Raw genomic sequence first — 288358 nt, 5'->3', positions numbered from 1 at the left:
TATGTGTGCCACTGGCATGTAGGCCCTCATGTGTAGACGCACAGGTTAAGGTGTGCTGCTGCTACCCTCGGCTGGTTCCGTGCGGACTCCTCTATCCAGTTGCGTTTCTCTCCTCAATAGATCTCCACTCTGCCCCTCCTCTTCAGGTCTGTCTAAGACTCTCCACGATGTCGGATGCTCTCAGTTTCGTCGTTCTTATAGCCCCCCTCTCAATCATGGAGTGAAACAGTTGCGATAAATAGTTCAGTTACAGGCCTAGGCTACTCCGCTGGTTGGGCGTTTGGATGTCTCTTTTCTTGGCATAGAGGACACACGCATAGAGGACTCGAGCTTGCGCTTCCTTTGAGGCTGCATCAGTGGTGCTGAAACGGACAGCGATAGGCAGCGCGATCTAAGGAGACGTCCATTCAACATCTAGTTTTGATTTACATTTGGTTGAGTTGTCAACTAACGTGTATTCAACGTGAAAAAAAAGTCACCATGTCATTGGATCTAGATTCAAAGTTGGGTGAAAAAAAAGACGAAATGTCCTTACTTTGATGACTTTTTGCAAATCCAATCATTTTCCCACGTTGATTCAACATCATCAGATTGATTTTTTTTTTGGTTGAAATGACGTGGAAACAACGTTGATTCAACCAGTTTTTGCCCAGTGGGGCGGCTTCCAGAAGCTACTGGAGTTTTCTACCATCTCAGGTTCGGTTTCATGCTATTAACAATCCTTCTCACAATGGACTAATCACTCGTCTGTCTGTAACAAAATCTAAACGGATGTTACAATTATGCTATTGTTAAATACGCATGCTAATTGGGTTCGAATGTCCGGGATGGAATTAGGAACAGCATGCACTCTCAGCGATTGAATGGACACGTGAGTAGCCTTCATTTTTTGAATGAAATGTTTTGCATCACAAGGTCCCATCCTTCTTGGAATGTGGTTGGCTATTAAATTGACTTAGTTTACCTGCAGCCCCAATGAAGACAATGAATAGTCTTGATTAACTTGACACATTCGCTATAGGAAAGCCGGTTGGACAGCTCCTCTATGCCACCATTAGTAAATTAGGTCCCCATATGTCCTGTGTTGCATCAATGTTTTTTAATCACCTTGAACATAGATAAATTGATGTAGCATTTGTGGAAGGAGACTTGGAGGTTGCACCAGGGTCGGGTTACTTAAAACGACTACTTAATTTCCTGGTGGTACAATCTCTGGTGTCAGCGGTTTATAGGGTATGGGGGGCTTTTAAGGTTTCTTTGCCCTTCGTTCATTCGTAGCCACATTAATTAGTCATGAAATGTAGCCTAACCTCTGTAACGTGCACTGCAATGTTCATGACGATGATGATTAAAAATGTATCTATATCAGGTCAGATAATAGCCTACATGTTTATACAAAAAAATAACATCATACCCTTGCCAATATATTAGAAAAAAACTAAACTGAAATTGAGATTTCCACTTCAAAGTCCCAAAAATATCATGGACTAAATTATTCAGAAATCAGAAGAATTAAATGTATTTGGTTGGAGGCAGGTGATTCTCATTTACTGTGTAATTTTTCTCACCTGTGAGTAAGTTGCAGGTGCCTACAGGGTAAAAATAGCCATTCAACCAGTTTTAACAAGAGAAAACAGAATATTCTGCTCCATTGCTCTCCATTGTAAAGTGCAAGGGTGAAAATATATTAGAGCGCAACTGTAATTGACACTAACACATTACAAGTCAAAAATACTGAAAAATGAAGATCCATCATGACCAGGTTATAGCAATGACCTGTGGTGTTTTGAGAATCTACTGAAGTCATATACGTTTGTTATCCATCATACCACCTGAACTCCAGCCTTCTAGAGAAACATTACAATGGAACAGAAGTGGAAGAAAGTTCAGAAGGGACCATATTTGGATTAAGATGCCATGGTACCTATGTTTTCCGAGTTAGAATGTGGGTACAAAGGGAATATTGTATTAAGCTATGTTATATAAGGTATTTCAGAGAGAGAGAGTGAGAGAGAGAGAGAGAGAGAGAGAGAGGGAGGAAGTATCCTACAGATGGAACATTAGTCAGGTATTCCAAAGAAAGACACTTAACAGAGCTCCCTCCCTCCAGAAGCAGTACAGGTCACCTGGGACAAGGGAAGAGCCCATGCAGCAGACAGACAGGCACAGGGAAACAGAGGGCTGGAGGTGGCCATTCATTCTTCTCCCTGTAGGGTCACCAAGGTAATCAACAGGCCAGACAGACAGCATCAGAGCCAACATGAATGAATGTGAAAACCTCAATGGCAGCCCTGATTTATGTGGCCTTTATCTGTATACATTTTGAGAAAGCAAGAGAGAGAGAGAAGGAGAGAGAGAGAGGGAAATAATCAGAGAGAGGGAGAGTGAGAGAGTGTCTGGCTCAGGTTCCTAATGGTTGTACATCCTCTAGTCAGGATGCCTGGCTTTGACGGCTTCCTCTCTGACAGAGATAGAAAATGTCACCCTGTCTCAGGCTTAGGGAGAGCGACAGACAGACAGATAGACAGACACAGACAGAGATGACACAACCGAGCAATGAGTCTTGTTAATAAGCGCCATGATGAAATATAAAACTATCAGATGTTTAATTCGTCTCTTTGTTAGTCTTACCATCTAATTTTAACTAAAAGAGGAGGCCCCGTGTAGCTCAGTTGGTAGAGCATGGTGCTTGCAACGCCAGGGTTGTGGGTTCGTTTCCCACGGGGGGCCAGTATGAAAAATGTATGCACTCACTAACTGTTAGTTGCTCTGGATAAGAGCGTCTGCTAAATGACTAAAATGTAAATGTAAAATGAGACCTTCATGAGATGTTAGCTATAGCCTTCTGAGTGTTGTTCTATTTGATTCTACCCAAGGTGATCATTATCAACAAGATCATTATTACTTTTTCAATTTTGTAATTTGATAGTAGGACAGGCTGTTTACCCAGATGCTGAACTGTGGTATACTTCCTAAATCATGACCAAAGTTCTTAGTGAAAATGGATGTTCTCAACTTGAGTTTCATTAGAGATATGGATTTGTCAGCATTTATACCTTTTATCTTGTCTCTTTTTCTCCTCCTCCTCTCTCTCTCTCTCTCGCTCTCTTTCTCGCTCTCTTTCCCTATCTCTCTCGCTCTCCCACTCTCTCTCTCCCTCTCTCAGAGCCGGATGTCCTGGATGAAACGTAAATAAAGCGGAAATAGCTGTAGGATGAAAACATGGCTGCGCCCGGTCTCGCACCCCCAGGACCTGACAGCTTCAAGCTGTTCACCCCCGAGTCGCTCCGTACTATCGAGGAGCGCCAATTCCAGGAGAAGATCAAGAAAAAGCCCAAGCCCAAGTCTGACAGCAGTCACCGTGAAGAAGAAGAGGAAGAACCCATGCCCAATGGTGATCTGGAGGCGGGGAAGTCCCTCCCTTTCATCTACGGGGACATCCCTAATGGACTGGTGGCGGTACCACTGGAGGACTTGGACCCCTATTATATAAATGAGAAAGTGAGTTCCTACACCACTCAATCCCACACAGGGCTCGGCATGACAAAGGGATCAAACTAACTCCCCTGCAGTGTGGAGAAGTTAGGGGTTGGAGAGTTGTGGGGTAGGATGGGATGGGTCAGAGGTTTGAAATTAGTACTGGTATGATATCTGTTTAAAATAACTTCAGGAAGGAACAAATGGATTGTACTATACTCAAGTCTTTATAGCTTGCCTTTTAAATGTATACTGCTTATGACTGTGTTATAAGTCCTAATGTGTGTCCCCTATATTAAACTTTAACCAAGTTTATGAATGAGAATTTATGCTTATGGGGTAAGGATAAGGAAAAAACACTAGCATGGCTTGGCTATGAGCAAATTTAGAATCAAACTATCTGTAGGAAACCTGATTAACCTTTTACTGCAGTGGACTAAATCAGGGTCACAAAGAGTGTTTCCTGGTAGTTTTAAACAAATCTACTTTGAAACAAAATTATACACCTCACACACAGGGCTTAAAAAAAAGAAGACACCTGTACCATGCCAGATATAGAGTTGAAATGTATTCAATTTAGAGTTTGTATTCCAATATTACACTTTATATACATCACAGAAGACTGAAATATAACAAAACACCAGATTTTCGAATATTAATAACATTCCACCCATGAGGCCACCTGGTCATTTGACTGCAGGAAAGGGCTACGAAAGGAAGAAGCCCACCCTTATTAGACAAAATGGAGGTTTGTGTTCCACATCGTTGTACCAGCCATGAAAATAGGGTTAAGGCACAGCGTCAACAGCAAAGATGACCTTGAGGTGTGGTATTGCTCTTTAATAGTTTGACCACTGGGAGAGGCAATTAGAGCCAGTCGATGCCTATGAAGGCTCACATAGAGCTCATAGGTACATAATGAATGCTCTGGCTAGCACAATTACCCAGAAGATGCTAGTGGATCCAGTAACTCTGCAGTGAATGTCTGGAGCTCTGGACCGCAGGCCTCTTTGGTAATGCTTATGTAGTCTTATCTGTTGATTGATGCTCTGTGTTGCTGCACTTACTGGAAATGTGCTGTGGATGCTGGCAGCAGAGATGAGACCAGCGGGCCTCTCTGACTATGTGCTATCAGTGCTCCTGCTAATTGAATTTGCTAGTGAGGAAAATTGCACTTGGATTATGAGGGTGTTCTGTCGAAGCAGACGGTCTGCATGCGTGTGTGTATTGGGGTTTCTGTGTAGGGGAATGTGGTGTGTGTGTGCAAGTTTATGCATTTAGTGTATGTTTTTTCCTCTGTACATTTCCCTACATACATTTAGCACATCTTCATAGTATTTTTGCATGGGGTACTTTTTCCCTGCCTAATTGTACCACTCTGAAGGAGTTAGCAGCTGTTTTGGTCCCTTTTCACGTTATTTTTTTTTTGCATGGCTTCCATATTTTTTTTTTTTTACATGGCTTCCTTGCTAAATGTGTTAAAAATACAACCACCATATCATATCATGATTCAGGCCAGCCACCACATTATGCCCAACTTGGTATGCAGACACAACACATAGGAGCTCCCGTTTAGCATAAGTCAAATGGTTGCTTCCCCTACCAGCCCAGGACACAACAGTTCAGTTTCCCTTTCAGTTTAGTCCCCACTCCCCTCAGCTTCCACCCCCCCTCCCTCCCCCCCAGTGTAACCCTAGCCAGGGAGAGGAGAGGAGGGGCTGGCTGCACCTTGAGGGCGGTAGAGGTGAGGAGCAGCCTATTTCCTGGGCCAGCTGGCTGTATTGGGCTGAGTTGCTGGGCTGAGCTGGGCTGGGCAGGGCTGGAGAAAGGGTTAAGCTGAGCTGGATGGCTGGGCTAAGCTGGAAGCTGGGCTGGCCTGGGCTGGAGGCAGGGCTGGAGGCTAGGCTGGTGGTAGGGCAGGGCTGAGGCTGAACTGGGCTTTAGGCTAGGCTGGGCTGGGCAGTCCTGTAGGCTAGGCTGGAGGCAGAGCTGGGCTGGGTGTTCTAGCCTGTAAGAGAATCTGGGGCCTGCAGGGCTATAGAGACCCACTCAGCAGTATGCGTGCCTCCTATGATCTAACGATCCATGGACTTCTATGATGGCAGCCAGAGGAAGGGTGATGGCGAGGTGCAATTGCTGCATCTTCCCCCCCTCTTCCATCCTCCCCTCTTCCTTACCCCTTTGCCCTATCTGTTATGCTTGGCTCTCTCCTTCTCCTGCCTCTGCTCCCTTGTTTCTTTGTTCTCTCCTCCCTTTTCTTTGTGGAGGGATGGAGGTAGACTCGTTCATCAGGTGGTGCTCAGGGCTCCTTCATGCACACCTCTCTCATGTCTGGAGCTGTGTCTGTCTCAGTGAATCCCTCCCTAGACCCCTTTGTGTGTGTGTGTGTGTGTGTGAGTGTGTGTGTGTGCGCATGTATGCTGTGACTCCTCTCCCTCACTCTGCCCTCCCAAGGTCTGTTACCTTTGTCAAACACACACCGTAGGCAGTGCTGTGTGTGTGTGTGTGTGTCAATTAAGTAAGAGGGCCCGGTAGAGAGCAGAGCACAAGTCACTGACCTGCTGGGACCAGGATGGTCTGGGACACACACAGTACAATGGGCATCCCCCTCCCTGGCCATTCAGAGCGTTTTACTACCTCCCTCCCTCCCTCCCCTCTCCCATCCACACCTTCACCTTTCATGACACCTATGGGAGCCCTGGCATGCATATTAATGTGTCGCCTCAAAACCTCCTCCTCCTCAATCTCTCTACCTCTTTTCTCTCTCTACCGCTCCAGGTTTCTCATCCTCTCCTCTACTCGACCGCCAATTCCCCTCTCCCCTCCCGCTCTCCCCACCTCCATGTGTGCAAGCTTGCGTATGACCGTGTGGTCTGTGTGTGTGTGTGTGTGTGTGTGTGTGTTGCTGTTAGCTGCAGTGAAACCTGATCACAGCACTCATGAATCGAGTAGGGGAAGAGGGGAGCGATGCCGGTGAGGGAAAAGTGCAGTCGCTGCAGTTTCTCTTCTCCCCTGGCTGTGATGGATGTGTGTGTTAGTGTGTGTGTGTATCTGTGCATGTGAGCATTTGTGCAGGCGTACGTGCGCGCATGTGTGTGTGACAGTGCATGTGTGTGTGAGTACATGTGTGTTGGAGATGGGGTTGAATTGAAGTTGTGCAAGTGTATGTGTGTGGGAGGAGCCACAGTGAACGCTGTGTGTGTGCCCGACAGACGTGTCGGCCTGGACGCTACGTAGAAATGTTGAACTATACCAGGGGTACTCAACTCTTACTCTACGAGGTCCAGAGCCTGCTGGTTTTCTGTTCTAGCTGATAATTAATTGCACCCACCTGGTGTCCCAGGTCTAAATCAGTCTCTGATTAGAGGGGAACAATAAAAAAAATGCAGTGGAACTGGCTTTGAGGTCCAGAGTTGAGTTTGATGGAACTAGACAATACAGCACTATTGGTTGTTTAATACAGCATACATGGCATCTACAGTAGCTTTAGCCTGGTTGTCAGATCTGTTTGTGCTTCAGACAAGCTAAAACAGGTCTGGTCTAGTGACCAAGTGAATGTAACAGAATGTAGTACTCTATGGCGTAACCAGCATCTCTCCTGCTAGTCATTCTATCTCCATGGTGTAGCATTGACCCTTGCTAGCCATTCTATCTTTATGGTTTAGTAGCATTGCCCCTTGCTAGCCATTCTATCTCTATGGTGTAGTAGCATTGAACTTTGCTAGCCATTCTTACACTGTAAAAAGTGGGACAGCACTGTTGTTCATCTGAAGTGCTTTTTCTGATTGGTATGATCCAAAATTACACTTTGGTTCATTCAAGCTATTCTATTAAATTGACATGAAATCAAATAACGAATTTGACAGATCAATGTGATCTTTTGAATTGAAAGAAAACTTCTATATTGCTTTTAACATCTCATGCACATTCACATTGCATAGCGGTGGGTGCAATGTAGCGGCAGCAGCCTATCAGAAGAATAGGAGGCATGGCCTATTGGAGGTGTGGCTTTCAGTATGTTATTTTTGGCCACCTGTGAGAGTGAATATCATTCCAGGTAATGTCTTCCGTTATAAAAAATAAATAAATGATTACAGTATTATGCCAGCACTGAATCTTAAATGATATCTAAATAAGTACTGTGATAGTAAAGAGACTGGAAAGGTTTCCATTGATGGTCACCATTTGGTTACAATATTGTAACCAGTTAATGTGAAAGTCTTATGTAAAGAAAGTGTTTGGAGTCGTTATTTAATGCTATGGAACCAACTTCATTTCTTGATTAGCAGGAAATTGATTTAATTGCTTGTAACCCAAATGAAGAATATGTAGATGTATATGTAATTACAAAGGGGAAAATCTACTTGGTACAACATGAAAAAATGGGTTGTATAGATATGTTTGTTTTTATGTTATTTATTAGGTTTAACCAATGGGGAGAAGTAAGTGTAGTGTTGAAATAAAGAGGTTGCAACTTGAAATATAGATTTGTTAATAATCAAATATAACAGTTGGCATTGAATCATTTATTTGGTTTGAACAAGTGTTTGCTTTTTTCATTTTTTTTTTACATTGCATCTCTATTATGTAACCAGTGTCTCTCCTGCTAGCCATTCTACCTCTATGGTGTAACCAGTGTCTCTCCTGCTAGTCATTCTATCTCTATGGTGTAACCAGCATCTGTCCTACATGCTGCTGTCCCCAAATGACCCTGGCTGAGTAGCAGACTGACAGGTCATTTCCAATGGCTGCTGCTGATCAGACAGGGACAATGAAGATCTTTGAATGAGTAAAACATATCCAGAATGATACACTAGTATCATTAACCATAGCTAGATCCCACGTTGGTGACTTTACTCGCTTCCTATCATGCCATGGCTGTGATTTTAAAGAGGCAAATCCCCCCCCCCCTTTCCTCTCTCTCTCTCCCTCTTTCTCTCTCTCTGGGGTGTAGTAAATTAGAGCAGGGGCCTGGCTTTAGCGCTCTGTCTGAGTCCTTAGTGTCTGATGACACAGCATCCTTCTGTACTGCTGAGGGGGAGGAGAGAGGGAGGGAGGGAGGAGGGGGAGGGGGAGGGGGAGGGAGGGGGGATCACACCACACCGCACGGGACATCTAGAGGGGAGTGATGCTCCATGGAGTTGGACTGGCTAAATACACTCTTAGAAAAAAGGGTTCCAAAAGGGTTCTACGTCTGTACCCATAGGAGAACCCTTTTAGGTTCCAGGTGGAACCCTTTTGAGTTCCATGTAGAACCCTTTCCACAGAGGGTTCTACATGGAACTCAAAAGAGTTCTACTTGAAACCAGAAGGGTTCTACCTGGAACCAAAAAGGATTCTTCAAAGGGTTCTCCTATGGGGACAGCCGAAGAACCCTTTTAGGTTCTAGATATCACCTATTTTTCTAAGAGTGTAGTTACATATGTGTGCCGGGGAGGGAGTGAGGGAGGGAGTGTGGTTGGATAATGATGTGTTAGCATTATAGTACATGCGGTTGCGTAAATGCTGGCCGGTAGGTTATGTATACTGTATACCGTAATGTGACCATCATCTCTGGATGTATTAATGCACATATGTTTTAGCAAGGGTTTAAGATGGTTTGTCTCACTGAATGTGTTTCTGTTTGCGAAGGTCATTGATGTCTTGGACTATGATTCAGACAAAAATCATGGCTGAGGTCAGTCAGGTGTTTAAAGAACAGTCTAATTAACCCCCTCCCCTTCAGCTGTGGTACTATGATGTAGCCTATAGAGATAGGCTCTCTCTCTCTCTCTCTCTCCTATAGAGATAGGCTACTCCACCCTCCCTCAATGACCTACTCTCCATTGTTTCCCCTGCTCTGTCATCTCTTTCTCTTTTTCTCTCCTCCCTCCCTCCATCTACCCATCCCTATCTCCTCCCTCCCTCCCTCCCTCCATCTATCCATCCCTCTCTCCTCCCTCCCTCCCTCCATCTACCCATCCATCTCTGCTTTGGCTCTCTCCCCTCTGCAGCTCTCAGGGTTTTCTTCTGCATTCCTCCCTCTCCCTCTCCCTCTCCCTCTCCCTCTCCCCCTCCACCCCCTCATTCCCCTCTCTCTATCTCTCGCTTTTTCCTCCACTGCATGCCCCCCCTCTCTCTCTCTCTCTCTCTCTCTCTCTCCTTCTCTCCTTAATTTGCTCCCTCTCTCTTTGGCTATCTTTGCTGCTGTCCCTGTATCACTGCATGGCCCCTCCACATCCCTCTCTCACTGCTCCACTGCATGCCACTCCCCCTCCCTCCTTCCTCTCCCTCTCTTTGGTTGTCTCTGCAGCTGCATTCTTCCTCCTATTCCTGCATATGTATTTCTCTTCAAAGCTTCTATTGTGAATGATGAAACTTGCAGTAGCTTTGCAGCAAATCCGTCATGAGACATTCAGTATGCATTGTGTGTGTATGCAGGTATGTGTGTGTGTTCTTGTGTGTGTGTGTGTGTGTACTAGTATTTAGTGGGACCACATGCCTGTGTGTGCACTGTGTATAGAACCCGTGCACTCTGTGTGATTGCATGTGAAGCGTGCCTTTGATTATCCCACAGTGGGTCCAGCACACTCATGCATCATATGGCCGTTATGTACAGGCCCATTTCAATATGTCCGGGAATCGTAGGCTAGCTAGCCTGCTCTCCTCTCCACAGTGATGGGGCACCTCACTATGTCCTGGTTCCTATCCTCCTATAGGCTTCCTTCTCTCTCTCTCTCTCTCTCTCTCTCTCTCTCTCTCTCTCTCTCTCTCTCTCTCTCTCTCTCTCTCTCTCTCTCTCTCTCTCTCTCTCTCTCTCTCTCTCTCTCTCTCTCTCTCTCTCTCTCTCTCTCTCTCTCTCTCTCTCTCTGACTGACTGTCCCTCTATCCGCAGCCATATTGTCACAAAGCACTGATTGGCCATTGTAGCCGTTCTACAATAGCCAGTCAGTGTAGTCAATAGCAGATTTCTCCCTCCTCTCTCTCCACATCCATCCAGATTACAGACATACTAAAGCCCCTTTACAATTTAATTATGATTCTGTATGTACATTGATTGCAGTAAGCCATAGTAGATGACCTAAATTGAAACATAAGCCTAGCATATAGCGATGAAACCGATGCATGGTGTGTGTGTATGATGTGTCATCACAAAATAACACTTTGATAACTGTTTGTGAGAAAATAACTGCAGATGGCAGTGATCTGTAGTTTTTATGGCTCAATAATGTCAGTGAATCAAAGGCCTGTCAGAATATGAATGAATATTCCTGGCTGATAACAGTAGATAAGAATAAGATTAATATGATTCTTTAATCACATTTAATAAGATTAATGACATTGGAATGTAACCATTTGGTGCCAAGAAGACTATCAGAGCCATGCAAACAGAGGCTTACGTGTGTCCTTGACTAAAGTTGTGTCCTCAGAGGGTCTGAAGTAAAAGTCGCCTTCACTCCCCAGGGAGGGAGGGAATAAAGGGAGGGAGGGAGGGAGGAATTGAAGGCAGGACAGCCAGAGAGAGCACAGACACCTAGCATGAGGCTATAGGGACCACATCTGTGGCCATGTTGACAGGCATATCAATGAGTCCAGAGCAGGCCAATCATTACACATGTATTTTCTGTCATAGCATTTGACATCCCACAGTTCTTGGAATGTTAGATTTTTGCTGTAGCCCTAATATGATTCCTTGACTTGTCAATGTTTTTAAATTGCTGTTTTATGATTTTGTTATGCTCCTGTGATTTCTATGGATGTTTACTAGATTACTTGTAGTTTTTCATGTTGTATGTCTGTAATTGTGTAATGACTTGGTGCTGCCTATCTTGGCACAGGACGCTCTTGAAAAATATATTTCAAATCTCAATGAGCCCTTCCTGGTTAAATAAAGGTGAAATAACATTTTTTTTAAATTATCCTGGGCCTAATTTTGACCAACATCAGATGTTGATTGGGGTGAATGATAGAGGTAGATAATTTTTTCTGACAGGAAGAAATGGTGAGGATTTGAGTTAGCCTAGCCATAGACAGTGTACGGTCAAAAAGAAAGGAGAGGAAGAAATACGTAGGGAAGGAGAGAGCGAGGGATCAGGGGAGAGTGAGGAGTGTTGTAATGCAGAGACAGAATATATTTTGTCTTTCCCCAGACTGCTCTGCAGCCACCACTCGCTATTTTTAATCTAATTAGATTTCAGGACACTCCTGTCTCAGGACACCTCTGTCTTGTTGCCCAGCCGCTCCGCTCCTTGCCAGTGTTTCCCTAGGTTTGTGTAACAAACGGACAGTCCCAGTGTGTGTGTGTGTGTGAGAGAGTTTGTCTGAATGCCTTTTTGGCGTCTCTATATAGCTACTGTATGTCTTTGTAGGTGTGGATTCCTTCTCTGAATGCATATGTGCATAAATGCGTATGTGTCTGTTTGTTGTGCATGCCATGTGCACAGCTGAGCTTTTAATTTGTCAGGCTGACTTTGTGTTTCTGTTGTACATATGTGGGGCTTACAGTGTAGCGGGTTGTTTGACTGTGTGTGAATCGGGCTGTATCTGTGTTGAGTGTGTAGTATGTTAAGCTGAGTGTCACAGTTCCCTCAGCCAGAACCCAGAAGCAGACCAGGACAAGGAGAGTTGAACGAAGGTGAGGGTTTATTTAGATACAAAAAGGTGCAGAATAATCCAGGGACAGAGCGGGCGGCGTGGATGAGTTGTTGGGGGTGCAGTTCTAGGTCCAGTGATGGCTCGGCAGCCGCCGACCATCAGGCAGAGGTGGGGTGAAGGTTCCGGACGTGTGACTGCAGATGGGACAAAAACGGAGGTAAGGAAACAATAACCCAACAAAGTACAAAACAACAAAACTCACGTAAGATACTCTAAACTGATACTCAGAACACCTACTGTTCATGGCTAACGATCCGGCAGGAACTGGATGTTTGGCCAGAGCCTAAGAAGGGTGATGATGAGGACCAGGTGTGCAGATTGCTGATGGGATGCAGGTGCGGAAAACCAGAGAGCTCCCCGGAGCGTTCCCGAACCCTCGGGAAACTGGAGACTACGAACAAAAACACTAGTCACCAGACAGGACCCGACTCAGACTGCCGGGATCGTTACAGTACCCCCCTCCGGCAACGCCACCGGGCGGACTCCCCGGAGCGCCAGGATGGAGACGGTAGAAGTCGCTGATGAGGTCAGCATCTAGGACCTGTCGCCGCGGAATCCAACTCCTCTCTTCAGGACCATACCCCTCCCAGTCCACGAGGTACTGGAAACCCCGGCCCCGCCGTCTGGAATCCATGATGCGACGCACCGTGTAGGCAGGACCACCTCCGATCATCCGAGGAGGAGGAGGAGGAGGCGGAGGAGGCAACAGAGGACTGAGGAAGACAGGCTTGAGGCAGGAGACATGAAAGGTGGGATGGACTCTGAGCGTCCTCGGTAGTTTGAGTCGAACTGCCACCGGATTGATCACCTTCTCCACCACAAACGGACCAATGAACTTCGGTAACAACTTCCTAGACTCAGTCCGTAACGGAAGATCCCGTGTGGCCAACCAAACCCTATCTCCGATGGTATAGGTGGGAGCGGGGATCCGGCGACGATTCGCCTGGAGCTGATACCGGTCCGAACCTCTAAGGAGTGCCTTTCTGGCCCGATGCCAGGTCCGGTGGCAACGACGAATATGGGCCTGAACAGAAGGCACTGAGAGCTCCTTCTCCTGAGAAGGGAACAGGGGAGGTTGGTAGCCATACAGGCACTGGAAGGGAGACATCCCAGTGGCAGATGTAGGGAGAGTATTGTGGGCATACTCAACCCAAGGCAACTGAGAGGCCCAGGAGGTGGGGTTGGAAGAGACCAGACAGCGTAGCGTGGATTCCATCTTCTGGTTGGCTCTCTCCGCCTGACCATTGGATTGGGGGTGAAAACCAGATGTGAGACTGACTGTAGCTCCAATGGCCAAACAGAAGGACTTCCAGACAGCAGAGGTAAACTGAGGGCCACGGTCGGAAACGATATCACTGGGCAAACCGTGGACCCTGAAAACCTCCCTAACCAGGATCTCGGACGTCTCCGAGGCAGAGGGAAGCTTGGCAATAGGCACAAAGTGGGCGAACTTGCTGAATCTGTCCACGATAGTCAGAACGACCGTGTTCCCCTCAGAAGCGGGCAACCCCGTGACGAAGTCCAGGGCCAGATGCGACCATGGACGCCGGGGAATAGGAAGGGGGGTGAAGTAGTCCAGAGCTGGGCCGATTGGTACTCTTATTCTGCGCACACACTGGACAGGCAGCAACAAAACCCCGAGTATCCTCGGCCATGGCAGGCCACCAAAAAGCGTCTGCGAAGAAACGCCATTGTCCGAGCCACGCCAGGGTGACAAGCCATCTTGCTGGCGTGGGACCATTTGAGGACAGCAGGACGAACCGACTCAGGCACAAACAACCGACCGGGTGGACCGTTACCGGGACCGGGCTGAGTCCGAAGGGCCGCCAGCACCTCCTCCTCAATCTTCCACATGACTGCTCCCACGACGCAGTTCCGGGGGAGAATTGTCTCGGTCTTGGACCCACTCTCCTCCGTCTTGGAGAACATCCGGGACAAGGCGTCCGCCTTGCCGTTCTTAGATCCAGGTCGGAACGTCAGGGCAAACTTGAATCGTCCGAAAAACAACGCCCACCTGGCCTGCCGGGAGTTGAGACGTTTAGCCGATTGCACGTAAGCAAGATTCTTGTGGTCAGTCCAGACAATAAACGGTTGCTCCGCCCCCTCCAACCAGTGGCGCCACTCCTCCAAGGCAAGTTTCACCGCGAGAAGCTCCCGGTTACCCACATCGTAATTCCTCTCTGCAGGCGAAAGGCGACGAGAGTAGTAGGCGCAGGGATGGAGTTTACTGTCCGTGGAGCATCGCTGCGACAGGATGGCGCCAACTCCCACATCAGATGCGTCCACTTCAACGACGAACTGACGGGCCGTGTCCGGTTGAGAGAGAATCGGTGCGTTGGTGAATCGCCTCTTCAAATCCAGAAACGCTCGATCCGCCTCCGGATTCCACTTGAAGGTCCTGATACTGGAAGTCAAGGCAGTTAATGGAGCGGCCACACGGCTGTAATCCCGGATGAATCTGCGGTAGAAATTCGCAAACCCCAAAAATCTCTGGAGCTGCAATCTCGTACCGGGCTGGGCCCATTCCAGAACCGCTCTAACCTTCTCCTGATCCATCCTAATCTCACCCCTGGAGATGATGTACCCGAGAAAGGATGTCGTGTGGGCGTGAAACTCGCACTTCTCGGCCTTCACGAACAGGCGATTCTCCAACAATCGCTGCAGAACCTGCCGGACATGCTGGACGTGGTCGGAAGGTTCCTTCGAGAAGATCAGAATGTCATCCAGGTAAACAAACACGAAGAGACCGATCATATCTCTCAGGGACGTCGTTCACCATACTCTGGAATACCGCTGGAGCATTGGTCAGTCCAAACGGCATCACCTGATACTCGAAGTGACCCATCGGTGTATTGAAACCCGTCAACCACTCGTCCCCCTCTCTGATCCGGACCAGGTGATACGCATTGCGTAGGTCTAGCTTGGTGAACACCGTAGCACCCTGTAAGGAGTCGAAGGCAGAACTCATCAAGGGCAGGGGATACTTGTTCTTGACCGTGATGTCATTCAACCCCCGATAATCAATACACGGTCGAAGAGAGCCATCCTTCTTACCCACAAAGAAGAATCCTGCCCCCAGGGGTGATGACGAGGGACGAACGAGACCCGCAGCTAGGGACTCCTTGATGTAGGTCTCCAACGCCTCACGTTCAGGTCGGGAGATACTGTATAACCTTCCCTTGGGGTAGACAGCTCCAGGGACCAGGTTGATGGCACAATCATAAGGTCGGTGGGGAGGAAGTGACAGAGCCTTCTGCTTACTGAAAACTTCCCCCAAATCGTGATATGTCTCGGGAACCAGGGACAAATCTGGGGGTTTAGCCTCAATCACCTGACTGGGAACCGAATGGGGGCAGGCAGTCTTGAGACAGTTAGCATGACAATCAAGGCTCCAACTCGTTACCTTGCCCGTCACCCAATCGAACGTGGGATTGTGTTCCTTCAGCCAGGGGTATCCAAGGACCAGAGGAACATGGGAAGACGGCAGAATGAAAAATGAAATCATCTCAGAATGATTCCCCGACAACCGCATCTTAACCGGCTCAGTCCTCATCGTGATACGTGCCAGACTACTGCCGTTCAGAGTGGTCGCTTCAATGGCTTCCGGCAATTGCTCCTTGGAAAGCCCCAGCTGTTCCACCAACTCGGCATCAAGAAAGCTTCCATCGGCACCTGAATCGATAAAAGCGTTAAGCGCTAAGCTCTGATTCCTGTTCACAAGGGTAGCCGGAAGCGGGGTCTGACAGAGGTACTGAGAGGTTGAAACTGGCTCGCTAAAAGTCCTCCCAACTTTAGCGAGCCGGGCAGTTTGACGACCGCCGGGAACAAGTGGAGATGTAATGTCCCGAGCGACCACAGTAGAGGCAGCAGTTGGTCTTACGTCTATGTTGACGCTCCTCCTTGGTTAACCCCGTGCCGCCCCACTTGCATGGGTTCAGAATCGGGAGAGAGGTCCTCTCTACTAAGCCTTTGTGGTGGAGAATGATCGACGTGTTCTGGTCCACCACCCGACCCGACTGGGAACTGAGAAGCTGATCGATTGGACGGACCCCATTGCTTCTCCCTCCTTCGCTCTCGGACTCGATTATCCACCCGAATAGACAAGGCTACCAAGCTGTCCAGGTCACTAGGCTCCGGATAGGAGATCAACTCATCCTTGAGCTGCTCCGACAGACCCTGGTAAAAGGCCGCTTGCAAAGACTCCTCGTTCCACCCACTCTCCACAGCCAACGTCTTGAACTCGATCACGAAGTCGGCCACGCTGCGAGTTCCTTGGTGAAGAGAAAACAGGCGCCTAGCTGCGTCCCTCCCTCGGACGGAATGGTCGAAGAGCTTCCTCATCTCGGCCGTGAACCCCTGGTATGAAGCCATGCAGGGATCCTGTCGTTCCCAAACGGCTGAAGCCCACTCCAGCGCTCGACCACGCAGCAACTCAATCACAAAGGCTATCCTAGCCTTGTCTGTGGCATAAGAGTAGGGCTGTAGATCGAACACTAATCCACACTGCATAAGGAAGGAACGGCATCTTCCCAGCTCCCCCTCATATTTATCCGGCGTCGGAACCTTGGGCTCACGGAGGGACACAACTTCAGAAGCGGCAGGCGAGATGGGTGAAACCGGTAGTGGGTCCTCCACCGGACACTGGCGTTGGTTCTGGACCTCCGTCAGGCCGGTAGAAAGGTTCCGAACTGACAACGCGATCTCCTGTAGTACCATGCTATGATGGCCCAACATCTTCTCCTGCTGGGTAATGGCATGGCGAACAGAGTCCAGGTCCGCTGGGTTCATTATTGGCCGGATCGTTCTGTCACAGTTCCCTCAGCCAGAACCCAGAAGCAGACCAGGACAAGGAGAGTTGAACGAAGGTGAGGGTTTATTTAGATACAAAAAGGTGCAGAATAATCCAGGGACAGAGCGGGCGGCGTGGATGAGTTGTTGGGGGTGCAGTTCTAGGTCCAGTGATGGCTCGGCAGCCGCCGACCATCAGGCAGAGGTGGGGTGAAGGTTCCGGACGTGTGACTGCAGATGGGACAAAAACGGAGGTAAGGAAACAATAACCCAACAAAGTACAAAACAACAAAACTCACGTAAGATACTCTAAACTGATACTCAGAACACCTACTGTTCATGGCTAACGATCCGGCAGGAACTGGATGTTTGGCCAGAGCCTAAGAAGGGTGATGATGAGGACCAGGTGTGCAGATTGCTGATGGGATGCAGGTGCGGAAAACCAGAGAGCTCCCCGGAGCGTTCCCGAACCCTCGGGAAACTGGAGACTACGAACAAAAACACTAGTCACCAGACAGGACCCGACTCAGACTGCCGGGATCGTTACACTGAGCTGTTTATGTGTTTCATTCTATGCATGTTGGCCTATGTTGCGTGGTGTGCAGTATACTATAGCTGTTGTGGAGTGTAATACTGTTCTGTACTGTACAGTAGGAAGGTACTGCAGAGGTCATCTGATCTGGACTCGTGTTACGTAGTCTCTCTCTCTCTCTCTCTCTCTCTCTCTCTCTCTCTCTCTCTCTCTCTCTCTCTCTCTCTCTCTCTCTCTCTCTCTCTCTCTCTCTCTCTCTCTCTCTCTCTCTCTCTCTCTCTCTCTCTCTCTCTCTCTCTCTCTCTCTCTCTCTCTCTCTCTCTCTCTCTCTCTCTCTCTCTCTCTCTCTCTCTCTCTCTCTCGCTCTCTCGCTCTCTCGCTCTCTCTCTCTCTCGCTCTCTCTCTCTCTCTGAACAGGCCCAGGCCTGTTTAAGGGATGGGGAGTGGTTGTTGAGAGGCTGGAGTCAGCAGATCTTGGTTTGATCGATGGCAGCGTTTGCAGTTCTCCTCCAGTAAGAGCTTTAAGCTGGGAGAAGAACACAGCTATTTGGCAACATACTGGGGAGAGGAACACAGGAAGGAAGGAACACACACAAACACTGGGATCTCTTACGGTCACTGTCAGTCAGGGGCTCTTAGTTACTCTAACTGGAAGTGGTACGGTAGTTAGATGACATTTTCTTGATAAAGGGTTAAGTTATTAGGCTATTCAGACCTGGGCATTTAATTCCATTTTAATCCTTATGGTGCCATGTTAAAGTGGGTTTAAACTTGAAAACGACTTGTGGTTGTAATACAGCAGAATTCTTCTTGCAGTGAAAGGGCATGGCAAACTGAAGCAGCAAGTTCCATCAAATGGGTGGAGCCACCCTGTGTGCCCTATGACTTAAAGCTGAGGTCAGCAATCAGATTAGCCAATGAAAAGTCAGCTTGGTGTACCTTAGTCATGACTTCCCATTTCTGTTGACTCAGCATGAGGCCCACAGTGACAGTTACATGTTCTGTATGTGTCGTGAAACCCTGATGAAGCCAGCATAGCGGTCCAAACGATGGTATCTATTACATTTATTGCATCGGAGCCATGAGAGTGTGCAGCTTTTCTTTTCTGTCCCGTATGTGTCATGCCTTGTATTGCTCTTGTTAATGCAACTCTCTCTCTCTCTCGCTCTCTTTCTCTCTCTCTCTCTCTCTACAGACGTTTATAGTCCTAAACAAAGGGAAAACAATCTTCCGCTTCCACGCCACGGACTCCTTGTACGTCATCAGCCCTTTTAGTCTCTTTAGGCGAATAGCAATTAAGATTTTGATACACTCATATCCTTTCAAGTGGTGCATTGTCTTGCTTTGAGATTATGATTTTGTTGTTTATCATGGGGAAATGATGGAGCACATGTACTTCTTCAATGTACTGTACACAATATTACGGTTGAAGGAGCGATTGATTGTGATGTTTTCTTTTGATTGGTTGAAGAAACAGAGAAGAGGTGATACAGGCCAAATCATTCTTGTGCACTGATCTGGATCTTGTGTCCCACACCATCCTGAAAAATCTTCCCTCCCTTGTCTGGATACTCTAGATCCACATCTCGTTAATTATTTCATGGATGGGGCCTCCCGAGTGGCGCAGCAGTCTAAGGCACTGCATCGCAGTACTAGAGGGGTCACTACATACCTGGGTTCGATCCCAGGCTGTATCACAACCGGCCGTGATCGGGAGTCCCATAGGGCAGCAAACAATTGGCCCATCGTCATCTGGGTTAGGGGAGGGTTTGGCCGGGGGGGCTTTACTTGGCTCGTCGCGCTCTAGCGACTCCTTGTGGCCTGCAGGCTGACCTCTGTCGTCAGTTGAACAGTGTTTCCTCGGATACATTGGTGCGGCTGGCTTCCAGGCTAGTCATGTTTCGGAGGACGCATGACTCGACCTTAGTCTCCGAGCACGTTGGGGAGCTGCAGCGATGAGACAAGATTGAAATTGGGAAGAAAAAGGGGGTAAAATAAAAATAAGAAATACAAATATATATCATTGTAGAGTGTCTCACAGTATATTCAACTATGTTGCTACCGTATGTTGATGGGTGGTGGAGTTTATATGGTCATCAACCTTTTCTTAACGCTCTTCCCTCTTACGGTATTCAGTATGATCATCATGAGCACCATTTTGACCAACTGTGTTTTCATGACATTTAGTGATCCTCCAGAATGGAACAAGATAGTAGAGTAAGTATTGATTTACAATTCCCTATGTACATTCATAAACTGTTTAGAACACATTTATAAATTAATATGCATTTATTCACATAACTCACCCTTTCGCTGTCTCTCGTCTTATTGTGCTTTAGGTATACCTTCACAGGTATCTACACCTTCGAATCGCTTACCAAGATTGTGGCGCGAGGTTTTTGTATAAACGGGTTCACTTTTCTACGAGATCCATGGAACTGGCTGGACTTCATGGTGATCTCTATGGCGTAAGTAGTCCACCTCCTCCCTGTATCCCTCTACACATCCATCTCTCTACACATCCCTCTCTCTACACATCCACCTCTCTCTACACATCCACCTCTCTCTACACCTCCATCTCTCTACACCTCCATTTCTCTACACATCCATCTCTACACCTCCATCTCTCTACACCTCCATCTCTCTACACCTCCATCTCGCTCAACACCTCCATCTCTCTATACCTCCATCTCGCTCAACACCTCCATCTCTCTACACCTCCATCTCTCTACACCTCCATCTCTCTACACATCCATCTCTCTACACCTCCACCTCTCTCTACACATCCATTTATCTCTACACCTCCATCTCTCTACACATCCATTTCTCTCTACACCTCCATCTCTCTACACCTCCATCTCTCTACACCTCCATCTTGCTCTACACATCCATTTATCTCTACACCTCCATCTCTCTACACATCCATTTCTCTCTACACCTCCATCTCTCTACACCTCCATCTTGCTCTACACATCCATTTCTCTCTACACCTCCATCTCTCTACACCTCCATCTTGCTCTACACATCCATTTCTCTCTACACCTCCATCTCTCTACACCTCCATCTTGCTCTACACATCCATTTCTCTCTACACCTCCATCTCTCTACACCTCCATCTCTCTACACATCAATTTCTCTCTACACCTCCATCTCGCTCTACACCTCCATCTCTCTCTGCACTGCCATCTTTACCAGGGTGACAAGGTTGGGCCAGGCAGTACATTCCACACCAGAGAATATTGTAAAACATGCAAAAGAATCCAAGATGAAGAAGCATCTCCAAATATTCATTCAGCAGAATATAATTAATTCAACTGAATCAATCAATTGAACATACAGTATATGTTAGTACAGGTACAGTGCATTTGGAAAGTATTCAGACCCCTTGACTTTTTCCAAATGTTGTTAAGTTACAGCCTTATTCTAAAACGGATTAAAATGTTTTTTCCCCTCATCAGTCTACACACAATACCCCATAATGACAAAGCAAAAATGGGTTTTTATACATTTTTGTAAATGTATAAAAAAACAACAACTGAAATATCACATTTGCATAAGTATTTAGACCCTTTACTCAGTACTTTGTTGAAGCGCCTTTGGCAGCGATTACAGCCTTGAGTCTTCTTGGGTGTAACGCTACAAGTTTGGCACACCTGTATTTGGGGAGGTTCTCCCATTCTTCTCTGCAGATCCTCTCAAGCTCTGTCAGGTTGGATGGGGAGCGTCGCTGCAAAGCTATTTTCAGGTCTCTCCAGAGATGTTTCGATCAGGTTCAAGTCCAGGCTCTGGCTGGGCCACTCAAGGACATTCAGAGACTTGTCCTGAAGCCACTCCTGCGTTGTCTTGGCTGTGTGCTTAGGGTCATTGTCCTGTTGGAAGGTGAACCTTTGCCCCAGTCTGAGGTCCTGAGCGCACTGGAGCAGGTTTTCATCAATGATCTCTCTGTATTTTGCTCCGTTCATCTTTACCTCGATCCTGACTAGTCTCCCAGTCCCTGTAACTGAAAAACATCCCCACAGCATGATGCTGCCACCACCATGCTTCACCGTAGGGATGGTGCCAGGTTTCCTCCAGATGTGACGCTTGGTATTCAGGCCAAAGAGTTCAATCTTGGTTTCATCAGAACATTATTTTTTGGTACCCTTCCCCAGATCTGTGCCTCGACACAATCCTGTCTTGAAGCTCTACAGACAATTCCTTCGACCTCATGGCTTGGTTTTTGCTCTGACATGCACTGTCATCTGTGGGATCTTATATAGACAGGTGTGTGCCTTTCCAAATCATGTCCAATCAATTGAATTGACCACAGGTGGACTCCAATCAAGTTGTCAACGATGATAAATGGAAACAGGATGCACTTGATCTCAATTTCGAGTCTCATAGCAAAGGGTCTGAATACTTATGCAAATGTAATATTTCAGTTGTTGTTTTTTTATATAAATTAGCAAAAAATATTAAAAACCTGTTTTCGCTTTGTCATTATGGGGTATTGTGTGTAGATTGATAAGAGAAAAATATTATTTAATCAATTTTAGAATAAGGATGTAACGGAACAAAATGTGGAAAAAGTCAAGGGGTCTTAATACTTTCCGAATGCACTGTATATTTGTAATGTTGAATTTTATGAGAATGACACACACATATGCATGGGTTTGTTCAAAGAGAATAATTTCTGTTTACTCCACTGTATCCTCCTTTTAAAAACAACATGTTGCAGAAAGCCACACAGAATGAGAAGAGAAAAAATGTGTGTGTGGGGGGTGGAATATCCTACCAAAGAAGATGATTTCAATGGGCAGGGATAGCAGTGTTTGAGAATTTGGTAAAAGGGATGATGATTGTTTGAGTTTGGCAAGGAATGATTGCCCTGCCCCAATTTTCTCTGATTTATCTGTGTAACATTTTGAAACATTTGGTTGAAACATTTTGGGCCATAAAGTGTTTTTCTTAATTTTTTTTTGTGTATTTTCTTTCTTTCAAGGTTGGGGTCAATTACATTTCAATTCAGTCAATTCAGGAAGTAAACTGAAATTCCAATTCAATTTTTTTCTCAATTCTTTTCAATGACAAAAAAATGTAATTGGAATTTCAGTTTACTTCCTGAATTGACTGAATTGAAATGGCATTGACCACAACCCTGCCTTCTTCCTCTCTTTCATTCTGGAACGACTGCTGAGTAACTGTGATCTGATCCACTCTGCAGGTATATAACAGAGTTTGTAAACCTAGGCAATGTGTCAGCTCTGCGTACGTTCAGGGTTCTGAGGGCTTTGAAAACTATTTCTGTTATCCCAGGTAAGACTGTGCAGGTGTGTGTGTGCGGGCGGGCGGGCGAGTTGCGGGGGGGTTAGTGTTAGGTGTGGTTTTGTTTCCGTTTGTTTTCATTTCCTCTTCCACCTTCACTCCTTTCTCCTGGAGGGATAGGTGCTTCCCTCTCTCACTCTCTCTCACTGTGGTGTCCCCTCCTCCTGCCGGTCATCTTCTTCGGTGGTGATGGTGATGGTGCTGGTGTCGTGCTCTTGCGCATCCGTGCGTGTGACCTGTGGGTTTGTGTGTGTTACTGTTTGTGTTTTTTGTCATGGTGTTTTGTTCTGTGTGTGATCCTACCCCGTTACAGATATGTAACAGAATTTGTGGACCTGGGGAATGTCTCGGCGCTGAGAACGTTCAGAGTTCTCCGAGCACTGAAAACAATTTCTGTGATTCCAGGTGAGACTCTCATTTAAACACTAAAGCTGAACTTATTTAGATTTCTCATGAAATGGATTCTAATAATTTCTTATTACTTTAGACTCTTAAAGAGGATGCCTCAGAAACGATACCTGTTTTGTTTACTTTTTACTTTCCAAACGATCAAAAATGGTAGCAATACATTTTTGATAGGCTTCGCAGTCTACTGGCAGTCTTCTGGTGTTAAGTGCTAAAGGTGCTCCAGATATGACATACTAGAAGACGAACAGCCCATATAATAAGTGGGTGGGATACACTGCAAATGTTGTATTATTGCTTGTATTTTAATAATAGTCTCCCCAAAAGTGACATTAACAGATTCATACAGTATACTGAGTGCAGATCGTATGGGTAGGAGCCTGAGTTGTCCCCCAGGGAAAACTTCAGGCCCTAGTTGATAACCCTCCCATGGTTTAGAAAAACTCAGGGTCTTAGTATGAGTAGTAGAAATGCATTTATTTTGTTTATATATTTTGAAAACTACAGAATAGTTATTATTATTGAAATCTTAACCTCCAAGTCAAAGTGATAGACAAGGGTTTTACACTCACAATATATTTGTAAGCTTTTCTTATTTAGACCATGAGTATCTCTTCAGAGAGGTTCGATTCACTTTCCAACAGAGAGTAATAATGTGTTGATAGCCACCAAATTAATGAATATAGGTAAATACATAACGTTTAGGACCTTTGACGAGTTTGTGTTCAAATTTCTAACTTAGTTGTTGTCACCATCTAAAAAGTCTGATTTATCAATGCCACACTCTTAAAACACATCACGTTTCTGTATGAAGCCCTGACTATAAAGGAGCACTCTGAAGAACAGTTCATTCCTTAAGACTGCCAAGCCTAGTTTGACAACACACTTTACACTGCATGAAGCTTTTCAAGACACCTGCTTTTTTATCTTACAACTTTGGCTTTTAAGGAGCTTCTTTACTTTGAATTCCATTCTGTTATGATTATAACAGTGAACTCCTGAATGTGGACTTTTCGTTTCTGAGAAGATCTTTGTTTATCCTGGGACATTAAGGCATAAACACAATAGGAAATTAACACAGTGATATGCAAATACATTGGAGATCCATCTGAAGGCATTTGCACCATTGGGAAGTGTTGGATTGAAAATCAGTTAGTTAGCCTTTTGAGATTTTGTAGAACTTCGACTGCAGAACACTTTAATGGTGTAAAAGTGTTGTTGAACAAATGTCTGGGGCAGGAAGTAAATGTGAATTTGTGCATTAAATACATCTAGTCCAGTAAGTAGTGTTGGCTCAGTCTCCAGTGTAGGCCTCTGATCTAAAGGGGTCCCAGCCGAAAAGGCTCACCCAGTGGGGATCACATCACACAGCACCAGTGGGACATGATGGGGGTGCCTAGGATGGGAACCATTCTAACCATGGGAACCAAGCTAAGTCACCATCCCGGTTACCAGACAGACAGGTGATGATGACATGGAGTCAATTCCTTCAGCCTTGGCGTTTAAATGACCTGCATGCAACCTGTCATTCCCACTCGTCCCCCCTCACCTGCCCTCTCTTCTCTTCTAACTTATTCCTCCTCTGACTGAACCCATTCCTGCGCTCTCTCTTCATTGTGCTGTGCTGCTGTGTTTGATCGATCTGGTGGATGTTTTGTAGTTGTTGTCATATCTATTATCTGAGAGTAGCCCCACTGTTTCCAATGATGCTCTACACTGCCTGTGAGACTTGAACAGAAAAATAACATAAGGACATCTAAATTACATAAAAATTACATTCACATAATGGTGTAAATTTAACATAAACTTGTCATAAATTGGTATCCCTCCACAACTCCACCACCCATTAGTCTTATAACTATTTTCGTGTAGCCTACCTCAGTGTCATTTTGTTGATTTAGAACATTTGAGGAGTATTTTGATCATCACTGAAGTGTGTCAGTCTCATGGAAATCTCATGTAGGGGCACTCTCAATGTTGTTGTGTTTCTATGTTGTGGTGTTTAAAATGTCTGAATGTCTGACCATCTTTTTATGTGTCTTTAATTATTGTACTATTGTTTGATGTAGTTATCAAGGATGCTATTCTCGCTGTAATTTAGTTCAATATGACTTAACAATAACTAACAATATGGAACACAATCACTATTGAGGTATCAGAGTGTTTGAAGTGAAAGCCTTCCTTTCCTCATGGAAAATAGAGGACAATATATCAACCGTACGCATTATTATTATTATTGTTATTATTATTATTATTAATTTTTTTATGACACATACGCCTGCAGTTTAGAATATTTCTGTTATACCTGTCCAAATTGAGATATTGGTTTATTCAGAACAGAACGGTCGTTTTGGTTTGATGTTAACTTAAAAAAGTACACTTTTATGTGATGGACTACTATATTACTGTAATTCTACTATATACACTCTATAGAAATAATTAATAGCTAAGCTTGTACTTTCCAGCAATGCCCATTTCTCTTTGTTTGTGTGCGTGTGTGTGCACTTGTGTGTTTATATGTATGTGTGTGTACACAAACACACACATGTGTGTGTGTGTGTGTGCACGTATGTGTTTGTGTGTGTGAATGCATGTTTGGTTCCTTCCCCCAGGACTCAAGACCATCGTCGGTGCTCTAGTTCAATCCGTCAAGAAATTGTCAGACGTTATGATCCTCACGGTCTTCTGTCTCAGTGTCTTCGCTTTGATTGGACTACAGCTCTTCATGGGCAACCTGCGGCAGAAATGTGTCATCTGGCCAATCAACTCCACTGAGAACTACCTGGCCAATGGCAGCAAGGGCTTCGACTGGGACGAATACATCATGAACACCAGTGAGTCCGACACAGAGCCAAAAGATGTGTGACACTGAGACAGAAGACCGTTTCGACTTATAACATTTGATTTGAGTTTGAGGGGGTGCCAGGTAGGCTGTGCCTACCAGAGAATCTGATAAAACGTATCCTTTTTAGTTAATGGGTCGATCTTATCTGTGTGTCAGTCATAGTCTAAATTTAACACTGTAATGGAAAAGCTTACTTTCGTAAACCCGGTTCTCTGATAATAGAGGTATCTCACAATGGGATATGCCTTCTAAGGCCGGTCACTAAGGAAGCTCCAATCACACAACGTCTGTTGGGCCCGCCTTCTGGTCATTCTCAAGCATTCTCGAGCAGGGAAGCGCCGTGAGATACCTCATTCTATTATCAGAGAACCGGGATTACAAAAGTAACCTTAAAGAGCCACTGAACACGTGTTTTTCTGTTGCTCATTTGAAAAACGAGATTTCAGTCTTGGAGGTGTGTTTCCTGACCGATTCCGCGTTTGGTTCATGATGTTTGTCCCCCATGAGACAATGTAGATGAGGAAGCCTATTTCACTTCCTCAAAATCCCCAGACTGAATCTAAGATAAATGAAGAAATCTGTAATTAATTTTGACAAGGATATTTTAGTTGCGCAATTTTACAACTAAGGTGTTTGCGCAGTATTTCACACGTAAAAATATGCGCAACGTGTTGTCTTATGTAAATAAAGTCGGGCTGCTGGGCAGGTCTGTCTCACTGTATATGCTATTGGACAGAGAGCAATCACTGCAGCTGTTCACCCCAAATTAATGGGCAAATGTAAATTGTCAATCAAAACCCAACCTTCATTTACCCGTTGTGACACACGGATGTCCCAAACTCCATTTTAGATGAGACTGACTTTATGACCAAAATGATCCTGTTAATTGTGACACTAGAATCACTGTTTCTGACTCATATCAATGCCACATAGGCCATTTTCAGAGGGATTCACTTTTTAAAGGAAGTCGCTCTTTTAAGTTATCTTTCAAATATTAGTTTTGCTATCTCACAATGGGATATAGCCCACTCCCGTATCGCAGATATGTGACCGACTGCCTCGATTCGGTCTTATGTAGCAAAATTTGAAATTGTGTTTTTTACATTGGATAAAAGTAGAGACTCAGAGCTAGAAAATGGAAATCATACACTACAGTTGAGGAACAATGGGAAAGTAATTCTGCTTTGAAAGTTGATAAACTTGTAACCTCACTTTTGAGAAAATGGCACTTGAATGGGCGGCAGGTAGCTTAGTGGGTAAGAGCGTTGTGCCGGTAACCGAAAGGTCGCTGGTTCTAATCCCCGAGCCGACTAGGTGAAAAATCTGTCGATGTGCCCTTGAGCAAGGCACTTAACCCTAATTGCTCCTGTAAGTCGCTCTGGATAAGAGCGTCTGCTAAATGACGTAAAGATTTCAAGACTAAAGGCTGGTTTATACTACGTCTATCGACAGTTGTGACATCATGAACATTCTATTGTCGTCTGACATCAAACTTGTCGTTGTTGTTATGAAAATGAATAAACACAAAAACTACAGGCTGCATGACATCAGCAGCCTGGTGGTCCAAAATAGCATAACTAGTGTATTTTAATACAAATAAACCCACCAGTTTAAAAATGAATTTAGTATATGTCAATCTAGCGAACCAGGAAACTAAAAGCAACTTTCTAAACAATGTTTTGGTTCATTTCTAGCTTGTTAGCTAGCTAGCTAATGTTAAATTAGCTGGCTAGCCAATTCAAATAATGACCATATCATATAGCTGACAACGTCTTCACTTTAGCTAATTTGTCTTCATTATTACAGGAAAATAAACTCACAACAAGATCATTATTTACAAGTTAATGGCGAGCCAATTATAGAAAATAGCTTACGGTTGTGAGTGTGACGAAATAAAAGCAGGGCATTCTACCGGAGAATTTTAGAACTTGGACACTGTCTCGTTGGCCTAACTTTATACGTTTGGTGCAGGTCATGTTCTTCACATTACCGTCTCTGGTAAACACATACTATATCAAATAAAATCCAAGTTTATTTGTCACATGCACAGGATACAGAAGGTGTAGTGAAATGGTTACTTGCATAGTGGTGCGTTTTGTTAGACGTGTAGCTAGCTAGCTAAACAATTAACCATAATCCCAACTCATAACATTACTACCCTGCATGAATCTGCAGGTAGCTAACCAACCAGGTTCAGTGTTAGCAAGCTAGCTAACATTAGGCTATAACTAGCAATGCAAATGGTTCTGAGATACGAATAATATTACTACACAGATCATACACATAACATTAGCTAGCGAGCCAGCTAGCTAACAGTATGCTTTAACTTGAAATGAAAACGACTTTCTGTCAAAATTAGAAATGTATAATATCTGAAAATGTGGCTAGCTAGACTATCTTACCCGTATACATGGATGGATGCTTCTCCCTATCTGCCACGGATGCTATGGTTTCCCTTAGTTTGAAGATGTAATCCTGAGACAGGTGTTTTATACAACATCCTTCTGTGTGTTCTCTTTTCTACTCCCTCTGCATATCTGCAATCAAACACCAGAATTTTCTCCATCTCCTTAGCTATCATACTCTAATTCCACCGGGCATTCCACTGATTTCAAAACTCGTTCCTCCAGAAAGTGGAGAGCAACACTTTTGCAGTTCTACTACGTGATATCTTTCCAAAAAGCCACGTTAGAAAGGATTACCTACACTTACTTACCAGCTGATGTTATAGACAGAAGCGTGCTACATGGCAGACCAATACGAACTCATCTCGGCATGTCCAGCCCATCCATTATTTCAGCCAATCATGGCTAGCCTGAAGGTTCCTGTCTTTTTCCGTGGCTAAACCAACTAGGCTCGTAATTTAACAATTGTATTCCTATTTACAGATGGCATACAAGTTTGTTATTAAGGCACGTGAAACTTCACATGTTCCAGAAGGCATTTCTGCCAAAAATGCCTCTCCTGTGAAGTAGTGACGCATGACATACACCTAGTTTCCTGAAACGAGTCACATATGCCCTCCAAAGCCAAAACCTTCCCGAAAGTATCACCCCTCAGAGGCTCTGACACTGAGGACCATATGTGCCAGCGAAGGCGCAGGTGACGTCCAGTTGGTAAAACCTCATAAACGTATAAGGGGTAGCATAGCATACCGCATAACAAATCTCTTGTACAGAGATGCCTTTGAACAATGTCCATGATGTAGCCATACCTCTGGTGGAATTGGCCCTTAGGCCCTCCGGAGGTGGCAAACCCTTGGTATTATAAGCTAATATAATAGCCTCCATTATCCAATGGAATAGCTGTTGATGAGAGAGGGGCCTACCCGTGTGGGGAGGTGACCTGGAGACAAAGAGCTGGTTGCTCCTCCGTAAGGCTCTCGTTATGTCCATGTAGGTGCATCCTGTCCATGTAGGTGCATCCTGTCCATGTAGGTGCATCCTGTCCATGTAGGTGCGTCCTATCCATGTAGGTGCATCCTGTCCATGTAGGTGCATCCTGTCCATGTAGGTGCATCCTGTCCATGTAGTTGTGTAAAGTGTGTAATGGACATAAACGATGGAGGAAAAAGGCGGCAGGTGAAAAGCCAAAAGCTCCAAAGTGAGGCAATTATACACATTGCTGACTTAAGGAACAAAGGCGGGGTTAGGCTGTAAAGTAACCTTGGATAACCCTGGAGTGGTGGACTGACAGCGCAAGCAGCTCACTCACTCGCTTTGCGGACGTAAGGGCTATGGTAAAGCGGTTTTGAAAGAGAGATACTTAATCTCAACGCTTTCCAGCGGCTCGAAGGGCTGCTGTGAAATAGCTTCAAGCACAATAGACAGGAACCAAAATGGGACTAAAGGCTTGGGGACTAGGCGTAAGAGATGAAGTACCTCTCATTCAAAACCGCTTTACCATAGCCCTTACGTCTGCAAAGCGAGTGAGTGAGCTGCTTGCGCTGTCAGCCTTCATAAAACGACATATCAGAGGAAGTTTTCCCACTTTATAGTGTCCTTAACAGTGGAAAAGGCTTAGTCTCTGTCCAACAGGTATTGCAAAAAGCATAACACTTTGGATATAGAGCATAAGTGGGCTCCCGAGTGGCGCAGCGGTCTAAGGCACTGCATCTCCCGAGTGGCGCAGCGGTCTAAGGCACTGCATCTCCCGAGTGGCGCAGCGGTCTAAGGCACTGCATCTCCCGAGTGGCGCAGCGGTCTAAGGCACTGCATCTCAGTGCATGAGGCGTCACTACAGACCCCCTGGTTTGATTCCGTGCTGTATCACAACCGGCCATGATTGGGAGTCCCATAGGGCGGTGCACAATTGGCCCAGCGTCATCTGGGTTTGGCCAGTGTAGGCCGTCATTGTCATAATTTGTTCTTAACTGACTTACCTAGTAAAATAAAATAACAAATAAATAAGTAAGGGATGACCTGTTTCAGATTGCACCATCTCTCAAACACATTGTTACTATACAGTGAGAGTGTGGAAGGGGCCCTGGCACTCTGGATGGTGTAAACCAGGGGTTCCCAAACTTTTTTACTCGGGGTCCCCCTTCCAGCATTGGGGAACATCCCTCGCTCCCCTGTGCGAGCGTGCACACGCCACGTCTATTTCTATGGGCACAAGCAGTGATCATAACACAAACTGTTCACACCCCTCTTGTTATTGAAGATAATTTCTGCAGGTTTAAACTTATTTCCTGCAATTGTACACATTTTGCCATGGAGTGCAATTGAAAATCTAGCAGTTTTAAAGCACATTTTTGTGCAATTCTATACATTTTGCCATGTGTATTTATGTGATACAGTGCCTTGCAAAAGTATTCATCCCCTTTGCCGTTTTTCCTATTTTGTTGCATTACAACCTGAAATTTAAATGGATTTTTATTTGGATTTCATGTAATGGAGTCCAAATTTGTGAAGTGAAATGAAAAAAATTAATTGTTTCAAAAAATTCTAAAAAATAAATAACGGAAAAGTGGTGCGTGCATATGTATTCACCCCCTTTTGCTATGAAGCCCCTAAATAAGATCTGATTCAAGCCCCTAAATAAGAATGCTGTTCATTGACTATAGCTCAGCATTCAACACCATAATACCCTCCAAGCTCATCATTAAGCTGGAGGCCCAGGGTCTGAACCCCGCTGTGATGCGTGATTTGAAGGAGTCAGGCGCAGGAGGGTAAATCACAGTATACAGAGTTTAATTCCGTAATCCAGCGGAACCAGTCCAGTGCGCAAAGCTGGCGCACTGGAACAAACATGCACACGGGGAAAATACCCCGGCAATACAAAATACTGAGCTCAACCGAGCTACTAATCCTCACAATGAACAATCACCCACAAGGACAAGGGGGCAGAGGGAACACTTAAACAAGTACTAATGAGGGGAATATGAACCAGGTGTGTGTAATTGCCAAGACAAGACAAATGGAATGATGCGATATGGAGCGGCATTGACTAGAAGGCCGGTGACGACGAACGCTGAAGCCTGCGGGGAGGCAGCTTCAGAGGAAGTCGTGACACCCGCCCTGTGCAACTGGGTCCTGGACTTCCTGACAGGCCGCCCCCAGGTGGTGAAGGTAGGAAACAACATCTCCACTTCGCTGATCCTCAACACTGGGGCCCCACAAGGGTGCATGCTCAGCCCCCTCCTGTACTCCCTGTTCACCCATGACTGCGTGGCCAAGCACGCCTCCAACTCAATCATCAAGTTTGCAGACGACACAACCGTAGTAAGCTTGATTACCAACAATGACAATACCGCCTACAGGGAGGAGGTGAGGGTCTGGGAGTGTGGTGCCAGGAAAATTACCTCTCACTCAACGTCAACAAAACAAAGGAGATGATCGTGGACTTCAGGAAACAGCAGAGGGTGCACCCCCCTATCCACATCGACGGGACCACAGTGGAGAAGGTGGAAAGTTCCTTGGAGTACACATCACTGACAAACTGAAATGGTCCATCCACGCAGACATTGTGGTGAAGAAGGCGCAATAGAGCCTCTTCAACCTCAGGAGGCTGAAGAAATTTGGCAAGGCACCTAAAACCCTCACAAACTTTTAGAGATGCACAATTGAGAGCATTCTGTCGGGCTGTATCACCGCCTGGTACGGCAACTGCACCGCGCGCAACTGCAGGGCTCTCGAGAAGGTGGTGCGGTCTGCCGAACGCATTACCGGGGGCAAACTACCCGCCCTCCAAGACACCTACAGCATACGATGTCACAAGAAGGCCAAAAAGATCATCAAGGACATCAACCACCTGAGCTACTGCCTGTTCACCCCGCTATCATCCAGAAGGTGAGGTCAGTATAGGTGCATCAAAGCTGGGACCAAGAGAATGAAAAACAGTGTGAAATTGTTAGATATTACTTGTTAGATATTACTGCACTGTCGGAGCTAGAAGCACAAGCATTTCGCTACACCCGCAATAACATCTGCTAAACACGTGTATGTGACAAATAAAATTTGATTTGATTTGCTTTGATTGAATGACCTTCAGAAGTCACATAACTAGTTAAATAAAGTCCACCTGTGTGCAATCTAAGTGTCACATGATCTGTCACATGATCTCAGTATATATACACCTGTTCTGAAAGGCCCCAGAGTCTACAAAACCACTAAGCAAGGGGCACCACCAAGCAAGCGGCACCATGAAGACCAAGGAGCTCTCCAAACAGGTCAGGGACAAAGTTGTGGAGAAGTACAGATCAGGGTTGTGTTATAAAAAAATATCCGAAACTTTGAACATCCCACGGAGCACCATTAAATCCATTATTAAAAAATGGAAAGAATATGGCACCACAACAAACCAGCCAAGAGAGGGCCGCCAACCAAAACTCACGGACCAGGCAAGGAGGGTATTAATCAGAGAGGCAACAGAGACCAAAGATAACCCTGAAGGAGCTGCAAAGCTCCACAGCAGAGATTGGAGTATATGTCCATAGAACCACTTTAAGCCGTACACTCCACAGAGCTGGACTTTACGGAAGAATAGCCAGAAAAAAGCCATTGGTTAAAGAAAAAAATAAGCAAACACGTTTGGTGTTCTCCAAAAGACATGTGGGAGACTACCTAAACATATGGAAGAAGGTACTCTGGTCAGATGAGACTAAAATGGAGCTTTTTGGCCATCAAGGAAAACGCTATGTCTGGTGCAAACCTAACACCTCTCATCACCCCGAGAACACAATGTTTTTCATCGGCAGGGACTGGGAAACTGGTCAGAATTGAAGGAATGATGGATGGCGCTAAATAAAGGGAAATTCCTGAGGGAAACCTGTTTCAGTCTTCCAGAGATTTGAGACTGGGACAGAGGTTCACCTTCCAGCAGGATAATGACCCTAAGCATATTGCTAAAGCAACACTCGAGTGGTTTAAGGGGAAACATTTAAATGTCTTGGAATGACCTAGTCAAAGCCCAGACCACAATCCAATTGAGAATCTGTGGTATGACTTAAGGATTGCTGTACACCAGTGCAACCCATCCAACTTGAAGGAGCTGGTGCAGTTTTGCTAGATGTGCCAAGCTTATAGAGACATACCCCAAGAGACTTGCAGCTGTAATTGCTGCAAAAGGTGGCTCTACAAAGTATTGACTTTGGGGGGTGAATAGTTATGCACGCTCAAGTATTCACCCCCATTGGCATTTTTCCTATTTTGTTTTTTAGTTATTGCACTTGTGCGCCCAAACTAGAATATCAGGTCGCGCAGCAAAATATCTAGGAGCATATGCAATAAAAAAATAATCGCACTTTAGAGCCCTGACTGTAATATGAAATACAGTAGATTACTTGCCTCTTACTGGCAGACAGTTACCTGTAAATTACTGTTAAAAAAAGGTACAGAATGTTACCATAAATTCCAAAGAACCTTTGGCTTAACAGTACATTACTGTAAAGAAGTGCTTTCGTTACAATAATGTACTGTTAAACCAAAGTTTATGCAGTGTGCTTGTAAATTACACGGCAATCCCTTTACAGTGAACCATTACAACGGACTCATGAAAAAGTCAGTCATAGAATGGAAACTTTTGAACCCTTAAATGCACATTGATATGAAATAACCTCATAAAACGTAGATATTTTGCAGTTTGTTGTATTCACCTAAAATAAATGATCAGGTATAATTTCACAACATAAATTACATTACATGAAACAATTCAGCTTTCTTTTATCCACTCAAATTATAATATATGTTCACTTATGAATATCCCGTACCTCGGGCATAAAAAATACTGATAAGTAATTCAAGTGAACCTACACTCTTAGAACAAAAGGTGCTAAGTAGAACCGTATAAAGTTATTCAGCTTTTATCCATAGGGGAACCCTTTTTGATGCTAGGTAGAACCCTTTGCAGAGGGTTCTACCTAGAACCCCCTATGAAGGGTTCTTCATAGAACCCTCTGTAAATGGTTCTACCAAGAACCCTTTTATCTTTGAAGGGCTCTTTCTAGAACTCTCTATGAATGGTTCCACAAGCCTTATTAGCCTTTAAAATGTATCTCTTTATGACAATACATGACATACACTGAATGTACAAACATTAGGAATACCTGCTCTTTCCATGACATAGACTGACCAGGTGAATCCAGGTGAAAACTATGATCCCTTATTGATGTCACCTGTTAAATCCACTTCAATCAGTGTAGATGAAGGGGAGGAGACAGGTTAAAGAAGGATTTTTAAGCCTTGAAACAATTTAAATGGTGTATGTATGCCATTCAGAGGGTGAATGGGCAAGACAAAATATTTAAGTGCCTTTGAACAAGGTATGGTAGTAACTGCAACACTGCTGGGTTTTCCATGCTCAACAGTTTCCTGTGTATATCAAGAATGGACCACCATCCAAAGGACATCCAGCCAACTTGACACGACTGTGGGAAGCATTGGAGTCAACATGGGCCAGCATCCCTGTGGAACGCTTTTGGCAGCATGTAGAGTCCTTGCCCCGACAAATTGAGGCTGTTCTGAGGGAAAAGGGGGTGCAACTCAATATTAGGAAGGTGTTCCTAATATTTTGTACACTCAGTGTATATCATAAGGCCTTTCTTTGAGGGCCTAGTTATACCCTAACACAGTGGTGTTATGAAACTCCTGGTTTACAGGCCACATCAGGCCTGCAAGTCACATTATGTTGGCTTGCAAAGTGATGTGTAATTCCTATTGGAATCAAATCAATTCAAATTGTCACATGCGCCGAATACAACAGGTGTCGACCTTACCGTGAAATGCTTACTTACAAGCCCTTAACCAACAATGCAGTTCAAGAAATAGAGTTAAGAAAATATTTACTAAATAAAATAAAATACAAAGTAACACAATAAAATAACAATAACGAGGCTACATACAGGGGGTACCGGTACCAAGTCAATGTGCAGGGGTACAGGTTAGTCGAGTAGGTAGGGGTAAAGTAACAATGCATAGATAAAATAAACAGCGAGTAGCAGCAGTGTAAAAACAAAGGGGGGAGGGGGGGTCAATGTTAATAGTCCGGGTGGCCATTTGATTAATTGTTCAGCAGTCTTATGGCTTGGGGGTAGAAGCTGTTAAGGAGCCTTTTGGACCTAGACTTGGCACTCCGGTACCACTTACCGTGCAGAGAGAACAGTCTATGACTTGGGTGACTGGAGTCTTTGACAATTTTTTGGGCCTTCCTCTGACACTGCCTTGTATATAGGTCCTGGATGGCAGGAAGCTTGGCCCCAGTGATGTACTGGGCCGTATGCACTACCCTCTGTAGCGCCTTACGGTCGGATGCCGAGCAGTTGCCATACCAGGCAGTGATGCAACCGGTCAGGATGCTCTCGATGGTGCAGCTGTATAACGTTTTGAGGATCTGGGGACCCATGCCAAATCTTTTCAGTCTCCTGAGGGGGAAAAGGTGTTGTTGTGCCCTCTTCACGACTGTCTTGGTGTGTTTAGACATTTGATAGTTTGTTGGTGATGTGGACACCAAGGAACTTGAAACTCTCGACCCGCTCCACTACAGCTTCGTCGATGTGAATGGGGGCGTGTTCGGCCCTCCTTTTCCTGTAGTCCACGATCAGCTCCTTTGTCTTGCTCACGTTGAGGGAGAGGTTGTTGTCCTGGCACCACACTGCCAGGTCTCTGACCTCCTCCATATAGGCTGTCTCATCGTTGTCGGTGATCAGGCCTACCACTGTTGTGTCATCAGCAAACTTAATGATGGTGTTGGAGTCGTGCTTGGCCACGCAGTCGTGGGTGAACAGGGAGTACAGGAGGGAACTAAGCACGCACCCCTGAGGGGCCCCTGTGTTGAGGATCAGCATGGCAGATGTGTTGTTGCCTACCCTTACCACCTGGGGGCGGCCCGTCAGGAAGTCCAGGATCCAGTTGCAGAGGGAGGTGTTTAGTCCCAGGGTCCTTAGCTTAGTGATGAGCTTTGTGGGCACTATGCTGTGAATCCAGCCAGAGTGAGGATATCCAACAATTGGAAATAATGCAAAAATACATAATATGTACGTATGAATACCTGCAGGACTAGCACATATCAACTATCTGCCTTCATTCATACATTAGGCCAGTCATCACAACACTAACAGCCTACCATATTTACTCAACATACTCCCCAATAGTAAATATCACTCATTTGCATGACTTCTATTGATGACTATGATGTGTAGGCTACACGTGACCTCTGAACACAGTTACACAGCAAATTGGCCAGTGTTAACTACTGTTGATTTTTTAGTGTAACATTTCAAGTGTTGATTCAGGAGGTCAATTAACCCTGTACAGATTTAAATTAACACTCAGTGGTGTAAAATAACCCCAGTGTTGGTGTTAAATGTCCCACGTAGTCATCCTGATTTCCATGTAAATTAGCCTTGTGAGTGACCAAAACATCACCCATAATATTATTTCACGATACAAATGCTCAGAATGTGAGAAATCTACTTTTTCTCTCATGTCTAACTATCAGGAAGTCTGAAAAGACAGGCTGAGTGGGCGGGGAGCTAATAAGCTAAGTGGGTGGGGTGCTCGCCTTGGCTGACGGTTCTTTGAAACATCTATGTCAAGCAATTTGGAGTCAGTGTTGCAGTGAGATCATGGTTTCACAAATGATTTGTTTATCAAACTATTTGGTTATTATTATTACTATTATTTATTTTTTAAATTTTAAACTTTTATATAAGCAGGGAGTTACCATTGAGACCAGGGTCTTTTTCAGAAGGGATCCCTACATATAAAATGTCATAAGACAAAATCTAAAATCGAATACAATATAAAACAAGTCAAATACAGCAATACACAAATATTCAAATCAAATCTAATTTTATTCAAGAAAAATGATTACATTCCTCAATAAGAAGGTCACCTATCCATATTTTTAATTGCCCCTGTGGCACCAGAACATCAAATTGTAATGTATTTTGTAGTTGGTTCCAGCAATGAGGTGCTTTAAAACAAAAAATGGATTTACCTAGTTGAGTGGAGACCCGAGGAACCTCAAGACTTAACCAACCTTGTGAAAGGGTTTGGTATCTCATGTTTTTATATTTTAACAGTGAAGTTAGATAAGCCACAATTTGTGTAGTAGAGCTTTGTAAACAAAAAGGGAATAATTAAGTGATCTATGGGAATTTAATGAAGAACAGCCAACCATTTGATACAGGATGCAGTGATGAGTATTAAAACTGTCACCTGTGATTTAAAAGGGCGCTATGGTAGACAGCATCCAAAGGTTTAAGAGTAGTGGCTGCTGCAATCTGGTAAATGGTGTCGCCTTAGTCAAGAACTGGCAGGAAAGTTGACTGTACAATCTGCTTCCTGCTATTTAGGGAGAGGCAAGATCTATTTCTAAAAAAGAACGCCACTTTAAATCTTAGCTTTTTAACTAACTCATTCGTATGTTTTTTAAACAATAAATCTTTGTCAATCCAAATGCCCAGATATTTATAGGTGGGGATCGATGGGAGAACCTTCCAATTAATAAATATGTGGTCCATCTGAAAACATTTTGCGAGAATTAGAGAACAACATATATTTAGTCTTGCTCGCATTTAGTACAAGTATTAAACCAACCAGAGCTTTCTGTAAGGCAACAAAGTTAGACTGCAGCTCTAACATAGCCTGGTCAACAGCTGGAGCAATGGCATACATAACAGTGTCATCTGCAGTGGTTAAATTTGGGAGGATTTGGGAGGTAGGAGTTGGGGGGTCCCTAGCCCATAGGGATATTCTAACCTAAATATACAGTGCATTCGGAAAGTATTCAGACTGCTTGACTTTTTCCACATTTTGTTACATTACAGCCTTATTCTAAAATGGAGTAAAAAATAAATAATCTAATCAATCTACACACAATACCCCATAATGACAAAGCGAAAACAGGTTTTTAGATTATTTTTCAAATTATAAAATAAAAAAACTGAAATACAGCACCAGTCAAAAGTTTGAACACACCTACTCATGCAAGGGTTTTTCTTTATTTTTTACTATTTTCTGCATTGTAGAACAATAGTGAAGACATCAAAACTATGAAATAACACATATGGAATCGTGTAGTAACCCAAAAAGTGTTAAACAAATCAAAATATATTTTATATTTGAGATTCTTCAAAGAAGCCACCATTTTCCTTGATGACAGCCTTGCACACTCTTGGCATTCTATCCACCAGCTTCATGAGGTAGTCACCTGGAATGCATTTCAATTAACAGGTGTGCCTTCTTAAAAGTTAATTTGTGGAATTTCTTTCCTTCTTAATGCGTTTGAGCCAATTAGTTGTGTTGTGACAAGGTAGGGGTGGTATACAGAAGACAGCCCTGTTTGGTAAAAGACCAAGTCCATATTATGGCAAGAACAGCTCAAATATGCAAAGGGAAATGACAGTCCATCATTACTTTAAGACATGAAGGTCAGTCAATGCGGAACATTTCAAGAACTTTTAACGTTTCTTCAAGTGCAGTCGCAAAAACCATCAAGCGCTATGATGAAACTGGCTCTCATGAGGACCGCCACAGGAAAGGAAGACCCAGAGTTACCTCTGCTGCAGAGGATAAGACACATCTCAACATCATCTGTTCAGAGGAGACAGCGTGAGTCAGGCCTTCATGGTACAATTGCGGCAAAGAAACCACTACTAAAGGACACCAATAAGAAGAAGAGACTTGCTTGGGCCAAGAAACACGAGCAATGGACATTAGACCGGTGGAAATCTGTCCTTTGGTCTGATGAGTCCAAATTTGAGATTTTTGGTTCCAACTGCCATGTCTTTGTGAGACGCAGAGTAGGTGAACGGATGATCTCTGCATGTGTGGTTCCCACCGTGAAGCATGGAGGAGGAGGTGAGATTTGCTGGTGACACTGTCTGTGATTTATTTAGAATTCAAGGCACACTTAACCAGCATGGCTACCACAGCATTCTGCAGTGATACGCCATCCCATCTGGTTTGCGCTTAGTGGGACTATAATTTGTTTTTCAACAGGACAATGACCCAAAACAAACCTCCAGGCTGTGTAAGGGCTATTTGACCAAGAAGGAGAGTGATGGAGTGCTGAATCAGATGATATGAACTCCACAATCACCCGACCTCAACCCAATTGAGATGGTTTGGGATGAGTTGGACCGCAGAGTGAAGGAAAAGCAGCCAACAAGTGCTCAGCATATGTCGGAACTCCTTCAAGACTGTTGGAAAAGCATTCCAGGTGAAGCTGGTTGAGAGATTGCCAAGAGTGTGCAAAGCTGTCATCAATGCAAAGGCTGGCTACTTTGAAGAATCTAAAATCTAAAATATATTTTGATATGTTTAAGTTTTGATGTCTTCACTATTATTCTACAATTAAGAAAATAGTAAAAATAAAGAACAACACTTGAATGAGTATGTGTGTCCAGACTTTTGAATGGTACTGTACCTTATTTACATAAGTATTCAGACCCTTTGCTATGAGACTTGAAATTGAGCTGAGTTGCATCCTGTCTCCATTGATCACCTTGAGATGTTTCTACAGCTTAATTGGAGTCCAGCTGTGGTAAATTCAATTGATTGGACATGATTTGGAAAGGCACACACCTGTCTATATAAGGTCCCACAGTTGACAGTGCATGTCAGAGCAAAAACCAAGCCATGGGGTCGAAGGAATTATCCTAGAGCTCCGAGACAGGATTGTGTCGAGGCACAGATCTGGGGAAGGGTACCACATTTATTTGCAGCACAGTGGCCTCCACAGTGGCCTCCATCATTCTTAAATGGAAGAAGATTGGAACCACCGAGACTCTTCCTAGAGCTGACCGCCCGGCCAAACTGAGCAATCGGGGGAGAAGGGCCTTGGTCAGTGAGGTGACCAAGAACCCAATGGCCACTCTGACAGAGCTCCAGAGTTCCTCTGTGGAGATGGGAGAACCTTCCAGAAGGACAACCATCTCTGCAGCACTCCACCAATCAGGCCTTTATGGTAGAGTGGCCAGACGGAAGCCAAGCGTCACGTCTGGAGGAAAACTGGCACCATCAGTGGTGGCAGAATCATGCTGTGGGGATGTTTTTCAGCGGCAGGGACTGGGAGACTAGTCAGGATTGAGGGAAAGATGAACTGAGCAAAGTACAGAGAGCTCCTTGATGAAAACCTGCTCCAGAGCGCTCAGGACCTGAGACTGGGGTGAAGGTTCACCTTCCAACAGGACAGCGACTCTAAGCACACAGCGAAGAGAACGCAGGAGTGGCTTCGGGACAAGTCTCTGAATGTCCTTGAGTGGCCCAGCCAGAGCCCGGACTTGAACCCGATCTAACATCTCTGGAGAGACCTGAAAATAGCTGTGCAGCGACACTCCCCATCCAACCTGACAGAGCTTGAGAGGATCTGCAGAGAAGAATGGGAGAAACTCCCCAAATACAGGTGTGCCAAGCTTGTAGCGTCATTCCCAAGAAGACTCGAGGCTGTAATTGCCTCCAAAGGTGCTTCAACAAGGTACTGAGTAAAGGGTCTGAATACTTATGTAAATGTGATATTTTAGTTGTTTATTTGTAATACCTTTTCAAATATTTATAAAAACCTGTTTTTGCTTTGTCATTATGGGGTATTGTGTGTAGATTGATGAGGGAAAAAAACATTTAATACATTTAGAATAAGGCTGTATCGTAACAAAATGTGGAAAAAGTCAAGGGGTCTGAATGCTTTCCGAATGCACTGTAGACCAATATTATTTATATAAATAGTAAAGAGAACCAGTCCCAATACCAACGACCCCTGCGGTACACCTTTTGTAATATCCTGGACACTAGACTTGACACTATCAAAAATCATGCAATGTGCCCTATCTGACAGATATTTCTCAAACCACTTGCAAGAAGCCTGATCTAGGCCTATTTCAGTCAGCCTTTGAATGAGAATGTAATGGTCAACAGTGTTGAAGGCCTTGGGAAGCTCTATACATAAGGCAGTACAATGGGGTTCATGATCTAAGCAATTTAACACATCATCATTATTGTAACACAATCAATATAGACAAAATGCTGGCTGTATAATTTAGCTAGTTAGTTCAAATGGAATTGTCAGCACTGTTTTATCAAGCTAGCTAGTTTATCTTGGACAATTTCAGTTGAAGCTTGACGGAGGGAGGTTGGCGTACATCTCATAAAATATATACATACACTTAGGTTGGAGTCATTAGGACATCTACTTTGTGCATGACACAAGTAATTTTTCCAATAATTGTTTACAGACAGATTATTTCACTTATAACTCACTGTATCACAATTCCAGTGGGTCAGAAGTTTACATTCACTAAGTTGACTGTGCCTTTAAACAGCTTGGAAAAATTCCAGAAAATGATGTCATGGCTTTAGAAGCTTCTGATAGGCTAATTGACATCATTTGAGTCAATTGGAGGTGTACCTGTGGATGTATTTCAAGGCCTACCTTCAAACTCAGTGCCTCTTTGCTTGACATCATGGGAAAATCAAAAGAAATCAGCCAAGACCTCAGAAAAAAATTTGTAGACCTCCACAAGTCTGGTTCATCCTTGGGAGCAATTTCCAAACGCCTGAAGGTACCACGTTCATCTGTACAAACAATAGTACACAAGTATAAACACCATGGGACCACTCAGCCGTCATACCGCTCAGGAAGGAGATGCGTTCTGTCTCCTAGAGATGAACGTACTTTGGTGCGTAAAGTGCAAATCACAGCAAAGGACCTTGTGAAGATGCTGGAGGAAACAGGTACAAAAGTATCTATATCCACAGTAAAACGAGTCCTATATCGACATAACCTGAATGGCCGCTCAGCAAGGAAGAAGCCACTGCTCCAAAACCGCCATAAAAAAGCCAGACTACGGTTTGCAACTGCACATGGGGACAAAGGTCGTACTTTTTGGAGAAATATCCTCTAGTCTGATTAAACAAAAATAGAACTGTTTGGCCATAATGACCATCGTTATGTTTGGAGGAAAAAGGAGGGTCTTGCAAGCCGAATAACACCATCCCAACCGTGAAGCACGAGGGTGGCAGTATCATGCTGTGGGGGTGCTTTGCTGCAGGCGGGACTGGTGCACTTCACAAAATAGATGGCATCATGAGGAAGGAAAATTATGTGGATATATTGAAGCAACATCTCAAGACATCAGTCAGGAAGTTAAAGCTTGGTTGCAAATGGGTCTTCCAAATTGACAATGACCCCAAGCATACTTCCAAAGTTATGGCAAAATGGCTTAAGGACAACAAAGTCAAGGTATTGGAGTGGCCATCACAAAGCCTTGACCTCAATCCTATAGAAAATGTGTGGGCAGAACTGAAAAAGCGTGTGCGAGCAAGGAGGCCTACAAACCTGACTCAGTTACACCAGCTCTGTCAGGAATGGGCCAAAATTCACCCAACTTATTGTGGGAAGCTTGTGGAAGGCTACCCGAAACGTTTGACCCAAGTTAAACAATTTAAAGGCAATGCTACCAAATACTACTTGAGTGTATGTAAACTTCTGACCCACTGGGAATGTGATTAAAGAAATAAAAGCTGAAATAAATCATTCTCTCTACTATTATTCTGATATTTCACATTCTTAAAATAAAGTGGTGATCCTAACTGACCTAAGACATGGAATTTTTACTAGGATTAAATGTCAGGAATTGTGAAAAACTGAGTTGAAATGTATTTGGCTAAGGTGTATGTAAACTTCCGACATCAACTGTATATTGACTGACCAGAATATCAATGATGTCAATATTTGTTTATACTCACGTTTGCATGTCTCTTCTGTTGCAGTTTGCAGCAACACTGACAGAGTTTTGAACGACCCTTCCCTCCCCTTTTGTTCCATGTTGGCTGAAGATCTAGCTAGCCAGTAACTAGCTAACACCAGACACAGATGAAAGGGGAAACCTATAAGTATCTTTGCTATAGATGAATAGGGGAAACCTGTTCGTCAATACTTCCGAACATATGATATTGTGAGAATGATTGTTGAGAAATCTCCACTTAAAAACTAAATAGATTCACTGTTGCTATAGCAGTCATTCCAAAGGGTAGGTTTAACAGAGCAAATGAAATGTGACCATACTTTATCACTCATCATCAATTATGCTATTTAGTCCTGCACATTTGTCATCAACAGCTATTGTTTTAATTCAACCCAGAATTCAACAAAAAATAGACAATACAATAGGCCTAGGGTTTCAAGCTCTGGTTGATTTAAAATGTAATGATATTTAGTGATATTTAATTGTGTTTGGTTGTCAACGCAACCAAATATCAACATTTGAAGGAGATGCATCTTCTGCTTGGATAGTTCCACAAAATATCTAAGTTAAAGAATAGTACTAAATCAAGTAAAAAAATAAATAAAAGTGTATTTAAAGTTTGATTTGATTTAGTCCTATTCTTTAACTTTAGATTGTTGGTTTCTGATGGAGATGTGAATCCAACATATCAATTATTAATTTGTAGACAAACTGGAATTAAAGCCAGAGTCAGTGTCTCAGATGGAGCTATCCAAGCAGTAGATACATATCCTTTAAATGTTGATATTTGGTTGCATTGTCAACTAATCACAATTGAATATTAATTTTGTAATAAAGTTAAGGCTATTTTACAAATTAATGTAACATTCCACCTTAAAATGTAGTAACACATCCATGGCCACATTGAGGTTACTGTAACTATAATTGTCTTCATATGTAATCATATAAAGCGTGCATGCTCAAGATAGCATGCATAGGTCGTCACAGGTCTGTGGAGATATTACAAATTGCTGCAGTCTCGACGGCATTGATCACGTGCACCATGTACTTTTAATGTAATTTTAACTGCAATCCAGGTAATCTGGTTCTGCTATTAGATGAAGCACAGTGATATCACATTGATCTGTTTTAAAGCTCCCTCAGTACCCCTACCTCCCACGACTATGCCGAATTATCCACGTTGAAATGATGTGGTGTGCGCGGTGGGGAACGACTAAAATTAACGAGTCACTCAGAAAAACGAATCATGACTCTTGAGTCAGTAAGAAGAGTCTGCACATTTGCGAATTGCACATCACTATTCCATGCCCATTCGCGCCTTTTTACGAAGTCTGCCCTGTACAGAGATTAAGCTGCCCGGTAACCAAACATGCATGTTTTGAGAGATGCGGTCACCGGTAGAGTGTGTAGCTCGCTACCTAGTTTAAATATCAGTACTGCCACAAAAAAAATGCATTTTCCTCCCAAACGTTACAAATATTTTCACATGACCCGCCCCTTGTACTGTAAAACATGTGCACACCCTCCCCCTACATTGAATTAACAAACAAATGTTAATTACGACCATAAATAACACAAATAACAATAACTGTAGAGACCCTGTGTTTAAAAACGTGGACTTTACCACTTCAGAGTGCTTTTGTGGCACAGTCAATGCCACGCGGGGCTACCGGCCAGAAGGTTGAGGTTTAGCCGACCACCACGGAGGAGACTATCCCTGCCGGTCTCATTACTCTACGATCAGAGCCGGCTGGTAGGGAGAAATCAGAATTTTCTAAATTGTTATACTATATGTATAATTATGTAAAACATATGCTATGAATATTCCACCAACTGGTTTCTGTGCCAATGTACCACACAACCAATGAGCAAAGTATAACTACATACCGATTAACGACTTCGGGCGCTTCAATATCATGGTTTGAGTTTTCAACACCTCTATCAAATAGAGCAGCCTTGTCAATCTGGACAAACGGGAAAATACTAGAGTGGAGTGGACAGAGGTGTGCAGGTAGCCTACAGGATACTTTTGAAGTGGCCTAATCAGATTAAAACATTGTGACTGGTTGGGTTTATGCCAGACATAAAAGGTAATACATTTTAAACGTTACATTACAAATACTGTATTTAGTCTATATTGAAGTGTTATGGTTCTAGGTCCGCGAGGAACAGCAGCTTGGATCTGAGAGGCAGAGCGCATGTTAGGCTTTCCTGAATAACTGGGCCTGCTGGGAGCATGTGGACACATTATTATAGGACGATTTGGGAGAATGAAGATCCGCAACAGACAGCGCATCTCTGTATCAGAAGTAAAAATACAGCCGGACTGGCCTGCTACTGTGCATTTCTAGACCTTATAAACTGTCGAGAGTAGAACCACAACGAATGAATGGAATGAAACATTCAAATGACAGGCAGTGATGTAGCGCCAACATTTGGGATCTTTTGTTTGGGATTGATTTTTTTGCCATGGGACAGAGAACATTTTGCAGTTTTATAGCTAATCCATGCTATTTTACACATTTTGCCATGAGGCTGAGAGAAAATGTTGCCCTCTTAGAGCTCATGTACATTTTGTACGTCTTTTTTATGCTTTTTGTTTGAAATTTGACGAACTGACTTGTTGGAAAGGTGGGATCCTATGACGGTGCCACGTTGAAAGTCACTGAGCTCTTCAGTAAGGCTATTTTACTGCCAATGTTTGTCTATGGAGATTGCATGGCGGTGTGCTCGATTTTATACACCTGTCAGCAACAGGTTGATGGTGTGCATAGACAGTATGGACAGTATATTAATAGAAAAGGTGTGTACAGCATGAGTTATATAGGATGACCCTTGACTAGAATACAGTATATGCATATGAAGTGGGTAAAATAGTATGTAAATATTATTGAAGTGACCAGTGTTCATTGACTATGTACATAGGGAAGCAGTCTCTAATGTGCGGGGTAGATTACCGGGTAGTAGCCTGCTAGTAACAGTGACTAAGTTCAGGGCAGGGTACTGGGTGGAGGCCGGCTAGTGATGACTATTTAACAATCTGATGGTCTGGAGATAGAAGCTGTTTTTCAGTCTCTTGGTCCCAGCTTTGTAGCACCTGTACTGTCTCCGCCTTTTAAATGGTAGTGGGGTGAACAGGCCATGGCTCAAGTGGGTGAGGTCCTTGATGATGTTCAAATAAAATCACATTTTATTGGTCACATACACATATTTGGCAGATGTTATTGCAGGTGTAGCGAAATGCCTGTGTTCCTAGCTCCAACAGTGTGGTAGTATCTAACAATTCACAACAATACACACAAATCTAAAAGCAAAAGAATGGAATTATGAAATATCTAAATATTAGATCGAGCAATGTCGGAGTGGCATTGACTAAAATACAGTAAAATAGAATACAGTATATACATATGAGATGAGTAAAGGAGTATGTAAACATTATTAAAGTGACTAGTGTTCCATTATTAAAGTGGCCAGTGATTCCAAGTCTAAGTCTGTAGGGCAGCAGCCTGTAAGGTGCATTGTTGCGTAACCGAGTGGAAGCCGGCTAGTGATGGCTATTTAACAGTCTGATGGCCTTGAGATAGAAGCTGTTTTTCAGTCTCTCGGTCCCAGCTTTGATGCACCTGTACTGACCTAGCCTTCTGGATGATAACGGGGTGAACAGGCTGTGGTTTGGGTGGTTGATGTCCTTGATGATCTTCCTGTGACATCGGGTGCTGCAGGTGTCCTGGAGGGCAGGTAGTTTGCCCCCGGTGATGCGTTGGGCAGACCACACCACCCTCCAGAGAGCCTTGCGGTTGCGGGCGGTGCAGTTGCCATACCAGGCGGTGAGACAGCCTGACAGGATGCTCTCAATTGTGCATCTGTAAATGTTTGTGAGGATTTTAGGGGCCAAGACAAATTTCTTCAGCCTCCTGAAGCTGTTGCGCCTTCTTCACCACACTCTGTGTGGGTGGACCATTTCAGATCGGCAGTGATGTGTACGCAGAGGAACTTGAAGCTTTCCACTTTCTCCACTGCAGTCCTGTCGATGTGGATAGGGGCGTGCTCCCTCTGCTGTTTCCTGTCAGGTAAGGTAGAGGTGATATGATCCTTAACTAGCCTCTCAAAGCACTTCATGATGACAGAAGTGAGTGCTACCGGGCGATAGTCATTTAGTTCAGTTACCTTTGCTTTCTTGGGTACAGGAACAATGGTGGAAATCTTGAAGCAAGTGGGGACAGCAGACTGTGATAGGGAGAGATTGAATATGTCCGTAAACACTCCAGCCAGCTGGTCTGCGCATGCTCTGAGGACGCGGCTAGGGATGCCGTCTGGGCCGGCAGCCTTGCGAGGGTTAACACGCTTAAACGTCTCACTCACGTCGGCCACGGAGAAGGAGAGCCCACAGTCCTTGGTAGCGGGCAGCGTCGGTGGCACTGTGTTATCCTCAAAGCGGGTGAAGAAGGTGTTTAGCTTGTCCGGAAGCAAGACGTCGGTGTCCGCAACGTGGCTGGTTTTCCCTTTGTAGTCCATGATACGTCTTGTGTCTGAGCCATTGAATTGGGACTCTACTTTGTCTCTGTACTGATGTTTTGCATATTCCCAGTCACCTTACCATGGTTAAATGTGGTGGTTCGCTTTCAGTTTTGCCCGAATGCTGCCATCTATCCACAGTTTCTGGTTTGGGTAGGTTTTAAAAGTCACGGTGGGTACAACACCTCCTATACACTTCCTGATGAACTCAGTCACCGTATCTGTGTTTTCGTCAATGTTATTCTCAGAGGCTACCCGGAACATATCCCAGTTCGCGTGATCAAAACAATTGAAGCATGGATGCCGATTGGTCAGACCAGCGGTGAATAGACCTTAGCACGGGTACTTCCTGTTTGAGTTTCTGCCTATAGGAAGGGAGGAGCAAAATGGAGTTGTGATCTGATTTGCCGAAGGGAGGGCGGTGGAGGGCCTTGTAGGCATTTAGAAAAGTTGAGGAGTAGTGGTCCAATGTTTTTCCAGAGCGAGTACTACTGTCAATGTGTTGGTAGAACTTCTGTAGTGGTTTCCTCAAATTTGCTTTGTTAAAATCCCCAGCTACAATAAATGTGGCCTCAGGATTTGTGGTTTCCAGTGTAGTTCTTTGAGGGCCTTCGTGGTATCGGCTTGAGGGGGAATATACACGGCTGTGACTATAACCAAAGACAATTATCTTGGGAGGTAATACGGTCAACATTTGATTGTGAGGTATTCTAGGTCGGGTGAACAAAATGACTTGAGTTTCTGTATGTTATCACAATCACACCATGAGTAGTTAATCATAAAACATGTACCCCCACCTTTCTTCTTCCCGGAGAGTTCGTTATTCCTGTCTGCGCGATGTACTGAGAACCCAGCTGGCTGTATGGACGGGGACAGTGTATCCAGAGAGAGCCATGTTTCCTTGAAACAGAGTATGTTACAATCCCTGATGTCTCTCTGGAAGGAGATCCTCGCCCTGAGCTCGTCTACTTTATTATCCAGAGACTGAACATTAGCAAGTAATATACTCTGAAGAGGTGGATGGTGTGCACGCCTCCTGAGTCGGACTAGAAGTCCACTCCGAATACCTCTTCTACGCCGGCGGTGTTTTGGAGCAGCCTCTGCAATAAGTTAATTTGCCCTGGAGGGTACGAACAAATCAAATAAAAATCAAATTTTATTTGTCACATACACGTGTTTAGTAGATTATAGCGGGTGTAGCTTCAAAGGATCCCATTAGGGAAAGTCGTATTCCTGGTCGTATATAATAACACAAAACATTTCCTGGGCTAATAATGTAAGAAATAACACACATAAAAACAAAATACTTCAAAGTTGCTTAGGAGTTAGAAGCAGAGCTGCCATATCTGTCTGCGCCTTCCTGTGATACTGGGTGCTGTAGATGTCCTGGAGGGCGGGCAGTGTGCCCCCGGTGATGCGTTGGGCTGACCACACCACCCTCTGGAGAGCCCTGCGGTTGCAGACGGTGCAATTGCCTTACCAGGCGGTGATACAGCTCGACAGGATGCTCTCAATGGTGCACCTGTAGAAGTTTATGAGGGTCTTAGGGGCCAAACCAAATTTCTTCAGCCTCCTGTTGCGCCTTCTTCACCACACTGTCTGTGTGGATGGACCATTTTAGGTTGTCAGTGATGTGCAAGCCGAGGAACTTGAAGCTTTTCACCCTCTCCACTGCGTCCCCGTCGATGTGGATGGGGGTGTGCTCTCGCTGCTGTCTCCTGATGTCCATGGTCTGCTCCTTTGTTTTGTTGACGTTGAGGGACAGGTTATTTATCCCTGGCACCACACCTCCAGGGCTCTCACCTTCTCCCTGTAGGCTGTCTCGTCATTGTTGGTAATCAGGCCTACCACTGTTGTGTTGTCTGCAAACTTGATGATTGAGTGGGAGTCTTGCATGGCCACACAGTCATGGGTGAACAGAGAGTACAGGAGGGGGCTGAGCACGCACCCTTGTGGGGCCCCTGTGTTGAGGATCAGCGTAGCAGAAGTGTTGTTGACACCTGGGGTCGGCCCGTCAGGATGTCCAGGACCCAGTTTCACAGGGTGGGGTTTAGACCCAGGGACCCGAGCTTAGTGATGAGCTTGAAGGGCACTATGATCAGCTGATAGCCCACCCTATTTTCTCGAAGTCAATCATGTCTTTAGGAGGCACTGTAACTAGCTTGCTTACAATTTGTGATGATGAGTGAGTGTGTTGTTGCAGAAATAAATAGACCTATGCTAAAAAATGAAGAAAAAATCGCTAAAGAGGCATTTGGTATCTTATGAATTTCGAGATGAATTATGAATCAAACTTTATACATTTTGCATTTTGAGCACCTGCATGGCCCTGCAACCTCCTTAATTCAAGTTTTTGACACAAAGGACGATGCCAGTAACTTTATGATGAAACTTTATCAATGTACCAGCATCAGTAATTGTTCATACTTTTGTCATCCTACTTTGATCTGGTTTGATCCAAATATCATCCAATTTGATGAAAAACATGATTTTGACTGTGCGGGACCTTTAACACTTTCAGTGTTGATTCAACACTGGAGAATTTGCTGTGTAGGCCATCTCACATTTACAAATCTCCTATGTGGCACTACCTGAGGCTCCAAAATATAAACTGCGGCACTCACTGTACCTAAACTATATTGAAACTAATTTCACACATATAATATTAAATTGACAGTCTGATGGGTGACAATGTTATTAATTGTGAATGAAGAGATTGATGAACAGTGCAGCGTTTGTAGGCTAATTGACACAGAGGCAGGAGAGCAAATGCTTCTTCTTAACAAAAAGCTACTTTTTCAAATCGTCCTAAAGAGTCACATGCAAGAGAGCACAGGCTTGACTAGTCAGATTTGCGGGGAATTGATCAACCACGGCGCTATCCATGGGGTGCTGAATCTCCGCTTTTGCTTCTATTGCTTATCTGTTCATTTAGCGCAGCATCCGATATGCCACAATAAGCGGGTTATCATAAAGTAAAAACAGCCACAACCTTTCCAAATTCCCCTGATAGCCAGGTGCAAGGGGACACAAAAGGACCTAGCAAGCTGGCTGACATCTTTCAGTCAAAGGTAGGGTAAAACAAATGTAATTTTCACTGTAATAACCTCATAATATTTTACCAACAGTACTGCATAGGTCTACGTTAAAAAAAGACAATTTCAACGAAATAATGTGGTAACTTTGAGAGAATTTTGAGTTGATTAAATTGCAGCAAATACAACAACAAACCGTTCGATTCCTGTGTACAGTGCATTCGGAAAGTCTTCGGACTCCTACACACAATACCCCATAATGACAAAGCGAAAACAGGTTTTTAGAAATTTTTGCAAATGTATTACAAATAAAAAAATGAAATACCTTATTTACATAAGTATTCAGACCCTTTGCTATGAGACTCTAAATTGAGCACAGGTGCATCCTGTTTCCATTGATCATCCTTGAGATGTTTCTACAACTCTGGTCTGATGACACCAAGATTGAACTCTTTGGCCTGAATGCCAAGCGTCACATCTGGAGGAAACTTGGCACCATCCCTACGGTGAAGCATGGTCGTAGCAGTGTGGTCGTGTTCTTTGTTGTGTGTCCGTGTAAATAGCCAGTTTTTTGTATTTTTTTGTATTTTTCGTACATATTCCCCTATCACACTTTTCATCCTTCTACTAAATATAGTTTCCTGCAACCCGCCTCACTCAATGTGGAACGGATTCTATTATTTACTCACCTTTATCTAGAATCTCCAGTTGAAACTAGCTAGCCAGCTAACTAGCTACTTGCTATTAGCCACCGTTAGCGGTTTTCACCCAGAACATCTGATTTTCTGCCGGAATAACTGAATCACTGGACCCTAACACCGGATCGCATCTAGCTAGCCGCAACCGAATGGACGTTGCTGTAGGCTAATCACCACTGCCCCCGAAGCAAGCACCAGTTAGCCTTGAGCCAGGCCCATATCCCGACTATCTACCTCTTTGTCTACCGGATGGGAGTAGCCAGCTAACTAGCTACTTGCTATTAGCCACCGTTAGCGTTTTTTCACCATTGTCCGTGGCCTGCACTACCTACCAGCCAGCTCTAGCCTGGACTATTATCGGCCAGTCTGCACTGTCTGCACAGCGCGTTATCGACCCAGAACATATCAGATTTTCTGCCGGAATCACTAAATCACTGGACCTTTAACACCTGATCATCGCAACTAGCTAGCTGCAACCAAATGGATGTTGTTGTTGGCTAATCAGCCTTGAGCTAGCCTCGAGTCCGGCACATCTCCCGGCTATCTACCTCTCTGTCAACCGGACGGGACCTCATAGAGTCGACACGGAGCCCCGCCGATCCATCAGGACTGGTCTGCCGACGTAATCGTCTGTGGTTTCAACAGGCTTCCCGTTGTGACGACCACGAAGATCCATCTGCTAGCCCCGGCCCGCTAGCACACGCAAACAATAGCTGTGCTTCCTGCTCGCTGTGCTTTAGCACCAATTCGAACTGCTCTCGGACTCACATATTGCTGTTCACTGGACCTTATGATCACTCAGCTGCACAGCTGATGCCTGCTGGACTGTTCCTTTACACGGTACCCTGTCCTGTTTATCTGTTTAGCCTCAGCCCAAATTTTCATCGCCGTTACCAGTTGTTGTCTTAGCTCTCTCTAATAACACCTGTGATTGCTTTATGCCTCACTCCCATGTCAATATGCCTTGCCTATTGCTGTTCCAGTTAGTTCTTATTATACAATTTCAATATAGAACCCCAAGTCATTCTCAAACTGCCTCAAATAGCTCCTTTGTTCCACCCCCCATACACGCCGAGACCGGCTCAACCGGTACCTCCAGTGATGCTATCTCTTTCATTGTTACCCAACGCTTAGGTTTACCTTCACTGTACTCAAATCCTTCCATATCCTTGTCTGTACATAATGCCCTGAATCTATTCTACAACGCCCGGAAATCTGCCCCCTTTATTCTCTGTACCCAACGCACTAGAAGACCAGTTCTTAAAGCCTTTAGCCATATCCTTATTCTAGTCCTCCTCTGTTCCTCTGGTGATGTAGAGGCTAATCCAGGCCCTGCAGCCCCCAGTATCACTCCTACTCCTCAGGAGTTATCATTTGTTGACTTCTGTAACCGTAAAAGCCTTGGTTTTCTGCACGTTAACATCAGAAGCCTCCTTCCTAAGTTTGAGTTATTCACTGCGTTAGCACACTCCGCCAACCCTGATGTTCTAGCAGTGTCTGAATCCTGGCTTAGGAAGGCCACCAAAAATGCAGAAATGTCCATCCCCAACTACAACATTTTCCGTCTAGATAGAACTGCCAAAGGGGGTGGAGTCGCAATCTACTGTAGAGATAGCCTGCAGACTCTATCATACTATCCAGGTCTGTGCCCAAACAGTTTGAGCTCCTACTTCTAAAAATCCACCTTTCCAGAAATAAGTCTCTCACTGTTGCCGCTTGCTACAGACCCCTCTCAGCCCCCAGCTGTGCCCTGGACACCATATGTGAATTGATTACCCCCCTGTCATGAACGTTGAGAGACGGGTCAGACCAAGGTGCAGCGTGGTATGTTAACATGTTTATTTAACGAATAAACACTCACGACAAAATGTGAAGTCCAAGGCTATACACAATACACGCCTAACACAGGAACAAGATCCCACAAATATAGTAGGAAAACAGGCTACTTAAGTATGATCCCCAATCAGAGACAACGAGCGACAGCTGCCTCTGATAGGGAATCACACCCGGCCAAACATAGAAATACAAATCTAGATCCTACACATAGAAAACATCACATAGATTCCCACACCCTGACTAAACCAACAAGAGTTCCATACGTCAGGGCGTGACAGTACCCCCCAAAGGTGCGGACTCCGACCGCACAAACCTGACATAACAGGGTAGGGTCCAGGTGGGCATTCCGCCTCGGAGGCGGATCTGGCTCCGGGCGTGACGACCTCTTCCTCTCAGCCTCCCCGTTGCGCCCCTGGTCTGGTCTGGACCTCGGCGCGATGCTTCCCCTCTCCTTCCTCCCACGATGCACCAAGCCCTGTCTGGACCCTAGTGTGGGAGACCCCAAACCTGGAGAGGGGCTGACGTATGGGTCTGGACTGGAGCCGCTGACCGGAGCTGAACTGGACCCCGGTGGAGCGGACTGCTCTGGCTCCGGAGTGGAACCGCTGACCGGAGCTGGACTAGAAACCGGTGGAGCGGACTGCTCTGGCTCCGGAATGGAGCAGCTGGCCAGAGCTGGACTAGACCCCAGTGGAGCGGACTGCTCTAGCTCCGGAGTGGAGCAGCTGACCGGTGCTGGACCATTTACATTTTACATTTTAGTCATTTAGCAGACGCTCTTATCCAGAGCGACTTACAGTTAGTGAATACATATTTTTTTTATACTGGCCCCCCGTGGGAATTGAACCCACAACCCTGGCGTTGCAAACGCCATGCTCTATCAACTGAGCTGCATCCCTGCCGGCCATTCCCTCCCCTACCCTGGACGACGCTGGGCCAATTGTGCGCCGCCCATGAGTCTCCCGGTCGCGGCCGGCTGCGACAGAGCCTGGATTCGAACCAGTTAGTCACCGGTGGAACGGGTACGGGCCGTGCCGGACTGGGAACACGCACCACTGGCTTGGTGCGAGGAGCAGGCACGGGCCGGGCCGGACTGGGAACACGCACCACTGGCTTGGTGCGAGGAGCAGGCACGGGCCGGGCCGGACTGGGAACACGCACCACTGGTCTGGTGCGAGGAGCAGGAACGGGGCTCAGAAACCAGCTCTGCACCCTCCGCTGCAACTTGCCCATGCCCCCCCCGCTTCTCCTTCACACAAATTCAGACAGCTGATGTTCTGAAAGAGCTGCAAAATCTGGACCCCTACAAGTCATCTGGGCTAGACAATCTGGACCATTTCTTTCTAAAAATAGCAGCCGAAATTGTCACAACCCCTATTACTAGCCTGTTCAATCTCTCTTTCGTAACGTCTGAGATCCCCAGAGCTTGGAAAGCTGCCGCGGTCATCCCCCTCTTCAAAGGATCCAAACTGTTACAGACCTATATCCATCCTGCCCTGCCTTTCGAAAGTTTTTGAAAGCCAAATTAACAAACAGATCACCGACCATTTCGAATCCCACCGTACCTTCTCCACTATGCAATCCAGTTTCCGAGCTGGTCATGGGTGCACCTCAGCCACGCTCAAGGTTCTAAACGATATTATAATGTGATCGATAGTAGACAGTACTGTGCAGCCGTCTTCATTGACCTGGCCAAGGCTTTCGACTCTGTCAACCACCGCATTCTTATTGGCAGACTAAATAGCCTTGGTTTCTCAAATGACTGCCTCGTCTGGTTCACCAACTACTTCTCAGATAGAGTTCAATGTGTCAAATCGGAGGGCCTGTTGTCTGGACCTATGGCAGTCTCTATGGGGGTGCCACAGGGTTCAATTCTTGGGCCGACTCTTTTCTCCTTGTATATCAATGATGTCGCTCTTGCTGCTGGTGACTCTCAGATCCACCTCTACGCAGACGACACCATTTTGTATACATCTGGCCCTTCATTGGACACTGTGTTAACAAACCTCCAAACGAGCTTCAATGCCATACAACACTCCTTCCCGTAGCCTCCAACTGCTCTTAAACACTAGTAAAGCTAAATGCATGCTCTTCATTCGAACGCTGCTTGCACCCGCCCACCCGACTAGAATCACTACTCTCGACGGGTCTGACCTAGAGTATGTGGACAACTACAAATACCTAGGTGTCTGGTTAGACTGTAAACTCTCCTTCCAGACTCACATAAAGCATCTCCAATCCAAAGTTAAATCTAGAATCGGCTTCCTATTTTGCAACAAAGCCTCCTTCACTCATGCTGCCAAACATGCCCTCGTAAAACTGACTATCCTACCGATCCTTGACTTCGGCGATGTCATTTACAAAATAGCCTCCAACACTCTACTCAGCAAATTGGATGTAGTCTATCACAGTGCCATCCGTTTTGTCACCAAAGCCTCATATACTTCCCACCACTGTGACCTGTACGCTCTTGTTGGCTGGTCCTCACTACATATTAGTCGCCAAACCCACTGGCTCCAGGCCATCTATAAATCACTGCTAGGCAAATCTCTGCCTTATCTTAGCTCATTGGTCACCATAGCAACACCCACCCGCAGGGACTGGGAGACTAGTCAGGATCAAGGGAAAGATGAACGGAGCAAAGTAAAGAGAGATCCTTGATGAAAACCTGCTCCAGAACTCTCAGGACCTGAGACTGGGCTGAAGGTTCACATTCCATTTGGACAATGACCCTAAGCACACAGCCAAGACAACGCAGGAGTGGCTTCGGGACAAGTCTCTGAATGTCCTTGAGTGGCCCAGCCAGCGCCCATACTTGAACCCAATCGAACATCTCTGGAGAGACCTGAAAATAGTTGTGCAGTGACGCTTCCCATCCAACCTGACAGAGCTTGAGAAGATCTGCAGAGAAGAATGGGAGAAACTCCCCAAATACAGGTGTGCCAAGCTCGTAGCGTCATACCCAAGAAGACTCGTACCTGAATTTGTCCAATAGGAACTCTCGTTTGCAACTGTTGGACTAATGATTACACCCTAGATTGATTTCTCTCAACCGGTGCACCTACATTGTAAACTTTCATTCATAGGCTAGGTTGTAGCAACCTCATGATGGGTATAGGGAAAAGTATTAGTATTATGTAGTAGCCTAAACCTACTGATGTTACATTGAGCTGGGTGAATGGAATATGAATGACAGTCATGTGGTCCTCTGTAGCTCAGCTGGTAGAGCACGGCGCTTGTAACGCCAAGGTAGTGGGTTCGATCCCCGGGACCACCCATACACAAAAAATGTATGCACTGTAAGTCGCTTTGGATAAAAGCGTCTGCTAAATGGCATATTATATTATATTATTATAAGACTCGAGGCTGTAATCGCTGCCAAAGGTGCTTCAACAAAGTTTTGAGTAAAGGGTCTGAATATTTATGTAAATGTCATTTTTCAGTTGTTTATTTTTATTACATTTGCAAACATTTCTAAAAACCTGTTTTTGCTTTGTTATTATGGGGTCTTTTGTGTAAATTGATAAATAAGGCAAAAAAAATATGACAAAATCTGGAAAAAGTCAAGGTGTCTGAATACTTTCCGAATGCACTGTGTATTTATCAATTTACAGTGGTAGCCTATAATGTCACCGTTTTTTTGCTGGTAGGAAATATAATTTCCGGTTTGAACAGGAATACCCAGGATAACCGGGAGATGTTTGCAATTTTCTCAGGAAGGAAGATTTGTGGACTAGCTAGGTTTCCATCCAATTGGTGTCAGATTTCCTTGCAAATATTATAAAATCTGCATAAAAACAATATGCACATTTTTTCACCAGAGATGGGTTTCCATCAATATGACTTGTTGTGGATAACAGGCTGTACGTGATGACATAGTGCACATCAAAATAACTTTTGCTGTAAAATTCCCATGTACCGAATATAAAATACAAGTTAAAAGGGTTTCAATCGCATTTTCAACTCTACTGATGGCTTTTTCACAAAAACAATTGTGTTTATTTAGCGAGTGTGCCCACTCTGGTATTGGCACATGCGCTCTAGCCAACAGCTGGCAGATACAGTGCGGGTATAGCCTACATGATGAGATTATTATGGACAAAATAATTTTTATTTGTCAAACGGCAGCCAAGCATCAATGATCATGTCACCAGAATAAGACCCTCGATATGTATTGGAAAGGAGCATCAAGCTCATCACCTTGCACTTTCACGACCCTGTGAAGTTCATCATAACTCATTTCGTCTGTAGCCTAATAAACTGTATGTTTTCCTGACGACTTGTAGTGGGAGGACCACACAACATGTCATCGCGTGATTCCAAGTCTACTTCGATTTGATTGTTATTATATCAATATTTCCGCATAAAAGCATTTCTATTGACATTTCTCGCATAATTCATTTTACCAACACAAAACGATCCCACCTTGTCTAGAGTATTTAATTTCGTCAACATATGGAACGTTTTTCTGTTTCCATCAGGCCTGTTGTGTAGATTTTTATCCGTCGTACTTTACTCGCATAAAAAGGTTGATTGGAAACCTTGTTCTTTTCTGGTAAATATCCAACCCTAATGTGCAGGCTACTTAATGGGAAGTTAAAGGGGTGGGGCAGCATTGGGAAGAGACGGACTGAGGGTTCAGAATTTATTAGGGGTCATCACAACATGACTAGACCAAAATATGTGTTTGTACACGTGACTAGACTGAAAGACATTTGTTTGTACACAAGATTAGACGGAAAGACATTTGTTTGTAGACATGACTAGACCAAAATATGTGTTTGTACACATGACTAGGCAGAAAGACATTTGTTTGCACACATGATTAGACGGAAAGACATTTGTTTGTACATGTCTGGGTTAGACAAAAGAACATGCAGTAGTACAGTATATCATGAATTATGGTCAGTCCACGGCACATCGGAAACAGACACAGTCCCACATTCCACATAACCATAAGAGCCTGAATCAGTCTAACTGTCTGAGTCAGATGTAAATGAGGACATATTGACATGTCCTTCACTTTTTCAGAAAACTTCTACATCCTCCCTGGGCAGCTGGATGCTCTACTGTGTGGAAACAGCTCGGACTCAGGGTGAGTCTCATGCTCTATTACTACAAACTGAAACTTCCAGTAAGTTGGAATAGCCACCATACAAGGGAACAACTGAGAGCATAATACTAACATAACTAGGACTTTCACACAAATCATGCATTGGGAGATTTGCGTGAAAATCATGACTCACCCTCTCCCTCCCTCCCTCCCTCCCTCCCTCCCTCCCTCCCTCCCTCCCTTCATCCCAGGCGGTGCCCTGAGGGCTACACGTGTATGAAGGCCGGGAAAAACCCAAACTACGGCTACACCAGCTTCGACAGCTTCGGCTGGGCCTTCCTCACTCTCTTCCGCCTCATGACCCAAGACTTTTGGGAGAACCTCTACATGCTGGTAAGGCCGAGTTCGTCATAGACAGAAAATGTATACTGGAATAACTCCTGCTTGTAATGGCGGAAGCAGTGTAATTCAATGGAGGCGGCTTATATGAGCAGCCGGAGAGCATTGAAACCAAACCGATGGATTGAGACAGCTCTATCTTGTTCTTTTGAGCTGGGAACTGACTGTCAGTTCTGCAGTACTGTCCTTTAATGGCTAGTTGGGATATTAAGGCTGGTATGTCTGCCCTGTCTACAACATGCAAAATAAACACTTCATCAAACGTACAGTACATGACAGTGAATCAGCAAATAGCCTCACAGCACTTATTCTCTCTGGGTTTCTTTGCCCTTTTGAATTTGACCAGCAGGTTGGTGAAAAACAGGCGTCAGGCGGGTGAAAAAGTCAAACTGTGGGTCGATGACTGATTCATGTCAAGGACTGGTCTGTCTGTTGATGAAAGGCTGCATGGATTCTATCTCAGAGTTTATTCTGATTTCTGGTCTTCGGTCGTAATCTAAGATCCCCTGTAGCTCAGTTGGTAGAGCATGGCGCTCGCAACACCAGGGTTGTGGGTTTGTTTCCCACGGGGGGCCAGTATGAAAATGTATGCACTCACTAACTGTAAGTCACTCTGGATAAGAGCGTCTGCTAAATGACTAAAATGTAATGTCGCAGATCAGAGACAGATTCTGTTTTAACTTTGACTGGAAGACCTTGAGAGAACTATTGTTGTTGAGTGTAAGTGTGCTTTAAGAGAAAGAGTCTGCAAGTGGTACAATGTGTGTAAATGTGAAATCGTGAACACAGCGACACACACAGAAACACATATATGCACACACACACACACACACAGAAACACGCAGGCGCACACCACGCCTGCACGCACGCACGCACACAAACACACACACACACACACATACACACTCACAACTGCCTATTCCCCTCTACTCTCATCATTAAAGTGATGCTACAAAAGGTTTTGTATATTTTTAAGCCAGTGGTTTTGAAAGTAGTGCTCAAGAGCCGAATAGGGTCCCTGAAAATTCAGCACAATTGTGCACGACGTCACAAACAGTATGTGTATCATGTCATTGTTCTCGACCCCTCCAGCATGTGCACAAAGAGAGTTTTAAAAAACTCTGTGGTGTGCACTGTGCAGACTTGGGCCCGCCCTGCAACCTCTTCAGTCAATACTGGACCGACCTGATCCTGCCTCCCACTTTTACCTTGCAACCTCATTGGACATCATTCCACCTGCCAATCAACATTGTCCATCAAGTTCTGTTAATGCAGGCTACTTCCCATTGTTACATTCATGGGCCTTTTATCAATTAGATTTGCCTCCTGCGTCCTCTCTCCTCCATCCTCTCTCGCCTCCTTTTGAAAAAGGTAATAGTTAATGGAGGAGAGTCGGCGAGGAGAGTGAACGTGGATGGCAATGCGCTAGACTGAAATGAGACGGTCCTTCTCCACTCGCATGTCATTAGGCAAATTACGTTTACATGGGAGTATCCTAAAATACATATGTAAAGTGCTCAAAACAAATTAAGTTAGTTGTGCAAGACATTTTGTAGATAAAACAAAAAGTAGCATATTGTTTTTAAACGTGTGCATGTTTTTCTCCCTTGACAAAACAAAAGCTGATTCAAAATGTGGTAGATTTCAAAACACTTCCGCGGTAGGAAACACATGAATATCCTCAATAAAAGGTGGCTATCAAGGAGGGGAGGACACTCTTCCGCTTGTTTACTAACGAATTGACATACTCCTCGACCACTCAACCATGTATCGGTTTCCGGGTCACAGAGGAGAGAGGACGGAGGACGGTCTTTTGCCCAAATGAGAATCTCCCATGGTCTCATCAGACTAATATGGCTAAAACTATCAGATAGGGATGTGCAACATAATGTCCACTTCATAGGATGATGACATAAGTATAGGCCAAAGGGATTTTCTATTTATTTAAAAAAAATCTATTAACCATTTTGTTAAGTCTAACTTTCCTACCATGAGGGAACTTCTGAAAGCTATCAGATCCTCTGAAAATGATTTCCCTGTTCCATGCAGCTATAGAAATGTGATTTATGCTTCCTGTCCAATTTGTGATTGGAAAGCTTCCTCCAATTAGTGAGCAGGACTGACCTGTCAATGTGATAATGTGATTTAGAAAAGTAGAAAGGTTATACTTAAAGTGCATTCGGAAAGTATTCAGACCCCTTGACCTTTTCCACATTTTGTTACGTTACAGCTTTATTCTAAAATTGATTCAGATTTTTTTTAATCGCACACAATACCCCATAATGACAAAGCAGGTTTTTAGAAATGTTTGCAAAAGTATAAAAAATTAGGAAATAACTTACATACCCTTTGCTATTAGACTCGAAATTGAGCTCAGGTGCATCCTGTTTACATTGATCATCCTTGAGATTTTTCTATTTACATTTTAGTCATTTAGCAGACGCTTTTATCCAGAGCGACTTACAGGAGCAATTAGGGTTAAGTGCTTTGCTCAAGGGCACATCGACAGATTTTTCACCTAGTTGGCTCTGGGATTAGAACCAGCGACCTTTCGGTTACTGGCACAACGCTCTTAACCACTAAGCTACCTGCCGCCCATATTGCTACAACTTGATTGGAGTCCACCTGTGGTAAATTCAATTGATTGGACATGATTTGGAAAGGCACACACCTGTCTATATAAGGTCCTACTGTTGACAGTACATGTCAGAGCAAAAACCAAGCCATGGGTGGAAGGAATTGTCCGTAGAGCTCCGAGACAGGATTGTGTTGAGGCACAGATCTGGGGAAGGGTACCAAAACATTTCTGCAGCATTGAAGGTCCCCAACAACACAGTGGCCTCCATCCTTTTTAAATGGAAGAAGTTTGGAACCACCAAGACTCTTCCTAGAGCTGGCCGCCCGGCCAAACTGAGCAATTGGGGGAGAAGGGCCTTGGTCAGGGAGGTGACCAAGAACCCGATGGTCACTCTGATAGAGCTCTTGAGTTCATCAGTGGAGATGGGAGAACCTTCCAGAAGAACAACCATCTCTGCAGCACCACCAATCAGGCCTTTATGGTAGAGTGGCCACATTACATATGTATTTTAGGATACTCCCATATAAACGTAATTTGCCTAATGACATGCGAGTGGAGAAGGACCGTCTCATTTCAGTCTAGCGCATTTCCATCCACGTTCACTCTCCTCGCCGACTCTCCTCGATTTAACTATTACCTTTTTCAAAAGGAGGCGAGAGAGGATGAGAAACATGAGAAACAAGTTTCTCTGGTCTGATGAAACCAAGATTGAACTCTTTGGCCTGAATGCCAAGCGTCACATCTGGAGGAAACCTGGCACCATCCCTACAGTGAAGCATGGTTGTGGCAGCATAATGCTGTGTGGAGGTTTTTCAGCGGCAGGGACTAGGAGACTAGTCAGGTTCGAGGCAAAGATGAATGGAGCAAAGTAAAGAGATCCTTGATGAAAACCTGCTCCAGATCGCTCAGGAACTGACTGGGGTGAAGGTTCACCTTCCAACAGGACAACGACCCTAAGCACACAACCAAGACAACGCAGGAGTGGCTTCGGGACAAGTCAATGAATGTCTTTGAGTGGCCCAGCCAGAGCCCGGACTTGAACCCGATCGAACATCTCTGGAGAGACCTGAAAATAGCTGAGCAGCAATGCTCCCCATCTAACCTGACAGAACTGGAGAGGATTTGCAGAGAAAAATGGGAGAATCTCCCCAAATACAGGTGTGCCAAGCTTGTAGCGTCATACCCAAGAAGACTCAAGGCTATAATTGCTGCCAAAGGTGCTTCAACAAAGTACTGAGTAAAGGGTCTGAATACTTATGTAAATGTAATATTATTTTTAACTTTTTTATAGATCAGCAAATCATTCCTAAAACCTGTTTTGCTTTGACATTATGGGGTATAGTGTGTAGATTGATGAGGGGAAAAAACTATTTCATCAATTTTAGAATAAGGCTATAACGTAACAAAATGTGGAAAAAGTCAAGGGGTCTGAATACTTTCTGAAGGCATATAATAGCCTTGTTTTCTCCTAATTTTGTACGCCTATTTATATAGATTATACAGTACCAGTCAAAAGTTTGGACACACCTAATCATTCAAAGGTTTTTCTTTATTTTTGGTATTATCTACATTGCAGAGTAATAGTGAAGACCTCAAAACTATGAAATAACACATATAGAATCATGTAGTAACCAAAAAAGTGTTAAACAAATCAAAATATATTTTAGATTTTAGATTCTTCAAAGTAGCCACCCTTTGCCTTGATGACAGCTTTGCACACTCTTGGCATTCTCTCAACCAGCTTCACCTGGAATGCTTTTCCAACAGTCTTGAAGGAGTTCTCACATATGCTGAGCACTTGTTGGCCGCTTTTCCTTCACTCTGCGGTCCAACTCATCCCAAACTATCTCAATTGGGTTGAGGTCGGGTGATTGTGGAGTTCATATCATCTGATTCAGCACTCCATCACTCTCCTTCTTGGTCAAATAGCCCTTACACAGCCTGGAGGTTTGTTTTGGGTCATTGTCCTGTTGAAAAACGAATTATAGTCCCACTAAGCGCAAACCAGATGGGATGGCGTATCACTGCAGAATGCTGTGGTAGCCATGCTGGTTAAGTGTGCCTTGAATTCTAAATAAATCACAGACAGTGTCACCAGCAAATCTCACCTCCTCCATGCTTCACGGTGGGAACCACACATGCAGAGATAATCCGTTCACCTACTCTGCGTCTCACAAAGACACGGCAGTTGGAACCAAAAATCTCAAATTTGGACTCATCAGACCAAAGGACAGATTTCCACCGGTCTAATGTCCATTGCTCTGTGTTTCTTGGCCCAAGCAAGTCTCTTCTTCTTATTGGTGTCCTTTAGTAGTGGTTTCTTTTCAGCAATTCAACCATGAAGGCCTGATTTACGTAGTCTCCTCTGAGCAGTTGATGTTGAGATGTGTCTGTTACTTGAAGTACAGTGGGGGGAAAAAGTATTTAGTCAGCCAACAATTGTGCAAGTTCTCCCACTTAAAAAGATGAGAGAGGCCTGTAATTTTCATCATAGGTACACGTCAACTATGACAGACAAATTGAGATTTTTTTTCCAGAAAATCACATTGTAGGATTTTTAATGAATTTATTTGCAAATTATGGTGGAAAATAAGTTTTTGGTCACCTACAAACAAGCAAGATTTCTGGCTCTCACAGACCTGTAACTTCTTCTTTAAGAGGCTCCTCTGTCCTGCACTCGTTACCTGTATTAATGGCACCTGTTTGAACTTGTTATCAGTATAAAAGACACCTGTCCACAACCTCAAACAGTCACACTCCAAACTCCACTATGGCCAAGACCAAAGAGCTGTCAAAGGACACCAGAAACAAAATTGTAGACCTGCACCAGGATGGAAAGACTGAATCTGCAATAGGTAAGCAGCTTGGTTTGAAGAAATCAACTGTGGGAGCAATTATTAGGAAATGGAAGACATACAAGACGACTGATAATCTCCCTCGATCTGGGGCTCCACGCAAGATCTCACCCCGTGGGGTCAAAATGATCACAAGAACGGTGAGCAAAAATCCCAGAACCACACGGGGGGACCTAGTGAATGACCTGCAGAGAGCTGGGACCAAAGTAACAAAGCCTACCATCAGTAACACACTACGCCGCCAGGGACTCAAATCCTGCAGTGCGAGACGTGTCCCCCTGCTTAAGCCAGTACATGTCCAGGCCCGTCTGAAGTTTGCTAGAGTGCATTTGGACGATCCAGAAGAGGATTGGAAGAATGTCATATGGTCAGATGAAACCAAAATAGAACTTTTTGGTAAAAACTCAACTCGTCGTGTTTGGAGGACAAAGAATGCTGAGTTGCATCCAAAGAACACCATACCTACTATGAAGCATGGGGGTGGAAACATCATGCTTTGGGGCTGTTTTCTGCAAAGGGACCAGGACGACTGATCCGTGTAAAGGAAAGAATGAATGTATCGTGAGATTTTGAGTGAAAACCTCCTTCCATCAGCAAGGGCATTGAAGATGAAACGTGGCTGGGTCTTTCAGCATGACAATGATCCCAAACACACCGCCCGGGCAACGAAGGAGTGGCTTCGTAAGAAGCATTTCAAGGTCCTGGAGTGGCCTAGCCAGTCTCCAGATCTCAACCCCATAGAAAATCTTTGGAGGGAGTTGAAAGTCTGTGTTGCCCAGCGACAGCCCCAAAACATCACTGCTCTAGAGGAGATCTGCATGGAGGAATGGGCCAAAATACCAGCAACAGTGTGTGAAAACCTTGTGAAGACTTACAGAAAACGTTTGACCTGTGCCTCATTGCCAACAAAGGGTATATAACAAAGTATTGAGAAACTTTTGTTATTGACCAAATACTTATTTTCCACCATAATTTGCAAATAAATTCATTAAAAATCCTACAATGTGATTTTCTGGAAAAAATAATGCTCATTTTGTCTGTCATAGTTGACGTGTACCTATGATGAAAATTACAGGCCTCTCTCATCTTTTTAAGTGGGAGAACTTGCACAATTGGTGGCTGACTAAATACTTTTTTCCCCCACTGTATGTGAGTCATTCTTTTGGGTATGCAATTTCTGAGGCTGGTAACTCTAATGAACAGCAGCGGTAACTCTGGGTCTTCCTTTCCTGTGGCGGTCCTCATCAGAGCCAGTTTCATCATAGCGCTTGATGGTTTTTGAGACTGCACTTGAAGAAACTTTCAAAGTTCTTGAAATGTTCCGCATTGACTGATCTTCATGTCTTAAAGTAATGATGGACTGTCATTTCTCTTTGCTTATTTGAGCTGTTCTTAATTTGGACTTGGTATTTTACCAAACAAGGCTATCTTCTGTATACCACCCCTACCTTGTCTCAACAGAACTGATTGGCTCAAACACATTAAGAAGGAAAGAAATTCCACAAATTAACTTTTAAGAAGGCACACCTGTTAATTGAAATGCATTCCAGGTGACTACCTCATGAAGCTGGTTGAGAGAATGCCAAGAGTGTGCAAAGCTGTCATCAAGGCAAAGGGTGGCTAGTTTGAAGAATCTAAAATCTAAAATATATTTGGATTTGTTTAACACTTTTTTGGTTACTACATGATTTCATATATGTTATTTCATAGTTTTGTTGTCTTCACTCTTATTCTACAATATAGAAAATAGTAAAAATAAAGAAAAAGCCTTGAATGAGTAGGTGTGTCCAAACTTTTGACTGGTACTGTACATGATCATAACACATTGTATAGAGACAGGCTTTCAATTACATGATCATCCGCCTATATAGCCTACATTTCACGAGTGCAAAAAAAGTCCTCACATACAGTATGCACACTCACACCCCTGGTATAGACGTGCCAGCACCCTCAAGGCTCCCAACATGCCTGGAGCCATTCCCAGAGAAACCAATTGGTTGATGTTAAAGCATTACTAACAGTGCCACAGATAGAAACACCATACATCGACAGATAAGCACAGGGAAGTACCTCAGCTCTGGAGAAGCATGGGAGAATACAACTCCAATAGAGAATGCTAAATACTGCCACTCCAAACAATTAACAATTAATGAATCAAGATGATCATGTTTAATACATTATGACCATTTTAACAGTATATGTTGTTTCTCCTTGTTTTGCCTCTTTCTCTCCCTCCCTTCCAGACTCTGCGAGCGGCAGGGAAAACCTACATGATCTTCTTTGTGTTGGTGATTTTTGTTGGATCCTTCTACCTGGTCAATCTGATCCTGGCTGTGGTGGCCATGGCCTATGAGGAGCAGAACCAGGCGACGATAGAGGAGGCCGAGCAGAAAGAGGCGGAGTTCAAAGCCATGTTGGAGCAGATCAAAAACCAGCAGGAGGATGCACAGGTTAGTCCCTCCCTGGTTTGACTGGGTGGTGAGGCATCTGTCTGTCTGTCTCCCTGTCTGTATGATTGCTGGGTCTGTCTGTCTAATTGCTGGGTCTGTGTCTGTCTTTGTGTCTGTCTGTATACGTCTCACTCCCTTCTCTTACCTGTTCTGTTTTGCCACCCTTCAGGACGCCCAGGTTAGTCACAGACTGGGTGTGGGTGTCTGTCAGTTTGCCTGTCTCTCTTTTGAAATTCTTATCGGATTCATCATTTTGTTTAATACACAAACCACAAAATTGTAGCTAATGTTACTAATGTCAGTTAACGCTACAGTGTTTCTCATCCTAAAAGAGTGTTCTCCATCTGATAACGTATTAGTGAGCTAGCCTGTTTTTAGGACTTTAATATCCATGACTTATCAAAACTTGTTTTCTCATGGCTTTGTCTTGTTCCTCTGCAGTAGACATATGCTATAGCCTAGTGAGTAACTCATGCTCCATGTTAAGATATTGTTTAGCAAGTATTCGAATCAGCAAAAACGGATTTGAATCAGAGTAAGCAAATCAATTCAGAATCGATAAAAATAATTGGGGTCAGCCCTAGTCCATCTGTCTGTCTCCCGTCACTCCCTTCACTTCTCCCATCTCTTACCTGTCCCCCACCTCCCTACCCCTCAGGCTGCTGCCATGGCGACCTCGGCGGGCACGGTGTCGGTGGGCGACGCAGTGGAGGGGGGCGATGCAACGGAGGGCGGGGGTCAACTATCACGCAGCTCCTCCGAGGCGTCCAAGCTCAGCTCCAAGAGCGCCAAGGAACGACGCAACCGCAAGAAGAAGTCGCGTCAGAAAGAGGAGGAGAAGAAGGAGAAGGGAGAGAAGGGCGAGAAGGTCGACCACGAGAAGCACGTTAAGTCAGAGTCGGACGACGGCAGCAAGAGGAGCATCTTCCGTTTCCCGGGCAGCCGGCTGGGACGCAAGACGTCCATCATGAACCAGGTAAAATCTAGCATGAAACAATAAAAGATAAACTATTTTCTCTCATCCTGTCTTGGATTTCTTCACATTTTACTGTGTTACAAAGTGGGATTAAAATGGATTTAATTGTTATTTTTTGTCAATGATCTACACAAAATACAGCATAATGTCAAAGTGGAAGAAAAACTCAATGTTAGAAACAATTTGGGCAGTGATTTTTTGGTTAAGTCTGTAAGTGCTTTGCACACCTGGATTGTGCAATATCTGCGCATTACACTTTAGAAAATGTCTTAAGCTTTGTCAAGTTAGTTGTTGATCATTGATAGACAGCCATTTTCAAGTCTTGCCATGTTTAAGCAGATTTAAGTCAAAACTGTAACTAGGCTACTCAGGAGAATTCACTGTCTTCTTGGTAAGTAACTCCAGGATAGATTTGGCTTTGTGTTTTAGGTTATTGTCCTGCTGAAAGGTGAATTTGTCTCCCAGTGTCTGGTGGAAAGTAGACTGAACCAGGTTTTCCTCTAGGATTTTGCCTGTGCTTAGCTCCATTGTGTTTCTATTTATCCTGAAAAATGCCCCAGTCATTGTGAATGACAAGCATACCCATAACATGATTCAGCCACCAAAATGCTTTAAAATATGGAGAGTGGTACTCTGTGATGAGTTGTGCTGGATTTGCCCCAAACATAATACTTTGTATTCAGGTCAAAAAGTGAATTCCTTTGCCACATTTTTGTAGTATTATTTAGTGCCTTGTTGCAAACAGGATGCATGTCTTGCTATATTTTTTATTATGTACAGTCTTTCTTTTTTTCACATGGTCATTTAGGTTAGTATTGTGAAGTAACTACAATGTTGTTGATCCATCCTCAGTTTTCTCCCATCACAGCCATTGACCTTTTACTGCAGTGGGCTAAATCAGGGTCACAGAGTGTTTCTTGGTAGTCTTTAAAAAATCTACTTTGAAACAAAAGTATACACCTCACACACATTGTTATGGGCAAAAACAACAACAACACCTGTACCATGTCAGATATAGAGTTGAAATGTTCCGTTTTGAGTTTGCATCCCAATATTACATTTTATATACAGTGCATTCGAAGGGTTTTTAGAACCCTTTCCTTTCTTTCCATATTTTGTTATGTTACAGCCTGACTCTAAAATGGCTAAAATTATTTTCCCCCCTCATCAATCTACACACAATACCCCATAATGACAAAGCGTTGGCTACTTTGAAGAATCAAAATTGTAGCAAATCTATATAAAAAATAAAAAATAACTTATTTACATAAGTATTCAGACCCTTTGCTATGAGACTTGTAATTGAGCTCAGGTGCATCCTGTTTCCATTGATCATCCTTGAGATGTTTCTACAACTTGATTGGAGTCCACCTGTGGTAAATTCAATTCATTGGACATGATTTGGAAAGGCACACACCTGTCCCACAGTTGGCAGTGCATGTCAGAGCATAAACCAAGCCATGAGGTCGAAGGAATTGTCCTTAGCGCTCCAAGACAGGATTGTGTCGAGGCACAGATCTGGGGAAGGGTACCAAAACATTTCTGCAGCATTGAAGGTCCCCAAGAACACAGTGGCCTTCATCATTCTTAAATGGAAGAAGTTTGGAACCATCAAGACTCTTCCTAGAGCTGGCCGCACGGCCAAACTGTCTCGACTTCCGCCGAGGCTGCCTCCCCTTGTTCGGGCAGGCTTCGGCGATCGTCGTCACCAGCTTACTAGCCACTGCCGCTCCAGATATCATCATTCCATTTGTCTTGTCTTGTCAATTACACACACCTGGTTCATATCCCCTCATTAGTCCATGTATAAGTGTTCCCTCTGCCCCCTTGTCCTTGTGGGTGATTGTTTTATGTGAGTTGAGTGTAGCTCGATTGAGCTACTCGTACCTTGTATTGCCGGGGTAGATTATTCCCCTGTGCCTGTATTTTGTTGGAGCTACTCGTACCTTGTATTGCCGGGGTAGATTGTTCCCCTGTTTTTTACCAATCTTCAATCTAGAAAAAGTCATGGCCTATACTTCTTGACTTAAAAAAAAAGGTTAGGAGATGTACACAAGGGTCTCTAAACTATAACTATAAGACAGTAAAACATTTAGTCTAATTTTATAAGATTACTGCCACGCCCCCCAGGGGCCAGATCTGTGGTGGTTGCATATCCTAGATTTTCAGTGTCCATAAATCTAGCTCTGAGCCAAATTTGGAGCCTTTCTCTTTAAATAGTCCTTGGTTGTAAAATATTGGTACTACTAGGCAGTCATTTTCAAACATGGCAGCCATGGCTCCCATGGGCCAAATCTGTGGTGGCTCCATATCAAAATCTTTTCAGGATAAATCTACATATGTACCAATTTTGGTGCTTTTATCACAAAGTGAACGATTGAGTCAACTTTCTTATCTTAACCGCCCCACTAATGATGTCATATCAATGTTAGGTTTAATATTAATGTAACAGTGGTTGCTACTAAGTGACAGAATTACTAAGGCCTTTTCCTCTATCCCAATATTCATTTTCTCCTTTCTTCTTTCTCCCCGTCCTGGTGAGAGTCCATGACTTTGCATTGTGCTGACACATCCTCTGTTCAACACTAGTGCAGAGGAGAGTAGTTTTAGTGTAGCAGCAGTGACTGTATATTACACTAGTCTTGGCCTGTTTGGTGTGAGGGAAGGGATGGGAAGTGCAGAGAGAGGCATGCTTTCACAGGCCCCCGCTACATTATTGATAAGGCCTTTTCATGAATCTTTCACTGCCCTGCTGAAAGCAATAATCTAGCTGTGTTTTGTCATTGCCCTGCCTATCGCCACCCTTACCCCCCTGGTTAAAAAAAAGTTACCTGTGAGAGGCCCAGTCAGAACTGTTTACTAAGCAAAACGGACCTTTGCATACATTTGCGTGCCTGATTTCTAAAGTGACCATATTCTATTCTTTAGTTGCTGTGTCTTTGCATGTCTGAATTAACCATTCTCTCTCATTTCTGTCTCTGTGGCTACTTCTTTTCCCCACTTATCCTATTTGACCTTTTCATCTTACTTTCCTTTTCTTTCTTTCTCTCTCTCCTGCTGTTTTTCTTACAATCTCACACCCACCCCTCTCTCTTTCTTTCTCTGTCTCTTCTTCTCTCTCACACCCACCCCTCTCTCTTTCTTTCTCTGTCTCTTCTTCTCTCTCATCCCCTCACCTCTCCCTCCCTTTACATCTCACTCTCTCACCCCCACCGCTCTGTCTATCCCTTTCTTTATTTCTCTTCTCTCTCTCCCTTTCCCCCCTCTCCCTCTTCCTCCTCCAGTCTCTCCTCTCCATCCCGGGCTCTCCCTTCATGTCGCGCCACAACAGCCGCAGCAGCATCTTCAGCTTCAACAAGGGCCGCCCTCCAAAGGACATGGGCTCGGAGAACGAGTTTGCTGACGATGAGCACAGCACGGTGGAGGAGAGCGAGGACCGCCGGGGCTCCCTGTTCATCCCCTACCGCCGCAGCAGCTACAGCGGATACAGCCAGGGCTCGTCACGCCTCATCAGCCCACTGGCGCCCCACACTGGAGGGAAGAGGAACAGCACGGTGGACTGCAACGGCGTGGTGTCGCTCATCGCTCACCAGCCAGGTGGACGCCTTCTGCCTGAGGTGAAAATAGATAAGGCAGCCACTGACGACAGTGTAAGGACGTTTTCGGTCTGGTTTCCACTCTCTCTTTCTCTCTCTCTCCCTTCTCTGTCCTCCTCTCTTTTGGTCTCTGAATTTCTGGTTCCTTCCTCTTCTGTTTAATTTTCCCTTCTCGAGACTTGCTCAGCACTCACAGCCTTATTACACACACTCCATTCTCTAGTCTTTATTTTCTCTCCTCCCCCTTTGCTTCAGCTGCTCTGAGTGGCGCGCTCTTCTACCAAAGAAAAACAACAGATTCCTGGCTTCCATTACACTGTAGTAACCTGTCTATTAGCCTAGTAGCCCGTTTCAAAGCCTTCTGCATACAAGCACATAGTCTCTCTTAGCACCTATCTAACAAACAGATATCTCTGTTGCCATGCCCCATCCACAACAAACTCTCTCTTCCCAAGGAGTTGCAAGTTCAAGACCAGTTTATGCTGTCTTTTGCCACAATCTCCCCACCTCTCTTTTGTCTTTCCCAAGCTACAAAGAAACGTAACCCTTTTTCAATAACAGCATTCTTCCTCATCCTAGCTAGCATGGTAGTTTGACATCCCCTTACTTCTGTCCAATCCAAGCCAAGCTTTACCTTTTTACCTACTCTCCAAACGTAGCATGGTACAGTGGCTGTCTTGACTTCTCTTTTCTTATTGGATATATGCATGCTCTTGCATGCAGGTTTGGGAAGGGGATACCACTGCTATATGTTTTGGGTGGGATAAGATGGTTTGCTTAGAATGGAATAATATTGTAAGGGACGGGGATAGTGGCACTTTTTAGTGTCTGGTTTATGGGATCGGGTTTTTGTGTGTGGGATAGGATTAGGTCTCTCTCTCTCTCTCTCTCTCTCTCTCTCTCTCTCTCTCTCTCTCTCTCTCTCTCTCTCTCTCTCTCTCTCTCTCTCTCTCTCTCTCTCTCTCTCTCTCTCTCTCTCTCTCTCTCTCTCTCTCTCTCTCTCTCTCTCTCTCTCTCTCTCTCTCTCTCTCTCTCTCTCTCTCTCTCTCTCTCTCTCTCTCTCTCTCTCTCTCTCTCTCTCTCTCTCTCTCTCTCTCTCTCTCTCTGTGTGTTTGTCAGACACAAAGGCTTAGTGATTGGACTGGTTTCAAGATGAAGTGTGTTTATGTATGGCCTCTGACGGGTGTGTGTGTTTCCTCTCCCTGAGCGCAGACCACGGAGGTGGAGGGGAAGAAGAAACACTCGGGCTCCCTGATGGTGTCTGTGGACCAGCTTGGCCGCAACAAGGACCGCGCCAACAGTGTGATGAGTGTGGCCACACACACACACTCACACACACTACTGGAGGGTACGGAACTCACACACACTCTCACACACTACTGGAGGGTACGGAACTCACACACACTCTCACACACTACTGGAGGGTACGGAACTCACACACACTCTCACACACTGCGTACCCTGGACTGGAGGTGTGGCTTAGTAGGGGCGTGGCTTTCAGATAGATATTTTTAGGCCACCTGTTAGAGTACATTTCATTCCTGTTAATCTGTTTTGTTGTATTTTCATCATATGTTAAAGGTCCAATGTAGCTATTTTTTTTATATATTTTTTAAATATATCAACATCAATTCATTTCTGGGTAACAAATAAGTACTTTACTGTGATTTCTTTCAATTAAAATGGTCAAAAATAAATAAAAATAGCTTCTTAGCTAAATGCAATTTCTCAAGAAAGAATTTTGCTAGGACTGTCTGGGAGTGTTCTGCGACAGGTGCCTAATTGGAGGAGCCTAATGGGAGGGATGTGTAACCTGAAAACTAGCTGTTATTGGCAGAGAGGAGGGCAAACTCTGTTTATTATTGGTTAACTTATACCGTGTGGTGATGTCACCAGGAGGTCAAAAGATCCCACCCCAAGCTGAAATTTTATGTAATGAGCAATGTTAATATTATAAATATTATATAAGAATATGTCAAATACATAAATATTCACTGAACATTTTAATTTGCAGTGTACAAACTTAAAATGATGAACAGGAATTGGTAAAAAGAACTATCTGAAAGCCACACCTCCAATAAGCCACACCCCCAATCATCTGATAGGCTGCCACCTCTACAATATATTATTAAAAAGGTAAAAAATGGAACCCTCCTCATCACAAAAAGGTTCCGGTTTGAACCTTTACAAAGGGGTTCCTTGAAAGACCCTTTCAGAGGGGTTCCTCAAGGAACCTTTTTGACCTGGAAATGTTTCACCACTGGTGGAGGGTATGGCTGCCTCTGTCCTCACGTCCAACCTTTCACCTTTCAACCCCTTCCCATTTAGCCCTGCCTCTTTACACTATACTGACCTGACCACAAGACAACATAGAGCCTTATGGCAATGGGTCTTTTTTGTGACTCTTTTTTCCCTTATCTCCCTCTCTTTCATGCTCTCTCCTTCTCTTTTCTCCTCTCTTCCTCTCTTTCCCTCTCTCCCTCTTTTCCTGTCTCTCGCACTCCCCCCTGTCACTTTTCCTCTCATTCGCTCTTTACCACTTTCTCCTTCTCTTTCCCTCTGTCTCCCTCTTTCTCTCGGTTTAACCCTTTCTCCCCTGCCCCCCTCTGTTTTTTCACTCCCTCCCTTTCCCCCTACAGAGCTAGAGGATTCTCAGAGGGCGTGTCCGTCATGGTGGTATAAGTTTGCCAACATGTTCTGTGTGTGGGACTGCTTTCCTATCTGGTTGAAGATCAAGCATGTGCTGAACCTGATCGTTATGGACCCTTTTGTGGATCTGGCCGTCACCATCTGTATCGTCCTCAACACCCTCTTCATGGCCATGGAACACTACCCCATGACTCCTCGCTTTGAGGAGACGCTGTCAGTGGGAAATCTGGTGAGGAACAGTCAAGTGGACAGTGTTTAGTGTGTAGGGTACCACAAGATTGTGTCAACGTGTGATTGGAATGTTTCTCACATCCCATTATCCAATTATTTATCTGCCTCTGCTCCACATCTCTCTCTCTCTCTCTCTCTCTCTCTCTCTCTCTCTCTCTCTCTCTCTCTCTCTCTCTCTCTCTCTCTCTCTCTCTCTCTCTCTCTCTCTCTCTCTCTCTCTCTCTCTCTCTCTCTCTCTCTCTCTCTCTCTGAGCACTTCTGCTGGTTTAACTTAGGTCCTTTCATACACACACGCACTACACTCTGCCCTTCGATGAGAATTCATAAAAAATTCAGCTCCAGTTGAAAGCAACCAGCTTCTTTCACCACCCAGGCTCTCTCTCTATCTCCGTTTCTCTCCACCAACTTTGCCTCTCTCTCTCTCGCCCCATTTTCTTCTCTGTTTCTTTGCCTCAGTCGCCTTTCTCCTCCATCTCTTCCTGCTGATTTAGCAGTTCTAACATGGCAGAACAGGGGTGTGTCCAGGGGATGGCAGGCTTGGTTGGGGGATACATTAAAGTTTAATGTAACCTGATCGATCTGTACCTTGTTAAGTGGAGCATACTGCTTGGTGAGGTATGAGGCTGGTGTGTGAATGTGAGGAGAGGTTAGAGAGTATCTGTGGTGTCCACTTGCTCTTAGATATCTCAGTACAGTACCAAAGCCCCTGGTATGTCCGTGTGAGGTCAGAGGAATTGACATGGTGTCAGGGGTGAGATAGGAAATTAGGTCACAAAGATTGGCTGGTGTCATAGAGGTTGCAATCTTATATCCGTACAATTATGGCCTCTGTGAGCACATGGGCCACGCCATTGAGGCCATCTCCATTTTGAAGTAGTCAATGTTCTTTTTCATGATTGGCTGATCCCTCCTGATGACATGGTTGGACATGACTCCAACCGGGTCATCAGGAGGGATCAGCCAATGAAGATGGAAGTCCCACCTCGTTGACTACTTAAAAATGTTGAAAGTCCTCAATGGTGCTGTCCATGTGAATACAGTCTTATGGCCACTACAATCGTCTATCCAGCTCTGTGGCTGGTGTCAGCAGCGATATGGGAAATGAGGTCACAGATGTTGGCATGGTGTCAGGGTTGGTGCAGGATGAATCATTGAGTGCTCTCTGCAGTGATGATTCGTCCACCAACATGGCATGATAAAACCCTCCCTGCCTGACTGGTAGTGTGGGTGTGTGGGTGGGTGGGTGGGGCACTGCTCTATGAACTTGTCCTACCAGGACAACCTCCACCAACACTGAGAGTCCAATACATTTTTTATCAGCACTACATCAAACAAAATGCCACGCAAGCAAGATCCGTTTTGCTTTTCGCTCTTAAATTTCTGTATTTAAGTGGAAAGTCACAAGTTCTCCATGATTTTAACCTCCATGTTCTGCAGCACAGCATAGCACACACAGATCAGAACTCTCAGGTACAAATCTTGAGCAGACATTTTTGGGTTTCTGTCAGAGATCAGAATGATATGTTATAATATACTACACACTTTGTTCTTTTTTCTATATAGTATCTTAATTTGATTACATTTTACATTTTAGTCATTTAGCAGACGCTCTTATCCAGAGCGACTTACAGTTAGTGAGTGCATACATTATTATTTTTAGTTTTTTCATACTGGCCCCCCGTGGGAATCGAACCCACAACCCTGGCATTGCAAACGCCATGCTCTACCAACTGAGCTACATCCCTGCCAGCCATTCCCTCCCCTACCCTGGACGACACTGGGCCAATTGTGCGCCACCCCATGGGTCTCCCGGTCGCGGCCGGCTACGACAGAGCCTGGATCACTCTGTTGTTGCAGATAATTTTCCTGCACTGCATACATTCACTGAAAACCCACAGTTCTCTTTCTTTTACTAGATCTCACACCTAAACTATAGCCTACTGTAGCCTATCAAAACTATTTTCCTGTTAGAAATTATCACTTTCTTTTTTATAAATAATCAAATCCTCCTGCTGCAGTATTATTTTACTGCTGCAATGAAACTGGTCAAATTAAGATCTGACATCTGTAGTACCAAATACAATTTATTGGGCTTGTAATCATAGCGGATCCCTTTTTGGTGCTATATAGAACCGTTTTTTGAAGGTTCTATAAATAACCATGCTCATAAGGTTATAAATGGAACCTGTATGGTGCTATAAAGACAACAAATTACCTAGCAGCAAACTTGGTTGCACCAATCCCACACTGCAAAAAAATTTTTTTATTCAACTTACAATTGTAAGGCATCCATTGCAATAGGATTGTGAGTTTGCTCAACAAAATATCATTGAAATTGATACAACGTACAATTAATTGTAAGGCAACCAGCTGCAATAGTATTGTGCATTTGCTCAAAATTTGGGCATATATGTCACGCCCTGGCTCTGGGACTCTTATATGTTGAGCCAGGGTGTGTAGTTTCTATGTGTTTGTGTTCTGTGGTGAATATTTAATAAAAGTATGTTCGCATTCCACGCTGCGCCTTGGTCCTCTGTGTTCGACGATCGTGACAGAAGATCCCACCATAACTGGACCAAGCAGCGTGTCCAGGAGCCAACGCCAGAGGTGACTCTGATGAATATCAACCTCGACTGGGTCAAGCAGCATGAGGAGGAGAGAGGCTGGACTTTGGAGCAGAGGAGCGAGAGTCTGGCGAGAGCCATGGAGGCCTGGCCCACGGGGAGGAGAGACGGCCATAAATTTTTTAGGGGGGGGGCTCACGCCGTGGACGACGGGGCAGCAGGAGGCCGGGATAGAGTGGTTCAGCGGGTTGGCAAAGGAGGCCGCCAGGTTTTGGAAGTCACTGGTCACCAGGGGGAAGGAGAATGTAGAGGCACGGCGAGAGGTACTGGGGTGTGTTGCCAGTCCGGTCCGTTCCTGATCCCCGCGTAGGGCCAGTGGTGTGTGTCCCCAGTACGGTCCGGCTTGTTCCTGTCCCTCGCACCGAGCCTGTGGTGCGCGTCGCCAGCCCGGTCCGGCATGTTCCTGCCCCTCGCACCAAGCCTGTGGTGCGCGTCGTCAGCCCGGTCCGGCCTGTTCCTGCTCCCCGCACCAAGCCAGTGGTGCGCTTCGTCAGCCCGGTTCGGCCCGTCCCTGCTCCCCGCACTAAGCCAATGGTGCGCGTCGTCAGCCCGGTCCGGCCTGTTCCTGCTCCCCGCACCAAACCAGTGGTGCGCTTCGTCAGCCCGGTCCGGCCCGTCCCTGCTCCCCGCACCAAGCCAATGGTGCGTGTCGTCAGCCCGGTCCGGCCCGTCCCTGCTCCCCGCACCAAGCCTGTGGTGCGCGTCGTCAGTCCGGCACAGCCCGTGCCTGTTCCACCGGTGCCTGGTCCGGCACCGGTCAGCTGCTCCACTCCGGAGCTAGAGCAATCCGCTCCACCAGTGTTCAGTCCAGCTCCGGCCAGCAGGGCCAGACCAGACCAGGGGCGCTTTGGGGGGTTAGAGAGGGAGTGGGGGTCATGCCCGGAGCCGGAACCGCCTCCGAGGAGGAATGCCCACCCGGCCCTCCCCTGTTCGGTTTATGTTTGGCGCGGTCGCAGTCCGCGCCTTTGGGGGGTACTGTCACGCCCTGGCTCTGGGACTCTGTTATGTTGAGCCAGGGTGTGTGGTTTCTATGTGTTTTGTGTGCTAGGGTTATTATCTAGTTCTTTTGTTTCTATGTTGGCCGGTGTGGTTCTCAATCAGAGGCAACGTGTATCAGCTGTTGCTTGTTGTCTCTGATTGGGGACCATACTTAGGCAGCCTGTTTTCCACAGTGTGTTGTGGGATCTTGTTCCGTATGGTTTGTATTGTGACCAAGGACTTCACGTTTCGTATCGTTTGTTGTTTTGTTCGTGTGATCGGTCAATAAATAAAGTATGTTCACATTCAACGCTGCGCATTGGTCCACTTCTCAAGACGATCGTGACAGAAGATCCCACCAATACTGGACCAAGCAGCGTGTTTCGGAGCTAACGCCGGGTAAGGAGATGGAGAAGTTGGCGATGGCCCAGGTGGGCCAATGGTGGTCCTGGGAGGACATGTTCGAGGGCAGAGGACCATGGGCAAAGGTTAAACCCTTGGCGAGAGAGGAGGTACGGCACCAACAGTGTCGTCGTCGGACAGGCGAGAGGCAACCCCAAGACATTTTTAGGGGGGGGCACATGGCATGGACGACGGGGCTGCTGGAGGCAGATAAGGGGAGAGTTTGTGGACGAGGAGAGAAGGCCACCGGGTTACGGGAGCCATTGGTGATTAGAGGGAGGGAAAGTGTAGAGGCACGGCGAGAGGTACTGAAGTGTGTTGCCAGTCCGGTCCGGCCCGTTCCTGATCCCTGTATAAGGCCAGTGGTGTGTGTTCCCAGTGCTGTCCGGCCTGTTCCTGTCCCTCGCACCAAGCCTGTGATGCGCGTCGCCAGCCCGGCCCGGCCTGTTCCTGCCCCTCGCACCAAGCCAATGGTGCGCGTTGCCAGCCCGGCCCGGCCTGTTCCTGCTCCCCGCACCAAGCCTATGGTGCGCGTCGCCAGCCCGGCCCGGCCTGTTCCTGCTCCCAGCACCAAGCCAATGGTGCGCTTCGTCAGCCCGGTCCGGCCTGTTCCTGCTCCCCGCACCAAGCCAGTGGTGCGCTTCGTCAGCCCGGTTCGGCCCGTCCCTGCTCCCCGCACCAAGCCAATGGTGCACGTCGTCAGCCCGGTCCGGCCTATTCCTGCTCCCCGCACCAAGCCAGTGGTGCGCTTCGTCAGCCCGGTTCGGCCCGTCCCTGCTCCCCGCACCAAGCCAATGGTGCGCGTCGTCAGCCCGGTCCGGCCCGTCCCTGCTCCCCGCACCAAGCCTGTGGTGCGCGTCGTCAGTCCGGCACAGCCCGTGCCTGTTCCACCGGTGCCTGTCACCGGTCAGCTGCTCCACTCCGGAGCTAGAGCAATCCGCTCCACCAGTGTTCAGTCCAGCTCCGGCCAGCAGGGCCAGACCGGACCTGGGGCGCTTTGGGGGGTTGGTTGGAGGGTGGGGGTCAAGCCCGGAGCCGGAACCGCCTCCGAGGAGGAATGCCCACCCGGCCCTCCCCTGTTCGGTTTATGTTTGGCGCGGTCGCAGTCCGCGCCTTTGGGGGGGGTACTGTCACGCCCTGGCTCTGGGACTCTTATATGTTGAGCCAGGGTGTGTAGTTTCTATGTGTTTGTGTTCTGTGGTTAAGTTCTAGTGCTTGTGTTTCTATGTTGGCCGGGGTGGTTCTCAATCAGAGGCAACGTGAATCAGCTGTTGCTTGTTGTCTCTGATTGGGAACCATACTTAGGCAGCCGTTTGGGCATTGTCATTTGTGGGTTCTTGTTCCGTATGGTTTGTATTGTAACCAAGGACTTCACGTTTCGTATCGTCGTTTCATATCAAATTAAAAGTATGTTCGCATTCCACGCTGTGCCTTGGTCCTCTGTGTTCGACGATCGTGACAATATAGCTGAACTAGGGCTGGGCGATATGGCCTAAAAATGGTATCTCCATTTTTTTCAAACTTATGGGCGGTTCTCTAAATAAGCTTTGTGTATAATTAACGGGAAAATACACTGCATTTCAAACAGTCAACAATAATCTAATGAATTCAGGGCTTGTGAAATTCTACCTAGGCTAAATATAAGCCTTCTACAACCATAAGACCCACTAATAATTGAATTATTTATCAAAATAGTTGAACATGCTTTTTTGCAATAATCACTGATCTGGCTTTCAAGTCTGTCTATGAAAATGGCCTTTTGTTTACAAATTTAACCACAACCATGCATAATGCACATTCACTAATAATGACCAAGTTCTTGTAACAGGCGTCATAGAAAATTAACACAGGTCTCTCAATAATCTTTCAAGCACAAGCCCACGTTGCTAGTGAGTAGCCAGCTAATCTTTATATTTAAAGTTTAGCCAACTTGGATCTATTTGATAGCTAAGGTAGAACAGTTTAATTGTTATGAACACACCCCTCTGTCCGTCTCCAACTGTTTGAATAGCATGCTAGCCTGTCCACTTTGTTCAGATGTTGAAACCAATTATTTCTCAGAATGAGAACAGGTTGCCAATTTTATTCTCATTGCACTTTTATAAAATACAGACTAGTCAGCTAGAATAACAGTTTGTGTCTAAAATGCTGCTAGCGGTCTGTGGTACCGCAATGCTGTGCACAACAGAAACTGAGCATTCATTTTCCAGAATCAATGTTAATTGATTCTCCCGTTTTAGTAGGGTCTGCTCTTCGCGCAATTTGAGGAGTTGAAACATAAAAAGGGTATCGTTAGAAAGGTTTCCTTTTTTACAGTCAAATAATGTCTCAATGTGTTTCAATGTCCATATGGTTGATTCTGTTGGACCAAACCTCAAATGCAAATAGCAAGTTGAAACTGCTTCTTGTAAGAGAGGAAGAAGTGATCTTTCATCTTTGTTGTTGCTATGCGTGACAGAGGGAGGGGCTTGGTGTCTGTGTGCAAGTGGGAAGGTGCACAGTTCACACAGCAAAGAAGGAGCAAAGCAGACAAGACCGAAAAGACAAAATGATAACAAGCAGACAGATAAGCTCATAAAAACAGACATTTGGAATATCGCGCAAAAACATACATTTCAATTAATCAAATTAATTAGTGATATCGCCCAGCCCTAAGCTAAATCAACACAAACTTTGAATTTTAGGTTGAGTGAACATACAATTAAACTTTAGAATTAATTCTACCTTATTTGCAGTGTGTCTTGCCTTTCGAGTAGTTACCATCTATTACTATATTTGTTAACAGAGGACACATGGTTGTTGTATTCATTGGCTTTTAGTCCTGTAGCCTTCACCAAGTGAGTGTCCAAGTGAATGTTATGTTAAAAATTAAACTCTTTATAAAAAAACATTTACATGTGTGGTGGAGTAGTTGATGGTGGGTCAACCATGTTTTGTGGAAGGGGGAAGGGATGGGGTCTGGGCTGGCAGTGGTTGGATGGAGGGGGCAGTTGTGGTAGCCGCCGCTGTGTCCAGGGTTTGTGAAGGGGTTGGTGCTGGGAATGGAACTGGGAACCATGCTGTTGCTGGGGCCAGGACTGAAAACCATGAGTTGGTGCTGGGTCTGGTGCTGGGGCGGGGAACCAGGAACCGGAAACTGGGGCTGGTGCAGGGTCAGTATCTGGGTCTGTACAGGGGGGAGGAAGGACAACCTGAGGAGTAAACAGACACACTAGGAAGCCCAAGACCCGGAGGTCAGTGGTGGCACTCCTCTGTGGCCTGCTCGCTCCAGACGTAGGTCTAGATCTTTGGTCCTTCCTCTGCACCTCTTCTGGTGTGGTGGTGACTGATTCCCGGTTCTGATCTGGTTCTGGTTCTGTGAGAGGGATAGGTGTAGAGGGGGAAGGTGGGGTGGAGAGTATGTCCTTCAGCCTGGGCTGGTGCTGGGGGAGGAGTGATGCGGCGGCAAGGCTGGACGCTGGAGGCTGGAGGACAGAGGGAACAAACAGGGCCCAGACCTGCCTGGCCACGTAGCACTCACAAACATTTGGTTGGTGTTTTCAGTTCTCTGTACGTACCTTGTGCCGTTTATCGATGGATTCCCTATTGGGGAGGCAACCATGAACAGCTGTCTGAAGAATGTCTTTCTGTTCTGAGGGTATTGTCAGGGTCATGATGATGGGTTATTGGGAGGGTCTGGGGTTGGTCATGCCATTGCAATGTTCGATGAGGGCCTCCAGTGGGTCATTGGTGTTGTTGGATGGCTCTTGGTTGTCCGTGATTCTTGGCATGCCTCCCCACTGACTGCCTCGCGGCCCGCTGAACTTACTGGGTGGTGGGATGAGGGGTGATGGAAGGGGTGAAGGGGGTGGGGGCCATTTCTGGGACGTCTTGGTTGGTGTCTCGGTTGGTGTCTGTGGGGTTGTCTGAGTCTGGGTATGGGTCTTTGTCGTTGTTGCTTGGTGACGAGGATGGGGGGTTGGTGTTGGTGGCGTTGGCGTTGGCCTTTTCCCTGCCGGCGTATGAATTGGGGAAGGTTCTAAAGAAGTGTCCCCCTTTCCCGCACAGGTTACAGGGTCGTGTAGAGGTACAGTCCGAGATGGGATGATCCCCTTTACAGTTTCCTCAGATTGTGGCTGTGCTGGCTGCACAGTTGGGGCATGCTGTAGTAGTGGACGGAGACCCTGCTGTTCCCCAATGTGGAAGAGGAGGGTTGGAAGGGTGCTGGTTCTGGTCTTGGTGTTGTCTAGTCTGGTCCTGGGTCTGCTACGTTCCTGCAGGGGGAGAAAGGACAACCTCAGAGTGAGCAAACACACCAGAAAGGCTGTGACCTTGAGGTCAATGTAGGTATTCCCCTGTGGTCTGCTCGCTCCAGGCATAGGTTGGTATCTTTAAGGGGTTCCTTCCTCTGTTCCCTGGATGTGGTGGTGTTCTATGGTCTGGTCTGGTCTCTCCTTCTGGTGAACTGTTCCAGATGGTTGGTGGTCGGCTGGTCCTGGTCTGGTCTGGTCGGTGGTGGCCTGAGGAGCGCAGATGGAGAAAAAGGCAGGGGAGGAGGGCTACAGGCCAAGGGTAGAGGAAGTAGGGCTCGCCTCGACAGTGCTCTACTCAACTCAAGGCCTGCAGTCCGTCGTCTCCTCCTCGGGCAGCTGGTCCAGGTCGGTCTGTGGACTCAGGTCGGGCCGTGGTCAAACCACTGTTACCCTTCCTTCTTCCCCAGTCCTTCTGGTACCGGCTTAGTCCGCTGGACCAAGGAGGCAGTGTCTGCCGTGGTCAAGCCACTGTTACTGTTTCCTGTTCCAAAGAAAAGGATAGTGAGAAGAGAGGGTAGAGAGAGGGACACAACCCCAGAAAATCTCCAGCACACAGGCATGTGAGTAATGAAGAGAAGTGAGCTTTTAATCACCTGCAACCTGCATTGAGAATGACTGCCAGTGTAGGGAAGGTTGGATTATTGAGACTACCTAAATCATATAAAGTGGAACAGCCGTCTCAGTAACGGGTGCAATAAATCCAACAACTAACCGATTGGATTAGTTTAGAAAAAGGTGTGTTATTTATGTTTGTGTAACATAAGATTAATCAACCAGTCAATGTACATCAACAACACAGGTATTGAAACAATTCTGAAAATCAACCTGCAATAGAGCATGCTGGGAAATATGATAGTGATGGTATGGTTTTGAGCAAACATGACTTTGTAATTTTACTCAACAAGCTTGTTAAAATTCAGCGCACTTCGAGCAGAGTTTGTTGCGTAAATTTGAGATTTTAGTAATTTAGCAGACACTCTTATCCAGAGTGACTTACAAGAGCAATTAGGGTTAAGTGCCTTCCTCAAGGGCGCATCGACAGATTTTTCACCTCGCGGATTCGAACCAGCGACCTTTCAGTTACTGGTCCAATGCACTTTAACCGCTAGGCTACCTGCCGCCCCATACATATGTATAGATTGCAATTAATTACTGCTACAATGCTATTTGGGTTGTTAATCAGATTCGTCCTGCCGTTCTTGTTTTCTTGACTTTTTTGTATATATTTTTGTCTTCAATTGTAATTGTTTGACGTTTTACTGTATTTTTAGGAGCTAGTAACATAAGCATTTCGCTGCACCTGCTATAACACCTGCTAAACTGTGTATGCGACCAATAAACTTTGATTTGATTTTAACACATAAGTTCAAATCCTCGTCTTTTTAAAGTCCACTCAACTCACATAATAATGCTGATTAAGCCATTGGTTAAGTTGGCTTTTTTACAGTGCATGCAATTACAGTAAAATACAAACCCCAATCTCCTGTCAATTTATTTAATTAATTAATTGATTACATTTACAATAGAATTTACTTTTTTTTTACAGAATAATACTGTGTCATTGGTTACTGTACTTACTTACCACTAGCTGCCTGTAAGTTACTGTCAAGTTCACGGCAACCCCTTTACAGTGTAAATTGCATCTTCAATCCTTGAATTGAATTTCAATGAATCTCCTGAATTGTAGTGGGGTTGAACCCAAACCTGTGTGTTACACCGGCAGCTTGACCCTAGGATCCGACTGTTAACCTTTTTCTCTCTTTGCACTCACAGGTTTTCACTGGTATCTTTGCTGGTGAGATGTTTGCCAAGCTTGCTGCCATGGATCCATACTACTACTTCCAGGAGGGCTGGAATTGTTTTGACAGCTTCATCGTGACCCTCAGTTTAGTCGAGCTGGTATTGGCTGACATTGAGGGTCTGTCTGTGCTCAGGTCATTCCGATTGGTGAGTAAGAAAAGGTGTGGATTGGAATGAGGGACCGTATTGATAACCCTCTATGGTGCTGATGTCCAGACAATTCACAGCAGGTGGGGGAAAGGGTTCACTCTACAGAGTTAGCTTGACATGACTAATGCCCAAATACTCATACAGTATGATCAACATTTATTGAAACTTAACCCCCCCCCCATTCAATACTGTCTCCCCCCTCCCTTCCCCCCTGTCTCTTGTCTAGCTGAGAGTGTTCAAGCTGGCCAAGTCGTGGCCCACACTCAACATGCTGATCAAAATCATTCATTCTTCTGTGGGAGCCCTGGGAAACTTGACCTTGGTGCTGGCCCTTATCGTCTTCATCTTCGCCGTGGTTGGCATGCAACTGTTTGGAAAGAACTACAAGGACTGCGTTTGTAAGATCGCTATAAGCTGTAAGCTGCCCCGTTGGCACATGAACGACTTCTTTCACTCATTTCTCATGGTGTTTCGAGTTCTGTGTGGGGAGTGGATCGAGTCCATGTGGGACTGCATGGAGGTGGCCGGCCAGAACATGTGCATGATCGTCTTCTTGATGGTCATGGTCATAGGCAACTTGGTGGTAAGAAAAACAACCATTGAAATATGGGATAGACTATAAGGACACAGCTGATGCTTAAACCGACTAGCAAAAAACTAAAACGAACCCTTACCTTAACCCTAACCTTAAGCAAATCCTTAACCCTGACCATAACCCTAACCTAATTTGATACAATTCTGAATTGAAATATCGGTTTGGGCGTCAGTTGTGTCCTAATAGCCTTTTCCTTGAATTATCCATATTCGAGTATCAGTTTCTTGCATACCCTACCTTTGAAGATCAGGCCTCTCTTTACTTAGTAAACTATGGTTTGTGCATTAGCATTTTGGTCTGGTTAAGCCTGATGTCAGTTAGTTAGCGGTTAGTGACCCATCTGCTAAGACCTTCTCTCTGTGCACGGCCCTCTTCCCAGGTGTTGAACCTGTTCCTTGCCTTGTTGCTGAGCTCGTTCAGCGCAGACAACCTGGCACCCTCGGACGATGATGGAGAACAGAACAACCTGCAAATAGCCGTCGGTCGAATAAAGACGGGGATTGCCTGGGCCAAGGTCTTTGTAGCCGAGGTTATGAAAAGGGTACACTGTGATGTTATGTCCTCTATGTTCTGTTATGTATGACATCACTCTGATGTCATTGTGGTATTGTTTCTGTGTTGTTTTTACACCAAGACAAACCCCTGTCACAATGTACTTGATTGCCAGTAGTTTCTTCCTGACTGATTTTAAATATAATTCTGATTGTGAGGAGGAGGAAGAAGCAGAGGACGAGCAGAAGCCTCTTGATGAGTTTGACGAGAAGCTTAACTGCATCGCGAACCAGAAGGGCATAGACATCAACCGCGAGCTGGACTACATCAACGGTACTACCAGCGGCATCGGCAGCAGCGTGGGCAAGTACATGATCGACGAGGACCATATGTCCTTCATCCACAATCCCAACCTGACCGTGTGCGTTCCCATTGCGGTCGGGGAGTCAGACTTCGATAACCTCAACACTGAGGACTTCAGCAGCGAGTCGGACGCGGAGAACAGCAAAGACGTGAGTATGGAGGGCTGGGAGTGATATATTCTTTGTTTGTTATTTAAATATAGAAATGTATACTTTTGGGTGGGGGCATAGGGTTATATAAAGGGTGAGGAGGGTGGTTCATCAGAAAATGGGGCAGGGTGTTTTGGGTGCTTGGTTGGGTGGAAGGTTTTATGAAGTTTTGTTGGAGATTTAGGATAAGTTGTGAATTGAGTTGTTGAGACTTGATCAAATGAAGTGGTTCATCATTCTCTGTGAATTGGAGTGATGCGTTAGCATCCACTCCTCTAAGATTGCTCATACTTCTGACTTCTTAGAAGTTGTTTGTAGGTTTTCCCAGAATCTAAATAAATTAGCTAGCTTCACTACATAGCCGCAAAACTGACAAACATTCATTCTCAAAAACGACTTCATTTCAAAGGAGTGCTATACTGCACATGTGCAGTTCGGTGCAGCTCGTTAACTTGAGGTGATCACGTGTTTCTTCATAGCTAGCTTGGTGGCCATGACACTGCTAGTTAGCGTGATCAGGGGTTTGTATTGGAATGGCCGTTAGAAATGCCTCTTTCTGTATAGACCCTCTTTGATTTAGCTAAACCTCAACTAACTTAACATGTTTCATAGCTAAACCAACTAGTTAGTTAGCTAACTGCACAACTAACACAATGTATTTTTCAAACCTAGACAGCTAGCTACTGAAACAAATGCAAAGAAATTTGTAACTCAAATCAGAAATCAGAACAGTAATAGCTTATACCGATCAAAAGATACAGCTATTTTAGTAATCACATAGTCTTTCACAAGTTGAACCGTGGCTAATGTGTTTGCCTTTATCCGTCACCAACTCTCCTGATGAGCAGAAGGAGGTAATGTATACGCCTTTGTTAGCAAATGCAAGCTACAATAAGCCAATGATGAGACTGTGATCATAGAAATAGAACTCCTAGAAGTGGAATTGCCCACTGGGCCATGGCATTTTGACTTCCCCCTCATGGGTACACTCAATATGGCTGACATGGTATGCTGAATTGCCACGTTAACATGGAATGTTCATTCAAATGATGATGTGGCTTTGTAATGTCAATTGTGTTGACTGTGAATAAAGCACAAATTGAACGGTGTACTTCCAGCTTTATTTTCTGATCATGGGTACCCTCAAAATGGCCGCCGGTCTGCCATCACTGACCCATTGACTTGAATAGGGATGTCCATTCTAGGAATTATATTTCTATGATTGACTTTGAAGGTAATGTATAGCTACATTTATGTTAGCTAATACAAGCTACAACATGCCAATGATGAGAAAGACTGACTTTGTGACTAAATAGGATTTAGCTAGGTGTGTCAACAAAGTGCTTACTTTCACTTGCGCATCTTCCTAGAAATAGTTAAACTCCTGAAAACAAATGAATCCCAGCAAATATTTATTCCTTATAGCAAAACCTCATGCCTCAAGCTCATTAGTGTGCTTGCTCCCTCTACTAACCACTATTGTTATCCAGCATATTCCTTTTAATTCACGTGCTTGCTTCAGTAAGACCACTACAGTTAAATAGCTGATGCAATCGCTCAAATTGTCTTTAGGAAATGTACCTTTTCTAGTTATAAATGAAGCATGATGCTTTGCAGAGTAGCCAAATACATGCCGAGGCTCTTGAGATTGCAGTCAATGTAGTAGATTATGTAATGGCTTAGAGTGTGTGTGTGTGTGTGTATGTGTGTGTATGCAATGCATGTCTTTTTATCCACTCATCAATACTGGACTGAGCAGTGAACACAGAGCAGTGAACACAGAGGGGTGAACACAGGAGACCATCAGATGGCCTGACGTTTCAGAACATTTGTTTAGACATGGCAGTACCACTGACTCTGCAGACTGACAGTCAGACAGATCGACACTGCTTTGTGTCTATGAACGTGTGGGAAAGGTCCTCCTCACTTGTACAGTATGTGGATATGTTGGGGAGCTCTGATGTTTTGGTCACCTTGACCTGGTTTGCAGGGGGAAGGCATGCAGCAACTCCCTGTCTCCACCAACCACACGGCAGGCTATCCTGCAGCTAAGCCTGTAACAGCCCAGCCCTGCAACAATTGGACGGACACAGAGCCCCTGTCAGCCAATCAGGGTCTGTCTGGCTGTTTGTGTGTGTGTGTGTGTGTGTGTGTGTGTGTGTGTGTGTGTATGTGTGTGTGAGAGAGAGAGAGAAGCACATTCCTTCTGCTGAAGATTCAGGATTCTAAAGTGCAGCGTCATTCTTCCGTGAATTGGATTGGCTCTGTGGGTGTATGTATGTGCGTGAATGCTTGTGTGTCCTTGTTCACCTTGAGTTATCGTTCAGCTGTGAGATTATTTATTAGGTTGGCTAGACCAGGCATATACTGTATGTCTGTTTAAACGTCTCTACCTAAGCTGTTCGAGATCAGCCTCAACACATTTACATTTTAGGTCTGTCGTAGGCCTATGTGTTGAGTCCTCTCTCCATAACCATTTCTCTTTAATCAGATCAAATAATGCTTTGGTAATTGTGGTCGTTTGTAGCTGGACTGTTGTATTTAAGAATAGGCATTTCTTCTGAGAGTCTGTGAGTATCATTACCATGAATTAGACATGAATTTAAAAGCCCAGGCATACATTGGGGAGAACAAGTATTTGATACACTGCCGATTTTTCAGGTTTTCCTACTTACGAAGCATGTAGAGGTCTGTAATTTTTATCATAGGTACACTTCAACTGTGAGAGACGGAATCTAAAACAAAAATCCAGACAATCACATTGTATGATTTTTAAGTAATTAATTTGCATTTTATTGCATGACATAAGTATTTGATACATCAGAAAAGCAGAACTTAATATTTGGTACAGAAACCTTTGTTTGCAATTACAGAGATCATACGTTTCCTGTAGGTCTTGACCAGGTTTGCACACACTGCAGCAGGGATTTTGGCCCACTCCTCCATACAGACCTTCTCCAGATCCTTCAGGTTTCGGGGCTGTCGCTGGGCAATACGGACTTTCAGCTCCCTCCAAAGATTTTCTATTGGGTTCAGGTCTGGAGACTGGCTAGGCCACTCCAGGACCTTGAGATGCTTCTTACGGAGCCACTCCTTAGTTGCCCTGGCTGTGTGTTTTGGGTCATTGTCATGCTGGAAGACCAAGCCACGACCCATCTCCAATGCTCTTACTGAGGGAAGGAGGTTGTTGGCCAAGATCTCGCGATACATGGCCCCATCCATCCTCCCCTCAATACGGTGCAGTCGTCCTGTCCCCTTTGCAGAAAAGTATCCCCAAAGAATGATGTTTCCACCTCCATGCTTCACGGTTGGGATGGTGTTCTTGGGGTTGTACTCATCCTTCTTCTTCCTCCAAACACGGCGAGTGGAGTTTAGACCAAAAAGCTATATTTTTGTCTCATCAGACCACATGACCTTCTCCCATTCCTCCTCTGGATCATCCAGATGGTCATTGGCAAACTTCAGACGGGCCTGGACATGCGCTTGCTTGAGCAGGGGGACCTTGCGTGCGCTGCAGGATTTTAATCTATGACGGCGTAGTGTGTTACTAATGGTTTTCTTTGAGACTGTGGTCCCAGCTCTCTTCAGGTCATTGACCAGGTCCTGCCGTGTAGTTCTGGGCTGATCCCTCACCTTCCTCGTGATCATTGATGCCCCACGAGGTGAGATCTTGCATGGAGCCCCAGACCGAGGGTAATTGACCGTTATCTTGAACTTCTCCATTTTCTAATAATTGCGCCAACAGTTGTTGCCTTCTCACCAAGCTGCTTGCCTATTGTCCTGTAGCCCATCCGAGCCTTGTGCAGGTCTACAATTTTATCCCTGATGTCCTTACACAGCTCTCTGGTCTTAGCCATTGTGGAGAGGTTGGAGTCTGTTTGATTGAGTGTGTGGACAGGTGTCTTTTATACAGGTAACGAGTTCAAACAGGTGCAGTTAATACAGGTAATGAGTGGAGAACAGGAGGGCTTCTTAAAGAAAAACTAACAGGTCTGTGAGAGCCGTAATTCTTACTGGTTGGTAGGTGATCAAATACTTATGTCATGCAATAAAATGAAAAAGAATTACTTAAAAATCATACAATGTGATTTTCTGGATTTTTGTTTTAGATTCTGTCTCTCACAGTTGAAGTGTACCTATGATAAAAATTACAGACCTCTACATGCTTTGTAAGTAGGAAAACCTGCAAAATCGGCAGTGTATCAAATACTTGTTCTCCCCACTGTATATGTTTAGGCAATCCTTCCCCCACCTCACTTTAATTAACATGTTTATCATATAAATTCCCCTCTTGAGTGTCATATGTTTATGTTCTCTGTGTAGAGTAAAGGCTTTTACCATTGGATCTAATGCTGTAGTCTCTATTTCCATAAAGATACCTAGCAACAAATCATGCATCACTGTCAAATCTGCATTGCATATTTATCAGTGACCAGCACTATTAATGTAATCAATCAGCAGCCAAGATGAATGACTAGCTAGCTAGTTAATGTTGCTATTACCCACACCTCCATGGTTGGAATGCAAGAGAATGTGTTAAACATGCAGACAACATGTAACATCTAACCTACAACTGCGACACAGAGTTTTTCCTGGTTAGGTTACGTTGCCTTTAAATCATGATGCGTATGATATACTGTATCCACAGAAAGGGTGAGCGGGTGACTAGTGGATGCCGTATCTTTGTACATACTAGCTCATAACACCACCGAATGTTCTGTGATGTTAGGAATTTGATTTGAGGTTCCTCCTCTTCTATATCTGTCTGACCCTCTCTCCTGTTGTCTGTCTCAGCTGGATGACACCAGCTCTTCGGAGGGCAGCACCATAGACATCAAGCTTGACGTGGAGGAGGTGGTGGTGGTGGAGGTTGTGGAGGAGTTCTTGGACCCAGACGCCTGCTGGACAGATGGTAACTAAGAACCCACAGAGAGACACAGGCTTCAGTCTGGCCACAATAGCACTTAGCATTTCATTTATAGTAACTGATTTAAATGTAAGCCATGCCAAGTGTGGGTCTGTGAGTGTGTGTCCTCATCTCCAGTCTGTATGGCATAATGAGGGCATTTTGTGTGCTTGTGTAGTCAATAGTGTGTACATACCCTTAATGTATGCATCTGTGTCAGTAACAGTGTGTGTGTGCCCTCTCTTCCAGAATGTGTTGCCAAGTATACGTTTTTATACTTGCCCATCGACCATGGCTGGGGAAAGCACTGGTGGTTCCTGAGGAAGACAAGCTACCTGATCGTGGAGCACAACTGGTTTGAGACCGTCATCATCTTCATGATCCTGCTCAGTAGCGGGGCGTTGGTAAGAAGGCACACACAGTTCACCTCATACTACACCATTACGTACTGTCTTACAGTAAACCTTATCAGTTCTGACAGAATGTACTGAAATTGAATAATTCAATCAAGAAATATTTTATTCCCCCTTCTTAGCGAGATCATTACTTTTGCCTTTCTTCTGCGACTGTTGCTAATGGGCAACAAAGTGCTGTAATGCACTTTGTTGCCCATTAAAAAAAATAAAAATAATAATAATAATAAATGCACCAGCCTTTTAACGAAAGGAATCCAGCTTAGGTTGCAGCTTTCTAGGGGACTGTAGCCAAATGGTGATTCAGAACACTTACGTGTTCAGGAATGAACAAAGGGATATGGGATAGTGGGTCTGAGGGGACTATTAACCCTAAAGTACAGAGAGAGCCTGTTCCATCACATACAGTAGCCTACCTCCTCTTTCACTGCTGTGGGCGCTGACTATGTAAACACCACGCATTCTGAGAGGATTCAATACATTGTTGTATCAGAGAGAATTCTAAATTCACATTCACAAAGTTTACCATGAACGTAGGGCAGTATCAACTTTAGCACAGTTGAATCCCAATACATTAAAGACGCAATCAGTAAGTTAAATTGCTGTAGAGAAAAAAATACTGTATTTAAAAAAGCCACCGTAACACTTTTTGGAGGACTGAGAAAGAATGGTCTTTGCTAATGTTCCCCATTGCACCTTTAACGTTTTCAGATAATTCATATTTCAGCAGGAAAAGCAAATGTAAAAACTAAAACATCTTTAACCATAGAAAGGGTCAGGAGTTTTTCACATGGCCAGGAAAAACTCAGAGGCATAATCAAAAGACAAGACGTCCAGTCATGTCAGTTTTCTTTAACATGCTGGTGTTCTGTTCCCCCCCCAGGCCTTTGAGGATGTGTACATAAATAAGAGGAAGACAATCAAGATCATCCTGGAGTACGCAGACAGCGTGTTCACCTATATCTTCATCCTGGAGATGGTGCTCAAATGGGTGGCCTATGGCTGGGTCAAATACTTCACCAACGCCTGGTGTTGGCTGGACTTCTTCATTGTGGATGTAAGTAACTTCTCCAACTGACTCTATGTTACTTCCTGCCCCCTCTTAGGATTTTCCCCCTCTTCTTTTGTGCTGGTCTCTCTTTCAATCTCTTTTTATCTCTCTTGCTTTGTCTTCTTGATGTTCTTCTTCTCTGGCTATCTTTTGTCTCTTGCTCTTCTCTCTCTCTGTCAGTCTTCATTTTATGAGAGATGATGAGCTTTAGTGTCCTCCTCCCATGTTGGATGCTGTTTCCCTTCAAGCATACTGTAGCTGTAACTAGTGTAACTAGATGACTCTTTGTTCCTGATCTGAGACAACTTTGATAAAAAGGGACTTTAATATCTCAATTGACGATGCTAGATACAAGCATCCTGAAACCGCTAACACAATAAATTCATTTGACTTAGTGAAAATCAGTTTTTCTTCCTTCACAGACTCCATGAAATATTGACCTCTTCTTAAATATTTGGTGAAATGATACATTTTGTGTATGGTTTCCTATAAACAAGGGTGGCTCAACTTACCCCTTTGTCTGAATCTCCTCTACAGTATGTAACTAAAACATTGTCAATTTGGCTGATTCGTCTACAAAATTCGACCAATCATTTAAGTGCATTTGAGTTTATTTAATTGAATGCTCTGCTTAGTCTCCAGCTGAAATGTTGAAAGGCCTGGCATCATTCATTGCTATTGTGGCCTTTCTCACCGTGTCTCTCTACCCTGTTTAATTAACTCTATGGGCTAGTGTGTTATCTGTTGCTGTGGAATTGACTTAAATGCCTGTCTTGTCGTTGCTGTGAGTGAACTGCTGTAATATTACAGCCTAGGATGGGAGTTGTGGTATTAAAAGTGAGTCAACAATGTGGTTTACAGTAGCACTTTACTATGTAAACAACAAAGGGGAACCACAATGTGCATATAGGTGATAGTGGGGGGGGCATATACACATATACAGGGGTGGGGGGGAGTGGTGACAGGCAGGACGAGTGACATAGACAGTCCCAAAAAATTGACATTTTTAAGGTTTACATTTCACACATCGTAATGCCACACAAGCTCTCTTCAGTTTTGGTGTTCCAGTGTGGGGGGTTTTCATCCAGTCTAGCTTTGCCCAGTAACATTATTCTACTGTTGTGTAAAGAAGGCTGTGGTGACTGTATCTTCCCCTGTCTCTGGAAGAGCAATTGTAAAGTTATCTTTTTCCCCTTGACCTGTCCTGTTGGATGTGTTGTGTTGGGTCATGCGATGGCTGGTAAGTCAGGCCATGACTTCTGAGTCAATCATTAAACTGCATTATAAACGTACACTACATGACCAAATGTATGTGGACACCTGCTTGTCAAACATCCAAAATCATGGGCATTAATATGGAGTTGGTCCCCCCTTTGCTGCTATAACAGCCTCCACTCTTCTGGGAAGGCTTTCCACTAGATGTTGGAACATTGCTGCTGAAACTGTCCCGTTTCTCAAAGGCCATCCAACAGTCCAGAGTCCTCTGCCATTTGATGAGGAATACAAACAGTATAACATGATGTTTGCCCTTGACCCAACCCCCACCCTGCCAGTATCACATTATCATGAATGGTCATGGGAGACAGAGGGGAAGTTTTATAACAGGTGTGGTGTCCCATGGTCTCTTTGCCTCTCTGGCTCCTTGCTCCTCTCTGTCTTGTAACTACTCTACGCTGTGTCAAACCACATCTTGGGTCCCTTGGGTCTCCTTATGTAGGCTATGGCTCCCTCAAGAGTAACATTTTTGGTCTAGAATAGAATGAAATGTAAGTATGAGATGGCTCAGGCATGTGCTCATTCAACCTGTACCTTCTCTCGCAGGTACCTGTAACAGTGTCTCTCTTTAAATTAAAAGGGATGTTGTACTGCAGTCGAGAGGCTTGGGGGCTGGTAGTTGAGAGGCCAGGGTAAGGTTCTTGTGGTTTTGTCTCGGGACTCTCCCTTTCACAGGTTGTCCTCTCTCCTACTCGTCCCCACAGCCGCCCTCACCCTCCTGGCTCCCATCTCCATTCTTATACTCAACTGGTACTTTGTGAATTGTGTGAATAGTGTGCGTGTACTGTGTCATATTGAGTTAATATTTGTGAATGCCTTTCTCCTCTCAAATGTCCCCTGTTTGATTTTGCTACCTCTTTTTCTCTCTTCCCTTATTTTCCCCCTATTTTTCTGTCAACCACGTGTTTCTAACCAGGTATACTGTAGAGCCTTTTTTCAAGCTTCACCTGCCTTACAAACTAAACCAAAACAAACCCCCTAAATATCCAGAAAATACCTGGGGCACCTACTATTCCTTGAACTCTGCAGAAGTTTTAACCGCTGCTAAACGTTACTCTCTTTATATACAGTATGTGTACATATACATACATACATACATAAACATTCATATATATGTATAAATATCTGTATGTTATTAATTTTCTCCAGCAAATTGGTCCATCTATCTCTGTTACCAATTCTAACTGTTTGGACCCTCTCTCTTCCTCTCTCTCTCTGTGTATAGGTGTCTATAATCACTCTTATAGCTAATGCGATGGGCTACTCCGATCTAGGGCCCGTTAAATCACTACGGACATTGAGGGCCTTGAGGCCCCTTAGGGCCCTGTCTCGTTTTGAAGGGATGAGGGTAAGATCTAAAACACCATGCAGCTGGTCCATCTGCATGTCCATTCATTAGTTACAGCACCAATGCATGCTATAATGAACTAGAAACCAAAAAGAAAGAAAAGCCAAATGGGGCATTTAAGAAATAAAAATATGAAATGTAACACAATTCTGCCCAAAAGGAAAATGCATGCAAAATACTACCCATGCTCATCTATGACACGCTATTTGCATGAAAAGATAATTTCAGAAAGTCATGATGCAGCTGATATGAAAACAATGATTATCTAAAATATGGATCAAGTATCCATTTGAAAGCAATTTCTGGTTAATTGTAATGTTAAAATGTTGATTGGTAAAATGGCAATATGTTGCAACGCTGCCTCATCACAATGTCAAAACAGAGTATAAATTTGGAACTTGTGAAAGAAGACTGGAGAATGAAGTCACTCATCCCATATGAATGAGATGTCATTTTTAACTGAAATTGTACTCATTTTAGAGCCTTCACTTCTACTATCGAGGTCTTTCAAGCAAGAGATCCTCCCTGTACCCTTTTCCTTCAACTACTGTTTCACGCGTCTCACTCAAACCTTCCAATGTAACACATGACTTACAAGAATCACCCCAGCGAACATGACCCCATTGGCCCCATGTGGGTATTCAGTGGGCAAGGTGGGCATGGGCTAGCCCACACCAGCCCAACACGGGCTAGCCATCACCAGCCCAACAAAGGCTAGCCCAAACGAATCCCTCACCAGCCCGACATCACAGAGTTTTCAAACCCAGAGGCCAAACAGGCCAATACTTCTGGGAGCGCCTCTCGAAGCAGACTCGACAGACCAGACTGGGGTTTAGGATGTCAATGAGAGAAGTGAAAAATTAATCCTTAGTTGTTCATTTTTTTTATTGATTTCTAAAAAACGTATTAAAGTAGCTGAACAACCTTGTGGAAGTGACAAACTGACATATTAAAATATTGGTCAAAAACAACTTTATATCGAAGGAGTGCCTTTGATTTGACGGCTTGCACATGCGCAGCTTGGCGCAACACGACCATTAGACCCGATGACGTGTTTCTATTGGAGAAGCTGTTTCTGGGCATCTTCATACTAAACCATCTTTGCCGACATGGGCCAGCCATCACCAGTCCAACACAGGCTAGCCCACACCAAGCCCACATCAGCCCAACACAGGCCAGCCTACACCAGCCCAACACAGGCTAGCCCACACCAAGCCTACCCCAGCCCAACATGGGCTAGCCCACACCAAGCCCAGCACGGGCTAGCCCACACCAAGCCCAGCACGGGCTAGCCCACACCAGCTACTTCATAACGTAGAGGCGGGGGCTCATTAGAATATTTGTGGGCGTGGTGTGCACACAGTTCTTTTTGTGCAACCATTACTGAGTGTCATTCCAGTTTAAGGATTGCATTGTGTGATGCCCCAAAAAAGTATTGACTTGTACACTGCCAATGAAGAAGTGTTTAAAAAAGAAGAAAAAAGTACATGTTGCATATAAGAAAAATATATGTATGATAGTAACAACTTGGTTGTCTACAATGTAACACATTTGCTAAATACCTTTAAGGCTGGAAAATTATACCATTTATTTAAAGCTACAATATGTAACTTTTTAGGCGACCCGACCAAATTCACTGAGAAATGTGAGTTATAGATCTGTCATTCCCGTTGTGTGCTATTTCTATGCTTCCCGTTCGGAACTTTCGGTTTTGTACATCAGCTTGAAACAGCTGAATATACAATATTTTTGGTTATGGAAAATATAGTTCACAGCGGTTTAGATGGTACAATGATTCTCTATACAATGACTGCTTGTTTTGTCACATAAACTGAAATTAGGTGAACTATTATAATTTTTGCAACCAGGAAATGGCAGTCTGATTTCTGCATAGTGCATCTTTAAGTAAATAAGTTACATTTGAATAAATAAATAATAAATAAATGGGGCCACCTGCCCTGGGGCCAATGTGGAGCCGATGAGCAAAGGCACATTGGCTCAGTTTGGGCAGCCTACAGGGGGCCAATAGCTTAGCCCGCATAGGGCCCACATCGTACCAATGTGGGCATGTTTACTGGTACCAGTTTCCACAGAAAACAGAATGTGTAAGCTGAGCCATTGGGCAGGGCTTATTTGTTGAAGCTTTGGCATGTGACACTGACACAAAGTAAGACGCATAGTAGCATTTCTCACAGTTTAATATACCACAGTCTCATATTGGTTTTGAACTTCAGGTAGTATCATCAGTCAATTTCCTTTGATGGCTTTTACCACTTGTTGTTATTCTTGGAAATGTTGGTCTTGTCTCCTCTCCAACTTGTAATTCCTCCACAACCACCCATATGTACAACTCTGCCTACTGTTCTCCCCACCTCCCCAGTTATGTCATGTCACCAGAGTTTGGTGAAGTACTGTATATCAAGCATCAGAATTACTGTTTTTGTCTGGACTTCAACTAGCTGTAGTGGTGTGTTGCAAAACGTATTTTGCGGGTATATATTTTTGCAGAATTAACTATCTACAGTATAAAGAACAGGGGCAAGCAAAGCCCTAGAAACGTAACTCTTATTCCTGCCCCTTGATATATGCATCTAATGTCTAAGGGCTCTATTAAATCTGTATCGCTGAACCCGCGTTACCGTATTTGAACTTTAAAGGCACTGTTCCTGCGTTAGAGGAGACTGCATTCACGGAAAATGCTGCATATGTCAGCTTAATCGGAAAATACCTTTAAATTCCCACGGGGGGACAGTATGAAAAAATATAATTTAACAAAAAAATAAAAAATGTATGCACTCACTCTGGATAAGAGCGTCTGCTAAATGACGTAAATGTAAATGATCTATCATGCAATCTGTAAAGCTTCAGCGATACAGTTTGAATAGAGCCCTCAACCTCCATAATAAAGGATCATTGTGCTATTATTTTTATTTATTTTTATTTCACCTTTATTTAACCAGGTAAGCCAGTTGAGAACAAGTTTGACTGATAATGCCTGAAATATTTACATGCAAGCAATGCACATACGCCAGAGAGCCATGTTTCCATTCTTGGCAACAGCAGTCGACAATAACAGAAAAACAACAACCACTGACAGTAGTAGGTGTTTTTTTTACTCACTTATTGATAAGGTACACTCATAACAACATCTTCACATAATTTAGTAGGCCTAGTTATGAAGAGGGAACCAGGTGCAGCTTCACATCATTATGATGTCCATTTAGTGAGGTTAGCTCCCTAGTCTACTCATCAAGGTAACTTGGTGCGTGTAGTTATTGAGTTATTTTGCCATAATCACTACACATTCTGAAGGAAACCTTCAGAAAAGTCCACTCATCTCAGTTCTGATTGTCTTCTCAAGGTGGGAACATGGCTCTGTACATGCACCTGTATGACTGTGCATGCCATGCTCAGCTCAGCTGTCTATCTGAGAGCTGCTGGATGTCCTGCATTAAAACATCAAATGTACATAGTCAGAGAATTACACTGTGTGCTGCAGCTGACACCGCCACCGCTTAGCCAGGCACCTTTACTTCTAAGAGTGTACTCATGAAAGGTTTCAAATAGGTACACCAAAAATGGGGCCTCAATCTAAGTATTCACCGTTTTTCTTTATTGTCACTTACACGGGATAGATGCAGTTAAATGTGTTGTTTTACAGGGTCAGCCATAGTAGTACGGTGAGTCTGGCGCAAATTAGGCCGCATTGACAGATTTTTCACCTTGTCAGCTCAGGTATTTTTCGGTTACTGGCCCAACGCTCTAACCGCAGGCTACCTGTCGCCCCATTTTAACACCAGTATACCTCATTGGTGACATCAGTTGCATATGATAGAGTAATAGCAACATATAAGGCAATAGTCAAGATAAACCAAACTGATGTGCAACTCACATAAGGTATACGACCATTATCTCTGAGAGGAAGTGGGTTTATGTTTGTATATATGTGTGAGTTGTATCTCATGCTGCTCCTGTTACCCTGGTTACGTGTGCAGGTGGTGGTGAATGCCTTGGTGGGAGCCATCCCCTCCATCATGAACGTGCTGCTGGTGTGCCTCATCTTCTGGCTCATCTTCAGTATCATGGGGGTCAACCTGTTTGCAGGGAAGTATTACTACTGCTTCAACGAGACCATAGAGGAGTACTTTAAACCTGACGTCGTCAACAACAAGACGGAGTGCTTTGCACTAATCAACGCAAATTACAGTGAGGTCAGATGGAAGAATGTCAAAATTAACTTTGACAATGTGGCTGCAGGATACCTGGCACTTCTTCAAGTGGTGAGTTCAAGGTCTTTCCTATCAGTGTTTTGACTTTTAACTCCTTTGGCCGTAACCCCTCCCACTGTGGAGGTCAAAGTTGAATGGACATTGAATGGTACTTAGACTGCAGGAGTCAATTCTCATATTTTCAGTCAATGGCTTCCTATTGTACCTCTATCTCCTTCATCTTGTAATTTTCCTCCTTCCATTTCAACACCTCATCCTCATTTTCCTCTCTTTCTGCTTTACCTTCATTCTTCTTCCTCACTTTTCTTTCCCCTTTTTCTCATGACACTATATATCCCCTCTCTCACAGGCCACATTTAAAGGCTGGATGGACATAATGTATGCGGCCATTGATTCACGGAAGGTATGCCTGTCACTTGTATGAGATTTGTCTCCCTTTTGTTTGGTGGTTGGTATTGTGTGAACAGATGTAACGTGTTCCAGAAGAACCTACCAATACTAACTTGTTGCGAAAGGGGCTTTTGAACCCACAACAGGCAATGTAATGAGGGACAATTTGGAGCTTGAATGTATTTTTCCTGCTCTCTGTAGGTGGAGGACCAGCCGATCTATGAAGACAACATCTACATGTATATCTACTTTGTTGCCTTCATCATCTTTGGCTCTTTCTTTACCCTCAATCTCTTCATTGGTGTCATCATTGACAACTTTAACCAGCAAAAGAAAAAGATAAGACCTATTTTCCTTATTCCATGGACCTGTTGATAAGATAAAACTAGGTTAAGAACAAGTTCCCACATTATTTGGCTCAACAAGATTGTAACCAGATGTTTTCTTGTCTCCCTTTACTTTGGAGGTCAGGATATATTCATGACAGAAGAGCAGAAGAAATACCACACTGCCATGAAAAAACTTGGCTCAAAAAAACCACAAAAACCTATTCCGAGACCACTGGTAAGTCTCTTCCTATGGTTCCTTTAGCCCAAGGGATACTTTGAGGGAGGGGTAAATTAGGAGTTCTCATTAAGGTAACATTCAAAAGACATTTCGAAAACTAAACTTTACTAACCAACAGACCTTTCAGAATGTACCCTAACAAAATGTGTCTTGCTTTCATTTGTTGAATCTACTAACGTCTCTTTATCCATCCTCCATCATTTTTTATATTTTCTCTCAGAATAACTTTCAGGGCCTGGTATTTGACTTCGTGACGCAGCAGGTCTTTGATATATCTATTATGATGTTGATCTGCCTCAACATGGTGACCATGATGGTGGAGACGGACGATCAGTCAAAAGAAACTGACAATATTCTCTACTGGGTCAACTTCGTCTTCATCGTTGCCTTTACTACCGAGTTTGTGTTGAAGCTCTTTGCCCTTCGCCACTACTACTTCACCATTGGGTGGAACATCTTTGACGTGGTCGTGGTCATTCTCTCAATTGTTGGTCAGTGGTGATTTTATCCCTTTCCTCCTACATGCAGTTTGCCTATTGTCTTCTATGCCTGGTATTTGTTTGTTGGCCTCCTCTGTAGCTCAGTTGGTAGAGCATGGCGCTTGCAACGCCAGGGTTGTGGGTTCGATTCCCATGGGGGGCCAGTATTGAAAAATTTATGCACTCACTAACTGTAAGTTGCTCTGGATAAGAGCATCTGCTAAATGACTAAAATGTAAATGTATTTGAGTGCTAGAACTTGAGTTGCTGTTTTAATTACTAGAAAATGGGTTGCTCTATTTTCTATCAAAAATAATCTGTGTAGATGTATCACATTATTATGGAATTTAAGGCTTGGGAAAGTGAGATCGTGTTAACATCTCCCCCTAGTGGCCCAACAGTCACAGGACAGTTTGTATTATTATTATTTTAAAATAGGTTATGGATTTAAGGAAACATTGTAAAATTATTGCAGAACATACCAGCAATCATACATTTCTCCCTATCCTCGTCTCTGTCTGCTTCTCTATCCAGGCATGTTCCTCGCAGACATCATCGAGAAGTACTTTGTCTCTCCAACCCTCTTCAGGGTGATCCGACTGGCTCGAATCGGCAGAATCCTGCGTCTGATCAAAGGGGCCAAGGGCATTCGGACTCTACTGTTTGCCCTGATGATGTCCCTTCCTGCCCTGTTCAATATCGGGTTGTTACTCTTCCTGGTTATGTTCATCTTCTCTATTTTTGGCATGTCTAACTTTGGCTATGTCAAGCATGGGGCAGGAATCGACGACATGTACAACTTTGAGACATTTGGCAACAGCATGATCTGCCTGTTTATGATCACCACATCTGCCGGCTGGGACGGTTTGTTGTTACCCATTCTCAACTACCCCCCAGACTGCGACCCACAACTGGAGAACCCAGGTGCACCAAATACAGGCGACTGCGGCAACCCCTCCGTAGGGATTTTCTTCTTTGTCATGTACATTATTGTCTCCTTCCTAATCGTGGTCAACATGTACATTGCCATTATCCTTGAGAACTTCGGTGTCGCGACTGAAGAGAGTGCTGACCCGCTCAGCGAAGACGACTTCACGACCTTCTACGAAATATGGGAGAAGTTCGACCCAGACGCCTCGCAGTTCATCACCTATGGCAAGCTTGGTGACTTTGCAGACTACCTCGAGCACCCGCTCCGTGTTCCAAAGCCCAACACCATAGAGCTGATCTCCATGGACTTGCCCATGGTGAGCGGGGACCGGATCCACTGCCTCGACATTCTGTTTGCATTCACCAAGCGGGTACTAGGCGATACCGGAGAGCTGGACATGCTGAGGGATCAAATGGAACAGCGCTTTATTGCGGCGAACCCGTCCAAAGTGTCTTATGAGCCCATTACCACTACTCTGAGGCGCAAGCAGGAGGACGTGTCGGCCAAAATCATCCAGCAGGCCTACCGAAACTACCTGGCTAGACGTGGCTTCAAATGCAAGCGCAGACCGGCCAATAACAATAACGTAAAGAATGGGGGGACGAATCCGGAAAAGGAAAAGAAGGAGAGCACGCCCTCCACTGCCTCTCTCCCCTCCTATGACAGTGTCACCAAACCTGACAAGGAAAAACAGGATGAGAACGAAGGAAAGGCAGGGAGGAAGGAGAAGGGCAGAAACCAAAAAGCCGTCAGGGAATCTAAGTGTTAGAATATTGGAATAATAATAACAGTAATAACAATAATAACTATAATAATGTAACTTCAAGCAAAGCGAGAGGAAACCATCTAACCCACACAGATGTACAGATTATTTCATTTGCAAGAAAGAAAAATAATAATATTAATAATTTTGTTTACAGACTTCATACTATCGATGCAGAGTGAAGCAGCTCCGTCTCTTACAGCTTAAAGAGACTTGAACTTGATTTAAACCAAACATAATCAACGTACTGTGTGACATTGTTGCATCTAGACTACTGATCTTAACAAAATGGAATGAAAAACAGACAAAATATGAAAGAAATGGGCAGATAGTTCACTTACTGGTGGACTAGACATAAGGAACAGAACCTTTCACTAAGAGGAATGAATGAAAAACACAGATAAGGGATCTAATGTGTGGGATTCCCGCCACCAATGGATTCCCATGGAAATACAGAGCTATGCAGGAAAAACATGGAAATACTGCTCGACTTGAAGAATCACCTCCCAAAAGCAGTCAGAAAGGACTCTGTATCATCATTTAGACATTCATGGAGCACATTTATGGACATTATCAGTCTGGATGAAGAACCAGAAGAACAGCTGAGGAGAGAAAGACAAAGCCCCAGAGTAGCCTAATGTAAGGGTTTTCTATTTGGGTTGTTAATGATGAATATACTTGTATCTCCACATAATTTGAGCGGTAAAAAACGAAAACAACAATCAACATATTTCCCATGTCACATACCTCTTCTTCACCTTCTATCTTTGTTATACCCACATCAAACGGCTTTTACTACATGGGCTTTCACACCGATTTGTTAAGGGACTGTTGATTAGGTAGTCATCTTGGGCCAAGGGCTTACATTTACTCAGTCATATTTCCAAACAAATACATAAATAATTGTGCTTGTTCAATGCATAGAAATGACTTGCATGATGGCATGTTTTGATCAGAAATCTTGCATGAATAATCATAGTCCACAAGACACTAATAGTCAGACCACAACAGTGGCTCGACCATAGGTTTGAGGTTGTCCACTGTCAAAAATTCAACGTTAGAAGTAAATCATTAGTATTATGATGAGAAACTTTGTGAGGAATGAATACCAACATTGTGGATTTTATGAGGAGAAATACAAACTCATTTGATTGCTGCTATGGGATGCAGAAGAGAAGGGAATGGATGTATGTGTGTATGTATCATTGAGTGGATTTGGTGGATCGTTTTAAATCTAAAAAAGCGTATACATAATTTGAATGCAGCAATATCACTTACCTAATCGACCATGCCATCTGCCTTTGTTTTTGTGTTGGATGAGGGCATTGTGGGAGTGTCTAAGTGTGCAGGGAATTGACAGGTGTAGCAAGGTGGTTTCCATTTCTGATTTTTCTCTAAGGACAATTTAGACTGTTCTACAAGGTTTAAGTGTGGAAAGAATGTTGTATTTCTGTTTCCAATAACTGCTGTTTTATTCTTTACTATGTGCTGATTCATTTGTACATGTTGTTATGGTTAACTAGTCTGTATCATTTTAACATGTATTTTCAGCCATATCTATAATGATGTTGAGGGAGTTAATCTTGTGCTTGGAGATTAGAGAAAAACAGAAATTGGTGTATGTGGAGAAGCCTTGTTGCTCATCGTCACCCCTTGTCCTTGGAATGGGAGTGGGTGGACAGTACCCCCTGCTGCCTATTCAGTTTTTTGCTGTCATTGTTAGACAGAAATCCTGGAACTGTACGCAATGCTTGAAGAGTTCACCCCTTTATCTCAGGAGATATTACACATGGATTATAATGAGCTCTGCAACTAAATGCAAGTGAATGTGATGATGAGAGTATTTATGAAAACACTTTTTCCTATGATTTTGTGTGATGTTATGCCACGCTATTGGACAATGGTCTCGGCTGGCAATAGCTAGGGCAGCCAGTGTGTCAGGGGCCACTTTAGAGCTTCCTGCAAAATACACGTAGAAATACAGGGCTAGAAGCATCTCAGTGAAACAGCAACATTTCGCTCGCTTGTAAGGGCAGCGTTTGTATCGATAGTAAATTATATTTGTGGTTGTATAGCTATGGACTTAGGTCATGTCTGAATAAAATACAACAATAACAATAATACTGCTCACCCCAATATCAGTCATAGGTACTTAGGAAACAATGTGAGGAGATGTCATGAAAGGGAATATGGATTTGTTGGTTTGAGCAGAACACTAAATTCGTTGAGAGGCAAAACAGCTATGTGAGCACTGGAGAGTAGGCCCCATAATTCAATATTTGAGAAAAATGTGCTCCAAAACCTCTCATCAGCCATTTACTCCACTTCCCTAGCAAGTATATCTTGTAACAAATGCCAAATAATGAACAGAGCACTTGATGCATTGTAAAGGTACTGTGAGCCGTAACACGATAACAAGACACCCAAGCTTTTGTGCAGTGATGTCACTACCTTCCTGTTTATGAATAAATCCCCAACCCCCTTCTCGTTCTATGGTCTAGTTGCTGCATGAGATCTCCAAAATCAGTGTGGGTGTTAAGTTGAACCAAATAAAACTCTGAATGATAAGCATAAAAGCTACTGCTGTCCATTTTTCTCCATGCCCATCAAGGATATACATGTATAATTGTATAAACAGAAAAATGTAAAAACCTTACATACATCCATTAAAAAATATATATTTACAAAAATGGAATAAATAATGTACAGTTCAGGCTGTGCTATAAACGGCACAAATTACTGAAAAGTTAAGAATTAACTTTAAGAGACTATAAATAATGTAATATATCATTTTATTTTATGCGTGCATGCATGCGTAGTTTTTTGTAAATACAGAAATACTTTAGAAACTACTGCTATTAATCATCTAATATGAAATATGATTAACCATAAATAGAATGGCTTCCAGCTGACACCCCTTGTCACACTTGTTAGACTGTGACACATTTGTTAGGTGGAGTAGATTTTTGGAGTCACTTTTCACAATAAAAAAGGGAGTAACTAAAAAAATCTATATCAAAAATAAGAAATGATGTAAAAATATATATATATATATCAATACATATATAGAGCTATACACATACACATATATATATAATATATTCTAATATATATATATATATATATATATATATATATTAGAACTATGCCCTCTACTCTCCCTTCCGCTCCTTGTACTGAGGAGAATGCAGTACCACAGACTGTAACAACTCACATTTCTTTTTTGTGTGCAATATGTTCAGTGAATGACCAAAACTCTGGCCTGCCCAGGATCTCAATGTACTGGGAACCAGCGTTGTGCATGGTATTGTACTGGCTGCTTGCTGAGGAATGTGTAGCCTGCGTTGGTGAGAGGATTGCACTACCAGCACACCCTTTTGTACATGTGTGAAGATGTCTTGCCCACAACTTCCCACTGAATATAAACACACAAACACACTCCACCCTGAGACAAGCCGGCGCTGGCCGGTCATTATGCCCCAGTATCCTGAGACTCAGGTCGCCTTGTGTGACAGCTTTTTTCTCATTTTAGCTCTGACCTTCCTCCAGGTTCCCCCTAAACACACTAGTGCAGTTCGGATTTAACATTTCATTTGGTTGTTATTTTCTAAACGATGCATCTGATAATTTCAAGGATTATTGTCTTTGTTATTTGTATTTGTTTCTTGGTGCAATATCTCTTAATGGCATGTGCCTTTTAGCTGCCTATTTAGACTTTAAAATACATTAGTAAAGAGGATATATCCAAACCCATTGGTTTAGTGAATCAAAATGGAGCGGAACTACATCACCTAGACTAGATCAATTGAACTAACATCTTAGAGTCATCTATTGTAAGTGCTCTCTCTGTATTCTGTTCACTGATCATTTAGCCGGTGAGAGAGCTTGCCTTCTGTTTTACACTTGGGTTCAATTCTGGTGTGGATTTATGAAATGATTTATGCAGCCTTTATTTTGTAGCATGACTGAGATCTGTTATTTGTTGGGGTTTTTTTGTTGCTGAAAATATATTTCTTAAGCTTTTTGACTGTCATTTTTTAAATCTCTTGCCACTAATACAGTCAGAGAGACGACAGAGTGATGCACAACCACTTGGGACAAAGTGAGAATCAGTGAAAGATTGTCTTCATTTGAGCACGAATCTATTTCCAAACAATAAAGCAGCCTTCCAGTTACGCTTCATAGTGGTGTCTTATTTTCTAGAAGATGATGAATTATAATTTATTTGACATGAGAGGAAAACGTTTCTCTTTTGGTTTTCATCACATACTTTAAAAGGAATATCAGTGTAGATGTACAGTAATAAACAGAAAGACTAGTCATCTGAAGTCACAGCAAGGTCAGTGGTGGATCTAACCAGTAACTGGCCATACATTTATTAAAAGGACAGTACCTCAAGTAGCACGGCATGGTGTGGTGTGCTGTGTGGTGCAGTAGTGTGAACTGAGATGAGGGCAGATGTGTGTGTAAAGTGGCCCACTGAATGAGAGAGGGAAGGAAAGATGGAGGAGGGTAAAAACTGCACTGCAGTGCAGATAGATGAATGCAGTGGCCTGGGCTGAGTCAGCAGCAGCCTGCTCTCAATACTGTAGTGTACTGTAGACCTCCCTCCCTCCCTGTCCCACAGCCTACTGCACATGGGGGGAAGGGGAAGGAAGTAAGAGAGGAACAAGTACATCAGCAGTAGGAAGACAGAGAGATGTTGGGATTTATTCATGTGACAAATGTAGGCTATGTATTTCAATGTCAAAAATACCTGGGCATATCTAAGCTAATATGTGAATGTGCAATTGTAGACTCCTAAATCATACAACCAAACAGACATTTTGTAATAGACTCATAATATATGGCACCGTGTCCTCCTCCCTATCTTTCTCCCCTTCCCCATCCATATGTTCTTGTTCTCTACTCTTTTAATAAATAGAAAGCCTAACCAGCACCTGGGGTGGATCGGGGAGGGGTCAAGGGTTCAAAATAGGGGCCTGTAAATCACAACATAAGACAATTCTGTAGGGGAGCAGGAGGATGGCGTGCACATGAGTGTATGGATGCATCCCAACTGGCACCATATCCCCTATATAGTGTGCTACTTTTGTCCAGAGCCCTATATTGGCCATGGTCGAAAGAAGCGTCCTCTGTAGCTCAATTGGTAGAGCATGGCGCTTGTAACGCCAGGGTAGTGGGTTCGATCCCCGGGACCACCCATACGTAAAAATGTATGCACACATGACTGTAAGTCGCTTTGGATAAAAGCGTCTGCTAAATGGCATATTATTATAAGGAATAGGATGCCATATGAGATGCAGCCTGTGTTTTGGAGAGATGCAAAGATTCATGGAGGCAGTCAGTGATATGTTCCCTCCCTCCATGGGATGTTGAGCTGAGCACGCTCTATGCCACATACAATTCAGCATGACCTACTACGCAGGGTAGGTTCTCCCTCCGAGGACTCAGTGTGGGGTTTAATGAGGCAGAACATAAGCTCCATCTTTTTAAATGGGTGGAGGCTAGCACAGCAGAGCCTTTACGCAACCCACCTCTCCCAACTCCCATACTGGCCCCCAGAAAGCAAAGGCAGTTGAAGGGATGGGAGAGAGAGAAGAGAGGAGGGAGCCTTTGATTCTCATATCTAAAGGAAGCTCATCATGAAAAAGTCACACATTTGAGAGAGCGAAATCCTGGTGTTGGTTCATAAGTAGGGTATAGTTAGCTAAGCAGGTTCAGGTGTGTGGATACGAATCAGCCAGAGGATAGAGGTGCACTTTCAAGGAAAAAAATATCCCATTGTGCCAAAATGAGTTTGCAGCACCCTCCAGTGGCGAACTGGGGAACTGCTAAAGAATATTCAAAACACAAACAAATTCCAATCGATTAGTCAGCCAGCTCAAACAAACTGATGAGTTACATTGAAAGTTGCTACCTCTATCTGAAATTAATTTGCACTTGAAGGCCAAAAATAATGACTAGTGCATATACACTACATGACCAAAAGTATGTGGACACCTGCTCGTCGAACATTTCATTCCAAAATTATGGTTATTAATATGGAGTTTGTCTCCCCTTTGCTGTGTTCCAATTCATTCAAAAGGTGTTTGATGGGGTTGAGGTCATGGCTCTGTGCAGACCAGTCAAGTTCTTCCTCACCGATCTCGACAAACCATTTCTGTATGAACCTCGCTTTGTGCACGGGGGCATTGTCATGCTGAAACAGGAAAGGGCCTTCCCCAAACTGTTGCCACAAAGTTGGAAGCACAGAATCGTCTAGAATGTCATTGTATGCTGTAGCAATTAAGATTTCCCTTCACTGGAACTAAGGGGCCTAGTCCGAACCATGAAAAACAGCCCCAGACCATTATTCCTCCTCCACCTAACTTTACAGTTGGCACTATGTAGTGTTCTCCTGGCATCCGCCAAAACCTAGATTCATTTCGGACTGCCAGATGGTGAAGCGTGATTCATCACCCCAGAGAACGCGTTTCCACTGTTCCAGAGTCCAATGGCGGCGAGCTTTACACCACTCCAGCCGGCTGCTCGGCCATGGAAACCCATTTCATTAAGCTCTCGACTAATAGTTATTGTGCTGTCATTGCGCTACGCGCTTCAGCACTCGGCGGTCAAGTTCTGTGAGCTTGTGTGGCCTATAACTTCGCGGCTGAGCCGTTGTTGCTCCTAGACTTTTCCACTTCACAATAACAGCACTTACAGTAGACTGGGGCAGCTCTAGCACTTGTTGGAAAGGTGGCATCCTATGACAGTGCCACGTTGAAAGTCACTCAACTCTTCAGTAAGGCCATTCTACTGCCAATGTTTGTCTATGGAGATCGCATGGCTGTGTACTCGATTTTATACGCCTGTCAGCAACGGGTGTGGCTGAAATAGCCGAATCCACTCATTTGAAGGGGTGTCCACATACTCTTTTTTTTTTACATTGTAAACTGGAGATGTAATCTATTATATACTTCTGGGCTGCACTGGCACCAAAAAAACATGAAATAGAACATTGTCCTGGGTAGACTTGCCTGGAAACCTGACGTTGAATTTTATTGAATTCCAAGTGGCCCGAAATTAGCATTTTAAATCAGGAAAGTTTCCTCCCACTACCTCTAAAATATAATCTAATTAAACATTCTTGCTTGTAAAGTACTTTACTGGTTGTCCGTACAGTTGGTCCTTTTGGCATTAAGAATGTGAGACGATATATCCAAAGGAAAGTATAATTACATAAACGTTTCATAGCGCTGGTAGTGCTTCCAGATTTCTATCACCTGAAGCTTGCCCAGAACCATGTAAACACGTGCACGAGCTCACAAGTATGCATGCGTCTAGTGCATGTATTTTTATTTTGTGCTTATGCTTCAGGTGATAGAAATCTGGAACCACTACCAGCGCTTTGAAAAGTTTATGTAATTATACTTTCCTATTGTCTCACATTCCTACCGCCAAAAGGACCATACGCACGGACAACCAACCGGTAAACGTTATTCAAAATGTTGGTTTATAGAGGACGTGAGAGGAAACTTTCCTGATTCAAAATGCTAATTTCTGCCCGACGTAGAATTCAATGCAATTCAACGTTGGGTTTCCAGGCAAGGCTTGACATAGATTAAGGTGAATACTTTTGGAATGCGGAGCCATTGGGTGCGTTTGAGTGGTAAGCCAAAAGTAGCCGATTGTAGACGGAAGTCAACGAGTAAAGTCAGGGGAGGTACATATGCACCGACAGAAAGTCGGACACATTCTGCTGTTTCTAGGAAGACATGGCATTTGCCTTAATAGAGCTTGCCAGCTTGTAGTCCTAAAACCCGGAAATAACCATGGTAGAGATAGTGCCTACAAGAAGACGCAATTACTATTTCTCTCTATTGCCGATGAAGTGGATGCTATCGAAACTCCACAGCTCCTACACGAAGCTGAACATGATCAACATGGTCCAAGGAATTAATATCCTGATGATAAGAACATTGGATACAAGCCCAAGCTCTTTTTAACATTCACAAGTATTTTTCTTAAAATATAACCAGGTAGTGAGTGCATAGGCTACTAGAATGAGATCAGTGTTTTTGCAGCATATGGGATATGCTCTGTTGTTTGCCATTACTTCATGCCCCTGTACCTTCCTCATTATTATTTGAGATTGTGCAACATGGAATTGTAACAGATGTGATTAAATAGAGTCCACAGAGATGTTTACTGTATGGTCATTGATTGCAGGTCAGCATCACTACAGCCTGCAGTGGATTTCTTTAATTCTCAATCTTTATGTTGCTTTTGTCAGTAAGCATGTAAAGAACAGAATTGGATTCAATCACGAAGAAAAAAAACACTTACTGTAAAGAAAAGGATTAGACTATACACGTACATCAGTTCACATAAGTTACTGGGTAAACAATATGCCAAGCAATATGCATAGCAGTCAAATGCACTTGGTATTGACCCAAGGACTGGTGTCTGGGGTACTTGCTCATTAAGGACCGGTTTCCCAGTCACAGATTAAGCATCTAAAATTGCCAGTGTAGAAATCCCCTACAATAACCCATTTAAAATCAAATCAAATCAAATTATATTTGTCACATACACGTGTTTAGCAGATGTTATTGCGGGTGTAGCAAAATGCTTGTGCTTCTAGCTCCAACAGTGCAGTATTATCTAACAAGTAACATCTAACAATTTCACAACATATACCCAATACACACAAATCTAAGTAAGGAATGGAATTTAAGAATATATACATATATTGACAAGCAATACAGTATATACAGTTGAAGTCGGAAGTTTAAATACACCTTAGCCAAATACATTTAAACTCAGTTTCTCACAATTCCTGACATTTAATCCTAGTAAAAATTCCATGTCTTAGGTCAGTTAGGATCACCACTTTATTTTAAGAATGTGAAATGTCAGAATAATAGTAGAGAGAATGATTTATTTCAGCTTTTATTTATTTCATCACATTCCCAGTGGGTCAGAAGTTTACATACACTCAATTAGTATTTGGTAGCATTGCCTTTAAATTGTTTAACTTGGGTCAAACGTTTTGGGTAGCCTTCCACAAGCTTCCCACAATAAGTTGGGTGAATTTTGGCCCATTCCTCCTGACAGAGCTGGTGTAACTGAGTCAGGTTTGTAGGCCTCCTTGCTCGCACACGCTTTTTCTGTTCTGCCCACACATTTTCTATTGGATTGAGGTCAGGGCTTTGTGATGGCCACTCCAATACCTTGACTTTGTTGTCCTTAAGCCATTTTGCCACAACTTTGGAAGTATGCTTGCGGTCATTGTCCATTTGGAAGACCCATTTGCAACCAAGCTTTAACTTCCTGTCTGATGTCTTGAGATGTTGCTTCAATATATCCACATCATTTTCCTTCCTCATGATGCCATCTATTTTGTGAAGTGCACCAGTCCCTCCTGCAGCAAAGCACCCCCACAGCATGATGCTGCCACCCCCGTGCTTCACGGTTGGGATGGTGTTCTTCCTCCAAACATAACGATGGTCATTATGGCCAACAGTTCTATTTTTGTTTCATCAGACCAGAGGACATTTCTCCAAAAAGTACGATCTTTGTCCCCATGTGCAGTTGCAAACCGTAGTCTGGCTTTTTTATGGCAGTTTTGGAGCAGTGGCTTCTTCCTTCCTGAGCAGCCTTTCAGGTTGTCGATATAGGACTAGTTTTACTGTGGATATAGATACTTTTGTACCTGTTTCCTCCAGCATCTTCACAAGGTCCTTTGCTGTTGTTCTGGGATTGATTTGCACTTTTCGCACCAAAGTACGTTCATCTCTAGCAGACAGAACGCATCTCCTTCCTGAGCGGTATGACGGCTGCGTGGTCCCATGGTGTTTATACTTGCGTACTATTGTTTGTACAGATGAATGTGGTACCTTCAGGCGTTTGAAAATTGCTACCAAGGATGAACCAGACTTGTGGAGGTCTACAATATTTATTCTGAGGTCTTGGCTGATTTCTTTTGATTTTCCCATGATGTCAAGCAAAGAGGCACTGAGTTTGAAGGTAGGCCTTGAAATACATCAACAGATACACCTCCAATTAACTCAAATTATGTCAAATTAGCCTATCAGAAGCTTCTAAAGCCATTACATCATTTTCTGGAATTTTCCAAGCTGTTTAAAGGCACAGTCAACTTAGTGTATGTAAACTTCTGACCCACTGGAATTGTGATACAGTGAATTATAAGTGAAATAATCTGTCTGTAAACAATTGTTGGAAAAATTACTTGTGTCATGCACAAAGTAGATGTCCTAACCGACTTGCCAAAACTATAGTTTGTTAACAAGACATTTGTGGAGTGGTTAAAAAAATTAGTTTTAATGACTCCAACCTAAGTGTATGTAAACTTCCGACTTCAACTGTATATAATTAGATTGTAAGGATGTAAGGATAAATATGTATTTAAGCTCTAAATAGTTATCCACCCAAAACAGTAAACATGCATTGATAACAACCAATGATATGTGGCGACATCAACCATTTATGAGCATGTAGTGCTCTTTTGGTTCCGACTTCAAGTTGCAAAAGTCTACTTTTGACATTAATTTGACAGAAGCTGGATACCTTCTAACCCTGACCGACTTGCCGAAATTTCTGGGAAATCTCAACCCCATAGAAAATCTTTGGAGGGAGTTGAAAGTCTGTGTTGCCCAGCGACAGCCCCAAAACATCACTGCTCTAGAGGAGATCTGCATGGAGGAATGGGCCAAAATACCAGCAACAGTGTGTGAAAACCTTGTGAAGACTTACAGAAAACGTTTGACCTGTGTCATTGCCAACAAAGGGTATATAACAAAGCATTGAGAAACTTTTGTTATTGACCAAATACTTATTTTCCAGCATAATTTGCAAATAAATTCATAAAAAATCCTACAATGTGATTTTCTGGTTTTTTTTCTCAATTTGTCTGTCATAGTTGACGTGTACCTATGATGAAAATTACAGGCCTCTCTCATCTTTTTAAGTGGGAGAACTTGCACAATTGGTGGCTGACTAAATACTTTTTTCCCCCACTGTAAATGTAATTCACATGGATGCAATGTAATTTGTCGTAACCATTATCACAAAATGTTGTGCATATACTTTATCATCATCTCTGTTGGGTTTCCACTAGCCCCAGATGTACTCTTTAAGGAGCCTAACGTTACCGTTGCACCTTAAGGTAAAGGACCTTACATACCGAGTGTACAAAACATTAGGAACACCTGCTCTTTCCATTAGACTGACCAGGTGAACACTATGATCCCTTATTGATGTCACCCCCAAAGCATAATGTTTCCACCTCCATGTTTGACAGTGTGGATGGTGTTCTTGGGGTCATAGGCAGCATTCCTCCACCTTCAAACACGGTGAGTTGAGTTGATGGCAAAGAGTTTGATTTTGGTCTCATCTGACCACAACACTTTCACCCAGTTCTCCTCTGAATCATTCAGATGTTCATTGGCAAACTTAAGACAGGCCTGTATATGTGCCTTCTTGATCAGGGGGACCTTGCGGGCGCTGCAGGATTTCAGTCCTTCACGGCGTAGTGTGTTACCAATTGTTTTCTTGGTGACTATGGTCCCAGCTGCCTTGAGATCATTGACAAGATCCTCCCGTGTAGTTCTGGGCTGATTCCTCACTGTTCTCATGATCATTGCAACTCCACGAGGTGAGATCTTGCATGGCGCCCCAGGCCGAAGGAGATTGACAGGTATTTTGTGTTTCTTCCATTTGCGAATAATCGCACCAACTGTTGTCACCTTCTCATCCAAGCTGCTTGGCGATGGTCTTGTAGCCCATTCCAGCCTTGTGTAGGTCTACAATCTTGTCCCTGACATCCTTGGAGAGCTCTTTGGTCTTGGCCATGGTGGAGAGTTTGGAATCTGATCGATTGATTGCTTCTGTGGACAGGTGTCTTTCATACAGGTAACAAACTGAGATTAGGAGCACTCCCTTTAAGAGTGTGCTCCTAATCTCAGCTCGTTACCTGTATAAAAGACACCTGGGAGCCAGAAATCTTTCTGATTGAGAGGGGGTCAAATACTTATTTCCCCTCATTAAAATGCAAATTAATTTATAACATTTTTGACATGCGTTTTTATGGATTTTTGTTTTGTTATTCTGTCAAATCTCTCACTGTTCAAATAAACCTACCATTAAAATTATAGACTGATCATGTCTTTGTCAGTGGGCAAACGTACAAAATCAGCAGGGGATCAAATACTTTTTTCCCTTCACTGTATGCCATTGAGAGTGAATGGGCTAGACAAAATATTTAAGTGCCTTTGAACGGGGTATGGTAGTAGGTGCCAGGCGCACCGGTTTGAGTGTATCAAGGACTGCAAGGCTGCTGGATTTTTCACCCAACAGTTTCCCACGTGTATCAAGAATGGTCCACCACCCAAAGGACATCCAGCCAACTTGACACAACTGTGGGAAGCATTGGAGTCAACATGGGCCAGCATCCCTGTGTAACGCTTTCGATACCTTGTAGAGTCCATGCCCGACTAATTGAGGGTATTCTGAGGGCAAAAGGGGATGCAACTCAATATTAGGAAGGTGTTCCTAATGTTTTGTACACTCAGTGTGTAGACTGGCTCTGGCAGCCAAATACACCATCTAAATGTGAATTGATTCTCAATTGCGATACGGTTCTAGAAATATAAAGCCCTTTACTTTTATATCACAAATAATTTAACAAATGCAAAATACACACTACACTGTTTTAACTGGCTTTAACCGACAGTATCTTTCTGTGACAACACGTTTCTGGCGGCCTTCTTCTGTTACACACGCGTTCGGAGCATGCTAGATAGCTAATTGGCACAGGTGGTCCCTCTGTCTTCAGTCGGTCTTCCGTAAACACATGCTGTAACATGGAGATATGGCCGTGTGGGAACACTAACTCTACAAAAAGGTGTGTATCAATTTAGCATTTCGTTTTTTTGAAAATTGTTTCTCGCTGATATGAAAGATGAGGTCCTTATGCTTCCAAAACTGTACCGCAAGCGTTGCGTGTTAAAGTTCAGACCAAGCGTCAGGGCGCTTAACAAAACTCCCTCGTACAGAAGATGCCTTCGTCCAATGACCTATGCGTAATGTAATGGTAGTGAGAGTCATGATCAAGGGCTAGGTTTCCACTAGTTACCACAGCCACAGTCTAAATTGTCTATATCGTAAAAATTCTGGAAAACAAACATTAGCTTTTTGGTCTTAATTTAAAGTTAGGGTTGGGTATAAGGTTAGCAGTGGGGTTAAGGTTAGGTTTAAAATGAGATGACTTTGTGGCTGTGGTAACTAGTGACGACCCTGCTCTGCCATTTACAGACATGAATCATGAAGTAGGCAAACTGATACATTAATCCTGAGTACAGGTATGTATCAATTTTGTTTGTTAATCTCTGCAGGGTTGTAAGGCAGGGCTTTTCTCTGCATCCAGGTTGAGGCTTGCTATCAGCAGGAACATGGAGCACTCACCCCTCTCAACCATAACATTTTTCAATTCCTCATCAATCCACAGGGATTTTACAGTTTTTACAGTCATTTTCTTAATGGGTGCATGCTTATTAGTAACTCGGATAAGCAATTTCAAAGTGCAGCGTCTGGTTGCTCCTCATTACACACTACAGACCAACAAATATTATTTACATCAACAACATATTAATCACTATAAAACGTATTCTATGACCTCTTATACACTATATTAGGCCTAGCATTTGGAACTTTGGTTTTCCTAGATATGGCTAATATATTGTGATCACTACATCTGATGGATTTGGATACTGCTTTAATGCATATTTCTGCAGCATTAGTAAAGATGTGATCAATACATGTTGATGATTTCATTCCTGTGCTGTTTGTAACTACCCTGGTAGGTTGACTGATAACCTGAACCAGGTTGCAGGCACTAGTTACAGTTTGAAGCTTTTTCTTGAGTGGGCAGCTTGATGAAAGCCATTCAATATTTAAATCACCCAGAAAATATACCTCTGTTGATATCGCATACATTATCAAGCATTTCACACACATTATCCAGATACTGACTGTTAGCACTTAGTCTATAGCAGCTTCCCACCAGAATGGGCTTTAGGTGAGGCAGATGAACCTGTGGCCATATTACTTCAACAGTATTTAACATGAGATCCTCTCTAAGCTTTACAGGAATGTGGTTCTGAATATAAACGGCAACACCTCCACCTTTGGCATTTCTGTATTTTCTGTAGATGTTATAACCGTGTATTGCTACCACTGTATCATCAAAGGTATTATCTAAGTGAGTTTCAGAGACTGTCAGAATATGAGTAATCTGTTACTAGCAAATTATTGATTTCATGAACCTTGTTTCTTAAGCAAAATATGTTAACGTGGGCTATTTTTAGCACTTTTCTGGGATGCTTGATTGTTTTCATTGCTTTACTGGGAAGCTTAGCAGAAGTAGACATGCTCATGTTATTTATGTTAGTGCAGCTACACAGTGGACTTCTTACTAGGGCACACCGCCTCAGTGCTAACAGTATTACTCTGGTTCATAGGTACATGATTACTGCATACAATAGCTGTAGGATCAGCAGAGGCATTCAAGGCAGTTAGAGGGACATACATTAAGTTACATTATGTATTCCAACGCCCCTGGGATAATGTACATTTGCTGAAGCATTATGACAACTTTATCAAAATCCGGGGTGTGAACTAAGTTTTGATTCAGCGTTGATTGACATGGTAATGGTCCAATTGTATTGGAGAAAAGTTGAAAAAACTGACCCCGCTGACGCTGTACGTTAAAGTGTGACATGTCACAACGTAATGTATGGCATGCATTATTCAGTCATTCTGTGCCGTACAGCCTCTTTCCACCAGGTGTAGCGCTTCTCTCGCAGATTAAAAACAAGATATGATCAATGGTGAGTGTAAAGTTAATTACTTGTGAGTTCATCAATAGTTAATTCAATCAATTGTAAATTTTTCACGTAATCACTGCGAGCCATCATGACTCTCAAAACCGTGACACCCACAGTTTAATTGTGAAGATAAATTTAGCGCCGCCCTAAAAACCCTATAAAAATTCGACACAAACCTTCAAATAGGTATGTAATGAGACATTATATAAACTCCTTATAGTGTTTTATTTACATTTTAGATGTGATAAGTTGGACAAATCGGGTAAAAAAAGCCGGTTCCCCACACAACATATCTCCCCCTTTCACTATGACGCAGTAGCTTTCGCTTCCCCACCCGCCATTTTTTAAAAGACCCGGCGGAGCTCCAATGCTTTCTTCAATCATGCAGAGACGGGCAGCATGAAGGTCTCATCATTGACTTTGCTGGAAAGGGGAGAAATGGTTCTTTACAATGGTATTCATATTACAGTTGACCTGGAAGTATTACGTTTTTCGGGCGCTAAAATAAGGTCAATTGTACGGAACAGCGCGATGTACAAAAGTACGTTAGCTACCGTTACTGATGGTTCTCACAAAAAAATAGCATTATATAGCGAGTGTGCCCACTCTGGTATTGGCACGTGCGCTCTAGCCAACAGCACTATCTGTGCGCTGTTGGCTAGAGTGCACGTATAGTCTACATTATGAGATTATGGACAAAAGAGCAAGATCATTTGTAGTTTTCAAATAGCATCGGTTATCATGTCACCAGAATAAGACCCTCAATATTTATTGGAAAGGAGCATCAAGATCATCACTTTGCACTTTCACCACCCTGTGAAGTTCATCATTTATTTAATCTGTAGCCTAATAAACTGCATGCTTTCCCGACGAGTCGTAGTGGGAGGACCACACAACATGTCATCACTTGACTCCAAGTTACTTGGTGGTTATTATATCTGTATTTGCGCATTAAAAGCATTTCCACCGACATTTCTCGCATTATTCATTTTACCGACATAAAGAAATCTCACCTTGTCTAGCGTATTTTGTTTTGTCGACATTTGGAAAGTTTACCGAGAAATGTTCTGTTTCCATCAGGCCTATCATGAGATTTGTTTTTATCCAACATGTACTTTACTCACGTAAAAAGGTTGGATGGAAACCTCGTTTTACAGTGCCTTTAGAAAGTATTCACACCCCTTGACTTTTTACAGCCTGTAATTAAAATTGATTAAATGTAGATAAATGTAGACTGGCCTACACACAATACCTCATAATGTCAAAGTGGAATTGTTTTTCCAAAAAATTTCAAATTCACAAAAATGAAAAGCTGAAATGTCTTGAGTCAAAAAGTATTCAACCCCTTTGTTATGGCAAGCTTAAATAAATTCAGGAGTATAAATGGGCTTAACAAGTCACATAAGAAGTTGCATGGACTGTGTGAAACAATTGAATATCCCTTTGAGCATGGTGGTTATTAATTACACGTTGGATGGTGTATCAATACACCCAGTCACTACAAAGATACAGGAGTCCTTCCTAACTCAGTTGCCAGGGAGGAAGGAAACCATTTAGGGATTTAACCATGAGGCCAATGGTGACGTTAAAACAGTTAGTTTATTGGCTGTGATAGGATAACACTGAGGATGGATCAACAACATTGTAGTTACTCCACAATTCTAACCTAATTGACAGAGTGAAAAGAAGGAAGCCTGTACAGAATAAATAAAAATATCCCAAAACATGCATCCTGTTTGCAATTAGGCAGTAAAGTAATACTGCAAAAAATTTGGCAAAGCAATTCACTTTTTGTCCTGAATCCAAATCCAATACATTACTGAGTACCACACTCCATATTTTCAAGTATAGTGATGGCTGCATCATTTTATGGGTATGCTTGTTAAGGACTGGGGAGTTTTTCAGGTAAAAAAATAAACTGAATGGAACTAAGCACAGGCAAAATCCTAGAGGAAAACCTGGTTTAGTCTACTTTCCACCAGACACTGGGAGATTAATTCACCTTTCAGCAGGACAATAACCTAAAACACAAGGCCAAATGGAGTTGCTTACCAAAAAGTCAGTGACTTTTCCTGAGTGGCTGAATTACAGTTTTGACTTAAATCTACTTGGAAATCTATTGCAAGACCTGCAAATTGTTGTTTAGCAATGATCAACAACCAATTTGACAGAGCTTGAATAATTTTTTTAAGAATAATGGGCAAATGTTGCACAATCCAGGTGTGGAAAGCTCTTAGACTTACCCAGAAAGACTCAGCTGTAATCGCTGCCAAAGGTACTTCTACAAAGTATTGACTCAGAGGTTCTTATGTACAGTAAATGAGTCATTTCTGTATTTCATTTTCAATACATTTGCAAAAAAATCTAAAAACATGTTTTCACTTGGTCATTATAGCGTACTGGTGAGAGATAAAAATCTATTTAATCAATTTTGAATTCAGGCTGTAACAACAAAATGTGTAATAAGTCAAGCGGTATTAATCTTTTTGAAGGCACTGTATGGAAATTCACATTCAGTTCATAAGCATTGACTCTAGGTTCCTGTGGTGAAAGACTGCTGTGCAAGGTTTTGGGCAACAGGTTTCTTTCCGGGCCCGTATTCACAAAGCGTCTTCAGAGAAGGAATTGTGATCTAGGACCAGCTTCATTGTGAAAGGCAAAACTGATCCTAAATCAGTACTCCTACTCTGAGATGCTTTGTGAATACGGGCCCTGGTCTGTCTGCATGCTGCTTTCTAATGATCTAACTCCCTCTCCATCTGAAATGCAACATCAAAAACATGAATATGAATTAGCCTAGTCAGTCAGTAACTTAGCTAACTAATGAAACTAATGTAAATGTGCACAAGCCTATTCAGCCAAATTTTACCAAAACAACAGCCTATTTGCAGTGTAATCAAGAGGGGCATTTTTTTATTCCAATAGTTAGTCATATAGCTAGCAAATATATAGTTGTTATTTTCTAGAAACCTAGCTAGCTACAATCCACTTAGCTAGCTAATGTGGTGAACTCAGACCGATGGTGGGAGTTGGGTAACATTAGCCAACTTTCCCCCAGCAGTTTCAATCTAGCTAACAGCATTTTTATCAACTTTATCAATCAGATGGATAGCTTAGCAAATATACAATGGTGTAAAGTACTTAAGTAAAATTACTTTAAAGTACTACTTAAGTAGTTTTTTAGGGTATCTGTACATTACTATTTATATTTTGGCCAACTTGTACTTTTACTTCACTACATTCCTAAAGAAAATAATGTACTTTTTACTCCATGAATTTTCCCTGACACCCAAAAGTACTCGTTACATTTTGAATGCTTAGCAGGACAGGAAAATGGTCCAATTCACACACTTATCAAGAGAACATCCCTGGTCATCTCTACTGCCTCTGATCTGACGGACTCACTAAACAAAAATGCTTCATTTGTAAATTATGTCTGAGTGTGTCCCTGGCTATCCGTAAATAAAAATGTATAAACCAAATTGTTGTCTCGTTTGCTTAATATGGAATTTAAAATTATTTATACTTTCACTTTTTATACTTAAGTATATTTAAAACCAAATACTTTCAGACTTTTACTAAAGTAGTATTTTACTGGGTGACTTTCACTTTTACTTTAGTCATTTTCTATTAAGGTACCTTTACTTTTACTCAAGTATGATCATTGGGTACTTTTTCCACCACTGCAAATATAGCTATTTGTTTTCCCCATGCAACTTGTCAGTTGTTAGCTAGTAAAGTAGGATGGATAAGTCAGAAGCCAGCTAGCAATGCCAAGTTCATGCCTTTTACCAAAAGAGACAATTACCTTCAAGCAGATAATTTTTGTTTTATTCAGGCCGTGGAGTAATAGGTAGCTAACATTACTTGTTTGTAGAACTGGCGTCTTCACCAGATGTCCCCAGTCAGCTCGTCTTCACTTAACGAACTTCACAGGACAGGCAAAATCACACAAGTTGCATCATGCACTTGAGGGGCGTTGCTTACTAGAGCATGTGCTTCACAAAAAAAAATTATCCAGCATCTACAAGGGATGTATGTTCTATTTATATTATTGGCTAATTTATTTGCAAACATGGCCTTTAAGTTGTTCACAAACTCATCAACCGCTAGTAGCTAGATAGACTGAGTTTAAACAAGGTTTGGCGCAGCAGAAGCAGGAACTAACTAGCTAACAAGTTAGCCATCCAGCTAACTAGCTAACAATTTAGCCAGCCAGCTAACACGTTAGCCAGCTATCTAGCTAACGTTTGCTAGCTAATCTCGTGCCTGCACAGAATGCTTACCAGCCGTCCTGCGCGCAGGTTGTTCGCTTTAGGACTAACCCGAGTTCATCTTATTTAGCTAGCTAGTTAGCTATGGACTCAAGGCCTTTAATACGAAGTGTTTTATTGCGAAATGACGACTCACCTTATCAAAACCTCAACCGAGAATTCGCAACGCGAATTTCTTATTCTAGCCCTCAGTCACCGTCTCCTCAAGTACCTGACATCACAGAGACCAGCGCTGGACTGGAGTGGTTTGAAATGGGCCTAGCGACCTCATCTGGTAAGTGATAAGATAACAACACTCAGATGAATGTTGTATGTTCTCCTGTGAGTGAGTAGCTATAGTAAGAAACGTTACATACACAGTGCTGCTTGCTATGATTAACTAGAGAGAAACTTTGAACCCCACTGCAGGTCCCGCGAGGAACATAACGGACCAGGGAGTACCGCGGTCTCCTTATGTCACTGGGTCAGCCAGCACCCAAAGCTCTCCACTCAGCAGTAAGTGATGGAATTAGTGATGCACACTGCACTGTCATCAGCTCAACTGGCCTGCTTTATTTCACATTACAATATCTAAAGGGGTGTCTAACTAGTTCCGGAGCAGTGGCGTAGCGCCGTTTCGCGGGACCCCCACAAGGTCCGAGGAAGGACCTTTATTCTTTCTTCCATGGGCAGAGAGAAAAGTTTGCAATATTATAGCAAATCTCATGCAATTTTACAAATTTTGCCATGAGGCTGATAGAAAATGTTGCTGTTTTAGAGATCTGGGATTCTGAAAGATTGGAAAACTTTTTGCCACATATTTGTCTTAATGTTAACAAATAATTGTATATATATTTTGATAGACCAAATTATCAGATATGACACCATGTAAAGGAACAATCTCCTAATAAAAAAATAAAAATAAAATAATAATAATATGCCATTTAGCAGACGTTTTTATCCAAAGCGACTTACAGTCATGTGTGCATGTGTGCATGTGTTAGAATCCAACTAACTGGATTTATGTCAACTCTGTCAGACACCATAAAAGGTATTTCATTTTTACAATTATTGTCCAACAATTGTTTAATGGCATTGATTGTTTAATTTTAACATTAGATTATTCAAATATGTAATACAAATCTCCAAACTTCTTTTTGTTTTGTTTTATAGCACTATTAAATGCTCCAGGGCTAGTTTTGTTAGCATTTTGGCCGTTTTTTTTCTTCTAGATTTAGAACATAAAACAACATTTATAAAGCAAACATTATCCCTTCGGTCGAGCACACTAAATACTTCAATTGTTTAAGCATATGTTGCAGAACAGTGCTTAAAATATTTTTTCAGAATATTGACAAAATATTGACTCCATCAGTGATGGAGTTGACAACATCTGACAACAGATACTAAAAAAAATGTGCCTCTAAACATAAAACATTTTTTAAAATAGGGAGTTGACCTAAGACAAAAATCTGAAAGAGTTTGTTTTATGGAGTTGACAAAAATTGCTTTTTCTTCTTCATTCAAGTGGTATACACAGTAGCAATTTTGTTTTTCGATAGATAATTCTATCTTAAACTATTAGGCTGATGGGGTTGACAGTTTATGGTTGTGACCATGGTGATTCCGATATTGTTTGTATAAATCTATCACAAGTAGAGAACTTTACAGACCATGAGTGGCCTTGTTGCACTATATGTAATGAGGATGTGAATAAGGGGTCCTTATGGTATAGCTGACCCTGCTCATTCCTGATTAATTTAGGATTTTAGACAAATCTGATGGAGTTGACCAAATCTCCAGACACATCTTTTAGGAATCACAGTCTTGAGAGAAATATTATTTAAAGTCACAGAGGGCTATTGCAAGAAACTACATACCGATATAATGTTTCAGTTAATATCCATTATTGCATGTTTTTAGAATTTAATACACTTTTTTGAAGAGTTTGAAATTGGGGTCCTTTCCTCAGGACAAGGGCATTTACAGGCATAGAGCCGACATGGAAATGAATAATCGTTCCATTATAAACTTCCCCTAAATGTACATTTTAAGCTTGAAAAAAAAAAAAATATATATATAAATATAAAGTTTCCCAGCCGGACAAGGATTGTCCCGACTTTCAAGAATCTCTGAGCTAATTTCCTGCTATTCTACACATTTTGCCATGAGGCAGAGATAACATTTAGCAGTTTAAAGCTAATTTCCTGTCATTCTAAAAATGTTGTTCATTTGCTATCTGGGGGGCTGACCTTATTGGGGTTGGGGGCCCCCAAAGCGCGTTGACCCCCCCTACCATGCGAGGGCTTGCGGGGGGTGTGCTACGCCAGTGATCCAGAGGGCCACACTATAAATTAGTTATTATATTTGCTCCCTGACTGTCTAGCTTTCATTTCGGTGATTATTAGCGAGCTGGACACAAGTCAAGAAATTGTATGAATGTAGGTCCATTATCATTTCTACACAGTTTCGATTTGGTTTTAGTCATTTTAAAGTATATTGAGTTTGATTCCCCTTTGGATTATATTGACACCACACTGGTCTAAAGGCTTGCATTTTGGGACTTGTTGTTTCCCATCTCCTAGACAGGATTTTAATGAAGCTTCATTAGTATGGTGAAAACACCCTGAAATAAAGTACACTTCCACTATGAGCCCACATCTTAGTCTATTAATACCGTGCAAAAGTAGGCCTACACAACCCTGCCTTATTATAAGCTGTAGGCTACTGCTAGGGTAGGCTAAAGGCTGTGGCAACGGTGAGTTGTGAGGCCCTTGGTGACTTTGTGGACACACTTAAAATTACAGACTTTGCAGTTCCATTCACCCCAGTGCAGAGCTGGGGGATCCCCCATAATCTGGAGGAGGATCCATGGACAGCGAGTCCTGCACAGCATAGAACACAACCATCCCCCCTAGGTAACGAACCCTCAGAACCCCTGGTTCACTCCTCTTGATGAGTAGACACCTAGTGCACTGGTAGAGAAGTGGTCCTTCTTTCCATACACAGAAGTTTGGTTATGCCTATGCATGTTTTTTGCGTTGGTCTTCAGTTCTTACTTCATCATGTTGGTCATGTGATCAGCAAGGACACCTCAATTCACAGAAGCTAATGGTCTTTTTCCCTCCTCTGACACAGCTCAAACTGTCCCTGTCTTCAGAGAGAGGAGGGTTTATGCACCAGCCCAGCCAGTGAGAAGCGGATCTGAAGAGGACCTGTCTAGTAAAGAAGGGATATCGGAGGAAAGGGGGAGCAGAACAGGGAAAGACAGCAGACCCAGCCTGGGAGATCTGTTTGATTAACACACTGACTGATTTGTAACTGCAGCTGAGTTTTTAATGATATTGAATTATTTCCACTGAAATACTGGTGAACTCTGATTTGAGATTCTCATTTTCAATGTAGGACTATTGTAGATGGTCTTTTATTAAAGTAACATACAATTCCTTACAGATGACCTAGTTTGATCCCCTCCTGTTTGTAATATTTTTCATCAGTTTTGCAATATGTCAATGTTTTAATAAAATATCATCAAAAAGGTTGAAATAGTATAACATTTAAAATTCCCAAAGTGAAATAGTTGTCTACTGACAACCACTAAATGTCACTGTTGTATTATTTCCTCTCTACCACCTTCCTCTCCTCATACTGCTGGGTGTGTGAGTGAGAGGTTATCCTGTGATCTTGTACTTCACTGAGAAAAATGAAACATGAACTAGTAGGTCATCTTTGATAGTGTCTAAGAGGGCATCGGGTCACCCCCTACTTGTTCTGACCCTTCAGCCCTCCATGACATAGAAAGATGTGAATAGACAAACACTGAAGTTTTCGTCTGAAGTGGATGTGAAGTTAACAGGATTGGGAATGTCTGGGACAGAGAAGGGTAATGACATTGTCATACTAGCCATCCCCAAATGTGTGCCTATCTGGGGCTTTTCCACAGACTGGCAGATGGGCCAGGTACTCTAGAAACTCATCAGTTTGCTAAACAACAGCCTTACGTAGAACTGATTTGTATATTCAGTATGCTGTGAAACGTAATGAGTATGTCTCTACGTACAGTGGAAAATACCTGATATATAAACATATATTAAGAAGAATGAATTAGGGAACCCTTTCAAGAGTATGCAGGCCTTCTTAAGCCTTTGCGTGAAGAACGAGAAATAGTTGGATTATTGAATTCAATGAGACTCCTCTACCCTTGAGTGGGTGACCTACTCATCCTCAGGGCCTACTCATCCCCCACCCACACACACTTTACCCTCCATCCCTTACACTCTCTGAAAAACATTTACAGTGGGGGAAAAAAGTATTTAGTCAGCCACCAATTGTGCAAGTTCTCCCACTTAAAAAGATGAGAGAGGCCTGTAATTTTCATCATAGGTACACATCAACTATGACAGACAAAATGAGGAAAAAAAATCCAGAAAATCACATTGTAGGATTTTTTATGAATTTATTTGCAAATTATGGTGGAAAATAAGTATTTGGTCACCTACAAACAAGCAAGATTTCTGGCTCTCACAGACCTGTAACTTCTTCTTTAAGAGGCTCCTCTGTCCTCCACTCGTTACCTGTATTAATGGCACCTGTTTGAACTTGTTATCAGTATAAAAGACACCTGTCCACAACCTCAAACAGTCACACTCCAAACTCCACTATGGCCAAGACCAAAGAGCTGTCAAAGGACACCAGAAACAAAATTGTAGACCTGCACCAGGCTGGGAAGACTGAATCTGCAATAGGTAAGCAGGTTGGTTTGAAGAAATCAACTGTGGGAGCAATTATTAGGAAATGGAAGACATACAAGACCACTGATAATCTCCCTCGATCTGGGGCTCCACGCAAGATCTCACCCCGTGGGGTCAAAATGATCACAAGAACGGTGAGCAAAAATCCCAGAACCACACGGGGGGACCTAGTGAATGACCTGCAGAGAGCTGGGACCAAAGTAACAAAGCCTACCATCAGTAACACACTACGCCGCCAGGGACTCAAATCCTGCAGTGCCAGACGTGTCCCCCTGCTTAAGCCAGTACATGTCCAGGCCCGTCTGAAGTTTGCTAGAGTGCATTTGGATGATCCTGAAGAGGATAGGGAGAATGTCATATGGTCAGATGAAACCAAAATATAACTTTTTGGTAAAAACTCAACTCGTCGTGTTTGGAGGACAAAGAATGCTGAGTTGCATCCAAAGAACACCATACCTACTGTGAAGCATGGGAGTGGAAACATCATGCTTTGGGGCTGTTTTTTCTGCAAAGGGACCAGGACGACTGATCCGTGTAAAGGAAAGAATGAATGGGGCCATGTATCGTGAGATTTTGAGTGAAAACCTCCTTCCATCAGCAAGGGCATTGAAGATGAAACGTGGCTGGGTCTTTCAGCATGACAATGATCCCAAACACACCGTCCGGGCAACGAAGGAGTGGCTTCGTAAGAAGCATTTCAAGGTCCTGGAGTGGCCTAGCCAGTCTCCAGATCTCAACCCATAGAACATCTTTGGAGTGAGTTGAAAGTCCGTGTTGCCCAGCGACAGCCCCAAAACATTACTGCTCTAGAGGAGATCTGCATGGAGGAATGGGCCAAAATACCAGCAACAGTGTGTGAAAACCTTGTGAAGACTTACAGAAAACGTTTGACCTGTGTCATTGCCAACAAAGGGTATATAACAAAGTATTGAGAAACTTTTGTTATTGACCAAATACTTATTTTCCACCATAATTTGCAAATAAATTCATAAAAAATCCTACAATGTGATTTTCTGGATATTTTTTCTCATTTTGTCAGTCATAGTTGACGTGTACCTATGATGAAAATTACAGGCCTCTCTCACCTTTTTAAGTGGGAGAACTTGCACAATTGGTGGCTGACTAAATACTTTTTTTCCCCACTGTACATATGATATGGGTAATGCAAGATATGTAAACATTATTAAGATAGTATAGAATACAGTATATACATATGAGATGGGTAATGCAAGATATGTAAACATTATTAAAGTGGCATTATTAAAGTGACTAGTGTTCCATTTATTAAAGTGGCCAGTGATTTTCAAGTCTGTATGTAGGCAGCATACTCAAACAGGAATACAATTTAAATTTAAACGTTCAAATGGTACCACAAAGATGGTTGGAGGTCCACACATCATAGAATGTTGACTTGAATATATTTTGTTTTAAATTATACTTTCAAGCCTCCATAGGAAACCTATTGAAATCATAGAAATATAGATAATAGAATAGACATGACCATTTAAGCTGACATTCGATGGTGGGTGGACCGGTGGTCATCTTTGTAGTAGTAATTAGAAGTAAAAATGTCATTTGGTCTGGTCTGGTCTGGACCTCGGCACGATGCTTCCCCTCTCCTTCCTCCCACGATGCACCAAGCCCTGTCTGGACCCTGGTGTGGGAGACCCCGAACCTGGAGAGGGGCTGACGTCTGGGCCTGGATCGGCAATCCCCCCACGATGCACCAAGCCCTGTCTGGACCCTGGTTTGGGAGGCCCCGACCCTGGAGAGGGGCTGACTTCTGGGTCTGGAGTGGAGCCGCTGACCGGAGTTGGACTAGGCACCGGTGGAGCGGACTACTCTGGCTCCGGAGTGGAGCCGCTGACCGGAGCTGGACTTGGCACCGGTGGAGCGGACTACTCTGGCTCCGGAATGGAGGCGCTGACCGGAGCTGGACTGGGCACCGGTGGAGCGGACTTCTCTGACTCCGGAATGGAGTCGCTGACCGGAGCTGGCTTGGGCACCGGTAGAGCGGACTTCTCTGGCTCCGGAGTGGAGCAGCTGACTAGAGCTGGATCAGGCACCGGTGGAGCAGACTGCTCTGCCTCCAGAGTGGGGCCGCTGACCGGAGCTGGACAGGGCACCAGTGGAGCGGACTGCTCTGGCTCCGGAGTCGGACTGCTGACCGGAGCTGGACTAGGCACCGGTGGAGCAGACTGCTCTGGCTCCGGAGTGGAGCAGCTGACCGGAGCTGGACTGGACCCCGGTGGAGCGGAATTCTCTGACTCCGGAGTGGAGCCGCTGACCGGAGCTGGACCGGTGCCGAAGCAACCCCAATCATTTTTTGGGGGGGGCTAGAGGGGTGGCCGGGGATCGAGAGAGAAGAGCCCCGACCACTGCACCCGGTGGGGTTCCAGTTGGAGTCCCTACTACCATGGGAACAGGAATGGGAACAGTTTTACACTGAGGAGTCGGAGGATGACGACGACGATGAGTTTCTGTTCCCTAACTCGTGGGGGCTCCCGGAGGAGTCCTCACTGGAGGAGGATTGGGCGTGGAGAGAGAAGGACTGGAACAGTCGTGGATCTCCAATGCCAGTTCCCAGCCCGGTACGCCCTGTGCCTGCTTCTCGCACCAAGCCATCATTAATTCCTTTGAGTACAAAACAATCCGAATACAGAAATGTTAGCTAGCTAGCTACAGTGCCCTCCACTAATATTAGCACCCTTGGTAAATATGAGCAAAACGGGCTGTAAAAAAATGTATTTGCTGTTTATCCTCTTGGTCTTTCATTCAAAATATTCGCACAAATCTTTAATTGATGTCAAATGATTGAAAAAAATACATGATATTGGCACCCCTAGACATTTTTATAAGTAAAATCTAACTGAAGTATATTCCCATTCATATTTTACGTTTTTAAGTTCACCTGAGTGATTAGGAACACTTAAGTGGTAAGCCATGACTTCAGGTTTCACTGGGGTATAAATACGAGGTGACACACAGGCCAAGTTCCCATAGTCATCCATCACTATGGGAAAGACCCGAGAATACAGTAATGATGTGCGATAAAAGGTTGTTGAGCTGCACAAATCAGGAAATGGCTATAAGAAAATAGCTAAACGGTTGAAAATGCCCATTTCCACTATCAGGGCAATAATTAAGAAGTTTAAAGCAATTGGAGATGTTAACAATCGGCCTGTCTATATTGACCCCACGCACAGTGAGGAGGATGGTTAGAGTGGCCCAAAAATCTCCAAGGATCACAGCTGGAGAATTGTAGACGTTAGTTGGGTCTTGGGGTCAGAAAGTCTCCAAAACTACGATCAGATGCCACCTACATAACCACAAGATGTTTGGGAGGGTTGCCATAAAAAGCCGTTGCTGTCAACAAACTCAAGTGCCTACAGTTTGCCAAACGTTACTGGAACTTTCAATGGGACCGGGTTCTATGGTCAGATGAGACCAAAATAGAGCTTTTTGGAAACAAACACCAGAGGTGGGTTTGGCGTAGACAGAAAGATAGCCATGCAGAAAAGTACCTCATCCCCACTTTGAAGTATGGTGGTGGATCTTTGATGTTGTGGGGCTGTTTTTCTTCCAAAGGCCCTGGACAATTTGTTAGGATACATGGTATCATGGACTCCATCATGTACCAGCCAATATTAAATCAAAACCTGACTGCCTCTGCAAGGCAGCTTAAACTGGGCCGTGGTTGGATATTCCAGCAGGACAATGATCCAAAGCACACCTCAAAATCAACACAAAAATGGTTCACTGTGAAAACCTGTGAGATCAGCTGAAGAGGAGAGTCCACAAGCGTGGACCTCAGAATCTTAAGGATCTGGAGAGATTCTGTATGGAAGAATGGTCTCAGATCCCTTGTCATGTCTTCTCCAACCTCATTATGCATTATAGGAGAAGACTCAAAGCTGTTATCTTGGCAAAGTGAGGTTGCACAAAGTATTGAATGAAGGGGTGCCAATAATTGTGGCACACATATATTTGAGAAAAATATTTGTTTTATGATAATAATATATTTTTTCTTTCAATTATTTTTCTTTAATTAAAGGTTAGATTTTTGTGAATATTTTTGAATGAAAGACCAAGAGGATAAAAAAAATATTTAAAAAATCACAATCTGTTTTGCTCATATTTACCAAGGGTGCCAATATCAGTGGAGGGCACATTAAGTAGCCGTGCTGTTATCTAGTATGAACATTGAACACACTAAGGCCTTGTCTAGACTTGACAGTTCATGCAGCTTTAGTATTCTGATCATAGAGTTCTGATCATGGAATTCCGAACGTGTCATGCATCTACACCTACAGTGGGGAAAAAATGTATTTGGTCAGCCACCAATTGTGCAAGTTCTCCCACTTAAAAAGATGAGAGAGGCCTGTAATTTTCATCATAGGTACACGTCAACTATGACAGACAAAATGAGAAAAAAATATCCAGAAAATCACATTGTAGGATTTTTAATGAATTTATTTGCAAATTATGGTGGAAAATAAGTATTTGGTCAATAACAAAAGTTTCTCAATACTTTGTTATATACCCTTTGTTGGCAATGACACAGGTCAAACGTTTTCTGTAAGTCTTCACAAGGTTTTCACACACTGTTGCTGGTATTTTGGCCCATTCCTCCATGCAGATCTCCTCTAGAGCAGTGATGTTTTGGGGCTGTCGCTGGGCAACACGGACTTTCAACTCCCTCCAAAGATTTTCTATGGGGTTGAGATCTGGAGACTGGCTAGGCCACTCCAGGACCTTGAAATGCTTCTTACGAAGCCACTCCTTCGTTGCCCGGGCGGTGTGTTTGGGATCATTGTCATGCTGAAAGACCCAGCCACGTTTCATCTTCAATGCCCTTGCTGATGGAAGGAGGTTTTCACTCAAAATCTCACGATACATGGCCCCATTCATTCTTTCCTTTACACGGATCAGTCGTCCTGGTCCCTTTGCAGAAAAACAGCCCCAAAGCATGATGTTTCCACCCCCATGCTTCACAGTAGGTATGGTGTTCTTTGGATGCAACTCAGCATTCTTTGTCCTCCAAACACGACGAGTTGAGTTTTTACCAAAAAGTTATATTTTGGTTTCATCTGACCATATGACATTCTCCCAATCCTCTTCTGGATCATCCAAATGCACTCTAGCAAACTTCAGACAGGCCTGGACATGTACTGGCTTAAGCAGGGGGACACGTCTGGCACTGCAGGATTTGAGTCCCTGGCGGCGTAGTGTGTTACTGATGGTAGGCTTTGTTACTTTGGTCCCAGCTCTCTGCAGGTCATTCACTAGGTCCCCCCGTGTGGTTCTGGGATTTTGCTCACCGTTCTTGTGATCATTTTGACCCCACGGGGTGAGATCTTGCGTGGAGCCCCCAGATCGAGGGAGATTGTCAGTGGTCTTCCATTTCCTAATAATTGCTCCCACAGTTGATTTCTTCAAACCAAGCTGCTTACCTATTGCAGATTCAGTCTTCCCCAGCCTGGTGCAGGTCTACAATTTTGTTTCTGGTGTCCTTTGACAGCTCTTTGGTCTTGGCCATAGTGGAGTTTGGAGTGTGACTGTTTGAGGTTGTGGACAAGTGTCTTTTATACTGATAACAAGTTCAAACAGGTGCCATTAATACAGGTAACGAGTGGAGGACAGAGGAGCCTCTTAAAGAAGAAGTTACAGGTCTGTGAGAGCCAGAAATCTTGCTTGTTTGTAGGTGACCAAATACTTATTTTCCACCATAATTTGCAAATAAATTCATTAAAAATCCTACAATGTGATTTTCTGGATTTTTTTTCCTCAATTTGTCTGTCATAGTTGACGTGTACCTATGATGAAAATTACAGGCCTCTCTCATCTTTTTAAGTGGGAGAACTTGCACAATTGGTGGCTGACTAAATACTTTTTTTCCCCACTGTACATTTAAATGTCTACCATGTCCACAGTGGGTCCAGATTCCCTTTTCCCTTTCTATATTCAAATGCCAGAATGCATTCCATAAATGGTGGAATAAACAAAATATGATAATAACACAACAACAACTGATGGCAGTAGCTAACTACTGTAGCTAACTAGCCAGCTAACCTCTGTAGCTAGCCAGCAATATATCAAGCCACGCTAAAGTGATTGCAAATGGGTTAGCATAACTCTAGCCCCAAAATATTGTTTTCCCTAAATATTAGCTAGCTGGCTAGCATTTATGAGGCCAGCAAACATGTTCCTCACAGTCTAGGAACGTATTTCCTCCAACATTATAATGAAAATGTGACTCTCGGTCCCAAAACACAAAAGACTTGTGGGAGGAGTGCAGAGGACGTTGCCCACTGTATGCACTTTCGGTAGCCTGATTGCTTCCAGACTGAGGAGAAATCTGCACACAATGCATCCCTGACCACCTCCTGAAGTAGTCAACCAGATCTGAACACAATCAGCCCACAAAGCGACTTTTGTGCGTCTAGACCCGTCTTTTAAATGCGGTCTTCGTATTCTGATAGCAGAAGTCGCATGTAAGTGTCAAGTGTAGACACGACCTAAGGTTTGCAGCCAACGTAGCTAGCAGGCTAAAAATGCAACCCAACACTTAACATTACCAGTCCATGAGAACGGTGGCCATTTCAGTGTCACTCTTCCACCTTTCAAAATTAATTCCAATGTTTCCCCGGTTTCTGAATTGGTCATTGGCAGTCTTTGTCCTCGCTTCTTTTTCTCTTTTTGGGTCAAGTTGATTCAGATCCAAGAACTGAGAATGATGCTTGTTGGCTCCCTCTGCTCTATTTCTGGCGGCTGTAACATTAGGTTTCAAGTGACTTTCACTTCCTCTCCAGCTCCGGGTCAGCAGGGTCATTTGAGTAGGCGGGATAAGCACTTAGAAATACCTTGCCCAGAAGGCCAGCCCAAGGCGGCTCAGGGCTCAACCCCCGTGTTTATGTTCTAAGTGAAAACACTACACAAGAAGTGGGGTGGCATGGGGTCGCCCACGACCTGCGGATTCCTGCTTTAAATTATATCAAACTCAACCGTTTATCTTTTCCAGTGCTGAATACATGGATATCTCATAGTATGGTGGGGTATGCAAAATGGGTAAACTTTGAGCACCTCTATCAAAAAGTCACTTTCTGACCACTTCTTCCATGGCCAAACATGTATGGAAAGTTTTGTTTAAATCAAAAGGGATGCTGTCAAAAGTGATTGAATTCAAATGAAGTTACCCAAGTATTACACATGATCAAGGGATAGTACACTGTGTAGTATAATATACTACACAATTCTAGAGTAAGTACTACTCATGATCAAAGAATACTACAGTGTGGAGTGTAGTATACTATAAAATTATATAGTAAGCATTACACGATCGAGGGATACTACAGTATAGTATTCTACAGTATACTACACTTCGATAGTAAGTACTACACATGATCGAGAGATATTAGTGTGGAGGACAGTTTACTACATCATTCTATAACTGTAGTATTTTTTTTCATGTGGGTGTAGGTCTACTCATAAAGATGACAGTTGTTATGGCGCGTTGTACCTTCACACCGCTTGATCTTTAATGATATCCAGAAGAAACACCCAACTGCCAAGGGTAATGTGAGGAAGGCAAGCACTGCAATATGGGAGTATGGAATATGTCTGCTGGACTCTTGTCCTGTCCTGAGCATTGGGACTGATAAAACAACAATGTAATTCACTGTATGCATTTATGCAAATCATTTGTGCAACATTATTTTTAGTATCTTTACAGTGAGCCATCAGTGACGAAATGACTAAATGTCTGTGCTTACCAGTGAGAAAGATGAGTCTATGCGCTGTGATATTATGGCTTGTCATTTTGCATGCGTACAGTCCTTCATCCCTGTGGGTGAAGTTGGTGAGGAGGAGAGAGAGGTCTCCAGGAGAGCTGTTAGAAGACAGCTGCACTCTGTGTCTGTAGACATGATTCCAGTTAGAGGAGAGAGAGGACCAGATGTCACTGATGGCTAGCCGACTGCCCATGGACCATGTGAAGCTGTGAGGTTTGGCCTGAGGGTCAGTACAGGAGCAGGGCAGGAGAACGGACTGGCCTGGGGAGGCAGTTAGCTCTGTACATTCAGGGCCTGATAGAGTACAGCCTGTAGAATACAAACAGTGACATGTCTGATTGTTGACACATCGGAGTAGGAATATAGGAGATGACCCTAACCAATGATGCAGGATCAAAATATACCTGGTCAAGGAAAACGTATACACTCCCTGGTTCATTTTGTAGGTGAGTGTGTGTGGTGTGTGGCCATTCTCCACCATATGTTCTTCTCTGAGAAGGCTATTAGTAATAGGTGTTTGTCATTATGATGTTAGTGAGCAAGTTTGGCCACTATTATATTACTCCCAAAAATGCACAGTTATATACAGTATATCATCTTGCAAGTTGTAGATTGTGCTAAGGAAGTTGATGAAAATAAGCATTTTGTCTGACCTTTCACGTGGAGTCTAATGTCTCTGAACCTGGAACCGTTGATTTTACACCTGTACAGAGCGTCATCCTTCTCAGTGATGGTTGCGAGCTGGAGAGAGAGGTTCCCTGGATGCTTCTCGTTGTTAAACACCTGCACTCTGCCTCTGTACTCATCACTAACACTAGACTTCCTGATCGCTAGGATCTCCCTGATTGGCTCAGCTTCAACGGTCCTTCGGACATACTCAGGCTTGGCGTCGGGTTCAGAACAGGAACAGGGCAGCAGGACAGGCTGGCCAGAGTAGGCAGTGATCTGTGTCACTTCAGGGCCTGACAGAGTACAGCCTATAGAAACAGACAGCACAGAGACAGACCAGTGTGAGGGTGAGGTGGTGCTGTAGGTGTCACCTATAGACCAAGTATCTTAGGCAGCCTGTCAGGATGTGCTGTAGCAGGTCACACCCACAAGGATCATGCAAAAAATAAAAAATAATACTTGTTTATATGGTTAAAAAAAGTGAGTAAAATGCCCCATTTTTATGTTGAAATATTCAACACTTTGGACTGTATTGAAATACAGTAAACTTGGAGTGTTGCTATTTCAATTTGATGTAATAATGTGCATTAATTGTTGTTAGACCTATCCAAATCATTATAAAAGCCAGCTGAGAGGTGCACCTATTTATTCTTGTCACACCACAAGCATATGTTGAGACTTACCTGCAGCAATGTGAAGGACTGTTCTGATTAGACACACAGACATCAACATGGTGACTGTCCTCTCCAATCCCCAAAACATACCATACTTATAGTGCAAAATCTCAATCTATTCACTACTCTATTTTCTTGTGAGATACTGTAGGTAGACCCGGCTAAGCAGCCTGTAGTTGAGAGGTGAAGAGCAGTGAAATGCTAATTGTAGGAAATTACAATGGACTAGATGGGCTTAAACCACATCCTGTGCTATGTACATGGGTGAGTCTTACTTGCACAGTTCACTGAATGTTTCTCTAGTCTAGAAGTTTATTTTAAATATCTGTCATTTGTCTTAATTGGTGCAGTAAGAAATTAAAACCATGGTGGGCAGAGTATCCTGTATTTTTTTCTTCAGGTGTAGTGTACATATCACAATTCATATTTATAGTTAGTATGACAGGTGTATGATTATGAGAGAGATTATTTTCTAAATTGTGTTGAATCAGTTGTTTTGTAGTTGTATTTGGTTATCTACCTAGCAACTCATCTGTATTCTGATTAGTCAGATGTGAATTGTTTGATTAAGAACAGGAACTAGTTGAGTTGATGCATGGCTGTAACTGTGGTCATTTCATAATGGGCGCATTCCTCTGCTCAGAAGTTGCTGATACCTGCCAGGTCTTACATCGCCTGGATAGATATTTTACGTATCAGCTAACCATATCATATGTTATAGCAATCTGTCGGTCGATGACACAGTCGATGACGTGGACACACAACCATTGGTTGATGCATGCAACATCTGAGCAGGGGAAGGCGACCAAAGTAAATCTGCAATAGAGTAATCGGTCTCCATCCAGTGTTGTCTACATAAAGAGTCATACATCCACCATCTAAAGAACCAACAAACTATACAGGTGTTTTCTTCCCATGGACAGGACAGTAAAACAGCTATCCAGGTACCCATCATGTTATAGGCACACTCACCATGACCTGAAATGACAGGATTTTGGGGGTAAGAAAACAAACTGGAGACAGAGTTGGGCATTATCTCTTCATTTCCATGAAACACATTTATTTTAAAATACAGTATTTTGTGAGGTAGACTATAACAGTTCAAGAATCATCATCATTATTCCATAACAGACATGTGAAACAACAGGAAATAAATATTTCCATGAACGTCTTCAAAATGAGGTAGAAATGGTTAGAGAATGTACAAGATACAATAACAATACTACTGTATTAAAAAGATAGCATTGAAATCCCACTTTTGTTGGACAAACTTATCTCAACATACACCTTCATATTGGTGACGCTGAATAACATCATCAACTTGGGACAACAACAAAGAAAGGAGGCCCGGCTAACCTTATTATTAGTAATTGTGACTTAAAGCTTAATGCACATTGCATTATGAGTGTTAATTTACTTGTTGCTATGCGCTTTTCCAATTCTTCAATTTTCTGGACTGTGAAACTATTTGCTCAGCCCTTCACATAGAGTCAGCACTCAGAACTGATACAATTCCATAATGCTAACAATAAGGTAAATATATAATGCTAACAAAAAGTTTATATGAAATTATTATTTGGCACTGATGCAATCCACTGTGTGCATATTTTGCTATTGTGGATGTTTTTCTGGTGCAGATGATTCAAGAGCTGCTGAAATAGAATTGAAATGTGTATGAAGGTCTGAAACCTAGGTGTAAAAACATTGTGTACACGTCAAGATGTGAAACTGTCATACTTTCAGCCACTGACTACAGTACATCTTCCTGTGTCAGTGGACACTTACTAGCACAACCTCTCTGCAAAATACTGTTAATGTTCTCTGGATCTGGAAGGATTTGTTTTGTTATTTTTGAACTGAATGTTGAAAAGAGAGATTCTGAGCTCCAACAGTTTGCACATGTATAAGGGGGAATATCATACACTACCGGTCAAAAGTTTTAGAACACCTACTCATTCAAGGGTTTTTCTTTATTTTTACTATTTTCTACATTGTAGAATAATAGTGAAGACATCAAAACTATGAAATAACACATATGGAATCATGTAGTAACCAAAAAAGTGTTAAACAAATCAAAATATATTTTATATTTGAGATTCTTCAAATAGCCACCCTCTGCCTTGATGACAGCTTTGCACACTCGTGTTCTAAAACTTTTGACCGGTAGTGTATATGTTACACTTTATACCCAGGATGACGTGGTAGCCTTGGACAAGTACAGTATGTCCATCTGGTTGGAACAAAACAGCTACAGTAAAAGCCCTTAGCTACAGAATAAACATATTTTGCAAATATATTCAATAATTATGTTGCTTATCCAATGCCCTGGTTAACCTATAGCTATAACATTTTTTTTTTCCTATTATGAAAAATGGCATATTTAGAATGAAGGGGGTTAAGGAAGTATTGATTATTTCTACAGCTGTGATATTTTTGGTGGTTCTTGAGGCTCTGATGTTGTTTTCACCCCTGTGTCCTGTGGTAATAGATCAGTATTATAATGGCACGGTGAGGTCTATGGAGGCCCAGCGGCTACAATAGGAAACACAAAGTAGAGGGGGGACTGGAGAAAGGAACTGTTACTGGGGTGTATAGTCACATAGAGTTATGGACATTTCAGAAACATACCTGATGTCATTTATAGGTAACATTGATAGGAAGGTATTTGATGGATGTAGACATTCACTTCTGACATCTAGCAAAGCTTTTGTTTTGTTTTGAGCACTACAGGTTAAAAGTTTTGTCACAGGTTGTCAACGTTTGTCCAGCAAAAGTGTTTTTCCCGCTTTACTAACTACATAACACTTAATGAAGATCATCACTCCACCAAAATCTACATGGGAAATAAATCGACACATGAAGAAAATATGTTTTATATATCTAAAAACATTATTGATGTACATTATGGTATCTATTGTCCTTTGAATAAAATATTTTGAATTACATTCTACATTTCAGGCCTTGGTAGGAATCTCAACTTTCAATTCACAAGTTCAAAGACTGTGGCAGTGTCCTGTGGGTGTTCAAACATTTGAATCTACATCGCTGTGCGTGTGTGTGCATGCTTATGTGTAAGTGTGTGTGGGGAGGTGCGAGTGTTTGTGCATGTGTGCAAGCATTTGTGTGTGTGCGTGTGTGTTTGTGTGTGTATGTGCGTGTGTGAGTGCACAAATACTAATATTGGTGGCCCTAAAAGCTCTGTGTTCCCTGAAGTGTACAATATGTCTGTATTACAACATGACTCCATTATATTCTCCTACAAACACCCTAAGGTAATACATAATACATTATTTTTCAATACAACAATCTTCCTGAGTATTCAATAACAAGACTACATATATTTCTTTAAAAAGGCAAAAAGAAAAAAGAATGCATACATCAAAAAATACTAGCAGACTTCGATTTTAGGATTATAAGAATAGTTGAGCATCTGTAAGAAACGGCACATTTGGGAAATGCATTGGTTTGATAGTGTACTCTATGCTGTAGTTAAACTGTTCTCTCTCTCTCAAGTGTATTTCTAACTATCTCTTTCTGCCGGTTTAAGTATTTGAATGTATTGATAGAGCTGTATGTAACACCGCATAATGAACAATAGTTCACCTAATGTCAGTTTTTGACAAAACAAGCAATGCATAGTGTAGAGAATCATTGTACCATCTAAACCGTTGAGAAACATATTTTCAATAACCAAAAATATTGTATTTTCAGCTGTTTGAAGTTGGTGTACAAAACCAAAAGTAAAAGAAGCAAAAACTAAACTTAAGAACGGGAAGCATAGAAATAGCGCACATGGAATAGATCTACCGGTTCTTGGGCTTGCTTTCAATGAGAATGACAGATCTATAACTCACAGTCCTATGTGAATTTAGTCGGGTTGCCCAAAACGTTACATATTGCAGCTTTAACAGAAAGAGAAGAAGAGTGAGTGAAACAAACTGAGAAAAAAGCAGGGGAGGGAAAACATGGTGAAAACGTAGTGATGAGAGGTAGAGAAAGAGGGAGAAATAACATTGAAACACTGTCAAAGGAAAACAGGGAAAAGGGAAGGGGGGAGAGGGGGATATTAGTTTCAAAGTTGTCAAGTTATTAAAGTACAACACATCAATGATGTTCTTCTTCTCTACTTTTTGATCTGAAAGGTTATGATTCTTATGGTGCTGTAGGAGGTATTGCAGTCAAAGGCCCTTTTCATATCAAGCGGCCACTCCAATTAAGAGAGCAACTCATCAAAACCACAACATTGCAATGGCACTGTCTGCCACAGTAGCAGATTGGAAAATAAATAGGATCCTGAGAGAAGCAGTCGGTAATCCATTCAGACTGCCTGATTTAGCCCTGTCCATCTAGATCCCTCCCTCCCTCCTCATACCATCCCACCCCACACACACCCATACAGGACAAAGTGCCCCTTGACTCTTTGGAGACAATCTAAGAATGAAAATGATACAAGATAGGAGGCAGATACAAGTCATTTGCCATTTTCACTCCTTCCTGGTTAGATCACATTACCTCTCATTGCAAAATCCAACGATTCTTCTCCCCCAGTTTTTGGCAGAGTAAGTACTCTACTTGGTTTTCAAATGCCAATAAAACCGAGGGACCCCCAGAGAGTTGTCCCTTCAAGTGCCTGACCTAGCGTCCTCCAGTGGGGTCCTCAGATCGTGCATGTGACACAGGCATCTTCATGGCCAGCCTCTGATGGGGGAAGCCGTGTTCCCCTCCTCCCCCTCTCTCCCCCCCTAGGCCTGAGGAGGGGCTGTACTCCTCCTGCCCACCATAAGGAGGCGACACCAGAGGCTTGCCGGGCTTGTAGGCCTGGCCTTCTGAGCCCGCTATGTCGTAGTCGTTGCCGTGACCGTTGCCGTGGCTCTTGCTGTGGCCGTTTCCATGGCCGTTGCCATACTTCCTGTACCGCAAGCCGTCTCCCTCTCCTCCTCCCTCCTCCCCGTCTTCCGCCATCTCAAAGGCCTTGCGTTTCAGCGGCCCTCCTGTCTCAGAGCCGGCCCCTAGGCTGTGACTGGGATAGCCATAGCTGCCCCCCACCATGGTGGGCCGGGGGGTCAGGGGGGTAGGGGTGCTCAGCCCAGAGGGGAGGTAAGAGGCACTGGGGTGGCTGTGACTGTAGCCGGCCGCCAGGATGGTCTGGGGGTGGGGGTAGCAGCCGGGCGTGTAGTTGTATGTAGGGTTGTAGCTGGACACCAGGGTGGGGGTGGTCTGCAGAGAGGCTGGGGGAAGTGCTGAGCTGGGCTGGAGGCAGTATCCTGAGGAGAGGTAGGTGCTGTTGTAGGAGAGGGGGTAGTCCTGAGAGGGGGGGCCATTACAGGAGCCACCACCGCTATACCCGGGGTCAGAGGTCAAGTTACTGTTCACCACCGTCACACTGCCCGTGCCAGGGAGGCCCACTGACGCTGATCCCACTTTGGCCCCTGCTGCCAGGGCCTCCAGCGCAGGGTAACACTCCATGCCCTGCCCCAGGGCCCAAGGCTCAGTCTCACTCTTCAGGAAGGTCCCGGGCTCTGAGTAAGCCCCTGGGGCAGGCCTCTCGTAGGGCAGCTCCAAGCCTGAGTACTTCTCGGCATAGCGTTTTAACAAGGAAGAGGCGGTGAGGGCAGAGATGTCATCGCTGGCCCAGGGGTATCCGGCTGCAGTGGTGTAACCACGGGAGTCGTGTTTGTGGGCAGAGGGTGGGGAGGTGGTGGAAGACACATCCAGGTGCTGCTCAGGCCACTGGGACAGGGGGGCCGCGTGCTCCGGAGACCAGTGCATCTTCGACAGACCTACAGACACACAGAGAGAGGACAGAGAGAGCATGGTTATTAACCACGTATTACTTTTTGTTAGGTGCCACAAAGAGAGACCTCGGAAAATTACAATTGGCTCAGAACAGGGCAGCACGGCTGACCCTTAAATGTACACGGAGAGCTAACATTAATAATATGCATGTAAATCTCTCATAGCTCAAAGTGGAGGAGCGATTGACTTCATCACTACTTGTTTTTGTAAGAAGTGTTGACATGCTGAATGCACTGAGGTGTCTGTTTAAACTACTAGCACACAGCTCGGACACCCATGCATACCCCACAAGACATGCCACCAGAGGTCTCTTCACAATCCCCAAGTCAAGAACAGACTATGGGAGGCGCACAGTACTACATAGAGCCATGGCTACATGGAACTCTATTCCACATCAGGTAACTGATGCAAGCAGTAGACAGATTTGTAAAAAACCGAGAAAAATACACCTTATGGAACAGCAGGGACTGTGAAGAGACACACACAGGCACAGACACACATACACATGATAAGACATGCACTCTACACACACGTACACATGGATTTTGTATTGTAGATATGTGATAGTAGAGTAGTGGCCTGAGGGAACACACTTAATGTGTTGTGAAAAGTGTTATGAAATGTAATGGCATGTAATATTTTAAATTGTGTACAACTGCCTTAATGTTGCTGGACCCCAGGAAGAGTAGCTGCTGCCTTGGCAGGAACCAATGGGGATCTTTAATAAATACAATACAAATACAAAACCCATCAGTCCAGTTTTAGAGCAGAGACCACTGCAGATTATTCAGGTTGTTCAGATAACCATACCACACTGGTAATACACTAACTAAATTCAAATATATTGAGTTGATACAAGATAAGATACAACAAAGTTCCACTTCACTCAAGGTTTCATGGAGATTGACTTCTTTCTCACTTGAAAACCCCAGGAAATAAGGTTTTCTAAATAACCATTACAGTCCCGCTGACCAGCGGAGCACATTATCATGTCTTTGCTTAGCAGTCCCTCTTCTCCACCGTGCCCCACACTGCTCCTACAGTTCTACCCGCGGAGGGTACCTTGTGCTCTGAGCTCCTCCATGTCTAATCGTCATGAACAACACAGCCCCTGGCCTGGTCTCCAGGGCGATAAGCCCCTATCAACCGCCCCACTCCCCTCTGCCCTGCGCTCTCACTGGGACCATTGTTGTCCCTCTGTACGGGGCTCTGTGTGTGTGAGACCCCACTCTACTCTACTCTACTCTACTCATTCTATGAAAAAATAAAATTAAAAATGTATGCACTCACTAACTGTAAGTCGCTCTGGATAAGAGTGTCTGCTAAATGACTAAAATGTAAAAATGTAATTCTAACACTAACACACACACACACACAAACAACCACATACACACTCACACACGCACATTACTGCAGTGTGTTCCATTGGTGCAGTGATCGACCATTTTGATTGGCTTTACAGGCTGTGTGTCTTTGAGCAGGCATTAGGCTGACATTCCAGGCATTGCAGAGTATTATTAAACTGTCCTGACCCTTTGAGCCAGGGCCAGAGGGACTACAACAGAACTGAGAGAGAGAGAGAGAGAGAGAGAGAGAGAGAGAGAGAGAGAGAGAGAGAGAGAGAGAGAGAGAGAGAGAGAGAGAGAGAGAGAGAGAGAGAGAGAGAGAGAGAGAGAGAGAGAGAGAGAGAGAGAGAGAGCAAAGAGAAACCTATGGTTGTTCACATGCTTTACCAGTCTCCCCCATCCTAGTCAGTTGCGTGGAGGTGAGCGTTCATTTACACTGTAACTCTAGAGCGTCTGGTGCCTACATCCAACTGTTTGCTCTCTCCATATACTAAAGAGTGTGTTTGTGTGTGCATACATTTGTGGTAGTGCAATGTTTGAGCATGGCTTTACCGACTGTGCCAGAAGTGGTGTGTTTGTTTTTGAGCTGGGGACGGCGAAAGTCCCATGACTGGCTGGAATTCCCTGGAGCACAGAGACATTTCCAGGGGGGATTGGGACTTGGCTGGGGAGGGGCTAGGCGACTCAGCCAGGGCGACCTGGGATCTCAGGATTGGATGAGTGGAATTATGGGACTGTGATAATTAAATTTAGGGATCAACATGTGGATCGTTTAGCGGACCTTCTGTTGGTCCTGGTCAACGTGTGACTAAATCACACACTCTCAGGAAGCCAAGTCCCAATCCCCCCTGGAAATGTCTCTGTGCTCCAGGAAATTCCAGCCAGTCATGGGACTTTCGCCGTCCCCAGCTCAAAAACAAACACACCACTTCTGGCACAGTCGGTAAAGCCGTGCTCAAACATTGCACTACCACAAACGTACGCGCACACAAACACACACTGCTTACCGTCGTAACTTTGTTCAGTCTTGAAGCTCCCGATCAGCTGACCTGGTTTTGTGAGTCTGTGTTGGATTAGGGTTAAGTCGAGGGAAATAATAAACGCAATCCACACAGACACATCTACAGTATACTAGGGTGGACATACAAAGGCTTCCACAAAGTGACTTCAACAGAAACACACCTATACGCATACACACTCTCCGAGACACGGACTGACCCACACATGGGCATATACTGTACATGGGGATATACACAAACACACACACACAGTCTGAGTAATTCTCACTGAGATGGGAGCCATCTCTAATGTAGATGAGGCATTTTCTACTGTATCAGTCTTAATCTATGTTCTGTAAACCTAATCTACACTCAAACTGTCTGAAGGCTGAATGAAGTGGGGAATCAGGATCAGACTGGAGAGACTGGTCCCGACTGGACCACCAAAACAACAAAAATTATGGATTAGGAGATGCAAAGCTTGTGTGTTTGTGTGTGGTAAAAAAAAAAAATTCACATGCATACTTCTGTGTTTCTGTGCACGGGCGTGTCTATGCTTACAGTAGTAGTGATACATAAAGGAGGGTGAGGAGATTTCAGGAAGGATTATGGAAAAACTGAGTATATAACACTGCCATCTGTAGCAGAGGATGTATGGGGGAGAAGGCCCTCTTTGCCATCTGTAGCAGAGGATGTATGGGGGAGAAGGCCCTCTTTGCCATCTGTAGCAGAGGATGTATGGGGGAGAAGGCCCTCTTTGCCATCTGTAGCAGAGGATGTATGGGGGAGAAGGCCCTCTTTGCCATCTGTAGCAGAGGATGTATGGGGGAGAAGGCCCTCTTTGCCATCTGTATCAGAGGATGTATGGGGGAGAAGGCCCTCTTTGCCATCTGTAGCAGAGGATGTATGGGGGAGAAGGCCCTCTTTGCCATCTGTAGCAGAGGATGTATGGGGGAGAAGGCCCTCTTTTAATGGCTTTTTAATCATCATGTATGTGTGGTTTTTGTATCTCATCATCATCTATTGCTGTCCTTTTGTTGGAAGGATATTCCTGTTGTTTGTGATGTTGTAAGTCTTCAAAATGATTGTGAAAGGAGTTGAAACTTCACTCTGGGTGATCATAGAAAACCTAAACATGGCAGAGACATAATGTGTAACTCAATTGTTCACACAAACCTCCTATTGATATTTAAACGTGCGTAAATAGGATGCTTTACGCATGATTGAAATGTCAATGGGAGGTTTGTGCGGAAGTTTGAAATTACGCATTCATATCTGAAATTAGATATTGTTTCAAGACACTAGTTCCAAATACTGCAACTCGTGTGCATTGCATGCATCTAACAGTTTACTAAACTCTGGTTCTATAATCGCCTCCTTGTTCTGTCCTAAGAGTTCCAATGTTTAGACCTAAACCTAACCCAGACCCTAACCCTAACCCAGACCCTAACCCAATGTTTTGAGTGTGTGGATGGGTCTAACATGTTGTGCAACTGAGATTTGAGTGAGCGTGTTTGTGCGTATGTATGCGTGTGGCGTACGCGCGAACACTGTCGTGGGGACCCCAAACAGAGACAGCTGTTTTGAGCAGAGGAACCTGTCCCTCGGCTCCTATTGTCCTCCCACGTCCCCTAACAAAGCCACAGGACCTTATTGTCTGACAGAAGATCCTATAAGAACTCAAACATCTCACTAACTCAGACCACCAGCTTCATATATCCACCAGCAATACTGACAGTTTACAAGACGTGTGTGTTTGTGTGTGTGTGTGTGTGTGTGTGTGTGTGTGTGTGTGTGTAATGAGTAATCCCAAAAGGATAGTGGCTCCTGAAATCTGAGACCTGGAGGAAGTGAGATAGAGTTAGAGCCCCCCTGTCCATCCACCACACACGCACACACTCTCCTTGTCACTCACACTCATACACATGCATCACCCTCCTCCTCCCCAGGGGTCAAGCGCTAACTCTACACCCCAGCTTTTGTTTTTCTGCCTCAAGGACTAAGGCTCTCACATGGATTCAACACGCCTCATGGGACCAGGAGGCCAGTAAAACAGGCATATTGTGTGTGTGCCTGCGCAACGTACAGGGAACAGGGGGCTTGTAAACAAGAGCTTGATCAATTCAATCAGAGGATGGCTAGTATGTACCCCCCCTCCTAGTCCAGCTTTCAACACCATCCACTCTGTCCCCCCCCCCACTCCACTCCACTCCACTGCAGCCAGCCTGTGAGACAGCAGCTTAGTCTCGCTGGACTGGTCCTAATTACATAGCCGGGTGGAGAGAGGATTTAGCTTCTGCTCTCTCACTCTCTCTCTCTCTGTCTCTCTCACTCTCAGCCTCTCTCTCCCTATACCTACTGTCAATCACCAATGATGACCAGTGTGCAAATTATCATTCCACAACCAGCATAGACATAATATGTGCTGTTCAGTGTCGTATTCTCTAGAACTCACAACACCACAAATCTGTAATACCACTAACACTGGAGAGACCAAACCCACTGGCATATCTGATGATGTTACTCATTTTTAGATGTTCACCCTTTTCAACAATCAACACACACTTGTATTCAGAATAAGATAATGGTTCTGCTCAAAATGTAAGAATCTGATCATTCAACCTATGGGCCAGAGTTATGTACATGCACATGATCGATGTGAGCAGAAGAGCTGCTGGTGTGAATTCTTTCCCTCTCTTGGTAGCGGTCTGCTGCATGGTCAGTATTAGCAATTAAGGGTTAATCAGATGAATAGTGGAGAGGGAAAGGCAGGGAGGCAGAGAGGCGGGGTAGGGGCACGTGGACCTTAGATTTAGGGGGGGTTGCAAGGCATCAGAGGCATTGGAATGGAGAGAAAGAAAGCTGCCCTTAGGGTAGGTAGCCTGACCACTCCAAAATCGCTATTAACTAGCTATCCCCCTTTACCTTTCTCTTATTAAACAAAGACTTAAACTCTTGCTGGACACACACACACAAAAATATCTAGTATGAACACACACACATATGCACACATGCATGCAGACACGCACGCATGCACACGTACACACACATACACAGACATACGCACATACATATACTGTGGCTGAGATAGTTGACCTGTGTTTATGTGTTGTGTTTGACTGAGATACACAGATAGGTCTGTGCCGGTCGTAAAGATCAGGATGTAAATTTGAGTGGGCTGTGCAGGCCGGAGTGAGAGAGAATCCCGGTCATCCTGCAGATAACTCGGGCTGTTGGAATGTCTGGAATTCAACCTGAGATCTATTTACACAGCACATATCCTTGGCATATGCAAGAGAGAGAATGAGAGAGAGAGATGAGAGAGAGAGGACAGCAACAAAAATAAAGTGTTTGTTTAGGGCCCTGATTAATCACGCTCTATCAGCTGCTCACACATTATTGGGTGATTTGTATTCATTAGCATTAATTCAAGCCATTGGTTGGATCAATACGGAACGCATCAGAGGACCAATGGGACATTAATATACAGGGACGCCCGTGAGGGCTCTGTGGACTGCCCACCATCCAAACAGTCAAAAACCACTCCCCACTGGGCACAGATGTCAATTGAAGGTCTATTCCACATATATATCCATACAATACACACAAACTACCTTAGATTCACACTAAAAACACTACTGAAACTGTATGTTATGGGCTGTAGAAGCATTGGATGCATGGCCCACAAGCACTAGATACTTTACTGGCCAGTCAAGCCTGTCAGAGAGAGAAGCTACTGGTGTCTCACTTCTTCTCTTTCCCTCTCCCATTTTTAGCAGGTCATGTCCTCAATAGGGCCACAGTGATGTCAATCTACATACCATCAGGTCCTCTCAAAATAAAGAATGAATGCATTTGATAATTTGATGTGAACTCGCACAGCTACTGCCTGACAAGCTAAAAGTTGGTTTTGGTTAAACAGGGTCCTTGTTCTCTCTTCCATTCTCTCTCTTTCCACCTCTTTCCCTCTACACCCCTCCTGTGCCCCCTCTCCCTCTCTCTGTCTCAGTCCTGTACTAAAGTGTGTCCATCCATGCCTGTGTGGTTTAGGCCACCCCTCCCCCACACTATGTCTCTTTCAGCTCACCCACACATGTGGCCGGAGCTGCCTGGCCTCTCTGCTCATTGTGTCCACTCATATATCAGCCTGCAGCTGACCAGTCCCTCCTCCTGACCATCTGCCCTTCACTTTCTCACTTTCTCTCTCTCTCTCTCTCTCTCTCTCTCTCTCTCTCTCTCTCTCTCTCTCTCTCTCTCTCTCTCTCTCTCTCTCTCTCTCTCTCTCTCTCTCTCTCTCTCTCTCTCTCTTTCTCTCCATAAACATAGCTCTCTCTTTTTCTGTCTCTCTTTATTCCTTCCTCCCCTCTCTTCTTTCTGTGGGTTGCTCTCTGCCTGCTCTCTGCTGTTTCCCCATGCCTCGTGTTGAATGGCTAAACGGTCACTCTGATTTTGCTGCTGGCTACAGACTCCACATCATTGCAGGCCAGGGCTCTATAAGCCTTTATCACCTAATGAGGACCTTAAATGAGCTGGACTCAAATTTGCTTAACGAGCTGTCATGAACACTATGTTGGCCTGATGTGCACGTTTATGTGTGTGTCTGACAGAGAGAGAAAGAAAGAGAGAGAGAGAAAGAGTGTGTGCGTGCATGCGTAGGTGTGTGCATGCGTTCCTGTGTGTGGGTGTGTGAATCCCTACACACCACTTTCAGTAATGCTCATTGACACCCCATCACTAACGACCTGACTCTCATTCACAGAACCACTTCACCCTGGGCTGTTTACCTACGGCCACAAAAGCTATTCACTACCACGTTTATATCACACACTCCTAATTATGACAACCCTGTGTGTGTGTGAGGCTTTCCAAAAGCAGGAATGTTACAGATGTAAGCAAGGCAAACTCATCTCAGACAAGACACAAGTCATGTGTGTTCACACAACTCACTTCTTCTTTTCAAAGAACCCCTAAATAACATTTTGGGCCCCAGTATCTATAGTATCTATAGTATATTTATCTTAGCTTAGCAGGAGTCCTGATAGCACACAGAGGTAGGTAATGCATTATTTCAATCATGTTAGCGTGGTAATCCTGTTAAACATTCTCCTAATCAATAATATCAGTCAATATGAGCATATTCATTAGCTTGGTTTAGAGACCCCTCATGCAAAGCACACATGCATGTTGAATCATAACAATCTACCCAGCTATCACCAACAATACACACCCATTTATGGGAATGCATCACACACAAAAATACCAGACTTTTTGTGTCTTATTAAGTATGTAAAAAGAATAACGTCCAAAACATAGAACATAATAATGTCCACAGAGCCAATCCATGAATTGGTCTAGTTTTACACCAGGAGATAGGAAAGAGTCTGGTGGCAGAGTCCAGGGGGAGGGGGGCTAATTTGACCATCTGTGAGTGGACACAGGGCATAAATTACATAATGAGGTGGGACTGCTCACTGTGACATTGTCAGTCCCAGCCTGACTGTAGCAGCACACCTCAATCACATGGAGGAGAGAGGATAAAAAAGGATATTCTCTACCCCAATAGATTGGACAGGAAAATCATTGTTGTTTAATCGTGGCCTTTCATTGAGAGAAAGAAACCGAGAGAGATGGAGAGCAACCAAGCTCTTTCTGTAGGGGGTTACAGGACTGAGCATTATGCAGCCCTGCTCCCTGGTAATGAGGAGAGTACTGAGTCCACTCAGTGTTGGTGGGAGGGGGGACACACGTTACACATTCTGCTGCTGGCTGGTCCCGCGCTGCTGCTGCTGGCTCTCTGAGTGGGTCTGTTAGTGTTTGTTATCTTACACCACTCCATGGCTAGCCTCAGTACCCTCCACTACTCCTACACACTGACGACTGCCAAGGAGAGAGAGCAGGGAGTTAGACAGCGCTGGAAAAATACAACACACACCTCTGTATGTAATCACATCAAAAAGCTGTATTCACTCACTGGTTGTATAGTCACATTGAAGTGACCCAAATGCAAACACTTATTCTCATCGTCGAGCACATTAATGCTCCCTCACTCACTAGCTCACTTGCTCACTAGTTCACTTGCATGTAAAATTAATTTTAAAAAATGTCTGTAACACTAATTACTAATACTATGACTGAAAGGATTAATGTAATTGAGAGTAAAATCTAAAACAAAAACACTGGAAAATTATGAGTATTTCTGTACACAGGTATATTATTGGAAAAGGAATGGGCATACTCTTCAGGAAAGACAAGTGCACAATCAAAACCAAACAACATATAGCGCTGTTCACAGTATGTGTGTGTGTGTGTGTGTGTGTGTGTGTGTGTGTGTGTGTGTGTGTGTGTGTTACCGCAGTGCTAAATGCTTGGAAAGGAAGGGAAAAGCTTCTGCCCTCTGATCGCAAAACCACGACACCACCATCAGAAGAAAAAATACTAAAGAGTTTCCAATTCTCTGCACCCACCCACACCTCCATACACACTAGCACAGTTGCAGACATGCACCAAAAAGAGCAATCAGAACTTTGTACTTAGTCAAGTGTTGAAGAACGCAGATGTGTTATTGCCATACAAAGCAAAAATACAGGAAGCAGGATAAAAATATAAAGATAACTGAGGAATTTGGGAATATATGAGATTATCAACATTTACATAATAGACACATCCCACTGGGCACAGACATCAATTCAACATTTATTCCATGTTGGTTGGAAACAATGTTGATTCAACCAGTATGTCCCAGTGGGATGGTAGAGAAAAAAACATGTTAATAAAGATTGAGAATAATTTTGAATATTTGTATAAGAGGAGAAAGCTATCTCAATTCAACAGCAGGTTTAGAGGGGAAGAAATAAAGTGATATCACAAAACCGGTTACGGGAGAGAGAGAAGAGAAGAGAAAAGAGGAGGAATGTGGAGAGCAGAGCGCAATAAGACAAACGAGGGATAAAGAATCTGTTGGTATGGGAGAGAAATAAAGCAAGGAGAAGAAAGAAACAGAAGTAAAGGAGGAAATACTCTAAAACAAAATCCAGTCCTACCTGCTCATGCTTGTATTTCCTTGATATGATGGGTTCTATCTGGAAGCCAATAGAATGACCCACACAGTAAGGCAGTGTTTTTCCACTTCTGGGACTCTATCCTTCTCTCTCTGCTCTCCCCCTCTACCCCTCCCTCTCGCTCCCCTAGTGACAACAGAGCAGCACGTAGATCCCCTCCCCCATCCACTCCTCCCCTCCCCCTCTCCATCCCTCTCTTTTGTTAAAACTATTTAAGCAGGAAGGGAGAGAGGCAAAAAGTGACCAATCATGACGTGTCAGAGAGGAGCCTGTATTCCCATGCAGATTGGATTGTGTGTGTGTGTGTGTGTGAGAGCGAGAGAGAGAGGATTGGTGTTTTTCTGATTGTGGGACTGGTGCACTGAGTATTGAACACTCATTCATCATACATACTTTAGATACATTCATGCACACACGCACACAGACAGCTGAAAGATGCTGAATTCTCTCCTTCCGCGCTCACATAGGATGTTGAGTTATTGTCAATTACTCTTATTGATTAGAACATTGATCTAAGCATTGGTGGAATGGTTGGGGTGAAACAAGTCACCATGTCAATAATACCTAATACCTGACACTCCATCCCCCCGCACATATGCACGCACACACGCACACACGCACACACGCAGTGACACACACAGCTGTAGTTCTGTATATTTAGAGTTGTGGCGTAGGCGGGACACACTCATGCACTGCTCAAATCAAATCAAATTGTATTTTTCACATGTGCCGAATGCAACAGGTGTAGACTTTACTGTGAAATGCTTACTTACGGGCCCTTTCCCAGCAATGCGTTAAAAAGTAAAAAAATGTGCAAAAATTAATCGAAAATAGTAACACAATAGATAACAATAACGTGGCTATATACAATAAGTACCAGTACCGAGTCAATGTGCTGGGGTACGAGGTAGTTGAGGTAATTGAGGTAATATGTACATGTAGGTAGGGGTAAAACTGTCTAGGCAATCAGGATAGATAATAAACAGAGTAGCAGCAGCGTATGTGAAGAGTGTAAAAGTGTGTGTGTGTGGCGTCAATATGTGTGTGTGTGTGTGTGTGTGTGTGTGTGTGTGTGTGTGTGTGTGTGTGTGTGTGTGTGTGTGTGTGTGTGTGTGTGCGTTGGATTGTCAGTGTAAGCATGTGTGAGTGTGTGGGTAGAGTCCAGTGAGTGTGCAAGAGAGTCAGTGCAAAAAAGGGTCATAGGCCATGTATCCATTTGATTAACTGTTCAGCAGTTGGGGATGGAAGCTGTTCAAGAGCATTTTGGTCCCAGACTTGGTGCTCCGGTACCGCTTGCCGTGCGGTAGCAGAGTGAACAATCTGTGGCTGGGGTCTTTGACAATTTTACGAGCCTTCCTCTGACACCGCCTGGTATAGAGGTCCTGGATGGCAGGAAGATCTTCCACAGTGATATACTGGGCCGTCCGCATCATTGTCTGTAGCATCTTGCGGTCGGATGCCAAGCAGTTGCCATACCAAGCGGTGATGCAGCCAGTCAAGATGCTCTCAATGGTGCAGCTGTAGAACTTGTTGCGGATCTGAGGGCCCATGCCAAATCTTTTCAGCCTCCTGAGGGGGAAGAGGCGTTGTTGTGCCTTCTTCACAAGCATGTTACTCTGACCAAAAACACTCCAGCCCACAGTCATTCTGCTTACACAACTGTCCACACACACATATTTTTCCTTCCTGCATTAATGAATGAATTTAGAAGTGCTCTCTCTACATTTTTTACATTTTAGTCATTTAGCAGACGCTCTTATCCAGAGCGACTAACAGTTAGTGAGTGCATACATTTTCATACTAGCCCCCCGTGGGAAACAAACCCACAACCCTGGCGTTGTGAGTGCCATGCTCTACCAACTGAGCTACAGGGGACTACCACCACACTATTTTGAGGTCAAAATGTAAGTAGTAGTAGTAGTAGTAGTAGTAGTAGTAGTAGTAGTAGTAGTAGTAGTAGTGGTGGTAGTAGTAGTAGTAGTAGTAGTAGTAGTAGTAGTAGTAGTAGTAGTAGTGTTGGTGATGGTGGTAGTGGTAGTGGTAGTGGTGGTGGTAGTAGTAGTAGTAGTAGTAGTAGTGGTAGTGGTAGTAGTAGTAGTGGTAGTGGTGGTGGTGGTGGTGGTGGTGATGGTGATGGTGGTGGTGGTAGTGGTAGTGGTAGTGCTGGTGGTGGTGGTGGTAGTAGTAGTGGTAGTGGTAGTGGTAATGGTAGTGGTAGTAGTAGTAGTAGTAGTAGTGGTAGTGGTAGTAGTAGTAGTAGTAGTGGTAGTAGTAGTAGTAGTAGTAGTAGTAGTAGTAGTAGTAGTAGTGGTAGTAGTAGTGGTAGTGGTAGTGGTAGTGGTAGTGGTAGTAGTGGTAGTGGTGGTAGTAGTAGTAGTAGTAGTAGAAGTAGTAGTAGTAGTAGTAGTAGTGATAGTGGTAGTAATAGTAGTAGTAGTCGTAGTAGTAGTAGTAGTAGTGTTAGTAGTAGTAGAAGTAGTAGTAGTAGTGGTGGTGGTGGTGGTGGTGGTAGTGGTAGTGGTAGTAGTGGTTGTGGTGGTAGTGGTAGTGGTAGTGGTTGTGGTGGTAGTGGTAGTGGTAGTGATAGTGGTGGTGGTAGTGGTAGTGGTAGTGGTAGTGGTAGTGGTGGTGGTGGTGGTGGACGACCCAGAGGAGTAATGGCTAATGCTCAGCTCTTTCTCGTTTACCTGCTCTGCTGACAGACACTGAAAAACAGCGTCCCTGTTGTTGCTCTGCAGACCAGGACCAATGGATCGAAACAATCACGAATCTGTTGGGGAAAGCTATTTTTCCTTTCAGCAAGGGACAAATACGTAAGGGACACAGTTTACTCATAAGATACAATGTAAACTTCTCACCAATAATGCTTTTCATAACATAAAAGCCCTCCAGATATTGACTCTCATGACATGAAACAACAGTGTGTCAGTGTATCTGTCATGACATTCAGCGAGATATCCCCACACAACTGTGTGTATCATAAAGCAGGTCACTAGGACAAAGGCCATGGCTAATACGAGTTACTGATAGATGAAGAAAAGGCTTTCGTCAGCAGGTTTTCAAACCAGGTCCACGAGATAGAGAACATTCTCCTTACACCTCAACATGGTGCCTGTGGCTGTCTCTCATGCTCACAAACACACTCAAATAGCACATACGGACACAAACACACATGACATGGACACATGTGTGCTGCTTGTGATTCAGGGCAGTAACCCTACCCTGGTCCCTGTCACCCTGTGGGTGGGATATGTCACATTACCATACTTCTGAGAGGCTCAGCTGTTTGTCACTCTAATTCTGGCCGTGGCAGCTGAGCACTGCCTGGGACACTATCCCAGTCCCAATAAACTCAGTCCCATGGTGCAGGAGGAGAGCAAAGAGGGGGACATGGAGAGATTGGGGTAGAGGGGGGGGTAAGAGCACATGTCTTTTGGAGTGGCGGGGGGGTGGGGGGGGGTGGGGGGTATTTGTGGTAATCTGAAGCAGTGAGTCAAGGATATGTCCCACTATGGCTTGAGCCAGGTGATTAGAGTCAGCAAGATGTTGTGCACACACACACACACACACACAATTGTGTCCTTTCTCTCTTCAAGTATAAAAAAAATAAAAGATGTATGTTTCTTTTTTCATACCCCTCGTGGGAATCAAACCCACAACCCTGTCATTGCAAACAACATGCTCTACCAACTGAGCTACATCCCTGCCAGCCATTCCCTCCCCTACCCTGGGCCAATTGTGCGCCGCCCCATGGGTCTCCCGGTCGTGGCCGACTACGACAGAGCCTGGATTCGACCCAGGATCTCTAGTGGTACAGCTCGCACTACGATGCCTTAGACCACTGCGCCACTCGGTTTTGGTTGAGACGTTGATCAATGAGATTTCAACCTTTATTCACCCACTCAAAAAGACAGAATTTTGTTGAATTCCCAATGTGTTTTACTTTGCTATCAACCATCTAAAAGCACAACCAAATTCCAATGGAAAAACAATGTCTGATTTTTGTTTGAGTTGTCATCTAAATGTGTGCGTCTGTGTGTGTCAAAATGAGGGAAAGAAAGATAAAGAGCCAAAGTAAAGTGTTTGTGTGCCACATGAAAAAAATTTCATCCTTTCAACTAACTCGGATGATACATTTCACTGACAGAGAGAGAGAGCAACCAAAACAGAGACAGGAAAGCTTTGGACACAGAACAGGAAAAGTGTTTGCTGAGCTGGGCATTGTCTCTCAGAAACACTGTCAGCACTCTTATACTTTCTGTCAAACACAAACACACACTCACAAGGACACGCACGCACACACAGGGACACACACACACACACATATATACACATACACACATATACACACAAACACACTTGTGTCCTTTCTCTCCTCAAGTACAGATCATCAATTAGCTGGCCAGAGTGTATGGTGGTAACCCAAGGTTAAACGGCAGAGCTGTCTGGATGATTGTCAATTACGCAACCCTCCAGTAGAGAACATGACAGCCCATCAGCCTGCCTCTCCACTGCTAATACAGTATATTCATGGTTCAATACAGAATAGCCACGGCTCCATTCACCTCCCTGTTTGTCGTGCTAAATTCCATTTCAATTCAGAAGATGCAATGCAATTTTGAGTAGTGCCATCTATTAACAGTAAGGGATTTAGGAACTGGCTGAATTGAAATGGAACTGAGCCGAATCCTTCTTCCTCTTCCTGTTGATCCTCTGTTCTAAGAGAAAGACCAGTGTTGATGGGGTTTCCTGAAAGAGCCAGATAGATGACAGACCAGATCATATAAACAAGGTTTGGAGAATGAACAAGAGAAGAATGGAGGTACAGTGGGGAAAAAAAGTATTTAGTCAGCCACCAATTGTGCAAGTTCTCCCACTTAAAAAGATGAGAGACGCCTGTAATTTTCATCATAGGTACACGTCAACTATGACAGACAAAATGAGATTTTTTTTCCAGAAAATCACATTGTAGGATTTTTAATGAATTTATTTGCAAATTATGGTGGAAAATAAGTATTTGGTCAATAACAAAAGTTTCTCAATACTTTGTTATATACCCTTTGTTGGCAATGACACAGGTCAAACGTTTTCTGTAAGTCTTCACAAGGTTTTCATACACTGTTGCTGGTATTTTGGCCCATTCCTCCATGCAGATCTCCTCTAAAGCAGTGATGTTTTGGGGCTGTCGCTGGGCAACACGGACTTTCAACTCCCTCCAAAGATTTTCTATGGGGTTGAGATCTGGAGACTGGCTAGGCCACTCCAGGACCTTGAAATGCTTCTTACGAAGCCACTCCTTCGTTGCCCGGGCAGTGTGTTTGGGATCATTGTCATGCTGAAAGACTTAGCCACGTTTCATCTTCAATGCCCTTGCTGATGGAAGGAGGTTTTCACTCAAAATCTCACGATACATGGCCCCATTCATTCTTTCCTTTACACGGATCAGTCGTCCTGGTCCCTTTGCAGAAAAACAGCCCCAAAGCATGATGTTTCCACCCCCATGCTTCACAGTAGGTATGGTGTTCTTTGGATGCAACTCAGCATTATTTTTCCTCCAAACACGACGAGTTGAGTTTTTACCAAAAAGTTCTATTTTGGTTTCATCTGACCATATGACATTCTCCCAATCCTCTTCTGGATCATCCAAATGCACTCTAGCAAACTTCAGACGGGCCTGGACATGTACTGGCTTAAGCAGGGGGACACGTCTGGCACTGCAGGATTTGAGTCCCTGGCGGCGTAGTGTGTTACTGATGGTAGGCTTTGTTACTTTGGTCCCAGCTCTCTGCAGGTCATTCACTAGGTCCCACCTTGTGGTTCTGGGATTTTTGCTCACCGTTCTTGTGATCATTTTGACCCCACAGGGTGAGATCTTGCATGGAGCCCCAGATCGAGGGAGATTATCGGTGGTCTTGTATGTCTTTCATTTCCTAATAATTGCTCCCACGGTTGATTTCTTCAAACCAAGCTGCTTACCTATTGCAGATTCAGTCTTCCCAGCCTGGTGCAGGTCTACAATTTTGTTTCTGGTGTCCTTTGACAGCTCTTTGGTCTTGGCCATAGTGGAGTTTGGAGTGTGACTGTTTGAGGTTGTGGACAGGTGTCTTTTATACTGATAACAAGTTCAAACAGGTGCCATTAATACAGGTAACGAGTGGAGGACAGAGGAGCCTCTTAAAGAAGAAGTTACAGGTCTGTGAGAGCCAGAAATCTTGCTTGTTTGTAGGTGACCAAATACTTATTTTCCACCATAATTTGCAAATAAATTCATAAAAAATCCTACAATGTGATTTTCTTGAAAAAAAAATCTCAATTTGTCTGTCATAGTTGATGTGTACCTATGATGAAAATTACAGGCCTCTCTCATCTTTTTAAGTGGGAGAACTTGCACAATTGGTGGCTGACTAAATACTTTTTTTTCCCCCACTGTATGTGTCAGATCAGAATAGGATGTTGTTTCCTAATGTCTTTTTCACATGCACACGCACACACACACCTTGGGGCTGGGTGTTTGAGTGGCTCATTGTTCCCTGGTTAGGAGAACAAAGTATTCAGAGCCTGGTAATGGAGGTTAGATTAATTGCTGACAAATCTGTATTCAGCAGTTCCCCATCTCTGCCTCTGATAGATTTATGACAGAGATTGATGGAGGGGAGGGCCTGAGAGCTGCATCTGTTAGAGTGGAGGGGGGTGAGGTGGAGAATTTGTTTTGGTTTTGCCTTTGCAAGAAAAATGAAGAGAATAGTCTGAGGGGTTTGAGCGTTTAGTCCTATGAAGCAGGTTTGAGAAGCTCCTACGAAGCAGGTTTGAGAAGCTCCTACGATTCAGGTTTGAGAAGTTAGCGAGGTAACTCTAAGTTCAATTCGGGATAACTGGTCATACGAAAGTGGCTCACCTTTTACCCAGGTAAATGTCTATGGCAACAAATCATTCAGAACTAACCTGCTCCAGGGCAGGCTAACTCCACTAACCCTGAATGAAATGACTGAGCAGCGAGTTGAAGACCAATGAAATCAGATTCCCTCCCTCTTGCAAAGACTGTGTCAGCATCCCCATTTGAGGAAGACAACTGATTAAATATTTGATTTACCCCACGATGAAATCGGGGATGGGACTGTGGATCTGTCGCCGTACGTTAGTCACATGCGACATCTCAGACAGCACTGGCTACATTTTTACAAAACTTGGGTGAATGATGCGTCTTGCCATAGAGATCCGGCATTTACAAAATGACACTGATTGGCCCAAGGCGGGAGCTATAGTAATTAACTCAAATGTATTAGTCACACGCAATATCTCAATTTGCCCAAGGGGGGGCACTGCATCATTCGTGGGGGACAACATGTTTACTGTTGCTGCCTTCTTAATCAAAAGTTTTTTTGTGTTACAAATAGTAATGTTAGAATATATCACATCACACATCATTTTGATTTCGGCACAAATTAAAACATGGCACTGACTCGCCCATGGATTGATGTTTCAGAATTATCTCAAAGATAATAACTAGCCATGTGAGCAGTCACCCAGTAAAATACTACTTGAGTAAAAGTCTGAAAGTATTTGGTTTTAAATATACTTAAGTATCAAAAGTAAAAGTATGAATCATTTCAAATTCCTTATATTAGGCAAATCAGATGGCACGATTGTTTTTTAATTTTTAATTTACAGATAGTCAGGGGCACACTCCAACACTCAGACATAATTTACTAATTAAATATTTGTGTTTAGTGAGTCCGCTAGATCAGAGGCAGTAGGGATGACCAGAATGTTCTCTTGATAAGTGCATGAATTGGACCATTTTCCTGTCCTGTTAAGCATTCAAAATGTAACGAGTACTTTTGGGTGTCAGAGAAAATGTATGTAGTAAAAAGTACATTATTTTCTTTAGGAATGTAGTGGAGTAAAAGTAAAAGTTGTCAAAAATATAAATAGTAAAGTACAGATACCCCAAAAAACGACGTAAGTAGTACTTTAAAGTATTTTTACTTAAGTACTTTACACCACTGCATGTGCGATATGCACACGCAGTTAAGCCTGCTAGAGTTAGCGGCAGGCGGATGAGCAATATCCACATTCATAGTACGGATGAAGCCTGAGCTGGAATGTGAAGCAAGCTGAAGCTGGTTAGTTTTAGAAAATCCTGAGTAGATCTAGCTTGCTTTGTAGGATACTCCTCTGGTAATTCATTGTGTTTTTCCCCTAACAAATCTTGTACTGTAGAGTTCAATCTTGCCACATTCACACAGAAAATGCATGGTGCCTTTATTAATAAAGTTAAACAACACGAATAAGACCAAGAGACAAGGCAATATCATACACATACAGGTATATTACTAACATTATTATATTATTCATATTACACTGTCTATGTAATAACCAGTGTGCTCCAAGACGTGGGGGAACTAGTACGATTCTTGCCATTCTCATTTTGACCTCTCATCAACAAGCTGTTTTTGCCCACAGTACTGCCGCTGACTGGATTTTTTAGTTTGTCGCTACATTCTCCGTAAACCCTAGACACTGTTGAACCGGCATGCCTGGCACGGACAATCATACCACACTCAAAGTCGCATAGGTCACTTGTTTTGCCCATTCTAACATTTAATCGAACAGTAACTGGATGCTTCGATACCTGTCTGCCTGCTCACTGTCTGTAGGAGCGAACCATTTGAATGGGGTGGTGTACCTAATAAACTGGCCACTGAGTGTATGTACCGCTCTGCCATTGATCCCCTCCCCTCTGTTCTAGAGTGTCCATAGCTACACCCTGCCCTGACACTGACATCACAGGAGAGGGGCTCTGTGATTGGGTAGGACTTAGCACCACCAGCTGTTTGTAATCAGGACCTACTCCTCTTCTCTGACAGCTGGATTACCTCCAGATGTCTAAACTCCACACTCAGGGTCCTCACCTCAGGAGAGAGAGAGAGAGAGAGAGAGAGAGAGAGAGAGAGAGAGAGAGAGAGAGAGAGAGAGAGAGAGAGAGAGAGAGAGAGAGAGAGAGAGAGAGAGAGAGAGAGAGAGAGAGAGAGAGAGAGAGAGGGAGCAGGACTTATGTCAGGCCTCCTAAACATATTTCTGTTAAAGGTCCCCAAAGCACACACATCCCTGGGTCGCTCCTCTTTTCAGTTCGCTGCAGCTAGCAACTGGAACGAGCTGGAAAAAACACTCAAACTGGACAGTTTTATCTCCATCTCTTCATTCAAAGACTCAATCATGGACACTCTTACTGACAGTTGTGGCTGGTTCACGTGATGTATGGTTGTCTCTACCTTCTTGCCTTTGTGCTGTTGTCTGTGCCCAATAATGTTTGTACCATGTTTTGTGCTGCTACGATGTTGTACTGCTGCCATGTTGTGTTGCTACCATGTTGTTGTCAAGTGGTGTTGCCACCATGCTGTGTTGTCATGTGTTGCTGCCATGCTACGTTGTTGTCTTAGGTCTCTCTTTATGTAGTGTTGTGGTGTCTCTCTTGTCGTGATGTGTGTTTTGTCCTATATTTTTATTTTAAATCCCAGCCCCCGTCCCCACAGGAGGCCTTTTGCATTTTGGTAGGCCATCATTGTAAATGATAATTTGTTCTTAACTGACTTGCCTAGTTAAATAAAGGTTAAATAAAAAAAATGTGTAAAATAATATTTGGCCCAGTTAAATACTTACAAAATGCATCCTTTCTTTTTTCCTCTCCTGCTTACGAAACTCATGTATTGTATTTGATTGGGTAGAAATTCCATATTTTGGCTTTCACCAATGAAACCATGTCAAATCTGTGATAGTTTTAAGGAAGTATTCATTTAAACAAGCAATTTAATAACAGGGCCTTTGACTTTCTGTGAGCCATCGCCATCTAGTGGCACAAGAAGACTCTGCGTTTTGAGGTTGGGACGTTACCTTAGTGACTGACAGTATTGAACTACACATTTAATTAAAAACACTTCAAACCTTACCCTCCTAAAATACCATTTAAATGCAAGGACACAAACAACAAGTATACTTTTAAAGATTTATGGTTTATTTCCCATGTTTCCATAATCAAAAATTACATTACACATATAAAACATTTAGAATAATTTAGCTATGGACTAACAAGCATTTAATATTTTTCAGACAAGGCATCTTTCTCCCTGAAAATCTCTCTCTCTATCCCCTCTGTATCTCTCCCCCTCTCTTTCATTTCTCTCCCTCACCCCTGTCCCCTCCTCTCATCCCTCTCTCTCTTTAACCTTGTCTGTTAAATTAATTGTGGACACAAGGCCAATCTTGTACTCATCAGAAAACACTGTCTGACACTGTACACTATGACTCATCTACCCACTACATGGAGGGAAGGAGAAGAGGAGGGGAAGAGGAGAGGAGGAAAGGATGGGAGGAAAAGAGGAGGGGGCACACTCAATCATATTGGGTAAACACAGCTGATACCAGAAGTGTTTGATCTCAGAGAAAGAGTTTGGGACTGGGGGTGAGGGTGAGGACACAGTGACACTGACTGCACTACACTGGACAACGTCAAAGTCTCAACACACACACACACACACACACACACACACTCGACAGAACAGCCGGGGCAGCACATACTGACATACAGTACCTTCAGAAAGTATTCACACAGACTGAATTTAAAATGTATTTCAATTTAGACTTTGTGTAACTGACCTACACACACTACCCCTTAATATCAAACTGGAATTATGTTTTTAGAAAGTTTTACAAATTAATGCTAAATGAAAAGCTGAAATGTCTTGAGTCATTAAGTATTCAACCTCTTTGTTATGGCATTAAGTTCAGGAGTAAGAATTTGCTTAACAAGTCCCATAATAAGTTGCATGGACTCACTCTGTGTGTAATAATAGTGTTTAACATGATTTTTGAATGATCACCTCATCTCTGTACCCAACACATACAATTATCTGTAAGGTCCCTCAGTCAAGTAGTGAATTTCAAACACATATTCAACCACAAAAACCAGGGAGGTTTTCCAATGCCTTGCAAAGAAGGGCACCTATTGGTAGATGTGTAAAAAAAATCAAGAAAAGCAGACATGGTGAAGTTATTAATTACACTTTGGATGGTGTATCAATACACGCAGTCACTACAAAGATACAAAGTACCACTCTTCATATTTTCAAGCATGGTGGTGGCTGCGTATTATGGGTATAGTTGTCTTCGGCAAGGGAGTTTTTTAGGGTAAAAAGAAATGGAATAGAGCTAAGCACAGGCAAGATCCTTTCCAACAGACACTGGGAGACAAATTCACCTTTCAGCAGGACAATAACCTAAAACATAAGGCCAAATATACATGTACACTGGAGTTGCTTACCAAGATTACATTAATGTTCCTGAGTGGCCTAGTTATCGTGGAGCTCCGCCCCATAGGGGAGCTCTGCTCCTATTGGTTTACCTCGTGAACCACCTGAGACAGAATTATGCACACACCTGCAGCCAATAGGAGTACAGGTGTCCCTATAAGAGGGGACGCTTCCCCTCAATCAGCCTCCCATTATCTTCAGCGACTGGACTAGACTGAAGACGCCGACGAAGACTCAGGACGAAGAAACTCAGTCCTAAAATGAGCACACCAGGACATTTTCCACCCCCAAAAGCTCTTTTCAGACCTCAATGTCGCTGTTCCTCTATGGCGGCTGCTGACTCCCACGACTTATGTTTCGTGTGTCTTGGTTCTCAGCACGCCAGGGACGGCCTCATAGATTCCCCACTATGTGCCAGCTGCGCCCTCCTTTCTTTGAAAGAGAGGAAGCAGCGCTGGGCGTTTTTTAGTGGGATTTGGCTTTGGTACTCGAAGCGCTCTGTGAGTCGCCGTTCGAACCATTGAATCAAATTCCCCTCAAGATGCTGTCTGTGAAGAGGGCACTGTTGCTTGCTTTGACTACTGCTAAGCGTGTCTGTGATTTGTGTGTTCTTTTGATGAGACCCGACTGCCTTGCCATTAATGGCGATTTGAGCAGAGCGGTGTTATGTCTTAACCCGGCATTTATGCCGAAGGTTATTAAGAGCTCATATAGATCACAGACCGTGGAGCTGTGGGCTTTTTCTCCCCCTCCCCATGGGGAGAGGAGAGAGGAAAGGCTCCATCGCCTGTGCCCAGTGCGCGCTTTGGCGTGTTACGTTGAGCGCACAGCAGCGATTAGGTCATCGCCTCAGCTGTTTGTGTGTCACGGTGCGGCTGCACTAGGTAGACCACTTTCGAAACAGCGTCTGTCTCATTGGCTTTGTGAAGGCATTGAGACAGCTTACGAGGCAACAGGGCGAAAATTGCCTCAGAGTATAAGAGCCCACTCCACTCGTGGAGTAGCGGCTTCTACTGCCCTTTTCAGAGGAACAGGGGTAGAGGATATCTGTGCAGCGGTGTCGTGGTCGTCACCTATCTCTTGGATATTTTATGTCTTCTAATTCTTTGGCTCGGTCTGTACTCAGCGTAGCTGATGGGAGGCCTTGAGCTAGGAGAAAGGAATGCAGGACTAAAAGAGTTAGGTCTCTTTCAGGTCCGCTCCTGTTAAAGGGAGACATATATGACATGACTCCTGACTGACATGTTCAGTACAGTAGAGGGAATGTTATTTATCTGCCAACCAGTATTACTGGGTTGGGGCGGAATGATGAGGGAAATTGTTTTTGTAACTATGTTACATTACTGTTGACCGGTCATAAAATATTGACGGAATTGTGACGTCATCTATCTGCTGGTTCAGATTAGTATGACTCATATTCTGGTTATCTGCCCACTAGACATTGGCAATGCCATTGGACTAGGTGGGGCGGATTTGTACCGAGGACCCAGTATATTGTGACACAGTGTGTTACAGTACTGTGGGACTTGGTCGCAGCCATTGCTAGGCCCGACCTTTTCATTTAGGTGGGAAGTGTTGGGCTCGGCAGGGAGTACATCTTGGAGCGTTGCGCTCCGCCTTAAACCAATAGGAGCAGAGCTCCCCTATGGGGCGGAGCTCCACGATATAGAACGATAGTTACCGGAGTGTAACTCCAGTTCTATGAGTGGAGCGGAGCCCCATAGGACTTAAGGCCCTGAAGATAATTCTCGGGAGGCTGATTGAGGGAAAGCGTTCTCTCTTATAGGGACACCTCCCCTATGGGGCTCGCTCCACTCATAGAACTGGAGTTACAACTCCGGTAACTATCATTTTGACTTAAATCGGCTTAAAAATCTATGGCAAGATTTGAAAATGGCTGTCTACCAATGATCAACAACCAACTTGACAGAGCTTGAATAATTTTTAAAATAATCATGTGCAAATATTGTACAATCCAGGTGCGCAAAGCTGTTAGGGACTTATCCAGAAAGACTCACAGCTGTAATCGCTGCCAAAGGTGATTCTAACATGTATTGACTCAGGGGTGTGAATACTTATGTAAATGAGCTATTTATGTATTTCATTTTCAATACATTTGCTACATTTCAAAAACATGTCTTCACTTTGTCATTATGGGTTATTGTGTGTAGATGGGTGAGAAAAAAATATATTTAATAAATTTTTAATTCAGGCTGTAACACAAAATAATGTAGAATAAGTCAAGGGGTATGAATACTTTCTGAAGGCACTGTATACATAGAAGAACACATTGAGAAATTAACAAATCTATTCAAACAATCGCATAAAACGAATCATGTAATTTTTAAGATTGCTTTGCTAAATTATTCAAGTCTTTTCTGAGAGCACATCCGCTAACAGTGTGTGAATGTACAGTAGCTCTGCTTGCTTAAAGGTCCAATGCAGCCGTTTTTATCTCAATATCAAATAATTTCTAGGTAACAATTGACCCTTTGCTAAGCCCTGCCCCCATTGCTTACTGTTGCAACCTCTGACAACATTTCCCCGGGAAGCTCCATTCCCCATTCAAACTACTGGAGAAAACCACTAACAACAATCTTAAACTGTGTTTTTAATACACAGTAAAATTAAACACAAACTACCCTTGCTATTCAGGAGACTATTGGGTATGTTGTGGAGGACTGTCATTAAAATTGCTTCACGGGAACCTGGTACAATTAAGTTTGTGGAAGATTGGATGGCTCTGAATACACTGTCATGCAGTCAAAGCTACTACTATAACCACTTTGGAGCTAACTAGTTATCTAAAGTCGTATCCTGATGTGGACAGCAGATTATAGTTGTATTCATAATTATTGTATTGTCATGGGTATGAAGCCTCAAGTCTTCTCTACTCGGATGCGGGAGGTAAGCTTGGCTTCTTATATGGTGTCGAGTAAAGCTTAAACCATGTATTTAGATTGTAGGTAGGTATTGTAGTTAGGTATTGTAGGTAGTTTATCTAGGTAGTTATTGTAGGTTATTGTAGGTAATTATTGTAGGTAAGTATTGTATTCGTCTGAGCCCGGTGAAGCACGAGGCTAGCTAACCCACTACCTGGACCAATAAAGCTAGCTAGCTAGCGGGTAGCTACAGGTAACTATTAGCAACTGTGGATAGTTGTTTCCAATGTTATTTCACGCTTAAGAGTACCTGTAATTATGCCAGCTAGCTACGTACCATTCAGCTGTTTTTCTGAAGCGTTAACGTTAGGTAGTTAGTAGCTACTGTACTCGAAATGTAGCTAGCTTGTTGCTACCTGGATAGCTAACTAAACAATAGCTGGAACGACCTAGCTGTAATATTTGGAGACGCTTTCTCTCCGTTGGGACAGACGCTACTGGCTGAATCGATTCAGTGGCTAGCTTTGCACTTAACTGGCTAACAGTAGCTACTAAGGGTAAGTTATAACCTACATTTATTTTTGTTTTGTTTTTACATACTGGTAACAAGAGTCGTTCAAGGGAATTCGGGACATGGGTGACTAGTTAACGTTAGCTTGGCTCTCTCTGTGTGTTTCGTGCCGTCAGAGGAGGGGTGGTTCGTTGGCAGAGAGCAATGGCTAGCTAGTATGCTAACTATTCTAGCTAACTAACTGGCTGAATAAGTTGACGACGTACTCAATCAAACTGTCAAAACTAACCCCAAACTTTACACAACGTTAGACACGGACACGAATGATCTGTTTGGCGTGTTAACACATTGGTTTGTTGTAACCGAGTACTGGTGCTACACCGTGTTATTGGAGGCTGGCATGCTAGTTGGCTATGGCGTCATAGGATTCGGTGCCCTGGACAGTTTTCACGGAAGAATACTGTACCAAGTTAGCTAGCTGAATAAACTAAGTTAGAGTCTATTCCTAGAAAACATTGAACCGCTGTAGTTTACAACAATTATCATTTCTAAAGTGGAAGTTGGGAGAGTTATATTTGAGTGTTTCAGTGAAATGTAAGTGAGGGAGGCCCCGCTCTCTCGCTTTCCCAGATGTTTAGCTCATTTCATTCCGATCTCCTTTGCATTATTGTAGCCTTTTTCTGTAGCCTGTCAACTATGTGTCTGTCTATCCCTGTTCTCTCCTCTCTGCACAGGCCATACAAACGCTTCACACCGCGTGGCTGCTGCCATTCTAATCTGGTGGTCCCTGCGTGCACAACCCACATGGAGTTCCAGGTCTCTGGCAGCCTCTGGAACTGCCGTTCTGCGGCCAACAAGGCATAGTTCATCTCAGCCTATGCTACCCTCCAGTCCCTTGACTTCTTGGCGCTGACGAAAACATGGATTACCACAGAAAACACTGCTACTCCTACTGCTCTTTCCTCGTCTGACCATGTGTTCTCGCATACCCCGAGAGCATCTGGTCAGCGCGGCGGTGGCACAGGAATCCTCATCTCTCCCAAGTAGACATTCTCTCTTTTTCCCCTGACCCATCTGTCTATCTCCTCATTTGAATTCCATGCTGTCACAGTCACTAGCCCATTCAAGCTTAACATCCTTGCCATTTATCGCCCTCCAGGTTCCCTTGGAGAGTTCATCAATGAGCTTGACACCTTGATAAGTTCCTTTCCTGAGGATGGCTCACCCCTCACAGTTCTGGGTGACTTTAACCTCCCTACGTCTGCCTTTGACTAATTTCTCTCTGCCTCCTTCTTTCCACTCCTTTCCTCTTTTGATCTCACCCTCTCACCGTCCCCCCTACTCACAAGGCAGGCAATACGCTTGACCGCATCTTTACTAGATGCTGTTCTTCTACTAATCTCACTGCAACTCCCCTCCAAGTCTCCGACCACTACTTTGTATCCTTTTCTCTCTCGCTCTCCTCCAACACTACTCACTCTGCCCCTACTCAGATGGTAATGTGCCGTCGCAACCTTCGCTCTCTCTCTCCCGCTACTCTCTCCTCTTCCATCCTATCATCTCTTCCCTCTGCTAAATCCTTCTCCCTCCGATCTCCTGATTCTGCCTCCTCAACCCTCCTCTCCTCCCTTTCTGCATCTTTTGACTCTCTATGTCCCCTATCCTCCCGGCCGGCTCGGTCCTCCCCTCCTGCTCTGTGGCTTGACGACTCATTGCGAGCTCACAGAAGAGGGCTCCGGGCAGCCGAGCGGAAATGGAGGAAAACTAGACTCCCTGAGGACCTGTCATCTTTTCACTCCCTCCTCTCTACATTCTCTGCCTCTGTTTCCGCTGCTAAAGCCACTTTCTACCACTCTAAATTTCAAGCCTCTGTCTCTAACCCTAGGAAGCTCTTTGCCACCTTCTCCTCCTTACTGAATCCCCCTCCTCCTCCCCCTCCCTCATCCCTCTCTGTGGATGACTTCGTCAACCATTTTGAAAAGAAGGTTGACGACATCCGATCCTCATTTATTAAGTCAAATGACACCGCTGGTCCTGCTCACACTGCCCTACCCTAGGCTTTGACTTCTTTCTCCCCTCTCTCTCCAGATGAAATCTTGCGACTTGTGACGGCCGGCCGCCCAACAACCTGCCCGCTTGACCCTATCCCCTCCTCTCTTCTCCAGACCATTTCCGGAGACCTTCTCCCTTACCTCACCTCGCTCATCAACTCATCCTTGACCGCTGGCCATGTCCCTTCCGTCTTCAAGAGAGCGAGAGTTGCACCCCTCCTCAAAAAACCTACACTCGATCCCTCCGATGTCAACAACTACAGACCAGTATCCCTTCTTTCTTTTCTTTCCAAAACTCTTGAGCATGCCGTCTCTAGCCAACTCTCCTGCTATCTCTCTCAGAATGACCTTCTTGATCCAAACCAGTCAGGTTTCAAGACTGGTCATTCAACTGAGACTGCTCTTCTCTGTGTCACGGAGGCTCTCCGCACTGCTAAAGCTAACTCTCTCTCCTCTGCTCTTATCCTTCTAGACCTATCCGCTGCCTTTGATACTGTGAACCATCATATCCTCCTCTCCACCCTCTACGAGTTGGGCATCTCCGGCACTGCTCACTCTTGGATTGCATCCTACCTGACAGGTCGCTCCTACCAGGTGGCGTGGCGAGAATCTGTCTCCGCACCACGTGCTTTCACCACTGGTGTTCCCCAGGGCTCAGTTTTAGGCCCTCTCCTATTCTCTCTATACACCAAGTCACTTGGCTCTGTCATATCCTCACATGGTCTCTCCTATCATTGCTACGCAGACGACACACAATTAATTTTCTCCTTTCCCCCTTCTGATAACCAGGTGGTGAATCGCATCTCTGCATGTCTGGCAGACATATCAGTGTGGATGTTGGATCACCACCTCAAGCTGAACCTCGACAAGATGGAGCTGCTCTTCCTCCCGGGGAAGGACTGCCCGCTCCATGATCTCGCCATCACGGTTGACAACTCCATTGTGTCCTCCTCCTAGAGTGCAAATAACCTTGGCGTGACCCTGGACAACACCCTGTCGTTCTCCGCTAACATCAAAGCGGCTCGCATCTACTACAAGACCATGGTGCTTGCCTACGGAGCTGTGAGGGGAACGGCACCTCCTTACCTTAGGCTCTGATCAGACCCTACACCCAAACGAGGGCACTACATTCATCCACCTCTGGCCTGCTAGCTCCACCTCTGGTTAGCTAGCTCCCCACAGTTATAATAAGTGGCTAGCTAGCTAGCGTTAGCAACGTTTGGTGGTCAATGAGACTGAGAGCTAGCTAACCAGCTGAGCTAGCAAACAATGTAACAAAAATATAATTTTGGATAAAGAAATACTCCATCAACAGACTCTGCATTTCAGGAATCACAGTAGCAAGTACCCCTGGTGCATTGTTATTCAGCCATTTAAACAATTTAGCTATATTTTGATGAACTCTCAGTTTTGCCATAGCTCTCATTGGCTTTCATGCCTTTTAAATGTGAGCTTGTCCGAGGTGTCAGACTTGACGACAGTTGCTATCCATTGGAGCACAGCGATTGATGCCCAACATTCTGGGGCGGGGCTTAGTGAAGGGTCAATTAAGTACCTTACTGTGATTCTTTTCAATTAAAATGGTCAAAAAGAAACAAAAATAGCTACTTAGCAAAGAGCAATTTCTCAAGCAAGAATTTTGCTAGGACTGTCTGGGAGTAGTCTGAGTGGGGAGGGGAAAACAGAAAACTAGCTGTTATTGTCAGAGGTTTGGAACTCTCTTTCTTATTGGTCTATTGAATAATTTACCGCCGGCAGGCTAAAACTCCATCCCACCAAAAAAGTATTTTCAAACAGCTCTTACACTAAAAGGGCATTATTATCATTTTCACAATTTCACAATATTATTCCAACCTAGTGTGGAAATATATATAAAACACAGGAAAATCTAGTTTTTAACTGCATGGGGCCTTTTAAATCACATTTTGAGTTTGGTTTCATTCTCTAACAGTTTGTTCAGCTTTCACTGTATGTTTTGTGGTTTGTGTATTTCAAGTTTGGCTGTTTTATAGTGTTTGAATTCTCATATTTGATTGTGTTTGTGTCACACTGTACTTTTACTTATTCTTAAAGACATTTCATACTGTTGTCTGGGACAAAGAAACAAAATGATTGGATGATTTAAAAGGAAGTTGAGAGGTATAACGCACAGGAGCAAAACAATACAATGTTTTCTAGTTACTCTTCAGTACAATGTTTCTTACATTCCATCCATTAGTATTTCCATCAGGTTTGGAAAAAAGAGGAATGTAATCTATTTGGACCCATTGGGTGATCATGTCAAGATGACTATTGACAAACAATCATGGCTTTATCTGAAGCAAGATGCTGTATCTCTCATGATCTTTGTAAGGGTATTATTACTGCATGTAGCCTGTACTTAAAGCCACCTTGGCACATGAAAATGACAATCATCATCATATTGGACACATTCCTGAAGTTTGTCAGTAGTAGGCAGTTGGATTTAGTGGCGGGAAACATCTTGTAAACCTGGGAGGATATATTCCTAATGGAGTGCTTCTTATTACGTTAGTATTTAGATGCTTTTTGTGATGCATTCATTAGGCTTTCTGTTAGCGCATTGTCCCATTTATTACACTATATACAGAAAGTGACCGTTTTTAACATTCATATTCTAAAATCAATCATCGTAATACATTATTGTCATACATAATCTCTTACTCAGTTTCTTGAAAATAAAACATATATATTATATATACTGTATCTATACAATGTGCAACTACAAATGAATTGTATGTTATTGAGGAATACTGTGGCAGTATGTTTTCTCGCCTCCCAACTGGCACTAGTCTCGGAGCAGAGAGCACACATCAAAGTAAGAGATGTGGTCCCAATTTAATGGATTAGGGTCCTGTTCAAATACTTTGACAAATACATCCTTCCTTCCTTCCTTTACATTATTACAGATCTAAGATCAGTAGTCAACAGAATGGAGTGGAGGAAGGAGGAAGGATGCACTTTTGAGGAGAAATGGACAGGTCTATCAATGAAATTAAATGTCCTGAAAACGCTGAGAGGTCATTGAAACCTCTACCATCAGGTCCAGCAAGTGTGTTTAGTGTAGGTAGATTCAGTGGTAGGTAGATCTTCTGCACAGGGCCATTCATTTGGGCTAATTTATTGCTCATATTCAGCGTGTTTGGTTTTGCCCATGAATTATGGATTCCCACATATTAAACTTGCTCAGAAACGCACACACACAGTCAAAAGGTGTGTATTCTGGCCATTTCTGGGAGTAATTTCTAGGTGTGGTCATGTACTGCTTTAGGCTCCACTTCTACTCCCCTCTGGCCTCTAACCTTTTACAGTGTTACCCATACTTAGGCGCTGTGAGTTGTTCCTGACCATGTGACCTGATCAGGAACAACCCGAGATCACGTGATCTGGAAAAACTTAAGGTCCTACCCATACTGCCTGACAAGAGTTCCTAATTCCAAAGAGGTTGACTGAGGTAAAACACATGGACAGGAACAAAAGATCACATACATTCTGTACAGGTACTTCTAACCTGAACAGTTATATTCAACACAGAAATATCCACAAAGGTAACAGATTATTATAGCGCATAATCAAATTATTGATGTCACTGGTTGAACGGTCTCTTCTAGCAATATTCTCACATCGTACAGACACAGATTTTATGTCCAAAGTTAAATATCTCTACATTATTGATCCAATAATATACGTTAGAATTTAAAAAATAATTTGACAAGACCACCACGGTTATAAAAAACACACTTATGGTACAGTAAAGAAAAATACTCTTTAAAGTAAAGATAACATACTAGTAGAGCCACTGTGATTTAGAAAATATCCTGGTTTGGGTTTGAAGGAGCATTCTCATAGACACAGCAAGGCTGTTCTGAAGGAAACATGTTTGTTGTTGTTGTTGCTGTTGTTGTTTGAGGGAATGTGTGTGTGTTAGGGGTGCATGTGTGTGTTATGTGGATGTATGAGAGCAGCCGTTAGATGTGGGAGTGGGGCTGGTGAGACTCTTGGGGTCCCAGTATTGTAGAGGAGGTGTTTGGGTTAAAGATGTGTGTGAGCCAAAACACAAGGGGGCATTAGAAATGCCCTATGACCTATGTGTCTGGCTTATTGAAGTGTAGGTCACAGCCTCTGTAGTCATAAGGTTCCACTCTCTCACTGATCTATAAATTCCAGACCTTCCATTTCAATCCTGTATAGAGAAATACTCGCACGTACACACAAACGCACACACACACACACACACACACACACACACACACACACACACACACACACACACACACACACACACACACACACACACACACACACACACACACACACACACACACACACACACACACACACACACACACACACACACACACACACACACACACACAGGGAGGTAAGGAATGAGAAAGAGAGAGAGCAGAGAGACATGGTTAATAATATACCATGGCAAATCCAGTTTGAGGGAGATCCAATTTCCAACTTGTCTCAGTGCCTATGAAGAAGTATCATAACATTAAAAACTCAAACAACTGATTCCATAAAATGCAAGTAGGAGAGGAGAGAGTTGAGAAAACAGTGGGCAGAAGGGTCGACAATGCAGTGCACCAGACAGTGACTGTGAGAGAAAGCTAGAAAAAGAAAGAGGCAGAGAGGGATAGGGCCTTGCCTTCTTAGTGGCCCCCATGCGACTGTCCTTTTGGTTGGCGTTGAGGGATTTCCACACGGTGGTTTTAGACATCTCATCAGATATGTTAATGTCAGAGGGGTCACACCTGGGGAGGAAGGGGTTAAAGCAATGGGTCAGAGGTCAGAGGGGGTAGGAAGGAGGGGAGGGTGGAGTCTGAGGGGGTTAGTACTCAACAAGCGGTGCAATGAACAAACCTCTACTGTACCACCAAAAGACACCACATACAGACAGTGAGCACAGACATTAACTAAGACTTACCTGTCCATTAGATGTCTCGACCATAGCCTAGGCAGCCGATAGTGGGCGTTAGATCTGCACTATCAACTAGGATTGATGTGCATTCCCGGTAATACACTCCCCCGTGGACTGGCTAGTACATAAAGCATCCACCATCCAGGCTGCAAAGGCATCATTTCCCTCCTTAACAACCGCGTTGAGCCAAGGGTGTGCAACATCCTAAGTTGTCCAAAAATACGAAAATGGTGACGGAAAATTGTGTTTTATTAAGACAGTTAAAGATAGTTAAGGAGGGAAATGATGCTTTTGCAGCCTGAATGGCGGATGCTTGATGTACTTGATGACCACGGGGGAACACGACTGTACTCCCTGTTCACCCACGACTGTGTGGCTGCGCAGGACTCCAACACCATCATTAAGTTTGCAGACGACACGACGGTGGTAAACCTGATCACCTGCAACGATGAGACATCCTACAGGGAGGAGGTCAGAGACCTGACAGTGTGGTGCCAGGACAACAACCTCTCCCTCAACGTCAGCAAGACAAAGGAGCTGATTGTGGACTACAGAAAACAGAGGGCTGAGCACGCCTCCATCCACATCAACGAGGCTGTTGTGGAGCAGGTCGAGAGCTTCAAGTTCCTCGGTGTCCACATCATGGTCCACACACATCAACACAGTCGTGAAAAGGGCACGACAACGCCTCTTCCTCTCAGGAGGCTGAAAAGATTTGGCATGGGCCCTCAAATCCTCAATACGTTCTACAGCTGATCCATCTACAGCTGCACCAAGTTCTACAGCTGCCATCCAGAACCTCTATACCAGGCAGTGTCAGAGGAAGGCCCTAAACATTGTCAAAGACTCCAGCCCTTCCAAGTCATAGACTGTTTTCTCTCTGCTACCGCACGGCAAACGGTACCGATGCACCAAGTCTGGAACCAACAGGACCCTGAACAGCTTCTACCCCCAATCTAAGTGAAAAAAAATTTGTTAAATAGTTAACCAATAGCTACCCGGAATACACTACTATTTCTCTTTTTTTCACTCAGCATTGATGGGAAATAAGCATTTCACTGTTAGTCTACAGTCGTGGTCAAAAGTTTTGAGAATGACACAAGTATTGGTCTTCACAAAGTTCACTGCTTCAGTGTTATGAGATATTTTTGTCAGATGTTACTATGATATACTGAAATATAATTACAAGCATTCCATAAGTGTCAAAGGCTTTTATTGACAATTACATTAAGTTTATGCAAAGAGTCAATATTTGCAGTGTTGACCCTTCTTTTTCAAGACCTCTGCAATCCGCCCTGGAATGCTGTCAATTAACTTCTGGGCCACATCTTGACTGATGGCAGCCCATTCTTGCATAATCAATGCTTGGAGTTTGTCAGAATTTGTGGGTTTTTTTTTGTCCACCCGCCTCTTGAGGATCGACCACAAGTTCTCAATGGGATTAAGGTCTGGGGAGTTTCCTGGCCATGGACCCAAAATGTCGATGTTTTGTTCACCGAGCCACTTAGTTATCACTTTTGCCTTATGGCAAGGTGCTCCATCATGGAAAAGGCATTGGTCGTCACCAAACTGTTCTTGGATGGTTGGGAGAAGTTGCTCTCGGAGGATGTGTTGGTACCATTCTTTATTCATGACTGTGTTCTTTTTTTTTTGGGGGGGGGGGATGCTTTACTGTTGGCATGACACAGGACTGATGATAGCGCTCACCTTGTCTTCTCCGGACAAGGTGTTTTCCGGATGCCCCAAACAATCGGAAAGGGGATTCATCAGAGAAAATGACTTTACCCCAGTCCTCAGCAGTCCAATCCCTGTACCTTTTGCAGAATATCAGTCTGTCCCTGATGTTTTTCCTGGAGAGAAGTGGCTTCTTTGCTGCCCTTCTTGACACCAGGCCATCCTCCAAGAGTCTTTGCCTCACTGTGCATGCAGATGCACTCACACCTGCCTGCTGCCATTCCTGAGCAAGCTCTGCACTGGTGGTGCCCCTATCCCGCAGCTGAATCAACTATAGGAGACAGTCCTGACGCTTGCTGGACTTTCTTGGGCGCCCTGACGCCTTCTTCACAACAATTGAACCTCTCTCCTTGAAGTTCTTGATGATCCGATAAATGGTTGATTTAGGTGCAATCTTACTAGCAGCAATATCCTTGCCTGTGAAGCCCTTTTTGTGCAAAGCAATGATGACGGCACGTGTTTCCTTGCAGGTAACCATGGTTAACATAGGAAGAACAATGATTTCAAGCACCACCCTCCTTTTAAAGCTTCCAGTCTGTTATTCTAAATCAATCAGCATGACAGACTGATCTCCAGCCTTGTCCTCGTCAACACTCTCACCTGTGTTAACGAGAGAATCACTGACATGATGGCAGCTGGTCCTTTTGTGGCAGGGCTGAAATGCAGTGGAAATGTTTTTGGGGGATTAAGTTCATTTTCATGGCAAAGAGGGACTTTGCAATTAATTGCAATTCATCTGATCACTCTTCATGACATTCTGGAGTACATGCAAAATGCCATCATCCAAACTGAGGCAGCAGACTTTGTGAAAATTAGTATTTGTGTCATTCTCAAAACTTTTGACCATGACTGTACACCTGTTGTTTACTAAGCATGTGACAAATACAATTTCATTTGATTCATTACCGGGAATGCACATCAATCCTAGACGATAGTACAGATCTAGCGCCCAGTAATGACTGCTTAAGCTATCTCGACCATCACGTGTGTGTGTGGGTGTGTGTTCATATGTAAGTGTGTGTGTGTGTGTGTGTGTGTTCGTGGTGTGTGTGTGTGCGTAGGTAAGTGTGTGTGTGTGTGTCTCTTCATAAGTGTGTGTGTGTGTGTGTGTGTTACCTGGGGTCGTGTGTTTTGGGGGACTGCAGGAGCTTGCTGCTCTCCATGGGGATGTGGACTGAGGTCTTATCCTCTACTGCTGTACCCAGAATCTCCTCATCCGGCTGCACACACACACACACACACACACACACAAAATAATATAGTGATGTGTGCATGTCAGGTACAGATATAATTTTATCCAGTTTGCTACAGCAGGAAAATAATCCTGCAGCAATAGGAAATGTAAATTTTTATGTGGATTATAATTAATGGACATTAATTAGGGGTTGATCCATTTTTCGTAAGGGAAAATCAAGTCTGAAATTTTAAAGTGGAAATTACAAACGTCAGAAGCCTTTTTAAACTGCAAATACACTACAAGTAAAACATTTCCTGGAAAGGAAAGTTGCCCTGCAACAGGGTGATCAAATGAAGATCCTACATCTGTAGCAGCAAGAGTGTTACGCTTGGCGGACACTACACGTTTTTAGCCCGATCTCCCGGCGTATTTTTTCAAAATCGGAGGAAACCGGAGCAAACCTGGAGTAAAACGTAACGCCACAGCCCGTAAAGTGTAAACACATACCTGATTTGTGGTTGATGGCTGTCACAGGCTCCTGAGCACTTACGGCATCACGATAATTTTCAAACATGTTGAATATATTCGGCCACAAAGTGTGAACAGTGCTCAGAGCATATGCAAGGCATGTCCCACCGTCAGCCAATCAGCTACTCAGAACTATAAAGGTTCTCTTCACCTACCTCACAAGTTCATCTCACACACACACACACACACACACACACACACACACACACACACACACACACACACACACACACACACACACACACACACACACACACACACACACACAAGCTAGCTGGTCTGCTGGGCTACCCAAAGCTCTTTCTGCAAAATCAACACTCCATATTGTCCTCTTTGCCGTAACCAGTTGCATGCCAAAATTCGCTTCATTCTTGCTTTTGTCTTAGCTTTTTCGGAGCATGACAATCATTGATGTAGTGCTATTTTTTTAAAATTACGTCATAATTTCTAAATGAAATTTGGTACCGAAATGTAGCCTGTTGTAGGATATAATTTTAGAATATAATTTACATAGCCTACAATGCATCATCCAAAATGTAACAATTGCCTATGCCTACACATAGTGGCTCAAGGAAATGTTTCTAGTTTTAAAATCCTAAAACACCAAATTAGGCCTACCTTATTATAAATTATAGGCCATCATCACTGTCAATCGTGAATGATAATTCTTCACTTTTTACGGGTGAAACGTCCATGCTGCATGCCAACCATTCGATCCCAATCAGTTTCATGGAAATATGCGTTTCGATCTTCTTCTTCTTCTTGAATGATGTAGGCTTAGTAACCTAACTACTGTTAGCAGAGGGAGTTAAGAAGCTATACTTCCACTTGTATTTTGTTTCAATCAAAGCATATTGATTCAACTTTCATCTAAACTTTATTAAACGAGCACCATTCTGAGAAGTAGAGGAGCGTCGCTCCACTGTGCACCGGCTGCACTACACCCCTGATAACAAAGCACATAAAAGAACACAGCATCTTCCTCGATTGCCCGGCAGATATATGCAGAATCTGGCCCGATTGTCCAATCGCACTGTCGCAGAGGTTCCGCGAGGTGTATGTACTTATTACTATTTCACAATAATTTGGCTTGACTGAATCGTTAAATGTGAGAGGTTTTCCGATGGGTAGAGCCTGTACACCCGGCAAAAGACGTGTAGTGTATTTCAGCCTTTAGTCACATAATATGCCATACTCCATACAACATTGCCTCTAGTGGTGGCAAAGCAAAGTTGACCTCCATGTTCCTAAACCAGTTGTGTTGAATGTTATAGGATCAAAGCATACTGTAATCATACTGTAATTAGAGGGAGTACCTCAACGTCAACATTCTTGGAGGCGTCATGCAGTTGTTTCTTCTTGCTCTCAGGCATTATGTCGTCCAGGTAACTCAGCTCCCTCTTAGTGAAGCAAAGGTCCAACAACTTACGGATGAACACTAGAGCCAGCACCTACACAACACACACAAACACACACACACACACATACATACATACACTCATATTGCTAGATGTGATATTTCACAAGTATGATATTCAATACAACGATATAACAAAATACTTTCAGCCATTTACACAGAGATTCCCAAAGCTAATACCATTCCTGCTCAATGGGACCAACCAGAAGAAATAGGTTTAGAAGAAGCAGTACTACAGTACTGCTATGCTCTGTGCCATAGTGTAATTGTTACCATCATGGGGAAGACGATGGCTGCCTTGGAGGTCTTGATGATCCAGAGCAGGGCCAGGCAGGTGAGCTGGGTGATAGTGAACAGGTGCACCTTCCTCAGGGGAACGTGTCTCAGGTAGATGAAGTCTGGCTGGTGCTTGGCTGGCATACCAAACAGCTTTAGACGGTCAAAGAACTGAGAGAGGAAAGAAGATCAAATTGGAATTGTAAGACGCTGACTTATAATGGCAACACATGTGTGTGTGTGTATGTGTTGCTGCTGTTGATGTGCTTTGTAAGGCATTACCTGTATTCCCCTCAAAGACGAGGCTCCCATGTAGAGAAATACTCCATACAGGACGGGCATGGGAATGAACTGCAGAGCCCCAGTCATGAAGACAGAGAGGCCCATCAGTAGGAAGATGACCAGGCCTGTGAGCCTCTGCTCTCTGATGCCGAGGAAGCGGGGCTGTTCCCCGGGGGCTGAGCTCTCTGACTCCAGCTTCAGGCTGTTGACGTGGGAGATGGAGAGGACGGTGGCTGCCACGAACCAGGGCAGGCCCATGATGGAGCACACAGCCAGCATCACCCCCACCATCAGCAGATCCAGATGATAGCCACAGCCCTTCTGTAAGGGGGATGGTGTAAATACATGGAGGGAAAATAACGCATGAAAAATCGCACAGATAGACCAACAAACAGACACATAGGCACACAGACCTGAATATTTTATTTAGTATTTTAACAAAAATTCTGACTTGTGCCCTCAGAACAAAGCTGCAGTAAGAACAAGTTCCTTCAGACTAACTATTGGGTAATGGTCACAGTGAAGTCTTGCATTGCCATACCTCCAACAGTGTAACGGCATCCCAGTCCTTTGTAAAATAATATTTGGGACCAATAAATACAGACTTGTCTTCCTCTCACCAGTAGTTTGTGCTCCTTGCGGTTGATGATGACAGCGGTGATCTGTTGGTCCATGAAGATGAGGATGGTGCAGAGCAGAGCAGGGATGGAGGCAGCCAGGACCGTCCACCACGGGTTTCGACCTATCGGGTTGATCAACCAACCACGGTCATCTCGGGTGGGCTAGTTAGTAGAACGGACAGAGACAAAAAGAAAAGAATACATCTGAGCTAGCAGGGTACGGAATGGATCGGCTAGATCGTTTATATACCACCTATCACATAAAAAACAATGATCTTTTCGTCTTACCTTAAAGTTGCTGGGCACCTGCAGCTTCTGCGAGGGGATTCCAATCAGGAAGTCAAGCATGACCATAAATACAATGGTGATAAAGACCGCAAAGTCACTGATCATGGACCGCACCTGAACAAAGCAGGAAGGGGTCTTCGATGATTCAACAATACAAAAATATCTACCAAAACAAAAAAACATAGGTCTAGAATAAGCAGCGTATAGAACAATTAACACTGTAGCCTCAGCTTTATAATTCTTTATATTTTCCACTCAATTTGGAACCAGTTCCCTTCCAAACACCAATGCCACAACCATTGTATTGGGATCTACTCCTGAGTGGCGCAGTGGTCTAAGGCACTGCATCGCAGTGCTAACTGTGCCACTAGAGATCCTGGTTCGTATCCAGGCTCTGTCGCAGCCGGCCGCGACCGGGAGACTCATGGGCGGCGCACAATTGGCCCAGCGTCGTCCAGGGTAGGGGAGGGAATGGCCGGCAGGGATGTAGCTCAGTTGATAGAGCATGGCGTTTGCAACGCCAGGGTTGTGGGTTAGATTCCCACGGGGGGCCAGTATAAAAAAAAATAATGTATTCACTAACTGTAAGTCGCTCTGAATAAGAGCGTCTGCTAAATGACTAAAATGTAAATGTAATCTACTTCAGATTGTGCTTCATACATTTACACTGTGTTGTAATGTCTTACCCTGGTGGGGAAATAGCGGCTGGTCTTACACTCTTTGAGGAAGGCTGACATGAAGACAGTGGCGAAGAAGAGGATGGCCGACCAGAAGAGTACGTCAGGGGTGTAGGGGCCATGGTGTCCACAAGCTGTACCCACAAAGTGGCCCTGCAGACCTATGCACTCCTGAAGAATCACAAACACACAAAACAATATCTAAGAATAGCTCAGACAGCACTGCAACTGTTTTGGGTTCACGTCCCAGACCCACCATTGCTGATTCTAATCTCCCCTGGACAACTTCAGACACAGCATACACTACTGACACTTCTTCTCTGCTTCTACTGAATCTAAATATGATCTGCACCTGGTGGCTGAAACATCACAAAAGCTAAACAGCAACATGAGTGGGATGTAGCCCATGATTTGATTTGACATGTATAGTAGTCTCTTACCGAACTATTAAAAAAATTGCCAGGGCTGACTATATTTCAAGTCGTCCTGGCGGGGTATTGGGTTAAGTTTTCAACCAGCAATCATCACGCCTCGGATGGACCTCATAGGCTACGATATTGCATCTGCGAAAGGATACCTAAAGACAGCCGCTCAAAATGTCTAAGGCACTACACCGGGTTCGATCCCAGGCTGTGTCGCAGCCGGCCGCGACCGGGAGACCAATGAGGTGGCGCACAATTGGCCCAGCATCGTCCGGGTTAGGGGAGGGTTTGGCCGGCCGCGATGTCCTTGTCCCATCGCGCTCTAGCGATTCCTTGTGGCGGGCTTCGGTCGCCAGCTGTACAGTGTTTCCTCCGACACATTGGTGCGGCAGCTTCCGGTTTAAGCGAGCAGTGTGTCAAGAAGCAGTGCGGCTTGGCAGGGTCGTGTTTCGGAGGACGCATGGCTCTAGACCTTCGCCTCTCCCGAGTCCGTACGGGAGTTGCAGCGATGGGACAAGACTGTAACTACTAATTGGATATCACTAAAAAGGGGGTAAAGAAATTAATATATATTTGATCAAATAGATGTTGCCTTTTTTCCCCGTACATAACCAATCTCCAATAGAGAGCGCAAGCATTGTGGATAATATTCACCACTGCCTCAGCAACGATGGGTTGCAATTCACACCACTTGCCACCACTGCCACTAGAAATGTAAAAAAGACATGTAAAAAAAAACAGCTTTATCTATAACATTTTTGAAGCACTTATGTAGGGTTCATGTAGACTATGAATTCTATAGAAAGCCTTTGAGCATAGCTGTTTGGTTAAAGTGGGACAGTTAGCAAGCTAACTTTGGTAAACTCTGAGTTCAACTCGGGATAACCGGTATCACCTTTTAGCCAGGTAAATTTCTATGGCAACAAATACTTCAGAACTAACCTGCTCTGGGGCAGGCTAACTTAGGGCTAACTCCATTATCCTCCACGAGTTGAGGACCAATGAAATCAGATTCCCTTCCTCTCGCAAAGATTCCATCATCATCCTCTTCTTTTGAGAAAGACGACTGATTAAATATTTTATTAATCAATTTTTTGTTGTGTTAAAAGTAATAATATTAAAATAAATACCTATCACATTACATATTTAGTAACATCAGGATGCATTTGAAACATCACGCATAGTAAAACTTTTGTATGACAATACTTACCAGTCGCCAAAGTTCTGGAGCATGTCTTTAATTCAAGTGTGACATGAAAGTACAAGCAAATGTCATGTTAGATTAATGCGCCACATCCCAGCACCAAAAAGCTCTGTAGCTGTACAGCTAATGCTAAAGTCGGGACCTTCACGAATTAACAGTGAGTGAGTGATGACCAAGAAAACATTCAAGACTGATGGCTATAGCTATGTTCAACAAGTATATTATTATTTCGGCTTTATCTTGCTCTATTTGTGATATTTTACCTTGCCTTGCTGGCTTACTAGCTTGCTGGGTAATCAATTATCTGATGACATCTGCGATGTTGTAGATGATAACCATCTGATTACGTGTTTGTTAACTTGCATGAGCTGCATTTGAAGTTGCATGTGGTCGTATCCACTGCTAGGTAAAAAAGAGCTTTCTGATTACAAACTGCACACACAACTTTTCATGATGCGACCGGGAAATAGGTCTATATCCACCTTAGTAACATGGATGAAGCCTAAACTGGAATGTGAAGCTAACTGAAGCTGGCTAGCTTTATAAAATCTTGAGTAGATCTAGCTAGCATCGTAGTACACACGTCTGCTGTATTATCTTGAGGTTTGTGTGTGTGTGTGTGAGGTGTGTGTGTGTGTGTGGATACATAGTATATGTTATGGTGTCGGGTGCATTTTCCTGCCATTGTTTAGGTCCAGTTATTTTTGATAAATTATTGATCCTCTGTGGCTAAATTATGCTCTCTGAGGATTTGGAACATTGAGAGCAGGCTCCTGTGTGTGTGTGTGTGTGTGTGTGTGTGTGTGTGTGTGTGTGTGCAATTGTATTTTGAAATCTGCAAAAGGCAAACCGACAGCCGCAACCAACCATAGAAATATAATCCCATTCAAGTCAGGACTGGCATCCATTGCTAGTGTACCCATGGGTTGAACAGTCAAATTGCCAGGGTAAGAGGTTACAAAACCCTTCTATGGATTATATGTCTATGGCCACTACGCAACAAGCTGTAGCCTATATTTGTCGGGCATGCTGCCCAAACTGCGGCCTTCCCGACTGTAGGCATACCGGAACAAAGGATACAAAGTTTATGTTATGGTGTGGGGTGCATTTTCCTGGCATGGTTTAGGTCCACTTGTATAATCTATGCCAAGGCTCATTGAAGCTGTTCTGGCAGCTCGTGGTGGCCAAACACCCTTTTAAGACCTTTATGTTGGTGTTTCCTTACATTTTGGCAGAGACCTGTATTTATGTGATAAAACTTTAATCCACAGTTATTTTTTATAAACTATTCATCCTCTGTGGCTAAATTATGCTCTCTGGTGTATTTTGAACTTTGAGCACGGGCTCCTGTGGTTGGATAAAAATGGTTAATAATATATATTTTCTATATATACATTTTGTTTTGCCTATTGGGCCCCTACAGGCTTGGGCCCCTGACTCACACAGTTGACCAGTCAGGTTGATTTATTATGCAGTTTATTTTAATTGTTTTTATTAATCAGTTACCCAATCAATCCCCCTACCTCCTCTCCTCCCCCCATCTGATGATTAGCAGAGCAGCAGCAGGCAGCAGCAGGCTGACTACACTCATTGAGAGCGGGCTCCTGAGTCTTCCTGTGGTTGGTGGTTGCAGTGAAAAAAATTAAAATATATACTACATATATCATATATACTGTATTTATAATATAAACAGTATACATTTTTAAAATCATTTGAATCATACTTGTTATTATTTTATTATTTTAAATTTTTTGCTGCCTTTTGGGCCCCCCACGGGCCTGGGCTCAGGGGCTTCAGCCCCGGTAAGCTCCTGCATTAACCGGCCCTGTGATTGTGTGTGTTTCTGTGTGTGTGTGTGTTTCGGCTGAGTTACCTTGACAGTAAGGTTGGCCCAAGGCACAGCAGAAGCAGTGATGTTTTTCTGACTCCATAGCTCCAGGGTTGTATTACTGGGGTTATCAGGCTCTGCACACCGACAGCTACAGAGAGAGAAAGAGAGAGATACTCAGTTCAGTTCACTTAAGCCACAGGAAACATTATTTCACACACAGGAGACACTCTCAAGCATACTCTCACACACACAGTAGTATTACTTCAAAGGGACTAAATGACACAAAAGGAGAACATGGAAGCTCTTCTCTCTATGTCAGTGTGTGAGAAGAAATAAATAATTAAAGTAAGAAACAGATAAATAAAGACAGAAACAGAAAAGGGTAGAAACAGGAAGGTGTATGGTCCTCACTATGCCAGTGTGAGCTTGTCCAGGTTGCTGTGGGTGTTGATGGGGTAGTGTTCCCCCAGGTGGATGAGCTTCTCCAGAGCCTCGTAGATGAAGATGATGCAGATAAGCGAAGCAAAGGCTTCCTCGGTGAAGCGGGTGATGTAGCAGACCAGGGAGCTGGCATCTGTGGCCACCAGGATGAGACACAGGAAGGCTGTCCACAGGCCGATACAGGTCCTCAGAGACAGGTAGGACAGGTCATAGTCCCTGAGAGAGGGAGGAGGGTTGGGAGACAGTCAGAGGAAATATTAACAGTCAGGCCCTAATTATAGTACATAAAAATACATTAATATAAATGAAGAGAATGTACTGACTTGCAGAACTTGAAGAGGATCTTCTCAAAGACGAGGACAGGGCCTGTGCTACCCAGGATGGTGAGAGGCTGACCAGCAAACAGAGAGTAGGCCACCCCTGTCATGGATGCTCCCAGCAGAGACTCAATGGCACTCTGAGATACACACACACACACACACACACACAAAGATAAGCAAGAACAAAGGGTGTGAGTGAGAGTGTTGGTGTGTATGTGTGTGCGTGCATGCATGCATGCATATGCATTTCATTTTGATTTGATCTGACTGTACCTGAGTGTGTGTGCGTGATAGTGATGTGTGAGTTTAGGGTCATGAAATATTGTGTGTATGAAGGGCGGCTGGGTGGTGGTTTGAATACAGAGAAAACAACACCTTAAACAAACCATAAATGTCCTATTCTTGTGCAATTTATATCTATAGGCTACTTTTAGGTTTTCTTTCATTATTTTAGGCTATCTGGCATTGGTGCGTAAGCCTAAGCTTTAGAGGTTAACTGTACGCGCGCCAAATAGTCTACACGGCAATCGTCAAAAGCTTTTGGTAACGCCTAGAAAAGTTTAATGTTGATCCACAGAGGCAAAAAGGACAATGTCGGAGTTTAATTCAATAAGAGAAAAGCTGCGAAAGGAGAGTTGACAATAAAGAGAAGGGAGGGCCAGAAAAGTCATGTTTAGAAAATATTTAGTGAAGTGGTAAAAGAAGATGAAAACAGTGCCGTCTATGTTACGTGTGATGATTGTGAGGCACTATACAAATTCAACAGTCACAAGACGGGACTTCAAATAGGCCTATGGCATGTCAAGGGAACTGTAGCCTACTGTTTAGATGGGTTAAATGTAAACTGGAATCTGGACACTGACTGTAGGTCTATAACCTCTCACATAGCATTAATAATAACTCCTGCAGAATTAAGCATTTCTTGCAGTAAATTTATACACCAAATGAAGGCTACATTTTGAATCTGGGAACAGGAGTGGAGAAATATGATTAATTTATTTCAGCATCTTGAGAGAATATGAATATGCACTCGGTAGAGGTGCTATCTTTATCAGCATCATAAAAGCTGATAGTATTTAAACCACATAAAATATGCATCTAAGCCAAACTGAAATCTTATCACAGCTTTCAATTTCCTTACAACCAGTCAAACTGTCATTTTGAAATTTTGCACAGAACATCTTTCCCGTTTTTTTGTTGTTGAGTGATTTAATTTTCTCCCTGGTCCCTAAACGTCTTCGCTCTATGAAAGAAGCAGCGATGACAAAGATAACTTTACCTATGTCAACTAGATTGAAGCATTCATTCTATCGATTTACGACATTCTGGTGAGCAAGGGTTTATTTAGTCTTCTGGGGCAACATATAATGACAGAAGAGAAGCTACATGTTTCTAATTATAGACAAGTTCACAAACAAATAGACTACCAAAATGTCGGAAATTATAAACAGAAACATACAGTGCCTTCAAAAAGTATTCATACCCCTTGACTTACTCCACATTTTGTTGTTACAGTCTGAATTCAAAATGGAAGACATATATATTTATTTATTTCTTCACAAATCTACACACAATACCCCATAATGGCAAAGTGAAAAAAGTTTTAGAAATGTTAGCAAATTTATTGAAAATGAAATACAGAAATATCTCATTTACATAAGTATTCACACCCCTGAGACAATAGATGTTAGAATCACCTTTGACAGTGATTACAACTGTGAGTCTTTCTGGGTAAGTCTCTAAGAGCTTTGCACACCTGGATTGTACAATATTCGCAGATAATTATTTTTAAAACTCAACCTCTGTCAACCTCTGTCAAGTTGGTTGTTGATCATTGCTAGACAGCCACTTTCAAGTCTTGCCATAGATTTTCAAGCCGATTTAAGTCAAAACTGTAACTAGGCCACTCAGGAACATTCAATGGCCTCTTGGTAAGCAACTAGAGTGTAGACTTGGCCTTATGTTTTAGGTTATTGTCCTGATGAAAGGTGTATTTGTCTCCCAGTGTCTGTTGGAAAGCAGACTGAACCAGGTTTTCCTCTATGATTTTGCCTGTGCTTAGCTCTATTCCGTTACTTTTTATCCTAAAAAACTCCCTAGTCCATGCCGATGACAAGCATTCCCATAACATGATGCAGCCACCACCATGATTCAAAATATGAAGAGTGGTACTCAGTGATGTGTTGTGTTGGATTTGCACCAAACATAACACTTTGTATTCAGGACAGTTTTACTTTAGTGCCTTATTGCAAACAGGATGCATGTTTTGGATTATTTGTATTCTGTACAGGCTTCATTCTTTTCACTGTCATTTAGGTTAGTATTGTGGAGTAACTACAATGTTGTTGATCCATCCTCACGTTTCTCCAATCACAGCCATTAAACTCTGTAACTGTTTTAAAGTCACCATTGGCCTCATGGTGAAATCCCTGAGCGGTTTCCTTCCTCTCTGGCAAGTGAGTTAGGAAGGACGCCTGTATCTTTGTATTGACTGGGTGTATTGATACACCCTCCAAAGTGTAATTAATAACTTCACCATGCTCAAAGGGATATTCAATGTCTGCTTTTTTTATTTGTAACCATCTACCAATAGGTGCCCTTTTTTGCGAGGCATTGGAAAAACTCCATGGTCTTTGTGCTTTAATCTGTGTTTGAAATTCACTGCTCGACTGAGGGACCTTAAATATAATTATATGTGTGGGGTACAGAGATGAGGTAGTCATAAAAAAATCATGTAAAACACTATTATTGCACACAGAGTAAGTCCATTCGGAAAGTAGTCAGACCCCATTACTTTTTCCACATTTTGTTACGTTACAGCCTTATTCTAAAATGGATACAATTATTTTTTTTCCTCATCAAATATACCTCATAATGACAAAGCAAAAACAGGATTTTTTTTTTGTGCAAATTTATAAAAAATTAAAAACATAAATAACTTATTTAAATAAGTATTCAGACCCTTTGCTATGAGACTCAACATTGAGCTCAGGTGCATCCTGTTTCCATTGATCATCCTTGAGATGTTTCTACAACTTGATTGGAATCCACCTGTGGTAAATTCAATTGATTGGACATGATTTGGAAAGGCACACACCTGCCTATATAAGCTCCCACAGTTGACAGTGCATGTCAGAGCAAAAACCAAGCCATAAGGTTGAAAGAATTGTCTGTAGAGCTCCGAGACCGGATTGTGTCGAGGCACAGATCTGGGGAAGGGTACCAAAAAATGTCTGCAGCATTGAAGGTCCTCAAGAACACAGTGGCCTCCATCATTCTTAAACCGCCCGGCCAAACTGAGCAATCAGGGGAGGTGACCAAGAACCCGATGGTCACTCTGACAGAGCTGCAGAGTTCCTCTGTGGAGATGGGAGAACCTTCCAGAGAGACACCCATCTCTGCAGCACTCCATCAATCAGGCCTTTATGGTAGAGTGGCCAGACGGAAGCCACTCCTCAGTAAAAGGCACATGACAGCCGCTTGGTGTTCACCAAAAGGCACGTAAAGGACTCTCCGACCATGAGAAACAAGATTCTCTGGTCTGATGAAATCGAGATTGAACTCTTTAGCCTGAATGCCAAGCATCACGTCTGGAGGAAACCTAGCACCATCCCTACAGTGAAACATGGAGGTCACAGCATCGTGCTGTGGGGATGTTATTCAGCGGCAGGGACTGGGAGACTAGTCAGGATCGAGGGAAAGATGAATGGAGCCAAGTACAGAGAGATCCTTGATGAAAACCTGCTCCATAGCTCTCAGGACCTCAGATTGGGGTGAAGGTTCACCGTCCAACAAGACAACGACCCTAAACACACAGCCAAGACAACACAGGAGTGGCTTCGGGACAAGTCTCTGAATGTCCTTGAGTGGCCCAGCCAGAGACCGGACTTGAACTAGATCGAACATCTCTGGAGAGACCTGAAAATAGCTGTGCAACGATGCTCCTCATCCACCCTGACAGAGCTTGAGAGGATCTGCAGAAAAGCATGGGAGAAACTCCCCAAATACAGATGTGCCAAGCTTGTAGCGTCATACCCAAGAAGACTTGAGGCATTAATCACTGCCAAAGGTGCTTCAACAAAGTACTGAGTAAAGGGTCTGAATACTTATGTAAATGTGATATTTGCTAACATTTCTAAAAACCTGTTTTTGCTTTGTTATTATGGGATATTGTGTGTAGATTGATGAGGGGAAAAAACGATTTAATCCATTTTAGAATAAGGCTGTAACGTAACAAAATGTGGAAAAAGTCAAGGGGTCTGAATACTTTCCGAATGCACTATATTTAGGCTTGCCATTAAAAAGGGGTTGACTACTTATTGAGTCAAGACATTTCAGCTTTTCATTTTTTATTAATTTGTAAAAATTTCTACAAACATAATTCCACTTTGTAGGCCAGTGACACAAAATCAACATTTTTAATTCAGGCTGTAACACAACAAAATGTGGAAAAAGTCAAGGGTGTGAATATTTTCTGAAGGGACTGTATCAAAATTAGGCAACAAAAAAAAAAATTCCCACCAATTCTGACTGTAGCCTACAGAGCATTTTCTATATTAGTGGGTTAGGGTCGGGTGTGGGCCTCCGATTTTCACTTTTCACATATAGTCGCGCAGTTGCGGATGGGTTATTAGCAATTGCGGGCGGGTGCAGGTGAACAAACAGCTGACCCCCGCACCACTAGTGCGTGAGTCTGTGTGTGTGTGTGTGAACATATTTGTGACCTGTTTCAGGAAGCTAGGCGTATATCGCACGTCACTACTTCACAGCATAGGCATTTGAACATATTTTTTTGGGGGTTGATCAAAATGCGTTTTTTTGCAGAAATGCCTTCTGGAACATGTGAACTTTCATGTGCCTTAATAACACATTTATATGCCATCTGTAAATACGAATAAAATTGTTAAATTACAAGTCTAGTTGGTTTAGCCATGGAAAAAGACAGGTACCTTCCTGCTAGCCATGATTGGCTGAGATAATGAACGGGCTGGACATGCCGAGACATGAGTTCGGATTGGTCTGCCATGTAGCATGCTTCTGTCTATAACATGAGCTCCTCAGTATGTGTAGATAATCCTTGCCACCACAGCTTTTTTTTAAGATATAACGTTAGCCATGGAGAACTGCAAAAGTGTTGCTACTGCTCTCAACAACATTGCTGCCCTGAATTTAGCAGGCACTATCGACAAAGATCAGTGGGAAAAAGTTGTGGTGGACTACTTTTTGCAGACGGTCAGTATGAAACGGAGTGACTTGACACAATGGGCCAAACAAGCTGTAGCTACAAACAAAATGGAAACGACACAGGAGGACGTCTTACTTAGTTAAAGTGGTTCCAGTCTGTCGTGAAGAGTTAATCCATGTATACGGGTAAGAGTCTAGCTACATTTTCAGATATCATAAGTTTCTAATTTTGTCAGAAAATCACTTTTTATTGCAAGTTAAAGCGTACTGTTCGCTAGCCACTATTTCAAATTTTGCAACAGAAGACCAAATTGAGGTGGTCGGTCACATTTGTGTGTGTGTTCTTACGATGCGTCCCTCAGTAGCCTCCCCCAGCAGGCCTCCGAAGGTGATGACTGGGGACATGCAGGCGCAGTAGAGGAAGAGGAAGGAGGCAACACACTGCAGACTCAACCCATCCTTGTAGTCACTCAGATAGAACGGAGCCTTCCGCTTAATGTCCAGGATCAGACCCCCAAACAATCTACACAGGAGAGGGGGAGGAGGAGAGCAGTACCAATATCAATACTTCAAAGCTCAATTGATGCAAAATAAAAAGTTAAATACAAAAGTAACTCAGTCAAAGTCTCAAGAACAAAAATATTGCTTGTTTGTCTCCATTTAGACAATAAATTCACTTTTATTTAGAAATAACAATACTGTGGGCAAGATCCTTGTTCTTATGCCTTGATTGAGTTCCCCAGCAGCAGATACCTAAGCCTAACTCCTAACCCTGTATGTTGTTCAGAGTAACATACCTTCCTGTTCTCTGGAGCTCAGGACCATGATGTTCTGCGTGAAACTCCTCTTCCACAGGGCAGGTTGTACCGTTGGGCACCCCCGGAATTTTCCGCTTCTCCTGCACACACAACCAATCAAACAACTCCCAATTAGCAACAGCAGCCAATCAGGAACAAACAGCACAATTTGAACCCCAATCACAAAAAGCACTGCAACAATACATTACAAAATAAGCATACTGGTGCTCATGTTTGCTCCACATTGTTTAATGGATCACTTAAACCATACAGTAAGACATAGCCAAAGGGACAGTCACATTACCACAGCCACATTACCACAGCCACATTACGACAGTCACATTACCATAGCCACATTACCACTGTCACATTACCTGAGAGGGGACACTCTTGGGGGGCTCGATGCGGATGGAAGGGTCCCACTCCCCGGGGGGCAGAACGGTCACCTGATCCAGAAACTCATCTATACCAGCCAGCAGGTCACTGCGGTCCTTAGCCTTGTATGCCACATCATGGAAAATCTGACAGAGAGAGAGGAAGGGAGAAAGGGAGGGAGGGAGGGAGGGAGGGAGAGAGAGAGGAGGTAAGTGTGAAGTCCTGAGAGTGATCTGATAAAGATAGGAGGTAATGAATTGTCTGTGCCAACTGAGATCTGACACAGAACAAGGACAAAGATCTGGCACACAAACTGGCACATTCTGTAACTCTATCTAGGGTTACCAAGAGTTGCCATTTACCCCCTGAATGTTTAGTGTTAAAGAGGAAGAATGTTGAACTTTACCTCGTCAGTCATGATGGTTGCCATGGAGCGGCCAATCTCATGGTACTGCTGAGCCTTTCCGTCTGGGCCCAGGAGGATGAACATGAACCTGCAACAGTGACTGGGTTAACAATACAGGATACTACTGGATACTGCTATGCTATCATACGCTATGCTACTATGCTATGAAAGCATCGGGGGGCTGTTCTATCTGACCAGAATATCGGCTGTCATTTTCTGTTCATTTACTGAAGATTCTACACACCACATTCACCAATTGCTTTTAGCCAATCCTAATTCTGGGATGTGTCCCCTATTACATACATGATCATATGAATGCTTTAGAATCATAGAATAGGACCAACACTACCTGGTGGGTATGGGGACCTCAGTGAGTCCAGTGAGCAGTACGGCAGGGGAGAGGCGTACGAAGGCCACCACAGGTCTCTCCAGGAAGTCCAGCTCTCCCACCAGGACGTTAGAGGCCTCGGCTCCTATAGGAATCTTCTTCATGAAGTGCATGTCCACCTGGGAGAGGAGAGGAAGGAGGTTTATGAATGCTTCAACTAAATCCCTGACCTATAGACAAAAAGCCATTAATATAGTACTAAATATAGCCACAGTAGGCTACATAGCCGCAGTATCACACTTGTCTTTTTATCTATACTATGCTTGTGTTTCTATTTACAGTATTACTATATGAGTTCAGGCCTTGGGTTCCTTGGGTTTCTAGTCCATAGTCTAAAGGGACTTACTTTCCTAGTATTCATCTGCACTGATCTGAGAACACATAGTGGATACAGAATCAGGACTATGCTTTCACCAGTCTGATGTTGCGTATCAGAGCAGGTGAAGGGAAGGAGACAATGTGTAGTACCCCTGCTCCTCCCTGGAGGGCACTGTGTGACCCAGATGTTCCCTGACTGACACCAGTGACTGATTCCAGCAGGATGGTGCATAGCAGCCACACAGTATCACCCAGTAAGCAAGTCAGGGGATGTCTGTGTGCTCAAGTCTGTGTAATACTGTACATTGATTATATTACACTAGTGTGCCACTCACTGTAATGGCGTATTTGCTGTTCATGGAGAAAGCCGAATTGGCTCCCATTAGGACTTAGACTAGATCAGTGAGAGACTGAGTCAGTCTCTCTCTCTCTCTCTCTCTCTCTCTCTCTCTCTCTCTCTCTCTCTCTCTCTCTCTCTCTCTCTCTCTCTCTCTCTCTCTCTCTCTCTCTCTCTCTCTCTCTCTCTCTCTCTCTCTCTCTCTCTCTCTCTCTCTCTCTCTCTCTCTCTCTCTCTCTCTCTCTCTCTCTCTCTCTCTCTCTCTCTCTCTCTCTCTCTCTCTCTCTCTCTCTCTCTCTCTCTCTCTCTCTCTCTCTCTCTCTCTCTCTCTCTCTCTCTCTCTCTCTCTCTCTCTCTCTCTCTCTGCATGCTGGGAGTGTTTGGTGCGTGCTGGGAATTGTTTGAGTGAGTGCTAAGTGCGAGTGTTGTGTAGAGTTAGATATCCTGGGTTTTCCTTTTCTTGGTGATATCCTTTTTTCTTCTATGCATAATTAAGGTTATTATTTCTATTTTTTTGTTGTGGTAGAATTAAGTATATTGTTTTTCGTGTCGAAATTACCCTGATTTTGGTGGGGATGGCGGCCCGAATCGGGACGCCGTCCCTGTCACTTCGGCACGGCTTTAGGTGTGTTACTGAAGCTACTGTCACGGTGGAAGAGGTTCTGGTCGCCGTAGGAGAGAAGGTAGGATATGAGAATGTTGCTTATGCGTCACGGATGAATAAAGCGGTGGTGGTATTTCTTAAAGAAGAGCGCCTTGTTGATCGTATGGTTGAGCATGGCATACTTCTTAAAGGAATGTTTATTCAAGTTACGCCGCTTTTTTCTCCGTCAACAAGGGTAACGATTTCAAATGTACCGCCGTTCATTCCAAATGAGCTATTGGAGCGCGAGTTATTGCGCTTTGGGAAGTTTGCAAGTTCAATTAAGGTTGTCCCATTGGGTTGCAAACACCCGGCGTTGAAACAGGTTATGTCGTTTTCGGCGACAGGTGTTTATGTTTTTGGACTCACCGGAGCAGACTTTGGAGTTATCGTTTAAAGTCAAGTATGACAATAGACTGTATATGGCTTATGCTAGTACGGGTAGTCAACGGTGTTTTGAGTGTGGGGATGTTGGTCATAAGCGACATGCTTGCCCGAAAAGGGAGAAGGCAGAGGGAGGGGCGCAGGTGGTCCTCGTAACGCCTGGGCCCACTGATGTAGGAAGAGGTGGGCTGACAGTGGTAGAGCAGCCACACGCATCTGTTGCTGAGGAACAAGTTGTCCGTGTTGAGGGCACAGAGGTGCAACTTGTACCAGAGGGAAATGTTATGCAGCTTGTAGAAGGTAAGGATGGATCTGAAGGGCCATTTCCTCAGACTGGTGAGGAGGTGCCCAGTACGAGTGCTGTGGTACAGGAGGGGGTACATGTGGAGCTAATCTCCCAGGTAGTGGAGGAGATGCCCACTACAAGTAATGGGTTACAGGAGAGGGTTCATGTGGAGCTCATCTCCCAGGTAGTGGAGGAGATGCCCACTATGAGTGCTGGGGTACAGGGGGGGCTAGTCTCCCAGGTAGTGGAGGAGATGCCCACTATGAGTGCTGGGGTACAGGGGGCTAGTCTCCCAGGTAGTGGAGGAGATGCCCACTATGAGTGCTGGGGTACAGGGGGGGCTAGTCTCCCAGGTAGTGGAGGAGATGCCCACTACGAGTAATGGGGTTCAGGTGGGGCTAGTCTCCCAGGTAGTGGAGGAGATGCCCACTACGAGTAATGGGGTTCAGGTGGGGCTAGTCTCCCAGGTAGTGGAGGAGATACCCACTACGAGTAATGGGGTTCAGGTGGGGCTAGTCTCCCAGGTAGTGGAGGAGATGCCTGGTACGAGTGATGGGGTGCAAGTGGGGAGTGTTGAAAGGGATGTGGTAGAGGGGAGTCAGTGGTCTGTGGCCTCAGTTGAGGAGGATCAGGAGAAGGATATGGATATCTCTCTTGATACGATATCAGCTGGTGAGGACTCAATTTACGATCTAGATGAGGTAAATGGGTTTCTGGATCAGACTTTTGGGAAATCCGTCAAATTGGCAGATTATTTTGATGTTGATAAGTTTGTAAGGTCAGCTGTGATGTTACAGAAGACGGTGGGGTTAGACCAGTTGAGTGAGAAGAAGCGGTTTCGCTTGAGGAAATTTGTTACTGCTGTTGCAGCAGCAAAAGGTGGTGGGAAACGTGGTCAGGTTAAGAGAAAATTTAAATAATGATGATGATTATGCCTCATAGGGTGTTCTATTCTCTTTGTCTGGTTTCTCTGTGGTATCTTCTGCTTTTCCTTTTTCTTTTCTATATGGAGGTACTAAGGGTAGGTTATCTTAATATTAATGGAGGAAGGGACAGGAATAAGAGGGCTTGGGTATTAGAAGTAATAAAACAGAAAAGGCTTAATGTAGTTTTCCTACAGGAGACACATAGTGATGAGGGAAATGAGGCTGACTGGGGTATGTGGTGGGAGGGGCAGCATGTACTCAGTCATGGTACTAATTTCAGTGCTGGGGTGGCAATCTTGTTTTCTTCAGGCTTAGGGGTGACTGTGGTATCTACAACAGAGATTGTCAAGGGTCGGGTTTTATTGGTCAAGGTGGATGTTATGGGGTTTTTGTTTGTTTTTTTGAATGTTTATGCTCCTAATGAGGGTACAGAGCGTATTGTTGGTTTTGATAAAATAAAGGAAACCTTAAGACAGTGTGACCAAGAGGGGTGTATGGTTTTAGGGGGGACTGGAACTGTACAGTGGATTTTACTGTTGATCGCACCGCTGAAGAACCTCACCTGCGGTCAGCAATTTGTCTGTCTGGTCTATTAACTGAGTTTGAGCTTTCTGATGTGTGGAGAGTAAGGAATGCAAAAGTTAGGCAGTACACATGGCTAAAAGTTAATGAAGGTCATGTCAGTGCAGCAAGGTTAGACAGGTTGTATGTATCTGAGCAATACTGTAGTAGGGTTGGAAGGTGTGACATTACTCCTGTGGGTTTCTCTGATCACCATATTGTCACTGTTGATATTCACTTGTCCTGTCCACGAAGGTCATCATCTTATTGGTATTTTAATGTTAAATTGTTACATGATGTCATGTTTTGTGAAAGGTTTTTGTTGTTTTGGGAAAAATTGAGGGTTACAAAAGGGAATTTTGAGTCCTTGAGACAATGGTGGGAGGTTGGGAAGGCCCAAATACGATTATTTTGTCAACAGTATACTGCTCTGTCTCGAATTGAAGTTAAAGAGACTATCAGGGCCCTTGAACAGAACATTAAATCTATTGAATTGAAGTTGCTCACTCAGAATGACCCCGGACTAGTCATGAACTTACAGGACAAGAAACATGAATTGAGGTCGTTTCTGCATGAAAGAGTGAAGGGTGCCTTGATTAGGTCTCGTTTCGCTTCCCTCAAGGATATGGATGCTCCTAGTGCTTTTTTTTTAAACCTAGGACAGTCGACATTGCAACGTAAACAGATGGTCTGCCTTCGTCTCCCTGATGGGAAGGTGACCACGGATGACAGTGAAATGCGTCAACATGCCGTGGATTTCTATTCTGCCCTCTATAAGGCGGAGGATTGTGACTCTCTGTGTACTGAACAGTTGTTACCTGAGCAAAGAGTCGCATTGGACTCTGACATTACACTGCAAGAGCTGTCCACAGCAGTTATGCAGCTCTCAACAGGCCGAGCCCCTGGCATTGATGGTTTACCATCTGAGTTTTATAAGCACTTTTGGGGGTCTATTGGGGAGGATTTTTATGAAGTGGTGTGTGAATCTTTTCATGAGGGCTCTCTTCCTGTATCTTGTCAACGTGCGGTACTTTCACTGTTGCCAAAAAAGGGGGATTTGGCTCTCATAAAAAATTGGAGACCTGTTGCTTTGCTGTGTGCAGAATATAAAATTGTTTCCAAATGTCTCTCAAACAGGTTGAAAGAGTATCTGGGATTGTTGGTCCACAAGGACCAGTCCTACTGTGTACCTGATCGCTCTATTGTTGACAACTTGTTTCTAATAAGAGATGTTTTGGACATTTGTAAACTGTCTGATGTAAATGTGGGTTTACTTTCTTTGGATCAGGAGAAGGCTTTTGATCGTGTGGACCACCAGTACTTGTTTAAAACAATGAAAGCCTTTGGGTTTGGGGATGTTTTTTTGTCTTGGATGAATTTACTGTATGCTGGGGCCTCGTGTATGGTGAAGGTGGGGGGTGGTTTGAGTTGTCCCATCCCTGTCCAAAGGGGCATCAGGCAGGGATGCCCAATTTCAGGGCAGTTATACAGTCTGGCGATTGAACCAATGCTTTGTTTTTTAAGAGCGAAGCTTACTGGTTTCTCTGTGCCAGGTGTAATGAAGGGTCCCACGATATTACTGTCTGCGTATGCAGATGACGTGACAGTTTTTATTACAGGGGATGAGGATGTTAAGGTTCTCTCAGACGCCTTAAAGGTGTATGAGGGGGCCTCCTCAGCTAGAGTCAATTGGGGAAAGAGTGAAGCGCTGTGGGCAGGCCAGCTTCAGATGGGGTCCGCTCCACGGTTACCAGGGGGGCTTCAGTGGGGCAGAGATGGGATGAAGACTTTGGGGTTTTTTCTAGGCTCCGATGTCTTTCAGAAAAAGAACTGGGAGGGTGTAGTGGAGAAAGTGTGTGCCAGACTGTCAAGATGGAAATGGGTGCTGCCCCAGCTGTCTTATAGGGGAAGGGTACTGGTAGCTAATAACCTAGCTGCCTCTACCCTGTGGCACAGACTAATGATTTTACAGCCACCAAAGGGTCTGATACAAGAGCTTCAGAGGACCCTTGTCAACTTCTTCTGGTCTGGACAACATTGGATTAAAGCTTCAGCCCTGTACCTGCCACTGCATGAGGGTGGGCAAGGCCTGGTGGACATTTCTTCCAGGATCATGGCTTTCCGGCTTCAAGCAGCCCAGAGACTGTTGTACAGTGACGGTTCTAGCTGGGTTGACACAGCCTACGCATTGATGAGGAGAGCGGGCTGTTTGGGCTTAGACAAGCACCTTTTCCTCTTAAAGCTGGAGGGGGTGAGTTGCCTGGCCTGACTCCATTTTATGAGTCTGTTATGCAGGCTTGGAGAGTTCTGGTCAAGTCCCGTAAGGCCTGCACGCCACCAGGGATGTGGCTTTTTGAAGAGCCTCTTTTTCACAACACTGCCATCCAGTCCCGTGTTCTGGGTTCAGCTAGCCTACGTTCATGCCTGTTAGGCGTGGGGTGTACTAAGCTGGGTCATCTGATGTGGAACAGGAATAGGTCGTTGGAGGAGCTGGGAGAAAGAGCGGGGATCCGATCGTCTCGCCTACTGAGGAAGGTCGTCGCTGAGGTCTGTGATTCCTTGCCAGTACTTCATCTGCAGTATGTGACTGACATTTCCAATTCTGATCGGTGGAAGGAGGGTCTGGATTATGTGTTCCCTGCACTGATTGTTAGTGCTGCGGCGGGGGCATTCGAGGAGGACGTGGGGATGCTGCTTTCCTTCGATACCCCGGAGCTGGGGGAGTTCAAGGAGGTGGGAAAGAAGGCCATGTACAGAATATGTGTAAAGGTGTCCCATGCCTCTTCCCTGGAAGGGGTAAAATCGACGAGGTGGGCGGGTGTGCTTGGTCCAGGTGCCTCCCCAAAAGGCTGTTGGCGAACATTATACAAACTGCCTATTGATAAGAGGACAGCTGACCTCCAATGGAGGATAATACATGGAGCCATAGCCACCAACATGTATCTGGTACACCTGGATCCTACTGTTGGGGAGGGGTGTCCATTCTGTGCTCAGTCTGAAACTCTGGCACATCTGTTTTTACAGTGTCCCAGGTTGGTCGGGATGATTGACCTGATCACTAATTGGTTCTCAGCTCTGGGAGAGGTTTTCTCTTCCCAACTGTATATATTTGGGCCAAAGTACAGGTTTAGTCAGAAAGGTGTAGTTGTGTTGCTTAATTTTGTGTTAGGGGCAGCAAAATTAGCCATATGGAAGACCCGAAAGAACAGTATTCGGGGACAGGAGTCTGTGGATGTGGTGGGAATGCTGGAGGGAATGTTGGCAGCAAGACTAAGGGTTGAGTTTGCCTATTATAAACTTGTCAACAATATTGATCTGTTTATGAGTATATGGGGTATTCAGAGGCTGTTGTGTTCAGTTACTGTGGAGGAGGAATTGGAGTTGTGTTTTTAATTGATGTGTAAATACGGTTTTGTATGAGTATTTGTGTGGTGGGCTCCCAGACCCAATAAAGATTATTTAAAACTCAACTCTCTCTCTCTCTCTCTCTCTCTCTCTCTCTCTCTCTCTCTCTCTCTCTCTCTCTCTCTCTCTCTCTCTCTCTCTCTCTCTCTCTCTCTCTCTCTCTCTCTCTCTCTCTCTCTCTCTCTCTCTCTCTCTCTCTCCCCTTCACAGCTCTCTGATCCAGACAATAAGCCTTCATTGCAGCAGTGAGTCACTTCACCGCGGTACCACACACACACACACACACACACACACACACACACACACACACACACACACACACACACACACACACACACACACACACACACACACACACACACACACGTACCTTGCTAAGGTCCACTTGGCTGTTGTCATGGCTGGCTCCATTTTTTACCTCTATGTTGGTGGGGGGAGGCTGGGGGGAGACGGCTGGACCTGAGGGATCATAGGGGTGTGGAGGAGTGTGAGGTGCTGTCGGTACATTTCCTCTGTACCTCTGGTCAACTGCCAAGAGAGTGAAACTAATCGTTGTTCAGCCAATATATCAGACATTTTCTCTTTAGGAACAATTTTATTGATTCCTGGTAGACGAATAACAGAAGTTTCAATTAAACTTCTGTCTCCTCCTACATCTACATCCCACTCTCTTTCTCTCGCTCCCCCACTCTCTTTCTATATGTCACTCACCTGTTACCCCCCTCCCTCACTTCCTCTCTCACTTTTTCCTTCCCCCTCACGTTTTCCCTCCTTTCCCCCCCTTTCCATTCGCAGGTTGGCATTTATTGGAATGACTCATGTACTGGAAGTAGCTCTGCAGAGTGGTCACTGGCTGGCACAGACACATGTAGCAAAATCCGATTTTTAACCTAACCCTAACCGTAACCACACTGCTAACCCTAATGTCTAACCCTAACCTTAAATTAGGACCAAAAAGCACATTTGTATTTTCATGAATTATTACGATATAGCCAATTTTGACTTTGCTGCTGGCCCATTTAGCGGAAATCAGCTCTGCCTCCAGGGCAAGATTCATGACAATACACACCAACCTGCTTTCTATCCTCCCCTTCCCTTCTATCTGGCCTTCCTCCCACCCCTCTCTCCTGGTACCCACCACTCTTGTCCATGTGGGGTTCAGAGTGCTTGCGTCCGGCGTCGGCAAAGGAGCGCACCATGTCAGGGATGAGCTGGTGATGGCCTGACCTCTTCTTCTCGTTCTGATGGTGGTGTCTCTTCAGCAGGGCCTCCCTCACCTTCAGCCTCACACTGTCGTCCAGCTCATGGGACGCCTCCTGCTGGTCCAACACCATATCTGCACCAGGACACACCACAAAAACAATCATAGATACTGTAACTATCAGTGGCGGTTGGTGCCGTTTAAGATTAGGGAGGACCATTTTTTTTTAATGAGCAGGGTTTATTTCTATTACAGAATATTGGATGACTGTCATTCATATTCCATTCACCCAGCTCAATGTATCAACGATAGATTTAAGCTACTACATGATACTTGAATTTGCCCTATACCCATCATGAGGTTGCTACAACCTAGCCTATGAATGGACGTTTATAACGTAGGTGCACAGGTCGAGAGACAAATTGGAGTAATCAAGGTGACAGACAGTGATACCTTCAATACCGCCTTGCATCTAGCTGATCTGGGTTGTAATCATTGGTCCAAACAGTTGCAAAACAAACAAGAGTTTATATACAAATTCAGGTAGGTTTCTGTACCTAGTTCAGCGCATAAATGTGTTAATTAACTACAATGACCATAATCCATTGTGCCTGTTCTTCCCGGCTCCGGACAGAGGCGAATACACACAGACCATAATGAGACCGCATGAGAGAGGAATGTACAGAACACAACATCACGACGAGAGGGATAGAGACAGTGTGAGGTACTGTAGCTCTAACCAATTGATAGTTGTAGTAGTTGGTACCAAGTAGTCTTGAAAGTATGCCTAACCTACTTTGAAGAACTAGTCAAATGTTTTCGTCAGCCAGCTACAGATGTAGGATCTTAATTTGAGCCAGTTTGCTACAGCAGGAAAATAATCCTGCAGCAACAGGAAATGTGAATTATTATGTGTATTATAATTAATGGACATTTTTGTAGGTGTTGATAAATTTTTCGTTAGGGCAAATCAAGTCTAGAATTTCAAAGTGGAAATTACAAACTTTAGAAGTCTTTTTTAAAACTCAAATATACTACACGTTCGCATTTCCTGCTGTGCATGAAAATTCTCAGCAACAAAAGATTGATCAAAATAAGATTCTACATCTGTAGCTACTAGCCTAGCTAAATAGGATGACTTGTTCAATGGGGAGCACAGAGATAACGTTAGATGGTTGTCTGGCTGGCTGGCTGTTACTGCCTGAGCAGAGATGAGATGAAGACTTTAAGGAATAAAAAATAATAAAGTAATCAAATAAAAACTAAGTAATATACACAACTGAAATATTTTATTAAAGCAAAGTAAGTCATGTGAATAAATTATGGATAAGTGATAAGCAGTAATGGGCATGCACTACCATCACAGGCCTCTTATTAATTGTTTTATTCTGTGTTGTTAGAGCATTCAACCCACTGTCAGTGTCAGGAAAAAGGCAGGTGATGGCTGAGGGAAGCTCTAAAATCATTTTAATGTCATTATTTCATAATACATTTAATGTAAAAAAAAACGAAAACGGTGGTTTCCCAAAAAAATGATCGAACCGAAACCGAACCGACCTCAAAAAGCACTAATCGCTCAGTACTAGTGTGCTTCTGTACCACACACTGACTGTGGTGTGATTGCAGAGAATCATCAGCAGTCCCCATATAGAGTATGTCTCTCTCTTTCTCTCTGAGCACTCCAATATGGCTGCAGTCCACATATCATTGTTTTGAATTGGAGTGTCTAGACTAGGATCCCAACTTGTCTCTCTCAGCACACTCTGTAATGTTATGCATGATAAGACTAGAGGCCAGTCTCTGTATGCTGTTAGACACAATGCTCTTACATCATCTAGACAGACAGGTGACAGGTGCTGCTGACAGGTGTCACATGGAGAAGAGGGAGAGGAGGAGAAGAACGAGGGAGCCACCTGTTCAGTCTGTCTGTGTACCTGTCACCCTCTGTCCATCTGGTGAAATGTCAGGCCAGTGTGTGATAGACACAGTTCATTGCTCTAGTCCTCCAGCATCACAGTGCATGCAAGTATCGAAGCACGAGGCTAGCTAGCTAGCAGGTAGCTACTGGTAACGATTAGCAACGATTAGCAACGGTGGAGAGCTTCTCATATGGTGTTGAGTAAAGCTTAACCATGTATTAGATCGTAGGTTGGTAGTTAGTTGTAGTTAGGTATTGTATTTATCATAGGTTAGTATTGTTGTTATTGTAGGTTTCCGTAGGTAATTGTAGGTTAGTATCGAAGCACGAGGCTAGCTAGCTAGCGGGTAGCTACTGGTAACGATTAGCAACGATTAGCAACGGTGGAGAGCTTCTCATATGGTGTTGAGTAAAGCTTAACCATATATTAGATCGTAGGTTGGTAGTTAGTTGTAGTTAGGTATTGTATTTATTATAGGTTAGTATTGTTGTTATTGTAGGTTTCCGTAGGTAATTGTAGGTTAGTATCGAAGCACGAGGCTAGCTAGCTAGCGGGTAGCTACTGGTAACGATTAGCTGTTTCCAATGTTAAATGTGCTGCTAGCCAACGTTTAATTTTTGCTGCGTTATGCGTTATGAAAGGAACTAGACACGGACATGAATTATCTGTTTAGTGTGCTAACACACTCTTGGCAGTTTGTTGTAACCAAGTATTGGTGCTAAATTGTGTGTTAATGGATGCTAGCTTGCTAGTTAGCTACGGCGTCATAGCTAGGTATCGTGGGTAGTTACTGTGTCTTGGCAGTGTCTTCCGCCATGCCGGCTGTAGCACGAGCGAGCTAACTAGCCGTTTTTTCGAACAGAGTCAGAGTCAACACAGTAGCCATTGTGTGCCGGGTGTAGCACGAAGCTAGCTAGCTAGCCGTTCTTCAAACAAAGTCAACACAGTGGCCATTGCTAGCTACCCAACACGACCAGCGAACTGTACGGTAGTAGCTAATTACAATATACTTGTCCTAGCTAGCCAACGTTGAATCATTGCTGCGTCATGAAAGGAACTTGACACAGACACGAATGATCTGTTTAGTGTGTTATCACACTATTGGTGGTTTGCTGTGACCAAGTGTTTGTGCTAAACTGTGTGTTACTGGATGCTAGCATGCTAGTTAGCTAGTTAACACACTATTGGTGGTTTGTTGTGACCAAGTATTGGTGCTTAACTGTGTGTTAAACTGTGTGTTATTGGATGCTAGCATGCTAGTCAGCTATGGTGTCATAGTTAGCTAGCTGAATAAAGTGGGTTGAGTCTATTCCTTTAAACATTGAACAACTGTGGTTCACAACAATTCTGATTTCTAAAGGTGGAAGTTGGGAGAGTTTTTGTTCGGGTGGTTCAGTGAAACAATTTTAGTTTCTGAGGTAGAAGTTTTTGGTGAGGAAGGCCCCCTCTCTCCTCTCCCAGATGCTTAGCTCATTTCATTCCGATCTCCTCTGCATTTTTGTAGCCATTTGCTACAGCCTGTCAACTATGCCTCTGCCTATCCCTGTTCTCTCCTCTCTGCACAGGCTACACAAACAACGCACCACACCGCGCGGCTGCTGCCTCTCTAACCTGGTGGTCCCTGCACGCACCCCTCACCTGGAGTTCCAGGTCGCAGGCAGCCTCTGGAACTGCCGTTCTGCTGCCAACAAAGCTGACTTCATCCCAGCCTATGCCAACCTCCAGTCCCTCGACTTCCTGGCGCTGACGGAAACATGGATCACCACTGAAAACACGGCTACTCCTACTGCTCTCTCCTCGTCTGACCATGTGTTCTCGCATACCCCGAGAGCATCTGGTCAGAGGGGTGGTGGTACAGGAATCCTCATCTCTCCCAAGTGGACATTCTCAATTTTTCCCCTAACCCATCTGTCTATCTCCTCATTTGAATTCCATGCTGTCACAGTCACTAGCCCATTTAAGCTTAATATCCTTGTCATCTATCGCCCTCCAGGTTCCCTTGGAGAGTTCATCAACGAGCTTGACGCCTTGATAAGTTCCTTTCCTGAGGATGGCTCACCCCTCACAGTTTTGGGGGATTTCAACCTCCCTATGTCCACGTTTGACTCATTTCTCTCTGCCTCCTTCTTTCCACTCCTCTCCTCTTTTGACCTCACCCTCTCACCGTCCCCCCTACTCACAAGGCAGGCAATACGCTTGACCTCATCTTCACTAGATGCTGCTCCTCTACTAATCTCACTGCAACTCCCCTCCAAGTCTCCGACCACTACTTTGTTTCCTTTTCTCTCTCGCTCTCCTCCCACACTACTCACTCTGCCCCTACACAGATGGTAATGCGCCGCCGCAACCTTCGCTCTCTCTCTCACTACTCTCTCCTCTTCCATCCTATCATCTCTTCCCTCTGCTCAATCCTTCTCCCTCCAATCTCCTGATTCTGCCTCCTCAACCCTCCTCTCCTCCCTTTCTGCATCCTTTGACTCTCTGTGTCCCCTATCCTCCCGGCCGGCTCGGGTCCTCCCCTCCAGCTCCGTGGCTTGATGACTCACTGCGAGCTCACAGAACAGAGCTCCGGGCAGCGGAGCGGAAATGGAAGAAAACTAAACTCCCTACCGACCTGGCATCTTTTCCTCCCTCCTCTCTACATTTTCTTCATCTGTTTCTGCTGCTAAGGCCACCTTCTACCACTCTAAATTCCAAGCATCTGCCTCTAACCCTAGGAAGCTCTTTGCCACATTTTCCTCCCTCCTGAATCCCCCCCTCCTCTCTCTCTGTGGATGACTTCGTCAACCACTTTGAAAAGAAGGTTGACGACATCCGATCCTCGTTTGTTAAGTCTAATGACACTGCTGGTCCTGCTCACACTGCCCTACCCTATGCTTTGACTTCTTTCTCCCCTCTCTCTCCAGATAAAATCCTGCGACTTGTGACTGCAGGCCGCCCAACAACCTGCCCGCTTGACCCCATCCCCTCCTCCCTTCTCCAGACCATCTCCGGTGACCTTCTCCCCTACCTCACCTCGCTGATCAACTCATCCTTGACCGCCGGCCATGTCCCTTCCGTCTTCAAGAGAGCGAGAGTTGCTCCCCTTCTCAAAAACCAACACTCGACCCCACTGATGTCAACAACTACAGACCAGTATCCCTTCTCTCTTTTCTTTCCAAAACTATTGAGCGTGCCGTCTTTAGCCAACTCTCTTGCTATCTCTCTCAGAATGACCTTCTTGATCCAAACCAATCAGGTTTCAGGACTGGTCATTCAACTGAGACTGCTCTCCTCTGTGTCACGGAGACTCTCCGCACTGCTAAAGCTAACTCTCTCTCCTCTGCTCTTGTCCTTCTAGACCTGTCTGCTGCCTTTGATACTGTGAACCATCAGATCCTCCTCTCCACCCTCTCCGAGCTGGGCATCTCCGGCGCGGCTCACTCCTGGATTGCGTCCTACCTGACCGGTCGCTCCTACCAAGTGGCGTGGCGAGAAGCTGTCTCCGCACCACGTGCTCTCACCACTGGTGTCCCCAAGGCTCAGTTCTAGGCCCTCTCCTTTTCTCCCTATACACCAAGTCACTTGGCTCTGTCATATCCTCACATGGTCTCTCCTATCATTGCTACGCTGACGATACACAACTAATCTTCTCCTTTCCCCCTTCTGATAACCAGGTGGCGAATCGCATCTCTGCATGTCTGGCAGACATATCAGTATGGATGACGGATCACCACCTCAAGCTGAACCCTGGCAAGACGGAGCTGCTCTTCCTCCCGGGGAAGGACTGCCCGTTCCATGATCTCGCCATCACGGTTGACAACTCCGCTGTGTCCTCCTCCCAGAGTGCGAAGAGCCTAGGCGTGACCCTGGACAACACCCTGTCGTTCTCCGCCAACATCAAGGCGGTGACCCGCTCCTGCAGGTTCATGCTCTACAACATTCGAGAGTACGACCCTGCCTTACACAGGAAGCGGCACAGGTCCTAATCCAGGCACTTGTCATCTCCCGTCTGGACTACTGCAACTCGCTGTTGGCTGGCCTCCCCTGCCTGTGCCATTAAACCCCTACAACTCATCCAGAATGCCGCAGCCCGTCTGGTGTTCAACCTTCCCAAGTTCTCTCACGTCACCCCCCTCCTCCGCACACTCCACTGGCTTCCAGTTGAAGCTCGCATCCGCTACAAGACCATGGTGCTTGCCTATGGAGCAGTGAGGGGAACGGCACCTCTGTACCTTCAGGCTCTGATCAGTCCCTACACCCAAACGAGGGCATTGCGCTCATCCACCTCTGGCCTGCTGGCTCCCCTTCCTCTGCGGAAGCATAGTTCCCGCTCAGCCCAGTCAAAACTGTTCGCTGCTCTGGCACCCCAATAGTGGAACAAGCTCCCTCACGACGCCAGGACAGCGGAGTCACTCACCACCTTCCGGAGACATTTGAAACCCCACCTCTTTAAGGAATACCTGGGATAGGATAAAGGAATCCTTCTACCCCCCCAATTGTAAAGTGGTTATCCCACTGGCTATAGGGTGAACGCACCAATTTGTGAGTCGCTCTGGCTAAGAGCGTCTGCTAAATGACGTTAATGTGCCCTTGAGCAAGGCACTTAACCCTAAATGCTCCTGTAAGTCGCTCTGGATAAGAGCGTCTGCTAAATGACTAAAATGTAAATGTAAATGTAAGTTCTCATCATCTCTCAATTTGACTGTAATTACTTTATATATTTAGGGGGGGGCACTAGTCTGGCAATATGGTGACAACTGCCTTATCAATGTGAAGCTAATACTGTACATATGTAATCCTTTCATAGGGGTGATTTGTAATTGGTCTGTTAGTAGCAGCTGTTGTAAAACTGCAGGAATGTGGAATGATCTATTCTTGAACTGGAATTTTGATTCCTGTTCAATAGATCGAAGATATTTGGCTATTTGTATTATAAATTATTTGTCTTTTGACACTTTATTCGGATATATTTGAGATCAGAGGGTGAGACAGTGGGAAGGTTGATGTGGAGATTGAACCCCAGTCATACATGTGTCTGGAACCAGGAGCATTACCACTGGACCACAGGCTCTTCCCTGTCTCTGTGTTGGTCTAACTAACCTGCAATCTCCTCGATGGTGTTGGCCTGCATGTCCAGCAGCACGCTGCCATTGATGAGGCAGCTACGCAGCTCAAACAGGCTGTGGAGGGACAGCGTGGCAACATAGGGCTTACTCCACCGCTCTCCACCATCCTCCACGTCCTCCTCAAACTTCAACCACCTACGGGGATGGGGGAGAAAGAGAGAGGGATGAAAGAGATGTTTAGCAGTTAAAGCAATGTAGGGATTCCCACAATAATTGTGTTAAGTCTCACCCATATGCACGCACACACACACTCCTATGTCCCACCCTGACCTGGCAGTTTCTTTCCACTCTGCGTCCTTGCCCTCTTTGACACAGATCTCGTCCAGCTCAGTGAAGAGCTCGTGGGCCACATGTTCAGAATCCTCCTCTGTCCCCAGAATGAACTGGACACGCTGGGACGGAGTGTCTACATGGAGTGAGAGAGATGAAGAGGAGAGAGAGAAGGAAGGATAGAGAGAGATGATGAGGAGAGAAAGATAAAGAGGGGAGAGAGAGGGATACAGGGCAGGGAAGGTGAAGAGAGATGAACAGAGGAGCGACGAAGAGGAGAGAAAAAGAAGGATAGAGATTTGGGTAGAAGAGAGATGGAAAAGGGAGAACAGTGGAAGGATGGAGAGAGAGGAAAATATATGGAGGGGACAGAGGTAGTAGGATAGGATGTGTGGGTTGGGAAGAGAAGCGAAGCGAAGCAGAGTAAATAATGATAGGAGATGGACTGTTTAGATATGTACAATTGTTTCCTGCCTGTGTTGATGGAAGGATTATTGACTGAAATCTTGTTGACCTCAAGATATTACAGTATTTCAGACACTATTGCAATAGTGTGTGTGTGTGTGTGTGTGTGTGTTAGTTCCTGCTCTGGGCTGTCTAATCAGCGTGCTTATCAATATTAGCCTGGGGTGCTGAGGCAGGCTGCATTAGCAGTGTGTCCACAGCCCTGTGAAGGTGACATGGATTAACACCACTGGCCTAGCTGCCTGGCCTGTGCTGCAGTATCGACATGCTTTGTTTACCATCCTCTCTCTAACAGAGAGGAAATAGAGACACATAGGTTAGCCTACAAATGTGAATGGCTTCCCATAGAACAACCTCAGGGATAGAACTGCAGAGAAATCTCCCCCATATGCACCAGCAGCCAGCAACCTTCAACATGATGTACAGTTAGCGTCCATGTTCATTCATGGACACAGAAACATTCATATAAGATTTCATTGAAATTACACATGACGCTGTTTGGATTGAACATAGTCAAATTGCTGCATGTGTGTGTGGTCTTGTTCTTCTGTCCTGGTGGGGACCTAAAATCCCCCGAAGTCCCCGCAAGGATAGTAAAACAAGGAACATTCTCCCTCGTGGGGACATTTCCCACATCCCCATGAGGACAAAGGCTATTTTAAGCTTAGGGGTTAGGTTTAGGGTTAGGGTTACAATTACAGTTAGAATTAGGGTTAGGGTAAGGGGTTAGGGGTTAGGTTTAGGGTTAGGAGATAGGTTTAGGATTTGGGCTAGGGTTATGGGTTATGGGTTAATGTTAGGGTAAGGGTTAGGGTTAAGTTTAGGGAAAATAGGATTTTGAATGGAAATCAATTTTAGGTCTCCTTGAGGATAGAAAAACAAGTGTGTGTGTGTGTGTGTGTGTGTGTGTGTATGAGCACGTATCTCACCATGAGAGGCTGAGGCCCCCTCTCCCTCCTCGTCCTGCTGCGTAGCGCTCTCTGCCCTCCTGTCCTTCTTGCGGTGGCGTGACCCGTGGGGGCGGTGGTGGCGGTGGCTCTGTCTGCCCATGGGCATACGCACCCCCAAAAACAGAGTCCTGTGACCTGGAGAGACAGAGGGCGGTGGAACAGAGAGGAGATGAGGTGGAGCAGAGAGAGGGAGAGAGGGAGAGAGGGAGAGAGAAAGAGAGAAAGAATTAGAATTTTCAAACCACTTTAGTGGATCGATTTAATAGCCCTCACATCAGCACTATAAAAACTCAAAGAGAAAGAGAGAGTGAACAAATGTTTTGTGATTTAGCTTCAAGTTCTATGGTGCATATTCAACATGGGTCCTACATAATTTCCTATAAATACTTTAGGTAAGCTTGATTTAGCCTATCCAGCACAATGGGATACGCCAGGATGAAGTAAATAAGAGTTAACGCTCTAAAAGAGACCGTTCTAAAAACCCACAGCACGCACTAATCAAGCAGCTGTTGAATTTGTTAATCTGCCCAATCTCATCTGTTAGGCAAACATGACACAACAGCCTTTTGGCAGCCACATGTTGGAGGCTGTGGGCATGTGTGTGTGTGTGTGTGTGTGTGTGTGTGTGTGTGTGTGTGTGTGTGTGTGTGTGTGTGTGTGTGTGTGTGTGTGTGTGTGTGTGTGTGTGTGTGTGTGTGTGTGAGCTACATTGATAAACATTCAGTGCAAATGTATTTGATGTGATTCCACAGCTACCCGTTAATAATAGAAGAAAGTTGTCAGAAGAGTTCATTCATCAGGGTGTGTTCAGTTCTCTATCCAGCTTTCTCCTCATTACAGAGGAAAGTGAGACAACACACACATCGATGACAGAGTAGACCCCCCTCAACCTGCTCAGGCCTACCTGGCGGATCCATTACTAATGTAGATCTCTATTCATCTGCACCAGAGCACGGCCAGGGATGGAAAAACACACACACTATAAAGAAAGACACACTTCACATTCTCTCATGAACAAACGTGTGGTACACAATATTGTGCTAACACATGCAATTATGCTCATACAAACACACACACAAACACACACAATATATACACACTTCACATGAACAGTGGTTGCCCGACTACAGTGCTGAAAAATGTATGAGCTCAATTGCTAAGCACACATACACACAGATAAAGGTTAATGAGGTGGTCAGGTTTCTCACCCTCTAGCTCCTCCTTCTCATAGTGGATGTTGAGGACTGAGCTGGTTCCTCCTTGGTCCACTATCACTTCCTCATCTGGCCTCTGGAAGATACAAACACAGAAAATACACTCTTAGAAAAAAACATGCTATCTAGAACCTAAATTGGGGAAACCTTTGAATAACCTTTTTTGGTTCCAGGTAGAACCCTTTTGGTTCCAGGTAAAACCCTTTTGGGTTCCACGAATAAGCCTTTCCACAGAGGGTTCTACATGGAACCCAAAAGGGTTCTACCTGAAACCAAAAAGGGTTCTATCTGGAACCAAAAAGGTTATCCTATGGGGACAGCCAAATAACCCTTTTGCAACCCTTTTTTCTAAAGAGTGTAACATTAGAACCTCACACACACACACACACACACACATACACGTTTACACACATACACGCACGCATACACGCACACACTCACACACACTCACACACAGACGCTCACTCACACATACACACGGACGAACACACACGCACACACACACTCACATGTACAAACAGAAGCTATGAGGAGTGAGATCAACATCATAATAATAATCTTCAACTTTTATAGCGCTATTCAGTACATAATGAATCTCAAAGCGCTTTAAAGCAACAAAAAAAATACAAGCAATTTAGAAAACAACAACATCATTCATGAGATGGAAGGTCATGTGGAATGGCGGGAAAGTGCATGGCCTGAGTGGTCATCGGAGGGAGGTGGTCAAAGGGGGAGAGCAAGCAAAGATGGTCTCTGGAGCAAGTCCGGAGGAAGGCAGGCAGCACGGTGTCACCAAGGTGTCATCAAGGTGTCACCAAGGTGTCATCAAGGTGCCACCAAGGTGCCATCAAGGTGTCATCAAGGTGCCATCAAGGTGCCATCAAGGTGTCATCAAGGTGTCATCAAGGTGTCTCGGAGTCCTTGTCATCTGTGTCATAAGGTCAATTGGAGCACCAAACCCCATGCTGAGTTCCACTGAGCCATTACCTGTCCCTAACTGATGATTTCCTATCAAAAAATGTATGCACTCACTTACTGTAAGTCGCTCTGGATAAGAGCGTCTGCTAAATGACTAAAATGTCAAATGTAAATGTAAAAACCAGCATCAAAGCACAGACACTTGGTAACTCAGAACAGCCTCAGAGGCCATTAGACACTAGGAGCCTCAGAGGAGGACACAAATGCATAAAAATAGGATTATAGGTCAGATGGTTGTTTCTTTCACACATGTTCGTGCACGCACCGAGACATACACAAAGACACACGCACACAGACACACACACACACACCCACAAACACAAACACACACGCACACAAACACTCATTAGGCCTGGGCTTGAAGAAGACAAGAGTTGTGAAGGGCAGGCAGGCCAGTGAAACCTCCTATCTGTGCCATCCAAGGAGAGTTGAATCAATAAATAAACAAAGCGACACATCTATCACACTGCTGCTTGTTGGCTGCTGTGATGTTGTACTGTATCTTCAGAGAGATCAAGGTTTCTAGATTAACATGTTTCACCACATTTATGATCAACTTTGTTGGTGTTCTCACATGCTTTTTGCTTACACTGCAGTGTGTGTTTGTGATGACGTATTGGTTGATGTGGGCAGTGTGCTCGTGGGAAAGGGATCTGGTTGGACCTAATGCTCAGAGCTCAGCATGTTTACCAGGAGTACTCCATCTGTAATCTGCAGCATCTTCAACAGAGCTGTTTAATTGAACACATGCAGCAGGCTTGGTGTACTTGGTGTTAAGTCTACAGTATGGGTGGGGGTCATTTCTAATTAATTCCCACTCTGACCATTACTCTTCCATAGTAATGCAACCTTTACCAACCTTTGACCAAGCAGTCCAAGCTCAGCATACAGTACACAGTAGGAATTAAATATAGCTCTCTTCATGCATATGGATGGATGCTTCCTCCCACTTGATATGGATTTCAGTGTGTGAATGCGTGTTCCTGTGTGCGTGAATGTGTGCGTGCATGTACACTTTAGTGTTGCACGGTATACTGGTACCACGGTAATATCACGGTACCAAAACATTATGATCCTTATGATACCAAGATTTATGAATACCGTAGTACCGTTTCATATGATACTACTGAATTTTACATCCTACCGATCAAAAGAACCACCGAAGAGTAATGAGAGTTTCATGTATTATTGTTCTGCTTACTGCCACAATGACATGTCAATCATTATGTAAGGTTTAATCAATGAGGGGCTATATGAGTTCTCTGGAAAATAATGCATGCATGATGCGGAAGTTGTGTGCCACGACACACAGCGGAGAGACACATTTTCCCTGTGGTATCTCGATACTACCCGGGTATCGTGATGCTTGGCCTGGTATAGTATCGTTAATAAAATGTTGGTATTGTGACAACCCTAGTACACTTCAGTGACTGCCTGGAGGAAAAGCAGTGTGTGCGTTAAGAGTGTGTGTGTTAGTTAGACAACTACATCAGGATATGATTGGGAAGCTGGAGCATTGATCTATTCACTAAGGGGCCGATTCCAACCAGAGTTAAGTGCACGTAAATGGAACGCAAATCCCTTTTTATGCACTTCTCTCTCTATGCGTATTCTGACCTTGAACTTAAGCATGAGAATAGCAAGCTATTCACCCGCTATTTGTTCAGGGTGGAGATCTAAGATATTAAGGTGTGGCGGAAGCTATTCACCCGCTATTTGTTCAGGGTGGAGATCTAAGATATTAAGGTGTGGCGGAGGCTATTCACCCGCTATTCGTTCAGGGTGGAGATCTAAGATATTAAGGTGTGGCGGAGGCTATTCACCCGCTATTGTAAATACACAAAGCAATTGTTTTAAATGATTTCCCCTTTTCCACAGTGAAGTAGGCTATAAATAGCTGTGCCATTATGCAGAATTTTAATTGTGTGCCCTCATAATTTGCATGGATGAAATTTGGAGACCCAAGCTATAGGCTTCTGTAGGGCTGAACCTGTTGAGTTAATATATGTGCTTTAGAATGTTTTTATTATATACCAGGGCTTTTCTCCGTTTTATTCTACAATTTGTATCATGTTAACCCCCTAGAGTCGATTGACGCACCGGTGTGTCAATTCTAAGTAACATAATTTAAAAAATCCCCAGCAAAATCTGTCGATGTCGCACTTCCACATCTGAAGTGAAAGGTGGCAGAGCTAGAGCGGTGTTTGTCAGACCATGAGACATCCCAAAAATTGGTCTTCTTGCGAAAACGTCTGTAGCGTCCGAACGGTTTGACCTACAAAACTCTATGGAAAGGGGAGAATCTCACGAACACGATGGTGGTCTCCGTTTTGCTCTATGACTTGTCTGAAGGGGGATTGTTTGGGCTACAAACTAATGTGACCCCACTGTGGAAAGGGGAGATTCTCATGAACACAATGCTGTTCTCCATTTTGCTGTTTATTAATGTGTTATTCAATTAATTGGATATTTGAGTGATATAAAATAAAAGTAACCTATACCTGACAAGTATGAGTGGTTTAGGTTCATTTAACTTCCTTTGTGGGCTCTGCCTGTCAAGCAGAAGAAGGGCGCATTTGCAGACGTACTGTTAGCTGATAATGTTTACTTTGCAAGCTGCTGGTAGAAACTTTGTACAGTTGGCTACACATGTAAGTAGACATAATGTACTGTTTTCTTCAACCAATGTAGGCCTACCTAGCGAAGTTACCTAGCATCCCCTTTTTCAAGTGTTTAATCATGATTGCTGCTGACAGACATGATAGGCTACATTGATTGATGGACCACGTCAAATTGGCTAGCTAAACAGATCACGTCAATACGGCTAGCTAGATAATAAGCAAACTTTCAGGGGATAAACTAGATGACTATATCCAAATATTGTTTGGTTTGCTTGCCATCTATAGTGGTGATGACAGTAGTACGACTGACAACTTTACCAGGACGAGGACTTGCCGATGTCAAGCTCTTTCCAAAGCCTAATCTCTGATGAAGCAAGCTAATGACATGTTGTTTGCCTAGCTAGCTAGCTACACTCCTAGAAAAAAAGGGTTCCAAAAGGGTAATTTGGCTGTCCCTTTAAGAGCACCTTTTTTGGTTCCAGGTAGAACCCTTTTGGGTTCCATGTAGAACCCACTGTGGAAAGGGTTCTACATGGAACCAAAAAAGGTTCTACCTGGAACCAAAAGGGTTCTAACTGGAAAGGGTTCTAGACAGCACCTTTTTTTTCTAAGAGTGTAGGTATATGCCAAATGGATAGGCTACTCTCACAAATCTGAAATTACACGATCAATTGATGTTTACTGAAAAGCATGCAGTTATTTGCTGTATAACTCTGATGATTGAGCTAATAATCGGAAATGTGTAGTTCTGACTATGCTCTTCAAGAGTTGATGATATTAAAACCAAATAGTTATAACATTTATTTAACAATTGAAAACAGCACATAATTGTCAATGGTTTCCTGAGGTGGGGGTCTCCTTGACCCCCAGCAGGCAAATCGAACACTGTGCACCGAATTGTGACCTATTATTGACAATGACCTATACTGTAGTTGGAATCGGGTCGGAATCGGCCCCTTAGTGAATAGATCAATGCTCCAGCTTCCCAATCATATCCTGATGTAGTTGTCTAACTAACACACACACACTTAACGCACACACTGCTTTTCCTCCAGGCACTCACTGAAGTGTACTAGGGTTGTCACAGTTATACAGTGGGGAAAAAAAGTATTTAGTCAGCCACCAATTGTGCAAGTTTTCCCACTTAAAAAGATGAGAGAGGCCTGTAATTTTCATCATAGGTACACATCAACTATGACAGACAAAATGAGGAAAAGAAATCCAGAAAATCACATTGTAGGATTTTTTATGAATTTATTTGCAAATTATGGTGGAAAATAAGTATTTGGTCATTAACAAAAGTTTCTCAATACTTTGTTATATACCCTTTGTTGGCACTGATACAGGTCAAACGTTTTCTGTAAGTCTTCACAAGGTTTTCACACACTGTTGCTGGTATTTTGGCCCATTCCTCCATGCAGATCTCCTCTAGAGCAGTGATGTTTTGGGGCTGTCGCTGGGCAACACGGACTTTCAACTCCCTCCAAAGATTTTCTATGGGGTTGAGATCTGGAGACTGGCTAGGCCACTCCAGGACCTTGAAATGCTTCTTACGAAGCCACCCCTTCGTTGCCCGGGCGGTGTGTTTGGGATCATTGTCATGCTGAAAGACCCAGCCACGTTTCATCTTCAATGCCCTTGCTGATGGAAGGAGGTTTTCACTCAAAATCTCACGATACATGGCCCCATTCATTCTTTCCTTTACACGGATCAGTCGTCCTGGTCCCTTTGCAGAAAAACAGCCCCAAAGCATGATGTTTCCACCCCCATTCTTCACAGTAGATATGGTGTTCTTTGGATGCAACTCAGCATTCTTTGTCCTCCAAACACGACGAGTTGAGTTTTTACCAAAAAGTTATATTTTGGTTTCATCTGACCATATGACATTCTCCCAATCCTCTTCTGGATCATCCAAATGCACTCTAGCAAACTTCAGACGGGCCTGGACTGGCTTAAGCAGGGGGTCACGTCTGGCACTGCAGGATTTGAGTCCCTGGCGGCGTAGTGTGTTACTGATGGTAGGCTTTGTTACTTTGGTCCCAGCTCTCTGCAGGTCATTCACTAGGTCCCCCCGTGTGGTTCTGGGATTTTTGCTCACCGTTCTTGTGATCATTTTGACCCCACGGGGTGAGATCTTGCGTGGAGCCCCAGATCGAGGGAGATTATCAGTGGTCTTGTATGTCTTCCATTTCCTAATAATTGCTCCCACAGTTGATTTCTTCAAACCAAGCTGCTTACCTATTGCAGATTCGGTCTTCCCAGCCTGGTGCAGGTCTACAATTTTGTTTCTGGTGTCCTTTGACAGCTCTTTGGTCTTGGCCATAGTGGAGTTTGGAGTGTGACTGTTTGAGGTTGTGGACAGGTGTCTTTTATACCGAGTTCAAACAGGTGCAATTAATACAGGTAACGAGTGGAGGACAGAGGAGCCTCTTAAAGAAGAAGTTACAGGTCTGTGAGAGCCAGAAATCTTGTTTGTTTGTAGGTGACCAAATACTTATTTTCCACCATAATTTGCAAATAAATTCATTAAAAATCCTACAATGTGATTTTCTGGATTTTTTTTCCTCAATTTGTCTGTCATAGTTGACGTGTACCTATGATGAAAATTACAGGCCTCGCTCATCTTTTTAAGTGGGAGAACTTGCACAATTGGTGGCTGACTAAATACTTTTTTCCCCCACTGTAGAAGTGTGTGTGTGGTATGTGTACCTTTTCCATGTCATTACTGGCGAATCCCAGTCAATATTGTTGACCTTAGCTGGAGACAGACCGTCAAACCGACACACACACACACACACACACATGCACGCACGCACACACACACAAACCCATCAAAGAGCATGACAAACGAAAATCGGCCACTCAACCAGAGAGGAGCTAGGTCAGGATGTTCTACTAACACATTTCCACACAGAGCTCCATTCAGCAGTACAATCACAAACTGAGTCTGATATAACAAACACATCATTAACCTTGTGACATATTCTGTCACAATGTCTCAATGTTCAACTCTTCAATCAACTGAAAATAAAAAGAAGGATTCAAAAACAAGGGTGTCGTTCAACTGGTCCCAGACAGCTAATGGTTCTGCATTTACAGCCAGGGCTGATCTGGAATTGTAATTTTGTGTGTATGTGCAGGCATGCGTGTGTGTGGGTGTGTATTAGAGAAAGAGATCTGCAGCAACACTGCAGACCCTAAATCATAGGCATAAACGAATCAGGGTTTGGCTGTTCTGACACACCCTTGATGGATCATCACAAACCTGGACCAGGGCCAGTCTGTCATCATCTGGTACAGTGTGTGTGTGTGTGTGTGTGTGTGTGTGTGTGTGTGTGTGTGTGTGTGTGTGTGTGTGTGTGTGTCAGGACAAGTCTCCTTTCAATAAGTCCACAGTGCCAGAGCATGTGAATGCCAACAGTGTGGGTCTAAAGAGGTACAGTCTGTGCAGACATCTCACTGTAATTGGATATAAATGCCTGACTGGCACAAATACCAGGAGACACCGCGGCTCTGTTGTTACAGTGGGACTAGATCATGCCAACCACTAGTCTGGTGGGAATAGGAACACTGATTCTAGAACTATGGAGAGTTGTTGATGTCTGGTTGAAACATGGGTTAAATTAAAACAAAACCTTTGAATGTTCATTACCTTTTGCTGATTCAATGAAAAATCAATTTTGATGCAACATAATCACATTGATAACTTATAGTGAAATAACGTGAAACAATGTTGACTCAACAACCAAGTTTTGCCTTCTTTTTTAAACAGAGTGTGAGGTAGTACTCTGTCTGCGGGATGTTTTCAGGGCATGACCAGGACACTGGAGCCAAAGGACCGGTGCAAACAGGAAAATGTCCTGTTGCTTTATCACTGTCAAAAAAGAATTCAAACTGCAAAATAAAAGGCCTAGCTCAAATCAGAGTATATATCACTGTTCAAGCACTTAATAACTCAACAGAAGTCAAAACTGTAACTTAAATATCTCTTGCCACCATACGACTGTTCAGTCTATCAAAAACAGTTAATCAAAAAGTCCAAAGTCTTTGAGATAGTCACTGGGCTGGAGACCCACCGAACAGGAATAGAACACTGTTCACATTTCCTGAAAAATTAAATGACAAGACCTGGGAAATTACAACCAATGTCGCACTAATGCAGTTCCACAAAGTACACAACATGCGCAGCAGCAGATTACCAACAAATAAAATAGCACATTATCCAAACAGGTTGTCGCATGGAAGCCTATAGCCTAGCGGATTTACTTCACACAAAGTCCCATAAATCCAAAGCACACGCATAATTGATACTGCTGGACAGCACATCCGATCCGAATGCAGTTAATAAACTCTACAGGAAACCCCTACAGTATAGCCTAGAAAATAACGCGTGCCTCTTTGAGCTGTCAATGTGACTCTTCAGACAATCACAAATTTGATAGGCCTATGCACAATTCACTACATAGTCATCTTAGTCACAGGGAAAACTATATATTCTCCTGTCCTAGAGTCTATAGGCTATTTTCCTATCCAGACCCAATCCCACTGAAACCCAAAATCCTGACTCCAGTCTCGCATGAAAATTCCTAACTTTATTCTGTAATCCATAGGTTGCATTATGAAAGCACGTCTCTCGTCTAAGTATGTGAAAATACTGCTATAACATTTCCTCCGCTTCTGCTCTGTCTCCTTTTGCTGACCATATGAGAGCTTCGGTAGAGAATGTGTGATCAACAAACGGTATGAGAGTAGATATGGATATTTTGAAGGAGGTTATCTAGCAAGCTTTTGTCATTTGACTTTTGTTTGACTGCCATTACAAAGTTTGTATGATTCGACAAAGCTATACTCTGGGTGCGCTCTGTGTCGAGATAGCCTACTGCTGAAATGCGCTGAATGAATTGAGGAACATGAACTGCCTGTTTCGCAATTCACAACAATGCCATTAGCGATCAAAGATAGTTACTCTATCATGATTAAATATCAGTTTGACTTGCTCTGAAATCTTTACATAGTGGTGCAACCAAGCTTACAAGGTGGTGCAGAGCCCCTCTGATTTGGGGAGAATAATAATAATAATAATAATAATAATAATAATAATAATAATAATAATAATAATAATAATGCCATTTAGCAGACGCTTTTATCCAAAGCGACTTACAGTCATGCATGCATACATTTTTGTGTATGGGTGGTCCCGGGGATCGAACCCACTACCCTGGCGTTACAAGCGCCGTGCTCTACCAGCTTGTAGAGAACCCTGGCATAGTGACGATATCTTGATTTTTAACGCTTTAAATGGGCACTTCTGATTTTTGCAGTATTTCCCGGGACTCTGGATAAATTTGAATTATTCCCGGTATTGAAACTTCCAGCAGCAGGCATTCCCTTCAACTTGCTGCAATGTGTATTCATTCAGTAGAATGGGTGACCATCCTAATGTAAACCTATGGAACTGCTCTGGTTCACTTTATGTGAACTGCATGCATCAATACCTTCCATGAATGAGATGATTCAACCTTGAATCATCACAGCGATTCATTTCAGCACATCACTGCCTATCTCCAGCCTTTCTGTGTGTGTGTGTGTGTGTGTGTGTGTGTGTGTGTGTGTGTATCATAATCCGCAATGCATATCAGAGTGGCATGGCATCAGAGTAAATACACAGAACACTGATTTACTTTTTCTGGTTCTCCTGTGCTCTGTCCGATAAAACACAGGGGCAAAAAGGTATCGACCCATTTGGAAAAAGCACTTTAGAATAATTCCTGTTCCGCCAGCTAGCATTAGAGATGTGAGCTGTGATAAATGAGCGTGGGGATGAGGGGGCGAGCGAGGGTGAGTGGGGTGAGGAGGGAGACAGTCCCTGTCCCTGTAAACTCCACCTCTTTAACAGACCTGTTCTATCAGTTTCCTCCCCCTGGCCTAACCCCTCGATGGTGGCATAATTCATAACAACAGAAACCCCACCATAAATAGGACAGAGGACAGCTGGGCCCACTCCACCTCACCTCAAGGAGAGGGCTGTTTCACTTATCCTGCAGAGGCCTGGCTGGTTCACCTTCACTGGAGTTCCCTCACTTTCAGTTCAACATTTATCACACAAACAGGTCTTAATAGTTGAGCACTGGCATTTGTAGCTGTAGTTTGACGAGTTAAAAAAGTTGCAGTACTGAAAGTAAAGTATCATTTTTCATTATCCTATATATTTTATGCAAAGTTGCATTTTCAAGCTTCCAATCACAGTTTTATATAACTAGTCTCCAGATTAAGATATAACACACACTATGTTTTTCAAGGGAAAACCAAGACTTAAGTGACCATTCTTACCTTGTGAAGTCAAATCGTATAAAAGAACCCAGAGCTGTACCTGCGCTGTAAGGTATAGCACCTTTCCCTCAGCTTAGCGTCAACACAATGCACATAGAGTACATACATGTACCACAGGACATGCACACACTCCTGTTGTGTCAGCATCCCTCTTTCGTTTTTCCACTCCCTCCATTCCACTCCACCTCCTGTTGAGCCACAGGGAGTTCTATCTATCTTTCTTTCCATGACTAGGCAGTTCCATCTCCCTAGACAACCCTTCCTCTCACTGTTCGACAAATACACTGAGTATTACATGGAACTACTAGAAAAGACAGAAACACTGGGTGAGTGAGGGAATTGTTGCAATGCCGAATGAATGTGTGGCTCAATTGGTAAGAGAGTTGTGCTAGCAACGCCATAGTTGTGGGTTCAATTCCTGCTTGAATCACTAAAATAGAGTAGGTAGGAAGGATGTATTTGGGGTTCAATAAACCTGGTGATTAAAAGGAAAGAGTTTATAAAGAGTCTCAGCAGGATTTGGAAGTACAGTATTGGGATCTCGCTCTATCTCTACCACAGGTACACCTCCAATTGACTCAAATTATGTCAATTAGCCTATCAGAAGCTTCTAAAGCCATGACATCATTTTCTGGAATTTTCCAAGCTGTTTAAAGGCACAGTCATTTTAGTGTATGTAAACTTCTGACCCACTGGAATTGTGATACAGTGAATTATAAGTGAAATAATCTGTCTGTAAACAATTGTTGGAAAAATTACTTGTGTCATGCACAAAGTAGATGTCCTAACCGACTTGCCAAAACTATAGTTTGTTATCAAGATATTTGTGGAGTGGTTGAAAAACGAGTTTTAATGACTCCAACCTAAGTGTATGTAAACTTCCGACTTCAACTGTATATTAAAAAGGGTGTTGATTAATCCTCCTATCTCACACTCTATCAGTCTCTGTCTCAACACTCTGTCCTCTCTCCATCCATCTACTGTATAGACACAAAAACATGCACACACACTTCCTCTAATTCTCTCTCCTTTACCCTTCTAACACACACACACACACACACACACACACTCCCCTATTCTATTCGTTGTGCTGGCGATGCTGTGTTATCAGGCAGTGCAGCTGTGGCTGGTGAATTACGGCTGTCTGTGGGACTCAGCTCAGGCTGCAGGCTCTATAATCAGCTCTATTTGGAGGACTGGAACTGCAGCCCCCCTCAGTCTGTCTGTCTGTCTGTCTCTCTGAGTGTGTGTGTGTGCGTGTGTGTGTGTGTGTGTGTGTGTGTGTGTGTGTGTGTGTGTGCGCGCAAGTGCGGGCAAGAAAGAGAGGGATATATATATATATATAGAGAGAGAGAGAGAGAGATAGAGCTACTAAAAGCTTTGTTGCATGAAAAATAACAACATCAGACAATATCAATTTGTTTCATTCTGTTGAGTGCAAATGAATAAGGGTGGGGGGAAGACCTGTTTCCTGCTTTTAGCTTGTAACCCTTGGCTCAATCCAATAAAGGAAGGGATTGGTGGGTATACAGAAAGAGAGGGAGAGACACAACTGTGACATAACATACATTTAGAGAATGCATGGATATATAATGACCTTAATAGTTTTATAGGGCCCTAAGGTTTCACATGGTGAGGAAAAACTCCTGGCCCCAATTATAGGATCACTAGCTAGTAAACTGATTTACCCTTTCCCTCCTGCAGTATTTATCCTATTCAGGGTGAACGGGATATATCCTTCACACAGTTCATTAGTATCCTTCACACAGTTCATTAGTGTTGTTTTAACAGGTTAATGGCTCAAGCCAATCACCACTCACCTCTCTAGTGTACTGCTAGGTACTTCATCTAATTAAAAATACACACAGCCCACTTAAGGTGCTGCTTACTCTGCTATCACCTAGGAACTGAATCTCTGTGTGGGGGGCAGGGGGGAGTGATTTTCCACTGACATGGCAAATAATTTGTCTTGCTGCCTTCCTCCCCTAGCAACCACTCTCTCTCTCTCTCCCTCTATCTCTCGCTCTCCTTCTTTCTCTCTCTCACTGTCACTCGCCCACCACACCCCAGTCACGGTCACAATGCTCAAGAGGGCTTGACTTCACACAGTCATTTTGCAAACAGCTTACCACCATCAACCCCCGATCTCAGCTACCTGCTACCACACACACACAGACACACACACACACACACACAAAATAGCTATTTCCTTGAGTTTATGTCCTTCACAGGCTCATGTGTGCTAACTACATTTACATGTAAGTAATTTAGCAGATGGCTTACAGCAGTGAGTGCATACATTTTCTTACTTTTTTGTACTGGCCTCCTCATGAGACTGACAGAGACTAACAGAGTTTGAGGGGAGGACACCACCACAGCAAATCCCTATAGCACTGAAGTAGCCTGGGGACAACACAGCTTGAGCTTATAAACACACACACATAAACACACGAGAGAGAGAGAGAGAGAGAGAGAGAGAGAGAGAGAGAGAGAGAGAGAGAGAGAGAGAGAGAGAGAGAGAGAGAGAGAGAGAGAGAGAGAGAGAGAGAGAGAGAGAGAGAGAGAGAGAGAGAGAGAGAGAGAGAGAGAGAGAATTTAGCAGAATTCTGCAAAAATATCCTCTGTGTACAACGTAAAACACCAGGTAATGCATGCAGAGCAGAATTAGGCCGATACCCGCTAATTATCAAAATCCAGAAAAGAGCAGTTAAATTCTACAACCACCTAAAAGGAAGCGATTCCCAAACCTTCCATAACAAAGCCATCACCTACAGACAGATTAACCTGGAGAAGTCCCCTAAGCAAGCTGGTCCTGGGGCTCTGTTCACAAACACAAACAGACACCACAGAGCCCCAGGACAGCAACACAATTAGACCCAACCAAATCATGACAAAACTAAAAGATAATTACTTGACACGTTGGAAAAAATTAACAGAAAAACTGAGCAGAATACCTGACCACTGTGACTGACCCAAAATTAAGGAAATCTTTGACTATGTACAGACTCAGTGAGCATAGTCTTCCTATTGAGAAAGGCCGCCGTAGGCAGACCTGGCTCTCAAGAGAAGAGAGGCTATGTGCACACTGCCCACAAAATGAGGTGGAAACTGAGCTGCACTTCCTAACCTCCTGCCAAATGTATATACCATATTAGAGACACATACTTTCCTCAGATTACACAGACCCACAAAGAATTCGAAAACAAATCTAATTTGGATAAACTCCCATATCTATTGGGTGAAATACCACAGTGTGCAATCACAGCAGCAAGATTTGTGACCTGTTGCCACAAGAAAAGGGCAACAAGTGAAGAACAAACACCACTGTAAATACAGCCTATATTTATGTTGATTTATTTTCCTTTCTGTACTTTAACTATTTGCACATCATTACAACACTGTTTATAGACATAATGTGACATTTGGAATGTCTTTATTCTTTTGGAACTTTTGTTAGTGTAATGTTTACTGTAATTTTTGTTTTGTTTATTTCACTTTTGTTTATTATCTATTTCACTTGCTTTGCCAATGTAAACATATATTTCCCATGCCAATAAAGCCTACCTGACAGAACAATAAAAACAGCCATGAATTTATGTTTTCCAATTAGTAGAATGTCAGAATGTAGCAGATGGTTTTGTGTGTATTCAACAATATTTGTCACAGCTGCCTGTCAGCCACACAGGGAGTGAAAACAGTGCTGCTCCAGGTCTAGGAATCATCATGGTCTGCCTCTCACACTGAGAAGACCTCCGTTTGACCTTTCTGTTTCCTAGTGACAGTACATCAAAAGACCACCACATACTTGTACAGACATCCACAGCTGTATCACCCAAAGCATCTGTCTAATTTAGCTCTGTTCTCAAGGCTGGGAGGTATTCATCCTCCAGGAAAAACCTTTCATGTGTAATATGTCTTGTGAATAAAATCCTTGTAGAGTGAGCTACTATGTGTCTCTTTTTCGGTTTTGATGATTCCGAGGTTTGATATGGAAATGGAAAAAGCTTCATTGGATGTAACAAGCTTAAAATCTGGTGGAATATCCCAAAGAGTTGAGTTGACTATCAACATTAGTTGTATTTCATCCAAAAAAGCATACATTTGGTGGAAGCAGTGGAATCCAGGCCAGTAGGATGCTGTCCAATTTTTGTATAAAGGTTGTAGAATTTTAAACATTTTAGTAGGCCTATTGTCTACTTGTAGCATCCCTTTTTTTTACCTTTCTGTTCCTAAATAAATATCCTTCATTTTGGAAGACTTTGTCTGTCCATTTTTAGTGCACACAGCCAGGCCAGCTTTGTCACAAGTGAGATAAATACATACAGATGTAGAATCTTAATTTGATCACCCTGTTGCAGGAGAACTTTCCTGAAAAGCAGGACATTTAAAACTTGTAGTGTATTTGAGGTTTAAAAAGTCATCTGAAGTTTGAAATTTCAGACTTGATTTTCCCTTACGAAAAATGTATCAAGCCCTACAAAAATGCCCATGAATTATAATCCAAATAATAATTCACATTTCCTGTTTTGCAGGATTATTTTCCTGCTATAGCAAACTGGCTCAAATTAAGATCCTACATCTGTACAATTCACAATTTACAATCCAACACATTTAATCTCACATTGTCCAGGCTGCACAGAGTGCTCAATGAACAAACAGCACCATACCCAACAGTTAGTCAGCTCCATGGAGAGAGTTACTGTTACTGTAACTGTCCTGGGAGCCCCGCTTCAAGGGATGTTGAGGGCAGAATATGGGTTGTGACTAGAGGGAGTACAGCTATGACCGGAAGTTACTTTTCGTACCAGGGTAGGAGTGTATTATAGGTAACCCTAACCCTTTTCCTAACCTTAACCTAAGTCTCCTAACCTGCCACATTAATTATCCTAACCTGCTGCGTAAATTCTTCTAACCTGCTACGAAAAAGTACTCCCTCTAGTCAGAACCCAGAATGTGTCCCCTAGCTCTGTGCTATGAGGCCTGAGAAGCAGGGGAATAACTGCCACAGCACATCACACTCACTTCCTTCACCACACAGACTCATCTCCTAATTGCTATCACACTGCCAACGAGAGAAAGCGTACCCAAAAGCTTTATGCTGAGATGGGAGCGTATTTTGAAAGCCTGTTTGTATGTCCCGAAAATAAATTATCCGATCAATGCAGACACAGAGTGCTCCTTTATATTTTTCTGGATAGTCACTCGTTGAAGTGTCCTGGGGTAAGGAATGTTTTTAGCTTTTTTCTATTGTATTGTACTTGTATAATAAACAGTATAGGTTGACTTCACAGCGAGGTGTAGGCTATAACCTGTCATTTCCATGGACAAGTGTAAACAAAAGGTGGCTTAATTAGTATCTTGTCGTTGTTTTCTAACTGCGACATTCACTGTAGTACTGGAAAAGAATTCAATCAGCCAAGTCTGATTGAAGATTGAAGATCTGAGACCCACTCCAATTTGCATACCACCCAACAGATCCATAGACGATGCAATCTCAATTGCACTCCCCAATTGCGCTCACCCACCTAGATAAGAGGAATACCTATGTGAGAATGCTGTTCATTGACTACAGCTCAGCATTCAACACCATTGTCCCCTCCAAGTTCGTTACTAAGCTTAGGACCCTGGGACTGAACACCTCCCTCTGCAACTGGATCCTGGACTTCCTGACGGGCCGACCCCAGGTGGTGAGGGTAGGCAACAACACCTCCGCCACGCTGACCCTCAACATGGGGGGCTACAGGAAATGGGGGGGGGTGAGCATGCCCCCAACAACATCGACAGGGCTGCAGTGGAGCGGATCGAGAGCTTCAAGTTCCTCGGTGCCCAAATCACTAAGTACTTAAAATGGTCCACTCACATGCGCACAGGCGTGAAGACGGCACAACAGCGCCTCCTACCCCTCAGGAAGTTGAAAAGGTTTGGCATGGGCCCTCAAATGCTCCAAATATTACACAGCTGCACCATTGAGAGCATCTTGACTGGCTGCATCACTTCCTGGTATGGCAACAACACCACCCTTGATCGCATGGCGCTACAGAGGGTGGTGCGGACAGCCCAGTACATCACTGGGGCTGAGCTCCCAGCCACCCAAGCCATAGACTGTTCTCTCTGCTTACGCACGGCAAGCTGTACCGGTGCATCAAGTGAGACATCAACAGGCTCCTGAACAGCTTCTATCCCCAAGCCATTAGACAGCTAAATAGCTAACAGAATGGCTACAAGGACTATCTGAGTTGACCCTTGTATTTCATTTTTTGCACTGTCTCTATGCACACTCACAGAACTCTACACACTCACGCACACTGACACTCCAACACACACATAACATCCACACACATTTATACTGACTCTACACACATGCACACACACTCACATACAATCATAATTTACGCTGCTGCTACTCTTGTTTATCATATATCTTGATGCTTAGTCACCTTACCTCTGCTCTATGCATATCTACCTCTATCACTCCAGTATCCCTCCATGCACATTGTAAAAATGGTATTGGAACTGATCCTGTACATAGTTTCTGATTTCTTGTGTTCTTATTATTTCTTATTTTTATTTCTCGTGTGTTTTTGTTCTACCTTATGTTATTTTTAGTGCTACACTGATATTGATTATTGCATTGTTGGGTTTGGAGCTAGCAAGAAAGGCATTTCACTGTACTTGTGCACGTGACATTAAAACTTGAAACTTGAAGTGCTCTATCTCAAAGCAATAATGAATAACCCCAGCAGACCCACTGGGCACAGACGTCAGTGCAACGTCTAGTTTTGATTTACATTTGGTTTAGTTGTCAAATGGTCATCCAACTCGGAAGTCCAAGTTGGACACTCTGGCATCTTTCTAGAGCTCCAACTTTCCGATCTGAAGATAACCGACGTCCTGATTTGACCTTGGTTATTTACGAGTTCCCAATTGACTTGAAAGCACCACAAGTAGGGAGTGTGGAGTTGCTTGACCGGTGATTGTCACGTTTGATGCTAATAGTGTTCATGAGACATAGGTTACATGACAAACTTAATGACATGTTTATGGTGGAACCGGAACCTCACATGATCAAAGTGTCAATCCTCCAGTTGACAAAACAAGAGCAAACTAACTGTCAGGCAATAACCATTAACACTAACCAGGGACCAACGGCTCAGCTGATGCACAGACATGCATACAGTAGACACTGGCCGTGGCCTAATACCCATACTTGCGTCCTAAATAGTAGGCCGCTTGAGTATGGGATTTTTTTTTGTTTAATAGTAAGCGACATTTCGAAACTTGAGAATACTTTAAATGCCGGATGACATACTAATTTCAGCTTTGACAACAGCTGATCAATTAGATATGGGGATGCGCAACCGAAATCACGAATAGCGGGAAAAAACACAATCACACGACGCATTCTCAGTATGCGAAAAATATTTTTTTTTATAGTATGTGAATTTTAGAAAATCGAGTATGGTTTAAATGCCAGGATGTTATACTCATTTCGGCTCTTCATCTAGTAGAATTCGATGCACACTTTTCCACAATGCAATGCGAGTGATAGGCCCTAGTTCTCTTCAAACCTAACAACAAAACTAGGCTACTTAATTGGGAAGATGCCAAATAGTGAACTTTCTGCGGTGGTGTTCAAATGGAGGCTAAGTCGTTTTTGTTGTCCTCAATATGATCACGAGTATTGCATCGTAGGCTATTGATGTCATGTTAATCAGGCCTTTTGATTTGAACACATGGATTGTTTTAGTTTTGTAGGCTAAGCTACCTATTTTAATTATTTAATTAATGGATCAAGCATTAGCAGTCATTCTGATCTCGTTTCCAATGATCAGTGCTGTAGTTTATTGTGTTGCTGTCCAGTGGTTCTGAATTTGTTTCTGTCTTCAGTCCTTTTCAAATAGGATAGATAGACTATATGGGCTATGGTATAGGTTGAATGTGATAGTCTGTCTATAAATGTATAACCAGCCTGAGTAGTTGTATAACTCCCTTCCTATTCTATTCAGAGTTTAGAGAAATTAAACAAATTGGAAATTAGCTATTATCAGGCTGGTTGAAGTGATGCATGTCTGTTGAATTTGGAAAAATCCATCCGCCCTCGGCCCCGCCCCGCCTACTTAGCCAGTCAGGAGCAGCTACTGTGTTGCGACCATGGCATACTGCCACCTCTGGTTCAATGTTCATATTCATATATGTTAATTGCATGCAAATAAAGGTTGCTTCGCTACCACACCTACAATGGAAGCACAATCATGGCCTCGGATTTGCGGGTGGTCGCGTTAGAACAGACCCAGGGTCTGTTTCTGTGGTGGCAGAAACGCTAAGGCTCATGGTTAGTGTCGTTTTTGGTGCTCTTTAAAACCAGCAAATTACGGTAAAACACGACTTCTCAACACAAAGGTTGAAACATTCATAACCGATGGGCACTACACGAACATACAAACTGTTTTGCAATCTCGGGAGAAACTGGAAGGTCTACGTTGCACAGTAGTCCTAATATCGCTATCTCTAACAAATCTCATGGTTTATTTTTTGGGATGAGGAGACTATTCATGATTCCTTATTAAAAGGGAGTTATGAAATCTGAAGACACGTTACGTTAGTTACCTTGATACACATTAAACCATTGATATTCACTGTTTCAAACATGAACTTCCACGCTGCACAGTTGTGTGAATCATCTGTCTTTTTAGTGCAATAGACTTTGTGGTTTCTTTAACACAAAAGGTTGCTGTTATGCCTGTTTTCGACCCAAAACCAACGAGGAAGGCTGCAGTGTTGCGAGCAGTTGTATGAAACCAATCGGTACATCAAGAAAAGCTCTCAACCATGCCAGCCCACTCTTAATTTCTATTCAGTTCGCCATAAATTTGGCGTCTGAACTGTGCGTAAGTCATGGTCACTGTTATAGGCCTAATAACCCCTCCTCCTATAGGCTACCTCTCTTTAAGTAGTCCACCACTCTCTCTCCCTGCTCCTTTCTAATCATCTACTAAATTCCACCTCTTCCCACCTCCTCCCTCACTTTCCTAGAGTCCCCCTCTCCCTTTTCTCCTTTCTCCACACTCTCTCCTTCCTCCTTTCAACTCAATTTCCACACTTCCTTCTTCCTCTCTTTCCTTAAGCTCCCTCCTCCTTTTTTCCACACTCTCTCCTCCTTTCTCACTTCCCCTCCCTCTCATCCTCCTCTCCTCTTCTCCATTCTCCCTCCAGCAGCACACTGACCTGACAGCAGTGCTACAGATCCTGATTCTGACAACTGAGCCTGTCACTTCCAGACGCGGCCCAGTGTGTGAGGGGGGCGGGGCCGGCAGGCCACAGAGGCTGCTGCTGTTCCTCCTCCACATGGCTCGTGTAACTGTTACCAGTCAGCCCCAGGCCTGGCCCCAGACACCTGCACTGCTACTACACTACAGTCTAGCACACTGCTGTACACTACAACTGACCTGACTGGGGAGGAATAGAGAAGGACTTAGTTTTATAGGACACTAGGGATGAGAGGGAGAGGCTGATATCTAAGCCGTGAAAGAGAAGATGAGAGAGGGATTGGACAGATGGGGATAGAGGAAGGGGAAGCCTGAGGTGAAGGGGTGGGGCGGGGTAAAGATGAGAGAAACAGTGGTCTTAGTCAGGTAAAAAGAGAGAGAGCAGAGAAAGGGGGAGAGGAAAGGATGGATTGACTGGCTGTAGCCCGGGCAGAATGACTCACTCACTCACTAGCACTGTTCAATGCTACTCATTTATTTCTGTCTCTCTCTATTTCTCTTTCTCTCTTTACCTCCCTCTTCCCTCCATCAGAACACTGGCCTTGGTGGGTTGTGTACGTGAGAGAATGCAACAATGCAAATAGAGCTCATACAGGGAGGGAAGGGTGTTGTACAACATGTGCATCATTCAGCTTCTTCTGTGACTTCCTTTGATTGAGGAGGCACTACATTACTAGCTCTGTGTGCGTGTGTGCGTGTGTGCGTGCGAGTTACCAGTGAGAAGGGATATCACGCATGTGTTTTACCACAACTTATTTTATTTTACAGCCTATGTCACTAAAAGAGCAATGCTGCCAGTGCTAACAAACAGATCATAACATAAACATAATAGCAGCTAGTTTTTCCCTCTCAAAGCCATTTCTTACAGGTACGCATTGGTCTGTCCAAACACAGAGATAAGATCAGAGCCTAATTAAAACTGTGAGATAAGCTGGACAGAACAACATTAAAGGGAGTTTAATGTAATCAGGAAGGGGAGTTAGGGGATTAAGGGTTATCACCATGGAAACATCCTAACTGAACCATAACTGAGTTATTATTTGCAACAGGGTAGAGTTTGTGAATGCACCCTTATGGCTTGTCAGTGCCAGGCAATTAAAGGCGTTGCCTAGAGTATAAAGGTTTGGCCTTCCTGTTCAGTCATGGGATCCCTTACTATGGTAAAGATGGGCGTGCCTTGGGAGGACAATGTGGGGACAATGGCGTAACCAAACTGAAGATGCATAATTGTAAGAATGTGTCTACAGCAAGTGTGCCGGTCTCCATTGGTCCACTGTCCTTCTCTCATGGCATGCTTTAGGTTTGTGATTATTTTGTTTGCCAGAATCTAGAATCCATGTTGTATGCTATACTAATTAGTGAAAATGACTGATCTAAACTGGAACGCTAAATACTGTGCTGTCAGCAGATATTGAGTGAAGCACAAAGACGTTAAAGATGTTCTTCCAGTACAAGATTATTGAGAATTTCTTGTGGCAAACAAATATTATGTCTTTGTATATTCTAATGGTTATTCTCATGTTCTGTCCTTGATTTTAATACATTTTATAGCTGTTAGCCCTGAGGTATTCCCCTCACAATACAATAAGGTGGTGTACTGTACTATGGCCACATTAATAAGGCCTATCCATGTTACATACTTTTATTGAGACTCAAGATTTTGGTTAAAATGGGCCAATGCCATTATAGAAATTCAGTAAGATTGGAGAAAAACATGGCAGTGAAATCGCTGTCCTTTAACAACATTGTCATATATTTAGGGCTGGTCTGTTTTTGGCATTATCAGTCCTAAATTCCCTACTGTATGATACAGTACATGTGGTGACTCATCAGAACAAACAAAACTATTACGGCATTATAGCTTCTTCACACATGGCGATATCATAGCCTGATATTGCCTAGCTCTGTGCTAACTGGATTAGAGCTAATAGATTAATGAAATAAAGCATTAACCTTATCAAGAGATGATATACAGACAGTGGTGATGGGATCACTGGGAGGCTAGAGATCTGTAATGTCTGCGTCCAGATGTCACTTTATCCTCAATACTTAGGCTACAATCGGGCTTCATCTAACATTAGACTTTTGGCTGTCTATCAGATCTGTGTATCAGAGCCTATGTATTTGAAGGACACTGACTGTCCAAACAATGCCCTTTTGAACAACTTCAAGTACCATCAGACTACAGTCTAGTCCAGTTGATAATCTTTGATTAGTTGTTCTGCCTCTGGAATGGAATTTCAAAATTGTGTCCTATAATAAATAAAAAACACTTGAGTCTCAATACATCCCGCCGAGCAGTCAGCCAACCAATGACGGCATAGGAGACTGTCATCCAGATGCTTTGCATAAATATTCGTAACGTTATCCTATCTTGAGCCCTGGTACGGTACTATCTACACTTATTTCATTCATCACCCAGTCGCTGTATTTTGAACTGCCTGTATTGTCGGTTGACTATGGGTCGGATCGATCAAGTATTGAAAGCTGACGCTAATTATATTTCTCTATCTTCTTACAAACTAGATCTAGCCCTATGGTCCCACCCTAATTAACACAATGATGAAACTAAAGCTTTAATTCGGAGCGCAGTTTCCTTTAACCGCCAAGGATTACACATAGGATGGCGTCAAGGTCATTTGAGGGTAATTGAGAATGTATTCGGGGAATGAATAGAATATTATGAACACTTTAGCTACACTGAACATGTTATATGTGTGTTGTAGGCTATCATTGAGGGTGAATGGTTGCTGTTGTCTGATGCGGTTCTAAAAGGATAAGTAGACCGAATGTTTCAATTGTTTTGGACAACCCATAGCCTAGACAGTTGCAGGCATCATAATCGATACATTGATCAAATTCAATATTCAAACAGTTTTAATAAGTGTCCGTTTTATATAGCCAACCAATGAACAATCATAGATATACACTAAGCCTGTATCCTTGTTTACACTTGTCTGCCTTGCCATGCCTGCCTCGGGAGTGATTGCATATATCTTCAACATTTTCCTTATTTCTGGCGATGCCAGACACATTTGAACATGCTTGAGGTTAAAGAAATGTAACTCGTGAAAGATGGGTCCACACTAGGCAGTGTATTGCAATGTGATATGTCCATTGGGAATTGTGCCATTGCACCTGCCAGCAGTTTCAGAATAATAAAAACACTTGGTGCGCACTAACTCTGCTCCATCCTCACAGGATTGTAGCCTACCACAAAAATGCGTACCTGTTTTCACCTGAAGAGTGGCTAATTCATCTAAATCTCAATGGGTTCACAATAACTGTATGAATTAATCATTATGTTAATCTTCGCAACAAACTGGATGAAGCTGCCATGTAGGCAAACATGGAGAGCGAACGTTGGCTATTGATCTTCCCGCGTCTGGTAATAAAAGCGCGTCCAGATGCGTTCCATTTTTCCTCTCTCGATAAAACCGTTATAACGGCGTCGGTAACGTTCAGTTAACATTGTTATTTTAGGCTACTACACCCTGCTGTATAGAGCTAAGCTACTTTTATTCACTTGACTGTGCCAGATTTTTATATTACATTTTTCAATAAATAAGGGAGTGCACAAAGAAAGAGGACAATACCTGGTAGCTCAAAATGCTTTCAGGGTCGTTGACTTCGGCGGGCATGGTAGTAGTGTATCGTCCTTTCAGTTGACGGGTGGCTACACGGAGTCAAAAGGTGAAGCTGGTAGCCAAGGATCCTACAAGAAGAGACTCGCGGTGTTGTCAGTCAATTCTTTTGACAGATATTCATTGGTGACATTCCTTGCAAATTCTGACAGACATGGTGTGGGAAAACATGTTCCCAGTTGAGAGAGAATCGTAGAAACGCTGCAAATTCCACCTGTTCTGTTATTAGCGTTTTTGATGTCCTGATGCGCGCGCTCCTCAAGCTTTCCTCCCTTTGGTCCTGAGCAAGGATATCAGTGGATGTAGCATCACTGCTCGTTCAGCCAATTATGAGAGGGCAGCAGAAAGACCGACGCATTGCTGTTGCCACCGAAATGATAACAAGATAAAGCCCCGTTTCAAGTTGCACATTCAGGGGGTAACAAAGTAGCCTATGTATCCATAATACTGGAGTAGATTGTTACAAAGTATACGGATTCATTGTCAGATGTGTTACATTATCATTTGAACCTGCAATGCATAGGCCTATGACGACAGCAATCATGGCATAGACCAGGGATGGGCAACTGGCGGCCGCGGTCATGCGACTGCGGTTACCCTTTTGAAGGCCCTCGGATCAATTTGGTTGTGCATCAGAATTTTTTTCTCTTATGTCAGTCGCTGATTAGTCAGTCAATTAGCCCATGTCAGCTAAACATTTTTAGATGTCTAAATTAGTTTCGCGGCCAGCTATCTAAAATGATCATGGTCGAATTACCTGCTGGGGGGCACCCATTGGAGTGTGTAAGTCAGTCGCCCTCAGATATCATATTAAAAACTGCAAACATTTCTAGCCTAGTATACAATACAATAGAATATGTGATATAATGAAATGTTTCATATTTCTTAACTTAAACAACTGCACAGCATACACATTTGAATAACTTATTTTGAGCTACACTGAACAAAAATATGAACGCAACATGTAAAGTGTTGGTCCCATATTTCATGAGCTGAAATCAAAGATCCCAGAAATGTTCCATAGGCACAAATTCAGATTTCTCAAAAATGTTGTGCACAAATTTGTTCATTTTTCATTTCAAATAAAATAAAATGTTATTGGTCACATGCGCCGAATACAACAGGTGCAGACATTACAGTGAAATGCTTACTTACAGCCCTTAACCAACAGTGCATTTATTTTTAAATAAAACAACAACAAAAAAAGTGTTGAGAAAAAAAGAGCAGAAGTAAAATAAAATAACAGTAGGGAGGCTATATATACAGGGGGGTACCGGTGCAGAGTCAATGTGCGAGGGCACCGGCTAGTTGAGGTAGTTGAAGTAATATGTACATGTGGGTAGAGTTAAAGTGACTATGCATAAATAATTAACAGAGTAGCAGCAGCGTAAAAAGGATGGGGTGGGGGGGCAGTGCAAATAGTCCGGGTAGCCATGATTAGCTGTTCAGGAGTCTTATGGCTTGGGGGTAGAAGCTGTTGAGAAGTCTTTTGGACCTAGACTTGGCACTCCGGTACCGCTTGCCGTGCGGTAGCAGAGAGAACAGTCTATGACTAGGGTGGCTGGAGTCTTTGACAATTTTGAGGGCCTTCCTCTGACACCGCCTGGTATAGAGGTCCTGGATGGCAGGAAGGAGGCCAAGCAGTTGCCATACCAGGCGGTGATGCAACCAGTCAGGATGCTCTCGATGGTGCAGCTGTATAATTTTTGAGGATCTGAGGACCCATGCCAAATCTTTTCAGTCTCCTGAGGGGGAATAGGCTTTGTCGTGCCCTCTTCACGACTGTCTTGGTGTGTTTGGACCATGATAGTTCGTTGGTGATGTGGACACCAAGGAACTTGAAGCTCTCAACCTGTTCCACTACAGCCCCGTCGATGAGAATGGGGGCGTGCTCAGTCCTCTTTTTTTCCCTGTAGTCCACAATCATCTCCTTTGTCTTGGTCACATTGAGGGAGAGGTTGTTGTCCTGGCACCACACGGCCAGGTCTCTGACCTCCTCCCTATAGGCTGTCTCATCGTTGTCGGTGATCAGGCCTACCACTGTTGTGTCGTCGGCAAACTTAATGATGGTGTTGGAGTCGTGCCTGGCCATGCAGTCATGAGTGAACAGAGAGTTCACTCATGAGGGGCCCCCGTGTTGAGGATCAGTGTGGCAGATGTGTTGTTACCTACCCTTACCACCTGGGGGCGGCCCGTCAGGAAGTCCAGGATCCAGTTGCAGAGGGAGGTGTTTAGTCCCAGGATCCTTAGCTTAGTGATGAGCTTAGAGGGCACTATGGTGTTGAATGCTGAGCTGTAGTCAATGAATAGCATTCTCACGTAGGTGTTCCTCTTGTCCAGGTGGGAAAGGGCAGTGTGGAGTGCAATAGAGATTGCATAATCTGTGGATCTGTTGGGGCGGTATGCAAATTGGAGTGGGTCTAGGGTTTCTGGGATAATGCTGTTGATGTGAGCCAAGATAATCCACCAATCTGACAGGTGTGGCATATCAAGAAGCTGATTAAACAGCATGATCATTACACAGGTGCACCTTGTGCTGGGGACTATAAAAGGCCACTCTAAAATGTGCAGTTTTGTCACACAACACAATGCCACAGATGTCTCAAGTTGAGGGAGTGTGCAATTGGCATGCTGACTTCAGGAATGTCCACCAGAGCTGTTGCCAGAGAATTGAACGTTGATTTCTCTACTAATCGGCCTCAAAACTGCAGGCCACGTGTATGGCGTCATGTGGGTGAGCAGTTTGCTGACATCAACGTTGTGAACAGAGTTTCCATTGGTGGCAGTGGGGTTATGGTATGGGCAGGCATCTACAACAAACACAATTGCATTTTATCGATGGCAATTTGAATACACAGAGATACCGTGATGAGATCCTGAGGCCCATTGTCGTGCCATTCATCCTCCGCCATCACCTCATGGTTCAGCATGATAATGCACGGCCCCATGTCGCAAGGATCTGTACACAATTCCTGGAAGTTGAAAATGTCCCAGTTCTTCCATGGCCGGCATACTCACCAGATATGTCATCCATTGAGCATGTTTGGGATGCTCTGGATTGACGTGTACGACAGCGTATTCCAGATCCCGCCAATATCCAGCAACTTCGCATAGCCATTGAAGAGGAGTGGGACAACATTTCACAGGCCACAATCAACAGCCTGATCAACTCTATGCGAAGGAGATGTGTTGCACTGCATGAGGCAAATGGTGGTCACACCAGATACTGACTGGTTTTCTGATCCACGCCCCTACCTTTTTTTAAAGATATCTGTGACCAACAGATGCTTATCTGTATTTCCAGTCATGTGAAATCCATAGGTTAGAGCCTAATTTATTTATTTCAATTGACTGATTTCCTTATATGAACTGTAACTCAGTAAAATCTTTGAAATTGTTGCATGTTGCGTTTATATTTTTGTTCAGTAAATAATGAAGTCCACATTTTCAGGTCACACAGATGTTTGTAGGCTACTTGAGACTTGCTACATAGCCCTACAACAGCTTGTTAACTTCATTATTGTTCTAAGCTACACTGTAGGTCTACATGTAGGTCACAAACCAAGTGGAATAAATAAAACAATTGAAAAAAAACAATTGATGTGACAGTAAACCAGGATGTTTCCTTATAACAATAAAAGTGTTGAATGACACCTAGTGGACAATATCTATCCTCAATTCATTACTGTTTCAACAATTAGGTCTAATAGAAACGCAAGATGATAATCAGTGACAGTGATTTAAATTGTATAAATGGTAGCCTACCCTAATAATTTGTGCAGTGTGTCAAGCCCAAATGATTTAAAAACAATTCCGATCTGACCAATAGCCTACTGTTGCTCTGAGTTGTTTAATGTAACCAGTAACCACACCCCTCTTGAGGCACAGTTGAGTTTTTCTAGCCTATAATATTTCTACATCAAATTCTGTGTTTTTAGGGGATCATTTCATATCTTAACAAATGTGTCATATTTTATTTGGGCAGTACCAGAATACTCTCTAGAATGGTGTATTTGGTGATAAATCACTCACTATCACATCCTTCCATTTAATCTCTTAAAAAGCCAAAGCCTGGTCAATACTAAATGTAGGATTGTTCGCACCTTCTGATCTGTCCAAACAGGGAATTAGGGCTGACTCAAAAGGAAAACTGTCACCAACCAGACAGACTGTAACCTCTTCTTATTTGGTAAATCGGCCTCAACTCAAAGCCTTATCAAGCAAAGGTCAGCAGTCAGGTAAGCTACAGGCAAAACAACAGTGGATCCTCATAGTGGAAGTTAAGTTTGAGTTTTTTTAGGTCTAAAATGGCCTCTTGATAATGGAAATTACCGGGTATTTAGACATATTTTGATTAAGACATATTTTTATTATTGTATGGAATTAATTGAGAGCACAGAAATATGTCTCCATTTGCATAGATACTGTATGTCATTAGGCAATTATGCATGCATTCATAGCTTACTAGGCATAGCCTACTCACTGTAACTAGGTAGGCTAAGCGATCCAATTTCTTAAAGGCCCAGTGCAGTCAACGTGATTTTCCTGTGTTTTATATATACAGTGAGGGAAAAAAGTATTTGATCCCCTGCTGATTTTGTACGTTTGCCCACTGACAAAGACATGAGCAGTCTATAATTTTAATGGTAGGTTTATTTGAACAGTGAGAGACAGAATAACAACAAAAAAATCCAGAAAAACGCATGTCAAAAATGTTATAAATTGATTTGCATTTTAATGAGGGAAATAAGTATTTGACCCCTCTGCAAAACATGACTTAGTACTTGGTGGCAAAACCCTTGTTGACAATCACAGAGATCAGACGTTTCTTGTAGTTGGCCACCAGGTTACAAACATCTCTGGAAGGATTTTGTCCCACTCCTCTTTGCAGATCTTCTCCAAGTCATTAAGGTTTCGAGGCTGACGTTTGGCAACTCGAACCTTCAGCTCCCTCCACAGATTTTCTATGGGATTAAGGTCTGGAGACTGGCTAGGCCACTCCAGGACCTTAATGTGCTTCTTCTTGAGCCACTCCTTTGTTGCCTTGGCTGTGTGTTTTGGGTCATTGTCATGCTGGAATACCCATCACTACCCATTTTCAATGCCCTGGCTGAGGGAAGGAGGTTCTCAACCAAGATTTGACGGTACATGGCCCTGTCCATCGTCCCTTTGATGCGGTGAAGTTGTCCTGTCCCCTTAGCAGAAAAACACCCCCAAAGCATAATGTTTCCTTCTCCAAACACGGCGAGTTGAGTTGATGCCAAAGAGCTCGATTTTGGTCTCATCTGACCACAACACTTTCACCCAGTTCTCCTCAGAATCATTCAGATGTTCATTGGCAAACTTCAGACGGGCCTGTATATGTGCTTTCTTGAGCAGGGGGACCTTGCGGGCGCTGCAGGATTTCAGTCCTTCACGGCGTAGGGTGTTACCAATTGTTTTCTTGGTGACTATGGTCCCAGCTGCCTTGAGATCATTAACAGGATCCTCCCGTGTAGTTCTGGGCTGATTCCTCACCGTTCTCATGATCATTGCAACTCCACGAGGTGAGATCTTGCATGGAGCCCCAGGCTGAGGGAGATTGACAGTTCTTTTGTGTTTCTTCCATTTGCGAATAATCGCACCAACTGTTGTCACCTTCTCACCAAGCTGCTTGGCGATGGTCTTGTAGCCCATTCCAGCCTTGTGTAGGTCTACAATCTTGTCCCTGACATCCTTGGAGAGCTCTTTGGTCTTGGCCATGGTGGAGAGTTTGGAATCTGATTGTCACGCCCTGACTCTGGGGACTCTTATTTGTTGAGTCAGGGTGTGATTTTCTATGCAAGCCAGTGGTGCGCGTCGCCAGCCCGGTCCGGCCTGTTCCTGCTCCTTGCACCAAAACAGTGGTGCGTGTTCCCAGCCCGGCCCGTCCTGTTCCTGCTCCTCGCACCAAGCCATTGGTGCGCGTCGCCAGCCCGACCCGGCCTGTTCCGTTCCTGCTCCTCGCACCAAGCCAGTGGTGCGCGTCGCCAGCCCGGCCCGCCCGGTTCCTGCTCCTCGCACCAAGCCAGTGGTGCGCGTGGCCGGCCCGGCCTGTTCCTGCTCCTCGCACCAAGCCAGTGGTGCGCGTCGCCAGCCCGGCCCGGCCTGTTCCTGCTCCTCGCACCAAACCAGTGGTGCGTGTTCCCAGCCCGGCCCGGCCTGTTCCTGCTCCTCGCACCAAGCCAGTGGTGCGCGTCGCCAGCCCGGCCCGGCCCGGCCTGTTCCTGCTCCTCGCACCAAGCCAGTGGTGCGCGTTGCCAGTCCGGCCCGGCCTGTTCCCGCTCCTCGCACCAAGCCAGTGGTGTGTGTCGCCAGTCCGGCCCGGCCTGTTCCTGCTCCTCGCACCATGCCAGTGGTGCATAATCCTAGTCCGGTTCGGCCCGTGCCTGCTCCTCGCACCAGACCAGTGGTGAGTGTGTCCAGTCCGGCACATTCCGTGCCCGTTCCACCAGTGCCTGGTCCGGCACCAGTCAGCAGCTCCAGTCCGGAGCCAGAATAGTCCGCTCCACCGGTGCCTGATCCAGCTCCGGTCAGCTGCTCCAGTCCGGAGCCAGAGCAGTCCGCTCCAACAGTGCCTGATCCAGCTCCGGTCAGCTGCTCCACTCCGGAGCCAGAGCAGTCCACTCCACCGGGGTCCAGTCCAGCTCCGGTCAGCGGCTCCACTCCGGAGCCAGAATAGTCCGCTCCACCGGTGCCTGATCCAGCTCTGGTCAGCGGCTCCACTCCGGAGCCAGAGCAGTCCGCTCCACTGGGGTCCAGTCCAGATCCAGTCAGCGGCTCCACTCCAGAGCCAGAGCAGTCCGCTCCACCGGTGCCTACTCCAGCTCCGGTCAGCGGCTCCAGTCCGGAGCCTGAGTAGTCCGCTCCCCCGGTGCCCGGTCCAGCTCCGGTCAGCGGCTCCAGTCCAGACCCAGACGTCAGCCCCTCTCCAGGTTCGGGGTCTCCCACACCAGGGTCCAGACAGGGCTTGGAGTATAGTGGGAGGAAGGAGAGGGGAAGCAGCGCGCCGAGGTCCAGACCAGACCAGGGGCGCAACAGGGAGGCGGAGAATAGGTGCCGGATCCGCCTCCGAGGTGGAATGCCCACCCGGCCCCTACCCTGTTAAGTAAAGGTTGTGCGGTCGGAGTCTGCACCTTTGGGGGGGATACTGTCACGCCCTGACTCTGGGGACTCTTATTTGTTGAGTCAGGGTGTGATTTTCAATGTTGTATTTTCTATGTTTGTGATCTAGGTTTTGTAGTTCTATGTTTGGCCGGGTGTGTTTCCCAATCAGAGGCAGCTGTCGCTAGTTGTCTCTGATTGGGGAGCATACTTAGGCAGCTTATTGGCAATTAGGTGTTGTGGGATCTTGTTCCGTGTGAGGTTTGTTGTGTGTTACCTTTGGACGTCACGTTTCGTTGGTTTATTGTTTTGTCGTTGTTTATTAAGTTTAAAATAAACATGTATGCATATCACGCTGCGCCTTGGTCTGACCCGTCTATGAACGAACGTGACACTGATTGATTGATTGCTTCTGTGGACAGGTGTCTTTTATACAAATAAAAAGCTGAGATTAGGAGCACTCCCTTTAAGAGTGTGCTCCTAATCTCAGCTCGTTAACTGTATAAAAGACACCTGGGAGCCAGAAACCTTTCTGATTGAGAGGGGGTCAAATACTTATTTCCCTCATTAAAATGCAAATCAATTTATAACATTTTTGACATGCGTTTTTCTGGATGTTTTTGTTGTTATTCTGTCTCTCACTGTTCAAATAAACCTTCCATTAAAATTATAGACTGATCATTTCTTTGTCAGTGGGCAAACGTACAAAATCAGCAGGGGATCAAATACTTTTTTCCCTCACTGTATTTCCACACGGAGGATGGAATAATACTGTGAAATTGTGAACATTTTGATAATGCCCTTTTAGTGTAAGGGTTGTTTGAAAATACTGCCTGAAATTCCAGCCTGTTTTGGTGGGATGGGGTTTTGGCAATTTTTAGGGCCATCCTCTGACACCGCCTGGTATAGAGGTCCTGGATGGCAGGAAACTTGGCCCCAGTGATGTACTGGGCCGTACACACTACCCTCTGTAGTGCCTTGCAGCCGGAGGCCGAGCAGTTGCCATACCAGGCGGTGTTGCAACCAGTCAGGATGCTCTCGATGGTGCAGCTGTAGAACTTTTTGAGGATCTGAGGACCCATGCCAAATCTTTTCAGTCTCCTGATGGGGAATAGGCATTGTCGTGCCTTCTTCACAACTGTCGTGGTGTGTTTGGACCATGATAGTTTGTTGGTGATGTGGAGACCAAGGAACTTGAAGCTCTCAACCTGCTCCACTACAGCCCCGTTAATGACAATGGGGACATGTTCGGCCCTCCTTTTCCAGTAGTCCACGATCATCTCCTTTGTCTTGATCATGTTAAGGGAGAGGTTGTTATCCTGGCACCACACTGCCAGGTCTCTGACCTCCTCCCTATAGGCTGTCTCATCGTTGTCGGTGATCAGGCCTACCACTGTTGTATCGTCGGCAAACATAATGATGGTGTTGGAGTCGTGCTTGGCCATGCAGTCATAGGTGAACAGGGAGTACAGAAGAAGACTGAGCACGCAACCCTGAGGGGCCCCGTATTGCGAGGGCGGCCCGTCAGGAAGTCCAGGATCCAGTTGCAGACGGAGGTGTTTAGTCCCAGGGTCCTTAGCTTAGTAATGAGCTTTCAGGGCACTATATATATATATATATATATATATACTGAAGACATCAAAACTATGAAATAGCACATATGGAATCATGTAGTAAACAAAAAAGCGTTAAACAAATCAAAATTTGAGGATCTTCAAATAGCCACCCTTTGCCTTGATGACAGCTTTGCACACTCTTGGCATTCTCTCAACAAGCTTCACCTGGAATGCTTTTCTATTAGTCTTGAAGGAGTTCCCACATATGCTGAGCACTTGTTGGCTGCTTTTCCTTCACTCTGCCGTCCGACTCAACCCAAACCATCTCAATTTGGTTGAGGTCGGGGGATTGTGGAGGCCAGGTCATCTGATGCAGCACTCCATCACTCTCCTTCTTGGTAAAATAGCCCTTACCCAGCCTGGAGATGTGTTGGGTCATTGTTCTGTTGAAAAACAAATGATAGTCCCACTAAGCCCAAACCAGATGGGATGGCGTATCGCTGTAGAATGCTGTGGTAGCCATGCTAGTTAAGTGTGCCTTGAATTCTAAATAAATCACAGACAGTGTCACCAGCAAAGCACCCCCACACCATAACACCTCCTCCTCCGTGCTTTACAGTGGGAAATACACATGCAGAGATAATCTGTTCACCCACACGCGTCTCACAAAGACACAGCGGCTGGATCCCAAAATCTCAAATTTGGACTCCAGACCAAAGGACAAATATCCACCGGTCTAATGTCCATTGCTCATGTTTCTTGGTCCAAGCAGGTCTCTTCATCTTATTGGTGTCCTTTAGTAGTGGTTTCTATTTTTATTTTATTTATTTATTTATTTTTTAGGGGGTAGATCAGCTTTAATATTTCAGATAGATTGTAACTTTCATCAATGTAATTGTCTGCATCACTTCCAATCCCCCATATGTATTTATTCTAGCAAATATATATATATATATATATATATATATATATATATATATATATATATATATATATATATATATATATATATATATATATACAGTGGGGAGAACAAGTATTTGATACACTGCCGATTTTGCAGGTTTTCCTACTTACAAAGCATGTAGAGGTCTGTAATTTTTATCATAGGTACACTTCAACTGTGAGAGACGGAATCTAAAACAAAAATCCAGAAAATCACATTGTATGATTTTTAAGTAATTAATTTGCATTTTATTGCATGACATAAGTATTTGATCACCTACCAACCAGTAAGAATTCCGGCTCTCACAGACCTGTTAGCTTCTCTTTAAGAAACCCTCCTGTTCTCCACTCATTACCTGTATTAACTGCACCTGTTTGAACTCGTTACCTGTATAAAAGACACCTGTCCACACTCTCAATCAAACAGACTCCAACCTCTCCACAATGGCCAAGACCAGAGAGCTGTGTAAGGACATCAGGGATAAAATTGTAGACCTGCACAAGGCTGGGATGGGCTACAGGACAATAGGCAAGCAGCTTGGTGAGAAGGCAACAACTGTTGGCGCAATTATTAGAAAATGGAAGAAGTTCAAGATGACGGTCAATCACCCTCGGTCTGGGGCTCCATGCAAGATCTCACCTCGTGGGGCATCAATGATCATGAGGAAGGTGAGGGATCAGCCCAGAACTACACGGCAGGACCTGGTTAATGACCTGAAGAGAGCTGGGACCACAGTCTCAAAGAAAACCATTAGTAACACACTACGCCGTCATGGATTAAAATCCTGCAGCGAAGGAGTGGCTCTGTAAGAAGGATCTCAAGGTCCTGGAGTGGCCTAGCCAGTCTCCAGACCTGAACCCAATAGAAAATCTTTGGAGGAAGCTGAAAGTCTGTATTGCCCAGCGACAGCCCCGAAACCTGAAGGATCTGGAGAAGGTCTGTATGGAGGAGTGGGCCAAAATCCCTGCTGCAGTGTGTGCAAACCTGGTCAAGACCTACAGGAAACGTATGATCTCTGTAATTGCAAACAAAGGTTTCTGTACCAAATATTAAGTTCTGCTTTTCTGATGTATCAAATACTTATGTCATGCAATAAAATGCAAATTAATTACTTAAAAATCATACAATGTGATTTTCTGGATTTTTGTTTTAGATTCCGTCTCTCACAGTTGAAGTGTACCTATGATAAAAATTACAGACCTCTACATGCTTTGTAAGTAGGAAAACCTGCAAAATCGGCAGTGTATCAAATACTTGTTCTCCCCACTGTATATATATATATATACATACATACAGTAAGGGAAAAAAGTATTTGATCCCCTGCTGATTTTGTACATTTGTACAAGAAGAAGAACATAAAGGTCCAGGAGTTGCCTAGCCAGTCTCCAGACCTTAGTCCCATAGAAAATCTGTGGAGGGAGCTGAAGGTTCGAGTTGCCAAACGTCAGGCTCGAAACCTTAATGACTTGGAGAAGATCTGCAAAGAGGAGTGGGACAAAATCCCTCCTGAGATGTGTGCAAACCTGGTGGCCAACTACAAGAAACGGGTTTTGCCACCAAGTACTAAGTCATGTTTTGCAGAGGGGTCAAATACTTATTTCCCTCATTAAAATGCAAATCAATTGATAACATTTTTGACATGCATTTTTCTGGATGTTTTTGTTGTTATTCTGTCTCTCACTGTTCAAATAAACGTACCATTAAAATGATAGACTGACCATTATTTATTTGTCAGTGGGCAAACATACAAATCAGCAGGGGATCAAATACTTTTTTCCCTCACTGTACTTATTATGGACACAGTATGCTTTACATTAGTTATCTTGTTATTAGTTGTTGTTATTAGTCCCATCCTTCAGCTCCATTCAACACCTTCCATCTATCTCTTAACACCATCCATATTGGATTTCATATATTGTTCAACTGTACTGTAATGTTTTACAAAAGTTCTGAACCTTTCTATTCTCATTGTTTCTACAGATCGTAAATTGAAAATAAACATTTTTGCTAAAAGTATTATTATATTATTGATCGATTGACTGACTTTTCAGATCACCCAGTAGTGCTATCTGCAGGGTTAGCTTCAGGTAAATATTGCAATCCTTTAGCCATTCCTGGACCTGTGTCCAAAAACAAGCTACAAATGGACAGTACCAAAAAATGATCTAATGATTCTGTCTCTTCGCAGCTAAATCTGCAGAGCTGGGAAGATTGTATCCCCCATATAAATAACATTATATTGGTAGCAAGAATTTTATATAATAATTTTAATTGAAAAATTCTAAATTTTGAATCCGGCGTCGTTTTGCGTATCAATTCATAAACACTATGCCATGGAATCGGTACGTCAAAAATCTCTTCCCAACTATTTTGCAATCTATATGGGACAGCTGTCAATCCTTTGGTCCTTAAATGAAACTGGTATACTTTTTTATTTATCACAATTTTCTTTAACCAATTATATTCTTTAATGCAAGGCCGACAGACAAGTTCCTTACTTTTTCCCCCTTCCACTTTCCTTTTCCATTTTTGCAGTAATGCTGCAATTATTTGGTTGTAATTTTGGGTAGAGCAGACATTTCCATATGTTTTTGTTAGCTGCATGTGCGACATAACTCCACCAGTCCTACCGATAATATCATTTACGAAGATTATACCTTTTTTAAACATTTTGTAAAAAAAAAAAAAGGTTTTATATCAATTAGTATATTTGAGTTTAACCACAATATTTGTTGCATTATTTGTTCTGTCATTTCTGGAGGATTACATTGAAATTGCAACCAACTTTCTATGGCTTGTTTTAGAAATAGTGATATTTGGGAGATTATTTCCTTTTCAAATAACTTAAAGTGAGAGGTTGTAATCTGAATAAAGGGTAAAAGGCCATTCTTGGACATTGGGTGAGACAATCTTACTAATTTGCTAGAGAAACAGTTTGGATTTAAGTATAACTTTTGTATGACTGAAGCTTTTAGTGATTGGTCTAATGCTTTAATATTTAATCATTTCTGTCCCCGAATTCATATTCATTATATAAATAGGCCCGTTTAATTTTGTCTGGCTTGCGGTTCCAAATAAAATGGAATCTTTTTTTCTCATATAATTTAAAAAACTGTTCGCTAGGCGTAGGCAAGACCATAAGCAAATAGGTAAACTGGGATAATACTAAAGAGTTAATCAGGGTGATTTTTCCACAAATTGACAGGTATTTACCTTTCCATGGTAGCAAGATCTTATCTATTTTTGCTAACTTTCTATTAAAATTTATTGGAGTGAGATCATTTATTTCATATGGGATATTTATTCCGAGTATATCCACATCACCATCAGACCATTTTATTGGTAAACTACATGGTAATGTAAAAATTGTATTTTTTAGTGATCCAATACGTAATATAGTACACTTATCATAATTTGGTTGTAATCCAGAGAGGTTATAAAATGTATCTAGATCCTCTGTGAGGCTGTGGAGGGATTCTGTTGTGGATTTAAAAGAAAACATGAATCATCAGCGTACAATGACACCTTTGTTTTTAAGCTCTGGATTTCTAATCCCTTGATATTATTGTTGGATCTGATTTTAATAGCTAACATCTCGATGGCAATAATAAATAGATATGCCGATAGTGGACAAACTTGTTTCACTCCTCTTGACAGTTTAAAACTTTCTGAGAAATAACCATTATTTACTATTTTACACCTAGGGTTACTATACATGAATTTAACCCAATTTATAAAAGATTGTCCAAAATTGAAATGCTCCAGGCATTTATATATAAACCCCAGTCGTACTTTATCAAATGCCTTTTCGAAGTCTGCTATGAATAGTAGGCCTGGTTTCCCAGATTTTTCATAGTGTTCTATTGTAGTGGTTTCTTTGCAGCAATTCGACCATGAAGGCCTGATTCACACAGTCTCCTCTGAACAGTTGATGTTGAGATGTGTCTGTTACTTGAACTCTGTGAAGCATTTATTTGGGCTGCAATTTCTGAGGCTGGTAACTCTAATAAAGTTAGAAATCCAAGAAAACAATTTATAGTCTACCTCCTCCGTCTCCTGTAATTTTAAGAAACTAATTTAAATTGAAAAATATCCCAAAAATGCTCAACTATCACTTTTCAATCTCTATCCCATAATCTCACCAAGCTTCTCAACACATACAGTGGGGAGAACAAGTATTTGATACACTGCCGATTTTGCAGGTTTTCCTACTTACAAAGCATGTAGAGGTCTGACATTTTTATCATAGGTACACTTCAACTGTGAGAGACGGAATCTAAAACAAAAATCCAGAAAATCACATTGTATGATTTCTAAGTAATTAATTTGCATTTTATTGCATGACATAAGTATTTGATACATCAGAAAAGCAGAACTTAATATTTGGTACAGAAACCTTTGTTTGCAATTACAGAGATCATACGTTTCCTGTAGGTCTTGACCAGGTTTGCACACACTGCAGCAGGGATTTTGGCCCACTCCTCCATACAGACCTTCTCCAGATCCTTTAGGTTTCGGGGCTGTCGCTGGGCAATATGGACTTTCAGCTCCCTCCAAAGATTTTATATTGGGTTCAGGTCTGGAGACTGGCTAGGCCACTCCAGGACCTTGAGATCCTTCTTACAGAGCCACTCCTTAGTTGCCCTGGCTGTGTGTTTCGGGTCATTGTCATGCTGGAAGACCCAGCCACGACCCATCTTCAATGCTCTTACTGAGGGAAGGAGGTTGTTGGCCAAGATCTCGTGATACATGGCCCCATCCATCCTCCCCTCAATACGGTGCAGTCGTCCTGTCCCCTTTGCAGAAAAGCATCCCCAAAGAATGATGTTTCCACCTCCATGCTTCACGGTTGGGATGGTGTTCTTGGGGTTGTACTCATCCTTCTTCTTCCTCCAAACATGGCGAGTGGAGTTTAGACCAAAAAGCTCTATTTTTGTCTCATCAGACCACATGACCTTCTCCCATTCCTCCTCTGGATCATCCAGGTGGTCATTGGCAAACTTCAGACGGGCCTGGACATGCGCTGGCTTGAGCAGGGGGACCTTGCGTGCACTGCAGGATTTTAATCCATGACGGCGTAGTGTGTTACTAATGGTTTTCTTTGAGACTGTGGTCCCAGCTCTCTTCAGGTCATTGACCGGGTCCTGCCATGTAGTTCTGGGCTGATCCCTCACCTTCCTCATGATCATTGATGCCCCACGAGGTGAGATCTTGCATGGAGGTCCAGACCGAGGGTGATTGACCGTCATCTTGAACTTCTTCCATTTTCTAATAATTACGCCAACAGTTGTTGCCTTCTCACCAAGCTGCTTGCCTATTGTCCTGTAGCCCATCCCAGCCTTGTGCAGGTCTACAATTTTATCCCTGATGTCCTTACACAGCTCTCTGGTCTTGGCCATTGTGGAGAGGTTGGAGTCTGTTTGATTGAGTGTGTGGACAGGTGTCTTTTATACAGGTAACGAGTTCAAACAGGTGCAGTTAATACAGATAATGAGTGGAGAACAGGAGGGCTTCTTAAAGAAAAACTAACAGGTCTGTGAGAGCCGGAATTCTTACTGGTTGGTAGGTGATCAAATACTTATGTCATGCAATAAAATGCAAATGAATTACTTAAAAATCATACAATGTGATTTTCTGGATTTTTGTTTTAGATTCCGTCTCTCACAGTTGAAGTGTACCTATGATAAAGATTACAGACCTCTACATGCTTTGTAAGTAGGAAAACCTGCAAAATCGGCAGTGTATCAAATACTTGTTCTCCCCACTGTAGAAACCCCCATAATGCTCTGCAGCACAACCCCAATACAACACACTGGGTTCATTCTCTGATCCTAATCCTATGATTGGATGGACAACATGTCAGTTCATACTGAAAAAGCTTTGATTGGTTGGAGGACGTCCTCCAGAAGTGGTCATAATTACCATGTAGGTCTTTGGAAGGAAGTGAGGCCTACGAGCCTCCTAGGTTTTGTATTGAAGTCAATATACCCAGAGGAGGACAGAAGCTAGCTGTCCTCCGGCTACACCATGGTGCTACCCCAGAGAGTGCTGTTGAAGTTACTATAGACCTTCATTGCAAAACAGTGTGTTTTAATTAATTATTTGGAGACATTTTAATATATTTAGTATAGTTTTATCTAAAAAGGGTAACTTTTTTAGTGTTTCACTATTTTTATTTTTATGAAATTTCACTGAGGAGGATTGTCCTCCCCTTCCTCCTCTGAGGAGCCTCCACTGATGTAAGCATTATTAAAGTGACCAGTGTGCTATGACTGTGTACATAGGGCAGCAGCCTCTAAGGTGCATGGTAGAGTAACTGGGTGGTAGCTGGCTAGTGACTGTGACTAAAGTTCAGGGCAGGGTACTGGTTGGAGGCCGGCTAGTGGTGACTATTTAACAGTCTGATGGCCTTGAGATAGAAGCTGTTTTTCAGTCTCTCTGTGCTAGCTTTGACGCACCTGTACATCATGATACAGCTTGCGAAATTAAATTACACATTTACGATATCATACTTGCAACCTTGAATCTCAATGTGCGTCCGGGATTGTAATGTGCGTCATGAAATGTAAAATACAAACTCACGTAGTTCTGTCATCATTGTAATCCCATATGCAGACAGCTAAAGATGGCTAATGACAGCAGAACCTGTGTCACTCTGTAAAGTGATGGCTTAGTCCAGCTTTTCCCAAACTCAGTCTTAGGGACCCCAAGGGGTGCACATTTTGGTTTTTACCCTAACACTACACAGCTGATTGAAATGACACTATATATACAAAAGTATGTGGACACTCCTTCAAATTAGTGGATTCGTTTATTTCAGCCACACCCGTTGCTGACAGGTGTATAAAACCGAGCACACAGCCATGCAATCTCCATAGGAAACAATTGGCAGTAGAATGGCCTTACTGAAGAGCTCAGTGACTTTCAACGTGGCACCGTCATAGGATGCCACCTTTCCAATAAGTCAGTTTGTCAAATTTCTTTCCTGCTAGATCTGCCCCGGTCAACTGTAAGTGCTGTTATTGTGAAGTGGAAAGGGAAGTGGTAGGCCACACAAGCTCACAGAATGGGAACGCCGAGTGCTGAAGCGCGTTGTGCGTGGTGCATAAAAATCGTCTGTCCTCGGTTGCAACACTCACTACCGAGTTCCAAACTGCCTCTGAAAACAACATCAGCACAAGAACTGTTCGTCGAGAGCTTCATGAAATGGGTTTCCATGGCCGAGCAGCAGCACACAAGCCTAAGAACACCATGCGCAATGCCAAGCATCGGCTGGAGTGGTGTAAAGCTCATCGCCATTGGACTCTGGAGCAGTGGAAACAGGTTCTCTGGAGTGATGAATCACGCTTCACCATCTGGCAGTCCAACGGACGAATCTGGATTTGGCAGATACCAAACGCTGCCTGCCCGAATGCATAGTGGCAACTGTAAAGTTTGGTGGAAGAGGAATAATGGTCTGGGGCTGTTTTCATGGCTTGGGCTAGGCCTCTTAGTTCCAATGAAGGGAACGCTACAGCAATTACATTCAAATACAATTCTGTGCTTCCAACTTTGTGGCAACAGTTTGGGGAAGGCCCTTTCCCGTTTCAGCATGACAATGCCCCTGTGCACAAAGCGAGGTCCATACAGAAATGTTTGTCGAGATCGGTGTGGAAGAACTTGACTGGCCTGCACAGAGCCTTGACCTCAACCCCATCGAACACCTTTAGGATGAATTGGAACGCAGACTGCGAGCCAGGCCTAAACGCCCAACATCATTGCCCGACCTCACTAATGCTCTTGTGGCTGAATGAAAGCAAGTCCCTGCAGCAATGTTCCAACATGTAGTGGAAAGCCCCACCCATAAAAAAAATAAAATAAAAAAAAGAAGAAAAGTGGTTGTCCCACTGGCTATCATAAGTTCAATGCACCAATTTGTAAGTCGCTCTGGATAAGAGCATCTGCTAAATGATGTAAATGTAAATGTAAAGAAGAGTGGAGGCTGTTATAGCAGCAAAGGGGGGACCATCTCCATATTAATGCCCATGATTTTGGAATTAGATGTTCGACAAGCAGGTGTCCACATACTTTTGGTCATGTAGTGTGTTAAAGCTTGATGATTAGTTGATTATTTCAATCAGTTGTGTAGTGCTAAGATAAAAACCAAAATGTGCACCCCTTGGGGTCCCGTGGACCGAGTTTAGGAAACCCTGGCTTAGTCTATACATACACAGGCGATTTAAAGACAATTTATGCTTGATCTGAAAATATGGTCGGAGGCTCCATATGGAGGGTGTTTTCACCTCAAATGTTGTAACAATGTGGAGGGCTCCATATAGCTCCGCATTGACATGATTGGTTGACGGTAGGTGAGGGCGGGAGGTCCTGTATAAACACAAACTCAAATCCTTGACAACTTCCTTCACAACAACTCTGCTCAACAGCTCTGCGCTGCTCCGCGAAACGCAAGAAATGTGAATGCCCTGACTTCTGCAGAGGCCATATCACCTGGAAAATGCTGCACGGCCAATGCCTCCAGATTGACCATGAAGCGCCTTTTAGAGGTCCAGGGGTCTCATTTATCAATCATGTGTAGTCACAAATCTGTGCTTAAACCATGCGTGGGATCATTTCCATGCAAAGTGTGAGATGTATCAATTTGAACGTTTGCTTGCGATTGTGCATAACTTTACACACAGCCATGACAATGCCTATGCACAATGCCAAGTGGTGTAATAAGGGAACTGCTTGTCAAGCATAGAATGGGGAAAGTATGTTGAAAATGTCAGAAATAGTGTATTAATTAATTATTTTTCGATTTAATTGTATATATATTGTGAATGAATGCAACATATATTGACAGGCATATCATTTGACCACATCAGTGCATTTGTTAGGATAATAATCCATATAAAGTACAGACATTTGTTAAATTAGAGGCATGTGTGAAAGTCAAACCATTGATGAAATATTATAAAAGACTAAGATAATGGGAAATCGAATGAGAGGCTGATCTTGCTCTGTTGGAAGATTTGGCACATGCTGCATTTCGCAGAGAGTGCTTTTTTAGAGACAGGTGGAACAGAAAAGTACAGATTGGCTCATCAGATATATTTTCCCAAAAACAATTTATAGGATTTCTGCGAGGATTTAAGACCTACTTTAAAAAGGCTAACATATGCCATTCCGGGCACTTCCAAGTGCTATCCACCCTCGGGTTTTTGGCAACGTGCACTTTTCAGCCGGGGCTTGTCGATCGGCATCTCACAGCCCTAGGATGAGCCAATGTTTTGGATGCAATCATCAGCTAAATGAACTGTAACATACCATTTCCGTACACCATCGCACAACAGGTTGAAGTCAAGAGGGGTTTCTTTGCCATCAATGGGTTCCCAAATACGAACGGAGCAATAGAAGGCACCCACATCGACATAAAAGCATCATCCCAAAACGACTTCAACTATGTGAACAGAAAAGGCATCCACTCTTAATGTGCTGGTGATGGGCTATGTAATACTCAAAAGAAGATGCTGAATGTGGTGGCCAGGTGGTAAGCACGACTACGCCTACAGGACAGAGCTGTTGAGGATGGATGGCTTATTGGTGTGTTGCCTACTCATTTGAAGTTGGAGGACATCCAACTTCAGAAAGTATTCACTCCCCTTTACTTTTTCCAGATTTTGTTGTGTTACGTCCTGAATTTAAAACGAATTAAATTGAGAAGTTTGTTACTGGCCTACACACAATACCCCATAATGTCAAAGTGGAATTATGTTTTTCGAAATAGTTAATAATTAATTACAAATGAAATGGTGAAATGTCTTGAGTCGATAAGTATTCAACCCCTTTGTTATGGCAAGCCTAAATCATTTCAGGAGTAACAATTTGCTTAACAAATCACATAATAAGTTGCATGGACTCAATCTGTGTGCAATAATAGTGTTTAACATGATTTTTGAATGACTACCTCCTCTCTGTACCCCACGCATACAATTAGCTGTAAAGTCCAGTCCCTCAGTCACGCAGTGAATTTCAAACACAGATGAAACCACAAAGACCAGGGAGGTTTTCCAATGTCTCGCAAAGAAGGGCACCTATTGATAGATGGGTAAAAAAAGCAGACATTGAATATCCCTTTGAGCATGGTGAAGTTATTAATTACACTTTGGATGGTGTATCAAGACACCCAGTCACTACAAAGATAGAGGTGTCCTTCCTAACTCAGTTGCAGGAGAGGAAGGAAACCACTCAGTGAAAAGAAGGAATCCTGTACAGAATAAAAATATTCCAAAACATGCATCCTGTTTGGAAAAAGGCACAAAAGTAACACTGCAAAAAATGTGACAAAGCAATTAACTTTTTGTCCGGAATACAAAGTATTATGTTTGGGGAAAATCCAATACAACACATTACTGAGAACCACTCTCCATATTTTAAAGCATAGTGGTGGCTGCATCATGTTATGGGTATGCCTGTAATCGGTAAGGACTGTGGAATTTTCCAGGAAAAAAATGAAACACAATGGAGCTAAGCACAGGCAAAATCCTAGAGGAAAACCTGGTTCAGTCTGCTTTCCACCAGACACTGGGAGATGAATTTGTATTTGTATTTATTATGGATCCCCATTTAGCTGATGCCTTAGCTACTCTTCCTGGGGTACAGCAAAATTAAGGCAGTTATACAATTTTTAAAACATTACAATACATTCACAACAGATTTCACAACACATTAAGTGTGTAACCTCTGGCCTTTCAGCAGGACAATAACCTAAAACACAAGGCCAAATCTACACTGGAGTTGCTTGCCAAGAAGACAGAGAATGTTCCTGAGTGGCCGAGTTACAGTTCTGACTTAAATTTGCTTGTAAATCAATGGCAAGACCTGAAAGTGGTTGTGTAGCAATGATCAACAACCAATTTGACAAAGCTTGAAGAATTTTGAAAAGAATAATGGGCAAATGTTGCACAATCCAGGTGTGGAAATCTCTTAGAGATTTACCCAGAAAGACTCACAGCTTTAATCGCTGCCAAAGGTGATTCTAACATGTATTGACTCAGGGGTTTGTCACGCCCTGACCTATATAATAATAATATAATAATATGCCATTTAGCAGACGCTTTTATCCAAAGCGACTTACAGTCATGCGTGCACACATTTTTTTTTTTGTGTATGGGTGGTCCCGGGGATCGAACCCACTACCTTGGCGTTACAAGCGCCGTGCTCTACCAGCTGAGCTACAGAGGACCATATAACTCTTGTTTGTTGAGTCAGGGTGTGGAAATCTACGTTAGATATTCTATGTTTAAGTTCTAGTTTTCTATTTCTATGTCTGACCGGGTATGATTCCCAATCAGAGGCAGCTGTCGCTCATTGTCTCTGATTGGGGATCATACTTAGGTAGCCCATTGCCTACTGTGTATGGTGGGATCTTGTTCCTGTTAGGCTTGTATGTGTATAGCTGGAGGACTTCACGTTACGTTGTTTCTTGTTTTGTTGTATATTTTGTGATGTCACGAGAGGCTACACAGCTTTCAGCGGGATTGCTCAAGTAGTGCAAGGAGACCAGGTTCAACCAAAACAAGGATTTTATTAAAGGTCTTGGGGAAACTAACGAAAGTATAACACAATTCTGTTCTCTGGTGGCTCTTTAAGGGTTAACAGTTCAGGGATGTCTCTTCCACATCCAAACTCATAACTCTCCCTCGCTCAAATAACGTTTCCCCAGTCTTACTGTATTCCACGTTGCAGCTAGTGGCCAACCCAGCAAAACGTCCTTCCAAATGTCCCACACGTATTTCCACAGGTGCATATATCCAAAGGTGAGTATTTCCCAAAGGTAAGTATCTCCAAATCCTTATATTCCTCATGGAAGTGGACGTGCAGCACTCTTGTCCTCCAGAGAGCCCAGCTTGGAGACTGTGTCTCTTCCCTTCAACAAACCTTCAGCTCATCAGCTCCTGATTGGTTTCAGCTGCGCGGGAAGATTGGCCATAGAGGGTTGGAGTTCCCGACCATACCAGCAGATGGAGCCATAGCTGTCTGGGTTTGCAGCCATCTCAGGGGGATGTAACGTCCCTCCAGGACACAGCCTCTCGTGACATCACACATCCCCCTCCTCGGGACCGACGTCCTCGTCGGGGTAAAGGCAGCGAAGAAGGCATCACGCCGGGAGAGGGCGTCCGCATTGCCGTGGTGCTTGCCAGACTGCTCTCTCTTCAACTCCTCCAACTCTAGGACCAGGGACTCAGCCTCCTGTTGTCTCTCCTTGAGTTTCTTACTGAACACATCAGCCTTGGTTTTAGCAGAGTTTAGCTTCTGTTGAGCAGCTTTCAGTTCCTTCTCTCTCTCTGCCTCCGCATTCTTCATCTTGTTCTCCAACACCTTGTACTTCTCCTCTGCCTTCTTCTGGACCTCCTTACTACTGCGCAGGGTCTCCTCACACTCCTCGATGGTCCTGCGCAGCCTCTCCAGCTCCTCCTGTTGCTTAGGGAAGGAGCTCTGTTGGAGTTTAGCCTGGAGGATATCTAACTCTTCTGTCTTCATGTCTAACTGTTGCTTTAACAAACGATACCTCTCAGCGGTCCCCTTCAGACCAGACAGTTCTTTGTCCAGATTCTGTAGCTCCGTCTCTGTGTCGGTCTGGGCACCTGCCATCCCTATCAGAGCCCGGGCGGGAGTGAGTAACTCGGAGGATTGCACCGGAGCCTTCCCAGGATGAGTCTTGCCTCTCCGTTTCCGAGGTACTCGGGTTATCCTCTCCTGAGACTCTCTCCAGAGTGGGTAAAAGGCTGGGCAGTCTCGTCCAATTAGGACAGGGACGGGGAGGGAATCAACCACCCCCGCCGTCGTGTGTATGGTTCCCCGTGTGCTGGTCATTGTAAGTTCAGTCATGGGGTATTCTCTGGTGTCTCCATGGACACAGGAAACTGGGAGGACTTTCCCCGGGGTCAGACACGTTGGGCCCACCAAATCCTTACGCACCAGGGTGGCCCGGCTACCAGAATCCAGTAAGGCCTCCACATCATGGTGATTCACAGTTACCGGGCAGATGGGGGGTCGATCTGGGCCGCCATCTACGACTCCCAAGAGCGAGGCAAAACGGTGTGTGGGTGCTGAGCTGGAGGACTCCGCAGTGGGCATAGGTTCCTCGGCTGGTTTCCCACACTGCCAGGAGATATGTCCCATCTCCCCACACCGGTAACACTGTCGAGTTTCCCCCTCCTGGTGTACTCTTCTTGGACCCGCCTGGTTTCTGGCTCCCCCTGGAGCCGGGATAAGTCCTGACGTGGCTGGGTTCGAGACCTTGGGGTCCTTTGGACGGGTTCTTCCCATTTGTGGTGGGGCCGCACTCCTGGGGTCTTTTCGGGAAGCATTCAGCATCTCCGCTGTGGCCTGGTACTTTTCCACAGCTTCCACGGTCAGATCAGCCGTGGTCAAGGCCTGTTGACTGATGACCCGTTTTGCCTCATAAGGCAGGGCGCGTAGGTAACGATCCACCACAACGGCCTCCACCACCGCCGCTGCTGTATTCCTCTGCGGATCCAGCCATTTCCTTGCGATTCGGACAAGTTCATGCATCTGCGCCCGAGGAGGTTGGTCTGGTTGGAAGGTCCAGCTGTGAAAGCGCTGGGCCATACCAAACTTTGTGAGTCCATATCTGCTGAGGATCTCAGACTTCAGGGCATCATAGTCAGTAACCTGGTCAGGGCCCAGGTCCCGGACAGCATTCAGCGATTCCCCGGTTAGAAAGGGGGCTAACAGACCAACCCACTGTTGCTTGGGCCAGGCTTCCCTAGTGGCCGTGGCCTCAAATGCATGCAGGTATGCCTCAAGGTCATCGGTAGCTCCCATCTTAGATATAAAGTCACTTGCCTTTATTGGGCGGGTATTTTGGACCACCCTCTGTCTCTGCAACTGCAATTCCTCTGCCTTCAGAAGGTTGGCTTTCTTTTGCTCCTCCAAGAGAGCCACGTTTGCTTGCATCTGGGCTTGCTGGCCAGCAACAAGGGCTTTCAATATGTCCTCCATTTCAGTCGGGCGGGGGAGCCTACGGCCAACTTGGAAAACTGGGTGATCAAACCTTCGGTATCCTCCTCTGACATGCACTATTAACGCTGAGCGTGCCCGTATTCTCCACCATCTGTGATGTCACGAGAGGCTACACAGCTTTCAGCGGGATTGCTCAAGTAGTGCAAGGAGACCAGGTTCAACCAAAACAAGGATTTTATTAAAGGTCTTGGGGAAACTAACGAAAGTATAACACAATTCTGTTCTCTGGTGGCTCTTTAAGGGTTAACAGTTCAGGGATGTCTCTTCCACATCCAAACTCATAACTCTCCCTCGCTCAAATAACGTTTCCCCAGTCTTACTGTATTCCACGTTGCAGCTAGTGGCCAACCCAGCAAAACGTCCTTCCAAATGTCCCACACGTATTTCCACAGGTGCATATATCCAAAGGTGAGTATTTCCCAAAGGTAAGTATCTCCAAATCCTTATATTCCTCATGGAAGTGGACGTGCAGCACTCTTGTCCTCCAGAGAGCCCAGCTTGGAGACTGTGTCTCTTCCCTTCAACAAACCTTCAGCTCATCAGCTCCTGATTGGTTTCAGCTGCGCGGGAAGATTGGCCATAGAGGGTTGGAGTTCCCGACCATACCAGCAGATGGAGCCATAGCTGTCTGGGTTTGCAGCCATCTCAGGGGGATGTAACGTCCCTCCAGGACACAGCCTCTCGTGACATCACAATTTATTTAGTTAATAAACATGTACGCTTTTCACGCTGCACCTTGATCTGACCCGTCTCTCAACGATCGTGACAGGGTTGAATACTTATGTAATCAAGATATTAGTGTTTTATTTTTCATTATTTTGCGTGTATCATTGACAAAAAATGATAATATAAATCAATTTTAATCCCACTTTGTAACACCACACTTTTACCACCAACGTCAGTCTGAATACAGATTACACTATATCCACTTAAGGATATAACAGGACAACTCAGGCTATATTCTAGTGCCTCTCTCTCTCCATCTCTTGCTCTCCTATTCTATTTTACTCTATTATCCTACTCTTCTCTATTATATTCTCTTTTATTCAGAGATACATAATGAGTAATAATATTACTCCCTATCTCTGGCTGCGTTTACACAGGCAGCCCAGTTCTTTTTTCTACTAAATGGTCTTTTGGCCAATCACATCAGATCTTTTGACATCAGATCTTTTTCAGAGCTGATCTGATTTGTGAAAAATCAATTAGTGAAAAAAAGATAAGAATTGGACTGCCTGTGTAAACGCAGCCCTCTCTCTCTCTCTCTCTCTATGTCTCTCTCTCTCTCAGGTGGGTCTGTGTGTGAACTTGAGGAACCTTCAGTGGTTTGATGCTGCAGACCCAGACACATTCTTCCCACGATGCTACAGGCTCGGGGTAGAGGATGAGAAACATGCCTTCATTGGTAAGGGCCGTCGGCCCGCCCACTTTCAGCCCACTCTGTCACTCTGTTCTGCACCCCAAGATCAGAGATGGGCAAAAGGTACAGTTGAAGTCGGAAGTTTACATACACTCAATTAGTATTTGGTAGCATTGCCTTTAAATTGTTTAACTTGGGTCAAACGTTTTGGGTAGCCTTCCACAAGCTTCCCACAATAAGTTGGGTGAATTTTGGCCCATTCCTCCTGACAGAGCTGGTGTAACTGAGTCAGGATTGTAGGCCTCCTTGCTCGCACACGCTTTTTCAGTTCTGCCCACAAATGTTCTATAGGATTGAGGTCAGGGCTTTGTGATGGCCACTCCAATACCTTGACTTTGTTGTCCTTAAGCCATTTTGCCACAACTTTGGAAGTATGCTTGGGGTCATTGTACATTTGGAAGACACATTTGCGACCAAGCTTTAACTTCCTGACTGATGTCTTGAGATGTTGCTTCAATATATCCACATAATTTTCCTTCCTCATGATGCCATCTATTTTGTGAAGTGCACCAGTCCCTCTTGCAGCAAAGCACCCCCACAGCATGATGCTGCCACCCCCGTGCTTCACGGTTGGGATGGTGTTCTTCGGCTTGCAAGCTTCTCCTTTTTCCTCCAAACATAACGATGGTCATTATGGCCAAACAGTTCTATTTTTGTTTCATCAGACCAGAGGACATTTCTCCAAAAAGTATGATCTTTGTCCCCATGTGCAGTTGCAAACCGTAGTCTGGCTTTTTTATTGCGGTTTTGGAGCAGTGGCTTCTTCCTTGCTGAGTGGCCTTTCAGGTTATGTCGATATAGGACTCGTTTTACTGTGGATATAGATACTTTTGTACCTGTTTGCTCCAGCATCTTCACAAGGTCCTTTGCTGTTGTTCTGGGATTGATTTGCACGTTTTGCACCAAAGTACGTTCATCTCTAGGAGACAGAACGTGTCTCCTTCCTGAGCGGTATGACAGCTGCGTGGTCCCATGGTGTTTATACTTGCGTACTATTATTTGTACAGATGAACGTGGTACCTTCAGGCGTTTGGAAATTGCTCCCAAGGATGAACCAGACTTGTGGAGGTCTACAATTTTATTCTGAGGTCTTGGCTGATTTCTTTTGATTTTCCCATGATGTCAAGCAAAGAGGCACTGAGTTTGAAGGTAGGCCTTGAAATACATCCACAGGTACACCTCCAATTGGCTCAAATGATGTCAATTAGCCTATCAGAAGCTTCTAAAGCCATGTCATCATTTTCTGGAACTTTCTAAGCTGTTTAAAGGCACAGTCAACTTTTGTTTGTTAACAATACATTTGTGGAGTGGATGAAAAACGAGTTTTAATGACTCCAACCTAAGTGTATGTAAACTTCCGACTTCAACTGTACATAAAAATGTATCTTGTTACAAATACAAGATACTCTAAAGACCGTTGAATCAAACTAAAATACAAAATACTTTAGCAAAGTATTGTAACTATACTGAACAAAAATATAAAAGTAACATGTAAAGTGTTGGTCTCATGTTTCATCAGCTGAAATGAAAGATGCCAGAATCTTTACATACACACAAAAAGCTTATTTCTCTCAAATGTTGTGCACAAATTTATTTACATCCGTGTTAGTGAGCATTTCTCCTTTGCCAAGATAAACCATCCACCTGACAGGTATGGCATATCAAGAAGCTGATTAAACAGCATGATCATTACAGCACCTTGTGCTGGGGACAATAAACGGCCACTAAAATGTGCAGTTTTGTCATACAACACAATGCCACAGATGTCTCAAGTTTTGAGGGAGCGTGCAATTGGCACGCTGACTGCAGGAATGTCCACCAGAGACGTTGCCAGAGATTTGAATGTTCATTTCTCTACCATAAGCTGCCTCCAACATAGTTTTAGAGAATTTGGCAGTATGTCCAACCGGCCTCACAACCGCAGACCACGTGTAACCACGCCAGCCCCTCCACATCTGGCTTCTTCACTTGCGGGATCGTCTGAGACCAGCAACCCGGACAGCTGATGAAACAGGATTATTTCTGTCTGTAATAAAGCCCTTTTGTGGGGAAAAACTCATTCTGATTGGCTGGGCCTGGCTCCCCAGTGGGTGGTCCTGGCTCGCTAGTGGGTGGGCCTATGCCCTCCCAGGTCCACCCATGGCTGCGCCCCTGCCCAGTCATGTCAAATGCATAGATTAGGGCCTAATGAATTTATTTCAATTGACTGATTTTATTATATGAACTGTAAGTCAGTAAAATCGTAGAAATTGTTGCATGTTACATTAATATTTTTGTTCAGCATAGATCAAATACAGGTATTTTATATTTTCTAAATACATTTGCAAGTACACGACTTCACCACAGCAACATTCTTAGTAACGGTAACAAACAAAAAACGTTTCACTTGCTATGACTGTGATATGTGTTTTTTTATCTACCTTAGTTGAATGCACTTATTGTAATACGCTCTGGATATGACCAAAATGTCAATGTGAATGTAAAAATTAACAACTGCAAAGCACACTGGGTATTATTATTATTGGCCTTGTTTTGGGGGAGAAGCTCATTAGAATAATACCCGGTATGCTTTGCAAGTGTTCATTTTTATATTTACATTTACATTTAGGTCATTTAGCAGACACTCTCATCACACCATAGAACCATCAGACTACTGATGCCAAGGGTGAAAGGGGGCCACAAAATTGTGAACCGCTATAAAAAAATGGTATAGAAAAGTTTTGAAAATACAAATGACAGGTCTCAAAGTATCTTGTTAAAACATACATTGGATTGTAGTTCAGGCCAGTGCAACACAAAATACTCAAAAGTAATTCAAAAGTAATAAAATATGTATTTCAAATTCATGTAACAGAAATACTGTCTTTCTACCTGTGATAGCTCAAGGTAGTAGTTTCAATTAAACCACAAATCTAGGATCAGATGACCTTAACCCTAACCTTAACCATTAAAGGTATGTAAAAAGTATCTGATCCTGTATCAGTGGTTAGTGGGAACTTCCACCCACTTCTCCCTGTAGGCTCTTGTCCTTCTGCAAGCACCTCTCCACGCCCAATTCACAGTCAACGATACCGTATAGTACACAATCATTAGGAATGTCTAATTCAGAAAACATATGATCATTTGCATTATTCCTTCTCTCTCTCTCGCTCTCCACATGCATGACTACTACCTGGTCGTCCAGTGAGTGTGTTGTGTGTCGTCAAGGGTCATTAGTTAGTCATTCATAGCTTCATTGTTCTTGCTCAGCTTACCTATAGGAAACGTATAGCACTGGACTAATGAAATGAAATCAAATAAAATTTTATTTGCCACATGCGCCGAATACAACAGGTGTAGACATTACAGTGAAATGCTTACTTACAAGCCTTTAACCAACAATGCAGTTTTTAAGAAAATAAAAAAATAAGTGTTAAGTAAAAAATAGATAAGTAAAAAATAAAAAATAAAAAATAATTAAAGAGCAGCAGTAAAATAAAATAACAGTAGGGAGGCTATATACAGGGGGTACCGGTACAGAGTCAATGTGCGGGGGCACCGGTTACTCAAGGTAATTTAGATAATATTACATTTACATTTACGTCATTTAGCAGACGCTCTTATCCAGAGCGACTTACAAATTGGTGCATTCACCCTATAGCCAGTGGGTTAACCACTTTACAATTTTTTTTTATTTATTTTTTTTATTCCATTTTTTTTGGGTGGGGGGTGGGGGGGGGGTAGAAGGATTACTTTATCCTATCCCAGGTATTCCTTAAAGAGGTGGTGTTTCAAATGTTTCTGGAAGGTGGTGAGTGACTCCGCTGTCCTGGCGTCGTGAGGGAGCTTGTTCCACCATTGGGGTGCCAGAGCAGCGAACAGTTTTGACTGGGCTGGGCGGGAACTATGCTTCCGCAGAGGAAGGGGAGCCAGCAGGCCAGAGGTGGATGAACGCAATGCCCTCGTTTGGGTGTAGGGACTGATCAGAGCCTGAAGGTACGGAGGTGCCGTTCCCCTCACTGCTCCATAGGCAAGGACCATGGTCTTGTAACGGATGCGAGCTTCAACTGGAAGCCAGTGGAGTGTGCGGAGGAGGGGTGTGACGTGAGAGAACTTGGGAAGGTTGAACACCAGACGGGCTGCGGCATTCTGGATGAGTTGTAGGGGTTTAATGGCACAGGCAGGGAGCCCAGCCAACAGCGAGTTGCAGTAATCCAGACGGGAGATAACAAGTGCCTGGATTAGGACCTGTGCCGCTTCCTGTGTAAGGCAGGGTCGTACTCTCCGAATGTTGTAGAGCATGAACCTGCAGGATCGGGTCACCGCCTTGATGTTAGCGGAGAACGACAGGGTGTTGTCCAGGGTCACGCCAAGGCTCTTCGCACTCTGGGAGGAGGACACAACGGAGTTGTCAACCGTGATGGCGAGATCATGGAACGGGCAGTCCTTCCCCGGGAGGAAGAGCAGCTCCGTCTTGCCAGGGTTCAGCTTGAGGTGGTGATCCGTCATCCATACTGATATGTCGGCCAGACATGCAGAGATGCGATTCGCCACCTGGTTATCAGAAGGGGGAAAGGAGAAGATTAGTTGTGTATCGTCAGCATAGCAATGATAGGAGAGGCCATGTGAGGATATGACAGAGCCAAGTGACTTGGTGTATAGGGAGAAAAGGAGAGGGCCTAGAACTGAGCCCTGGGGGACACCAGTGGTGAGAGCATGTGGTGCGGAGACAGCTTCTCGCCACGCCACTTGGTAGGAGCGACCGGTCAGGTAGGACGCAATCCAGGAGTGAGCCGCGCCGGAGATGCCCAGCTCGGAGAGGGTGGAGAGGAGGATCTGATGGTTCACAGTATCAAAGGCAGCAGACAGGTCTAGAAGGACAAGAGCAGAGGAGAGAGAATTAGCTTTAGCAGTGCGGAGAGCCTCCGTGAGACAGAGAAGAGCAGTCTCAGTTGAATGACCAGTGTACATGTGCATGTGGGTAGAGTTACTGTGACTATGCATAGATAATAAACAGAGTAGCAGCAGCGTAAAAGAGGGGGTTGGGGTGGGGTGGGGGGGCAATGCAAATAGTCCAGGTAGCCATGATTAGCTGTTCAGGAGTCTTATGGCTTGGGGGTAGAAGCTGTTAAAGAAGCCTTTTAGACCTAGACTTGGCGCTCTGGTACCGCTTTCCGGGCGGTAGCAGGGAGAACAGTCTATGACTAGGGTGGCTGGAGTCTTTGACAATTTTTAGGGCCTTCCTCTGACACCGCATGGTATAGAGGTCCTGGATGGCAGGAAGCTTGGCCCCAGCGATGTACTGGGCCGTACGCACTACCCTCTGTAGTGCCTTGCGGTCGGAGGCCGAGCAGTTGCCATACCAGGCGGTGATGTAACCAGTCAGGATGCTCTCGATGGTTCAACTGTAGAACTTTTTGAGGATCTGAGGACCCATGCCAAATCTTTTCAGTCTCCTGAGGGAGAATAGGCTTTGTCGTGCCCTCTTCACGACTGTCTTGGTGTGTTTGGACCATGATAGTTTGTTGGTGATGTGGACACCAAGGAACTTGAAGCTCTCAACCTGTTCCACTACAGCCCCGTCGATGAGAATGGGGGAGTGCTCAGTCCCCTATATTTTCCTGTTGTCCACAATCATCTCCTTTGTCTTGATCATGTTGAGGGAGAGGTTGTTATCCTGGCACCACACGGCCAGGTCTCTGACCTCCTCCCTATAGGCTGTCTCATCGTTGTCGGTGATCAGGCCTACCACTGTTGTGTCGTCGGCAAACATAATGATGGTGTTGGAGTTGTGCCTGGCCATGCAGTCATGGGTGAACAGGGAGTACAGGAGGGGACTGAGCACGCACCCCCCTGTACTTTTGACGATCAGCGCGGCCCGTCTGGAAGTCCAGGATCCAGTTGCAGAGGGAGGTGTTTAGTCCCAGGGTCCTTAGCTTAGTGATGAGCTTTGAGGGCAATATGGTGTTGAACGCTGAGCTGTAGTCAATGAATAGCATCTTTGGTTCATGTCAATATACAATATGTTAATATGAACGCTCCCCACCCCTTGTGTGTATGTGTAGTGAAGTTGTGGGGATCCAGGGAAGTGGTGTGTATGTGGAGCTTTGTCAGGCCATACTGACCAGACTACAGGAGGTGTGTCCACAGCTTGACACTGACGGCCTCCACAACATCTGGATCATCAAACCAGGGGCCAAGTCACGGGGCAGGGGTGAGGCTGGCTGTGTGTGTGTGCGCGCTGCTGTCTGAGGGACAAGTTGATATGATGTGGGTGTCATAGCGTTCGTTGTGAATGTGTTTTTGTAACTCTCTATTCTTTCTTTCAAATCGTATTCATGTCTTCCCCTACACCCTCATTCCCTCTCTTTCCTTCTACCCCTCTCTCTCCTTCTCTTTGTCCCTCTTTCCTACCTTATCTCTCTCTCCCTCCTTCTCTTTCCCCCCGCTCCTCCCCTCCTGGTATAATATGTATGAATCGCCTGGATGACATCCTGAGGCTGGTGGACAGTGACTCGTCCCTGATCAAGGACAGTAAGTGGGTGGTGCAGAAGTACCTGGAGTGCCCCCTGTTGGTCCACAGGGTTTGACCTGCGCCAGTGGTTCCTGGTCACAGACTGGAACCCCCTGACCGTGTAGTTCTACCACGAGTGCTACATGCGTTTCTCCACCCAACCCTACTCCACACTGACCCTGGACAGGTAGGAGAGAACAGGGGAGGGGGAGGGGAGGGGAGGGGGAGGGGGAGGAGTGTGAGAGGTGGAGTGGAGAGAGAATAAAGGAGGGAGTGGAGTGGAAGGCATGATAAAGAGAGAGAACTTGCTTATTCACTTGTTCCACATCAGTCTTCCTTAGCAAATCTACAGGCAGTTTGGAGCAGAACTGAGCAAAAATAGTAATAGTTAATTCTGTCCTTCTCTCTCTGTCTCGCTCTGCCTTCCTCCCTCCCTCTGTCAGCTCAGTCCACCTGTGCAACAACTCCATCCAGAAGCACATCCAGCCGTCTCAATGGCGCCACCCGGAGGTGCCCGAGGACAACATGTGGTCATGCTCCCAGTTCCAGGCCTTCCTGCGTGCCCAGGGCCGGGGGGCGGCATGGGGGGGCGCTGGTGGTGCCCGGGATGCAGCGGGCGGTGGTCCACGCCCTCCAGATAGCCCAGGACCTGGTGGAGGGGCGCATTGGCAGCTTTGAGCTCTACGGGGTAGACTTCATGCTGGTTTGGGACCTAAGGCCCTGGCTACTGGAGATCAATGCCAGCCCCACCATGGCTCCCTCCACGGCCGTCACCGCCCGCCTCTGCCCTGCTGTGCAGCTGGATACCCTCAGGGTGGTGCTGGACCGACGGGTGGACCCTGGTGCCTATACAGGGGGCTTTCAGCTCATCTACAAGCAGGTAAGTACAGGGATATACACTGAGTATACAAAACATTAAGGACACCTGCTCTTTCCATGACATAGACTAACCAGGTGATTCCAGGTGAAAAATATGATCCCCTATTGATGTCACTTGTTAAATCCACTTCAATCAGTGTAGATGAAGGGGAGGAGAAAGATTAAATAAGGATTTTTAAGCCTTGAGACAAATGAGACATGGATTGTGTGTCTGTGCCATTCAGAGGGTGAATGGGCAAGACAAAGTATTTAAGTACCTTTGAAAGGGGTATGGTATTAGGTGTCAGGCGCACCGGTTTGTGTCAAGAACTGCAACGCTGCTGGATTTTTCACTCTCAACAGTTTCCCATGTGTATTGGGGGAGGGTGCGCAACTCAATATTAGGAAGGTGTTCTTAATGTTTTGTACACTCAGTGGACGTATGCATAGACAGACATACATGCAGATCCTTGTGCATTTTGCACTCATGCAGACACACAATTAATGAATTGATGATCATATATTATGAGTTTATGCAAAGCATTACCAGGTATTATACAGCACGAATAATGCCCAGTCAGGAGTGTGTGAATGTATCTCTCTTCCTTCTTCTCCCAGGCTGCAGTTGAAGTCCCTCAGTACATGGGGGTAAATCTGCTGGTGGGGGGAGCCCCCATAAGACAAACTCGACCGCGCCTTCACAGAATCCCTGTCATCCCAGAACCCCCTCTCACCACACACACTCACACCAACCATTCGCCATCAGAGGCAGAGGACAAACCCTCCAAACCCTCCATTCATAGACCATCCCCATGCCGCCGCCCCTCGGGCAAAGAGAACCAATCAAGGGGGTACGAAAATAGGCAGTCGCCCACAGGGTCCCCCAAAAGAGATGAGGGTAGAGCTCTGGGGTGCCAGCACACCTCCTCTGCTATGAGATCGTCTCGAAGGATGGCACCAGAGCTCCCCCTGGCAAACGCTTGCCTGGGGTTGTCAGAGCAGCGGTGAGCCTCTCCGCCTGGTTCCCAGGACTCTGTCCCACTCCCTCGGCACCTCCTGTGGCACATTAGGGGGGACTTCCACCCCTCTCACCCGAAACCCCATCCCATCCCAGGACCCCGCATCGCCCGGCCCTTCCTCCCCAGTCCTCGCTAGGACCCCCGCGCAGGGCTCCACACCGGGGCTTGCCCACCCTCCCAGCCCTGGAGGTCCTTGACCTGCGCCCCACCCCACTGAGGACCCCTCTCTGGGCCATGCCCAATGCTGGACTCCCACCCTGGCCTCCACATACACCAGCTCCTCCCCCACTTCCACAGGCAGGCCATGGCCACCTAGAAAGGGGGCTGCACTGGCGGAGGACCCAAATCCTCTTGACGTAAATCCTGATCTGAAACATAAGAGGGGAAAACACAAAACTGACTCTGGATTAGCATATATGGGCAACGTCAACTTTTTATATTTTTCTCTGATGGAAGTCTTGAAAGTAGAATGAAATAGAACATAAAGTAAAGACTTTCCATCTGTGAGGTTAATGTATTTTATTTAGTGTTAGATTTAACTTACATACTTTACTTCACATACAGGACCGCTTGCAGATATCACTATCAGTGATGGTTCAGGGGACATTCTAAGGATGTGTTTTTGTTAACTAGGTTTTTCCTGTATTGGTATAATGGGCTTTACACTTGCACACAACATGCCAGGATCTCACCTCATTGGCAACGTCTCACTGGTATGGTCACTATGTGTCGGGAGTTCCACTCACCCACGCAAACATACAAACAACTCCCCCACCACACACACACACGTATTCATCAACCTGTGACATTTCACTGAGGTTGAGAATACAAAGCAAATGTTTTCTAAAGCAAACATCGTAGCTACCCCACTATAAGAGCCTCTGTCTCAATCTTCTCCCAGTAGTCACCATGCATCCTGTGTCTCTATGGCTGTGTGTGACTGTCGGACGGGGCCCCCTCCTCTCCCAGGCGGAGGTGGTCCAAAGAAGATTCTTTGGATGCAACAGGCTTAAAAAAAAACATCGAACCACAAGGGATGGACGAGAATTCTGTAAAGATCTGCCAGAAGTTAGACAATAGATACCTCTACGCTACCCTGTACTCCTTCAAGCACATGGTAACTATCTACAGCGGGTACACCTATGACCAGTGTTGTATTCGAGACCACCTAAAGCGAGACCGATTCAAGGCCAAGACCGGAGCAAATCGAGGTAAGACCAAGACCGGAGGGGGACAAAGGTTGTCCACTATCGGCATGTCTATTTTTATTATTGCGATCGAGATATTGGCTATTAAAATCAGATCCAACAATAATATCAAGGGATTAGAAATACAGGGCTTAAAAACAAAGGTGTCATTGTACGCTGATGATTCATGTTTTCTTTTAAATCCACAACTTGAATCCCTCCACAGCCTCATAGAGGATCTAGATACATTTTCGAACCTCTCTGGATTACAACCAAATTATGATAAATGTACTATATTACGTATTGGATCACTAAAAAATACAATTTTTACATTACCTTGTAGTTTACCAATAAAATGGTCTGATGGTGATGTGGATATACTCTGAATAAATATCCCATATGAAATAAATGATCTCACTCCAATAAATTTTAATAGAAAGTTAGCAAAAATAGATAAGATCTTGCTACCATGGAAAGGTAAATACCTGTCAATTTGTGGAAAAATCACCCTGATTAACTCTTTAGTATTATCCCAGTTTACCTATTTGCTTATGGTCTTGCCTACGCCTAGCGAACAGTTTTTTAAATTATATGAGAAAAAAATATTCAATTTTATTTGGAACGGCAAGCCAGACAAAATTAAACGGGCCTATTTATATAATGAATATGAATTCAGAGGACAGAAATGATTAAATATTAAAGCATTAGACCTATCACTAAAAGCTTCAGTCATACAAAGATTATACTTAAATCCGAACTGGTTCTCTAGCAAACTAGTAAGATTGTCTCACCCAATGTTCAAGAAGGGACTTTTTCCCTTTATTCAGATTACAACCCCTCACTTTCAGATATTTGAAAAGGAAATCATCTCCCAAATATCACTATTTCTAAAACAAGCCATAGAAAGTTGGTTGCAATTTCAATGTAATCCTCCAGAAATGACAGAACAAATATTGCAACAAATATTGTGGTTAAACTCAAATATACTAATTGATAAAAAACCGTTATTTTTTGAGAAAAAATAAATAAAAAGGTATAATCTTCATAAATTATATTATCGGCAGGAATGGTGGAGTTATGTTGCACATGCAGCTAACAAAAACATATGGAAATGTCTGCTCTACCCAAAATTACAACCAAATAATTGCAGCATTACCGCAAAAAATGGAAGAGGAAAGTGGAAGGAGGATAAAGTAAGGAAGTTGTCTGTTGGCCTTGCATTAAAGAACATAATTGGTTAAAGAAAATTGTGATAAATAAAAAAGTTTACCAGTTTCATTTAAGGACCAAAAGATTGACAGCCGTCCCATATAGATTGCAAAATAGTTGGGAAGAGATTTTTGACGTACCGATTCCATGGCATAGTGTTTATGAACTGATACGCAAAACGACACCGGATTCAAAACTTAGAATTTTTCAATTTAAATTATTATATACAATTCTTGCTACCAATAGAATGTTCTTTGTATGGGGGATACAATCTTCCCAGCTCTGCAGATTTGGCTGTGAAGAGACATAATCATTAGATCATTTGTTTTGGTACTGTCCATTTGTAGCTTGTTTCTGGACACAGGTCCAGGAATGGCTGAAGGATTGCAATATTTGCATGGAGCTGACCCTGCAGATAGCACTACTGGGTGATCTGAAAAGTCATAGTCAATCGATCAATAATATAATAATACTTTTAGCAAAAAAAAATATTTTCAATTCACAAACTGTAGAAACAATGAGAATAGAAAGGTTCAGAACTTTTGTAAAACATCACAGTACAGTTGAAAAATATATGGCAAATAGAAATCCAATATGGATGGTGTTAAGAGATAGATCGGAGGTGTTGAATGGAGCTGAAGGATGGGACTAATAACAACAACTAATAACAACAAGATAACTAGTGTAAGACATGCTGTGTCCATAATAAGTATATAGGTTATATATTGTGAGCTTTTGTGAAAGAGCACAGTTAGAAAGATATGGCATATAGAATCACACCAGATGGACATCATGAAAATGATTGGAGGAAGTTCAGGAGTAAAAACAAACAAAATATAATTATTAACTGTGTCCATAAAATGTATAAGCATGAAGTAGAGGCCTAAGCATTGTTGTTCACTAGTTTACTCCAATTAGGGAAGGGATGGTGGGGTTGGAATGTAATAAAGGGAAATATATATATTTGTAAAGGATATGTATGTATATGCGTATATGTATGTACAGTGAGGGAAAAAAGTATTTGATCCCCTGCTGATTTTGTACGTTTGCCCACTGACAAAGAAATGATCAGTCTATAATTTTAATGGTAGGTTTATTTGAACAGTGAGAGACAGAATAACAACAAAAAAATCCAGAAAAACGCATGTCAAAAATGTTATAAATTGATTTGCATTTTAATGAGGGAAATAAGTATTTGACCCCCTCTCAATCAGAAAGATTTCTGGCTCCCAGGTGTCTTTTATACAGGCAACGAGCTGAGATTAAGAGCACACTCTTAAAGGGAGTGCTCCTAATCTCAGTTTGTTACCTGTATAAAAGACACCTGTCCACAGAAGCAATCAATCAGATTCCAAACTCTCCACCATGGCCAAGACCAAAGAGCTCTCCAAGGATGTCAGGGACAAGATTGTAGACCTACACAAGGCTGGAATGGGCTACAAGACCATCGCCAAGCAGCTTGGTGAGAAGGTGACAACAGTTGGTGCGATTATTCGCAAATGGAAGAAACCCAAAAGAACTGTCAATCTCCCTCGGCCTGGGGCTCCATGCAAGATCTCACCTCGTGGAGTTGCAATGATCATGAGAATGGTGAGGAATCAGCCCAGAACTACACAGGAGGATCTTGTCAATGATCTCAAGGCAGCTGGGACCATAGTCACCAAGAAAACAATTGGTAACACACTATGCCGTGAAGGACTGAAATCCTGCAGCGCCCGCAAGGTCCCCCTGCTCAAGAAAGCACATATACAGGGCCGTCTGAAGTTTACCAATGAACATCTGAATGATTCAGAGGAGAACTGGGTGAAAGTGTTGTGGTCAGATGAGACCAAAATCGAGCTCTTTGGCATCAACTCAACTCGCCGTGTTTGGAGGAGGAGGAATGCTGCCTATGACCCCAAGAACACCATCCCCACTGTCAAACATGGAGGTGGAAACATTATGCTTTGGGGGTGTTTTTCTGCTAAGGGGGCAAGACAACTTCACCGCATCAAAGGGACGATGGACGGGGCCATGTACCGTCAAATCTTGGGTGAGAACCTCCTTCCCTCAGCCAGGGCATTGAAATTGGGTCGTGGAAGTAATTCCAGCATGACAATGACCCAAAACACACGGCCATGGCAACAAAGGAGTGGCTCAAGAAGAAGCACATTAAGGTCCTGGAGTGGCCTAGCCAGTCTCCAGACCTTAATCCCATAGAAAATCTGTGGAGGGAGCCGAAGGTTTGAGTTGCCAAACGTCAGCCTCGAAACCTTAATGACTTGGAGAAGATCTGCAAAGAGGAGTGGAACAAAATCCCTCCTGAGATGTGTGCAAACCTGGTGGCCAACTACAAGAAACGTCTGACCTCTGTGATTGCCAACAAGGGTTTTGCCATCAAGTACTAAATCATGTTTTGCAGAGGGGTCAAATACTTATTTCCCTCATTAAAATGCAAATCAATTTATAACATTTTTGACATGCGTTTTTCTGGATTTTTTTGTTGTTATTCTGTCTCTCACTGTTCAAATAAACCTACCATTAAAATTATAGACTTATCATGTCTTTGTCAGTGGGCAAACGTACAAAATAAGCAGGGGATCAAATACTTTTTTCCCTCACTGTATATATATACAGTCGGGAGAACAAGTATTTGATACACTGCCGATTTTGCAGGTTTTCCTACTTACAAAGCATGTAGAGGTCTGTAATTTTTATTATAGGTACACTTCAACTGTGAGAGACGGAATCTAAAACAAAAATCCAGAAAATCACATTGTATGATTTTTAAGTAATTAATTTGCATTTTATTGCATGACATAAGTATTTGATACATCAGAAAAGCAAAAAAGTACAGAAACCTTTGTTTGCAATTACAGAGATCATACGTTTCCTGTAGGTCTTGACCAGGTTTGCACACACTACAGCAGGGATTTTGGACCACTCCTCCATACAGACCTTCTCCAGATCCTTCAGGTTTCGGGGCTGTCGCTGGGCAATAGGGACTTTCAGCACTCTCCAAAGATGTTCTATTGGGTTCAGGTCTGGAGACTGGCTAGGCCACTCCAGGACCTTGAGATGCTTCTTACGGAGCCACTCCATAGTTGCCCTGGCTGTGTGTTTTGGGTCGTTGTCATGCTGGAAGACCCAGCCACGACCCATCTTCAATGCTCTTACTGAGGGAAGGAGGTTGTTGGCCAAGATCTCGCGATACATGGCCCCATCCATCCTCCCCTCAATACGGTGCAGTCGTCCTGTCCCTTTTGCAGAAAAGCATCCCCAAAGAATGATGTTTCCACCTACATGCTTCATGGTTGGGATGGTGTTCTTGGGGTTGTACTCATCCTTCTTCTTCCTCCAAACACGGCGAGTGGAGTTTAGACCAAAAAGCTATATTTTTGTCTCATCAGACCACATGACCTTCTCCCATTCCTCCTCTGGATCATCCAGATGGTCATTGGCAAACTTCAGACGGGCCTGGACATGCGCTGGCTTGAGCAGGGGGACCTTGCGTGCACTGCAGGATTTTAATCCATGACGGCGTAGTGTGTTACTAATGGTTTTCTTTGAGACTGTGGTCCCAGCTCTCTTCAGGTCATTGACCAGGACCTGCCGTGTAGTTCTGGGCTGATCCCTCACCTTCCTCATGATCATTGATGCCCCACGAGGTGAGATCTTGCATGGAGCCCCAGACCGAGGGTGATTGACCGTCATCTTGAACGTCTTCCATTTTCTAATAATTGCGCCAACAGTTGTTGCCTTCTCACCAAGCTGCTTGCCTATTGTCCTGTAGCCCATCCCAGCCTTGTGCAGGTCTACAATTTTATCCCTGATGTCCTTACACAGCTCTCTGGTCTTGGCCATTGTGGAGAGGTTGGAGTCTGTTTGATTGAGTGTGTGGACAGGTGTCTTTTATACAGGTAACGAGTTCAAACAGGTGCAGTTAATACAGGTAATGAGTGGAGAACGGGAGGGCTTCTTAAAGAAAAACTAACAGGTCTGTGAGAGCCGGAAATCGTACTGGTTGGTAGGTGATCAAATACTTATGTCATGCAATAAAATGCAAATTAATTACTTAAAAATCATACAATGTGATTTTCTGGATTTTTGTTTTAGATTGCGTCTCTCACAGTTGAAGTGTACCTATGATAAAAATGACAGACCTCTACATGCTTTGTAAGTAGGAAAACCTGCAAAATCGGCAGTGTATCAAATACTTGTTCTCCCCACTGTGTATATATATATATATATATATATATATATATATATATATATATATGCGAGAGAGAAAGACAATTACATTGATGGAAGTTACAATCTATCTGCAATATTAAAGCTGATCTACCCCCTAAAAAATAAAAAATAAAAAGACCGGAGGGGGACAAGAGGTCCGACACCGAGTCAAGACCGAGACCAGAAAAATGTGAGTCCAATTCAAGACCATGACTGTAATTTTGTCAAATCGTCACCATAATAAGAGTTCAAAATGTCCAGTATTTCTGTGTTCATATTTCAGAAGAACATTTGGATTCTTTAGACAATCAGAATGGTGAAGAAATGCATGCCGAGGTTAAATAGAGCCACTCTACAAATGTTTACAAACCTAAACACAGTGTGGAACAATGAGGTGCTTCTACACTTTCAGAGAAAGGCTAAGGATTTATAAAATAATATACATTATTATTATTATATATATTTTTTCAATTATGTTCTTATTTAATCTCTTCAGCTTTTTTTTAGAAAGTAAAAGGTTAACACTGAAGAGAAACAAAGATCCAATCAGGATTTTTATTTGCTGGTCTCTGGGGGCATAAATCTAACTAGCTAAGTCAGCCATTGGCTAGGCCATCAGAAGCTTGATTGAAGGCATCTGCCATTCAACTGTATTAGGGCAAAATGTTGGAGTGACAGTGGAATCAACCAATCACATTGACTTGTAATGGCCAACAGGTCACTGTGCAATAGTGAGCAGTAGTTTTCCCACGACTAGCTAGCTTTTGTTGTAGGCTAGTTTACAGCGGCTGCAGCAGGTGTTATCGAAAAGGATGTTGTTGCTAATTTGTTTGCTTCTCCCTTTTCAAGAGTAACTTTCAACAAGAAGCTATGTTTCAAATGATCATCATCTTGTGAGTGGAACTGTGTTTTTTATTGCAGCTCGCATGCTGTTGTTAGCCATCTCTTTCAAAATAAATTATGTGTGTGAAACATTGTTGCATTCAAACTTTAGATAACCCATTACTTTGTGTGCTAAATGTGAAATGTTTTTTGCAATTTACATTTTAGTCATTTAGCAGACACTCTTATCCAGAGCGACTTACAGTTAGTGAGTGCATACATTATTTTTATTTTTTTCATACTGGCCCCCTGTGGGAATCGAACCCACAACCCTGGCGTTGCAAACTCCATGCTCTACCAACTGAGCTACATCCCTTCCGGCCATTCCCTCCCCTACCCTGGACAACGCTGGGCCAATTGTGCGCCGCCCCATGGGTCTCCCGGTCGCGGCCGGCTACGACAGAGCCTGGATTTGAATCAGGATCTCTAGTGGCACAGCTAGCACTGCAATGCAGTGCCTTAGACCACTGCGCCACTCGGGACACAATGGGAAGTAATAGTTGTAAATTTCGATTGGGAAATGCTTAGCCTAATGGTTGTGTTTTTGTATTCTTATGATTGGGACCTACTGGCTTATTATGTCAGAGTGAATGGACTGCTTTCTTTCCATCGGCCCTATGCAGTGGTGTAGAGGTACCTGGAGAAGTGGATCCTGTGTGAAGGAAAGGCGCCTTGTGTGAAAAGTCCTATGTTTTCCTACAGATTTTTCAAATGTTCACTCTCAAAATCACTACTACCCATTCTTCAAGGCAAAACTGCTCAAGCTCCTTCAAGTTGGATGGGTTCTGCTGGTGTACAGCGATCTTTAAGTCATACCACAGATTCTCAATTGGATTGAGGTCTGGGCTTTGACTAGGCCATTCCAAGACATTTAAATGTTTCCCCTTAAACCACTCGAGTGTTGCTTTAGCAGTATGCTTAGGGTCATTGTCCTGCTGGAAGGTGAACTTCTGTCCCAGTCTCAAATCTCTAGAAGACTGAAACAGGTTTCCCTCAAGAATTTCCCTGTATTTAGCGCCATCCATCATTCCTTCAATTCTGACCAGTTTCCCAGTCCCTGCCGATGAAAAACATCCCCACAGCATGATGCTGCCACCACCATGCTTCACTGTGGGGATGGTGTTCTCGGGGTGATGAGAGGTGTTGGGTTTGCGCCAGACATAGCGTTTTCCTTGATGGCCAAAAAGCTCAATTTTAGTCTCATCTGACCAGAGTACCTTCTTCCATATGTTTGGGTAGTCTCCCACATGGCTTTTGGCGAACACCAAACGTGTTTGCTTATTTTTTTCTTTAAGCAATGGCAATTTTTTCTGGCCACTCTTCTGTAAAGCCCAGCTCTGTGGAGTGTACGGCTTAAAGTGGTCCTATGGACAGATACTCCAATCTCTGCTGTGGAGCTTTGCAGCTCCTTCAGGGTTATCTTTGGTCTCTTTGTTGCCTCTCTGATTAATGCCCTCCTTGCCTGGTCCGTGAGTTTTGGTGGGCGGCCCTCTCTTGGCAGGTTTGTTGTGGTGCCATATTCTTTCCATTTTTGAATAATGGATTTAATGGTGCTCATTGGGATGTTCAAAGTTTCTGATATTTTTTCATAACCCAACCCTGATCTGTACTTCTCCACAACTTTGTCCCTGACCTGTTTGGAGAGCCCCTTGGTCGTCATGGTGCCGCTTGCTTGGTGGTGCCCCTTGCTTAGTGGTGTTGCAGACTCTGGGGCCTTTCAGAACAGGTGTATATATACTGAGATCATGTGACACTTAGATTGCACACAGGTGGACTTTATTTAACTAATTATGTGACTTCTGAAGGTAATTGGTTGCACCAGATCTTATTTAGGGGCTTCATAGCAAAGGGGGTGAATACATATGCACACACCACTTTTCTGTCATTTATTTTTTAGAATTTTCTGAAAAAATTAATTTGTTTCATTTCACTTCACCAATTTGGACTATTTTGTGTATTTCCATTACATGAAATCCAAATAAAAATCAATTTAAATGACAGGTTGTAATGCAACAAAATAGGAAAAACGCCAAGGGGGATGAATACTTTTGCAAGGCACTGTACAGACTCTGCCTTCCCAGCAGACCCGGAGAGCAAATCAAGTGCACTATAAGCCTACTGCTGGCCAATCGGATGGCTCAGATTACCGTGTCTGCAGTAATGTAGCAGGCATAAAAAAAGCTACAGCAAAGTTGATACTGGGAGATTTCAAAAAGTTTAAAACCATGACTAGAAAGAGACTGTCAACGAATACAGCAAAGAGCTGTTGTTATTATTAGCAGCTTGGGTCTTTTTTAATATTGAGGAATATTTCACTTTCTCTGTTCATAGGAGTAACAACCTGAATTTGTCCATGAGGCAAAAAATAATGCGGTGCGACTCGAGTTTCACCATCAGCTGGAAGATGGTGTCCGTTTTTGGTCAGTGTCAGTAGAGGAAAGGGAGAGCAGAGGGATGTTGAGAGGCGAACCATCAGTCTGCTGCTCTCTCCCTCTGCTGAGACTGACCAGATGCAGGTACCATCAGCCCAGTCAAAGAAAAATACAATTATTTAAATGTATGCTCACTCAGCTGTGCCTCACAAGTAATACAACAACGGATCTATTACCCGTGTGATCATATAGCCTACCTCAAATTTTGAAATAGAATTTTCAAAAATGGCCCGAACAACAATGCATTGGCAGGGCAATTCAAGCAAAGCCAATATGCGGTGATAATGTATTGGTCCTATAGCTCACTGCACAAACCTCATTGCTACAGTACTGTTTTTAATTGGTTAACGTTGCATAGGCTTACGATTTTTAAGTCATGAGCGGTAGATCTCGGTTGCATTTTGACTCAGAAAGTGATCTTGACTCAGAAAAGGTTGGTGACCACTGTTCTAGAGTGTTCCCTGTTAACACTATCAACATTTCCCTTTACTGTGGCAATTGTGATCTATTCAACACAATATTAGAAACTTTCAATGCAACATACCGAAACAAAACGAACTATGCAAGAGATTTTGTTGTAGGCAGACCGCATCAGAGTAGGATTCTGTTGCATTGACACGCAGGACTCAGCCCATACTCTACACAGAACGGCGCGGCATAAACAATCAGAGCTGCTGTAGCCCTATATGCAAATAGACCATTGCCGTATGGATCTGTGCCATTTACTTTGAATTAGACTGTGTTTACAGCATGAGCGGTTGTGAGTAGATGTGCTTGTTTTGAGATCAAAGCTAGAGCTGAATGTAGATAATTTGTAGTCAGAAATGGGTGAGTGATTGCTTTCTACAAGAGCACAAAACGTGTAAATTTCTAGACATCTTTGAAAAGCAAGTCAGGTAAAGAGCTTTTTTTTTGTCTTAAAGGGGCAGTGTTGTATTTTGAGACAGGATAAAATAAGCTAAGTAGCCAATAGGCAGAGGGTAGCATTATTGGTCTGATTGTAATAATGGTATGGGAATAATAATGCATTTTATTTTGTAAAGTGGTTTCTTGCATCAAACAACAACATTTTCAGTTGCCTCCTTGTCTGAAGGACAGGTGGATAAACAGGTTAATGTCAAGCCCTGCATGTTTTTTTTCTTCTCAAAAGTCTCATGGAATGTAGGCCTACATTGAACACCACACATTGGCTGCTACTGTAGGCTGAATGATAGAACAGCTATTCACATGTTTAAATGTTTATGGGATGCATTTTCTCCTGTGTTGATGGTAGGCCACTCTGGTAATCCTACATTATGATCAAATGCCACCGTAGCCTACTTGGCCACTGTTAAAACTGTAACTTAAAATGGGTACAGCCTCAGTGTTTACAGTAAACCCGCGCTGGAAGTTGCACAGAATTTCACAAGGTTCAAGTTAGCGCTCAGCAGACCTGAAATTTGCTCAAATAAATGAGAGGGAACATTGCCTAGGACAACAGAAAATAAAAGTATGTATTGTATGACAGAGTGATAGACCGTTTAGTCATCATGAAAGAGAGGAGGATTGCTTTGATGTTTCTCTACAAGTAGGGTGAGTCAACATGTTTTTTCTACTTGCACAAACACGTGCGCACACAGAAATCAGAACCATGGACAACCACATAATATTTAGCTTACATTGATTGATTGGACAAAATTGTTTTTGGTATCTTTTAGTTGTCACTGTATTAGACTATGCATAGGTGAGTTGATGATGTTGAAATGTTGAAGTTGAAATGGTGCTTTAATAGTGGAGGCATCTCCTGTTTTCTTTGCGACTCGCGGTAACTCGCTGTGGTTGTAAATCAATAGTTGTTTAGTGGTCCGAAAATGTCAGCAACATTAACTTACTTGACCATGCTGTAGGTCATGTAACTGTTTGTTACATGCAATATGATTTGTGGACTTCACCAGATAGAGGTTGCTCTCAGGTTGTGATGAAACAACGGCGTAGTGAATTTCATTCTGCCACTGTGTCTTCTTCTTGTCTCGGGCTTTAGGTCTATATATCACTGTCGCAAGGTACATGAACTAACAGGTTATATATATATAACTGTCGCAAGGTACATGAACTAACAGGTTATAAAGCAAACAACGCAATTATCACAACACATAGGTTGTAATATGGCTTTTTTTTCTGGCTTCCTCGGTGATTTTACCCATGCACAGCTACAACGCTACCACGCACTGCAACTTTCAAACAATTTCCCCCACTCTTCCCTAGCAGCAAGTCAAGGAAATTCGGACAAAGTTTGAGGATATTTTTCGATGAAAGTAAAGGACAGTAATTTTACGAGTCAAGTAGAATCCCGGGTTTCAATAGGCGATAAGATATTAATGTTTCAAGAAAGAAGTGAATATATTTGGCCTGGAAAAGCGCTTTTATGCACTGACTGAATGGAAGCTGATTATTATTAGTTTTTTACTCTGCAGGTCTCGGCTGGTCTCGGAAGGAAATTACGAGTCCTCACTGGCTGGTCTCGGAAAGAAATTACTAGTCCTCACTGTCCTAGACCGAGTAAAAAATGTATGCAACACCGAGACAAGACCGAGATACTCAATATGTGAACTCGAGACCGGACTCAAGACCGGTCTCGAGTACTACAACACTGCCTATGACCCTGACTGCAAGCATGAACACTGGGGTAAAACAGACCTGGTTTATCGAGCCACAGGAAATAAATGAGACCTCTTGGCTTTACTGGTTGACTAACAAAATGCTGTTTAAATTTACTGACCTCACTATGTCTTAGCTCATTGATCAGTCAGGCGACATGGCGGAGGAGAGGGACCAAGTTCCAGACAACGTGAGGATCATCCAGGCTATGTGATTACAGCTAGGAGAGGAGTCTCTGTCCCCTCTCATCTCTCAACACAATCTCACATTCAATTCTTGCATATATGATTTACCGCCCAAAACCACTCCCTTTCCCAGGATAAATAACTGCAAGAAACTGGTAAATTATAATAAATAATTTATACGAACAGCATGGCGTGAAATGGAACTGATAAATGATATGCGATGTCTAAAGCTGGCTTCTCAGGGTGGGGACAGACAGCCCATCTCAGTATTGAGCACAGTTCACAATGCATGTAGACCTATCATCTCATCATGGTAACTTTTTTTCTTGTGACAGGTAGGCCTACATTTGCTGCAGCATAATCTATGCTACAGTAATACAGTAAAGACCGAATGGGTGTCTAATTTACCCATCTCCATCTGTCTTTCTGGGGTCACCTTAGTTTTAATTGTAAATAAATAAGTAAATATTGCAGCTGCAGAGTTTTAAAACAGCCTATCACTCGAATATCATTGATTTAAATCAGTGCACGTACTAGCTCTCTCGCAGTCTCACTCTCTCCATCAACTCCATTCAAATTGCATCCAAAATAGATCATCCTGTTCTAGATTGATATATAGATGTCCTAGCCTACCTTTTTCAGGTAATACATTCAATGCAGTATTAGCCTTATATTTAGCAAATTAATGATGGGTTATGCATAATAAGCTACTAATGTATAGCCTCTGTCTCTTGCGCAATATGCACGCACCTGTGCTCCGCTGTCACGTTTTTTCATGAACGGGACGGACCAAGGTGCAGCGTGATATGCGTACATGTTTATTTATACTGAATAAACAAGCGACAAAACAACAAATGAAACGAAAACGTGAAGTCCAAGGCAGCACAACACAACATACCTTAACACGGAACAAGATCCCACAACCCACTAGTGCCAATAGGCTGCCTAAGTATGGTCCCCAATCAGAGACAACGAGCCACAGCTGCCTCTGATTGGGAACCACACCGGCCAACATAGATCTAGACATACTAGAAAACCAACATAGAAATACACAACATAGAACATACACACCCTGACTCAACATATACGAGTCCCCTGAGTCAGGGCGTGACAGTACCCCCCAAAGGTGCGGACTCCGACCGCGCAACATAAACATAACAGGGTAGGGGCCGGGTGGGCATTCCGCTTCGGAGGCGGATCCGGCTCCGGGCGTGACGACCTCTTACTCTCCGCCTCCCTGTTGCGCCACTGGGCTGGTCTGGACCTCTGCACGTTGCTTCCCCTCTCCTTCCTCCCACAAAGTACCAAGCCCTGTCTGGACCCTGGTGTGGGAGACCCCGAACCTGGAGAGGGGCTGACGTCTGAGTCTGGACTGGAACCGCTGACTGGAGCTGGACTGGACCCCGGTGGAGCGGATTGCTCTGGCTCCGGAGTGGAGCCGCTGACCGGAGCTGGATCAGGCACCGGTGGAGCGGACTGCTCTGGCTCCGGAGTGGAGCCGCTGACCGGAGCTGGACTGGACTCCGGTGGAGCGGATTGCTCTGGCTCCGGAGTGGAGCCGCTGACCGGAGCTGGATCAGGCACCGGTGGAGCGGACTGCTTTGGCTCCGGAGTGGAGCAGCTGACCGGTGCCGGACCAGGCACCGGTGGAACAGGCACAGGCCGTGCCGGACTGGACACACGCACCACTGGCTTGGTGCGAGGGACAGGAACTGGCCGGACCAGCTGGCGACGCGCACCACTACCTTGGTGCGAGGAGCAGGAACAGGCCGGGCCGGGCTGGCGACGCGCACCACTGGCTTGGTGCGAGGGACAGGAACAGGCCGGACCGGGCTGGCGACGCGCACCACTGGCTTGGTGCGAGGGGAAGGAACAGGCCGGGCTGGCGACGCGCACCACTTCCTTGGTGCGAGGGGCAGGAACAGGCCGGGCCGGGCTGGCGACCCGCACCACTGGCTTGGTGCGAGGGGCAGGAACAGGCCGGGCCGGGCCGGGCTGGCGACGCGCACCACTGGCTTGGTGCGAGGGGCAGGAACAGGCCGTACCAGACTGGCGACGCACACCACTTGCCTGGTGACGTTTACTGACACCGGTCATATTCAACCCGTGTTGCACATTCATAAATTCATCAGTTATTCTGCACTCTGGCACACTCAGAAGAGAGTGCTCTAAAATCTTTCTGGCCCCCGACCATCCGCTCAAGGAAAAAATCGGCCCGCGGCTGAATCTAGTTGATGATCCATGATATAGGCTATGAATTGGATAACAGCACAATCATTTGTGCTTTTTTGGGCTTGGGCTCATTAAATGTCTTTAATTTAGGGCTCATAAAATGTATTGAATTTATGTCTCATCAGGCTCAGGTAGCATCAGGTTTCAATTTTCGATCAAAGCTCTAATCAAATCCAGACAGGCCTATTTATATGCTTTGTAATGCTTTTGAATGACACTTCCTGTTTTGGCGGGAAATACCGGGCTACCCCGTAGAAAAGTGATATATTCTTGGGATGGAACATTTGTAAAATAACAGGGAAAATATTCAAACCTACTTTGGACGGCTGTCTGTTTCCTACACCATAACGAAAGATAAAATAAATAATTTTCTCTGGGCTACGTGGGGCAGAACGTGGCCAACGGCAGAGTCACTGTGATGACGGTCCCGGAGCTCAACCCCATGCGGGAACATCGACCAGGGGTTGGAGTCAAAGATAAGGCCCAGAACCTTCCACCAAACCCCCACTAGCAGGACAGTGAGGGCAGATCTAAGTATGTGTATTGACTCATAAGCCAAAAACTTTAAAGGAAGTATGAAATGATTTCTTTGTTGAAATAAATATTAGCCTTAACTATTGCCTCAACCATTTAAATGTTTTGCTGAAGTCATTCTATCATATCAGTGAGGTGCGGGTTCTCTATTCTCCCAGCAGGGGGCCCCACATGGCTGACAATCTCTTCTGGATAACGGCACAGTAAAACAGGATGATAAATGACATATATATTATCATATCTACACACTAGGGGGAGAAGACACCAAAGAAGAGTAGGATATGTGCCATTTAATAGTGTGTCAGAGGCTTTTTTTGTCATTTAAATGAGCTGTATTTGTGAACATAGGACTTTGTCAGCATACTAGAGCAGGATGAGGAAAGAGATGGTGAGGGAAATGGAAGAGCAGGTTGGTGTGTCCATGCTCATGTACACCTGGCTGCCGAGTAGCCCTCCCTTCCCTTTCCCATTAACTCACCAATCACAGCTCATCGCTACCCAGGAATAGCAATGTGGCCGTTCATGTGACAGCATTCTCTGTGTGTGTGTGTATATGTGTTGTGTGTGTGTGAGCAAGGTAATCGTAAGCTGTGAATAAGACATGCCTGCTGGCTTTTCATTTGTGTCGGTCTATTAATGTTCTTTCCCTTTTATCTTCTCGCAGTCTTGACCTCTTCTCCATTTGGTCTCTTTTGATCAGCCTGAGGTTTGTTAAACTCAACATTTATGACTTAAACTTACACCTGTCTTTAAACCTTGATCCCAGTTTATGAATTATCATTGCAAAAAGTAAAATAAAACAACAAAGTGTTGAGAAAAAAAGAGCAGAAGTAAAATAAAATAACAGTAGGGAGGCTATATATACAGGGGGGTACCGGTGCAGAGTCAATGTGCGGGGGCACCGGCTAGTTGAGGTTGTTGAAGTAATATGTACATGTGGGTAGAGTTAAAGTGACTATGCATAAATAATTAACAGAGTAGCAGCAGCGTAAAAAGATGTGGTGGGTTAAGTGCCTTGCTCAAGGACACATCGACAGATTTTTCACCTAGTCGGCTCAGGGATTAGAACCAGCGACCTTTCGGTTACTGGCACTACGCTCTTAACCACTAAGCTACCTGCCGCCCGGTGACAAAAAATGTATGATGAATTATGAGGTCTCTTTCTTGTGCTTCTACTTGTGCGTCCACTTTAAACTAGAGGTCTTCACAGGTCCGACTGAACCCGAAATACCAAAGACCCGACCAAAATTCTAACTTTTCCATCGGGTCCGGGTCGGGTCTTGTTTGATTGTCATTGGTGTCTCGGTTCTACGTAACCACAGCTGATAGACCCGACTGGACACAAATGGACCCAACCAGGGCTCTGCATAGCCTATAGCATATTTATTTTACGCTAATAAGGTGCATTTATTGACTTATAGAAGACCTAACCAACATATAAAGATCTATTTGTTAACCAGAAGAGCAACTTGGCTGATAAACATTATTTTTTGTCACTCGGGTCCAATCGGGTCTGGTTTAGACCCGGACCCGTTGGGGTATGTGTGGTCCTCTGTAGCTCAGCTGGTAGAGCACGGCGCTTGTAACGCCAAGGTAGTGGGTTCGATCCCCGGGACCACCCATACACAAAAATGTATGCACGCATGACTGTAAGTCGCTTTGGATAAAAGCGTCTGCTAAATGGCATATTATTATTATTGTATGGGTCGGGTCTAGGTCTGGTTGTTGTCGGGTCCATTCGGGTTCGGGTCTGATTGTTCTCGGGTCCGTTAGTGTCTGGGTCCAACTTTTTGGAACTGTGAAGACCTCTACTTTAAACAACCTCCTGAATATAAATATAAGAAAGATAAAACAACATGGCCTTTAGAGCGCACTGATTGTTGAGGGACCACCACAGTATCTGTGTGTCTGTGTGTGTGAGAAGCAGAGAGAACATCCATAGCAGTGTTTCTCTCCTTGTGACCAGCAGTGCCCATCCAGCAGGCAGGCTGCAGCAGCTCTCCCCATTCTATTAGATGTCCCTCCTACAGAGTTGTGGTTGTGGCAGAAATGTATCCCAGGAGATTACATTCCACCTCAACATGCACTCTACTCACTCATGAGGAACAAAGCAGACAGGCTTTCCACAGGAAAAAATACTTTATTAATACGCTTATATAATGTATATCAACATTTATAGACAAAATATGTACATCAACAACTTTCTGGTAGGTCCCAAGTACCTCTTTCTATAGAAAACGAATATTCTGTTAAAACATATACATTCACTTCTCGCCAACTCCTTAGACTGCAGTATTCATACAAATACATTTAATAAACATCTGATAATGTATTTATCAACTTTTCACAAGTAAAAGGCAACAGCATGAACAAACACCAGGTTTGACTTGAGGAGAAGCAGATTGCTGAAAAACGCAGACCAGGGCCAGCACAGGGCTACAGTATGTACATAGTTATTTTACACTAAAGTGACTGTCCACACTCTACTACCCCTCTCTCTAGTCCAAAATTAGGACACATATCAAAAATAGAGATGTACAAGAAGTATACACAATAATGACAGATAATCCATCTCAACAGTCAGTGAATTGCCAACTTGACATGGTCACGTGATGACATCACTAACTCCATAGTGTGAATTGGCATACCCTTTGCTCCTGGCTGTACAGTTGTGTGGGAAATTATTTCAGTCAGAGTGCTTGTTGTTGTCATAGGGAATGAGGCAAAGGGCATTGTCAGTGATGGCAATGGTTACCTAAGGTAGATAGACAGCGACCTTTGGGTGAAAGGTGACTGTTGACATTTGGTGTAACATGGTTTAGAAGGACGGTATGTGTCTCTATGGCAGCAGCTACAGCTGAGACCTGTCAGTTTCCACAGCATGTAGAAACCTCAAACAGCAGCATCTATAGGATTGCCTCTCTTTTACATTCAACCAAGAGTGTGTGTGTGTGTGTGTGTGTGTGTGTGTTAAGGGCAGGTCCAGATCAGTGGGGTCAATGGTGCACTCAGCGCTCTGGTGGGGGTATGAGGGTCAGGGTTGAGGGTCAGGTAACAGGTTGAGCTGTCTTCATTCTACACCTTCCCTCTTTCTTCTCTTCTCTTCGCAGCAGTGTGGCTGTGGATGATGCATCACCGGTCCGGGACCAGATCAGCTGCATGCTCTCTGTCTGTCTCCCTCTGGGGTGAGGGACCAGGGGAGAGGGGTGATAGTGGGTGATCTGACTGTCAGTCATGTTCTCCCCCATGTTCCCTCTCGGCAGAGCAGTCTCTATGTTCAATAACACTGTTCAGTGGAAGTGTTCAGTGGACTCTCAGTCTTTGGTTTCCAGGTTCATGGGCTTTAACGCTTGGAGGAGGGCTGGGGAGTCCATGGGGCTTTGGGCCATGCTGGGGGGAGAGGGAGAGCGCCCCCTTGGGGACATCATGATCAGGGAAGGTTGGGCAGGCGTGTTGCTAGGCATGCCCTGTGCGGAGCCCCCCAGGCCAGGGTAGATCATGGGCATGGCCCCAGAGTACCAGCACTTCTCCAGCATGGGCAGATAAGTGGCGGCAGAAGGGGGGATGAGGTAGAAGGGCATGCAGAGAGGATGAGGTTGGGCCTGGTGGGGGGAGTAGGCGCTCATGTAGCTGCCGTGACCGCTGGAGGAGGATGAAGAGGATGAGGATGACTCTCCACCTGAGAGAGACTCGTCCTCGGACGACTCCACTCGGGCATGTTTGTGGCGAGGCTCATCTTCCTGCTTGACGCCCAATGACGCCCTCTTTTCGCCCAGCGCTCTCTTCAGCTGGCTATCCTGGCCGTAGTACCCCGCACGCGACGCCAGATGCTCACCCTGCTCGCCACCGTAGCCGCTGTCTGTGTCTGTATCACTGCCGCTCTGCTCGCTTCCCGCCTGGGCATACACTCGCTGGATGACGGGCACGCAGTTCTTCCCGTGGCCCTCACTGGGCTTGGGGGGCTGGCCTACAGGCTTCTCCTTCTGGGCCTGGTGGTGGTGGTGGCTGGGGGTCTCTTCGGGCCGGGGGCTGTAGGAAGGGCCCTGGAGGACCTCAGTGGCCACCTTCTGCAGGTGGTTGATCATGTGGGAGGGTGTGAGGTCTCCGTCACCCTCCTGGTTGGCTAGGTACTGCAAAACCTCCTGGGCACAAACGTGGAAGCCTGAGCGGAACGTCTCCTCACTGTTCTCCTGGCTGGGAGAGGATTGCTCTGTATACATGGAACAACAACGTCAAATACAGAACTACCACAATGCATTATTATGGAAACTACCAAACTACTCTCATCACATTTGGGGAAATTCTCATAATTAATCAATGTTATTATGGGTATAATTTCCCCTTATATTCAACCACATCCATTCTAAACTTAGGAGTTCTTCTGTCTCAGTTCCTTATTCTGTTAACATGTTATTATAATGCAGTACATGAGAAATGTACTGTGCTGCATTTGAGAATTAGTGAGCATGTGGTCTGCATCCAAATGGAAACTAGTCAAGGCAAGAGACGACAAGCTATATTTAAATTCACTGATTTGCATGCCCTTCTGCAGAATCATCTTATTGTGGGTGTGTATGTGTGTTTCTGCTCACCGATTTGCATGCCATTCTGCAGAGTGAGGATTTTCTGCTGCTGGTTTTCCAGTAGGGTGGTGAGGGCTTTCACATGCTTGAGCGTGAGCTCCAAAACCACAGCCTTCTCCAGATGGCCAAGAGTCTACGGGAATAACACACACTACTGTCAGCACGGGCTCACCTCTTATGTAACACACACACAAACTTGGAGACAAAACAACAACAAACAACAAACAATGACTAGATATACTCAAATTAAAAGTCAATCTTAAACATTTGATAATATATCAGACAACATATCTATAACTTTTGTGGAATATCACATCCTGAATCATAAAAATACTGATCTAAGGAAATTTCCAACATTTTAGTTAACACATCAAAAATGAAATTTGTGTAAGTATTTACTTTCATTGACTTAAAATTATTTTACAAAATTCACCTGTTAGGCACGCCGATACCAAAACCTGAAGTACCACAAAGCAACCACTTAACGGCGCCTTAGCTAACATCTACAAGCAGTGAACTAGTTACTACTGTGCTACTTCCAGATAAATAGGAACTTACTGTAAGTTTCAGGTGCTCAGGCAATAAATCTTTCAACTGTGCGATGCACTCGTTTATCCTGTCTCGCCTTTTCTTCTCAATAAGTCGATGAGGTAGTTTGTAGGTTTCCTAAAGCCAGGAGTCAGAACGTAGGTTAGGTGGAGTCATATTGTGGTTACTGAAAACCTACAGCAACTTGACAAGCGGCACTGTCAACACTAACATGGACTTCAAGCATTACATCATATGAGAAAACGGGTCACCGCATGATCTGAATGATCTAAAACAATGTTTAGTTTAAATAATATTGTATAATCATTATATTCTTATTGTAATAATGTTAAATTCAAAAGTATTATTTCGCATGAAAATACAGTGAATTAAGTGAATTAAGACAAGTATTTCTATAAAAACAATATATCAACCAACCTTGCACTCCTCTGCTCGTTTCATTCCCCGACGGGATTTGTATACATATATAGGGAAATCCATCCTAAAGAAAGGCAGAAGACAGTCAATGAGATGTGGGTTTGGTGAAGTCGCGCACTCAATGTCAAGAGACACAAATGTATGCCACTATGAAGAGGCACAGGACAAGCATGGCATATGGCACAAGGAGATTTCTCAGCAACTTACCCTTGCATGTCGGACAGCTCAGCCTGCTGGTACTTGGGAGGGGGTTGCGCACTTGGAATCCTTTCCATTTCCATTCTCTTTAGGCCTATTCCAAATTAATCACGAAAGGGCAAGCTTGTTTTCCCAATGTATTCACTCAAGAATGCATATGAAATTGAATAAAAGTAAATCGTCCTTAAATTCTTTCACAAAAATCGTTCAGTATTCCTACCAACTCGAGATTAACAATATGTAGATAAAATGTTTTTCCTTTATATTTGCATTGTTGTTATAATTATAATTTGTCGCGGAATGGAAGTAAATTGGCCCGGAGATCTCCACGAAGTCAGTCAAGAGGTAGCCCCGAAGATGCACTAATCTTGGTTGCGCGTTGGGAAAGTGGGGCAGGACACTAGAGCTACGTGTTAAATAAACCACACTGACTCTCGTTCACAGAGTGACCTACCTCTGTCACATGAGTCTCACGTTTTGGACGCCGCTGTCTCCTCGGTGGAGGGACTGCCCATTTTCTACGGATAAGGAGGATCTGGGGGGCGGACGTCGGTGTCACGTCACACCGGAGGACTGAGTCCCGGGTCTCGTGTACCACCATGCTCAACTGTATTGTTTGGTAAGCACTATCTGCGCCACGGCTAAGGAGCATATACAGGCTACAGTACACAACACAGAGCTACGCTTCTCTCCAAAACTGCTCAGCAGGCTCCACTACCGACAACAAGACATCAATTATATTGATATGGGGATGATTTTGCAAATATTGGACAACTTCTATAATATTTATGAATTGATAGAATTGGGAGTTAAATATGATATTATTTTATCCCAATCCGTGTATATATTGTTCATGTGACTCATTCACCTTTTGCGTCATACACAACATAATTTAACCATAAGTGTAGACCTATGCCAATAAGCATAATCTTGTCATTTATAAATACAATACATTATTATATTATCGTTATCTAACTTTAACAACTGTGATAAGTTAATAGCCCTATGTTGTAGGGTTTAATAATAAGGGTCTTGACATGGGTGCCTTCCTGGCGGATGCTAACTCAACTAAACTCAACACGATTTAAGATGGAGTTGAGCAGCGACTAGTGTGGGCGGACTGGAACTCCAACTTCACATAAAATGAAGTTTTTTATCAAAAACTGGAATTGAGTTTAGTCGGCTAACCTGGTGGATGTCTTAACCTTGTGCTATCCTTGACAAATAGACTATATTCATTGTCGATATGAAGATGGCGCTGCAGTGGATAGCTTCCATTTTACGGCCTCCTGACTAATTTTGCTATTTTGTGTGGGGTTTTTACGCAGATCTTAACTTTTATGTATATAATATTTCCGCCGTCATTTCCAGCTTCTGGACATCAGAACGGCGATCACTAATCTCGATTTGGATGAAGATTTCTACTTCAACAAATTGGCAGCTGTGGATGTACTGCTCATTCCGGACCAGGCCCAAATCCCCAGGACTCGACAGAGGAAGAGACTGCGCAAGAGAGGCAAACGAGCGGGCTCCCTGACGAGTCTATCACTGCCAGTAAATGAACCATCTCTACCAGAGTATGTGAGCGGAGCGGAGCTAGAGCAGAGCGTGGCCAATTTGACTGGAGCGAGATTCCCAAAGGCTGGCTTCTCGGCCTTCTCGCCCGCTCCAAGTAGCACTCACTTCAAGAGCTCAGGGCATACCGGGCCCAGCATGCATTTGTAGTCTACTTGTGTTCTGCTATAGCCCCTTGCTTTAGCTACTGTCATGGAGTTCGCTAAATATTTTAATAAAGAAAATGATAAAACACACAGGTGCAAAATCAAGGTGATTTACAAAGATGAGGACCAAGAGCAAGAGAGGGAGTGCGGTGATGTGATGTTAACAACTAAATAATCATTGTGGAATCTAAAAAGACACATCCCAAAAGCATGATGGCTTACTTACTATGTGCACATGCTAAAAGAATGGAATGAGGTGGGTAGCTAAATAAGTGTGTCATTGTAGCAAAGTATTTATAAACTAAAAAACAGATTTCTTAAAAGTGTCCTTAATTTGTGTTCTATTATCTATACAATAGGCCATAATTGATTTTGGCATATTCCAACTTTCAAGGAGCTTTCCATTTTGATTGGGTTATTTTGCCTAAAAACCTTTAGGCCTACCTATAGAAAAAAAAACTGCCTCCCTGCCCAAGAGTGGCCAAAAGGGTGTTTAGCATCCCCAGTGGATCTGCAAGCACGGAGAGGATATTCTCCGCTGCTGGTCTGCTCTCCAGGCACCATCACATAAGTCTGAAGCCACAGACTT

General features: G+C 44.0%; 5 protein-coding genes, 1 long non-coding RNA gene, 1 other non-coding gene and 1 pseudogene across 8 annotated transcripts in view; 3 read left to right on the top strand and 5 right to left on the bottom strand.

Annotated features, from left to right (window-relative positions):
* LOC121577568 (sodium channel protein type 8 subunit alpha) overlaps positions 1–103862 on the top strand; it is a 105464-nt gene extending 1602 nt beyond the window's left edge. The window contains exons 2-28 of the mRNA XM_045223842.1: positions 3167–3501; positions 18627–18745; positions 19559–19648; positions 19771–19899; positions 22635–22726; positions 25753–25974; positions 58286–58349; positions 58559–58700; positions 66383–66589; positions 67248–67565; positions 70850–71215; positions 72374–72509; positions 73801–74039; positions 84111–84284; positions 84514–84870; positions 85262–85423; positions 85593–85886; positions 90681–90798; positions 91042–91196; positions 92089–92262; positions 94757–94879; positions 98875–99159; positions 99458–99511; positions 99700–99837; positions 99958–100062; positions 100286–100556; positions 101079–103862. Coding sequence (XP_045079777.1) covers positions 3223–3501; positions 18627–18745; positions 19559–19648; positions 19771–19899; positions 22635–22726; positions 25753–25974; positions 58286–58349; positions 58559–58700; positions 66383–66589; positions 67248–67565; positions 70850–71215; positions 72374–72509; positions 73801–74039; positions 84111–84284; positions 84514–84870; positions 85262–85423; positions 85593–85886; positions 90681–90798; positions 91042–91196; positions 92089–92262; positions 94757–94879; positions 98875–99159; positions 99458–99511; positions 99700–99837; positions 99958–100062; positions 100286–100556; positions 101079–102244 — 5979 coding nt within the window. The 5' untranslated portion in view covers positions 3167–3222 and the 3' untranslated portion in view covers positions 102245–103862. The remainder of the gene's footprint in view (positions 1–3166; positions 3502–18626; positions 18746–19558; positions 19649–19770; positions 19900–22634; positions 22727–25752; positions 25975–58285; positions 58350–58558; positions 58701–66382; positions 66590–67247; positions 67566–70849; positions 71216–72373; positions 72510–73800; positions 74040–84110; positions 84285–84513; positions 84871–85261; positions 85424–85592; positions 85887–90680; positions 90799–91041; positions 91197–92088; positions 92263–94756; positions 94880–98874; positions 99160–99457; positions 99512–99699; positions 99838–99957; positions 100063–100285; positions 100557–101078) is intronic.
* Positions 103863–120983: 17121 nt separating this feature from the next.
* On the top strand, positions 120984–125702 carry LOC123492087. The gene is made up of 3 exons (XR_006661621.1): positions 120984–121674; positions 121809–121895; positions 124518–125702. It is a non-coding gene; the product is annotated as an uncharacterized LOC123492087 (long non-coding RNA).
* Positions 125703–129438: 3736 nt separating this feature from the next.
* On the bottom strand, positions 129439–135321 carry LOC121578758 (butyrophilin-like protein 1). The gene is made up of 4 exons (XM_041893148.1): positions 135273–135321; positions 134574–134897; positions 133810–134229; positions 129439–129449 (listed from the first exon to the last, which is right to left on the bottom strand). Exons 1-4 carry the CDS (start codon positions 135319–135321, stop codon positions 129439–129441), a joined length of 804 nt encoding a protein of 267 aa, XP_041749082.1.
* A 3661-nt stretch (positions 135322–138982) lies between these two features.
* On the bottom strand, positions 138983–150567 carry LOC121577566 (fidgetin-like protein 2). 2 transcript variants are annotated; one of them, XM_041891274.2, is made up of 2 exons: positions 150444–150567; positions 138983–141043 (listed from the first exon to the last, which is right to left on the bottom strand). In XM_041891274.2, exon 2 carries the CDS (start codon positions 141030–141032, stop codon positions 139899–139901), a length of 1134 nt encoding a protein of 377 aa, XP_041747208.2. In that variant the 5' UTR covers positions 141033–141043; positions 150444–150567; the 3' UTR covers positions 138983–139898. The 2 variants fall into 2 exon arrangements, with proteins under 2 accessions (XP_041747208.2, XP_041747209.2); XM_041891275.2 differs by lacking the exon at positions 150444–150567 and adding an exon at positions 143413–145551.
* Positions 150568–168880: 18313 nt separating this feature from the next.
* Positions 168881–231610, bottom strand: slc4a8 (solute carrier family 4 member 8). Its single transcript, XM_041891273.1, has 24 exons — positions 231302–231610; positions 208505–208586; positions 207276–207431; positions 205882–206017; positions 205586–205746; positions 198522–198719; positions 197754–197842; positions 190485–190642; positions 190136–190223; positions 189729–189875; positions 189355–189455; positions 188906–189080; positions 183377–183510; positions 183024–183269; positions 182655–182760; positions 179165–179326; positions 178479–178592; positions 178191–178352; positions 177571–177891; positions 177286–177459; positions 176912–177046; positions 175007–175110; positions 171884–171989; positions 168881–171412 (listed from the first exon to the last, which is right to left on the bottom strand). Exons 1-24 carry the CDS (start codon positions 231344–231346, stop codon positions 171407–171409), a joined length of 3306 nt encoding a protein of 1101 aa, XP_041747207.1. The 5' UTR covers positions 231347–231610; the 3' UTR covers positions 168881–171406.
* LOC121578826 lies at positions 179586–179730 on the bottom strand. The gene has a single exon (XR_006002830.1). It is a non-coding gene; the product is annotated as a U4 spliceosomal RNA (small nuclear RNA).
* Positions 231611–234077: 2467 nt separating the features above from the next.
* Positions 234078–264780, top strand: LOC121578757 (annotated as a pseudogene).
* A 17641-nt stretch (positions 264781–282421) lies between these two features.
* LOC121577564 (class E basic helix-loop-helix protein 40) lies at positions 282422–286438 on the bottom strand. Its single transcript, XM_041891272.2, has 5 exons — positions 286058–286438; positions 285851–285914; positions 285443–285550; positions 284894–285017; positions 282422–284511 (listed from the first exon to the last, which is right to left on the bottom strand). Exons 1-5 carry the CDS (start codon positions 286129–286131, stop codon positions 283616–283618), a joined length of 1266 nt encoding a protein of 421 aa, XP_041747206.1. The 5' UTR covers positions 286132–286438; the 3' UTR covers positions 282422–283615.
* Between the last annotated feature and the right edge of the window lie 1920 nt (positions 286439–288358).

Source organism: Coregonus clupeaformis, chromosome 12, assembly GCF_020615455.1.
Source record: "Coregonus clupeaformis isolate EN_2021a chromosome 12, ASM2061545v1, whole genome shotgun sequence".
Taxonomy (NCBI): Eukaryota; Metazoa; Chordata; class Actinopteri; order Salmoniformes; family Salmonidae; genus Coregonus; species Coregonus clupeaformis.
Note: the sequence above shows the minus strand (reverse complement) of the source record. Positions and strands in the feature narration are given on the sequence as shown.

Coding starts and splice junctions, on each gene's coding strand:
- LOC121578758 (XM_041893148.1), bottom strand. CDS start 135,321: ATGTTGATGTCTGTGTGTCTAATCAGAACAGTCCTTCACATTGCTGCA. Junction 134,898..135,272: donor AGTCCTTCACATTGCTGCAG/GTAAGTCTCAAC, acceptor CTGTTTCTATAG/GCTGTACTCTGTCAGGCCCT. Junction 134,230..134,573: donor CATTAGACTCCACGTGAAAG/GTCAGACAAAAT, acceptor TGTATTCTACAG/GCTGTACTCTATCAGGCCCT.
- LOC121577566 (XM_041891274.2), bottom strand. CDS start 141,032: ATGCACTGGTCTCCGGAGCACGCGGCCCCCCTGTCCCAGTGGCCTGAG.
- LOC121577564 (XM_041891272.2), bottom strand. CDS start 286,131: ATGGAAATGGAAAGGATTCCAAGTGCGCAACCCCCTCCCAAGTACCAG. Junction 285,915..286,057: donor GAGCTGTCCGACATGCAAGG/GTAAGTTGCTGA, acceptor GCCTTTCTTTAG/GATGGATTTCCCTATATATG. Junction 285,018..285,442: donor CTGAGCACCTGAAACTTACA/GTAAGTTCCTAT, acceptor TTATTCCCGTAG/ACTCTTGGCCATCTGGAGAA.
- slc4a8 (XM_041891273.1), bottom strand. CDS start 231,346: ATGCCCGCCGAAGTCAACGACCCTGAAAGCATTTTGAGCTACCAG. Junction 190,643..197,753: donor GCCAAGTGGACCTTAGCAAG/GTACGTGTGTGT, acceptor CTCCTCTCCCAG/GTGGACATGCACTTCATGAA. Junction 177,460..177,570: donor CGTCTTTGAGGGGAATACAG/GTAATGCCTTAC, acceptor TTCCTCTCTCAG/TTCTTTGACCGTCTAAAGCT.